The sequence below is a fragment of the Aythya fuligula genome, chromosome 9 (genome assembly GCF_009819795.1).
Source record: "Aythya fuligula isolate bAytFul2 chromosome 9, bAytFul2.pri, whole genome shotgun sequence".
NCBI classification, from domain to species: domain Eukaryota; kingdom Metazoa; phylum Chordata; class Aves; order Anseriformes; family Anatidae; genus Aythya; species Aythya fuligula.
This window is the reverse complement of record NC_045567.1, coordinates 14,015,666-14,303,206: the sequence shown is the minus strand read 5'-3', so window position 1 is coordinate 14,303,206 and position 287,541 is coordinate 14,015,666. Positions and strand designations below refer to the sequence as shown.

General features: G+C 45.3%; 4 protein-coding genes across 8 annotated transcripts; 2 read left to right on the top strand and 2 right to left on the bottom strand.

Annotated features, from left to right (window-relative positions):
* The first annotated feature begins 57,834 nt into the window (after positions 1-57,834).
* Positions 57,835-61,572, top strand: PLAAT1 (phospholipase A and acyltransferase 1). Of its 2 annotated transcripts, none has more exons than XM_032193544.1 (4): positions 57,835-58,268; positions 58,669-58,887; positions 59,416-59,684; positions 60,066-61,572. In XM_032193544.1, the coding sequence occupies exons 2-4, from the start codon at positions 58,740-58,742 to the stop codon at positions 60,165-60,167; spliced, it is 519 nt and encodes a 172-aa protein (XP_032049435.1). In that variant the 5' UTR covers positions 57,835-58,268; positions 58,669-58,739; the 3' UTR covers positions 60,168-61,572. The 2 variants fall into 2 exon arrangements, with proteins under 2 accessions (XP_032049435.1, XP_032049434.1); XM_032193543.1 differs by having other exon boundaries at positions 58,642-58,887.
* A 1,997-nt stretch (positions 61,573-63,569) lies between these two features.
* On the bottom strand, positions 63,570-93,909 carry ATP13A5 (ATPase 13A5). Its single transcript, XM_032193325.1, has 30 exons — positions 93,847-93,909; positions 89,928-90,101; positions 88,810-88,956; positions 88,532-88,602; positions 88,375-88,455; positions 87,754-87,823; positions 85,822-85,956; positions 83,435-83,507; positions 82,498-82,629; positions 81,705-81,875; positions 81,324-81,481; positions 80,905-81,093; positions 80,598-80,659; positions 77,993-78,143; positions 76,600-76,683; positions 75,357-75,513; positions 73,881-73,998; positions 73,215-73,339; positions 72,885-73,066; positions 72,050-72,169; positions 71,202-71,281; positions 70,894-70,936; positions 69,970-70,079; positions 69,060-69,156; positions 68,409-68,481; positions 67,641-67,815; positions 66,880-67,067; positions 65,299-65,387; positions 64,414-64,494; positions 63,570-63,764 (listed from the first exon to the last, which is right to left on the bottom strand). Exons 1-30 carry the CDS (start codon positions 93,907-93,909, stop codon positions 63,570-63,572), a joined length of 3,594 nt encoding a protein of 1,197 aa, XP_032049216.1.
* Positions 93,910-102,799: 8,890 nt separating this feature from the next.
* ATP13A4 (ATPase 13A4) lies at positions 102,800-141,952 on the bottom strand. Its single transcript, XM_032193270.1, has 31 exons — positions 141,890-141,952; positions 133,900-134,073; positions 131,341-131,478; positions 129,474-129,544; positions 129,302-129,382; positions 128,370-128,439; positions 127,443-127,577; positions 126,946-127,018; positions 126,152-126,283; positions 124,736-124,906; positions 124,132-124,289; positions 120,932-121,120; positions 120,595-120,656; positions 119,727-119,877; positions 118,234-118,320; positions 117,391-117,544; positions 116,695-116,806; positions 114,690-114,814; positions 113,529-113,707; positions 113,223-113,247; positions 112,412-112,485; positions 111,679-111,758; positions 111,277-111,319; positions 110,249-110,358; positions 108,915-109,011; positions 108,105-108,177; positions 107,382-107,556; positions 106,726-106,940; positions 105,423-105,511; positions 103,713-103,793; positions 102,800-103,241 (listed from the first exon to the last, which is right to left on the bottom strand). The coding sequence occupies exons 1-31, from the start codon at positions 141,950-141,952 to the stop codon at positions 103,020-103,022; spliced, it is 3,609 nt and encodes a 1,202-aa protein (XP_032049161.1). The 3' UTR covers positions 102,800-103,019.
* A 3,086-nt stretch (positions 141,953-145,038) lies between these two features.
* On the top strand, positions 145,039-197,624 carry OPA1 (OPA1 mitochondrial dynamin like GTPase). Of its 4 annotated transcripts, XM_032192948.1 has the most exons (31): positions 145,039-145,187; positions 148,218-148,536; positions 148,861-148,957; positions 150,102-150,209; positions 151,435-151,488; positions 152,140-152,207; positions 157,743-157,853; positions 162,674-162,727; positions 163,158-163,262; positions 164,199-164,285; positions 165,215-165,328; positions 165,690-165,770; positions 166,197-166,271; positions 166,574-166,645; positions 166,791-166,890; positions 167,443-167,573; positions 168,119-168,191; positions 168,283-168,355; positions 168,671-168,786; positions 169,389-169,453; positions 170,079-170,155; positions 171,605-171,770; positions 172,334-172,486; positions 173,002-173,110; positions 173,674-173,753; positions 175,088-175,228; positions 176,292-176,408; positions 177,702-177,795; positions 178,250-178,360; positions 195,008-195,099; positions 195,619-197,624. In XM_032192948.1, exons 1-30 carry the CDS (start codon positions 145,159-145,161, stop codon positions 195,070-195,072), a joined length of 3,045 nt encoding a protein of 1,014 aa, XP_032048839.1. In that variant the 5' UTR covers positions 145,039-145,158; the 3' UTR covers positions 195,073-195,099; positions 195,619-197,624. The 4 variants fall into 4 exon arrangements, with proteins under 4 accessions (XP_032048839.1, XP_032048841.1, XP_032048840.1 ...); XM_032192950.1 differs by lacking the exon at positions 157,743-157,853; XM_032192949.1 differs by lacking the exon at positions 151,435-151,488 and having other exon boundaries at positions 145,040-145,187.
* Positions 197,625-287,541: the final 89,917 nt, after the last annotated feature.

Here is a 287,541-nt window from a genome sequence, read left to right as displayed (position 1 = left end):
ACAGCGGGTACCTGCTCTACAACGACCGATGTGTGCCCAGCCAGCAGTGCGGGTGCTGGCACAATGGGCAGCACTACCCGGTGGGCTCGGAGTTCTGGACGGACAACAGCTGCTCCACAAAGTGCACGTGTCCCACGCGGGGAGGCAAAGTCCAGTGCTCCAGCGCCTCCTGCCCTGCGGGCCAGTACTGTGGTGTGCAGAATGGGAAACCCGAGTGCCTTGAACACACATATGGCATCTGCCACATCCACGGTGACCCTCACTACGTTACCTTTGACAAGGTGACGCACGACTTCATGGGGAACTGCACCTACACCCTGGCCAAAGTGTGCTCCAACAGCTCCGTGCCCTACTTCAATGTTGAGGCAAAGAACGAGCATCGTGGCAACCCCCGAGTGTCGTACGTGCGCGAAGTCCTGGTCGAGGTGTACGGAGAGCGCATTGCAATCGTCAAGCAGGAGAGGAGCCAAGTGCTGGTAAGGAGCTGGGCTGGCTCAAGCACGGTGTGTCTGCGAGGCAGGGCTGGCTTTTCTTGGCAGGGTCTTCCCTCTTCTCTGGTAAATGGGTCCCCAGAGTGCAGCAGATGTATGGCTGTGCCAGCTGCAGGGGTGTCTGTGCGAGCGGGGCTCGTGGTCCTGTGGGGCCGAGGGCCCCAGAGAGACCACGGTCCATTGCGGTGCGTCTGCCCTAGGTGAACGGTGTGCGCCGGACCTTGCCGGTGAGTGCAGCAGGAGGAGCCATCAGAGTGAGCAAAAGCGGCCGCTACATCGTCCTGGAGACGGACTTCTACCTCAGAGTGTCCTACGACGCCGACCACTCGGTGGAGGTGAGGGTGCCCACCACCTACTCCAACCTGACCTGCGGCATGTGCGGGAACTTCAACAGCCGGCGAGAGGACGACTACATGATGCCCGACGGGCAGCAAGCCGCAGACTCCAATGCGCTGGGGGAGAGCTGGAAGGTGCCGGACGGTGACCCCTCTTGCGGTGTGCCCTCACCCCCGGAACCCTGCAGTGCGGAAGAGGAGAAGCTCTACCAATCGGAGCAGTTCTGTGGCATACTGACTGCCAGACCAGGCTTTTTTGAGAGCTGCCATGCCGTGATCAACCCCCAGAGCTACTTTGACACCTGCTCCTATGACCTTTGTGCCATGAGTGGCAGCCAGGAGGTCCTGTGTGGTGCCCTGGAGGCCTACGCTGACGCGTGCCAGGCAGCCGGCGTGACTCTTCTCCCCTGGAGGAATGCCACCTTCTGCCGTGAGTTTCTCTACAGAGCTGAATCTTTGAATAGTTCCCTTGCTGTCTCAGGAGGCTGCTTTCAGGCACTAACTAACATTCAGTTTAGAGATCTTAAATTCTTCACATATTCCCCCATGAAATATTAGCAGATAAAGTTCTACAAAATACATTTCATTAATTTTTACTGCCAGAAATATGAGGAGAACTCTGTCCTATCCCAACAATCTATGTCAAATAACTAGCAGCAGGTCACTGATAACGTGGAATCACATGTGAGATTTGTAGGTTGTTTTGCCTTTAACTGGTTTGTTCCTTTCCAGTGTACATTTAATGACTTCCATAGTTCACATACCACCTAAGTAGTAGACCTCACGTAGAAAGTATTAGTTTTCATTTGGATTTAAAGTTGCTAAACATCAAGGATATATGTTAACATTCAAGCCTTTTTCTTGTAGAGTGTTTTTCATTTTTTGCTTTCTGATTTCAAAATAAGAAAGAAATTTTATTCTCCAATGAAGTTTCTGATAAATTACTGTCACTAGTTCAAAATAATCCCATTTTGCATCCTAGCTTTATGTGAGCTGTGATCATCAATGAAGAGCCTTTTACTGTTTTTCAGCTGTTGCCTGTCCTCCTAATAGCCATTATAACCCATGCACCAGTGCTTGTCCTGCAACCTGCACTGACCCTCTTGCATCAAAGAACTGCAGCAAACCTTGTGTAGAGGGATGTGAATGCAACAATGGCTTTGTCATCAGCGGGGGACAGTGTGTGTCCATGAACAACTGTGGCTGTCTTCTCAATGACAAATATTATGAGGTTTGTTCTAGCACATAGTTATGGGGCTTTTTTTTCACAGTTCATCATTAATTCTTAACTTTTTAAAAATTTTATTATTATTTTGTCATTTCTAACAGAAAGGAGAAGTTTTCTGGCAAACAGACTGTGCAGGCCAATGTGCATGTACTGGAAATGGGACTATAGTTTGTAATTCCAACACATGCAAAGCAAGCGAAGTTTGCAAGGTGCAGAACGGACTACTAGGATGTTATCCATTGAACCCCAGCACCTGCCACATTTTTGGGGATCCACATTATGTAACCTTTGATGGGAGACTGTACCATTTCCAAGGAGACTGCAATTATACAGTTGTTGAGACATGCACAAATTCTTCTGAACAGTTTTCTGTGACAACCAGAAATAAACATAGAGGAAACCCAAATTGGACAGCCTTGGACTCAGTTGCTGTCACACTGAAAAATCTTCATATTGTTGTGAGGAGAAATAAAGAGACCTATGTAAGTGTTCTACTTTAAGCACAATCTATCATATCTGTGCACTGCATTTTTCCAACCAGAACTGAATCAGGTTTCTCTACTTCATTCACCTTCAAGACTACATATGCTAGAAGGCACATAAATATTTTTTTTGAAGAGTCAGAAATCAGCATAGCGTCATTATGCATTATGTCCAGTCAAATCATGTCTGCATTAGGTTTTAGGAAAAACATCTCCAACTGTAACTTCACCCTTAAATAGAAAGCTTTTGCTGAACTAAATCTCAGTCTGGATTTTACTGTTCTGGTCTTTAAATCAGAAGTAGTATTTTTGCTATATGCTCTCAGACCCGTACATACCAGAGATAGCTTTAAATTAACTTGTCCAAGTATTGCTATGCATGTAGCTGTGACAATACAGTGCTCAACTTGTGCTATAAACCCATATTCATTGAATCATAGAACAGCTTGGGTTGGAAGGGACCTTAAAGATCATCCACTCCCAACCCCCCTGAAATAGGCAGGGATGCCACCCACTAGATTAGATTCCCCAGGGCCTGGTCTTGAGCACCTCCAGGGATGGAGCATCCACAACCTCTCTGGGCAACCTGTTCAAGTGCCTCACCACTCTCTGAGTGAAGAATTTCCTCCTAACACCTAATATAAATCTCCCTCTTTCAGTTTAAAACCACTCTCTCTTGTCCTATCATTATCTTCCTGAGCAAAAAGTGACTCTCCATCTTTTTATAAGCCCACTTTAAGTATTGAAAAGCTGCAGTGAGTCCTCCCTGGAGCCTTTTCTTCTTCAGGCTGAATAAACCCATCTCTCTCAGCCTTTCTTCATAAAAGAATATTCAATATATGAGATAAGTATATAGCTGATTAGTCCCTGATCAGCTTCATTTTTTTTTGTCTATCTTGCTCCTTAGAATAAGGCTGACTTGCTGAAGAAAGCTATGGGATTAGCAGTGTAGACCTCTCCTTTGTTACTTGGAGCTTTATTGACTCACCTGTTTGTGTGGGCTTTGTTTTCTTTAGGTGGATGGATTTCAGGTTTCCCTCCCTGTGGATTTGAAGCATGGAGCAACAGTAGCTGTAAAAGGACATTATGTAGTCATTGATACCTCTCTAGGGATCCAGGTGAAGTTTGATGGCGACCAGGAGCTTTTTATTCAGGTTGATGAAAGTCTCAAAGGACAGCTGTGTGGTCTGTGTGGGACATTCAATGACAACCAGCTGGATGATTTTCTTAAACCAGACAATGTCCTAGAACAGGATCCAAATAAATTTGGTGACAGCTGGCTAGTGAAGGATGACAACTGGATGTAAGTATCCAATAATATTAAAGGAAACAGCAAAATACCTGAAACATAGAGCTTCTACTTAAGAGATTAACACACATAATATGCATTCCATAAAAACCCTTTTTTGATATTACTTGTTGGCTAGAATTTTCACCTTTGAAAAATTCCACATCTCAGTAGAAAGCACTTTATTTTTAAAACTACTCTTCAATGGTTTTCAGTATGAACTTTGTACATTTTATTTGAAATTGGGCTCCTTTTTTGCATGTTAACTTTATTTCTTCTTGTTTCTCTATGCTAAAATATCTTCTTTATATCATCCAACTATAAGAAAGCTAAATATATGCCTCAGATTCTCCTCCTAACATAACTATACATTGATTAAGATAAGCACTGTCTATTAATGCTTTCATACACTAATTAGCTACCTTACTATCCACAATAGTGAATTGAAATTATATTCCTTGTGTTAGATATCTGGTTGGCTGGTTTCTTTTGACTTCAGTCTATGGATGGGTAGGCATACCTTAACAATTCACTACTGTACTCTTAATGGGGAATTGTGAGTCAAATTGTAATATTTCTCACCTTTGGCTCTTAAAAACTAAAGATGAGAATACACAACAGATCCACAGAATTCAGCATAGAGTTCTATTAGTGTTGAGGTGTACCTTACAGTGTAGAAAAAAATATAAATATGTATTATATAACCATGCTGCTGTTTATTCTTGATGCAGATGTAATCCAGTTGCAGTTGTGCCACCGACCTGTGACACAGAAAAAGAGAAAGAATATGAAGAAGTCTGTAAAATTATTTTGGAAAACAGTGGGCCTTTTGCAGTCTGTCATTGGTACATTCCACCACAGCTGTACTTTGAGAGCTGTGTCTATGACCTGTGTGCCACAGAGGGGAATTCTGAACAATTTTGCAAAATTTTAGAGGCATATGCTGCTGCCTGTGAGCTTGGAGGTGTAAATCTGGGAGAATGGAGGGAAGGTACCATCTGTGGTAAGTCACAAGGCCATTTAGCCAATAGCAATGCAATTCAATCCTCATGTTACAAATATAAATGCAAATAACTAAGAAGCTGAGAAGAATTTCAGAGAAGGTGATTTAGGAAGACATAGAAAACTTTTGATTGCTCAGTGTCTTACGAAATCAAGCTTCTAGCCTATGCATTTAATGGCCTTCCAGTGTTCACTTTAAGCCACAATGTTTGAACATTTTTGACTTCAGAGAGTTATTCAGAACTGGGTCATGAAAGCCAACATATCTGGCAGTTAAGTGATGAGCCAGGGAAAATTAAACACTTAGTGTTTTCTTTCAAACCAACTTGTTATTTTTTCCAAACAGATCACCACTCTGGCTTTAATAAAATATTTTTTTGTTTTTGAGAAGTGTTAATACAACATTTACACCACTAGTCTACAGTTCCAGGTTTTAATAAAGCATGTCAAATAACTTTAGAAGTGTATAAACCAGAGCTTAAAATTAATAAGTGAAAATCCTGCAACTTGACTTGAGCTCCATTTAGCCTCCCACTCATTACACTATTAGGGCCTTATTATCTAGGCAGACTAGTTAACATAGAAGAAGGACTAGAGACATGAAACTGCTTCTACAACTACCAGGGGTGGTCACCAGAAACAGAAAAAATGACAGCCTGTCTATGACATGAAAAGACATTCCATAACCTCTTTCAAATCTGAGGTAATATTTCTCATCACAATTTAGAAACTGTAAAAGAAATGTTAGGCTATTCTCATAATGTTGTCTAGATTTCTACCAAAGCTGCACTTTGAGAGCCAGCTGTTGTGCCAAATAGGAGAGCTTTGAGCAATTTGCAGTGACCAAGGATTAAAACACAGTGTAAAAATAGAGAATATTAGTGCATTATGATGATAATTAAGTAATGGACTTATAAAGAACAGATATTCTCAGATACATTTTGACATTTAATAATCAATGTTTCTGTATGGATTGCTTCTACTCACTCTGTTATATCATCTTCCAATCTTTAATGGACATGAGTGCATGAGATCTAGAAGGACATTATCAGAACAGTGAAAAGATTCCAGGCCTCATTGTGGAAACTGTTTTTTTCTATCTGCAACATGTACAGCTGCACCAACAGCCTGCAATATATCCTGCACATTTGATGTTGACTTCTGTGGATGGGAACAGGCAGTCGATGACAACTTTGACTGGATAAGGAACAAGGGGCCAACACCCTCACCGAACACTGGCCCTTCCTATGACCACACAACAGGAGGTAGGAACAGCAACCAGTATCTGACTGTGCTTCAGGTAGAGCAGTCTCTGAGAAGACTGCAAAGAGCATCTTTTAATAGGAAATCCAGGCAACGTGTTTCCAGGGCTTTATCCAGAATCTTCTGCAGCAGTCAGGAATTTGTCTTGGGATGAATGACCAGTGCAGCACATGGACGAGTGTGTAACATGTTTGCATAGTTACCTGCAGATAGGCTTCAGGAAAGACATACCCAGGCTGAGATTGGATCACTTCAATGCCTGACCCATAATTTAGGATGCTAGCCTTCCCCTAGGGAGGAGGTGTAATCTGCTGGAAAACCATATGGGGACAGGAAATTTAATGGTGGTGCTGGGTACAGGAAAACTATAATATTATAGACTGATTAAATGCCCATATCCTAACATCACACACTCACTGGCCAGTGATGTCTAGACTTCTATTCTGGAGAGAAAAGCATTCCATTTAAAGTACCATGAAAACTATGTGCAGACTGCTCTCGCCATGCCTCCCAAGAAAATGCAGCTGCACACAAAATGTAAATGAGGTATTTTGTGTAGCCCAGATGCAGCAATATGAGAACTTACCACTGTGCTATTTCCAGATGGCTATTACATATACCTGCAAGGAAGTGAGCATAACCCAGCTGATGTAGCTCGCTTGGCCAGTCCAGTATGTGGTTCGGAAGGACCGCACTGCTTCCGCTTCTGGTACCACATGTACGGTGTGGCTGAAACAATGGCCCTGCGGGTGTACGTAACTCACAATGAAACATCAACACTGGAATGGAAAGAAGCTGGAAGCAAAGGGGACAGATGGCATTTAGGAGAGCTCACGGTGCACAGCAAAGGAAACATGCAGGTAAGGGCAGAGGCTCAAACTGCCATCTGAGACGGAGTGTGCTTTGAAATGGAACACAGTGTTTGTAGTGGAGCTAATGCTGGAAACCATCCCTTCCCTTAGATTGTCCTCGAAGGCATGATAGGTGAAGATTTCCGCAGCGACGTGGCACTGGATGATCTGTCCATTGAAAAGGGATACTGCCCAGGTACCTCATCACCCGGCTTGGGAAAGGGCAGCTTGCTTGTCGTGACAGTCAATGTAGTTTCTGCCTTGAAGAGGATCTGGTCAAGGGGGATTGATTTACATGTGCCATTGTGTCTCTCGTAGGCGATATACCTCCAACACCTAGCACCAGCACACCAACACCTGGGACACCAACACCCTCGCCAAGCTCAGGTGAGTGGAGCAGACGAGTCACGGGGCTACAGCGTTCGGTAAGGGTGGGCTGTGGAGAGGAGGCGGCAGGAGGTGCATCACTGAACGTTTCCTCTGGTCCTTCCTCTGTCAGGGACCTGTGTGGTGGAAGGAGACCCTCACTACCACACCTTTGACAATCAAATACACCACTTCATGGGCACCTGCACCTACACCCTGTCCAAGCTGTGTGAGAGCAACAGCTCGCTGCCCTACTTCAACGTGGAAGCGGCCAATGAGCACAGGGGAGGCAACACGCGCGTGTCCTACGTCCAGTACGTGGATGTCGATGTGTATGGCCAGCGCATAAGGCTGGGGAAGGGCGGCGTGGTGACGGTAAGCGCAGGGGGGAGCAACGTCGGGGCTGTGTCAGGACAGAGAGCCGCGCCAAACGGGTTGCTCCAACCCTCTCTTGGTTTGTGTCCTTGCAGGTCAACGGAGTGGCAGAGGTGCTGCCCTGCACCCCGTCGGCAGGCGTGCAGGTCTCGTCCAGCGGCTTCTACACTGTGGTCACGACAGACTTTGGCTTGAGAGTGAAGTTTGATGGGAACCATCGGGTGGAGGTGACGCTTCCGAGCACCTTTGGGCAGAAGGTTTGTGGCATGTGTGGGAACTACAACGGGATGGCAGCAGACGACTTCCTGAACCCAGAGGGGGTGCTGGAGCCAGACTCCACCAGCCTGGGTAACAGCTGGCAGGTGTCCAACGACAGCAGGTGCGTGTGGCCCCCGCGTAGGTGCGGGGACGTGTCGCGCAAGGGGAGGAGGAGGCAAGAAGCCTCCAGAGTGAGGAGGAAGAAGCCCACAGCTAACCCAGGGGCCCTTCTCCCTGCCTTTCCACAGCTGCTCAGCCGGACAGCCCGCCCCACCAGCCTGTAGTGAGGCCGACAAGCAAGTCATTGCCAGCAGCCGCTTCTGCGGACTCCTCACTGACAGCAGCAGCCCGTTTGAGGTGTGCCACGCCATGCTGAGTCCCAGCGGTTACTTCGACACCTGCCTTTACGACCTGTGTGAGCTGGGGCTGGATGGCGAGGCCCTGTGCAACAGCTTGCAGGCCTATGCGGATGCCTGCCAGGCGCTTGGTGTCAAGCTTCCTGCGTGGAGGAACGCGACATTCTGCCGTAAGTCAGAAGCAGGGAAGCACCCCATTTCCCTGGGCTGGCTAGCCGCCGTGGCAAGGAGCACCCTTTGTCCACCAGATCCCCATAGTGGTCCTTTCCCTGCGGAAGGCATCACGTGGGGGCATGGTGGGAACGGGGTGATGATGCCAGTTTCCAAAACATGCGGTGAAGCCTGCCTACCTTGAGGGCATTCTGAGTGTAGAGTTACCGATGGTTTCACTGCTACTCCTTTTGCCTTGGCAGCCATCACCTGTCCAGCCAACAGTCACTACGAGCCCTGTGCTGCAGCCTGCCCTGCCACCTGTGTTGACCCTATGGCGCCTGTCACCTGCAGCCTGCCGTGCGTGGAGGGTTGCGTGTGCGACAGCGGGTACCTGCTCTACAACGACCGATGTGTGCCCAGCCAGCAGTGCGGGTGCTGGCACAATGGGCAGCACTACCCGGTGGGCTCGGAGTTCTGGACGGACAACAGCTGCTCCACAAAGTGCACGTGTCCCACGCGGGGAGGCAAAGTCCAGTGCTCCAGCGCCTCCTGCCCTGCGGGCCAGTACTGTGGTGTGCAGAATGGGAAACCCGAGTGCCTTGAACACACATATGGCATCTGCCACATCCACGGTGACCCTCACTACGTTACCTTTGACAAGGTGACGCACGACTTCATGGGGAACTGCACCTACACCCTGGCCAAAGTGTGCTCCAACAGCTCCGTGCCCTACTTCAATGTTGAGGCAAAGAACGAGCATCGTGGCAACCCCCGAGTGTCGTACGTGCGCGAAGTCCTGGTCGAGGTGTACGGAGAGCGCATTGCAATCGTCAAGCAGGAGAGGAGCCAAGTGCTGGTAAGGAGCTGGGCTGGCTCAAGCACGGTGTGTCTGCGAGGCAGGGCTGGCTTTTCTTGGCAGGGTCTTCCCTCTTCTCTGGTAAATGGGTCCCCAGAGTGCAGCAGATGTATGGCTGTGCCAGCTGCAGGGGTGTCTGTGCGAGCGGGGCTCGTGGTCCTGTGGGGCCGAGGGCCCCAGAGAGACCACGGTCCATTGCGGTGCGTCTGCCCTAGGTGAACGGTGTGCGCCGGACCTTGCCGGTGAGTGCAGCAGGAGGAGCCATCAGAGTGAGCACAAGCGGCCGCTACATCGTCCTGGAGACAGACTTCAACCTCAGAGTGTCCTACGACGCCGACCACTCGGTGGAGGTGAGGGTGCCCACCACCTACTCCAACCTGACCTGCGGCATGTGCGGGAACTTCAACAGCCGGCGAGAGGACGACTACATGATGCCCGACGGGCAGCAAGCCGCAAACTCCAATGCGCTGGGGGAGAGCTGGAAGGTGCCGGACGGTGACCCCTCTTGCGGTGTGCCCTCACCCCCGGAACCCTGCAGTGCGGAAGAGGAGAAGCTCTACCAATCGGAGCAGTTCTGTGGCATACTGACTGCCAGACCAGGCTTTTTTGAGAGCTGCCATGCCGTGATCAACCCCCAGAGCTACTTTGACACCTGCTCCTATGACCTTTGTGCCATGAGTGGCAGCCAGGAGGTCCTGTGTGGTGCCCTGGAGGCCTACGCTGACGCGTGCCAGGCAGCCGGCGTGACTCTTCTCCCCTGGAGGAATGCCACCTTCTGCCGTGAGTACCTGCCTTGGAGTTGCCAGAGGAAAGCGGGCCTCTCCTGTGCCCAGTGCCTCTGGCAAAGCAGCGATCAACGACTGGTTTGTTGGTCTTCCCCTTCCCAGAAGGTAGCCCCTTCCTGGAGGGCTTGGCAGGTCCTAACTGTCCCCTTCCCGTTGCAGCCCTGCGGTGCCCTGCCAACAGCTACTATGACCCTTGCATGACTGGCTGTCCTGCCACCTGCGTTGACCAACAAGCCCCGCAGAACTGCTCCAAGCCCTGCATGGAGGGCTGCGCGTGCACCTCTGGCTTCCTGCTCAGCGGAGACGCCTGCGTGCCCGAGGCCAACTGTGGCTGCCTCTTTGAGGGCAACTACTACAGCGTGAGTGAAAACCCTGTGGCGTCTCGCTCCCCTCCCGAGGCACTGCTTTGCCTCTACTTCCCTGCCTGACGTGATGGGGCTCCGGGTTTCTCTGCCTGCAGGAAGGAGAGCACTTTGTGAACGAGAACTGCACTAGGCAGTGCCAGTGTCAAGCCAACGGCCAGATGGTTTGCTCTGCGTTGTCCTGTGGTGAGGAGGAGATCTGCAAGATCCAGGACGGCCAGCGGGGCTGTTACCCGGCCAGCACAGCTCTCTGCCACATCTACGGCGACCCGCATTACAGCACCTTCGACGGGAAGCTTCACCACTTCCAGGGCTCCTGCAACTACACAGTGGTGACGGCCTGTGACAACTCCTCCCTCGGCTTCAGCATCACCACGCGCAACGAACATCGGGGCAGCCCGAGCTGGACGGCTCTGAACTCCGTCGCGCTGTCCGTGGAAGGCCTCCACATTGCACTGCGCAAGAACAAGGCAGTCTACGTAAGCGCCCCTCACTTTTAGGCCTGGGAACACCGATATCCAAAGTACCATTAGTAGCACGGTTCCCCCAGAAGAGCTTGATGTTGCCAGAACCTGCTGGCGTGCTCCCACGAGAGCACAGCGAGCCTCTGAGTGGGGCAGACAGGACTGCTGGCGCAGCAACAGAGTTTCTGCCTGCTGTCCCGAGCTTTCTGTGTGCTGTCCGTGGGGTAGCTGCTGTTCTCGTAGGGCTGGGCGCGGTTCCTCATGCCAGCAGCGCTTGTGGCTCGGTGGGCCCTGGCACCACCGCAGTGAAGAGCAGTGAGTTGGCAGCGGAGGGCCCGTCTTTATGCTTCTCTCTCCCCCTCTCCTCCCTGTTCAGATCAACGGTGCTCTGGCCTCCCTGCCTGCTTCTCCAGCCCCCGGTGTGAACGTTTCTCTGAGTGGCTCCTACGTGCAAGTCTCTACCAAGCTGGGCCTGCAGGTGCAGTTCAACGGGGACCATGAGCTCCTTGTGAGGGTGTCCGAGAAGCACTGGGGCAAGCTGTGTGGGTTGTGTGGAACATACACCGGGAGACAAGAGGACGACTTCACACGACCCGACGGGGTCGTTGTGTCTGACACCAATGCCTTTGGAAACAGCTGGAGGGTGCCGGATGACGAGTGGCAGTGAGTCCTTGTTGTGTCGCGTAGATGACGGACAAAGGGGAGCATGAGAGAGGGGAGCTGTGAGCAGCGCGAGGAAGGAGGGTTGGTAGTGTTAGTCACGCACGGGGCAGGTAGCAGGAGGCAGTTGTGGGAAAGCGTGAGGGAGCGTATGGAGGCTCCACAGCAGCAGGCACACGGCCCTTGCGTCTCGCTTCTGTGCTGCATCCACCTGTGGGATGTGTTGTCTGCAGCTGGATTCCTGACGTGTGGCTGTTCCCCTTTGTCCTCAAGGCTGGCTTGCTAGTGGCAGTGCCCAGGCCGCACCACACGATCAGGGTGCATGGTGCTGTCTCCCCGGAGGCTCTGTGCCCTGGGGCCCTCGGTGACCTCCATGCTGGGCGCTGTGTCCCACTCCACACACCGCGTGTCGCTGCTCCTGACCCCGGAGAGGGTGGGCCAGGGCATGAGCACGGTGCTATTGCCAAGCTGGTGTGGTCACAGGTGCCTCAGCCGTCTGCTTCTGTGTCTCTGACGTCTGTCTGCTTTCAGGTGTGACCCAACCGTAGAACCAGCTCCATCCTGCTCCCCCTCTGCGGAGGAGGCAGCTAACAAGGAGTGTGCAATCCTCACGCAACCCGGTGGCCCGTTCCAGCCATGCCACGCAGTTCTGCCACCCGAGACGTACTTTGAGAGCTGTGTCTATGACCATTGTGCCACGGGTGGCAGCACGGAGCAGCTCTGCAACGCCCTGGGTGCCTATGCTGCAGCCTGTGCTGAGGCAGGTGTTGCTCTGGGAGACTGGAGTGCTGGCACTGTCTGTGGTGAGTGTCCCGTTGATCTCGTTTGGACTGTGGGTTCAAGGAAAAGGGCAGCAGGGTCTACTCTGTGTATCACCAGATGTTGTTGGGTCAGTGTAATTGTCATGCTGGGATGCATTGAACTTTGTTTAGCAAAGCTCCTTGTGACAGGGATACTGTGGCATTGCTGACCTTCACTCCGTTTGCCATGGTATTTTGTTGTCTGGGAAGGGTGGAATAACTGCCTGGAAGAAATCGCCATTATGAAACACAGCCTCTGTACCTCTTTCTCACTGTAGGTTCAACGGTTCCTCCAACCTCCACCCCCTTGCCAGGTACTACAACACAGCCTCCCCACACAACTTCACCTGCGACAAGCACAGGTATGTTTAATTCCTGTCCATGTTTTTTTTTAACTGGCTGTGGTAAGTGCTGGGCTCAAGTACTTTCACTTGGTTGGCCTCCTCACCTGGCCACGAGCATGCCAGGGATGTAGGTGTGCCGTGTGGGACACTGGGCAAACATGGTAGCCATCATCAGCAAGACTCACATGGTGCTCAGGTTCTGTCCTGTCCCATGCCCACCTTCTGCTTGTGGCAACTGTTCAGGTCCTTGCCTTTAAAGCCCCCGTTTGAAGGACAGAGTGGCTGTAGGGAAGGGGCTATGCTTCTCCTTTTATCACCCAGCTACGCTGGTGGCACAGCCTGCAAGTAGCATGCCTCTTTTTGAGGAGTGATCCCTGTGTGCTTTCTTCCCTGCGCTTCTCTTGTCATGGCGTTGGGGTGTTTGGGCAGGGCAGACCAGCTGCCTGGAACAAAATTCCCATGTTGACACAGACCTCTTCTGCCTATGCGTAGGTCCGCTGCCTCCAACAGCCTCGACTCCGTTGCCAGACAGCACAACACAGCCTACACACACACCGCCACCAACCACACCTGGGCCAAGCTCAGGTATCGGGGCCTTCTGCCCCCTTTTTTGCAGTTGTTATTAGGTGTTTCAGTCGTCTTCACTACCATTAGGGGACAAACGGAGCATTTGCGTTGGAGAGGCTGTTACTTTCTTTGTGTCACTCAATTGCTGTGGTAACAGCTGTAGACTACTCGGACCTTTCAAAGCTGCTAGGGTGGGATCACTGCTCTGGGCACCAGTGCCTGAAGCACTGAGGGGTATAAGTGATATGGAGTGGCACTAACAAAAAGTCCAGTGTTGACACAGATTTCCACTAGCTCTGTCTCCCAGAGAACAGTGTAGACGAGTCATGGGGCTGCAGCGTTTGGTCAGGGTGGGCTGTGGAGAGGAGGCGGCAGGAGGTGCATCACTGAACGTTTCCTCTGGTCCTTCCTCTGTCAGGGACCTGTGTGGTGGAAGGAGACCCTCACTACCACACCTTTGACAATCAAATACACCACTTCATGGGCACCTGCACCTACACCCTGTCCAAGCTGTGTGAGAGCAACAGCTCGCTGCCCTACTTCAACGTGGAAGCGGCCAATGAGCACAGGGGAGGCAACACGCGCGTGTCCTACGTCCAGTACGTGGATGTCGATGTGTATGGCCAGCGCATAAGGCTGGGGAAGGGCGGCGTGGTGACGGTAAGCGCAGGGGGGAGCAACGTCGGGGCTGTGTCAGGACAGAGAGCCGCGCCAAACGGGTTGCTCCAACCCTCTCTTGGTTTGTGTCCTTGCAGGTCAACGGAGTGGCAGAGGTGCTGCCCTGCACCCCGTCGGCAGGCGTGCAGGTCTCGTCCAGCGGCTTCTACACTGTGGTCACGACAGACTTTGGCTTGAGAGTGAAGTTTGATGGGAACCATCGGGTGGAGGTGACGCTTCCGAGCACCTTTGGGCAGAAGGTTTGTGGCATGTGTGGGAACTACAACGGGATGGCAGCAGACGACTTCCTGAACCCGGAGGGGGTGCTGGAGCCAGACTCCACCAGCCTGGGTAACAGCTGGCAAGTGTCCAACGACAGCAGGTGCGTGTGGCCCCCGCGTAGGTGCGGGGACGTGTCGCGCAAGGGGAGGAGGAGGCAAGAAGCCTCCAGAGTGAGGAGGAAGAAGCCCACAGCTAACCCAGGGGCCCTTCTCCCTGCCTTTCCACAGCTGCTCAGCCGGACAGCCCGCCCCACCAGCCTGTAGTGAGGCCGACAAGCAAGTCATTGCCAGCAGCCGCTTCTGCGGACTCCTCACTGACAGCAGCAGCCCGTTTGAGGTGTGCCACGCCGTGCTGAGTCCCAGCGGTTACTTCGACACCTGCCTTTACGACCTGTGTGAGCTGGGGCTGGATGGCGAGGCCCTGTGCAACAGCTTGCAGGCCTATGCGGATGCCTGCCAGGCGCTTGGTGTCAAGCTTCCTGCGTGGAGGAACGCGACATTCTGCCGTAAGTCAGAAGCAGGGAAGCACCCCATTTCCCTGGGCTGGCTAGCCGCCGTGGCAAGGAGCACCCTTTGTCCACCAGATCCCCATAGTGGTCCTTTCCCTGCGGAAGGCATCACGTGGGGGCATGGTGGGAACGGGGTGATGATGCCAGTTTCCAAAACATGCGGTGAAGCCTGCCTACCTTGAGGGCATTCTGAGTGTAGAGTTACCGATGGTTTCACTGCTACTCCTTTTGCCTTGGCAGCCATCACCTGTCCAGCCAACAGTCACTACGAGCCCTGTGCTGCAGCCTGCCCTGCCACCTGTGTTGACCCATTAGCACCGTATAAATGCAGCCTGCCGTGCGTGGAGGGTTGCGTGTGCGACAGCGGGTACCTGCTCTACAACGACCGATGTGTGCCCAGCCAGCAGTGCGGGTGCTGGCACAATGGGCAGCACTACCCAGTGGGCTCGGAGTTCTGGACGGACAACAGCTGCTCCACAAAGTGCACGTGTCCCACGCGGGGAGGCAAAGTCCAGTGCTCCAGCGCCTCCTGCCCTGCGGGCCAGTACTGTGGTGTGCAGAATGGGAAACCCGAGTGCCTTGAACACACATATGGCATCTGCCACATCCACGGTGACCCTCACTACGTTACCTTTGACAAGGTGACGCACGACTTCATGGGGAACTGCACCTACACCCTGGCCAAAGTGTGCTCCAACAGCTCCGTGCCCTACTTCAATGTTGAGGCAAAGAACGAGCATCGTGGCAACCCCCGAGTGTCGTACGTGCGCGAAGTCCTGGTCGAGGTGTACGGAGAGCGCATTGCAATCGTCAAGCAGGAGAGGAGCCAAGTGCTGGTAAGGAGCTGGGCTGGCTCAAGCACGGTGTGTCTGCGAGGCAGGGCTGGCTTTTCTTGGCAGGGTCTTCCCTCTTCTCTGGTAAATGGGTCCCCAGAGTGCAGCAGATGTATGGCTGTGCCAGCTGCAGGGGTGTCTGTGCGAGCGGGGCTCGTGGTCCTGTGGGGCCGAGGGCCCCAGAGAGACCACGGTCCATTGCGGTGCGTCTGTCCTAGGTGAACGGTGTGCGCCGGACCTTGCCGGTGAGTGCAGCAGGAGGAGCCATCAGAGTGAGCACAAGCGGCCGCTACATCGTCCTGGAGACAGACTTCAACCTCAGAGTGTCCTACGACGCCGACCACTCGGTGGAGGTGAGGGTGCCCACCACCTACTCCAACCTGACCTGCGGCATGTGCGGGAACTTCAACAGCCGGCGAGAGGACGACTACATGATGCCCGACGGGCAGCAAGCCGCAGACTCCAATGCGCTGGGGGAGAGCTGGAAGGTGCCAGACGGTGACCCCTCTTGCGGTGTGCCCTCACCCCCGGAACCCTGCAGTGCGGAAGAGGAGAAGCTCTACCAATCGGAGCAGTTCTGTGGCATACTGACTGCCAGACCAGGCTTTTTTGAGAGCTGCCATGCCGTGATCAACCCCCAGAGCTACTTTGACACCTGCTCCTATGACCTTTGTGCCATGAGTGGCAGCCAGGAGGTCCTGTGTGGTGCCCTGGAGGCCTACGCTGGCGCGTGCCAGGCAGCCGGCGTGACTCTTCTCCCCTGGAGGAATGCCACCTTCTGCCGTGAGTACCTGCCTTGGAGTTGCCAGAGGAAAGCGGGCCTCTCCTGTGCCCAGTGCCTCTGGCAAAGCAGCGATCAACGACTGGTTTGTTGGTCTTCCCCTTCCTACAAGGTAGCCCCTTCCTGGAGGGCTCGGCAGGTCCTAACTGTCCCCTTCCCGTTGCAGCCCTGCGGTGCCCTGCCAACAGCTACTATGACCCTTGCATGACTGGCTGTCCTGCCACCTGCGTTGACCAACAAGCCCCGCAGAACTGCTCCAAGCCCTGCATGGAGGGCTGCGCGTGCACCTCTGGCTTCCTGCTCAGCGGAGACGCCTGCGTGCCCGAGGCCAACTGTGGCTGCCTCTTTGAGGGCAACTACTACAGCGTGAGTGAAAACCCTGTGGCGTCTCGCTCCCCTCCCGAGGCACTGCTTTGCCTCTACTTCCCTGCCTGACGTGATGGGGCTCCGGGTTTCTCTGCCTGCAGGAAGGAGAGCACTTTGTGAACGAGAACTGCACTAGGCAGTGCCAGTGTCAAGCCAACGGCCAGATGGTTTGCTCTGCGTTGTCCTGTGGTGAGGAGGAGATCTGCAAGATCCAGGACGGCCAGCGGGGCTGTTACCCGGCCAGCACAGCTCTCTGCCACATCTACGGCGACCCGCATTACAGCACCTTCGACGGGAAGCTTCACCACTTCCAGGGCTCCTGCAACTACACAGTGGTGACGGCCTGTGACAACTCCTCCCTCGGCTTCAGCATCACCACGCGCAACGAACATCGGGGCAGCCCGAGCTGGACGGCTCTGAACTCCGTCGCGCTGTCCGTGGAAGGCCTCCACATTGCACTGCGCAAGAACAAGGCAGTCTACGTAAGCGCCCCTCACTTTTAGGCCTGGGAACACCGATATCCAAAGTACCATTAGTAGCACGGTTCCCCCAGAAGAGCTTGATGTTGCCAGAACCTGCTGGCGTGCTCCCACGAGAGCACAGCGAGCCTCTGAGTGGGGCAGACAGGACTGCTGGCGCAGCAACAGAGTTTCTGCCTGCTGTCCCGAGCTTTCTGTGTGCTGTCCGTGGGGTAGCTGCTGTTCTCGTAGGGCTGGGCGCGGTTCCTCATGCCAGCAGCGCTTGTGGCTCGGTGGGCCCTGGCACCACCGCAGTGAAGAGCAGTGAGTTGGCAGCGGAGGGCCCGTCTTTATGCTTCTCTCTCCCCCTCTCCTCCCTGTTCAGATCAACGGTGCTCTGGCCTCCCTGCCTGCTTCTCCAGCCCCCGGTGTGAACGTTTCTCTGAGTGGCTCCTACGTGCAAGTCTCTACCAAGCTGGGCCTGCAGGTGCAGTTCAACGGGGACCATGAGCTCCTTGTGAGGGTGTCCGAGAAGCACTGGGGCAAGCTGTGTGGGTTGTGTGGAACATACACCGGGAGACAAGAGGACGACTTCACACGACCCGACGGGGTCGTTGTGTCTGACACCAATGCCTTTGGAAACAGCTGGAGGGTGCCGGATGACGAGTGGCAGTGAGTCCTTGTTGTGTCGCGTAGATGACGGACAAAGGGGAGCATGAGAGAGGGGAGCTGTGAGCAGCGCGAGGAAGGAGGGTTGGTAGTGTTAGTCACGCACGGGGCAGGTAGCAGGAGGCAGTTGTGGGAAAGCGTGAGGGAGCGTATGGAGGCTCCACAGCAGCAGGCACACGGCCCTTGCGTCTCGCTTCTGTGCTGCATCCACCTGTGGGATGTGCTGTCTGCAGCTGGATTCCTGACGTGTGGCTGTTCCCCTTTGTCCTCAAGGCTGGCTTGCTAGTGGCAGTGCCCAGGCCGCACCACACGATCAGGGTGCATGGTGCTGTCTCCCCGGAGGCTCTGTGCCCTGGGGCCCTCGGTGACCTCCATGCTGGGCGCTGTGTCCCACTCCACACACCGCGTGTCGCTGCTCCTGACCCCGGAGAGGGTGGGCCAGGGCATGAGCACGGTGCTATTGCCAAGCTGGTGTGGTCACAGGTGCCTCAGCCGTCTGCTTCTGTGTCTCTGACGTCTGTCTGCTTTCAGGTGTGACCCAACCGTAGAACCAGCTCCATCCTGCTCCCCCTCTGCGGAGGAGGCAGCTAACAAGGAGTGTGCAATCCTCACGCAACCCGGTGGCCCGTTCCAGCCATGCCACGCAGTTCTGCCACCCGAGACGTACTTTGAGAGCTGTGTCTATGACCATTGTGCCACGGGTGGCAGCACGGAGCAGCTCTGCAACGCCCTGGGTGCCTATGCTGCAGCCTGTGCTGAGGCAGGTGTTGCTCTGGGAGACTGGAGTGCTGGCACGGTTTGTGGTGAGTGTCCCATTTGGGTTTGTTTTCATGACTGAGCTGTGACGATCTCCCACACAGATTCTGTGGGAATGAAAAGTCAGAGATCATGGGTGTTCTTTTCTTTTACGTTCCTTGTCCTTAAGTCTTGCGGCTAAGGTTTAAGATCCTGGACCCTCTCATTGCCACAGGAAATCTGCTGGGTGTGCCCAATACTTCCTAGACTTGCAGTCCAGGGAGGCTTGCCTTCTCTGCCAGAGGAATCCTGCCCAGAATGTTCTTGTGTTCCTGACAGCATTGCTTGTCCTTAGTATGGAAGCGGCCTGTCCAGGGTGTAGTGTCATCAGCGTTTTGGCATTAGGAAGGCAGACGTTGCTTGAGGGATGTTAGAGGACGGCATCCCACTGCCCGTCAAAGATGGCTAAGACCTTACTGACGACTGTCCCTCTCTTATTTGAAGTGCTGCTTCACGGATAAGGCAGAAAGGCCCTAATGTTTTAGGAAATCATTGATAGTATTCAGCCCAAGACAGAGCCCCTGACCTTCTGGGAGGCATAGCAAGGTACCACCTGGAGAGGTGGAGAGAAGAAGGGTGTCCCAGAGGAGGGAGAGAGGAAGAAGCCTTCACCAATGAACGTTGGGGAATGCCCGGGATAGGGACAATGTCCTGGGAACAGCCTTGCTCCTCAGCCTGTCTGTCCTCGGGTTGCTCTCTACTACACCACGATGCTGCCTACTTGCACTTGGTTGGCCATCCTCACCCGGTCATGAGCACGCCAGGGGTGTTGGTGTGCCCTGTGGGACACTGGGAAAAGGTGGCCCCACCCTTACTTTAGAAACTCTGCTTTCCTTTCCGCACCGTATCCAGCTTTGCCAACAGCCTGCAATTTCAACTGCACATTTGACGTCGACCTCTGTGAGTGGGTCCAGGAGGCGTCCAGCAGCATCGACTGGACAAGGCACAAGGGGCTAACACCATCGCCAGATACCGGCCCTTCCTTCGACCACACAACAGGAGGTAGGAGCAGCAGCCAGCTTGTGGCGGTCATTCAGGCCGAGGGGTGTCCTTAGGAAGATGGCAACAAACCTTTTCCAACAGCGAATACAGGCCGAATGTTTCCTGGATTTGATCCAGAGCCATTTGTAGCAGTCTCCCCCAGGGCCAGAGCCTTTCTTTAGGAAGCTTTTCAGGTGTGGGAATCAGTCTGCGGTACTGCCAGGACAGGCAAGGATCTGTCGTGCAAGGGGAAAAGTAATGCAAAGCTTGATGTCAGACTGTCTTGGGGGAACAGGAACGGGTCTCTTCTAGGAGACACTGGCTTCTCCAGAAGCCAACGATGAGTGGGCCCCAAAGCTGCAGAGCCATGCTAGGATGATGGCGGTGCTTCGGAGGTGATGCCGTTGCCCTGCTCAAACCATAGAGCTGGCACGTCCTCTGGGAGCACGGTTTGTAGGTAGACTTGGGGCTGGGGGCTTGTGGCTAGTGAAGGAGCTCTCTTTGCTCCTTTTGCCTGCCTTAAACTGCAGCAGGAGGCGCTCCCACGACCGTGCCTGGGTTGTTCCTGGGTGCTTTGTCTAGATTTGATGGTGTGCGACAGTGTGGCTGGCACTTTGTTTCAGACGGCTACTACATCTACCTGCATGGGAGCTCCTATTACCCGTACTTGGTGTCTCAGCTGGTCAGCCCGGTGTGCAACTCAACAGGACCGCACTGCTTCCGCTTCTGGTACCACATGTACGGCGTGGCTGAAGAAATGGCCCTGCGGGTGTACGTGACTAGGGACAAAGAACATCTGCAGGTTTGGGAAGCAACTGGGAACCACGGGGACAGATGGCACTTGGGAGAGGTCACGGTGCACAGCACAGGAAACATGCAGGTAAGGGCAGAGGCTCAAACTGCCATCTGAGACGGAGTGTGCTTTGAAATGGCACACAATGTTTGTGGCTGGAGCTAATGCTGGAAACCATCCCTTCCCTTAGATTGTCCTCGAGGGACAATGGGGGGAAGATTTCCGCAGCGACGTGGCACTGGATGATCTGTCCATTGAAAAGGGATACTGCCCAGGTACCTCATCACCCGGCTTGGGAAAGGGCAGCTTGCTTGTCGTGGCAGTCAATGTAGTTTCTGCCTTGAAGAGGATCTGGTCAAGGGGGATTGATTTACATGTGCCATTGTGTCTCTCGTAGGCGATATACCTCCAACACCTAGCACCAGCACACCAACACCTGGGACACCAACACCCTCGCCAAGCTCAGGTGAGTGGAGCAGACGAGTCACGGGGCTGCAGCGTTCGGTCAGGGTGGGCTGTGGAGAGGAGGCGGCAGGAGGTGCATCACTGAACGTTTCCTCTGGTCCTTCCTCTGTCAGGGACCTGTGTGGTGGAAGGAGACCCTCACTACCACACCTTTGACAATCAAATACACCACTTCATGGGCACCTGCACCTACACCCTGTCCAAGCTGTGTGAGAGCAACAGCTCGCTGCCCTACTTCAATGTGGAAGCGGCCAATGAGCACAGGGGAGGCAACACGCGCGTGTCCTACGTCCAGTACGTGGATGTCGATGTGTATGGCCAGCGCATAAGGCTGGGGAAGGGCGGCGTGGTGACGGTAAGCGCAGGGGGGAGCAACGTCGGGGCTGTGTCAGGACAGAGAGCCGCGCCAAACGGGTTGCTCCAACCCTCTCTTGGTTTGTGTCCTTGCAGGTCAACGGAGTGGCAGAGGTGCTGCCCTGCACCCCGTCGGCAGGCGTGCAGGTCTCGTCCAGCGGCTTCTACACTGTGGTCACGACAGACTTTGGCTTGAGAGTGAAGTTTGATGGGAACCATCTGGTGGAGGTGACGCTTCCGAGCACCTTTGGGCAGAAGGTTTGTGGCATGTGTGGGAACTACAACGGGATGGCAGCAGACGACTTCCTGAACCCGGAGGGGGTGCTGGAGCCAGACTCCACCAGCCTGGGTAACAGCTGGCAGGTGTCCAACGACAGCAGGTGCGTGTGGCCCCCGCGTAGGTGCGGGGACGTGTCGCGCAAGGGGAGGAGGAGGCAAGAAGCCTCCAGAGTGAGGAGGAAGAAGCCCACAGCTAACCCAGGGGCCCTTCTCCCTGCCTTTCCACAGCTGCTCAGCCGGACAGCCCGCCCCACCAGCCTGTAGTGAGGCCGACAAGCAAGTCATTGCCAGCAGCCGCTTCTGCGGACTCCTCACTGACAGCAGCAGCCCGTTTGAGGTGTGCCACGCCGTGCTGAGTCCCAGCGGTTACTTCGACACCTGCCTTTACGACCTGTGTGAGCTGGGGCTGGATGGCGAGGCCCTGTGCAACAGCTTGCAGGCCTATGCGGATGCCTGCCAGGCGCTTGGTGTCAAGCTTCCTGCGTGGAGGAACGCGACATTCTGCCGTAAGTCAGAAGCAGGGAAGCACCCCATTTCCCTGGGCTGGCTAGCCGCCGTGGCAAGGAGCACCCTTTGTCCACCAGATCCCCATAGTGGTCCTTTCCCTGCGGAAGGCATCACGTGGGGGCATGGTGGGAACGGGGTGATGATGCCAGTTTCCAAAACATGCGGTGAAGCCTGCCTACCTTGAGGGCATTCTGAGTGTAGGGTTACCGATGGTTTCACTGCTACTCCTTTTGCCTTGGCAGCCATCACCTGTCCAGCCAACAGTCACTACGAGCCCTGTGCTGCAGCCTGCCCTGCCACCTGTGTTGACCCTATGGCGCCTGTCACCTGCAGCCTGCCGTGCGTGGAGGGTTGCGTGTGCGACAGCGGGTACCTGCTCTACAACGACCGATGTGTGCCCAGCCAGCAGTGCGGGTGCTGGCACAATGGGCAGCACTACCCAGTGGGCTCGGAGTTCTGGACGGACAACAGCTGCTCCACAAAGTGCACGTGTCCCACGCGGGGAGGCAAAGTCCAGTGCTCCAGCGCCTCCTGCCCTGCGGGCCAGTACTGTGGTGTGCAGAATGGGAAACCCGAGTGCCTTGAACACACATATGGCATCTGCCACATCCACGGTGACCCTCACTACGTTACCTTTGACAAGGTGACGCACGACTTCATGGGGAACTGCACCTACACCCTGGCCAAAGTGTGCTCCAACAGCTCCGTGCCCTACTTCAATGTTGAGGCAAAGAACGAGCATCGTGGCAACCCCCGAGTGTCGTACGTGCGCGAAGTCCTGGTCGAGGTGTACGGAGAGCGCATTGCAATCGTCAAGCAGGAGAGGAGCCAAGTGCTGGTAAGGAGCTGGGCTGGCTCAAGCACGGTGTGTCTGCGAGGCAGGGCTGGCTTTTCTTGGCAGGGTCTTCCCTCTTCTCTGGTAAATGGGTCCCCAGAGTGCAGCAGATGTATGGCTGTGCCAGCTGCAGGGGTGTCTGTGCGAGCGGGGCTCGTGGTCCTGTGGGGCCGAGGGCCCCAGAGAGACCACGGTCCATTGCGGTGCGTCTGCCCTAGGTGAACGGTGTGCGCCGGACCTTGCCGGTGAGTGCAGCAGGAGGAGCCATCAGAGTGAGCACAAGCGGCCGCTACATCGTCCTGGAGACAGACTTCAACCTCAGAGTGTCCTACGACGCCGACCACTCGGTGGAGGTGAGGGTGCCCACCACCTACTCCAACCTGACCTGCGGCATGTGCGGGAACTTCAACAGCCGGCGAGAGGACGACTACATGATGCCCGACGGGCAGCAAGCCGCAGACTCCAATGCGCTGGGGGAGAGCTGGAAGGTGCCAGACGGTGACCCCTCTTGCGGTGTGCCCTCACCCCCGGAACCCTGCAGTGCGGAAGAGGAGAAGCTCTACCAATCGGAGCAGTTCTGTGGCATACTGACTGCCAGACCAGGCTTTTTTGAGAGCTGCCATGCCGTGATCAACCCCCAGAGCTACTTTGACACCTGCTCCTATGACCTTTGTGCCATGAGTGGCAGCCAGGAGGTCCTGTGTGGTGCCCTGGAGGCCTACGCTGGCGCGTGCCAGGCAGCCGGCGTGACTCTTCTCCCCTGGAGGAATGCCACCTTCTGCCGTGAGTACCTGCCTTGGAGTTGCCAGAGGAAAGCGGGCCTCTCCTGTGCCCAGTGCCTCTGGCAAAGCAGCGATCAACGACTGGTTTGTTGGTCTTCCCCTTCCCACAAGGTAGCCCCTTCCTGGAGGGCTCGGCAGGTCCTAACTGTCCCCTTCCCGTTGCAGCCCTGCGGTGCCCTGCCAACAGCTACTATGACCCTTGCATGACTGGCTGTCCTGCCACCTGCGTTGACCAACAAGCCCCGCAGAACTGCTCCAAGCCCTGCATGGAGGGCTGCGCGTGCACCTCTGGCTTCCTGCTCAGCGGAGACGCCTGCGTGCCCGAGGCCAACTGTGGCTGCCTCTTTGAGGGCAACTACTACAGCGTGAGTGAAAACCCTGTGGCATCTCGCTCCCCTCCCGAGGCACTGCTTTGCCTCTACTTCCCTGCCTGACGTGATGGGGCTCCGGGTTTCTCTGCCTGCAGGAAGGAGAGCACTTTGTGAACGAGAACTGCACTAGGCAGTGCCAGTGTCAAGCCAACGGCCAGATGGTTTGCTCTGCGTTGTCCTGTGGTGAGGAGGAGATCTGCAAGATCCAGGACGGCCAGCGGGGCTGTTACCCGGCCAGCACAGCTCTCTGCCACATCTACGGCGACCCGCATTACAGCACCTTCGACGGGAAGCTTCACCACTTCCAGGGCTCCTGCAACTACACAGTGGTGACGGCCTGTGACAACTCCTCCCTCGGCTTCAGCATCACCACGCGCAACGAACATCGGGGCAGCCCGAGCTGGACGGCTCTGAACTCCGTCGCGCTGTCCGTGGAAGGCCTCCACATTGCACTGCGCAAGAACAAGGCAGTCTACGTAAGCGCCCCTCACTTTTAGGCCTGGGAACACCGATATCCAAAGTACCATTAGTAGCACGGTTCCCCCAGAAGAGCTTGATGTTGCCAGAACCTGCTGGCGTGCTCCCACGAGAGCACAGCGAGCCTCTGAGTGGGGCAGACAGGACTGCTGGCGCAGCAACAGAGTTTCTGCCTGCTGTCCCGAGCTTTCTGTGTGCTGTCTGTGGGGTAGCTGCTGTTCTCGTAGGGCTGGGCGCGGTTCCTCATGCCAGCAGCGCTTGTGGCTCGGTGGGCCCTGGCACCACCGCAGTGAAGAGCAGTGAGTTGGCAGCGGAGGGCCCGTCTTTATGCTTCTCTCTCCCCCTCTCCTCCCTGTTCAGATCAACGGTGCTCTGGCCTCCCTGCCTGCTTCTCCAGCCCCCGGTGTGAACGTTTCTCTGAGTGGCTCCTACGTGCAAGTCTCTACCAAGCTGGGCCTGCAGGTGCAGTTCAACGGGGACCATGAGCTCCTTGTGAGGGTGTCCGAGAAGCACTGGGGCAAGCTGTGTGGGTTGTGTGGAACATACACCGGGAGACAAGAGGACGACTTCACACGACCCGACGGGGTCGTTGTGTCTGACACCAATGCCTTTGGAAACAGCTGGAGGGTGCCGGATGACGAGTGGCAGTGAGTCCTTGTTGTGTCGCGTAGATGACGGACAAAGGGGAGCATGAGAGAGGGGAGCTGTGAGCAGCGCGAGGAAGGAGGGTTGGTAGTGTTAGTCACGCACGGGGCAGGTAGCAGGAGGCAGTTGTGGGAAAGCGTGAGGGAGCGTATGGAGGCTCCACAGCAGCAGGCACACGGCCCTTGCGTCTCGCTTCTGTGCTGCATCCACCTGTGGGATGTGTTGTCTGCAGCTGGATTCCTGACGTGTGGCTGTTCCCCTTTGTCCTCAAGGCTGGCTTGCTAGTGGCAGTGCCCAGGCCGCACCACACGATCAGGGTGCATGGTGCTGTCTCCCCGGAGGCTCTGTGCCCTGGGGCCCTCGGTGACCTCCATGCTGGGCGCCGTGTCCCACTCCACACACCGCGTGTCGCTGCTCCTGACCCCGGAGAGGGTGGGCCAGGGCATGAGCACGGTGCTATTGCCAAGCTGGTGTGGTCACAGGTGCCTCAGCCGTCTGCTTCTGTGTCTCTGACGTCTGTCTGCTTTCAGGTGTGACCCAACCTTAGTACCAGCTCCATCCTGCTCCCCCTCTGCGGAGGAGGCAGCTAACAAGGAGTGTGCAATCCTCACGCAACCCGGTGGCCCGTTCCAGCCATGCCACGCAGTTCTGCCACCCGAGACGTACTTTGAGAGCTGTGTCTTTGACCATTGTGCCACGGGTGGCAGCACGGAGCAGCTCTGCAACGCCCTGGGTGCCTATGCTGCAGCCTGTGCTGAGGCAGGTGTTGCTCTGGGAGACTGGAGTGCTGGCACTGTCTGTGGTGAGTGTCCCGTTGATCTCGTTTGGACTGTGGGTTCAAGGAAAAGGGCAGCAGGGTCTACTCTGTGTATCACCAGATGTTGTTGGGTCAGTGTAATTGTCATGCTGGGATGCATTGAACTTTGTTTAGCAAAGCTCCTTGTGACAGGGATACTGTGGCATTGCTGACCTTCACTCCGTTTGCCATGGTATTTTGTTGTCTGGGAAGGGTGGAATAACTGCCTGGAAGAAATCGCCATTATGAAACACAGCCTCTGTACCTCTTTCTCACTGTAGGTTCAACGGTTCCTCCAACCTCCACCCCCTTGCCAGGTACTACAACACAGCCTCCCCACACAACTTCACCTGCGACAAGCACAGGTATGTTTAATTCCTGTCCATGTTTTTTTTTAACTGGCTGTGGTAAGTGCTGGGCTCAAGTACTTTCACTTGGTTGGCCTCCTCACCTGGCCACGAGCATGCCAGGGATGTAGGTGTGCCGTGTGGGACACTGGGCAAACATGGTAGCCATCATCAGCAAGACTCACATGGTGCTCAGGTTCTGTCCTGTCCCATGCCCACCTTCTGCTTGTGGCAACTGTTCAGGTCCTTGCCTTTAAAGCCCCCGTTTGAAGGACAGAGTGGCTGTAGGGAAGGGGCTATGCTTCTCCTTTTATCACCCAGCTACGCTGGTGGCACAGCCTGCAAGTAGCATGCCTCTTTTTGAGGAGTGATCCCTGTGTGCTTTCTTCCCTGCGCTTCTCTTGTCATGGCGTTGGGGTGTTTGGGCAGGGCAGACCAGCTGCCTGGAACAAAATTCCCATGTTGACACAGACCTCTTCTGCCTATGCGTAGGTCCGCTGCCTCCAACAGCCTCGACTCCGTTGCCAGACAGCACAACACAGCCTACACACACACCGCCACCAACCACACCTGGGCCAAGCTCAGGTATCGGGGCCTTCTGCCCCCTTTTTTGCAGTTGTTATTAGGTGTTTCAGTCGTCTTCACTACCATTAGGGGACAAACGGAGCATTTGCGTTGGAGAGGCTGTTACTTTCTTTGTGTCACTCAATTGCTGTGGTAACAGCCGTAGACTACTCGGACCTTTCAAAGCTGCTAGGGTGGGATCACTGCTCTGGGCACCAGTGCCTGAAGCACTGAGGGGTATAAGTGATATGGAGTGGCACTAACAAAAAGTCCAGTGTTGACACAGATTTCCACTAGCTCTGTCTCCCAGAGAACAGTGTAGACGAGTCATGGGGCTGCAGCGTTTGGTCAGGGTGGGCTGTGGAGAGGAGGCGGCAGGAGGTGCATCACTGAACGTTTCCTCTGGTCCTTCCTCTGTCAGGGACCTGTGTGGTGGAAGGAGACCCTCACTACCACACCTTTGACAATCAAATACACCACTTCATGGGCACCTGCACCTACACCCTGTCCAAGCTGTGTGAGAGCAACAGCTCGCTGCCCTACTTCAACGTGGAAGCGGCCAATGAGCACAGGGGAGGCAACACGCGCGTGTCCTACGTCCAGTACGTGGATGTCGATGTGTATGGCCAGCGCATAAGGCTGGGGAAGGGCGGCGTGGTGACGGTAAGCGCAGGGGGGAGCAACGTCGGGGCTGTGTCAGGACAGAGAGCCGCGCCAAACGGGTTGCTCCAACCCTCTCTTGGTTTGTGTCCTTGCAGGTCAACGGAAGTGGCAGAGGTGCTGCCCTGCACCCCGTCGGCAGGCGTGCAGGTCTCGTCCAGCGGCTTCTACACTGTGGTCACGACAGACTTTGGCTTGAGAGTGAAGTTTGATGGGAACCATCGGGTGGAGGTGACGCTTCCGAGCACCTTTGGGCAGAAGGTTTGTGGCATGTGTGGGAACTACAACGGGATGGCAGCAGACGACTTCCTGAACCCGGAGGGGGTGCTGGAGCCAGACTCCACCAGCCTGGGTAACAGCTGGCAAGTGTCCAACGACAGCAGGTGCGTGTGGCCCCCGCGTAGGTGTGGGGACGTGTCGCGCAAGGGGAGGAGGAGGCAAGAAGCCTCCAGAGTGAGGAGGAAGAAGCCCACAGCTAACCCAGGGGCCCTTCTCCCTGCCTTTCCACAGCTGCTCAGCCGGACAGCCCGCCCCACCAGCCTGTAGTGAGGCCGACAAGCAAGTCATTGCCAGCAGCCGCTTCTGCGGACTCCTCACTGACAGCAGCAGCCCGTTTGAGGTGTGCCACGCCGTGCTGAGTCCCAGCGGTTACTTCGACACCTGCCTTTACGACCTGTGTGAGCTGGGGCTGGATGGCGAGGCCCTGTGCAACAGCTTGCAGGCCTATGCGGATGCCTGCCAGGCGCTTGGTGTCAAGCTTCCTGCGTGGAGGAACGCGACATTCTGCCGTAAGTCAGAAGCAGGGAAGCACCCCATTTCCCTGGGCTGGCTAGCCGCCGTGGCAAGGAGCACCCTTTGTCCACCAGATCCCCATAGTGGTCCTTTCCCTGCGGAAGGCATCACGTGGGGGCATGGTGGGAACGGGGTGATGATGCCAGTTTCCAAAACATGCGGTGAAGCCTGCCTACCTTGAGGGCATTCTGAGTGTAGGGTTACCGATGGTTTCACTGCTACTCCTTTTGCCTTGGCAGCCATCACCTGTCCAGCCAACAGTCACTACGAGCCCTGTGCTGCAGCCTGCCCTGCCACCTGTGTTGACCCATTAGCACCGTATAAATGCAGCCTGCCGTGCGTGGAGGGTTGCGTGTGCGACAGCGGGTACCTGCTCTACAACGACCGATGTGTGCCCAGCCAGCAGTGCGGGTGCTGGCACAATGGGCAGCACTACCCGGTGGGCTCGGAGTTCTGGACGGACAACAGCTGCTCCACAAAGTGCACGTGTCCCACGCGGGGAGGCAAAGTCCAGTGCTCCAGCGCCTCATGCCCTGCGGGCCAGTACTGTGGTGTGCAGAATGGGAAACCCGAGTGCCTTGAACACACATATGGCATCTGCAACGTACACAACGATCCTCACTACGTTACCTTTGACAAGGTGACGCACAGCTTCATGGGGAACTGCACCTACACCCTGGCCAAAGTGTGCTCCAACAGCTCCGTGCCCTACTTCAATGTTGAGGCAAAGAACGAGCATCGTGGCAACCCCCGAGTGTCGTACGTGCGCGAAGTCCTGGTCGAGGTGTACGGAGAGCGCATTGCAATCGTCAAGCAGGAGAGGAGCCAAGTGCTGGTAAGGAGCTGGGCTGGCTCAAGCACGGTGTGTCTGCGAGGCAGGGCTGGCTTTTCTTGGCAGGGTCTTCCCTCTTCTCTGGTAAATGGGTCCCCAGAGTGCTGCAGATGTATGGCTGTGCCAGCTGCAGGGGTGTCTGTGCGAGCGGGGCTCGTGGTCCTGTGGGGCCGAGGGCCCCAGAGAGACCACGGTCCATTGCGGTGCGTCTGCCCTAGGTGAACGGTGTGCACCGGACCTTGCCGGTGAGTGCAGCAGGAGGAGCCATCAGTGTGAGCACAAGCGGCCGCTACATCGTCCTGGAGACAGACTTCAACCTCAGAGTGTCCTACGACGCCGACCACTCGGTGGAGGTGAGGGTGCCCACCACCTACTCCAACCTGACCTGCGGCATGTGCGGGAACTTCAACAGCCGGCGAGAGGACGACTACATGATGCCCGACGGGCAGCAAGCCGCAGACTCCAATGCGCTGGGGGAGAGCTGGAAGGTGCCGGACGGTGACCCCTCTTGCGGTGTGCCCTCACCCCCGGAACCCTGCAGTGCGGAAGAGGAGAAGCTCTACCAATCGGAGCAGTTCTGTGGCATACTGACTGCCAGACCAGGCTTTTTTGAGAGCTGCCATGCCGTGATCAACCCCCAGAGCTACTTTGACACCTGCTCCTATGACCTTTGTGCCATGAGTGGCAGCCAGGAGGTCCTGTGTGGTGCCCTGGAGGCCTACGCTGACGCGTGCCAGGCAGCCGGCGTGACTCTTCTCCCCTGGAGGAATGCCACCTTCTGCCGTGAGTACCTGCCTTGGAGTTGCCAGAGGAAAGCGGGCCTCTCCTGTGCCCAGTGCCTCTGGCAAAGCAGCGATCAACGACTGGTTTGTTGGTCTTCCCCTTCCCAGAAGGTAGCCCCTTCCTGGAGGGCTTGGCAGGTCCTAACTGTCCCCTTCCCGTTGCAGCCCTGCGGTGCCCTGCCAACAGCTACTATGACCCTTGCATGACTGGCTGTCCTGCCACCTGCGTTGACCAACAAGCCCCGCAGAACTGCTCCAAGCCCTGCATGGAGGGCTGCGCGTGCACCTCTGGCTTCCTGCTCAGCGGAGACGCCTGCGTGCCCGAGGCCAACTGTGGCTGCCTCTTTGAGGGCAACTACTACAGCGTGAGTGAAAACCCTGTGGCGTCTCGCTCCCCTCCCGAGGCACTGCTTTGCCTCTACTTCCCTGCCTGACGTGATGGGGCTCCGGGTTTCTCTGCCTGCAGGAAGGAGAGCACTTTGTGAACGAGAACTGCACTAGGCAGTGCCAGTGTCAAGCCAACGGCCAGATGGTTTGCTCTGCGTTGTCCTGTGGTGAGGAGGAGATCTGCAAGATCCAGGACGGCCAGCGGGGCTGTTACCCGGCCAGCACAGCTCTCTGCCACATCTACGGCGACCCGCATTACAGCACCTTCGACGGGAAGCTTCACCACTTCCAGGGCTCCTGCAACTACACAGTGGTGACGGCCTGTGACAACTCCTCCCTCGGCTTCAGCATCACCACGCGCAACGAACATCGGGGCAGCCCGAGCTGGACGGCTCTGAACTCCGTCGCGCTGTCCGTGGAAGGCCTCCACATTGCACTGCGCAAGAACAAGGCAGTCTACGTAAGCGCCCCTCACTTTTAGGCCTGGGAACACCGATATCCAAAGTACCATTAGTAGCACGGTTCCCCCAGAAGAGCTTGATGTTGCCAGAACCTGCTGGCGTGCTCCCACGAGAGCACAGCGAGCCTCTGAGTGGGGCAGACAGGACTGCTGGCGCAGCAACAGAGTTTCTGCCTGCTGTCCCGAGCTTTCTGTGTGCTGTCCGTGGGGTAGCTGCTGTTCTCGTAGGGCTGGGCGCGGTTCCTCATGCCAGCAGCGCTTGTGGCTCGGTGGGCCCTGGCACCACCGCAGTGAAGAGCAGTGAGTTGGCAGCGGAGGGCCCGTCTTTATGCTTCTCTCTCCCCCTCTCCTCCCTGTTCAGATCAACGGTGCTCTGGCCTCCCTGCCTGCTTCTCCAGCCCCCGGTGTGAACGTTTCTCTGAGTGGCTCCTACGTGCAAGTCTCTACCAAGCTGGGCCTGCAGGTGCAGTTCAACGGGGACCATGAGCTCCTTGTGAGGGTGTCCGAGAAGCACTGGGGCAAGCTGTGTGGGTTGTGTGGAACATACACCGGGAGACAAGAGGACGACTTCACACGACCCGACGGGGTCGTTGTGCCTGACACCAATGCCTTTGGAAACAGCTGGAGGGTGCCGGATGACGAGTGGCAGTGAGTCCTTGTTGTGTCGCGTAGATGACGGACAAAGGGGAGCATGAGAGAGGGGAGCTGTGAGCAGCGCGAGGAAGGAGGGTTGGTAGTGTTAGTCATGCACGGGGCAGGTAGCAGGAGGCAGTTGTGGAAAAGCGTGAGGGAGCGTATGGAGGCTCCACAGCAGCAGGCACACGGCCCTTGCGTCTCGCTTCTGTGCTGCATCCACCTGTGGGATGTGCTGTCTGCAGCTGGATTCCTGACGTGTGGCTGTTCCCCTTTGTCCTCAAGGCTGGCTTGCTAGTGGCAGTGCCCAGGCCGCACCACACGATCAGGGTGCATGGTGCTGTCTCCCCGGAGGCTCTGTGCCCTGGGGCCCTCGGTGACCTCCATGCTGGGCGCTGTGTCCCACTCCACACACCGCGTGTCGCTGCTCCTGACCCCGGAGAGGGTGGGCCAGGGCATGAGCACGGTGCTATTGCCAAGCTGGTGTGGTCACAGGTGCCTCAGCCGTCTGCTTCTGTGTCTCTGACGTCTGTCTGCTTTCAGGTGTGACCCAACCGTAGAACCAGCTCCATCCTGCTCCCCCTCTGCGGAGGAGGCAGCTAACAAGGAGTGTGCAATCCTCACGCAACCCGGTGGCCCGTTCCAGCCATGCCACGCAGTTCTGCCACCCGAGACGTACTTTGAGAGCTGTGTCTATGACCATTGTGCCACGGGTGGCAGCACGGAGCAGCTCTGCAACGCCCTGGGTGCCTATGCTGCAGCCTGTGCTGAGGCAGGTGTTGCTCTGGGAGACTGGAGTGCTGGCACGGTTTGTGGTGAGTGTCCCATTTGGGTTTGTTTTCATGACTGAGCTGTGACGATCTCCCACACAGATTCTGTGGGAATGAAAAGTCAGAGATCATGGGTGTTCTTTTCTTTTACGTTCCTTGTCCTTAAGTCTTGCGGCTAAGGTTTAAGATCCTGGACCCTCTCATTGCCACAGGAAATCTGCTGGGTGTGCCCAATACTTCCTAGACTTGCAGTCCAGGGAGGCTTGCCTTCTCTGCCAGAGGAATCCTGCCCAGAATGTTCTTGTGTTCCTGACAGCATTGCTTGTCCTTAGTATGGAAGCGGCCTGTCCAGGGTGTAGTGTCATCAGCGTTTTGGCATTAGGAAGGCAGACGTTGCTTGAGGGATGTTAGAGGACGGCATCCCACTGCCCGTCAAAGATGGCTAAGACCTTACTGACGACTGTCCCTCTCTTATTTGAAGTGCTGCTTCACGGATAAGGCAGAAAGGCCCTAATGTTTTAGGAAATCATTGATAGTATTCAGCCCAAGACAGAGCCCCTGACCTTCTGGGAGGCATAGCAAGGTACCACCTGGAGAGGTGGAGAGAAGAAGGGTGTCCCAGAGGAGGGAGAGAGGAAGAAGCCTTCACCAATGAACGTTGGGGAATGCCCGGGATAGGGACAATGTCCTGGGAACAGCCTTGCTCCTCAGCCTGTCTGTCCTCGGGTTGCTCTCTACTACACCACGATGCTGCCTACTTGCACTTGGTTGGCCATCCTCACCCGGCCATGAGCACGCCAGGGGTGTTGGTGTGCCCTGTGGGACACTGGGAAAAGGTGGCCCCACCCTTACTTTAGAAACTCTGCTTTCCTTTCCGCACCGTATCCAGCTTTGCCAACAGCCTGCAATTTCAACTGCACATTTGACGTCAACCTCTGTGAGTGGGTCCAGGAGGCGTCCAGCAGCATCGACTGGACAAGGCACAAGGGGCCAACACCATCGCCAGATACCGGCCCTTCCTTCGACCACACAACAGGAGGTAGGAGCAGCAGCCAGCTTGTGGCGGTCATTCAGGCCGAGGGGTGTCCTTAGGAAGATGGCAACAAACCTTTTCCAACAGCGAATACAGGCCGAATGTTTCCTGGATTTGATCCAGAGCCATTTGTAGCAGTCTCCCCCAGGGCCAGAGCCTTTCTTTAGGAAGCTTTTCAGGTGTGGGAATCAGTCTGCGGTACTGCCAGGACAGGCAAGGATCTGTCGTGCAAGGGGAAAAGTAATGCAAAGCTTGATGTCAGACTGTCTTGGGGGAACAGGAACGGGTCTCTTCTAGGAGACACTGGCTTCTCCAGAAGCCAACGATGAGTGGGCCCCAAAGCTGCAGAGCCATGCTAGGATGATGGCGGTGCTTCGGAGGTGATGCCGTTGCCCTGCTCAAACCATAGAGCTGGCACGTCCTCTGGGAGCACGGTTTGTAGGTAGACTTGGGGCTGGGGGCTTGTGGCTAGTGAAGGAGCTCTCTTTGCTCCTTTTGCCTGCCTTAAACTGCAGCAGGAGGCGCTCCCACGACCGTGCCTGGGTTGTTCCTGGGTGCTTTGTCTAGATTTGATGGTGTGCGACAGTGTGGCTGGCACTTTGTTTCAGACGGCTACTACATCTACCTGCATGGGAGCTCCTATTACCCGTACTTGGTGTCTCAGCTGGTCAGCCCGGTGTGCAACTCAACGGGACCGCACTGCTTCCGCTTCTGGTACCACATGTACGGCGTGGCTGAAGAAATGGCCCTGCGGGTGTACGTGACTAGGGACAAAGAACATCTGCAGGTTTGGGAAGCAACTGGGAACCACGGGGACAGATGGCACTTGGGAGAGGTCACGGTGCACAGCACAGGAAACATGCAGGTAAGGGCAGAGGCTCAAACTGCCATCTGAGACGGAGTGTGCTTTGAAATGGCACACAATGTTTGTGGCTGGAGCTAATGCTGGAAACCATCCCTTCCCTTAGATTGTCCTCGAGGGACAATGGGGGGAAGATTTCCGCAGCGACGTGGCACTGGATGATCTGTCCATTGAAAAGGGATACTGCCCAGGTACCTCATCACCCGGCTTGGGAAAGGGCAGCTTGCTTGTCGTGGCAGTCAATGTAGTTTCTGCCTTGAAGAGGATCTGGTCAAGGGGGATTGATTTACATGTGCCATTGTGTCTCTCGTAGGCGATATACCTCCAACACCTAGCACCAGCACACCAACACCTGGGACACCAACACCCTCGCCAAGCTCAGGTGAGTGGAGCAGACGAGTCACGGGGCTGCAGCGTTCGGTCAGGGTGGGCTGTGGAGATGAGGTGGCAGGATGTGATTAACTGGGCAGTGCACTGGGTCTGACTTGAATGGAAGTACCTTCTTGTGCGAAGATCTTTTTTGATCGTGATACACAGTCATTCTTGCTGTACGCACAGTTTTCCATAATGTTTGCATAATTGGGAAGGGTGGAAGAGCTGCCTGAAGGAAATCTTCAGTCTGAAAAGCAGCTTCTGTATCTCCATCTTGTTCTACATCCAACAGATCCTACTGCCTTGCCAAATGTTACTACACAGCCTCCATGGACAACAAAACCTGGAGTAAGCACAGGTATGCCTGTCCCCTGTTCATCTTTTCTACAAGCTGTGGTCAGCGCTGGGCTAGAGTTCTTAACTTGGCAGGCCATTCTAAAGCATACCACGGATGCAGGCATGCCATATGGGAAACTGTGAAAAGATCATGGTCAGCACCAAAAAGTCCAGCAAGGAGCTCAGGAACTGTCAGCTGTGCCAATCTTCTACTGCATTTGGCAACACTACTGTTTGCTTTCTTTGAGGTCCATGGCCAGGGGCAGGAAAAACTGTAGTAATGGGGCTGGGCTTCTTTTTACAACCCAGCTATGCTGGTGGGAGAGCTTGAGAGGTGTGAGTTTTTCAGAAAAGCCACTGCTTGATTGCAGCTGTGGGCTTCTCTTGACATGGTGTTGGGGTGTTTGCACAGAGTGGATCAGCTGCCTGGAACAAACCTGTTTTAATGCAGATCTCCTCTAATTCTCTCTTGCAGTGGCTCCATCAACATCTCAACCTGGGACCTCCTTGCCAGTCACCACAACACAGCCTGCACACACTCCATCACCACCAAGACCTACACCAAGTTCAGGTATAGCATTTCTTGTTTATATGTCTTTTATCTTCAGTTTCTATACTGTCCATTTGCATGAAGGTCCGGTAGCAAGTGTACTTTGTCTCTTGCAACTGGCCTTAGATTCTGCTTGTGTCACAGAATCATCTTGCTGACACAGCAGTTGAGTGCTGATGTTATTTCTGAAATGTCACTTTGGAACCACTGCTTTAGCACCCTGTTGCCATCACACTGGATTTTCTATTAAGCGTGAACCAGCTGTTTGGAATGAAACTCCCATGCTGACATAGATCTCTCACTCTCTCTAGTGGTAGGTCCAATTACACCAAGACCCACAATTCCCTTGCCAGACACCACAACACAGCTTTCACGTACAACAGCATCATCCACACTCCAGCCAAGCTTGAGTATTGTTGTTTTCAGTACCCATCTCTGATTTCCTGCTTTAACTGTTCAGTTTTCTTACTTCAGTTCTCACAGCCAAGTGAATTTTAATAGTGGAAGGTCAGAGCTTTTCCTTGCTACATGCAGTCTGATTGGTTAGACAGTTGTTCGGTGCAGAGTCTATATGTCACTATGGAAACCTTGCTCCAGGTCCCATTTGAGGTAGCTTCAGGGATTTTAGTATCAGTAGACCAGCTGCTTGGTATAACTATTTTATATACCCTTTATTGCCATGTGTGTAAATATTTTAATTAACATTTTCTGCATCAAGTTTTCAACTGTTTTTGGTTTTGCTTGTAGTGTTTTGAAATTTAATTTAACTTCTAAGTCTAGCTTTTATCTTAGATATAATCCAATTATATGGTGCTGAAAAAGGCAGAGACATTGTGGTAATTTTTATTTTATTACTTAGAAAATACACTAAAATGTCAATAAAGATAAATATAAACTGCTTCCTTCCTCCAGTTTTAGGCACTAAACAGAATCAGGGTGACTTTTAGTTAAAGTAGAATGGTGTTTTCTCCTGTGGAAAGTTTGCACATCTCTTTTGCACTCTGTCCTTGACTGATTCCACCACTATTGCATCTAAGCAGCAATTATGAAGTAAAATAAAATGTATGATGGGAACAAAGTTACTGCAGCAGTCACAGGAGAGATTCAAATGGAACTATTCTGTCTTTCTTTCTTCCTAGGCCATGCCTCCTGTAGTGCCTCTGGAGATCCACATTATAACACTTTTGATCACAGAGTTCTTCATTTCATGGGAAATTGCACTTACACCCTCTCCAAAGTGTGCAACATCTCTCAGAGGATTCCATATTTTGATGTGTCCACAACAAATGAGCACAGAGGAGCCAATACCAAAGTCTCTTATGTGAAGTCAGTGCAAGTGGAAGTCTATGGCAATCAGATTTCTATGCTGAAAAACAAGAAAGTGAATGTAAGAAAATACTTGTTTAAAAGGCAATATTTTTCAACTGACGTACAGATAATGACTTTTTTTCTGATTGTAGAGTTCACAGAGATTTTTCTGTTTTTTTTTTTTTTTTCATTTGTTAAATATACTTCTTATAATGAGATTTCAAAAAAAACTTGCCCATATGAAATATTATTTAATTGCTTTCTGTTCTCCTTGTGCACAAGATCATATTGTCCACTAAATTCTTCTACCTGTTGGTATTTGTAGGAGTTCTAGCAGCAGTATGCTAACTTTTACAACTTGCTTTACAGGTAAATGGCAGGAGAATGAACCTGCCCGTATTTATTGAAAGGAAGATCAGTATTCAAAGCAGTGGTGGATACGTTCTCTTGGAAACTGACTTTGGACTGTGGGTGAGATACGATGGAAATCACTATGCAGAAGTCTCTGTGCCCTCTGATTACAGTGGTCTGCTCTGTGGCTTGTGTGGTAAGTCACAGGCTTAGTCACTTTTTAATGAGTTGTATAGACTCATGATTACTCAAACTTTTTTCTTAGCATGTCATAATTACTCTACATCAACCTAGTCCTTATCAAAGGGACTAGAATTTACAGCAGAGAGGAAAAGTTGCAAAAGTTTTTCAGTTTCTGTCAACTGCTATACAATTCCTGGTAATATGTATTTGTCTGGAATGCTGTGAGGTATAACTACAAATAACATTTTTAGCCAGATTAGAAAAAAACAAAAACCACCACCAACAAAAAATCTCACTTTAATTCTACAGTGTATATTAGTAAGAGTAAATATTTGCATGCATCTACTCAAGAATTCTACAAGTACATTTTTCTGTTACTTACATTCTGATGATAATGCCTGAACCTGAGCAGATATAGTTGGAACAACATTCTGAAATCTAGATAAATACATGAAACATACTTCCGGATAGATTTTCTGATTATTCTTTGATCTGGATCATCTGAAATTTCCTAGTTCATGTCTCTCTGCTTCAGTGTTTTACACTTTGAATTCAGAAACCTATCTGAGGATGTCATGGTGCCAATGACACCATTTGAATTTTAGTCCACCAATATTAGATATTTATTTTTTTTAACTAAGCAATTCTTTCTGGTATACAATTTGATCTAAGTCTCTGAAAGCCAGCCCTTATCAGTGGTCAAAGTCTAAAACACAAGTGAGCTCTTCTTATGTTGTCCAGTATAAATTGATGTTGCATATATACTCTCACTAGTTCACTGCAGTATATTTTACAGTCTGAAACCTAGCTTTGTTCTACCTAGGTGTTAAATTCATGTATCCCATAAATTTTTATTTTTTTTTTTAAATCCTCTCAGGTAATTATAATGGTGATCCAACTGATGACAACATAAAGCCCAATGGTGACGTTGCAAGTAGTTCCAATGAACTTGGAGAAAGCTGGCTTGTGCCTGAGAATAACACCATGTATGTACTAGAATCCAAGCATATTTGCTAATCAAACTCTATAAAATCAAATATCTACCCACTCACTGGCGTTATCATCCAGTACTATTTTGCATCTTCCAACTGCTGGTTAAAAGTAGGGAGCTCCCCCTTCACGTTGAACAGGGAATGAGAAGAGGGCTTGCATCCTTTAAGCCTTTTTTTTTTTTTTTTTTTTTTTTTCCAAAGAACTGTGTGCTGAGTAGGGGTGGGGACTGGGGGTGGGGGATTTCAGTTCAGTTCTCTGGAAATCATCAGCTGATTGTATCCCATAGCTCTTTTTCCACCTAAGAATAAATCTTTAATTAGCCCAAATGGCATTGAAAAGGGAGTCCATTCAGAGATGGGCTTTGTATCAACCTTTCAAAGAAGCTGGATAAAAATCTTGTGACTGTAACAAAATACACCCTGTTGTACAGGGTCAGCATGTGTCAATCTTCCACCATAGATCTAATAGTAAGAGATATAAATAAACACTTTATTTTGTTTGCCTTCCCCAGTTGCTCTAGTGGGATAGAAGAAGAATGCAATGCTGATCTGGAGAATGACGCAAAGAAGAACACTGCATGTGGCATGATCACAGACCCAACAGGTATTCTGTTTGTAGCTCACTTTGAGCCATGTGAAGGGGCACTTTTGCATATTATAGCTTGTGATGTCTGGTCTCTTTTGTCCATTGTTCTGAACTCACACTGGAAATATATAAAAACTCCAGTTCAGGTGGCCAAAATAAAATTCGTAGGTCAAGATATGTCAACTATTCAGACAGTACCAAGGAGTCCTTGAAAATTTTCTGGGAATGTTCACAGGGAGTCATAGCTGTTCTTTGATTCATAGCGACTTATATTCTGCTTTCTAAATGAAATAGTTCAGAGGGCACTGTCATTTCGTGTAGTACAGATACTTTATCTGAAATTCTGTAGATGTTCTCTGCATTAGAGATCCCCTGCAATTGTCTAGAATTAGTGGCTTGCCTAGTCAGCAACTCCTATTTTTTGTAAACTATGTTGTATCAATCCTGCAAAAACAAGAGACAAGAAACAAGCCTGATCCAGAGGGCCAAGTTTCACTGTGTGTACCCAGTTTCAAGGGTTCGTTTAACTTACTAAACAAAGTCAGGCTGGAGCACTCAATATTTTTGCCAAGACAGAACACAGATGCTGATGGTGATGAATTCCTCACTTTTTTTTTTTTTTTCCTTTTCTGTCCTTCTATATCTTTCTTAATTTACACAGGACTCTTCAAAGATTGCCACACCAAAGTGCCTCCAGAAAATTTCTTTGAAAGCTGTGTTTATGACATGTGTTTCACTGGAGGACAGGAAACATCCTTATGCTACGGACTGCAGGCCTATGCTGAGTCATGTAACAATGCTGGAATATGTATAGAGTGGAGAAATACTACCCTTTGCCGTGAGTGTTGTGATTTACAAATATTTATTCTGGATTTAATTTCAAACATATGCACATTCTCCTCTACCTTTCATGTATGTTATTTTAATTTATGTAATGCTTTGAGTATAGTCTATCTTTTGTCATGTCTTGGGCCTGCTTCAGCTTATGCACTATTCCAGTACTAATATAATTCACTAATTCACATGAACTTTTGGATACACTTGGGTCTAATCCTTCGAGCTTTAATAATTTCCTATTTGTTACTTGGAAAGGTTTGATTATATACATATATACAGGTAGGTGTGTCTTATGTGAGCTTCTGCACTGGGAGAACAACTGCTGCTTTGTCCTACTGAAAACCACCATCCTCCATGCAAATAGAGCTGGTATTTCCAAGGCTCCATAAACAAGTGCTCATTGACATCTTTGAAGATCCTTTCAAGCGATCTTATTTTTTCCTTTTGTCTTTAGCAATGTCCTGTCCTGGAGGCAGCATCTACCAGAGCTGTGGTACTAGGTGTCCCTCTACTTGTGTGAGCAACTCAACCGCCACTTCTTGTAGTTCATTACCAGTGGAAGGTTGCTTCTGTAAAGAAGGCTATATTCTGAGTGGAGACACATGCGTTCCAGAAAGCAGCTGTGGTTGTGTTGATGAAGAAAACCAGTACCACCAGGTAAGTTACTACAGACATTGTTTAAAGAAAGAAGTGAAAGAACAGGGTATCTCAATTGTTATCACTGTGAGGAAAAAATAAATATATATTAATAACACTAGCACACTTATGATTTACACTGTTAATAATAGCAAAATAGATTCACTTTGAGAGTTTTCTTGATCAGTGAGCTGTGTGATTATATATATCACTCACATTCAAATGATTGTCTTTTATGATATTACCTGCATATTTAACTTATAGTATATACTTCTACTTTTTTTTTTTTTTTCCCTCAGCTGGGTGAAAGCTGGTTCACCAGTTATCCCTGCAATGAACGCTGCACCTGCAATGCTAAAAACAAAATTGTATGCTCACCCTGGGAGTGTGGAGTACGAGAGGAATGCAGTGTCAAGGATGGTGTGCTGGGCTGTCATTCCAATGGTAAGTCCTCCCAGCAAATTCTCTGAGTCATTGTCAATTCCATAATTAGATCTGTCTACTCCCTCTAGTTTTCTCATATATATTTTTTCATGTGTGATGGCAAAGATAGTTTCAAGTAACTGCTGCCAGTGGTAAGAGACAAAAAGACATGATGATCTGTCTTGCAATCACAGATCCTCTTCAGCTGCAATTGATGTCAGCAAAAATTGATGCTGCTCAAAAGCTTGTAAGGTCACTTGGGTTCTTTTTGTCTTGATAATACAAATTAAAATCCCAAATCACCAGTTCTGTGAGTTCTAAATTTCAGACTAATTGAAAAGAAGTGCTAATTCTGAGAGCCTGTGTGTTGGCAAATTCTTTAAATATCTAGATATATAGATGCATATTTATTTACATTTATGTTTATACCTATATTTAAACAAATAATTATGTATTTTTGTACTGCTACATTGGAAAGCTCTGAATTACTCTTCACCACCATGCGTCGTATGTACAACAGCATATGGAAACAGATAAAGAGGTTTATTTGCTGCAATGTTGCCAGTTTATACATAATTTGCGAATTAAATTTAGGAGACACTTTCTGGAAAATTTTAATTTCCAAATAATTGCCATTGTCATGAACCTGAAATACCTCTATGAAAGTTGCTCCACATAATAATAATCAGGATTGGGTTGCTGTGCTAATGCAAATGTCTTTCATCAGTTGCGTCCGTGGTGAAATCCAGTCCAAGGTTCTTAGATATTTTTTTCACTTTCAGGCCAAGCAACATGTCAGGTAGCAGGAGATCCCCATTATTTCACTTTTGATGGATTGATGTACACCTTTGTGGGTACCTGCACCTACACCTTGGTTGAGGTCATCAGTGAGAGTGTCGAAAATATAACCATCCTTGGCAAGAATGAAGACCGAGGGCTACGAGGGGCCACATACCTGAAGGAAGTCTACATAGATCTGTATGGTGTACGAATCACCCTTCAGAAAAGCAAAGGAATCCTGGTAGGTGGTAGTACTCTTTTTACTGCAAGAAGTATCCTAAAATTAGCTCACTACAGTAGCTGTAGGAAAAAGGACCTCCATGTTTCATAAGGAACACGTATGCATATCCTTAATCCTTACAGGGACCTCCATTATCTTGATGTTGGGAAATACAATTTCTGATTGGTTCCCAAGGCTTCTGTTCTGGGTTTACTGTTCTATTGGCTATGTCTTGGGGATGGAGCCAGAGCCTCCAGATCTGAGAACTGTCATCTGAACTAAAGAACAGTCCTCCCCGTTTCAATGCCTGTCATCAACCCAATCACCTATAGCTAGCTGACATGAGCAGAGGAAAATGCAGCTGTGCCATATTGGTCTGGAATAGCACTGGGGATACATGGCAGTACTAAAAGCAGGGAGTCCTACCTATGGGAGGGTAAGAGCTTGCTCAATACCACAGATCTTTTCAGCTCCCTGTTAAAGGCACAAGCTATGAGTCATGCCCAGCTCACCTCAGCTAAAAAGCTGATTTCTACAACCCATAGTTGGCATATGCAATACTGGAAATGTAAAGGATCTAAAACTGTCACAGAGTCATCTTCAGCACTCCAAGGAATATAGATTGTGAACAGAAAAACTTTCATGGAAGAATGTCCACACTGACAAATGATTTATGTCTCCAGTTAAACAATGAAAGAGTCTACACTCCAGTGGAGAACAGGCTGCGGGGTGTGTCCATTGGAAATGTTGGCAAATACATAGTAGTGGAAACTGACTTTGGTGTGGTAGTGAAATACGATGGCGATCACTATCTGGAAATCACCCTCCCACAATCTTACTTCTCAAAGGTAAGATTTACTGTGTAAACATATTGGTGCTCTTTCAGAACTGCTGCTTTGGACATTTAATTTTCATTTGCTTTCTTCCTTTCTGTATTAAAACACTTGTTTTTTCCCACTATTTTTTTTTTTTCTCTTCGCAACAATTTCCATGTATTCTAAAGGAGTACTTACAGAAGATGACAAAGCTAGGGGAATACATCCAGTTTAAAGAATTAAACGGCTTGAAGTCTTAGGGTATCATAGATCTATTGCAGTGACTTTTTATTTTTCTATTGGTTCAGCCAGACATCAATGAGTATGTTTGGAATGTCTAATGCAAGGTTGGTTGTTGTTAGTGTTTTAACCATATCATTCCATAGGCAATGAGTAAGAAGTTATTGGGGAAGCTGGGGTAGAACAGATAGTGTTTAGAATATGGTTCTTGTTCATTTGCAGGTACATGGTATGTGTGGTAACTTCAATGACAACCTTGAAGATGATCTGTCCTTGCCTAATGGTACAATTGTCAGTATCACACAGTTTGGAAATAGCTGGAAAGTGGAAAAAGACAGTGATGCAGGGTAAGCATAACTTCATACCTTCCATCTTCCTTTGAAAAACAGTCTTTCTTTAATTATTTTGTCCATTTTGCTACTTTCTAACACGTGAACTATAATATATGAGATTTTCCTCTTCAGTTTGAAGCTCAAAGAAACAATCTTAACTACAGGCAACCACTGAACAGGCCAGATGGAAACCACAGCCATTCTAATGATCTACATACACACTTGGGGAATTAGGCTTTGGGATAGTCCACAGTGTGAACATAGACTATGTTTAACTTACACTGAAAACACTTAGAGCAGGAGGATGGTGTTAGGTAACAGTGAGGGTCAGCTGAGGGACACGCCCAAGAGTGACAGACGGGGTTAGCCAAGGGTCCAGATCACCACACAAGTTTGCAGTGACCCAACAGGTCTGCAGTCAAGCTGCGAAGTCAGTCCTCTAGTCAGGGTCAGGTTTAAGGGGAGTAACCAAGGTCAGAAAGAGCGTGGTGATTGTCAGGCAGGTTTACTGCTGCTACTCTTTCAGTCATTGACAGAAGGCAGCAGTCTCCAGCACTATTTATTTTGAACCTTTCTGTAGCAACAAATTTTTCAGTTTCTGTCTCAGGCTCACATATGTCCCATATGTCCTTGAAACTCAAATGCAGCTATTTCTGTGCTTTCATGCAGTTGTTTATCGGACTCAAGAGAAGATGATGTTCCTCCTTGCACTGCTGAGAATAAACCAGTCATGGAAAGCCAGTGCAATGTCCTAAACTCAGACAAGTTCAAAGAATGTCATAGTCTGGTCAAGCCTGAAGACTTCATAAAGATCTGCATCCATGACATGTGCCAGTATAACGGCATGAAGTCCACTCTCTGCGACATAGTTCAATTTTATGTGGACACCTGTAGGAATCAAGGCGTCACCATTATATGGAGGAACAACACATTTTGTCGTAAGTGCACAAGCAAGTGAAAAATCAGAAACTTGGATCACTGAGAGCATAAAAATGAATTAGCAGTATTAGGTGGACAAGTTACATAAAAGATGATTAAACCAAAATTCTCATAAAATTCTATTATTATGATTTTATGACTTGTTTGCGGTGCTGAATTGTGTTCAGGTTGAACTAAACCCAATGATGTCAACTCAGGACTAGACAAGTAATGGATAGTAGTGTGGAGTTAGAATGGTTTTAGTAGCCAAATGAATGTCACAAGATACTACCTCACTCCATTCATTCTACAAAGCTACCAACTAATTATGAAAAAAAAAAAAGAAAAAAAAAAGATTACAGGATGGTAGGTTTAGAGGTTTTGACGTTCCCTCCTCCCCCACCCCCACTCCCGATTTAGTTTTACATTGTGGAATTAATTGTCACACAGTGTTGTAGAGGACAAATCAGTTAACTGATTAAAAAACAAGCCAAATTAATTTGAATTCCTCAGAAATTCCTACCTGCCTCCTTGCCACAAGCTGGGGAAAATACTGGACAGAGGAATACTCTCTGCTACCCTGTTTCTTGATTTGTCCTCTTATGCATCTCTAGCCATTGGCAGAATGTAGGAAAGTAGGATATAGACCTAGATTAATTTTCAGTTTGACAATACACATTTGTTGTTCTTGCACATGTTTATGTCTGTGGTTAAGCTAGATATACTCCTGCTTTGCATCACTGGAGGGACAAACCTAAGAAATTTACCCTAATGATTCATATTTCTTAGAGAGGCATTTGCGACTGAATGTGAACGACCTGGCCCCAGGTGCTACTAGTTCAGACATGACCGTAATAAAACTCAATCAGCAGCTCCATTGAGGGTTCTGTTTTTTGTTTTTGTTTTGTTTCTTTTTGTTTTTGTTTCATTTTTTAATGAAATATCAAAACTAAAAAATATCAACTGATTGATGATGAAAATCAGCTATAAAAAGGCAATCCTACACTACCATTTTACAGGCCAAACTGTGGCTTTCAGGCAGGCACAAGTTTGCAGTTTCTGAATGTATTTAATAACACGGGTTCTTTTCCTTTCACCCACACAGCATTGCCCTGTCCAACCCACAGCCATTACACGAACTGTGCCTCCTCCTGCCCATCAACATGCAATGACATTTTTGCCTCTTCCCTTTGTGAGAAGACAGAAGAGTGCACAGAGGGCTGTGAATGTGATAATAATTATGTGCTCAGTAATGGCAACTGTGTACCTCTCAGCAATTGTGGCTGCAGGGATGATGACAACAATTACTACAGTGTAAGTAGTTTGTGGAGCAAATCTCTGACTGCAAAGCTTGTAGGAAATTGGTCCCCTTTCCAACCGACTGATAGAGAGAAAAATCTTCAGTCTACCACTTAAAACACCTTTCATCTGTTTAGTAAGCTGCAGGCTCAAGTATTAGGAAATGCAGGAGCACTTTGCACCTGACACCAAAATTAAGGCATATTGGAAACTAATCAGTTTATCAGAGTTAATCAGGTAACCTATCCTATTCCTGTTTTATGTTCCAATTCTCACATGGAAAACAAATGGACTGAGGTCCCCTCCTCCCAAGATTTTAGTGAGACTATACCTGGATTAAACAGTTGTGGAATGGCCAGCAGGACAAGTTGCACTTAACCAGTCCCCACACCTTTTGATATTGACCTTCTACTGCATTGCAATCCTAAGCACCTTGGTAACATGTGAACATAACTTGTGTCCAGGCTGGGGAGACTTGGATAACTGCACACTGTGCCAAAAGATGTCAGTGTCAGCAGAATGGTGTCATCCAATGTACAAGCTATAGCTGTGATTCTGAAGAAACCTGCGTGATCAAAAGTGGAAAATACAAGTGCAATCCAACAGGTATGTGCAGGCAAGTTTTCACTTGGTATTCCGTGAAGGCTGGAGAAGGAGGAGGGATGTAGGTGTCTGCTCCTTCCCTGGCCCTTCCAGCCTTTTCCACTGGCAGGTGTGCCAGTGCTATTGATGACACATTATTGACCACAAAAAGGCCTCAGTTCTCAGAACAGAAAATTCCAGTACAAGACAGAGAAGTTTAGAGAGGAGTGGAACAAGGGTTTGAAAGTTTATATACATTAATAAAATCGGCAGTTCGGTCTGACTGGTTTAAAAATAAAACTCAGGTATGCCTGTGAATCCTTTGGCAATAATCCCCCCTTTTTTGTTTCATTGCATGTTGACTTGAAAACACACCAAAAAAATAAAGGCAAAACAGGACAGAACAGATCTCAACATACGCTTAATAGGCCAGTCAAAGTATTTTGGTGCTTTTCAGACCGTACTTGCTTTGGCTAAGCTGCTATTTTTGGGTGTCTACCCTGCTGTGTTATAGCTAATTCCATATTCCCAAGGTAAATTGGACTGTTTAGTAGGTAGCTTGTTGGCTGGTGACTCTGTACTACAATTTTGAAGAATAGGATGGCATAGGTCCTACTGTACTGATGATCAGTACAAAAGCATAGTACAAACCGATTTCCTCCATTCCGTTTTTGCAAAATACCACAGCAGAGGCACTTCAGCAGTGTTAAAGGCAGCCTTGTCCTTTGGGTAATGGTTGGCACTCAATGGTCAATGAGAATACTTAGGCAATACTGCATCTGATTGTGAGGTCAGGTGAACCCAATCATCAATTTAGTAACCTCAAAAGAAATCAGTGTGACAGCATTTCAAAATTAGACACTTCTTGTCATGTTCCAATAATTTTTGGAACACATTGCTGAGGATTGTGAAACTGACATCTCTAAGAGCCAACTGCAAGCCATGCTGTGTGGCAAAGTCATTCCTCTGCAGAGGACCAATGTGGACAGTTTAGTGCCTATAAAGCCTGTAAACCATAATGCTGTGCTTCAGTTCAGTTGGCTCTCACTGGTTCTCAGCAGAGGAATGAGTTTCTCTGGTTGGCTCTCTGAGTGCCCATTCACTAGGGTGATGCCTGAGCACCTATCTTTATTTTAAGAGAACTGCATGCTAGCAGCAATTGTTTTTATCTAACCTATATTAAACTGATCCATGCATGGGACCTTGCAAAGGTGCATGCATATTGGAGGATAATGAAACTCTTCTCCTTTAGGTTTTGGGACATGCCGCATCATGGGTGATCCACACTATGTCACCTTTGATGGTTTGGTGCACCACTTTCAAGGGAAATACACCTATATTGTGGCTCAGACCATCCCTGATCTACATTATACTCTGACACCATTCAGCATCGAAGGCATGAACTATCCTCTTCATCGAAATTCACGCATTACTTACCTGAAAGAGATTCTCATCAATGTTTACAATCACAAAGTGCGATTCAGGGAGGGCAAGCAGATACTGGTAAGTTTCTTACTGACTGCAGAGCACAAAGGTTATCTCTTGGAATAAAACACATTGGAGTAATAATTGTCTGTTTTGAAGAACTTAAGTATTAAAGCTAACTGCATTATTAGAGCAATGCTATGAGGCAACAAAAATGTGATTTCAGGTGTGTTGATATTTTTTTCTCTATAGCTGTGAAAGATATAATTCTACTTAAAATGAATGAATTAAAAAAAAAAAAAAAAGATATTTAGAAATTAAATACCAAATATCCAATACGTGCAATAAAGCCACATACAATTTTACCAGTTGTAGGGAAAAGTGTGAAATATGCTAGAAAAACTGTATTTCAATCCTCTTCATTGGTATGTAAGAGTGTACATTATCTCATATACACGCTTTTTAGTTCAGTAATGGAAACTTCTTAGGATTATATGAGAACTGTGTCCAGAGCACTTTCCTTAATATATGATTTCGTTACTTTAAAAAAGTGAATACTGAGTTTTTTTGCCTGGTTAAATTATTGAATATATCTAACATAAAACTAGAAAAGAGGAATGTTCATTTGTAACGTTGTCCTGTATTGAAGCCACATCTGAATTTTGCCTGTATATTATGAGTTATAACTTATTCTTTTCCTTTTAGTTGGATGGTGTGAGGGTGAGACCCCCTCTTCGTCCTCATGAAGGTATTCGTATATATCAGAGGACAAGAAGAATTTATCTGGAGACAGATTTTGGCTTATATGTGAGCTTTGATGGCAATCAAAATGCAGGTAAGTGCTGCTAAGACAATCTGCAGGGCTATTTATGCCCCAAGTCAAAAAATGTTCTCATTCTAGAGGAGGTCTAAGCCCAAGGGAAAATTAGAAATCTTCACCCTGTAAGCCCATGCCTTTTTGTGTTATGAACTTACAGAAAAACAAAACAAAAAATATTTCTCAAGAAAGCGTAAAATTGGCATTTATCTGGATGCACCTGAACTTAGGAGAAATTAGATGTAGAATCAGACTGTTCTACTATTTTTCATGTAAAGTGAGGCCTGAGTGATGTAAACAGAAGCAAACTACTTTAAGCTACTGATCAGGATGATGGGGCAAAGTCTTGATCTGACCCATTGCCAGCTTAACCCAGTCACAGGAGTGAGGTCCTCAAGCTAAACAACTATGACTGCATACTTTTACCTGCTTCCTCTCAAGTCTATTCCAGCTAATAGCATTCTGTAGTGTTTCTAAGCAGGAATTTTATGTCATGTACATGATGTACATACAACTCATTAATGTACATGTATGTTGAACATGCATTACCTCCTCTGTTCAAAGCAGAACTACCCCTGTTTTACAACATAATATAGTGATGTTATATCTGATCATTTCAAATCCTAAAATTCCTAATGCAGAATGAATGTGTCTCTTTTATAGGAATTCTGTTTCTCAACAAGCAAGTGGATAGTAAGTGAAGGTCAAAGATGGGTTGTGCAATCAGTTCGTTGCAAGGTTGTATGCACTAAGAGCACTCAGGTGGAGATGTCATGCCATAACATTGGAGATTCCCTATTGGCAGGAATAAATTACTTTTTTCATGATCCATATTGCAGAGCACAGAAAACAATCCTGTGAATCCACATATGAACAGTAGCTTAGGACAGTGTTTATATTGATGTATGAGGCCCACATCACAGTAGCAACCATAATCTGAATTGTGGAAGTACTTTGCACCTCTTTCCACCTCTTTGATACCCTCAGAAGGAAATATTTCTGTGTAATGGCTTTTTTTTTTTTTTTTTCTTCTGAACTTTCCTAGATTTAAAGCTGGCCAATACCTACAAGGACAAAGTAGAAGGTTTGTGTGGTGACTTTGACGGGAGATCCAGAAATGACTTCACAAGCCCAAACGGTGTTTTGCAGAAGAACGTGAATATATTTGGTGAGAGCTGGAAAGTTCCTCTGAACAGAAAAACCTCTCGTCTCAGGTACTTAATTTTCTACTCAATACCCGTGGCAAACACAGCCACTGGAAGTCAGTGAACTAAACCATACTTAAAATCCAGGACTAACTGTGCTGTCTGAATATCTGTTATTTCTTCTTCCCTTGGTCTGTGTTAAGGGACTTTTCCCATTCATCGCTACAGTGAACTATAAGTGCCCTTCTATCTAGCAAAAAAAAAAAAAAAAAAAAGCCTGAACTATCACTTCATTACTCCAGTTCAGTGTCCTTATTTGGCATCACAGCCATTACAACTGCTAGGGGACAGAGATGAATAAGGTCTCTACCAAGCTCATGGGTCCTGGCAAAGATAAAGTTCATGGTTTGCTGTATGGATCTGAGGGAGGGTAGATCCTGGTTCAGTGTCATCCCTCCCTCTGGAACATGAATGTATCTTTGAAATTCATCAAAATTAATTCACAGTTCCTCTCAGAAGAGGTTCTTTAAGAGTCTAATTTCCTTACTTTCATGACTACACTGTGTTTTCTTCCAGTACAAAAAAGTTGGGGCATTCTTTTGAGTAAAAATGAATGTGATATTTGTGGTCAGGCCGATTCTGTGCTAATAAGATTATACAGAACCTTGAAACAGGGAACTAAGTTTCCTTCTCTCCTTCTACTTTCTCAGTTTGCTTTTAAAGGCTTTTGGAGGTTTCTTAGACACTAACAGAACTTTTTTGTCTGTAAGTAAATAGAATTGTATTAGTTGTCAGCATATAATTTGGCTGCAAAAACTTATCTAGCAAAATAGTAGAAAGCAGTATGTAGACTAATGTTGAGCATAAAGAGACTCTGGAAGCTCTGCCTAGAGAATAATTCTGGCACTTCAGGCATGCAGCCAGTTCTTCAGTGAAAGTGAGAATATCTCCAAGGAATGGTGGCTTACTCCAGTTATATCATTCTGACTAACATTCAAGTTTTATTGAATGGATTGCATAAAGGAGGCATGGATGAAACCTGTGTGATACAGAATGTACAAGGAGATAATTACAGCTATCAATTTTGAATTAAAAATCCACAAATCTTTGAAATGGTAGGAAGTTTTCTAGTACATTTTTGCCTTATCTATTTCCTTATATCAAATAGATTTGCTTTATCTATTCCCTTCGCATTGCCATAAGCCATGAGAGAGAAATAAACTAACACTTCTACTACAAGGCAGAAATACTCTTGTAGCGTTACTGGTACCATGAATGCTGGATGTACAGAGAACTGATGGTTTCATAATGAATTCATTTCCAGACGAGATGTCAGTCCAACAGATGAGTCTGAGGTGGTACAAGATACAGGACTCTTCCAAGGCTGCAGTGAAAATCAGCTGACACAAGAAAACAGCACTTCTGAATGTCAAATTCTGACTCAGTCAAATGGTCCTTTTGCGAAGTGTCATTCTGAAGTCTCACCAGATTTCTATTCCATGTAAGTGTCTGCTGCAAACAATCTAGTCTGTTTTTTCCCCGTTTCCAAAACAGCTTTGCAGCTTGTTTCTGGTAAGAACTGTACATCTTCAGTTTTCAGGAACTGAGGATGTTAGGTGTCTTTGGAGAACTGGGGCCCAATGCTTCCATTATTTATATATTTAGTACCCCTTATTTGATTTTAAAAAATTGTGATGATCCATCTTTCCATCTATTAAGAGTTTCACTTTTGTGCTAGCTCTACAAAGTAGCTTTCCTATTTTCCTAGAGAGATAAAGCAGAAGTGCTAAACATTATATCTGTAAACCAGAATTCCCAATGTTCTTGAAGTTCTTCTCCACATTCAGTGAGAATTCAGTAATTGGCTCTATTAGATTCCTTTTAGCAATTTTAGCTTCTTAAAATGTATTCTTCAAGCTATAGCCACAAAGGCTGAAGCTGTTAGCGATACTTCTTGAGTCTGTCATGGAGCAGTTCTAAAAATAGGTTAGTGGAGAATAACTAACATGGTATCTGCAATACAATTCCTTCTGTTCATCTGGCCTCCTATGTACACAGTTCCTATACACCTCCTTTTGAACTGTATGAAACCTGTTGGTTCATCCACACTTCATTCATCCAACATTCATCCAACATTGGTCATAAAATTGCCAAGTTGATACCAGTTTTCTTTAGTCATATAGTTGTAACTAATGTTTAAAGATAGGTAGTGCCCACTTGAAGTCTCTCTTAGCTGTCAGAATAATGTGAAGGTATCTTAAGCCAAATAAACTAGATGACTGGCTTCAGGTTATATATCCTGATTCTTAATGCAAGCCTATCTTTCTCTCACTTAAGAGATATTCTGAGATACCACATATTTGCAGATCCTATTCACCTCAGTTCTCAATGCCTTTTAAAATCAGGCCATTGATATTCAGATGATGATCAAAGTGGAGAATGTAGAACTAGCAAACAACACTGGGTAAACCAGAATTCTGCATCACTATTCAATGTATATGAACATGGTGAGGGCACCCAAATATTGAAAGAAGTCGGCAGTCCAGATATAAGACACAGCAGCACTAAAAAGTGCTCCATAAGCAAGATGTAGATACGCTAGTCAGAAACACAAGCAGATAGCGAAAAATAACTTATTGTTACAAGAAGTCAGTCACCTGCTTATTGCTTCTGTGTGTATGAGTACATCACATAATAGCAGCAGCAGCACAACAAATGACCTGATCAAATGGAAGTAACACGGAGTCAGGCAAAAAAGCATCTGAAGATAAGCAATAACAAAGGTATTGGGCATGAACGCTTTCTCATGTTGCAAACAGGAGCTGCATCTTTGATATGTGTGTGGACAGAGACGACACTACTACATTATGTCGCAGTCTGGAGGAGTACGTGCTGGCTTGTCAGGAGAAAGGAGTCAATATGGAAGGCTGGAGGCAAGAGACAGCTTGTGGTAAGCACAGGAAAAAAACACAATGTGGTTTCCCCCTAAAAGTCTCAAAAGCTGAGATTTTAGGCTTTTCCTAGAAGCACCATATATCAAAGCTTCTTAGCTTTGATAACATGTTGATTCACGCTTCGATCATTGCTCTTGGTTTAGTGCACACACATATTCTTTTGTCCCCTCCTCTGAGTCTTATGCTGATGTTTTGCATTTAGACCCCAGTTTAGAAAGTTACTTAGGAAAGCAAAGCAGTCAGCTCCTCATCATGAGAAGTTTTATGAGAGAAAAAATGTCCCCATTCCTAACTTGTCTTTAAGACTTCAAAAAGCTAAATTAAATCTTAGAATAATCTCAAATCCTTTTTTTTTTTTCTTCAAGTTGGGATAGTCATCAAACCATACCCACCCTGCATCACCCATGATTAGGTGACTTAGTATTCTTGATGAAACACACTTCTCAGAGCTGTGAAAGCTCTGGTACTTTCAAGGATAGCTACCCTGAATGTGTGAGAAGTTATTTGAAATCATTGAAAACTCAGACTGAGAGCACAGCATACCAATAGCTTTCACAATGCACTTCCTGATTCTGGAGTGATTCACTTATGTCGGTAGCATCAGATATATATGAACTTCTCTGTGTATGTGTTCATCATTTTGCCTCCTACAAAGTGGATCTGAAAAGACAACATATAACTAGCACACAGCAACCTGTTATAACTGGACTCTCCTTATTCTTACAGAGATGCCGTGTCCAGCCAACAGCAAATACAGCTCATGCATGTCTGCATGTCCAGCATCCTGCAGCGACTTGACCAGCCCCTCTGAGTGTGAATGGCCTTGTGCTGAAGGCTGTGAATGTCTCCCTGGCTACGTTCTTAGTGGTTTTGAATGTGTGCCTTATAGTCAGTGTGGCTGCTCATACCTCAACAAATATTATGAGGTACAGTGTCTCAGCAGGCCAGACAGCTCTGACAGTGCTAAACAATATTTTCTTCTGCTAATTATTTTGACAATCTCATTGTTCTCCTCAGCACGTAACTTTACATTAGAAACAGAGAGCAATTTGTTTAATAATATTCTGGTCTCTGGAGGAAGGGAAGAGAGAATAGACCCCTCAGTCTGCCTCTGAAACTTTGCTTGCCAGAATACTCAAGGCAGGCACTTGAGGGAAGCATATGATTACTCTCTGACCTCCATGTTAATTCTTCACCTTTATCACACTAAACAATAGCTTCATAGGCTCTAAAATTTACAACACACTACTTACAGAAAAACTCTCTCATTCACGGTGGTCCCTTTCCTCTCAGTGAAGAGTGGTACAGGCAGGGCCAAGAGTCAGTAGAGCTGGCTGCAGCATGAAGAGAGCGCCAGGCAAGGCTGGATTTTGAGAAATCCAAAGATTCCTCCCATTCTAGCTGCAGAATAAAACAGCTTTGAAATCTTTTGTTTGAACACTGGAGACTTGATATAGACAAGGCCTAAGGCAAGTAAAGATGCTGTTATGGGAGGAGGGAGACAGGATGGACAGGTAGGGCTTGCCAGAAAAATGGCACATGGCACTTTTCCATATTGTCTTGGAGGCACAATGGGATGCATCTGCCACTTTATTTCCAGCAACCATTAAACATTGTTGGTTGCCCACATACTCAGTCTGGGACTAGGATTTCACACTCCAAACTGTTCTTTTGCTTTCTTTCCTGAGCCTTCTTTAAGTTTCAAAGAGCTGGATTAATAAGCTGTTTGCTTGCTTTCTTAGTACAAGTTTCTAAAAATAAAATAAATAAATATATATATATGTGCCATGTTGCCATTCATCAGGAAGACATTAGAGAGAGTAGCATGGGTCCCCAGTGCTCCATACATATTTTCCTGGGTGATTCTGTTTGGTATTTTTTAATGTTTAACTGCTGTCTTCCAGATTGGAGAAATATTCATCACTGATGACTGCTCTCAGAGATGTCAGTGCACGGAAAGCTCCACTGTCTCCTGCACTACAATAGGGTGTGGTTCTGATGAAATCTGCAACGTTTCAAACTACACTCGTGGATGCTACAAGAGTGAGTCAACCACTAATCCTATCACGTTGCCTATCATGCTAAGTCTTGAGTTACTGCTTATAGGGCATTACTGGGTCTGGGATGGATGGAATAATTTGAACAGAAGAAAATCCCTTAGTAAGCATACACAGGGGATCTTTGATGGTCTATCGTAGAAAGTGTTTCTTTCCCATACTGTTGTTGTCAAGTACAGAACCATAGGTCTTAAAATACAGGGCATGTCCAGCATTAGCAGTCAGCGTAATCTAACCAAGAACAGCTTTCTCAGGGTTGGATTCTCCGAGATTCTCAAGTGTTTCTCCTTTCTTTTTGCTAGGTGGACCATGCATGCCAACTCCTTGTCAGAATGATGGAGTTTGCTCTGAAACAACCAATGGTACTTCTCGCAGCTTCTACTGTGAATGTTCTGAGCTGTACACAGGACAAATCTGTGAGGTTGAAAGAAGAGGTAATAAAATTATTTTGGATTTCACTCTCTGCATTATACACACCACTATCAAAAATATGTGCCGTTATGGAGAAGACTGAGCTGTCTGTGCTGCAAATCAGGCAGGTGTCAGATCAGACTGGGACCTCATCACATCTTTTTATGGACATCTTGTAATTTAGTCATAGGCAGGACAGAGGCTGACCCTAGAAATAATTCCACTGCATGTCCTATCTAAGCCCTTGACACTATTCCTTGGAGTACATATTAGGCCTTGTACCACAAACTAGGTGGTCACGTCTGTACTGGTGAATCCAAGCAGAAAGAAGCGCGTCTCTCAGCAAAGAGATGCAAGAAAGGATGATCATACAGGGCCTGGGTCTGACACCACTCCTGACAGCCACATTAGTCAGAGAACACAGTGTAAGCCAAGCAGATAGGCATGTCTGCCTGGTGCTCAGATTCCATAGTGAGCAGCTTTACACTTGGGATTGAGAAAAATCTTCTGTTCACAGCACTCTTAGCTTATGCTAACAGGGCTTATTTCTTCTTCAGATCAAACAAGCACCTCAGGGACTCCTGAGAATCATACAGTTGCCATCGCTGTTGGAGTTTCAGCAGGTGTGATTGTTGTCCTCATTCTCATCTCCTCTGCAGTGTACCTGCACAGGTAAGCCTTTTCCCATATTTGCTACATTCAGCACAGTCAAGATGCAAACTCTTGTAAACTCTCAGAAGCACCTGTAAACTCTCAGAATTCACCCTAGTCCCATACCTTCAGGACCAGAAAGGAAGTACAGCATTCAGGATCTCATATGAGGAATGTGAAGGAAAACAGTCTTTTCTACAGGGATGAACATATGCTATTCTTATTGCATAAGGCATATGTACCATTATCACAAAACTTGGGATTCTCCAAAATCTGACATTATATGTGCTCACACCACTATTTGACATCCCACTACAAACAAGAATAGAAATTAAAGATGGTTGTTGCTATTTGTTTTTGTGCAGAAGGAAGAGAAAGATGAGTACAGGTGCCAAAACAAGAGATTCATCTTTCAACCGGTCCAGGGATACATCAGATAACAACGTATATGAACAAGATTATGGCTGCATAGTGAACACTGCATTTGATCAAGATGAATCTGCACGTGATACACACCTATAGTTAACATCTTTTTAATTTCTTTGTATTACTTTTCTGTTCTTGTATTTTAATAATGTATCTAATACGTTGAGAAAAAAAACAATAATAAATATATTATTGCATTTGCTGAAGATCTTTGGAATTTTGTCTACACTATCTCTCAGATTTCATGTGTTAGACCCAAACTGAAATAAGTCCTAGCGCACATTACTGCTGTGTTATCCTCAGAAGCCATTCGAACAACACTAAGTCCAGTCAGAATTCAGCAGCACGAGCAAGCTGCACACTATTGCATATGTGCCTCTTATAGATGCACAAACTATGGACTGATGAGGTCAGAATTAATTATAACATCCCAGGCAGGTGGTCTTGAAATTATTTTACCCAAAATCTTCAATGGGAGGGGATGGGTTGATTAAGCAGGACACAGTTCTTGCTCCTCTTCTGACAAGGCATGGTTGACTGAGGAGAGAAATAGTTAAAACACTGAGCTTATCTGGTGACAGATGACCCCCTTCCTCTCTCCCCCTGGGAGTGCCACTCTGAAAGAAGCAGTTGTTTGAATGACAGCTGCCTCCTTGTCAGGACAGAGTGGATGAGAGCAACGATTGTCATCAGCCCCTGTCTGCGGGTGCTAATGCTAAGCAAGAGCATAACTTAACAAGAACTCCCTGAATAAAGAGATCCTGTCATAAGTTCTCCTTGGGGTCTTTGCAAATTCTGAAGCTGCCATGCTGAATGTGGTTAGAGATTTGCATCAGCTCAGTCCTGGATCATGCTAAGGAATCTCCAGTAGCAGAATATCCAAGTCATTCGCAGCAAGGCCCAACAACACCGTACTGGTATTGGATAGAGGTAATTTTCATTAAAGAAGCTCCTATGGTGCTATGTTTTAGAGTTGGGGGAGGAAAGTGTTGATAACACACTAAGGTTTTAGCTATTCCTCTGCAGTGCTTACACAGAGCCAAGGTCTTCTCTGTTTGTCACATTGCCCCACCAGCAAGTACCAGAAGCTGGGAAGCCATACAGACAGGACAGCTGACCCCAATAACCACAGGGATATCCCATACTGTCTGATGGGATTCTCAGCAATAAAAGCTGGGGTAAAGGGGGAGGAAGCAGGAGGGACAGTGTGGGCTTCCTGTTGTTTCTGACACAATGCTGGTTATTTTTAATTTGCCCCTTCTTTCCCTGCCTATTGTATCCAGAATCTCATGCGTGCTGTCAGCCAGAAGAGTATTTGTAATGCCCATGGACAGTCAGGTGGATAAAAGGCCATTCAAGAACATGCCAGCAGTCCATACGTGCACAACCCAGCTAATGAGGAACAGATGTGAATGGAAAGGGGCTTTCAGTGTCATTACATAATGAAAACGAGTTAGTGCGAGGGACCTACCTGTGCACAAATGAGCTATCAACCTTATGCTGCAGTTTCACCACATTCATAAAGGCATCTTTCCTGCCTGTTCAGCAGCAGCTTCCTATTGCTCTCCCATACTTGCTAACAGTGCAATTCTGTGAATGTTGAGCAGTGCTGACCACGCTCACCTCCTGTTGTAGCTGGCAGGAGCACAGCACAACCCATACCCTAGAGGATCATAGCCCTGACTCTCCAATGTGACATGGCTCATCTGTGCCCAGGTAGAGTAGATTTCCGGGTTTCATGGATCCACTTTGCTATTTCAATAGTGTAGGAATCACCTTGGTTTTCCACTGTGGAGTCCTGTAAATACTTCAGATTTGAAACGGGATGAAAGAGAAAGCAGAACTGCAACCCAGTGCTCCTCTGACTCAACTACTTCATGTCAATAGAAGCCAGAAAAACAACAAATGTGACGCTGCTCTGATCCTGAAAATCAACCAGCTCTCTCGCCTGACTTTCAAAATGCTGGGCTTTAAATACACCACTTAGTTCAACTTACCCAGAGCGTGCTTTTGTTGATAGTGAACCCTCCTTTTTAGCAAACCGTAGTGGCTGTAGCCAAGGGGACAGCCACATCTGCTCAGCCCGCTCAGGCTCACCCACTCATTTCAGAGGACTCTAGCTGGGCACACTGCACCGTGAGACTCCTGTGTCCGGAGAGAAATCCCTGGGCCACAATACGAGAGACACACCAAAAACTATCCTACGTATCTCTTTGCCCTAAAACGGCGATTGGAATCGACTTGGAGCTCCACCTCCCTCGCTTCTCTTTGCCAGCACAGCCAGACAGCCACTCTGCATCGCCTGCCCCTCTCCAGAGGTTCCGGGGTGGGAAGAATGCCCACCTACCCCTACCCCTCCTCCAGGAGCAGCCCTGCGGGGGGACCGGCCCGGGGGCTTTGCGGGCGGGCAGCTCCCCGGGGACAAGCCCGGGGACGGGGTCAGCGCCGCCTGCTCGGAGCCTGCCCGGCTGCTGGTTATTTATAGAGGCCGGGAGGAGCCAGGGAACGGGGCCAGCCTCCGCCGCCAGCCTCGCCCCGGGCTGCACCCTGCGCACGGAGGCAAGAGGACGGGAGCTAGGGGTGAGCGGGGAGCTCGGGGGGGAGATGGGGATGGGGCTGCCGGCAAGATGCGGCACCCCGGGGAGATGCGGCCCCTCCAGGGTGGAGCAGGGCAGGGCGGGGGGGGGGAAAGCTGGAACCGCAGGCCCCCGGAGGCTGCCACCCTCCGGCGGAGCCCCCCACGGGGCTGTTTTGGGGAGAACCTCCAAGGGCTTGGGGGTGGTGGGGGGAGCAGCTCGGCGCCCTTATCCCGGGAGAGGGCCGTGCGGCGGGTGCTGAGTGCTGGGTGCTGGCCACAGCCCGCAGTGGTTTCACCCTTTGCCCGCACGGCGTTGCAGGATGGGGTGGATTTCATTTCATGCCCTGTGCCAGCACGCGTGTCCCTTGCCCTAAGGATCTCCTGCCCTGTGACCTCTGGCAGATGCCCTCTGCACACCCCAGAGGCCTCCAACGCGTCTCACATTGAGGGAGAGGGGCACGTGGTGACCCGGCATGCTCAGGATGGCAGCTCCAGAGAGGTTCAGTGCTGCCCACCCTGGGGACCCCCAGCCCGGGGACCTGATCGAGATCTTCCGACCGGCTTACCAGCACTGGGCCCTCTACCTGGGGGATGGGTACATCATCAACGTGACACCTGTTGGTAAGGCATGCACAGCCCGGGGGGGCGCAGTTTTAGGGTGTTTTGGGGTGACTGGAGCCCTGTCTCCTTCCTGGGACAGGGGGTCAGCCCTGCATGGCCTTGGCTCTCCTGGCAGCTCTGTGATGGAAGTGGGGAAGAGAGCCAGGAAGGGGTATTGCCCGGTGCTCATCTGTTAGCCCCGGTGATTTTAAATCCCATTATGTGAAGCAGGGACAGGCTGGGTCTCCAGACCTTCTCTGCCACTTGGGAACATGCTCAGCACCACCCTGCATGAGGGGCTTGGGCACCAGGGGAGGCTTGTGGCTCTGGGGGGATTGCTGTCTGCAGGGCTGTGTGGGTACCTCCCCCCAAAGTCCTTTTGGGTTTTTGCTGCCCCCTTCACTCCTCCTGGAAATACACGCATACCTAGGGGCCCTGTGCAAATGCCAGAGATAGCAAACACTTCAAGACGCCAGCCAAAAACTCCTTTGGAGTCTCAGGGGGGCTGTATGGGGCTGGCCTGGCTCACCCCATGCCTGCCTCCCCCAGATGAGGGGCCCCCGGCCACGCTGGGCAGCGCCAAGTCAGTGTTCAGCCGAAAGGCCCTGGTGAGGATGCAGCTCCTGAAGGACGTGGTGGGAAATGACACTTACCAGATCAACAACAAGTACGACAGCACCTATGCTCCTCTCCCCGTGGAGGAGATCATCCGGCGGGCTGAGTACCTCATCAACCAGGAGGTGTCCTACGACCTGCTGGGCAACAACTGTGAGCACTTCGTGACACTGCTGCGCTATGGCGAGGGGGTCTCTGAGCAGGTAGGTGACATGGGGGAGCCCCCCGCACACTTCTCCGGGCACCTCCTTGCACAGTCTGCACAGGAATTCCTGTGGCACAGCTCCCAGGCTGCATGGGGACAGCAAAGCCCCAAGCCAGGGCCCAAACCTTCACAGCCTCACCACAGCCCCTGGGCCAGGTGGTTTGCTATGGTCTGTCTGCAGCCTGCCAGTGCCCCTCTTGCTCAGCCCAAAGGTAAGGGCATGAGGAATACCCCCACCCCCTTCTACTTACTTATAGGGCAGTTGTCTCTTGCATTCACTTCATTGCCTTGATTAGCTCTGCCTGCTCTTCATTAGCGTGCCTGGAGGAGGAAATGCTCATCACGTTGCCTGCCTGTGTTTTGCTTCCCCCCTTTGCAGGCCAAACGAGCAATTGGTGCCATCGGGTTTGTCACAGCTGCCGCCGGTGCCTTCTCCCTGCTGGGCTTGTTACGGAGCCGATCCAGAGAGAGGCAGTACTGAGGGGCTGCTGGCAGGACACGGGGCATGTAGGGGCCACAGCCACCACCGAGACTCACTAATACCTGCGTGACCCTTGCTGAGGGCAGTGCTAGCCTGTTTGCCACAGCTGCTTTCACAACACTGCCTGCGATGATTTTTGTGCTGATCTGGGAGCACTTGCAAGCAAATTCTCCACCCTCACGTCTCAGGGCTCTGCTGAGGGCTCATACAGACTTCTGGCACACACCTTTCTACAGATTGGATCCTCTGGGCTTTCTGCGAATAACCTTTCTTAACCTTTGTGTAGAAACATTTTAACTTTTAAAAACTTTTTTCTTAAACAAAAGTGATGCAAAGCTATTGCTGACAGCTGTTGCGTGCCTTCCATCTGAGGGCCCATCCAGGTGGAATGCTGGTGCTGAGCCAGCAGGAGAGGCACATCCCAAACCTCAGAGCTTGCGCTGCTGTTCCCAAGCTCCGAGCTGCTTGTGCGAGGGCTGCTGGTGGTGTGGGGGTAGCAGGCCTACAAGCTGCCTCCCCCAGTGTTTAAAATGGGTGCTTTGGTTTGGGTGTGGTAGTGCCTGGCTCTGTTTTCTCCTGCCTGTGAAAGTGTCCTTTTGTCTGACCTCCCTGACTCCCTTTGGGATCCGGAGGTGCCTGGTGTGGGCTGTCTGACAAAATGCCCAGGTAGCTTTGCCTCTGGCAGCTGTTTGCTCCACACTGGCACCGCTGTGCCACAACTTTCAGTCTCCATCTGTGTAAATGCAGCAGTTGTTGATACTGGACGTGACCGAGCTTACTCCTTGGTCTGCCAAAGGGCCGAGGTTTAAAGAAAGGGTGCTGTGGACTGCAGGGGCAGCTGGGAGCCTGCCTTTGGTTCTTCCATGAGCAGACACGGGGTCCAAGCAGCATATCACTCCAGCATGAGGAGGATCCTCCCCCAGCCAGCAGGATGGCAAAGCCAGTGTCCCTGCACGCCTGCAGAGCAAGCTGTGCATCCCCAAACCTACAGAGCCCCACCATCTCCTAGGCACAGTGCTGATGGGTGGCTGTTTAAGGAAAGTGTGGTGTATTGTTCTTTATGGAGAATAGTGAGCTTGCATGTTTGGAACTGTGCTATTTGCAGGTTGCATATAAAAAAGAACAAAAAGAAATCCTGTGTTGCCTTCACCACATGCAACTGCCTGGGCTGTTATAAGAGATGGGAGCAAAAGCTGTCTGTAAGCAGCTTGCTATTTTTGTCAGCTCTTAACATGTATATAACTGGATCAGAAGCTTTTTTTTAAACAGCAGTTGTTTCAACGTTTGAAATAACAAGGCCAAGCCTTCTGGTCACATTTTGTAGTGCTCTCTATTGTTGTAATCAAATAGGATTCTTTTAAATATGGGAAAATATATTGTAATAAAACTGAACCTGGACAACCTATTTTGGGTCCTGTCAATGTAACCAGAAGTTATTTCGAGGCTGTACAATGCAGCAGCGAGCACCAGCGCGCATTAGTGGCTGCCTCTTGGTGTGACCTGGTCAAAGCAGGCAGCCGTGGCTTAGCCCCGATTCCTGCCCGGTGTGCCCTGACAGTGTCGGTGCCACGTGGCACCAGAGGCCAGAACCCGGCTGTGGCAGGGCGCTAAGTGTGGGCAGGGGGCAGCTTTTCCTTCCTTCCCCCTTCAGCAGGGCCTCTCCCTGCCCAGCCCCCGCTTTGCTACAATACAATACAAAGCTAAAAAAAAAACCACCCTAACCCACCCAGTACTGGGGTTTTAGTGCCACAGGATGTTTCTGCTTCTCCGGAGGGAAGCAGCCACTTCTTTAGAGTCCTTAAGAAGAATGGGAAATATTTTAAATTCCAAAGGCATACGGAACCCTAAGGAAATGCTGAGTCACCTAAGCAACCCTCATCTGCAGTGGTTGTTTCTTCCTGTTTATTCTCCAGCTACAATTTGAATACCTGGCTTAAGCTGATGCTTTTTCACTTCTCATTTGTTCAACAGTTCCGGGAATCAAGTGCATTGCTCCATAAAAAAGTAATTGTCTTTTCATACACTTGGTTAAATCATAGCGGCCAGGAGGGGCCAGGGAACAGGGCCAGCCTCAGCCGTTAGCATCGCCCCGAGCCTGACAGGCCAGGGCAGCAGCAGGACAGGTGCTGGGGGGGAGCAGGGAGAGCTCGGGGGGGGGGAGATGGGGATGGGGCTGCCGGCCAGATGCGGCCCCCCCAGGGAGATGCAGCCCCCCGGGATGCCGGGGCTGTTTTGGGGAGAGCCTCCAAAGGGCTTGGGGGCGGCGGGGGCAGCAGCTCGGCACCTTTGCCCTGGGAGAGGGCCGTGTGGCAGGTGCTGAGCGCTGGGTGCTGGCCACAGCCCGCAGTGGTTTCACCCTTTGCCCACACGGCGCTGCAGGACGGGGTGGATTTCATTTCATTTCCTGTGCCAGCACATGTGTCCCTTGCCCTAAGGATCACCCACCCTGCCTCCCCTAACAGATGCCCTCTGCATGCCCCAGACACCTCCAACATCTCACATTGAGCCACAGGGGCACATGGTGACCCGGCACGCTCAGGATGGCAGCTTGCAAGCGGTTCAGTGCCGCCCAGTGCAGCCCAGCAGGGTGCAGTTTTGGGGTGACTGTAGCTCTGCCTCCCTCCCGGGACTGCGGGTCGGCCCTGCATGGCCTCAGCTCTCGTGGCAGCTCCGTGATAGAAGTCAGGAACAGAGCAAGGAAGGGGCAGGGGCTGCAGAGAAGGCCAGAACCCAGCTGTGGCAGAGCGCTAAGTGTGGGCAGGGAGCAGCTTTTCCTCCTCCCCCTTCAGCAGGGCCTCTCCCTGCCTAGCCCCAGCTTGCTGCTGTGCTTGAGCACTGAGTGCTTCCCGGCATTCAGCACTACTTCCCGGCACTCAGCAGTTACGTCTGGTGACGGATGTTTAGGTCTGGACAGCGTGGGCGTCCTGTCACAGCCGTAAGTTTTTGGAATGGAAAAAAAAAAAAAAAAACAGGATTAATCATACATTGATTTTTTTTGTAGTGCTTGGAATCTGCGGAGTTTCATTTATAGCAGGATTTTGCAGTTGCCCTTGTGCTCCTCGTTACAGTCAAGGTTAGGTCACTAATGGGGCCATCTAGCTCAGGGGGTGCATCGCCCAGGTCTGGTGGAACAGCAGCTGCAGCCACCGCTTCACTGTGCTCAGTATTGCCGGGCCTTTGTAGGAGGTGCTGGCTAGGCTGGAGAGCTGCTGTTGCCATGGAGTAGAGTCAAAGCTGTTATTTTACCAGCAAGTGAGAGAATAATCCTTGCCCTTGTTCCAGGACACAGTCAGCCTGCCTCTGAATGGATGGGTTTTCCAGGGAGTTCAGAAATCTGAGTGATGCAAGCTCGAGCTGGTCAGTGAAGGCAGGGCAGCCCTGTGCCCAGCTGCAGGCTCCCTCCTAGTCCCCCGGCTCGTAGCTGGGGTTAACGTAAACCTCAGCCATGCGTTTGGCTGCAAAGTCCTTTGTGTTTACTGGAGGCCAGTTTGGATCCCTCTGCAGCATCCTCTGCCATTTTCGGTACTGGCTCTTCGACTGGTACCCAAAGCAGGCTTTAATCAGCATCCAGAGGTGCTTGTTCTGCAGGAGGACGTCCTGTGGAGTGAGATGGCACAGCATCAGTGGAGGGGGACCAAAGCCAGCCCCCGTGCCATGTGCCAGCTCCGTTATATCAGGAGAACACTGTTTTCAGGCTGTTCTGCTGAAGGGGATAACCAAGGGACAAGTTTCTGTTTCCTCCTGGGGCTGTGGGACACCTGAGAATGTGCTGCCTTGCAGGGGACAAGACCTGGCATTGGACACAACCCCATGTTTACATCCAGGATGGCACAGCCAGCCCTAATCAACAAAATGTGACTCCTGAGCCCCTGGGCCTGCTTTAGGGCTTAGTCATTGTTGCACAAGCAGGTGCAGCTTCTGGCCTGGCTGCTTGCAGGGTGAGAGAAAACTGTTTTAAAATCAAGGCCAAACACCAGACCCGTGCTGCTCCCTCCTAGGCAGCTGTATGGCATTACTCACTCCATAAAGGCCTAAGGGATGGGGTCTAAATTGTCTCTGGAGCTGCATCAAGAGTATTTGATCAACACACAGTGAGTCTTGAGGAAAAAAGGGAGAAGATAAAAAAAAAAAGTCCCCGAGGATTTGTGCTTCTGCAGGAGGAGAGCATGGTTGCAAATGGGGGAAGAAAGTCCCAAATGCTCCTGCTGCTCACACAGGGGAGCAGCTGGTAAACAAACACACTCACCTCTGTAAAAAAAGATATGCAGAAGGTGGCCAGGAGCATCAGTAAGACATAAACTCTCCAGATCATGGGAGTGCACAGAAACTGTTAGAAAAGACATGGGGAGCAATTAGGTTTGAATGCCTTGCCAAGATTTGCATCTGTTCCTAATGATTTGAGAGGCTGACTAACATGTTCCCGATGGCATGCATGGAGGAAGCAGTAGGCAGCAACAGTAATTCCTTGTCACAGAGATCTTGGAGGGTCTGATGCCAGCTTCCCCCTGGCACATAGCTCCTTGACATCTCCACTACCGACACTGCTGCTGAAACCAGCAGACTGGGTGCCCAGGGCAGGATTTGGTGCCCAAATATTCTGGGGAGCCACAGCCAACGCGCAGTGTGTGCATGTCCACACTAACAGCAGATCTCTGCCTGCCTCCATCCACTGTCAGACAGCTGGGTTCCTGTTATTGGGGTGGCACAGCTGGTGGCAGCCACTCCTCCTGTGCCCTGGCCAGGCAGAGGCAGGCACAGCCCCACAGGAATTCATCCTGCTCCAGGAGGGGTGGCAGCAGCAGCCGTCCCTGCACACTTGCTGCTCCAGCCAGCAAACCTCCAACGTGCAAACCCACGCTCCGTGCCGTTGTCCTTTTCTGTTAGGAAGGACAGCTCAGCACGATATAAAGCGCTTTTTCTTCTTCTTCCTACTGCCACCCTGTCTGCAGGGAGGAGGAGGATTGCCTCATTAATCATGCCCTTGTTGGAGGGATGTTGGAGAAGTCTGAAAGGGCTGCCCAGTCAGCATCAAAGCAGCAAATTCACTTCCAAGATGACTGTAGCCGTGGCTTGTGCTCTGTATGCATATGTAAAAGGGCAAGCAAAAAATGCATGTTTTGTTTGGGCTTACCTGCATGCCACTGTACACAGCATCAATGTCGGCGAAGAAGAGGAAGAGGCAGACTGCAAGCTGGAGGGCCAGGAGGACTGAAAACACGTCTGGGGAAACAAGAGCATTGATGGCCTAGGGAAAAGGGTGTTTTGATGACCAAACTCTGCAAATATGCTGATGGGAGCCCCAAATACTAATGCTGTAAAACTGACAGCCTGTATTTTATTTATTTTATTTTTGTGCCTAAAAGAGCTGTGGAACTGGAACCAAGAGGAGCTACTCCCCAGCAGCCTGTTGCAAAGCTCACTACCTGCACTGTTTTTCTTGCACAAGTGATTTGGCACTTTCAGATTCCTAAACAAGCACAGGGATCTGCCTCAAAAGGGCTCTGCTGCGAGCCACCCCAGCATCCTTCCCCTGTGCTTGCTGCTCCACCTGCTCAGCTGGGCACCTGGACAGCAGGCAGCAGAGAAGGCAGCTTGCTCTTGAGGCTGGGTGCTCTGCAACTGACAAGTCCAGAGGTGGACATTGCTTGTGCCTTGCACAGGGAGAGCTTGTCTGGGTTTGCATCCTTTTTCAAAGGAGCAGGAGGCCATAAAGTAATGGCAAATGGCTCAGGGGTCTAGAGGTGCCAAAATCCTGGCAATTAGCAGGACCTGAGCACCTAAAACTAGCTGGCAAATTGGGTCAACAGCCTCCTGCAACCTTCCTCACTGCCGGGGTGGAGAGGTGACAGGGCTGAGTGGGTGGCAAAAAGAAGGGAATTGCTCTTTGCTTCCTCCTAGTGATTGTTCCTGAAGCACGTAAGTGTGAGCAGATTCCTCAGCTGAGAGTCCTCTCAGCCCCAGGCTGGCTGCTTGCAGGGCAGCTTCTTCTGGCCTCACCTCTCTTCTGCGGGTGATCAGGGCTCAGCAAAATGGGTTTCGGACCTGCCTTTTGACAAAATACCTAATTGTCCTGGTTTCAGTGCTAACTGAAACCAGGACACTAATGAAATCAGCTTTGCTAAGGTTAAGCGAAATCCTGTCCTCTCATCCATGAACAAAAAGCTACAATTGCAAAGGAGCTATCAGTCAGCTAGAGCCCGGTAGGGGTAAATCAAGTCTACAAAACTCAAACAGAAAATGAAAGGTTACTACAAGAGGATTTTAACAGTGATATTATCACAGGCTTTTCTTTCTCATCTCTAGGAATGGAAGTCAGGCAAGGTAAGACCACATCTCAGAGGAGCCCTTTTTGATGTGGGATTTTGAAACAAATACATCTGATCCTTATATGCTATGTGTGTTCTCAGTAATACACAGTTCTGCACTAAACCCAGTACATCATCTTCTGGAAAGCACATATTTTCCAAGATGCAGTCTCCTTTTTCAGCTCTGCTGCTTCTTTTCTCAAGGAGGAAGCTAACATACACAGTGCTCAGTGTACTTTTTTAGAGACGGGGAAGTAGGAGCTCGGATACACAACAATTATATTGCATGCCAGTCACCAGCGTGGGTACAAAAAAAGCCATGGCATCCCTTCCCTAGCAGCCTCTCCTGCTATGGTTATTTTGGGGCAGGGAGGCTGCAAAGCACACATAACTCCAGCTCTACTCACAGTTGGTGTAGATGGGCTTCCGGAAGGGCTTTCCCTTGGAAAAGACAAAGGCCACAATGATGCAGTTGATAGTGGTCAATGGCCATAGTGTCGTGTCTTCGTAACTGAGGACAGTGCTCTGGGCACTGCTGGTACCATTCCCCTTGGGGCTGGTGGCAAGCACGGTCTGGTTCCCCAGAGAGCAATGTCTGTAAGGTAACACTCAGCATTTTGTCCCTGCTTTCTCCTGCAAGAGTGAGCAGCAACAGCAATTCCCTCCTCTCTCGTACCCAGCCTACCATAACAGCCAGATATCATCACAGGAATGAAAAACATATTTTAAAAACCAACAAACAAAATCCCAAAATACAACTTAATCCCTGCCCCATGCCAAAGTCTCATCTCCCAGGCGAGCACTGAAAGCAGTGCTCAAGACAGCGACGAGGACACGTGCCCCAGCTGCCCGCACACCGTGTGATGTGCCTCCCCCCTGCCCACCTTGTTCTGCACCATGGTGGGATGCTCACTGTTATATCATAACTAGGCTCTGGAACATGGGGAGTTTTTGTTTGCATTGTGCAAACATGCAAAATGAGCCAGCTTTCAAGAAAACCCCAGCCTCAGGGCTGTGGTGTTTGTTTGTTTCTTTCTTTTTTCTCAGCAGAGCTTTGCAGCCGCAGGAGGGCTGCAGAGGGGAGCAGGGAGCCACCATGTGCCCAAGGCTGGGCTGGCCTCACATCAAGAGCTGCAGGTGGGGGTCCTGGTCGAGGAGAACGACTCACCTCTGGCTGGCCAGCGCTACATACCAGGGCTGCTGCTTCACCAGAAGGAAGCCACAGGTCTGCATGGTTACAGTGAAGCACATGTTGAGGACAACAGAGAGCAGCAACGGAGGAGAGATGAGCTGGCCGGGGGGGCGGTAGGGTGCCAGCTTTGGATAAGCTTCAGTCAAGCTCACTGGAGAGAAACAAATGGTGTTTGTGGTCAGTGGCAGCATTGCCCACCAGCAGCCCTCTGCACTCGCTGAGCAAACAGAGCCACATGCAGATCCCCCATCCCAACATCATGGGTGAGAAATGCAAGCCTGGCTCTAACAAGCAGGCAAGAAAGGGCTTTATCTCCACTGTTTTCCGTCTGAACCCTCTCTGAATCCTCTCCACGCCAGGGAAACATTCAGGGAAGATGGGGAATATCACTTGCAGCCAGGGATTCCCATGGGAGCCCAAGAGCCATACTGGGTCTCATGCTGGGACCATGCTGGAGCTGGAGTTATGCTGAGACCCACTAGAAGCCACCAGAGCAACCTCTGCTCTTCACATTGAGTCTCACATCCAAACCCTATCAATTCTGTAGATTCCTGTAGCTATGTTTTCAAATGATTATGAGCCAAATGACATGCTCTGTACCCAAGGGATTGCACTACCACTGATGGTTATGGTGTTATTGACAGCAGAACTTGGCTTCTCGTTTTAATTTTTGTTGGAAAAAGAAGTTGACTATTTATACTCAGGCTCTCCAACAGACACAGCGGGCTTCTCCGAGCTGCTTACTTGTTAGGCAAACCAGAAGGGTAATGACAACGTCTTGTATCAAGTACTGGTGATTCCCAAAGATTTGCAGCTGCTGTAACAAAAACACAGAAGAGCCCACCTGACAACCAATGTCAACTTCGAGGACACCAGCTGTAGCACCAGCTGCCATTTCAGAGCAGCAGCATGTCAGCAACAACATCCTCACTACCCTGATGCAACCTTTGAGCACGAGCGAGCCCTTGCAGGTGACCCAGTAGGATGTGAATATTTTTTCCACCCTTCCTCCAGCAGACACCAGTACTCATGGACCACCCAGGGCTGGTCACGCATTCCCAGCCTGCAGTAACTGTTCAAGCCTTCACATTGTGCCAAGCTTGAAAAACCTTTGGGTAGTAGGGACATGGACACAGTTCGTACGCCCAAACTAGCGGCTGTGAAAGCAGGGTTATTTCATCATTTGTTTCAACTGTTCTGATATTAACTGAAATACTTAATGTAGTAAATTATTATTCAATTATTCAGCTTTTCACATCTTCAAAAGTTTATCCTTACTCCATCTTACTCCTCGAAGTCCCATATGCCTTCTCTCCCCTGCTGAGTAATACCACCGAAGATAAAAACCTGTAGTGAGCACAGCATGGTGATAAAAGATTGGCATTAAACACTTACCCAAAACAGCAGAGCAGTACCAACAAACTGAATGAGGCCATACAGGGTCAGGTATTTAACCACAGCAAAGGAAGAAACCAAAGCAGCTCGACCTTCCCTGCTCAAACACAAAACAAAGCTAAAAAAACCCTAACCCACCCAGTACTGGGGTTTTAGTGCCACAGGCTGTTTCTGCTTCTATGGAGAGTAATTCCTTTTGTTTAGAATCCTTAAGAAGAATGGAAAATATTTTAAATGCCATAGGCATATTTTGGCCTTAAGATAATGCAGAGCCACCTAAGTACCCCTCATATGCAGTGTTTTGTTTCTTTGTGTTTATTCTCCAGCTACAATTTTAATACCTGGCTTAAGCTGCTGCTTTTTCATTTCTAATTTGTTCAACAGTTCTGGGAATCAAGTGCATTGCTACATAAAGAAGTAATTGTCTTTTCATACATTTGGCTAAATGGCATTATTCCTGGCTGCTCAATGACTGCATACAGCATATGGATATCAAATTTTTAAAGTAATGACAAGCAAATCTCTCCTGTGGTTACTGTAATACCTGCCCTCTTGTGCAACTCTACTCCTGAACTTGTTCCAAAAATATCAGCCTCTATAGGCAACAATGACAGTATTGGAATTCAAGGATTTCAAAAACAAACAAACAAACAAACAAAAGCCCCTTATGCTTTATTTTATACAGTTACTGGGGAACAATTAAGTTTGGTTCATCAGCATCTCTCATGGTAGCATGCACACACAGCTGTGTGTATGTATATGTTTTTGTACACACACATTATAGCCATAAATACTTATTTTTCATCACCAAACTGTCTCAGGAACCTGCACACAGCTATGCAACTCACACTAGTGACCCCGCACACCAAGCTCAGTGCAGGCAGCAGCACCCCAAGACATCACAACTTACCTGATCAGCTCCGGCACACACTGGATGTTGGGGATTTGGGAGGTGAAAGGCGAAGCCACTGATGCCTCCTGCTCCGACAGCGATATCCCTGCATGGGCCATTTTCAAAGCCTGAAATCCACAGAAGGAGGAAACTGGAGATGCGTTCCCCCTTCCCACATACAAACACACACTTTTAGTGGTGCTTTACAATTTTTGTTTCAAGTGTCTTTTGTAATTGATCTTCATCTATTCTGTGGCCCGTCTGATCTCATTTTCCAGATATCTTTCATTCCCTACAGCTTAAATACTTTGTTTGTTCATTTAATCCCACTGTACCTATTTACAATTCTTTGAACTACCCTGTATGCTCTGTCTCCCACACTGGAGTTTGTGCATACCTCTCCTGTTAAACAATCTGCTAAGCTATTTAAATTAGCATTTTATCCTCTTTCTACTCCTTTCAATCTCCTGTTCATATTTCTCTTAATGTTCTCTTATAAGATCCCCTTAACCCAGCCTTGTCACCTCTGCTTTAGTGCTCAGGAATGGGCTATGGATGACTTTCACCAAACCAGCCAATGCATTGTTATAAAATTATATTATGATAATACATTATCACAATAATATAATAGATAATAGAATATATATATATATATATTATCATTAAGGCCCTCCAATTTGCAACTGTAAAATCTGAACAAATATGTAAGAAGTATACTTATTCTAATATCTGGGGTGGGGGGGGAAGCTTTCTATTATTGTGCATGTTCATACATAAAAACACACATAAGTAGTATTTTACAACAACACGCTGACCAAGTATACCCACAGGCTAATATGGGAAATGCTGGTGACAAGTTGTGCTGAGCAGCATCTCACCATAGTATGCTTTAGGTTGAAAGAGGTAAAATTTAAGGAAAGCGGCAGATTTGCTCGTACGTACCCCACAGTCGTTGGCTCCATCACCGCACATGCCCACATAGTAACTGTTGGAGGAAAAGGAGGGAAAACACTGATGAAAGGAGGGAAAATGGCAGAGTAGGAAGGTGTTTGTAGGTGCTGGAGGCTGGCTCAGTGTTCTTATCTCAGCTCTGTTTCATGCAGCCTTCTGTGCTGTGATGGAGCGGGGTCCAAGGCCACGGCAAGGGCTGCTTGGGGCAGGGGGCCTGGGGCAGCACCAGCAGGGCCAGTTACACCTCAGAGAACACCTTCCCTCAGTTGGACTCAAAAAGAAAGCCAACAGAATCTTACTTGAGTTTCTGAAGCTCTTCCACAAGGCTGGATTTCTGGCCAGGAGACATTCTAGCAAAGACAGTTGCATTCACCAGTATCTGCAGGACAGAGCAGTGGGCTGTCTCAGGTGGGTGTTCATGCCCTGCTGCCTGCTGAGGCAGGATCAGGCCTCCCCAGTGAGTGCCTGACACAGTTCTCTAATGCATTCTCCCTGCCCTAGCCACGGTTTTGTTACGCTTAGGATAAGGTTTCTCCTAACATCACGTTCAGCAGGCTCTGGTTTCTGCCTCGCCCCTCCACGGGGAGACCAGTGGTCACCACGCGCAGTGCGGCAGCCGTGGAGCAGCCAGGCCTCATACCTGCTCCCCTGGTGCGGCACAGATGGCTGGTGACAGTGGCAATAACACTGCTCAGCTGGGGGTTTTTCCAATCTATCCAGAGAAGTCCCTCTCCCGACACCAGCTATTTAATGGGAGGGTGACAGGCACTGAAGATTTCTGCTGCTAGGTGTGGGTATTTCATGTTCCTGCTGCCACTGCTGAATAGAAGACATTGCCAGCTCTGGCAGTGGTACATGGGAATGGGGTTGATGTTTTTAATTAAACTGAAATGGAGGAGGTGACTGCGGAGTAACTCCACCATGCAGCTGCTCATGGCACCTCAGCCACCTCGGTCAGCCGGGGCTCGGCAAATACAGAAAGCCAACTGCTTGGGCTGACCTTGAGGCACACTGGGAGGCTGACGAGGTGTCAGAAGTGACAACACTACAGGTACTGACAGGAAAATACCTTTCTCCAGCCAGAACACTACTGCCCTTTACACATAACAGAGAGGATGAGCAAGCGCTTTGTTTCCTCTGAACTTACTTTTGGCAGCAAGTTGTAGAAGTGCTTTAAAAGAACCTGGTAGGATTTCCCGTTCATGGCAAAATGGTAGCTGCAGCTTTCTCCATCCAAGTTGATCTTTTCCTGGGCATTAGCACATACCTCCAAGAAACAAAACAGCATTTAATCTCAGACTGAGATCACCACGAAGCCTTGGACCCCAGAACTGACCCATCCCTGGAGCTGCCCCTGTCCTGGTGACAACAGGCCCCAAGGTGTCACTCAGCCCACGGCAAGGGCAGCGTCCCTGCCCCTAGACAGCAATCACCCTCCTGCTTTGTATCCAGCTATGCCAACAGCCCCCTGCCACACCGCACTGTTACCCACCAGACAAACAGGGACACAGCATCTTTTCTGCAGTCCTTTCCTGTAACTTCAGGCCTACCAGTGCTTTTCTAGCTGTGAGAACACAGCTAGAAAATAGCTGTTGCCAATACCATTTAGCCACAGATGGCTAGTTTAAACACTGAAGTTTGGTCCAGAAAATAACCTCACAGACAAGTATTTTTAAATGCATTAATTAGGCACACTTCAAGCATGAAGGAAGCAGTCACTGCATCTGCAGAGCATTACCACTTATTCATATAGTTATTTTGCACGCTGTCCTGAGCAAAGAGTCTCTGTATTAACTGTTTCTCCCTAGTAGGTGAATGGTCCATATCACACCCCGTATACCCTGAGGCAAGTAGGAACCAACCCTTTGTACATCCTCCCTTCCTCAAAGCTGCCTCAAAATGCTCAGCAAGGAACCCACACCCCAAAAGCCAGCTATTAGACATCAAAGCTTTGTTAATTCATCCTGGCACCCGACAGCAACCTCCCCAGCTGCACATACAGGGGCAGCAGCTGTGCTTGCTTTGCTGTCTTCTGCCAGCTGCCAGGCAATGGAAGCTGGAGCAGGGCCCTCTGGTTCACTTGCTTCGATGATGATGACTTTGCTGGCCTTGGGAATCATTTCCGCACTCCTGGCCACTGTGACCGCTGTCTGTAGGTTGTCCCCTGCCAACGATACCAGAGAGGCTGGCCCTTTGTGTCCTCTGTCATGCCCCAGGTAGGGGCTGTGGAGCTGCTGTGCAATGGGGATGCTGGAGGAGCAAGTGCTTCCTGTGCTGCTCCCGTTCACCATGGCTGGAGTTGGGGGATTCACCTGTGACCATGACACTCCTGATATGGGCGGCAGCCAGCTCCCGCAGCACAGGCTTCGTCTCCTGCTTCAGGCGATTCTCCATCACCAGGAGGCCCAGGAACACCAGCTCAGACTCAGCCTCCTCTCTTGGGGCAAGGACAGAAACACAGGTGCTGCTGTGCTCAGCTGGAAACAGGCTTGGCTATGCAGTGAAATGCAACTGGCACAAGTTCAGTGCTCAACAAGCACCAGCATTTCTGCAGCTTCAGCCAAGCCACAGGTCCCCTGCCTTGCGGTCCCCTGGAAGGAGCAGCCCAGCCAAGGTGCAGGCAGGGAGGGGGCAGAGATCTGCAGGACCAGACTAGCTGAAACCTGCAGGCTACAGCACTCAGCATGGCTTTCTATCACAGTCCCAATCCACGGCCATACTGAAGCACAATTACTGGCTTTCATTGCCCTTTGATAACAGCTTCGGAAATTCAGCTCAGTGAGCTTTGCAAGAGCAGTACTTAATTGCAAGGCAATTAACAGCATAATCAGCATCTGCTGAGAGGAAGGTGTGATGCAGCTCAGCTTCCCCATACGCTTCCATAAGCAGGAGAGGAGGGGGAGGGCTGGGTCAGGTCCTAACAAGCTGGTAGGGAAGCAAGCCCGCAGCGATGCTAGCAGCTCCTCAGCACATCTTACCTCTCCAGGTCGCTCACATCTACATCCTTTCCTAGGCTTAGCACTTTATGGGCCAGCGCGATAACTCTGAAGCCTTGGCTTGTGTACATCTTAAGCTCCTTTAAGAAATCAGCTGGGACTGTTTACAGGAGAAAAGTGTCATGGTTAGAATATTCCACCCTTGCTGACTGCTCCTCTGGGGTTAAGCCTGCCCTTTAACACACTGTATAGCCTTACAGTGCTCAGCTTTTTCGCAGAAGTCAGCTAAGGCTGTGTAACTGACTGTTCAAATAAGTGATCCGTGAATCCATTTTCTACTTCTTAAATGAATGTTAAGGTGCAGGTAGGTATGATGCATTACTGGGCAGAGAAAAAAGGACTGATTACATCATTCTGACCTGAGCTTTACAGCATACATGCTGAGTACTGGTCAGGGAGTTGATTTTATGTTAATGCCTTAGTGGGAAATTTCTCCAAAATCCTAAAAAATAAAATAAAAAATAAATCTAAAAGCAGAGTTCCTTTTAACTTCGCAGTATTTTGTAATCACTACATACTGCAATCACAGCTTTACAGCATGGTACCTAATTATTTATTAAGCTGTAATCAATACAAGAACAATCGAGACAGGAGGAGAAGAGCTATTTAGAAACCTGAGAAAGTGGAACTGTTTTTAAGATATCTTTTCTGCTGATGCTAAATTGTTTGGAGGTTTGTGTCATTGGAAATTACATAGCTTTAAATTAAGTTTTTCCATTGTCCCTCAAAACCATTTTCACCTGTTTTCAGGTCATTGCCATCTCAAATAACAAACAACAGAGATGCAGACCACTGGTTGGCACCCTTCCAAAGTATTCAGTGAATATGACCTGAGTTTTAAGTTTGCAGGCAAATTGGAGAACAAGCCTATAATATTGGTCTCACACACACAAAAGAAAAGCCTATGTTTACTTGCGGAGGGAGGACAGAAGTCTTGGCTTGAGTGTTAATAGCAATTATCCTTAATAACGATAATTTGCATGTCCACAGCAAGTTTCCCATTGCCAAGATTTAAAGCCTTTGTAAGCTGGGTCAATAACTCAATGCTGAATTTACAGGTCAATAAATTAACAGAAAATTTAAGGACTCATGCAGCACATCAGAGTGGCTGTGACACATGCAATTACCACCACCCCACACCTTCTCTGGGTATTTTGACATGCCAATGTTATTTACAGGCTGTATCTTCAGCTGATGCCTGTCAGCTGGGTGATGTATAGCAGCTGAACCGCAGGCTGTGCATCTCACTAGCTGCTGGGCTCTGTGCATCCTAATTCACAAACAAGCTTATTTGTATAGTTAACTAATGACATTTAGGTTCTGTACTGACCCCAGGCTTGTTTCTGGGATGAACTGTACATATGTAGTAGCAGAGTGAATGCTGCAAACCTTGCTAACACAAGGTCTGGTTTGGATTAAGTCCAAAGACTGTAAAGGTGCCCTTCCCCACATCTATACCAGTTTCTTGTCTGCATAAGCTGGACACTATTTCTGGTGCTCCTTTCATGTACAGGTCATACTGTTCCTCTCCAATCTTCTGTGAAACAACAGACATCCTCTGCAATCCAGAGGAAAATGGGAATTGATGTAGGATTGCTATTCCTTCTACAGGAGCCTGGAAGAGGTCAGAAAAGGGAGATGTTACTTAGGGGGTTGATTCATAGATTACACAGAGCAAATCCATCCTGAGCTTCAGCTCATTTGAGCCTTTCTGGCTTAGGTGATTTATTATTGATAGGAGACAGTTTTAGTGTTTTCTGGCTATAGGATCAGATCACTAATAACAAGATTAGGAACCACAGTTTCAAAAACAGTGGCTTCCTAGCACACTTCCCATGAATCTCAGTGTTTTTCTTAATATTCAACTTGTTTTCTGGGCTTTGTCCCAGGTTTTCTCTTAGCAACCACACACTGATGCAATATTCCTGGAGTTACAGACAGAGGAACAGAAAATTGATGTTAGAGTGACATTACCAAGGGAACAGAGCAATGCTAGAAATAAGATTGTTTTCCATGTTGCCACAGCACTGTCTTTGTGGTACTGCTAACAGAAATCACCCCCCTTCTGCTGGGAAGAAGCTGTCTGGGTTAATGTACAGGCTGGAAATTTAACAATTTTCAGCCATAAAAACATGGGGCTCCTGCCTGGATTTTCGAGAGATGGGGTGAAGCAAACACCACCATGCTTTGGGGTGAGGCTGGTGAATCTGTCAGTGTGCTTGCACAGCCATTAGCAGCAGACTTGTTCATGCTCCTAGCTGCAGTGCCTAGACCTTAAAGTACCTCTTCCTGCGGATAAAGCCGTGCTTTAGATATTTTTCTAGATTGCAAGCTTTCTTTACAATGGTCTCCACTTAGACTGGTCATAAAGCTTCATTGTGGCAGCAGGTTTATTGGGTGAGGAAGCAGAAGTCTGTATCTGTTATTAGTGTAAATAGCAGAGCTGGAAATGAGAGGGTTTTAGGCACAAGAGCCCTTCTGGAAGTGAAGCTCAGGGGCAGCTCCCTGAGTTTAATCAGAATCTGCTTTTCAGGTCCTCAGCTTCCAGGCACTCTGTTCACAGGAAAGATACACCACAGGACCAAGAGTGGAGGAAAGGCCTATTGCAGCCAGTCACCAAGTTAAATAGTGCATGTACTAGAAGCTTCACAAGCTGGATGTTGAAAGCACAGAATATTAATTCCCAGAAAGCCAGACTCACACTGCTGGCCTTTGGCCCCGGTCTAACAATGCAGGTGTGAAGAGCACCAGCCCCATCCTGAGACATGTTGGACTCTTCTATCTCCTGTACATGGAAAAAAAAAAAAAAAAAAAAAAAAAAAAAAAAAAAAAGTTATTTCTGATGTTCCTTGTTTTGTATTTTTTGGCTTCACACCTGTCTGTTAAAAACAGGGATGGCAGTACATGACAGCATGTTTCCCCTTTGCTGTTGGCACCCAGCTGCTACAGTGTTTTGTTGTAATCTATGAGGTCTTTCTATCCATCATCACTGACAACCTCCCTGCAGCCCTGTCCTTAGCAGAAGCCTACAGGGCACTGCATCTTTAGACCTGATGAGAGCAAAAAACCTGTGTCAAATTTTGTTTTCTCTAAATCAAAGTCCCACAGAAATTTAATGTCATAGCAACAAAAGGAAAAGAGAACTAATCCCTATCTAGCTGGTTTTATCTTCCAGCCTCCTGCTTTAAAAGACTCTCACTGATGTTCTGTGCAGAAACTGAGTGGCAGTTTTAGGTGTAGGATGCTTTAGCCCTCCATCTTAGCTACTTTGTGTACTGCCAAGGCTCATTCCCCCTCATTGTCCCCTTCTGCTGTTGTGTGGCTCTGCTGCTGCTTGTCCTTCCACCAGCCCGATGCCTTCCCGAAGTGCTTCTGCGAGAGCTGCATCTGTTTTATTTATTGATTAGAGTCTCCTGAGGAAAAGCTTGAAGGAGAAGAGATGATGGGGCAGTTAACTGCAGTGACCCCAGAGCCCTTCCAGGCTGGGATGGGGAGAAGCAGCACCTTTCCATCCCTGCCCCCCTCAGCACAACCCTCCCCAGCGCTGCAGGTGCGCCCCAAGGCTCAGCCTCTTGCCCCCTCCCCAGCTGTCTCAGTCTTGCTGTTCATTCAGCCTTCGGCTCCAGCCCTGGCTTCTTCATAGGGATGTCCCTTTGCTAATCAGAGAGAACAGCCCTCAGCACAAGGGCACAGAAACCTGCCTTCATGCTTCCTCAGCTGGCCTGTGCTCTGTGTGTAGCCAGCAGCACAGTCTGAGCCCCTGCTTCCAGCAGCAAGGCTCCCCCTCTGCTTCGTTACAGTCCAACATTTACAAATCAAGTTAAGAGAGCAAACACAGGCATCCCTGAGTAAAATGATTGCTGGACTACAAAAAACAAAAACAAAAACAAAACAAAAAAAAAACACAAACCAAAAAAAAAAAAAAAAACCACAGTTGTAGTGCTGCAAATCTGCCACGAGGTTAGTAGGGATAACAGCAAATTCCATCTGTTGTGACCAGGACTGAAAGGGTTTCCCCTACAGACATGCCTTGGAGCTTGGCCTTGACCCAGGGGCTGTGCTTTGGAGGTTGCAGAGGACACGAGTCACGTTACCCAGTGCGTGCCCTCAAACATTTTCAGGTCCAGTGGATCTCCTTGAATCTTCTTGTCCAAAACCACCAAGGAATGGCAGCTTGCCATGGCTCCACACACAGGTCCCCAGGGCAGAGGAGTGCTAGATGGAAATTTGTGAATTTTCTGAAACCTGGTTAAAAGAAGAAGGTTAGTGGGACTGATAACAAGAAGGATGCAGAGAAGCCCCCAGCTAGCACATACAGGTGCAGCTTTGCTGCATTTAGTGGTGCTGAACCCCAAAACAGCAAGCAACTTGCTGTCCTACCCTTCCTTCTGATAACAGCTCAGGGGCACTAAGGAGTCTAAACCGTTCCCAGTAATTAATTGTCATGAGTTCAGCTTGATGCAAAGTAACTGAGAAGGGAAGACAGAGGGGTGGTACAGGACTGCTTAGCAATTGCTGTTTGGTATTAGAGCAGAGAAGATGCTATCAGAAAAAAAAAAAAACGACTTGCAGCAGAGACCTCTGAGGCATTTAGCAATATGGCCTTGGAGAGCCTCCACTTCCACTGGTAGTTCTATCTGCAAACCCACAGACACCAGATGCTTGTCCCTCACCTTGGTTTTTAAAAATGGGTAAGCCAGACTTCTATTGAGTTACTTGAGGCACACTATTAAAGATCCATGTCCTGATTTATTTCTTTGGAAAGCCTTGAGATTTATTCCCTCTCTGGCCCTGCAGAGCATGTGTGCAGCTAGGCTGGCTGAAGGTTCTGTTATTTCACCGTGGAAGTTATTTCTCAGAGTCTTCTCACAGACATTTTTTCCTTCTAAGAAACTGGCTGGCTGACAAGCTGTGTCTGCCAGACCAGAACATAGCCCATTACCATTTAGGCTGACATGTTAAGGAGAAATTTAAATAATTTTTATTTACCTTTGATCACCACTAGCATCCCATTTCTAAAACAGGCACAGTGAAATGCATCTGGAAGCAAGCAGCATGACAGCTCGCAGCTCTATTAAAAGGAACAATGAATCCCAGGACCTGTCATCCCTCTGGGCCATCAGAGTCTGTTCTGTTTCCAGCAAATTATACCTTGTTCTCAGGCTGGTCATAATTGGCTTATTAATTAATTAATACTTGAGAGACACCGTGAAAATGCTTAACAATATAAAACCAACAAACATTTGTATCTTATTAAACATACAATAGGATATTTTGCAAGTGGAATGAAATTCCTTTACTGTCATTGCCTCACAGTATTCAGATTAGCTGACAGCTAGTCTTATAATGTGTTTAAGAATGTGAATATTTAAGAAAGAGTAATTATGTAAATACACTAATGAGATCAACACAGCCAGCAATAGCTCCTCCTTGCATTCTGGCAAGCCACCAGCACTGGTTCCCAGCTGGGCATAGATTTGACATGTCAGCAGAGACAGACTTATGTTCTGACACCTCACGGAGTTCCTTATTACGAGGATTTATTCTGATATATGGGTCCAATTTTGCTCTGCTGCCCACATGAACAGACACTACCTGCAAGGCTACCTTGGTGGAAGTCCCTCTGGCATTTGCCTGCCTCCTGGGAGGCTCCCAGCCCATCCAACACCCCCTGCTCAGCATGGCCTCCCTGGGGCACTGGATGGGCAGGCACCAAGAAGGGACCATGCTATCTGCCTGTGGTTTGGTCCTGCTGGAGGAGTATTTTATCGGTTGACACTTATTAATCTCTTCTCATTAATTTGCATCAGATAGCAATTTTCTCTCTATCCTTTGAGGAAGTATTGGGAATGTGATTTTTCTCCCGCAATGAATTCATCCTATCATTCATTATAGCATGATTATCTCTGTGGTGTTGAGGTATCTTATATATTAACAGCAACTAATGAAATCCAGAAGTAGATATGGGTGTGTGATTTGTCCTGGCCACTGCAAAAGATTAATATTTTGAGTTGGCATAACATGCAGGCTGCACAGCAGAGCTGAACTCTGTTATGGTATTTTAATAATATGAATTAAATAGTATAATTCTGGATATAGTCAGGTTTAGTATTTGCATACTGGATATCTCTTGAGGCTTTCAGTGCTCCTTAGGCTTGGATTTGAGATGGAGCATGCCAGGGCTATGAGGGAGTCTGTAAGGACACCTAAGCTTTGCAGGTCTGATCTGTGGTCTCATGGATTTTTGCAGTGTTTACAGAAGGTAGGCGAGATTTGACAGGCACTGAAGATGGCAACACTTCATTTCAACAGAAGGAGCATTATCCTAACCCTTAAAGGATGAAAGGTTTATTGAACAGATTAAGAATATTTATTGAACTATGCTACGAATGACATAATTGAAAAGCTCTGTGCATATTCTCCAAATCCCCATGGGGTAATTAAAAGCACTCACACTGCTGTGGCTTCTGCCTTGAATTAGCAGCTGTGCTCACCACTACACAAGGCACTGTATTGGCAAGGAAGGAGCTGAGCAGAGGGCAGGGATCTTTAACCCCTGCCTCCCCCAAGTCCCCCACCTCTTGCTGCATGTTCTTTGCTGTCTCTCCCTATCCCATGCAACCACCCCCTGCCAATCTGACCGCTGGGCAATACCTCTGCACTGGAGATGGGTTCCCTCTAAAGGAATTCCTTCCTTACCAGCTTCCCTCAGAAGGGAGGACACCCCACAGGTCCAGTCCATCTTCTGTCAGTGTGCCTGTCTAAAATGAGATAAATGGTCATTACCCTTTTCCTGCCCACCTCTTCCCCTGACACATACCCAGGGCTCCTTCCTGGGCAGGGTAATGAAAGCCTCATGCTCCCAGTGTCACCCTGCCCCACAGGCACCTGCAGAGGATGTTTTCATGGGGGCAGGTGAGAGAAGACTGGGGAGAAATAAAAATAAGAGATAAAATAACCACTATGCATCCCCCAGCATCTTTGAGTGCCCCAGGAAGTGCCTTACTTTGTCAAAGCAAACAAGGTTGATCTGCCCACAGATATTAATCCTCTGCGGAGTGATGCAGAAAATCTTCTTTTTCTTCAGCCTCCTTTGGGCATAAACAGTGCCTGTGGTCAAGGCAGCGGGGATCGCGGGAGGCACAGCCACAGTGAGGAGGAGGAGGGCCATAGCCACTACTTCTGCCACCGGCTTCTGCAAGCAGCCAGAGCAACAGGTGGTGAGGTGGGGGCAACAGCCCCCTGGGGGTCCCTCCTGCCACAGAGCAACGCACCCCAAGGTCTGACCATGGATTTATTCTGCTTCTTTCTGTCCTGTCCCCGCATGCACACACTTCTGGCAGCAGCAGACTTGACTGCAGAAGCAGAAGATATTCCAGTGGCCTCGGAGCTGGTGCACAGCCTGGGAGCACTGCCTGTACTTACTTGGTGGTACGTGAACACACACACGGTATATATCAGTCCCAGCACGCCGATGGCGGAGAGGCCTATGATGAACTTGAAGGCATCTCTGTAGAGCTGGAAGTTCATGGGCTTGGGGTAGAGGATGGATCTCACCAGGTCACCTTTAGCGGTGTTGAACCCTGTGTGAAGACACGAGCCTTACATCACATTGGTGACAAAGCAGTGGCATGGTGAGCCAGCTCTGTCAGAAACGGATGGCACCACACAGGCCTTGGCCATCAGGTGGCAGTGAGGACCGCTTGGGTGTGGTGGAGCCACAAGAGTTACAAGGAGACACCAGCTCTCCCATCAGTCTCCCAGGAAGCCATTTTCCCCAATCTGATCAAAAAACAGAGGACATACCAGTTTGCAGCACCACAGCTTTCACTGGCCCTCTGCCAGTTGGCTTCGTCTGAATGACTTCAGTCCCACAGAAGAGGACGTGTCTCCGGTAGTCCTCCATGCTGTGGGTTTTCCAGGGCATCAGACTCTCCGTGAGAGGCAAGGGGGTTTTAGTGACTGGAATACTTTCACCTGAGAACAGCAGTGTGCTGCTTCACTTAAAGGAGATTTAAGAGTCTTATCAGATTGTGCATATTAAAAAATAACAGCGCCCTTTAGGTGCTTAAGCTTACCTGACTAATCAGCTTGCTTAAGTACTTACAGATGTGGATTTGTGGTGAGAAGCCATTACAGTTTTCATGTCAGAGTCCATCTGATGGCTTCTCTGAGCATTTTCTGTCAATGGGCTTGGGACATATTTCACCCCTGACCGAAGTTCAGGCCTTGCAGTGGCTCAGTGTTTGCTGTAATGCTGACTCATGTGCTCATACATGGCCTGCTTGAACCAAGCCACTGCAAGATCTGAATCCAAAAAGCCAGAAAACAAATATTCATTGTGTTTGAATATTTTCACTTTCTGCTCCTGACAGTATTTTAATCCTACTTTTGTGTACGTGTGGATAAGAAATACATATTACACAATGGCAGTGTTCAAAAGCCCAAGACAACTGTGAATTATTCAAGCCACAGTTTTCCCACCTCCTGCTGCAAACTATTCTAATAAATAGTAAACAATTTTCTGTCAGAACAGAGAGACATCTCCCTGACAGAGAACCTGCACAGGGTGTTAACATTTCAAACTCCAAGGCTGCACCTGTGAGCATCCCTTCATTCACAATGCAGCTCCCATCAATCAGGACAGCGTCACATGGGAGAGAAAGCTTTTTTCCATCTAAAAGAAACACATCTCCTGGGACTAAGTAACGAGACTCCAGGTCTTTGCAACCTGTAGAATAATATGAAAATAAACTTCATTTGTGCTCAAGTTCTGAGCAATAAAACACAAGTTTCAAAGCACACATAACATCACAAAACTTCTACACTGCATGATTTAAGACCAGTGCCTTTTAGAAATAAAACTGGCTGAAAAGCAATAGCACAAAGGTAAGCCTGTGTCTGAACGTCTTCCTCCAAGTAGGTGTCTGCAGTTTTACTGGCTTAGTGTCCACAAAATGCTGACCTCAAAAACCTATCTAAGGCCCTTACATCTCTCATCAACCCTAGAAATTGCATATCTGAGCACCTTTGGGAGGCAAAAATACTATAACCCCTATTTTATGGGCAAGGAACTGAGACACAGGGAAGGAAGCATGTACCTCAGTGGGAGCCATATATCCAGACTCATCGAGACTCATTCACAAGCTACTTGACAAGCTTGTGAAAGTAGCCTATAGCAGGGCAGGGAAGCAGATCTCTGAAGGACAGAGTTGTTATCTGGTTGCTTGTTTGGGAAATTAAGTTTTCCAAGGTGTTCCCAACTCTCAACATAAATTACTGGGCTTGCCTGTATCATTACAGATGCTGTAGATATTGGTGATAATGACACAGATGCATCATTACTGCATCGCATAGGCTGTTCCCGCAGATCTCACTGCCCTTCCCAGCTCACCTCCCTCTGCCCCATTCTCCCTGCAGCTTGCCCTTCACGTTTCGGTCATGGAAACCAAGAGGAGCTGTGCAATTCCAGATTCATTTCAACACATCAGTTAATTACACAGGCCTGTGAGGAAAATGAGACTCAGATGACTCACCTTCACTCTTCATGCAGACTGTAACCTGGACTTTGTTATGCTCCTCAACAAGGTCATGCAGCTTAGTAGACTGCTGTTGATGGGAAAGCAATAGCAGCGTTGAAACACCAATGCTCAAGCTGAGCAGCATGTTACAATTCACTGATCATGTTAATATAGAAACTGAGCTCTGCCGAGTTATCCGGGGGAGTTTTCACATCTCTCTTTAGAAGTCAGGATGCTGATTCATGGTTACCCTGGAACAAGCTGCTGTGGGAACTTGGACCAAATTTTCAATTTGATTTGACTCATGCTGCTGCACCTCCCTTGACTTTCATGGGGCTATCCCTGCTTCATAACAGATCAAGTCTCCTCAGCCGCAACACTGTTACCTGCAGCCCCTTAGTAAAGGGCTTCTTTTTGCTCAAGTCTTATCCATGCTAGGAGGCTTCCAACGAAACCACCCAGTTGTAAAGACTGCCATTACAACACTGCCATTGCAAGAAGAAAAATTCTAATTTGACTAGGTGTCTGTGCTTTGCGTGTTTTTGCAATCTAATTCAGACAATTATGTACCCTGAGATAATGATGAAGTCAGCTGTCATTGCAAGACCATTAGAGAGAATGTGCTATCTTGATTTAGAAGTTGCAATTGAAAAAAAAAAAATAATAATCCCCAAGTGTGGATTTCTTCATTAGCATTGTTCTTGTGAGGATGTCAAACCAGTTTGAAGAATATCCGGAGGCCCCAAACATTGTATTTCATCCTGCCAAAGTTATCAGTCGCACAATAAAACTGGGCTTGCCAAGAAAAGCTGAACGGACTGTATCTGTTCTTGGTGCTCTGCAATACCAGGGCACGACATCAACACTTTAGGGATAAAGGTACTCTTAAAGGGATGCAAGTGCTTGTTCAACACGGGAGTGCTATTCATCCTACATGACACATACAGATCTTAGCCTGAGATACAGAAATGGTATTCATGGCCAACACACCTGCGCTGGCAAGAGCCCCAGCTATTCACAAAGCGCTCGCTGAGACCGGCATGAGGCTGGAACAAGGCAGCAATACAAGCATGCCCTTGGCAGAGAGGGTGAGTGGTGCATGGAGTGCCGTGTCAGCAGAGCACTGCAGTGAGCACATGCTGCCCAAAGGCCCTCAAGCCCAGGGAGCTATGCAGGAGCATGCTGTGCGCCCCAGCAGCCCATGGAAAAGAAGGGTCAGTTCAGCCTACAGGCAACTCTCCAAAAGACAAATCATTACCCCCCCCAGGCAGCATTTCGCAGAGCAGCCTGCTGTATGCCTGGCTCAAGAAGCTGTTCCCAGGGCTGAATCTGGCCCCTGACCAGTCATTTAGTGCAGGAAGACCGGTTTGAGCAGTGCCTTTGGAGGAAACATGAGCTATGCCTGACTTTGAAGCAGCACACAAGTGCTTGGGCTGGCTTTGAGCAGGACTTCCAGTGCCATGCACCCCATGGCTGCCTTCCCATCACCCCAGCACCACCTCCACCATATCACTCTGTCCATGGGAGCTGCGCTCCTCAGCACTGTCCTATAACCTCTGCATTCTTCCTGCAGATTAGCAAAACATTCACCAGGACTCAGGAATCCCCAGATCCTTTCTGCTTTTAAATATTGCATTCCCCTGTATTGTCAAGAAGTAAAGTCCAGAACAAACTAAAATGTTGCCTACTGGACTTCTGCTCTTACCACTTTCCTTTTTTCTGTATTTTCATTTGTATAGTTTCTCTCTTCTTCCTTATCACACCTTTTTACCATGTGATTTTTGCCTTCCTTGTTTATTTAAAGTGAGCTCAGGGACTAAGGAAGCAGTTTCCAAGTGCCCTGTGAGTGTTCTGCCCTTCTAGCAGGCACCTCACCTGCCTGAATGCGGAGACTCAATGGCCTGCAGCCACTGTGTAAGGCTCACCTTGATCTATGTTCCTCTGCCACAGAGGCTGAAGCTTCCAGCCATCACATGAGTGCTTTAGGTCAAAAGGTGAATGAGCTGAGACTACTAGAAAATGCTTCTAAGGAGCAGTATTTGTGACAGAAGTGTTGAACAAATTTGAGAATTAAAAAAAAAGTCATGCTTCTTTTTGCTGTTAAGACCCACTATTCAGCGGACCTTAAGGGAAGTCAAGTCTCCTGAAATTACAGTAGGAACCAGACTCATGGGTACAGTCCACCCTCTTAAAGCCCTATGAATCCCACGTGTCAGGACTTCAATCCTCTTTAATTCTTGGGAAGATCAAGACCACCGGGTCTGAACCTTTTACTCCTCTGTAGTAAAAAATCTGCAGCAATACATCAGAATACAGAGTAATAACAAATAACCAGAAAAAGCACAGAAATAGCTACTTATTGTGGCTGTGATGAAGTTGCTATCAGGCTGCATGGCACTCACCTGTCGGAGGTCATACACAGTTAGACCAACAGAAATGATCGACAGGACTATGATAGCCACCGAATATTCAATGTAGCCTTGGCTCAGCCACAGTGTGAGGGTGAAGGCTTGGAATACATAGAAGGGGTTTAAAATCTGCAAACATAAATGCAACAGCTGTCAGGGGATGAACATAACACTGGGCAGCAGAGATGGGGTGTAGGAAGAAGGGAGAACATTTCATTACTATGTCTAGGAGTCTTCAGCACCAACTTGAAGGATTGTTTTGCCATCACAAGACAATGTTTTCATGGTGGTTTTAGAGCATTAATAGCCCCCATCTCTGAGTTTACCAGCTTACATGTAACTCATGGTATTTGTAATTAAAAGCTGTTGCTAACCAGTAACTGTGCAGCAGCAACTAGGATGGCAACTTAAAGTCAGACTTAAGGGACTTTTAGTCAGTTGGTTTCTCACTGTAGCTGTCTAACAAAGGTGACCTTAACATTGTTGATTCTAAGTCATCTCTACACAGATGGGAGAGAAAGAGGGAAGAAGACTGAACCTCAGTAATTGCCTTTAATACATTGTGATGTAAGAACGTCAGTGTGGATATATTTATTTACAAGAAGAAAAATCTCAGAAAAAAATAAGGGTCTGTGGGGCTATCAGTCTCAGACTACAGATAAATTGGAGGCTTGATTTTCTCTCACTTTCATACTTTTGGCTACTCTGCATTCTGACAGTTCTACAATACTAGTCATTCACTTGAATGCATTATGCTAAACCAGGCAACAAGCCCCACTGAAATTCAACTCAGAATATAATCGTGGTTATTGTGGTATCTAACTAACAACAAAAGAGTTAGATTAAATTTTTCAGAGAATTGCCCACTATGCAGTATGTCTGAAGGAGTGACAGACTTCTCTGTAGAACTGATATAACTAAAATAGCCACCGAAAGAGCTGTCTGCATAAGGATTAGAACTGAATTATTCATCTGACAAATTTGGTCCCTCGATGAAAATTTAATGCACTCTTCAACATTCACTAGGACAAAGAGCCAGACACTAAATCAGGATGCCAGTCTTCAACCACTGATGCTGTATCTGGACTGAAATACCACCAGCTTACGAGGACCACTCTGCCTTCAGGCACCACCATCAATATTTCAATCACGAAGCTTCAGACTTGAATGGAAGTGCAAAGTTCAGATTAAATAAACTTTTTTAGAGTGCTACACTGGAGTTCTCTTCAAGACCATCTCCAGAGGGCACTGAAAAGTTGGTGATATGAAATCCAACCAATTTCAGGGGCCCTGGAGCTTTTTAATGTATTTTGTGGGGTTTCAAAAAACTCCTCTTAAAGTTCAGAAATGTGCTGACACATCCTAGCTTGGAGCCCCATCACTCATAGCTCTTTTCTATTTTAGAAATACTGACGTGGTATCCATAGTCCATTAACGTGAACACTGATAGCATGATATCCTGTATGCAAAGCCTTTGCATACAGGTTGGAAAAAATATATGTCCACCATTTCTGTATGCAAACTCAGCCAGTAACCATCCACGTCTCTCCTCTTATTCACAAGACGAGTTAGTTTTCTCCTCTGTGGAAGAAGGATAGTCCTGCAGTATGTCCTTACTGACATAGGAAACATGTGCCTTGCCTCTATGCCATAGGAGAAAAGGAAGTTGCTAGGTGAATAAAGCAATTACAAGAATTTTGCACGTTTTAAGCACACTCCTGATTTACACTGCTGTGGAGGCCACAAGCCCAGCAGCAGAATTTCTTATGTTTTATCTTTTAGTAGTCCAAATGTAGTATAAAGGAGGTTCACCAACTTTCCTGTCTCATGCCTATGAAGCATTAACTGCTCCATCCCAGAGTGCCCAGGCAAGGTCTCAAAACCACTTCATACCTGTCCTACCCAACCCCAGTCAGACTTACTGACCTCTTTAAAAAGCAGCTTCCAAATGGGGCGAATTTCAACTTCAATGGCATTAGGCCCACACACCAGCTGCCTGTAGGAAGGGAGAGAAGAGTTCCCCACATCATAGCTTAGTCACACAGGTAAGACTTCATGCAGAAAGCTGTGTGCCCAAATAACATTAACAATTATCTAAACAGGTAACTCCTGGGGACACGGTTGGCTGAGCAGGACAAATAAATCTGTCAAGAAGCTATTGTATCTGAGAGGATTTTACCCAGAGGCAGAAGTTTGGTATTTTCTTGTTGAAAAGATTGTCAGTTTGCTGCTAAGCCCCATGATGAACTCTCTGGAGGGCTTTTAAGGAGATGCTGGCAAGGTAAGCCAGTCAAGGCTTGCTGTGCCCTGAACCCAAGCTGGAACTGGTGGTGTTTTCCCCAGACTTACTTTGGCATCACTCAGAACACAAAAAGCCCAATAAGGTGTGGGGGATAATGATTTTGCACCTTCCTGAATGCCACCCATGCAGTTCGCACTGCCTTACTACTACGGTGAGTAGCAAAACCTCACATGAAATTAATATAGAGAATTAATAGGTCATACGGTCATAATTAGCTCAGGTATCAACTTATATGTAGACTGTACCTGATCTTCTGGTCTTCCTTTGTCAGGCCAGCTCCAAACTTGTTGTGTATGCTGTGACATGTATTGCTGTCTTCTAATGATCTGGGTGAACAGAAGAGAGTTCACAAAGGGGACTCTCTCACTACAAAGGATTTTATAACAGGTTGCTGACACTCACCCAACTTTCTTGAACTGTTTTACAGAAAAGTCCCAAATGTAACGGATTTTCTGCACCTGTATACATCTCACCTGCAAGATCAAACAGCAGAAATTCCTTTTGACTTTCAGGGAAAACCACCTCACTATGTTACAGAAACAGTTCCCCTTGTCTTAGGAGAAAGCTTCAGCTTATGAAAACAGGACTTGCAGGAAGATGCTGACAGAGCATTTTGGGGAGCCTCCAGGTGCCTTGACTCATTAGTTCACCCATCATCTTCCTGCCATGTTTCTTCTTACCTTTAATTGTGGCTTCTTTACAGCTCTGTTTATAACAGAGTCTTTGTCAGCTACGAGAGGACATTCTGAAGTACTGCCATCAGGCAGTGCCAATGCAGACAAATCAATCCAGGTCACCTTCTTCCGGGTGTATCTCTGAAACTCATCCTAGAGAAATAGAGTCCAGTTTACTGACAACCCCAAATGTTGCCTGAGATAATGTTTCCTGACTCTGAGAAGTACATATGAGATTCCCAGAGACCAGCAGCACTATGGCATCATTGCAGTCATAGCAAATGTAAGCCCATAGCAACAGGGATGCTGGGTACTGGTGCTTTAGCACTGATCAGTAAAGCATTTTGAAGTCAATCACACAGTCATCTCCATTTGCTGTGATTCATGCTTTGGAGGAATTTCAGAGGAGATGAAACCGAGCCAGATGTGCTTCAATAGCTACTGGGTGGATATTCAAACTATGGACCAGACTAGAGCTAGCTAGAAGCAAAAGCTTTCTGAAATATTTTTAGTGTGGACATTGAATCCTCAGCACCAGCTACTGTGCTCTGCAGATCTCCTATAATGCTGTGTTACTTGTGTTACATCCACAGCCAAAAGCAACTCAGCTTTACTGTTACAGATGCACTTGTCAGACTGAATTGTCCTTTAATCACTTTAGTCTCATCTAACTAGTTACAATAAGCAATAGATTACTCTTTTAGTGGTTTGAGTGTATTTATATTAGGGATATCATTGCAATATTGGCCATTAAATGTTTTAAGTATTTGCTCTGATAGAATTGTGTTAGGTTTTACTTCACAGTGATGGAGTCCCAGAATACAACTAATGCCTAAAATCTAGCTCTCCAAAAGCTATCTCCTCAACATTCTCTGATAACTTCAAAGCACAAAGGTTACTAGCAGGATGGTCCCTCCTGCAAAGGCAGTTGGCTCTACCTCTTGTACACAGAGGATGGGAAGAGGCAGAGCTGCACTGAAGCTTGACTCATCACTGCCCCTACATTTCCAAACGTGGAGAGTGTTATTAGCCTGCTGCATCATGCAGGCACAGAACAACAAGCTGCCCCATTTGGGAAAACAAAAGGCTCTGCAAACAGCAGTAAGGCATGAGGGTGAACCTACGGTGGTTCTGAGCAGAACTACGTCTGCCTCTTCCAAGCTGCAGGGGATGCAGTTTGCCCACACGTCCCATTCCGGCTTCCAGTAGAACAGCAGCAGCACAGCCCCACAGGACAAGATGTATCCAGCAATGCACAAGGCCTTGCGGCAACGTTGGGTTTTGTAGCCAAAAATCTCCTGTACAGCAAAGAGAAAGCACTCTTTGTTAACAAGCTTGACCTTGTCATTTTTTCATCGGAAAGCCCGAGCTTATTGAAAAGAAATGCTGGTGACTGAGTCCCTCATAGCAGCCTGAGGTCATTTTAGGAAATTAGAGTTTGATGATTGACATGGCATAGTTAAGCACACAGAGCTGCTAGGAGGAGGAGGATGCCAGGCTGCTGCCGACAGAGGAGTGGTCTAATGTCAGCTCTCCCAGGATTTCTGAGAAACTAACTCTGGTCTGGAGCTTTTACCATCAAGACTGGTCACAGTAACATGTCTTTCTGCAGTGTCAGCACCTGCCTGCAACCCAGGCAAATGTCTCCACGTGAGCTCGGTGCCAAAGCCCACCTCATATGGGAGGAACAGAACAGGCTCTGCTTGGGGGAGGGAAAATGGCCAAGCCTCAGGCAAGTCCTCTTGGATGTACCTACCAGCACGTTACCCTCCACCACGCATACTGTACCTTGAGAACGAGTACATAAGGGCCCTCTGGCTTTCTATGCCCCACTCACTCACCAGCAGCAGTGTCTGTCCCTTTCTGCCTGCCCCCAGGCACCAGAGCAGGAATCCAGGCAGCCCCCATGACAGGGCTTCCTCTGTGACACCCATGCTAGTGTAATTTGTGTAAACGCTTATTTGGGAAAAGAGCTTTTGTTTGTTTCAGGATGAAGTGAAAACCTAACAGAAGATTATTTCATTTTTTGTGTTGGAGTCTCCACTGGAAATAAAACCATTGCCTCAGTGAGGTGTCTCCCTTTCTGCTGCAGCAATCTTCTTTGTTTCCCCACACAGAGTGCTTCCTGGACATCTCTTGGCTCCCTTCCCTGCCCCAAAAAGCCCAGCAACATCCCCCAGGGCTGCTGGCAAGGGCAGGGGTGCAGGGAAGCAGCTGCAGCATCACCCTCACTGCTCTGGGGTGCTGCTGGACAGGCCCCCACAAGAAGCTGCAGGAGGAGCCCTGCACCATCACCAGGGTGAGGCACCCGAGCCAGAGCTCATGAAACTGTACCCATACTGTGTGGCCACTGGAGCATGAGGCACCTGCCCCCAAGGAGGCATTTGGTGACACTGCAGGTGTAGGCAGAGGTAGGGAGTAAAAGGAAATGTTCCTTTATATCTATGTGTGGCTACATGGCAGAGTCTGGGTGTTTTCCAGAGGAGCTTGCCAATTAAATTACACAACGTGACATGGGAGCACAACCTGCTATTGACACAGCATCTGCATTTGCGAAGAGGCAGGGAAATGTTATTTAAAAATGTAAAAAGTGTAAAAATGAGGAAGTCCCACATCTGAATTACACACTAGAGAAATGACAGAAGGAAGGCTGGCACTTTACAGGATAGAATACGCAACAAGGCAGAGCTCCTTGGTGAGGGCTTGTACCAACAATTACACAGGTTCAAGTTCAGGTATAATTTTAAAGTGATTAAAAAGCAGTGGAGTAAGCACCTATTCAGTTTTAAGTGCGCAATTAACTTGATTTATCTGAACTCTGATCATAATCAACATAAACTAAGCTGAAATCAATACAGTTCTACTGAAATAAAGATAATCATGCAGCCCTTGTACCAGCTAGAAAAATCCATTACAAAATGGCAGTGCAGCTTTTAAAGGTGCAGCATACAAAATATTATTTCTTTGAAGGGCACCAAAGTTTAAGCCAATAACCACAGATGTCGTTTTCAGGTTTGGAGGACAAATCAGTGTTCAAAGCTAGGGAAACTCATGGTGAGTGGGGTTGAGCCCAGGCATGAGCCCAAGCAGAGGGACAGAGCAGTCAGTCCTGATATAGCCACAGCACACAACGGAACAGCTGGACCATCCTGCACCAGCTGGGTACAAGGGAACATATAACATGATAACGCACAGCCCGTGCCCAGAGACAGCACGCTCAGTGCTCACAGGGTTGTGCCAAGAGCCAGAGCTGGGGGAACCCCCATTCACTGCAGGACTGCCCTGCTGAGCCAGCACCTGCCTGCCTGAGGAACGGTCCCCAAGTGCAGCACCTGGAAGCAAACAAGACAGGAAGAGGACGTGTTAAAAAAGGCAATGCCCAGCCCAAGCCAGGCAGCCTTGCACAAGGCATGCTGTGTCAGCAGCCTCCAGGGCAGAGCCAGGACCCTTCCCTGCCAGCATGGCTGCAGCCACAGGCTGGATGGGATGAGGGAGGCATCTCCTGGAGGTGGGTGCAGCTCAGCTGGGAGCACCGGTTCTTAGCTAAAAGGCTACTTGTGGCAACAGCCCCCCCCCAGCCACCCTTGCTGGCCATCCATCCCCATCAGGGAGCTGGTATTGCCACTGCTTCCTAGGCTCATAGTATGCATGCTTGGAGAGCCACCTCCCCACACCACCCAGTGACACCCTGAAAGACACTGCCTGTAGCTATCCATGACACAGAGGATCACTTGCTGAATCCTTACCTGTCTACCGGGGCACACTTTGATTTTGTGCTAAATCCAGCCTGAGCTCCCTGCTCTAAAACAAGCTCCCATGGGCTGTACAAGCAGCAGGCAAAGCCCAGCAGGGATTTACCAGAGGCAGCCAGCAGTGAAGCCCCACCACCATTAGTAGCCCTGTGGGCAAACCTGATGCTGAGGCGCAAGTGTGCAGGGCAGCATCTCCCCCACCTGTGCCTACCCTGAGTGCCTGCATCGCCATGGTGCAGGCACTTTCTCAGTCCACAAGGCTGGGCAAACAGTGACACTGAGGAGATGCTGGGAAACACCTGCTAGTGGCCATCTGCTTGCAGAGGACAGAGGATCCCATTGTGGGAAAAGCTCACTTCTGTGCTTCCAGTGCACGTAGCATATATGCATCTCTAGCACATGCAGGGCTATATTTTACACCTGTGCAGAGGCATCTACTTCTGTGCCCACCTCATGCACAGAGAGCACCTGTATTCCAGCTGTTCCCTGCACAGATGGCTGGGAGAAAAGGCCTTACTACCACGCTCATCTGACTCTGTTTAATCAGTCCTCATTAGCAAGGAGAGGAAGAGTTTCCAACTCCTTGCATTTGCAAAGCAGTCCCTTAGTGCAGCCCTTCCAGGCTGCCGCACATAATCAATGATCAATAGTCAGTAATCAGTAACAATCAAAAATATGACATAGATTCAATTAATATTAATTAAAAGCCCATAAGGACAAACTTTTACTCCGGAAATGCTGCCATAAAAGACATAAAAGGATTCCTCTCATGAGAATTGTGGTAGACTTCGGTCATCTGCCCAATTTTCCTAGACCTGCTAAGCAGCAGAGACCCTGCATGGCAGAAGAGATTTAATTGCTGCTCCAGAGAAGGACTGAGGATAAAGCTCATTTGTAAGCACCTTCCCTGTGACTTGCTTTCTGGTGACATGATGATATGGGAAGGGTACCTATACGCAGAGATCATCACAGTTAGGGTGGAAAAGACACCAGAATAAAGAGGGGGGAAAGGGACTCTGCTCTGTGGCCAGGTGACTTCTGGTGGGCAAAGAGGTCTCTTCCATGTTCCATGCCTCTGGACTGAACGAAGTATTGTTTTCTTTAGTCCTTACTTGGCCAAAATCAAAGTCAGCAAGGACTGATACAGGGTATTGCTTCACCAAGGCTATGCTGAAGAGACGGTACTCAGATGGTGTGTGAAACTGAAGCAGCAGAGGCATATCCAAAAGAAGCATGTGGGAAAAGAGGTACTCAAAGAAACCTAACCCCACCGCAGTCCCCCAGTCCTTACCAGATCATTTTCTTCATCCTTGTTGAGGAGCATACAATGATCCTTCCAAAACTTCTCCTCCATCTGACTGTCTTGTTTCCAGTTCTGGATGTCCTTGCTGGTGGGGTCATGCAATGTCAAGCACAGCTAAGGGCTTGAGCTCAGAGCAGTGTTACAGCCAGCTCTCACCGCTGTCCTTTCCGCTGCCTTTTGAAAGTCTCATTGCACACACATCTCCTATTATGCTCCCAGGAGAGGGAGGAAAATCCACCCTCACGTGTAAAGCCCTTAAATGCCTGGCTTGTGTAACACATGCATTTCTCTGCTTCCTGGCATCGCTGTGCTCACCGGGGTGGGACAGGCTGGAGCAGAGCGCAGAGGGAGGGCGCCTGAGGGCTGGTGCCAGGGAGAAATCAAGGCACGGGGCAAGGAAAGGGGTGGGAGGGTGCCTCAGCCCCGCAGTGAGCTGGCCCCAGAGCAGCCAGGCCAGCACTGGGCACTCCCTGCAGGATGCCTGTGGCGAGATGCACCACGTGCTTACATAACCAGCTTATGTAAAGGAACCTGAGATCGATTGTGTGACGGTCTGAAAAATGTTAGCATAAACAGTGTCTCCTCAAGGACATCAAAAGACTATCAGATTAATGGATCATCAGCTACCCAAAACATGCCCAGCTTCATTCTCAGGCCTTTGTATAAAAGGTGTGTCTCATGCCATCCTATTCAGCATGCGGTAGCCACGGAGTGTCAGTCCCACCAAAAGAGTGCCCAACACCAGCTTGGGATAGCTCTTACTGGCTGGTCCAGCAGTGCTACCTGGTGAAGGGGATGTCTAACATCATGGCAGAGAACAGGAGAGGTCAGCAACTTTCCTGACTCTGGCTCATCAGCAGGTAAGATTAATTGTTAATGGTATTGTGCCTGGTGGCTTTTCCCTTTTCCTTTTGCTTATGCTTAGATTGCTCACATTCTGCTCAGGCTTAATTATACTGGTACTCACTGTATGTAGTTAGAATAAAATCCATCGGACTTAGTCCATGGTCTGTTGCCATTTTATCATCCGATACCCAATGAACCCCTTTGTCCCGTGACAGTGTCAGCAAGAGGCATCTCCTCTGGGGACAAGGTTACACTGCCTGGGTCTGGACTTGGCTTCAGCACAGTGGAGCTGCATGCTGGGGCACTGACCTGCAGGGATAGATCCAGTTTGAACCCCGCCCCCACAGCTCTGGGCATCCCCTCAAACCCACATTTTGCTTCAAATTCTGCCTGAGATGCAGGGAAAGCAAAGGGGCTGGGTGGATTCTCTGCAGAAGCCCAGCTGGGCAGCACAGCCACACTGCACACCTTCCAGTCTCCTGTGCCCCCGCTGTCAGGGACATTTTCCAAGCATTATCCTAAAATTGCTCTATCTCACTCCCATTCTCCTTCTGTCACAAAGCCTGAAAATGACCATTTATCCAGGCGGGAGAGATGTGCTATATTACCGTCCTGGAATAAATTACATATTTGTGTGAAGAGAGGCAATGGCCCTGAGTTTGCTCAGACTGCTAGAAAACCCTTCTTGGCTCGGCCACAGGGAGGCTGTCACTGATGAGACTCGAGGATTTAGACCCCATAGACAGAGACTTTGTGTAATCTTTGTGATGGCAAATCAGGAATTCTTCCAAATTTTTCTTCCCCTAGATAGGAGAGAGAATGATGCCCAGAGACTGCAGAGCTTGTCTGAAGTCCACCAGTTCTCCCTCTATCTGCAGCTTCATCCAGGAAAATACTCCAACAACTGAGAGAAGCATTTTTTACTAGGTAGACTGCTACAAATAAAACTGTTTATCCATGTTTCTTCTCTCTGAAACAGAGCAAGGAGAGGCCAGGCTCTCTGGTGCTCCGATGAGCTAAGAGCACTTGTCATTTTGCTGCATCTTCAGTCTGCCTCGGATGGCCCTGCATGATCCAGCCAGATCCATGTCTGCGGCTGCAGTGGTGTCCATGAAGCAGCAAAGATGGACCAAACACTGAAAAATCCTGAAAAATCAGGATGATGGTAGGAAAATGCATATTTTTCCTTCCTTTTTTTTTTTATTTTTTTATTTTTTTCCCCCTAAGCATTTTCATTGTGAACCATGTGGCTGAATTCAGATTTCAACATCAGTACACAGTCCTCTCTGCCTCTTCCTCTCCTCTGAGAGGACATCAGCAATCTCCTCCACCACACTGCTCGGCACACCAGCCACTGGCACACAGCAACCAGGATGTGATACACTTGCAGGTCACTCCACTCTATTGTTTTAAGAAGAAACGCTAATATCTGAGGAACTGTGTAGTGCTGGCACCTTGGCCTTTCACGAGGTCTATCTGTGTCCTCTATGACCTTCTTGTGGCGAAAGGCTTGTACACAAAGAGGTAATGTGCAACCACTGCAGGCAGGTGGTTGCTTAACACCAGCCAGTGCATCCTGTAAGTCTCCAGGGGAAGGGAACTCATGTGAGGCATCATTAGCAGGGTGGTTTCATTAGTTCTCTATTTCAATCACCTGGGGTATCTTATTTACATCAGTATGATCCAGTCTCTGGACTGGATTCTCAGCAGTCCCCTCGTGTGGGGCAGCAGGCTGCCCACCACTAGTGCTCCCCAAAGAGCTCCCCAAGCTGGGTGGGACACCTCCACCCCCAGTCCCACCAGGCTGTGGTGCCAGCAACTTAAATGTGAAAAAGAGTGGCTTAGGGAATTAGAGACTTGGAGGATTACAGGCCAGCCAGCCCAACTTGAACACACAGAAAGCTGCGAGCAAAAATTCTTAACCAGTTTGTACTTAGCTAGGGGATAGTGAAATGATAAGGAGCAGCTAACATGGATCTGTCAGAGGAAGATCCTATCAAACCAATCTCATTTCCTCCCTGACAGGGAGATGCTCCAGGGAATAAGAGAGAAGCAGCTAATGTGGCATATTTAGACTTCAGTAAGGCTTCTGATAGAGCTCCTCAAGAGATATGAGGATACTGGGAAATAGGATCCTTTCATGATGGGCTGAAGGGTTGAACTCAAAGTAGCTGTCAGCGGTTTGCTGTCCATCTCAGGGGAACCCAAAATATTCATGTTTTTGATAGCAGCCTGGATAATAGGACAGAGAAGGCAACCAAAATGTGTTGATGACACTGAGCTGGTAGAAGCATCTGCTTTAGAGGAAAGAAACAACGCAGTATGATTTGGGCATGTTAGCCATATGGAGTCACCATATGAAATTCAGTAAAATGCTGCACTCAGTAGCTGGAGGAAAAATGTACAAAAGAAATGGGGAGGTGGTGTAAGTGTATGCCAGGGCAGGAGGTGTAGCTAACGATGGCTGAGTATCCCCTTGCCAAAATTGTGACTGTCATTCTGAGTCACAGATACAGGAGGGCGGTGAGATCCGTGAGACAGGAGGAAATTATTCCACTTGACTTGGTGTTAGCAAGGTCTTGGCTAGAGTTCAGGCTCTAGGAAGGTGTGAGCTAAATGGAAGGAGTGAAAATGGTAAGACGATTAAAAGTTGGGAAAACACGACCCACAAGGAAGTGTTGAATAACTGAGTTTGTTTAAACTAGAAAAGAAAAAGGCTGAACTGAAACACAGAAATTTCTGTAGTACAGAAAAGAAGACAGTCAACCATATTTTTAATCCTATTTTTGTCAGAGACCAGGAGAAACCAGGCTAATTTCTTGTTAGAGTAAACAATTAGATTTTTTGAGTTAGGTTAGATATTTAGGAGGATTTTCTAAATTAAAAGGTATTCAAATACTCAAACAGGCTACCCAGGGCAAAAGAAATCTTGTCACTGCTTTAAGGAAAAACAGGACAAAATTTGCCGACGGTGATCTAAGGACAGGTCTTGCCTCAGAGGCAGGAGATGTGCAAAGTAACCATGTCAGGTCCCACTGTGTGATCTCTGCAGGATCCCCCTGAGGGGGAGATGTGCCCCCTGCACACACCAGGAAGAAAATTTGCTCTAAAGTACATCACTCACCAGCAAAGCAAGCAAAGCATGCAGATGGGCTGAAAGAACATAAAACCCCGCAATGCAAGGGAGCAGCTTCGTCTGCTGACAGTGGCCCTGTCATGTAGGGCCAAAGGGCCTCGTCATGCTCAGGCCGAAGGGCAGGATGCCATTACTGTCCGCACAAGCCCTGTGGACTCTGTGGGGCCGTCCTCACATCCTGCTCTGTGCTGGGACAGGATGGTGTTGGGACCCTTGGCAGGGAAGCAGAGTCTGGACAGTGATGAGACCTCTTCATGGTGACAAGCGCTGCGTGGCTGGAGGGCTAGGAAGTTTGTATTGCCTTGGCCTGCTGCCCAGCCCCGAGTCTGTCCTGCTGGCAGATGACGGGGAGCATGGCACGTTGCCTTGCCCTGGGAGAGCTGGATGGATGAGGCCCCTTCCCTCTGTCTGTTCACCCAACACAAGCACCCTCTGAGCCCTTCACCTACCAGGATGATTGCTTTTGCACTCTATTTCACAGGAGAACAATCAAGACAAACCCGAGTCCCAGCATACCTGAAAGCCTTTCTCTTTCCCTTCTGGTAGGGCTGCCCAGGGCAGTGGTAGGGTGGCCCACTTTCCAGGAAGATCTCGTTGTTCCCATGGCTATTCCCAAGGAATCTCTGTCAGGCAGTGCTGCCCAGCTGGGACCCTCAGCATCAGCACCTCAGGGCGCTGAATACGTGTGTCCCCACAGAAGGTGGTGGCACATGCCCAAGGCAGCACCACAGAAGGGCTCTCCAAGAAGCCCTGGGCACTTTGTGTGTGGTTCCTGCAGCTGGAGCTAAAACACAACGCTGTCTTGCCCAGATTCCTTGTTGGTTATCTGCTCACCCCACCTGGCTACCTGGCTGGCTTTTGTGGAGGAGGCAGACTGCAGTGCTCTGGGGGGGGCAGCTTGGCTCTGGTGGGTCTCTGCCTTGACTTTTGCAGGCACTAAGGATGGATGGCAGTCGGGTGTTTCAGACAGCAAGAGAAGGGCAACAAGGGTATGGTGAGAGACCTGGAGAGCTTGTTCAGAGCTCTGCCTCTGCAACCATTTCCCTGAGATGCCTGGCAAGGGCCCTCGTTTCGCAGAGGGGGTTACACCGGCAAGCATTTATGACCTTCCTAACTGACAAGCCCAACCAGAAGGCTGGGCCCACAGCTTTGCTGGACTGCAACAGAGAAGGAGACCCTTCTGGAGGGCAATCCAGAGCTCTCCAGTTCAACTCCAGCCTTGCAAAGCTCCTGGAGACACACAGCTCCAGGCCCTTTCCAGCTGCTTAGTCAGGCACAGGGGATCTTGGCAGCTCCTGAGAGAGGCAAATCCGCAGGACAAAGAGCTTGACACCCAGAGCCACACCACAGGGCAGGAGGAAGCCCAGAAAGAAAGACAGGAGGGGCGTGCTGGGGCTTGTCTGCCTTTTCCATCCTCTCACATTTTGCAGTTTGAACCCTCCTTCTTGGTGCACAGCATGTCCCACCTTACTGCTGTTCAGGTTCTTTTTCTCCTTTGTGCACTCATTAAAGCTCTATTTTTGCCCAAGGACCATGTGTCCATTCAACTGTAAGGAAACGTGAAGCTGTAGCCATGCCAAAAGATTCTGGTGCTGTATAAAGAAACCAGCAGGTAATGTACAGAAGGCAGTAAAACAGCACCCTCTGTCCCCAAAGAAGAAAAAAAAAAAAAAAAAAAAAAAAAAAAAAAAAAAAAAGAGAGAGAGAGATTTATAACTAAATTGATATTTATTTCAGCAGATAAGTCAGGCTGTATTTAGAGTAATCTGTAGAGTTAATCAAGCACAAAATATTCCATTCAAATAAGCAATCTCCTCTCCCTAGAAGTTTAAAAGGCAGCTACAACAAGCATGTAAAATCTCTGCCTTGTAACAACCTGGCATGTTCTCCAGCACTCACAGTCCACACAACTGAACACATGCCAGTAACCAGCTGCTCATTCCAGCTGCCTTCCTGGGACATTCTCCATTTTTCCTGAGTTTCCTGTCAGTGACCCAGGCCCATTCCCTGTGGCCCATCTTCCAGGCAGAGGAAGACAATCATCAGCCCATGGCATTGCCGATGTCCCCAGACTTTGGAGACAGCACCATGGTGCCCGCAGCCCCGCAGAGGCACCCTCCATCACCAGGATGTGGCCACCAAAACTGGTGTGGAAGGTTCGACGTGTCCTTATGCTGTTCCCTGGACCGTATACTTGCCTGACCTCACTGACAACCCAGTCACTGGGGCAGCACAACTGGTCCAGTTGGTGAATGCCTACCCTGCTTGCATCCTTGGAACCAAGCCACGGGCTGGCATGCCCGCATTCCTTCTGTATATATGGAGAGGGTGGGATGCAGTGAACTCTGTGCAGCGGCAATCAGGAGGATGAGCAGGGCTGGGGGCACCGTGCAGGGAGGAGAGGGGAGCCAGTGGTGCCCAGGGGTGCTGCTGTTAGGGCCGATAAAGAGCCTGGCTGCTGGCCACTGGGCCGGGGAATACAGGCTGGCGAGACCCAGTTTAGATGTTACAATAAAGAGTAATGAGTTTAAATTCAGTTGTTGGCATCAGACACCTGCACTATATGGCAAGAGAGTTCTTTGCTTCCTTTCCTTGACCTGGCTGCTATAGGTACCTTGTGCCTTGTTTTCCTCGTTGATTCTTGGCAGATACTTGGTTTCCACAGTCCTCTTCATAATCCTCCTGAAGACCTGTGATGTGCATCAAGTTCCTTAGGAGAAAGGTGCTACCTGAGTGGAAAACCGGTGTGTCTCGTAAAAGGTTTTGACGTGTTAATGTTATTGCACACCTACAACTGTTATTGGTGATGGTCTGCATCTTTTAGAATGGGCTTTGTTCCTCCTTTGCTTGTGTGTGCTGACAAGTGGGCTGGGATCTGGCATGCTGAGTAGTAGACAGAAACCGTGGTGATTGTATCAAAATAAACAAGTAACAAATAAAAGAAAGTAGAGCACACACACACACACAAATATCTTTATTAACTAGGACGATTGTATTTCAAAAGAAAAATCAAATTTTGAAATCAGCTGTTAAGAGTGGCTGCATGGCTCCATGGATTGGCTGGGCTCCAGGGAGCCTGCCCTTTGCTTTAGTTTAAGAGAGCTAACCAGGATGGACAGTGCCTGCTGGCAAAGATCACTGGGGTCTGTCCAACCAGTGCCTGCTGCCAGTCACAAGAGGAGAAAGTGAGCTTGGAGCTTTGATCCTCCAGGGGATTTTTCATCTGTGTTCAGATAGCTTAGACTGCAGACAGGGACTGTCAAAGCCACATCCAGGGCTGTCAATCTGTGTCTGCCCTTATGCAGCCCCAGAATTTGCAAAAAAAAAGAGACTATCCCAGCAGGGGGATGTGGACTGGGAGCTCTGATGTCCCCCCAGAGGTGAGTGAGCAGATGGGGGCTTTGATATGTGTGTATGAGCAGCTCTCTGCAGCAATGATGTGCATAACACATCACCTGTCTCCTGACTGCCATGGAGTTAAGCTGTGTAAGCAGTTCAGTGCAGTGGTGACAGACCACATAGCTCTGCTGATCAAACTGTGGCTGATGCGAGTGAGGGAAGATGATAAAATATTCCCCACTACAGCTGGAGACACTGGACTTGCACAGGAGCAAAAGATTGACATCTTAAAGACTGGCGTAGGTTAAATGTCACCTAGCATCTTTATTCTGTTTCCTTGCAGGTAAGACTGTATTTCAGCAGTAGGCAAGCAGGTCTTTATCTTGTCGACCCTACAAACTCCATAGGTTTGCCAAAGTTGACACTTCTATACTATTACCAATTGTGACATAAATATTTGCCTAGTCTGCAGCCTACTGCAGCTGGCACTTTGTTATATGCAGCAACATATTTCTTGTGTGAGGGAGCTCATAAATAGGACAGTGAATTTGGTCTCTGAGGAAATTATTACTGTACCCCAAACAGCGGATGGCGGGAATAACTCCACTAAGCTGCACTCATGCTTTCTCCTGAAACTGCAAGTAGTGCACAGAGCAAGAGATAAAACCTCTAGCTTTTACCTACCACTGGGATTTGTTGCAAAGAGGGAATGCTTCTTAACTTTGGAGAGATATTCACGAACAAATGCAAACCACTTCTGGTTTGTGTCAAGTTATGTGGCCTTGTGGGAGGTATTTACCATTAGGTAAACTGCAGTAGGTTAGGAGGTATTTAACCCATCTACTTTTGTCGAAGTTGTCTAAAATGGGGAAATAAATGCTCTGAGTCAAATAAATGCTTTATTCAAGTTGAAACACTTTTTCTTTTTAGAAAAATAATATTAGTTATTTTTTATGCATGCTAAACTCTTTTCAAACACAGTTCTGATAGACAAGTTGAATAAAAACAATGCATAATCTCCAGTGATTGCTTTTAGTTTTCCAGCACTACTTTAAAAGACCAAAGGAGTCTCTACCATGTTTTCCAATCTGCCCAATTCTTTGAGTTTCTGTGGCAATGCAAGACCAGTTTAGCATTAGATTGTGGGAATATACAATCTCCTGTGTTGAAGTGATCAGAAAATGCTTCTCGACCCTACCCAGGAAATGCATGGGCAAGCTACAGCTGTGAAAAACAAATTGTGCAGTCAGTTGGAGGGGAAAACTTCCCCACGCACATCTTATCCAAAGAATGAACTGTCCTTCTTGGTCCTAAGCCTCACTGACTGATGTCATGTTGTACCCAGCTGTGGGCAGAGTTGTCAAATGTCCTAAGCAGGAAGTCAGCCTAGCATCACAGGGCTAAGAAAATACATGCTGGTGGGAACTGATTGTTTTTGTTGGATAAACCTTGCAGAAATGCTTGGTGCTGTTGCATTTACATACTGCAGAAGTTCAGCACAACGAGAAAAGCATCCCTGAAAGACACCACCGCGTAACGCAGCTCATAAGAAGAATGCAGCAATGGTGTTTCAACCATGAACACTTTGACAGTCTTCAACTGGCTGCTCCATTTACAGCTGGCCATTCCTATGTGGGTGAAGGGAGAGAAGATAACAGTGTTATGGCTTCATGCTACTAGCCAGCTTTTCTGCTTCTGGTTGATTAAAAAATGAGCCAGGCCCAGATAGGCTTAGAATGGGGGGTAGCAGTGGGTCAATCCTTCCTCTTTTCTTACGTCTCTGAGATAGTCCTTCTATAGCCAATGGCAACTGTCCTCGATGTGTCCTCCACAGTTTCCTTCAGAGTGTGTCCTCATTGCTGTCAAATGTTGGATTGCTATGGCCTCCCATATTTTCATCTACTGATATTGCCACGGAATCTGAGAAGAAGGTTTCATTCAGAGGTGGCCAGGATGAGTCCTGCTCTAACACCCGCTGCAGCCTCTTGTAATGGCTCTTTGAGTGGTACCGGAAAGTCTTTTTCAGCAGCAGCCACAAGGCTCTGTTCTCAATGACACCTTCCTGTAAAAGAAAGAGCAAAAAGGAAAATTTTGGAGGACTCAGCAGGTTTTCCTCTTCATCCACAGGACACAGGGCAAGTAGTGGAGACCTAGATCTCCCACAATCTCCTGTTCATCCACATCCCTCACAAAGCCTGTTACTGAGGGCTTCTCATACCAGCTCTACCAGACCTCGACACCAGAAAGATTCTGCAGGATTTGAGTAGAAAACACTGAAAGACTCCTCATCTTTCAGTGACTTGGGACAGGGTCTGATACATTCCATTCACTGGGAAAGAAAATGTAGTTGGGCCTGGCATTCCTTACATCCAATCACTCAGATGTGGGGATCAGAAGAGAGGAGGTGTAAGGCAGCAGCAAAAGTTTTACTGGATATTCCCCAACTGGACTGAGAAGGATGGAGAAAGGGTGGGACCTGACCCTGCTGTCTTCCCAAATAGTGTGACAGGTACATTCAAAGAAGCACACTCACCTCAACAAGAAAGGACACAGCGAGTGTGACCGCAAGCATTATCACCATGGAGATCCGCCAGCTGGTGGGGGTGCAAACAAGCTGGGAAGAAAGCAGAAGCCAGTAAGCAATGTGTGCACACTAGGCACTGGTGGGAGCTTGTGTCATCAACAGACAGAATCCCACACTGGCTGTGCATTGCTGACAAACCAATGTTGCCACTTATCCTGAGGAATTACTGATAAAGAAACATTTAAACTTATGACCCGGCAGAGAAAACCGTACTCCAGAACAGCAGCAGTAAATCTAAATGTTTCCTTTCTTCCTAATATCAAAATTAGTTCCAAGTATTTCAAATTCCAAGCCCAGTTCCAGCTTCCCATAGCTGGCAGCAATGGTTTTCTGGCTGTCGCTCAACTTATTTTGGAGATGCAGCTCAGATCCAAAATTTGGATCAGCAGTTTCTTCAGGGCTAGGTTACTGCGGTTTCTTATTGCCACTCCCTCCTTCTGACTTCTCAGTAAATCCAGTGCAAGCCCCCCAGATTTGCAGTTCTCCCCAAAGGCATTTTAGCCCCTCATGGCTGCAGTGCTAACACTGTCCTGTGCCACCACAGCCCACAAACAGGACTAAGACTTGCTTTCAAGTGCCATCTCGTGGCAGAGTCTTTAACTGGGTGTGCCTGCTCAGCCTCTGCTCTAAACTGTTAACAAGGTGAGGCAGCTGTGCTTGGCTGCTTGGTGTTCAAAATCCAAGTATGTTATTCTCATCTGTGTTTCTGTTTCTTTCATTATTTCAATTTCTAAATCCACCTGCCAGCTCTTATATAAAGATACAGGAGTGGAAGCAGCATCGGGTTCAGTACCTGTTATCCAAAGCCATCACGCTTCATCGCTCTGTTAACATATGTAGTAAAAAAAATAGCTGTGTATTTCTTTTGTTGTTTTGTTCTCATGACTCCTAGTACAAGGTTGTGAGACAATCACAGCAGAGGATATTAACATCTTCCTTACAACTTCCAGCCTTAACGTATTAATGGCTGGGTCCACTAACAATGCTGTCCTACAGCCCATGTAGATCTTACCCTTCCCTTGCACTTCTCCTAGAATGAATTTGCACAAGGCAACTCCCAGCTTGTGTTCTGCCAGACTAAATAAACCAAGCCCTACTGGTATTTACCAAGACAAATCCTCAGCCATGACAGCCTCACTAGTCTTTCTCTACAGCTGTTCCAAACCCAAATGCTGCTTTAGGAAATTACAGGCTGTCTGACATTTAGACAGGGAGCCTGAAAATGTTGGGGAGTGAGTACTGAAGATTGCTGAGAATGCTGAATTTTCAAGAGGATCTGTGTGCAGCACAGGCTGAGAATCTGAACTGCATGGTATTTTAGTTTAAAGCTGCAGGCCCTAGCTCCTTTCTTCTGGCTTCACAGCTATCAAGCCACAACATACCAATCATGGTACGTTTAGCAATGTCGTCCCTTGCTGCATGCACAATTCACTGAAACAATCAAACTGAGGTATAGCTGTCCAGTTGTCAGAATGCACAGATCTTGTTTGTTAAATATCCTAATAGTTGTGGAGCTACAATGTCTCCAGAAGGTTCTTCAATCCCATCACCTAAAATCCATCTCTTTAAACCTGATTTGTCATCAGAGGTGCCAAACATTCCTGCAAAAATCTGTGCCTTTTGTTAAAAACAGTCACAGTGCAGTGGAACAATACTCACATCCATCTTAGAGTAGAGATCATCAATATCAGCAAACACCAGAAAGAGGCAAACACCCAGCTGCCCCATGAGCACCAGGATGAACACATCTGAAGGAACAAGAACAAGCAAATAAAACCACAGGTATATGAGCACTCTCAGCTGCTTGCCTTTACTACAGAAGATTGTAACCATAATTTTCCATGTTAAACACTCAAAAAAAATCTATTAGATAGCAAAGAATTTTCAGCAAAAGAAAAAATGAACAGAGTAAAGCCCCAGCTTCACTCAGTCAAGCAGATATATATTAGGCCGGTATGAGCCTATATGAGCTCATATGAGCCTATATGAGCACACATAGATTTAAAATGCCAAAAGAGTATTTTGATCATTTGATCTGACCTCTCACACTGAGAAGCCAGAGAACTTTTCAGCAAGTCTCACACCAAGCTCATTATCTCCTGTCATTCAGAAAGAAGTCTAGGATGTAGTCTTGCTCTTGTCGATATAATTAGGAGCTCTGCCCTCCATTTTAATAATATCATGACTTCACTCTTGATCAGGATCTAAAAAGTCTGAGTAATTGAGAATTTACCCTCTCTCCCCCCCAAGGCAAATATTGCAATAATATGCAAATTATATTTTTCTCCAGCTGGCATGTGCCAGACTTCACCCTCTATCCACTCACTCAAGTTTTGCCCAAGACTGATGACATTTCTGCTACCTGGGAGGAAGGTCCCCTCCTCACTATTACTGAACCTAAACATCCAAGCCATGAACCCTACAGCATTAAATTAGTTCTTTAGCACAAAAGAACTGAACAGAGCTTTGCCTGAGAGACAGCTGCAGGATTGTCCCACAGACAAAAATAATAGCCCTCCTATGCCATGCAGCGACTTCTAGAACTTCAAAATCATGTGCTGACCTTCCATTCATATCAGTCTCTCAGAGGCAGAAAAGACCTACTAGACTTCATTAGTTTGTTCTAATGTAACATGACTGCCTTAACTACCATGATGCTTCTGCAAGCCAACTCCACCAATTTTTATCAAACAGTGGAGTTTTTTTCAGAAACCCAAATGTCTGGGCCAATTTTTTAGCAGCACAGAAGCACAAAAAGTGGGCCCAGCTCAGAGAGCTGCTGATTAAAGGATGCCACTGAGACTAAAGCTTCCAAAAGCTGACCTTTAGTCATTTAGGGATCCACTATTGGGTTCCTACTTTTTTGGCTGGCATCACTTTGGTCAAGTTTTAACTTTGTCCTAGTGAATTGACTTTGTGAGCTGACCAACTCACAGATCCCTCCCACCCTTCCCACACTTACAGTTTGTGTAGATGGGTTTCCTGAAAGGCCTTCCCTTGGAAAACACTAGAGCAACAATGAGGCAGTTGATGGTACTCAGTAGCCACACTGTGGTGTTTTCATAGCTCTTGTAGCCATCGTCTGCTTCATTAGGGGCTCCATCTCCCATCCCATGGAGGCCCAGGCTGGAAACAGAGGACGAATTCTCCATGTGGCTGTCCACTGAGAGGCAGGCGCTGTAAAAAAGCATCACTCTGGTTAGCGAATGATCTCTGTCCTAGCCATTTCACCTGGCCACTATCAGGCATTCTTCCTCATCATCATGATTTGCTCCCGCTGTCACAAGGATGTAGGTTGTTGGCAGTGCCCCCAGTCTTACCCACTGAACGTGGCAAAGCCTAAGTTCAAACCTACATGGATACTCTGGTCTTCCCCACGATCTATTACTCTTCTTAGTGCTCATCAGAAGTGTTCTTACCACTAGCACCAGGCTATACTTTTTGGAGAGGTTAGGGACCTGCAGACACCACTGCTTACTCTGTTAGTAGCTGGTGGGGAAGCAGAGGGTCTGCTTGCAGCTGCTCACCCACACTATAGTCAAGCTGATCAATAGTATCATGCAGCCCTGTCTCTCTATGTCTGCCCTGTGCCACCCAAGTCCCAAGAAGGGGACCTACCTGTGTATATCAGTCCTTGAATACCAGGGCTGCTTCTGGACCATCAGAAATCCAAAAATTTGCATGCTGAGGCTGAAGAGGATGTTAAGTACGACAGAGAGCAGCAATGGGGGTGAGATGAGTTGGCTAGGAGGCCTGTAGGGAACCAGCTTTGGGTAGGCTTCTGTGAAACTCACTGAAACATGTACAGGTATGTTTACTAGTGTGTCCAAAATACCAGCAGTGCTGCTGTGTATTACTGACTGCTATCAACGGCCAGCACTTTTACATTCTGTAATGTTCACTATAGCACATATAAATTTTATATCAAGTACAAAATACAGAATTATTTTCTTACAAATTCTTATTGGCCACAGAATGGGTTAATTAATGCCATCTGTCTATCATGAGGCATTTTTCAAAAACAAATGTTAGATTTTATTTTATTTGGCTACTGTCAGGCCCAATGCTATAAGGATATGCCCCGGCTCTCCTGTTCTTTCAGTCACTTGTCAAATCTGGCTTGGGATTTTTGTTTTCTTATGCTCAGCAACTGCACCACTACATGTTACCCATTTCAGAGCTTTCTCTTCTCAAACAAAATGCCTTATTTACTTATCTAAAAGTGCAGTAGTCTATGTAGTCTCCTTCCATCCTTTCTGTACATAGGATTATGCATTTCCAAGCAGGTTAAAAATATGTGAGATCCATTCCCTTAATACAGAGGATGACTAAGGGGCTTACTTGTCACACCAATTACAGTGGTAATAGCCAGATCTTGGAACAAAAATTGGTAATTCCCAAAGGTGTTTAGTTGCTGAAAAGAGGAACACAAAGAAAAAACATTACAAATCAGACATTTGCTGTCGGCTTGTTTATATCATCTCCAGAAAGCCGTATTATTTTCACGGAACTAATGCTCTGCTGTTTGTTCTGAAATTCCAAGAGTATGCTACTGAGCAGATAAAGGGACTGCACAATCCACCACCCTGCCAATAGATTCATCATCACGAGGACTGCAGTGAATGCACTCATTTTGTGCATTGTTTGGACTAATGACACTCCCAGTTGACTCAGTGCGATAAAGACACCTCTTTGAAGAGACACATCCTTTCTCAGTGCTGGGTGACTTCTGAACTGAAGCCCTCCTCTCTAGTTGGGAAGGAGCCATGTAAAAGTGGTTTAAGGCATTCCAGGGGATTTTGCTTACTGTCAAGCTAATTCATGCTTTAAATGCTGAGTAAATTGCAACAGCATATGCTTATGCCAGATTCTCCCTTTTCACAGACATATGTCCTTATACGAAATACTGTTCAATATCTCAGCCTTCTTTTTGCCCAGAGCAGATCCTGAGCCCATAGGCTGGAGTTAATGAGAAGAATTCAGTTTTCAGATAAGTGTACAGAAGGACCAAAAGATCATGTTAGAGAAGTTTGCAGCTGAGGTAAACCTCTGTATCCTAGTTTTATTGTGGCTCTTATGCCATGCTTCTCTTACAAAGGAACAGTAGCTCATCCTGTTCTATTGAACAAGGCCCATATTCCCAAGACATACCCAGTACAGCAGGAGGACACCAAGGTACTGAATGGTGCTGTACAGTGCCATGTACTTGAACATGCAGAAGGAAGTGACCAGGGCAGCACGACCCTCCCTGTGTGCAGATAGGAATAAAGGGCAACAATTAGGTGATGATCTGCTCCTGTTGCCAGTCTTCTGAAAATGCAGTTGAAAACCAAGGCATTTGTCACAAGGACAGAAGACTCTACTGTTTTCTTTACTGGGAGGTGAAGTAAATAAAATCTGGCATGAACAAAAGTAAAATCTTCACGTGCAGAAATCTTGCAGCAAGCGAAACAGCTTGATTCCAGTAAACCATGTTCCCAACAATACAATTTACCCCAGCAAGTTTTCCTGCTGACACTAATAGCACAGATAACAATTCCACATGAGGAAAAGCATACAAAGGCAAGCACCTGCTCGGTGAGTTCAAAATGACAAGTCCTCTCTTCCTGCAGTGACCATGTAGTATCCAATGACAGTAAAAGACTCTTTCCAAGTCCTTCCCAGTTATTTATCTGGCAACTAAGCAAAATTGTGACCCTGGCCTTCTTCACAGCAATATTAAATACCTTTGGGATTTTAGAGGAAAACCCATGAGAATAAGGAAGACTCCTATCCAATGTTGTAGATTCCTCAGAAAACTGTGTTTAGTGGTTAAAGCAATGGACTAGGCTAGTTGTTGTGTCTACTCCTAGCTTCACCACAGCTCACAACATCAGCTAGAGGTATTCCTTCTCCGAGCTGCAGTTGGAGGAAGCTCTAGGAAGAGACTCCATGATGAAATAACCTGCAGACCCAATGCTAATGCTGTTCCTAATGAAGTTCATTCTCTAGACAGTGAATTCTTCCAACTCCTGATGTTCACTGCAACAAATGCTTAAGTTTGGCACAGCCCTGCTTCCTTCTACTTTCCTCAGTAAGAAGCAGAAAACTTACCTTTTTCAAAACTTAACTAAGGGAGTGGTACAACAGATGCTAATGTTTTGCTTGCATAGGATATTAGAAACACAGGCTAACAGTAGTGAATAGGTTGATATTGTGGACATTTGGTTCCGCTTATGTAGTATTGTTCATTTTGCATTTAAAATATTGCTAATAACAAAATGCTCAGCTGTAGTTGCCCTCCTCCGGTAGCTTTGAGGGGAAAGAATTAATTTATCTTAAAGGAATTTCAGACAGTAACTAAGCAAATGGTGATTTCCATGTCAAAGACATTTATTTTTCTCTCTATATATATGCTCTGGCCTAGTGGGAACAACTAACACTAATACTTGAAAGGAGTGGGGACTGTCTTCTTAATGTAACAGGAAACAAAAATCCATGCTTACCTGATTAGCTCTGGCACACATGCTATGCTGGGGGTTTGGGATGTGAAAGGTGAAGCTACAGATGCCTCCTGCTCTGACAGCGATATCCCTGCATGCGCCACTTTCAAAGCCTGAAAAGCATAGTCCTCTTCAGCACTTACAAGCCAGAAGGACACAGGAACTGACGTGTCAGCCAAGAAACGAGTTCTTATTACAGTATGTGTTCTGTGAACAGCAACCCCTTCTCACTCCCTGGTTGTGCTCCACCCAAAAGGTTTATCCAATAGGGTGTAGTTGGGGCATCAAGTGCAGAAGCAGTAAGGGGATGAGAGCATGATAAAGCCCATTTGCCACAGACCCCAGAGCCATCCACCACCAGCTGCAGAAGACGGGGTTGGCTGTGCCTCCTTTGTCAGATCTTCCATGCAGTCACATCTTAGGTAGAAGTCTAGCTTCTCTGCTTGCTTACCCTGGGAGAACCCTTGGGACTTTGTTTAAATGCAAGTGAGTGCTTCACTGCCAAGGTGGCATTGCTCCCACTGCCACAAGGATGTGTGAAGTCGTGGAGTGAACTGAACCTGCCAGCAAACCCAGAAGGTAGTTATGGATACCTCCTGAGCATGGATCATTCCTCTTGGGGAAAAAATAAAAAATAAAAAAAAATAAAAAAAAATCCTTGTCTTGCACTTCTAAAATATGCACTTACAACAGTCTTTTAGGGCTGTATGTTTCCCTGGGAAAAGTCCTCCTCACCCCTGTATCCCCTAGCCCCAAAACTGCAGGTGTTGACACAAAACCCAGTGGAGGATTTGGAGAATCTTCTGGTGGTTTTTGCGAAAGAAATCAATCAGTCCTCAACACTGCAGTTTGCAACGGTATCAATTCTTGCATGGTTAGAGGGGATCAGGCCTGAATCAATGCTAGTGGCAGGGAAATTGCTCTATAAATAAGCAGAGGGCTCCCATCTCCAGCATGTGCTCAGTTTGGGGTATTCTACTGGCACTGCATTCATTTTTAAAATAAATATATTGTAAAGAATTTTCACTTACCCCACAGTCATTGGCTCCATCTCCACACATGCCCACAAAGTAACTAAAAAAATAAAGAGACCTACAGTTCAGTGCTGGGAAAAATAAGACCTATAAACAGAAGGGAAGCAGAGCCTCCTCTTTTTGTGCAAGCCATGCCAGCTTCAAGTCCAGAAAGAGAAGAATGAAAGATGAATGTAGAAAACTCGGAATTATGAGAGTGTTAGGTATTTGTTTGCAAAACCAGCATGACACCAACAGTGTCTCTTCTTAAATAAGCTTGTGAAACTTAATTGCCAAGCTGTACTTTTGTAGAAGCTTCAGTTTTGTGTACTTCTAGGAAACACTATGTTAGAGAAAAGCTAGCTTTTTAAAAGTCTGGAAATTCATCACTTCCTAACTCAGTGCTTATTAAGAACTTACTCCAACTTTTGAAACTCTTCTACAAGGCTGGATTTCTGACCAGGAGACATTCTAGCAAAAACTGTTCCATTCAGCAGAAGCTGTAAGGAGAAAAAAAAAAAAAAAAAAAAAGAAAAAAAAAAGTGATTTTTTAAGCACTTGATGCAAGTCAGTGATTTTAGTGATAATCTGGAATAGAAACCACCAAAAAGTCATATTTCCAAACAACTGCTGCTAGACCACAAAGCAGGAAAGGTTGAGGATCAAAGATAAAAAGTATCTTGATTTGGAAAAATAACAATCACAACTCAGACATTAGACCTGGTGTGTCATTTATCAGATGAACACATATTACCAAGCAGAGATTTACTAGCAAATAATTCATGATACTATCCTTTCCATTAAACTGACAAATCATGCCAAATTGCACACTGTGTAATACCATTTTCTCCTTTTCTTCAACACCTGAGAGAAGCAGTTCTGTGCAAGGGCCAGACATATGGCCACAAATGTTTTAAGTCATGTCCTTACATTACAAGACCGGTCTGATCCTCTTGTGCAGGAAAAAAAACCAGGGATTTTCAAACCTTTCCCCACACATTAACATCAGAGATTCAACAAGCCCACAAGTTATTTCAGGCTTAGAGTTATTTCCAAAAGATGTCCTGATACAGATCTATTCAGCTAATGATATCAGGACAATTTGAATCTACTGATTGGCAAGCCTACCCCAATTAAATAATCCAGATCTTACCTTTGGAAGTAAGTGGCTGAAATGTTGTGCTATAATTTGGTAAGATTTTCCACTCATGGCAAAATGGTACTGGCCTGATCCCACTGCCAGCCTAATTCTTCTTTCAGTCTGACTGTTATCTTCCTGTAAAAAAAAAAAAAAAAAAAAAATCCAGAATTAGTGCTCTTCCTAAACCCTCAAAAGCTACCATGTGCTTTTATAGACAAAGAAAAGGACATCCCATGAAAAGGGCACTTGTGAAGACTCTGAGAGAGCTGGATTCATTTGCCTGGATTTATAAATGTGTTCAGGCATATTATGCTATCAATTTCAACTGGGTTCCTTATATACTTTGAAAGCGTGACCTCAACATTCACATGTTTGGTATAATTTCTGCAGCAGTGGCAATCTGATGGGCTGCACTGTGAGTGAGAGGGGCTACAGGGAACATACAGGCACCATAGCTAGGCATGCCTTCTTGCAGTGAAATACAATGAAGATGCTGCTGAGGCTGGGCTTTGGTGGAGCCCCTCAACAGCCCCTGCAGAGATTCCCTACCATCTGCTTGACTCTAATACTTCTTAGAGGAGGGTCAGCACCTTCAGCCATACTCTGCAGGGAGAGAGTAACAGGTCTTTGTCTCAGTTCCTTTGTGGAGATGTTTGATGAAGTACAATTTCTTAGTATAGCTAGCCTATGTTTCACTGTGTATTTGCAATTTCTCAACTGTTAATCTGTGTTTTAATTCTGCAGGTATGGGAAAGCACTCTCTATATGTTCAAACAGGTCTTGTTCCTTCAGTGCAGTTCCACTGAGTCCACCTCTCTACTACCGAACCTACCTTGCAGGGAAACATGCTTGAAAATTGCATCAGCTAAGCATGAGGGCTATAGTCAAATCTTGTGTACAGCTGTTCTCAAACCTAACCCAGACAGTTAACAAAAATAGTGTTTACAGGATAATATGCTAGGAAGGAAGCTCTAGGGTAGTATGTATATCACTGTTTTTAAACACTTTTCTAGCACATAACATTCTGACATGCAGATGATGGTGAATAACTGGTCTCTGTTATACTAGCATAATCCCACTGTATTATTTCAAGCATTCCAACTCAGTTTTCTTTCCTGCTGCACATCACCTGCTTTACACTCACCAGGCTTCCGTATTCTTCAGTTTTGTTTTCTTCTAGTGGTTTCCAGGTAACAGATGCTAAAAAAGATCCAGGTATTTTGTTTGCTTCCACAAGAATCACTCTGTTTGTTGGAGAAATCATCCCAGCATTTTTGGCAACAGTTACAGCTGTCTGAATGTTATCACCTAGAAAAATCAAGGGCGGTATTATCTACAGTGAGGAATTGTTTATAAAGGAAACATTAGCCTTTTCCTGAATTCCCAGTTTTCAAATATAATCACAAGTATCAATACAATTTCAGTGTCTATGCATAAGGAAGTTTTTGATAAAGATCAAAACTTAGCAGATGAGGTCTGTCTCAATAATTAAATACATATTTCATCTGGCCTGAGCTTGAAGAAATCTAGCTGGGGAGTGTGCTCCTAGTTTCTGTGTTTTAGGCAAGAAAAAAAATAAGGGATTCACTCTTAAGTTGAGCTAGTATCACTGATTCACAGCAATTGCCTTTAAATGTCTTTGGTGTAAGACAGGTACTGAAATAAGTGAAGCCCAAGAAGACAAGGTCTGTGTAATTCCTGGAAAAAATGTCTTTGGACCATGGAAAAACTCGGATTTATCCTATCCAAATCCAAACCAGCTCTTCAAGAAAAAAAAAGAAAAAAAAAAAAAAAAAGTTGAAAAAGTTGGGGGGGGATAAATAGGGACTGGTAGGCATGAAGTACCAGATATCACAATTTTTCATCCTGGTATCCATGCTTGATCTTGGCTCATTTATAACAAAAGAATTTCTCAAGATCCTATAAAGAAGGGATCTGGCATGACATGTCTTCGTGTACAACACCCGATAACCTTAGCAGGGCGAACAAATGGGCTCACTAGAAAGTGTCAGAGGAACAGAAAGGCTGATTTATGGTGAAAGGGGAACAGATAGAGTCAGGTATTTGACAAAGCCCAGTGAAGTTGTCAGGGACATAAGCCTGCATAGGTCAATTCATGTGATTATTACAACACAGTTGCTTCTTGGACTGTAATTGTCTGAAAGACACAAATGCCTGTGCCTTCCTACCAGTGGTGGTGATAAAGCAGCAGACTGCTTGTTCACTCACATATGGTTGAATTCCTTATCTGGGTGAGCAGCCACATAAATAATCCATCCTATTTAGATACCTGTGACCATAACACTCCTGATGTGGGCAGCACTGAGCTCTTCCAGTACAGGCTTTGTCGCTTTCTTCAGCCGGTTCTCCATTATCAGCAGACCTAGGAATGTCAGATCTGATTCCACCTCCTCCCTTAAGAATGAAGATGAGAAAGAGATGTAATTCCTCTTTTTCCTTTTGGCCTGAATTTGCTGATAGCCAGTTACAACAGTTAACCATCCTGCCTAATTCAAAAAGATTAAAATAATTTGTTTGCTTTTAGCAGTCTTAGGCTGTCTGTCTTTTGTGGTGTTATTTCAATTTCAGCTGGGTTTGCATTCTACCAGCAATAATTGGTGCTCGTGGTATATGGAGGATCTTCACTTGGTTTTCATCCTTCTATTCTAGTCTTCCTTTGTTCTGAAGAAACAGTTCAGTACATAGCCAGCTTCCAGATCATGTTTGCTAAATTATCAAACCAAAAAAGAGATGATTTGGTGTACACGCTCCACACAACAAAAGGAAGCCCAATGGATAAGTTGGACTGTTTTCTATTAATGCACTATCCCCAGCCAGTATGCAAAAAAGACCCTGATTTTCCTGCAGGATTCCCAAACTGGTCTGATGTTCTGATTTGAAAAGTTCATGCACACTGCTCCTCCTCATTTGAGGTCTGTACAATGAAGACACATGCCTCAGTAAACTTATCAGCTACTCTTAACAGTAGGACCCAAGTAAACAGCATGTGGGATCTCCAGCTCTCTCTCCTATTCTCTTTTTCACACCTGTGCTAATGCCTTTTTTTTTTTTTTTTTTTTTTTACAGTTGAACACACACAGTTCAGAACAGAATTTCATAAACAATCCCATCATTGTGGTCTAAAAGAGAAGTTCCCCAGGAAGCTGGGGTGACTCCTCTGAGGAGTTTGAAAGAAGTAAAAGCTTTCAAACACTTATTTTAGCCACAGCTGTAAGTAGGAGGTGAGGTCAAACACTTGCATGGCAGTAAGAGCAGCTGAGTCAGGTGATGCTGAATAGTCACTGCTTTCATAGCAGAAGTAGTGTTTGACCTCCCATCATCCTTTTTCTCCTAGCAGTATATACATCACCCATGTTATAACTGCACACAGAGCTGCAAACTCTGGGCCATATCACACACATTTGCTCATTGGGTTGGATAAGTCTGTTATGACACCTGTCACAAGAATTAAACAAATCATTTGCACTTTGCCTCAGTGTCACTGACTCTTTCTGCAAAGTGAAAAACAAACACTGTGAAAAAGCAAGTGAGCCCTGTCTAGATTAGGACCTGCAGCTAGTAAACAAAAAGGACAACACATGCACCAAGTAACTACAAATGTTTCACAAGTGGTATTTCCGGAGTATCACAAGCAAGAGCTAGAGGGATTTGGGTAAAGAGCCTACAGACTCATATGGAGGTGTTTTTGAGTGAGGCCTGTGTAAAATTAGCTCCATGAGAGTAGCAGAAGAATTTGCTGACTTCTCTAGAAGCTATAGAAAGTTAAAACTATAATGTTAAAGGAGTGGACCAAGACAGCAGCAGAAGATAGTCTGCTAACTTTGACTGGGCTAGAGAATAGGTAGCATTATGGGGGTCATCTGCTGTCTTTGCTTAATCAAGGAGCCATGAAAACAAAACAAAACAAAACAAAAACAAAAAAGAGAGAGAGAGAGACTGCTTTGGCTGAAAGCCTGGATAAATATGCAAAGAGATTGGTAGAAATGATGGACTGAGAGAAGGGTGTACTAGGCTTCAGGGTGTACTAGAGTTAAACCTCCTATGTTGAAGAAATGTGTAAAGATTCTAAGCATGTGCTGTAAGCATGGGGTAGTGAAGTGCCCTCTACTCATTCTCAGATAGACATATATCCAGATTTAAATCAGATTCTCTTTGGCCTGAGTCTAACAAAACTATCTGTACTACAGCCCTGCTCCTAGCAGAGGCTTTGTGGTACCGGTATTACGTGAGGCTCATGGCTGAATGTTGCTGATAAGAAGCAGCCTACTGCTTACCTTGTTAGATCAGTAGATTGCCTCCCTGTCTGTAGAGACTTACATGCCAGTCCGATGACCCTAAAGCCCTGTGCTGTGTAGAACAGAAGCTTGCTTTCAAAGTTCGATGGGACTGTGAAAAGAGGAAAAGACAGTTCATCAGGGCATTAGACTGCTCTCTAATAAAAATAGAATGGTTTTGGAGAAGGGAAGGTTCCTTCCCAGAGAACAGGTACAACTAGATACCACCAGTAGGCCAAGGGCATTAAATAGAGTTGCTGAAATGAGCTTTGATCAATAAGAAAATCATTGTGTCTCCTCTGCCACTCTGCACTGAGGATCCTAACCTATTCTGCAAAGACCTACCTTATTCTAGGGTGTCATGAATGAGCTGTGCTCTTCTAGCTGCCTACCCAAGGTTTGGAAAGAAAACAAAACATTTTTTTGGTATATACTGGACTAGTAGACTACTCTTTCAGATATTTATTCCAGCAGAAACTGCACACCTTGTACAACAGTTGGTAGTTGCTGTTGTCTGTTAGCCCTGAGAAGGGTCATATGAAAACTTAGCCTTAGACTTGAAGCACAGCAGCCAGTCTCTAACTTTTCAGGCTGAGGAATAAGGTCTTAGACCCAGAAATCTCATTTGGACCTTCCACTTCAACACACCATCAAAGCCATATATGTTTCTAGGACGCATTTACAAACATTAGTTACCTGTTTCTGCTCTGCATAATGTGGCTACCATTTCTGGAGCCCCTTTTGTGAAGACCTGTTTTTCCCCACCAATTTCCTGAGCAATGACAGACATTCTCTGCAAAGCTGAAGAAAATGGAAACTGGTGTAAAATGATAACTCCTTCCACAGAGGCCTAGGAGAAAAGCAAGCAGATTAGATATTGCAGCATGGGTTTTAAACTCTGTCCAAAGGAGCTGAGTTCTCTGAACCATGCTGTAAAACTAACCATATATGATGGACTGATTTGTCAGAATGGGGTTAGAAAAGATGGGTGAACTTTGTACAGATATGTTTAGGTCAAGCAATAGGAAAAGTTCACTGACAGTTTTAGCAGACTTAGATATAATTTACTAGAAGGAACTCACTAACCCTATTTCTTTAAGAAGACTGTGCTTGGTTTTACACTGGTCTTGCAAAAGAAAAAACAGACATCTGAAAGCCAGCCCCTTGTTGTGCATCACTGGTAAAGACCTGACATCAGGTGCTGGAACCCACTGCAGCCCCAATGCTTTAGAGATGATCACCACTCAGCTGAGACTGGACTGAGTCTGGAGCCACCAGAAGAGGTAAATTCCTGGACTGGACAATCTGTCATCTAGCAACGCCCTGCTCAAATCCTTGCTTCTAATGTGAGCAGCAAGCTCCTCCTGGCATCTCTTCTTCATCAGAGTGAGCATGGTGATCTCCCTGCAGGTAGTCCACGCAAGACGATGTGTGGAAGAGATGTCTTGGACTAGGACAAATAAACATTCCTCTACTAAAAGGTAACTCTTATCTAACAGTTTAACTTGATCATGAATGTGAATCTTGCAAATAGCTTACACTGCTGGCTTTAGGTCCAGGTCTAACAACTGTGGCATGTGTGGATCCTTGACCTTCAATGTGATGTCTGCTGGAATCATCTATCACCTGTGTATTGAAAGACAAAAATCTTTTACATCATAGCAGCAAAGCTGAAAGGAATCTTAAGGAATTATTTAGAGCCTTTCCTTCCCTCTGAACAAGGTATCTTACTCATTCTTGATAGAGGTTTGTCTGACCTCACACTAAAAGCTTCTGTAAGAGAAAACTCAATGCCTCCCTTGGCAATCAAATCTAGAGCTTCACCAACTTCACTAAGATACTGTTGTACTCCTGCACAGAAAATATGTTGTGTTATCTCCCAGACAAATCCTTTGTCCCTTACAATCCACTCAAACATGTAAAAAACATTTTTCCTAGATATAACAGACCCAGTGGAAAAATAATAATTAAAAAATTATGTTAATGTAGAAAGCAGCATTCACTGCTCTTGAAATCTTCAACACATCAGCTGTTTTTTTTAATCATCACAACATGACTGTGAGAACAAAAATATTTTATGGTGTCAAAGGGCACACAATTATTCGTTTCTGCCTAAGGCTGAGATAGTGAAGCGATGCCCCAGTGAAGAAAAAAAAAAAAAAAAAGTCAAACCAAACTAAAAACTCAAATTCCTGTCACTACTGGATAGTTCATTCCATGAAACTTGGTTTTACGTATTTTGCAAATACAAAACAGACAGGTGTTAAGTATGGGTGTTGTCACCTAATCCAGCCCTGAATCTTGTCTTACATCAGCAGTGGCTTGTGGCTATTATCTTCTACCAGGTAATTATTGACTATTTCTTTTACCCATCTCACATTTGCAGCCTTTCAGTTTTTCATAAATGTCCATTTTTTCTTCAATTGATCAGATAGTAAACAGGGACATGGATGGCATTTATAGGTAATAGGACAGAGAATGAAAGCACAGTGCTTTGACAGCTACTGTTTTTACTCTGCTCTCATTACTCCACAACTGTAGTAGTTCTTTCCCAGCTGTGAGGCCTTCTACCAGCCTTAGGTTTGAAATCCCATGCCTATGTGAAACATCTCCTCATCAACAGAGCTCTAACAAAGGTCAAAGTATTGTATCCAATTCAAAGCTAGCAGAAATCTGTTATATGCTCCATAAAACCAGTCTGCATCTACATGTAAGTTACATCTGGGGCTTCCTGTCATCTGGCAGCAGCCACAATCAGAGCTAATACCCCAGTAGGGTTTGCATGATATTCGCCACTTGCAGTCAAATGATTTAAATACTCAGAGTACCCTGGGGTGAAAGCTCTAGGCAGAAACAAGGAACATTTCTCTAAAAGCCTAAGCATGTGGTATCCCTTCTGGGATTACTTATTACTTACTGTTTTACTTATGTGTGGGAAGTGGCTATTTGCATGGAACAGCTTGAGATATTTCTCCTTTGCAAGAATATCAAAACTCCCCACTACTATTTGCATAACAAAAGCGCAGCATTACCCAGTTAGTTGCCTCAAACATTTTCACATCCAGTGGGTCTCCTTGGATCTTGCCCTCCCAAACAATTAGTGAATGACAAACCACCATTGCTCTGAACAGTGGGCCCCAAGGCAGGCTGTGGTCTGCAGGAAAACTGTGAAAGTCCTGGAAACTGACACAAAAGACATCATAAAAAATACCATCAGAGAACACCAAACACATGCGACTAACAGAAAAAAAAAAAAAAAAAAAAATCCTTAAGGAGACTGTTAAAGTCCTATCCTGTGATCAGACAATAAGCATGTTTCTGGGGACTAGTCCTCCCCCAGAAGCTATTTTTCATGCACATCCCTGGCTAGGATACACATGTTCAGAATAGGTATATTCTACATGCTTAAGAGCCAATTGGGATGGATGGAGAAACAGATTATTCTGAAACATCTTACTTAAGGTTTGTGCAAGGATTTGAGCTGTGAGGCTCATACAAGTATGAGCATCTTTGTGCATGCACACTTCTGGAAATGTAAATGGGCAAAAACATTGCCACTCAGTTCCTGCAGTGCCCATCTCATGGGTAACAGGGTCTTCTTGTCGTAAAGGGTTGGGGCACTGCTGCAGCTTTGAAAGCTAACCTAGCATGTCTACTGCAGAATACCATGCCCGTGCGTGCTCTGCCTAATGCTGACAATAGTGGCTGCATCTTTTCATGGGATGAGGCAACCAACTAATTTTCCAAAGGCTACAGAAATAATATTGGTAGTTTAAACATGGGGAACTTCTAACTGTTGTTTGACATTAACCGTCTTTTAGATTTGTTCATATATCCAAGAGGAGAATCTGGTCACTACTCTACCAAATTTAACTTCCATTGGTTGTCAAAGAGCCTTACCAATTTCTTTCAGAGGGCAGCAAGCCCCAGAGATCCAGGCCATCTTCTGTTAAGGTGCCGGTCTAAGTTAAAATGTACATTTAAATAAAATTCACACATGAGATCTCCAAGAGGAATAGAAAGCAAGACATATTTTTAAAAGTTACTGTTCAGAAATGCCAGCACGGTGCAGAGCAAAAGTGCTACCAGCCAGTTCCTAGATTCCAAGAAAAACAACAATGCACAACAATGTCTGTTCAGACAACAATATGAAAAATGCTTGACCAAAACCCATACCCTCCCACAGCTAGCATTGCTCCCATTGCTAACACAAGAGTAACCAACTCATAGAAGTTACTTTGTCAAAGCAGATGAGGTTCAGCTGTCCACACATGTTAATCCTCTGTGGGCTGATGCAGAAGATGCCCTTTTTCTTTAGCCTCCTCTGTGTATAAATGATCCCTGTGGTCAAGGCAGCCGGCAGGGCTGGGGGGACAGCAATAGTGATAACATCCAAAGCTTTCTTCACTACTTCTCCAGCCTCCTCCTGACATAAAATCAAAGACAATTATCAGCAAGAAGATAGCAAGGAGTGCTGCTTGGATTGTCTGAGTATAGCTCTCATCTCTCCTCCCCTGCACTACAGGTGAATCATGCTCTGGTGTTTTCTGCCCATGGTACATTACATATTCATCTCCCTCTGAAACGAATTGTTTTGATTTAACCAAAGGGCTTAATGCTACAGAGCAGCCTCCAGACCCTCCCTCACTCCCCATGTCAACAAACCTGCCAAAATTCACAGTCTCCTGTAAAGCACATGAGTTCAAATGTGCCAGATATGCTATTGCATCACCTTCAGTCAAGCCCAGCTCACCATTGGGCAGCACACAAGAAACTGCCATTTTTATGGTCATTCATCCAGCCACCTACAGACATAGCTCTGGGCTCCATACTAGCATGATGGTGAGATATGGGACAGTGGTAAAAAGGGTGGCACAAAGGAAATTGCTTTTATGTGCAGGAAGAGACATGGAAGTAAAAATTACATTTTAAAAAGTAATCTCTAAATTGAAAGCATAAGAAATTGGTCTTAAACTGATTGCCAGTGCACTGAATGTTGGCACTGTTATTCTTGGCGGTCAGTATCACTAACTACTAAAGGATCAAATGCATTTCAAATTGGGGTCCCAGGACAGAGACACTGCAGACTAAACCCAATTTGCAGTTCAGATGGATCTGAAAACCATCACTAGAGTTTTATTATTACTGCTTCTGAGCTTGGAGTTTTGACCATAAACCATGCTGCTTTTGATGTGCTGAATTTTTATCATGTTCTCATTCTCCCTTCATTGATACTGCTTCAGACCACAGAAAGCTCCAGTTTGGTACTATTCTGTATCTATTTTATGTAAGAATGAAGCACTTATCACCTTCAGATAAACACAGTCACAGAAGAGAAAGAATGTAGTGTATCGTGACTGAATCTTACACCAGTCTGACAAGAGAGTTTCAGCTACTGTGATAACATCAGCATGTATTTTACATACTACAAAATGGGAAGAGGGTCTAAAAAAAAGTAAAAGCTTCAGAGCAGACACTAAGCTATGTTCTTAAGCACACTTTCTTTGACATCCCAAGGGGAATTCAATTTCTGCAGAATCAACCTTGCCACTCAGCGCTTTGGCTTTCCATTGGCAGATAATTATCAATGTATGAAATGATTTCTGGGAAGTTTTTTTAAAAGCTCTAAAACAATTAGGTTTTCAAAATTGCTCAACTATTGTTTACAGCGCACGACTATTTCTTAGACTGACCTTGACACATGACATGAGAATAAGTGAACTATTTTTAAAAGTGTCAGGCAGTCTCCAGAGATTTAGCGACCTATATGGGAGTCCATGTCTCAGCTACATTGTGGGTGTACCTGCTGCTAGCACTGTCTCCTGGATGGCCACTTTTAAATGGGTGCTGCAGTCTTGTCTTGCCCTATCTTCTCCTGCTTCTGAATAGTCTGTCTGGATTATTTACCATTTCACCTTGTCTGGGGCTGCTGATAGGCACTTAACTATCACCCAGCTCCCCCCACCATGTTCAGATGCTGTGTGACTGTGCCCTGTTTGGTGACAGCACTGCCTGTGCTCTGGTCACCCTTGGCTCCTAGATTGCCTTCCCCTAGGGAACAGCTGGCCCTTGCTGCTTCTTGACACAGCAACTCTTAGTTCTACACTGAAAAACTTGATTAAAATTACCATATAGAATGAATAGACCCCAATGAATATAGCATATTAGAGAAGAGCTAACACAGTCTTCACAGAGGGAATTCATGCCCCATAAACCTCCTAGAGAACTCTGTGAAAATAAGTTGTGATGTGGGTGAGTGATTCAATTGATACAAGACACTTAGATTTCAAAAGTTATTTCCCAAAAGCTCTCAAGGATATTAAGCTTAGTGATTACTAAGTGAAGGTTTGCCCACTATACAAATGACTAAACGAAGATATGAAAAAAAAAGTGCAGAAGGAAATAGGGAGCTCTTTATAACATCAGTAAATTTTGGGGATGTATTTTTATACCTGTACTGTTCAGGGCTTTATAATGTGGAAGAAAAGAGGCTGAAGGGGTGGACAAGGATCTGTAAGTCATGAACAGTATGGAAACATCAAATAGAAAGCAGCTATTTACTGCTTCTTAAAAACAACAATCTACAGTGCCTTCAGTGATTTACCAGAAAGTAGGTTTAAAAACATCTTTACACAGTACGTAATGAAACTGTGGGAATCACTGCCACAGGTGTTGTCAAGGCCAAGGCATAAATTAATTTAAAAATCTATTAAACTAGACTCTGGGGGATTTTCAGTAGCTATTAAAGCTAGACGATCTAGACACAATCGATGGCTTACTGAATTCTTAAACCTTTCTGTTCAAGAAGCCAGAAAACTATACCAAGGAAGAACTGTTCTGTACTTGGTTCTTTATAACTTCTTTCCACAAGCATCTAATACCAGTTAGTGTCAGAGACGGTGGATAGGGATATATGGGTCTTTCATTTGAACTGAAGTTTTAGGAAAGTTGCCTTTTCACAATGGCATGCTAGTCTGTGTCTGAACCTATGACTGACTGAAGATTTTTCTAAGAATGTACAAAAAGTGCCACAAGAACTCTCTAAAAGATAATTGCAAAGTGCTAAGCTCTTGAGATCTCCCATTTTCAGAGATCTAGGAAGCATTCTGCCAATCATATGTGTTTGCTCTTATGTATTAGCGAGCACAGGGTAGACAATACACAAATAAAGAGGTAGACACTATTCAAAAGGTTACTGATTTATAAGACACGCAATGCTCACACCTTGCTAAGAACTCAGAGGAAATGAAAACTGAGACACGGTAGGTTTTGGCACCTTAGAATTAATATCTAAGAGCTTGTGGTGTCACAAAGACAGTTGCCTCATATACTAAAGTGGAAAGAATCACGCTTTTATATATAAATGTATATGAAGCCACTCAAGTTCAAGTCTCTTTAAGCTGGCTGTGAGTACTTCTCCTGCATTTAGTAACTCACCCCATTAAGTGCAAATACACACACTGTGTAGATCATTCCAATGGCTGCAAATGCTATGAGGCACATCAGGAACCGAAGGGCATCTCTGTACAGCTTGAAGTTCATGGGTTTAGGGTAGAGAATAGACCTCACCAGATCTCCTTTGGCTGTATTGAAACCTGCAAAGAAAAACAAAAATCATTAGTGAATTTCCAAAAATTAGTGAATTTCCAAAAGTTCACTAAGAATAAATGTAGGATTTTGAAATAACTCAAAATATATGTAACTGAGAAAGAAGGCCCAGATCCTTCATTTTACTGTATATGAACTACTCTGCAGAGTATAGAAAAAAATTGTCACAAGCAGGAGGATTTTTTCAACATCTCAGAAGCAAAGCAAGATTATTCTTTGTAACCACAATGCTAATGATTTTTGTAAAAGTTATGCCAAGCAAACTGAAACAATGCATAATAGCTTAGTCCAGCCTAGGGTATCAGTTCCCCACCTGACTGTTGTGAATTTGGGTTAACTCCTTTAACTTAAGGTGCACCAGAGAACTTCAAGTCAGACTCTGTTGTGTTAAGAAAAAGCATTAAAGGAAAAGCAAACTGAAGTGTTGACTGACCAGTCCGCAGCACCACAGCTTTCGCTACTCCTCTGTCATCTCCCTTGGTCTGTATGACCTCTGTTCCACAGAAGAGGACATGTTTTTTGTAGTCCTCTGCACAGTGCATTCTCCAGGGCTTCAAGTTATCAGCTTGGGGTAAGCGGGTCTTTGTTACAGGAATACTTTCTCCTAGGGAAGATTATCTCAGATAAGGAAAAATGCAGTACACCTTAAAATTAGCCTGCTGACTTTGAAGTCAGTAAAGTATCTAGATAGACAGCAAACATATTTACTAGAGAAACCAGTTTAGAGAAATGTTAGTTTTATATCGACACATCTTCAGAGTGAATAGGAATTTGCAGCCTAGCAAGCAAAGAACAGATCCTGCCAGAGAAAATCTCTCCTTTGCATCAGTACAATAACTTCTTTTAAGTCCGAGAAATTAAAACAGCCCAAGGACTTGGAGCCCTGGCTGTAGATACAGAAACTTGAACAGAGACCTTAACTGGTGTTGCATGACTCCAGTTGATGGCCACAAGTTGTTCACCTAGTTTGACCTCCAGGTACAAGCCACTACATTATTCCCTCATGCCAATTTAACGTGACATTAGCTATTTCCCATTTCTAAGAAAAATGAGAGCCTTTAGCTCTCTGCTTGACAGCTGACAAATATCCTATTTATGTCAGAGCAGATGCACTCAGGGGAAGAAGCAGTAATACTTTTATTGAATATCTGGTATCTTGGGCTTTCTAAACAAAAGAGGGTTCTGGAATTTCTCATTTATATTGAAATTTCAGAACTGTTGATTTTGGTTTGATTCAGACTGGGACCAAATTTAAAGACAAGAAACAGGACTATGAACAACTCCTGCACCAAAAATCTTTTTTTCCCGTGAACTCTCCCACCTGGTATAGTCTCCACTGCTATCATATGAATGTGAGTTAAGTGTATGCAGATTGAGACAGATACTCCAGCTGGTTGGAGACATTTCAGCAGTCAGGATGAAACATTCAGAGAAATCCCTACAGTCTGAATGGACTGGGTGCCTGTGTGGGAACAGCTTTTTTTCCATATCTACTGTTTCTTTTCTTGTCCTGTTCATTCTCCTTCACTGTCTGCCCTTCCTTTCTTTCTAGTTTAAGTATTGCTTCCTAAATATTGTACCCCAGAAGGGAAGAAAAGGATGAGCAGCTCTTCCCAAAGTCCATCTTGTCTAGTTAGAGAAGATGGGAATCTATTGTTGCTGGGAATAACTATTGTATAGTCTTTTTCATAGCAAACATTCCAAAGAATGTCCTTCTAGGATAGCTATGGACTATCTCATAATAAGGATGATACGTGATAATGATAACGCTGTATGTCCTGTGCCACTGCCTGAAACCACAGGGCCATGATGATGTTTTAATGGTAAGCCTGGGAGGGACAAGCTGTACCTGTCAGCATGCTTTCATTTACTATGCACTGCCCACTGATCAGGATGGCATCACAAGGCAAAAGGGCTTTGCCCTCTTTCAGAACCAGAAGGTCTCCAGGAACAAGATGGTGCGATTCCAGCTCTTGGAAACCTGCGGATGACATGTAAAGGAAACTTTGTGCTTTGCATGTTTCTCTGTGTTACAAAGAAAAGTACAAGGAGCTACCAGTTGAACATATTATTACTTCTTTATAATGGCTGATAAACAATGTACAGCAAGAATGACCTGAGAATACAACATTCCATATTAAGAAAAGTCTAGGCACCAGTTCAAACTGCAGAACTTATTTTTATCTCCCCATACCCCAAATCATAGCTGCTATTCCAATGTCCTGACCTAACTAAAGAAGCTTGGATCTACATTTCTTATTTTGACATTTTTACTTTGACTCCCTCCTTCTGGATTGTTCTCCAAATACCATGACAATGAACAGACTTTGTATACAGCAATTAGGTGGACTCATAACCACTAAGTGGTTATGTGGTTGGCTTTGTCAGCACAGCTTTAAGAAAAATGGCATCGTTTTCCTGATAATTTTTTGCTAAGGCTGTGCTCACGCAATTATGAATATGATTGATGTGCCACAACATACTTCTAGGTCAAACTAAACCAATCTGCAGAAGCTAGTTAAAAAGGTTGAGAGACAATAGAGGAAACTGCTCTGGAAGGAATTTGATACTACATATTCTCGGTTTTGGTATACATTGCTACAGAAATGAAACACATTGAAGAAAGAAGTGTGCAGGAGTTACCTTCCTTATTTCTGCAGACAGTGACCATGATGTTGTTATGAGACTCAACCAGTCTGTGCAGTTTAACTGATTGCTATAAATTAAAGGAGAACATAAAAAAAAGTGTTACATCTTACATGATGCAATTCATCCACTAGCAATTATTCCCTTCTGTTATTTGTGGTTATGAGAGCCCTCATAAACTGGGGTCTGTCCCTGCCAAGAACTGTACAATCATACAGAGAAAGAAACTCCCCACCCTAATTATGGAAAAGGTGTAACAAAAGGTTACAAAGCAAAGCACTGGAATGGGGAAGGCAGGATGTGGGTAAAGTACCACACAAAGATTATTATGACTAGGAGGCGAGGCCACTGCACCTGCTACTACATAATGTCACGAGACTAAACCTCTGAGTAACTCTCAGGGCACAGTACATATGCATGTTGTAACATATTGGGCTTTCCCAGACATTAGAAATAAGCCTTCCTTGTGGAGAAAGGTGAGATGTCTCACCTACCTGTCTAAGTTCGTATACAGTCAAAGAAATTGAGAGGAGAGACATGATTATGATGGCAGTGGCATATTCCATGTAATCTTCCGCAAACCACAGACACACACTGAACAGCTGGAACACGTAAAATGGATTCAAGACCTGTTTGGAGAGGGAGCATTACTCAAGAGTTAGCCACATTTAAATGACTCCAGTATACCCAGAAAGCATTCTGCTGGAGGTGGGCTAGAATAAAAGCTATTGAGGTAAGTATTGAGTCTCCCCACCCTCTTTCTGATTTTGTTAGCAGTGGCTTCCGTCTAATCACTCTGGCCCATCTCCACTGAAAGAAAGGGCCAAATAATCTGGACTAATAAGGATGCTATTTGAGAAATGAATGGCTCAACCTAGTCCTTGCTTTGCTCTGCTCTTTACAAGAAATGTAACAGAGGTGAGAGGAGATCAGGTTGTGAAGCAAGCATGGAGCTCACATACCATGAGCACCACCTCCACCTTGCTTAGGGCACACGTATAAATAGCTGCAGTCTAGAAAGGAATATTGGTGCTTTACGCAATGCTATGCCCAGAGTCATGAGCTCATTGGATCTCTCTGCAGCTGTAGGCATGTGCCAGCAAGTGCTGTTCACTTCATCTCTGCTGATTAAGAGACAGCCTTTGCCTGGAAGGTTTGATTTTCAGCACAGCTTGTAAACATTCACTGACCCTTGCAAGGCCAACAGAATGAGCTCCTAGGACACAGGCATGGGGATGGAGCATTTGGAATAATGGAGAAGAAATGAATTAATTGTGATTTTATGAACAGGATATGAAAAAATAGTGTGCTTGATGGGTGACTGCTAGGAAGCTAATTCAGACATAGGATCCATCTTATTCTATATGCATACTCTGTCTCCCCAAGTAGCCTTAAGAATAAAAGCAACAGAAATGTTGAACCTCTTTGATGAGTAGTTTCCAAATAGGGATCACTGGAACATCAATACTGTTTGGCCCACATATCGCTCTCCTGCATGGGATAAAGATACATGACTTACAGATAAAACAGTGACGATATAGCTTGCTCAAGAAGCTGCAGCTTTCAATAGTCCAAAGAGCTTGTATCAATCCTAATGTAAAGTCTGTGAGGATATTTTTCCAAGAAAAAAGATAAAAAAAATTAATACTCCTTACAGTGTTTATGTCAAAAAAGATTACCGCATCCGTGAAATCTACTCAAAAAGACGAGAGGTATAACACAGCCATTAGGCAAATGTTTCTAACATGCAAAAACGCCTTTGAAGCACCACAAAATAAAGAATCCTGCACCTAAAAAGAAATGATCTGAAAACAAAAAATTCTGCATAAAGTTAATCATAGCATGACTTGAATGAAAGCTTCAACGTGAGCTAATGTCAGGAGCTGTATTTTCAGTATTTAATCAACAAAATATCATTTCTGTATTTAGCAGTTTCAGGGGTACCCAATCAGTACATTTTATAATGATACAGTAGCTTGTTAGAATAAATTCAATGACCGAATTAAATAATTTATACATTCAATATAATTACATGGAGTCCTACTGAAAAAGCACACACACAACTAATCTCCACTGTCTCATGGAGGCTTTCTCCTGTTGCGATCAAGAACTGCTCAGAGTTAATTACAAGACATAGATATTTCTTGATGGAGAACAGTATTTTAAAAACTTTGACAAGGAACACACAACATTCTCTAGCACTTTTCATTCATCTTTTGCACGTATGGTCATTTCATCTAAAATTATGTGCTTATTAATGTGTATACATAAAGCTCGAGAAAAGTGCACTAGCAGCAGTAAATTTAAATCTTTTTGAAATCCATATGCATTCAGAGTGCTTTAAAATATGTACCTGATATTCTGTTCATTGCAGGTGAGACCAGAACCAAATTTGGCATGTATAGCTGAACAAGTGTGGTGGTCTTCTAGGGCTCTAAAATATAAATGGAATGTTTTCCTTAGGGTGTTATTCCGAAGAAGCTTGACTTTCTCAGAGACTCATGTAACCAGTGCATGGAACTCACCCAACTTTCTGGAACTGTTTTGCATAGATATTCCAAACATAGCGGATTTTTTGCACTTGGATACTTTTCACCTGCAAAATAAAGCAAGGACAACAATAGTTGAAACTCAGCAAACACAAATATTCCCAGGCCTGCTCACAGATATGCCAAGAGACAAGAAAGGCCATTCCAGGATAGCTCCTGAATCACTGCTAATGCTAAGCACTTGCAGAGCAGTTATCTGTGAGGAATGCATGCTGTCATTTATGACTTGCAAAATGAGTCTGTCCTGTCCTGTGTAATAATAACGAAGCCTGTTAGAGATAAAGGTGTTTCACATCAGCTGGAAGAAGGCAGTGCTATACACCTATACACACAAGTAATAAAGAAAGCAGCTCTAGGGGACTCTGCCTACCCAGTGCAATAAGCACTATTATAGACCAATGAAATCTACACTCAGCTTATACCCTGATTCAAAATGGAGCTATAACCACAGTCATTAACCTAACAAGAGGTCTGTACTTAGGAGCAAAGGAGCTGCAATATTTGCAATGCTAAAAACTGGACTGGGAAATGAGGGACTCAATGTGCTGCAGAAGTAGCTCCTTGGATAGCTCTCAGGCCCTACACAATACTTGGTGGTATTAGGCAGCTTAAAAGGCAAAAAGGTTTTATAACTAACATATAAGTAGGAGCTTTTGAATTGCTAGTGAAGGATTAAACTGCTCTTTGCTTCTTGAAATCCGTTCTTTTCTACCTAGATGTTTTGACTGATACTACTGTTGCTCAAAGGGCCTATTATTTAAGGGCTATATTGAGCTTTTTTGTTACTAATTCAATCCTCTGAAGAATGTTACAAATCAGTCTTCACTTTCATACTGTGCCAGTTGATTAAACTAGCTGGCACTAAACTTTCGTATGTACATTAAGATACAGACACACAAAACAGCAAAACCAGCAAGAGCTTTGCTTAGCTGAAGTTGGGTTTATAATGAAAATATCTCCTGAAAATTGCTGTAGATACAAAAATAAACGCTAACAATATATAGCTCTTTTATGGGTTATCCAGTGGAGTGATTTAGTGTCTATAATCAAGAGGCAGATATTAGCAAACGTACCATTGCATTCCCATTGCTTACACCAATTTAACATTTGATGCTAAGCAAGACATATAACTGCACTGTCCGGTATTTGTTCTAAAATAGGGATAATTGCATTTACTCAACTCATGAGGGACCTTCTGATTTGCTTGGATCAATTAATCATCTGCCTTCTCCCCAGTGCCTCACTGGGATCTCTAAGCTATGGAACTGGCAGAGACCAGGATATTTTTTTGCAGGAATGGTTGGCAGTTTAAGAGATGACTCCAACAAACATACTTTAAAGCACAAATTGATGCGTACAAAGGCAAGAAAGAAAAACATGCTTCAGAGACTTCTTGGTAAAACATTTCTGGAGACAACGATAGAGTTTTGCCAAGGCACTTTTCTGTTCTATTTCCCCTTAGCTGCATTCATCCCTGCTTTCATGTTGCTGTTGGAGCTGTGATGTTGAGTTCCTCAGTTTCCCTGCAGACACACAGGCACCCCTAAGTTCTTTGATTTCCATGCCAAGAGTGAGTGTTTGATATGAAACTGCTTCTTCATGGCCAACTCCAGTGTTTTGAGTGTCTCCTATTTATAATGTAGTAAGAGACTCTCCCCTTTGTAGTAAGAGAGGATTTTTACAAAGGTGAATACAGTTCTCCAAGCTTGTCTTTTCACAGCTCACTATATTATCAAGCTGTAAGTCTCTTAGCTGGATATGTTTCACAGCTCACTTTTACTCCATAAAGCCTGGCTGAGATTTGCTGTCATCTCCCAGATGCTGCAGGCAGTAATTGACTTACTTGTAAACTTGGCTTCATTAAGGCTTCGTTGAAGATTGAGTCTTCTTCAGCAATGCCTGGATAATCCAATTTACTTTTGATAACTGCAGACACAGAGATCCATGTCACACTCTTACGTGAATAAATCTGAAATTCATCCTAAATGAATATAAAAGAGAAGTGTCACAATTCCCCTCAAAATCAGACCAAAGTCACCATCAGTTTAAAGTGAATGATTACTGTAGGCTTTCTAGAACACTGCTCAGCTTTTTCAAGGAACTTGCCAACAGCAACCTCCCAGCACCTGTGATTGATAGATAAATCAGCAGAAGGGGAGCAGAACCACAGTCCTATCTAAATGTGAGTACTGCAAAGTAATTCACTCAGCACAGGTCCAGTGCTTGGCTGATAAGGGTGGAATGTGAACACCTGGGTCATGATCAATAAACAAGCAAACAGTATAGAACAATCTGAGATTGTGTGATCAGACCGTAAAGGGAAGGTCAAAAAGTATATAGCTCTGTACTGCAAGATGGATGTTCGGTATAATACCTTTTCACCATCATTCATGTGTTAACACTTCATTGGAGTAAATGTGGTAGAAGCCATGACTCTCTTAGAGTAACCTTAAACAAGCTTTTGCCACAGTGAGGTCATAATCTTGCTTTTTTTTTTTTTTTAATAAATTCAACTTTGGAACTGCCTGATAACTAGTATTGTTAGTGCAGTCTTAGAGATTAGCGCAACTACTGTAATAAGTACCATCATGTTAAGTCTCAGATGGAAACACTGAACCACATGCATTAAAGCCAGCTATGGGACTGACTTATATGTCATACTCAGTACGTGAGAATTTTGGCAGATGGAAAAAGCTGATTACCTCAGCTGGCCAGGTTCTGAAAGCAGAGTTATTACACTTTACTTAGAAATGACAGCAGAAATATAAAATTATGAGTACTTTTGAATAATTTAAGGGTTCAAAAGAAGACCTTTAAGAGTTTTTATATATCTTAATTATTTCTGAACTTCTTTTCTTAAACACATATTATGAGTAGAATAACATTTATTTTCTGATATTCATGTTTAATTTAGATTTCAGAATTAGTAGACATTGGGATGCAGATTGAGATGGGAAGCAATGAATAACACAGGTGCTCATTATTTAAACTAAAGTGAGTCAAACTTCAATAACAAAAGTGAGTTAATAGGCTCTTACATTGCCATTGCAGAGATGATGATAAATTATGAATGAAGGTCTTATGTGAGGCAAAAGAGAACTCCAAGGATCAAGCTGACAGGGTTACTTCTATTCTCATTAGCAGTAGCCATCACATTTAAGAACTAATGCAACCAGAAGGAAGGGGGGGGGGGGGGAAACTGTCATTTTCATGCAAAGGACCCAAGAAGGAAATCTGCAATTGCCAAATGCCCAGAGCATATTTTTGGAGAGCTTACTGATAAAAAGAATGTACAATATGATTCAATTCGTGTTTAATTACATGAAGGATCATTTTAAAACTCATTTATGCGAAAAGTGCTTGGCATGGCAAATCCATTTAAAATGGCACACAAGAGTAGGTAATTAAAAATGCAAACTGAATTGAAGATTAAAAAGGGAGATTAAACCTAATATGCTTCCTATTAGGTTGCAGATTGTTTCCATATAAAATATGCAACAGGCAGATCTGTGATTTTCAAAACTCAAGATTCTAACTGCTTACTGTTGTGCTCCTTTAAGAAGGTAGCTCAAATACAGTGGTAGCACGTTCCATTTTGCAATTGCACATGCCATTGTTCAGGAGTCTCTGAAGCAGAAAAAATCAAACTTGTTGAAGAAAACTAACACTGCCAAGCTCCTGGGGTGTTCGGGCTCAGCTGGGATTCAGAATCAAGTTTCAGTTTGCTTCTTTCAGTTTTGCAGTAGCTTCCATGAAATGAAATCAGGGTTTGGGTATGTGGCAGAGCTTCAGCACAGTTTTCAATGGATAGAAGAACAACTAGCAAAACATAACAGACCTGAAAGCATTATCTGCAGGACTACAGCCTTATTGGACACATGAAAGGACTGATGGAAACCAGAGGCATACAGACATGAAAAGCAAGCAGTCTGTGCTTGCCCTCTTCCTTATACTGATCCCTCATCATGCACTGTTGGACACTGGGACACTGCTGGGGACAGAGCTACACAAATCTTTGGTTTGGTCCATTGTCTAAATTCTAGCAGAGAGGGACAGCTTCACTAGGATGACCAAATGAGGGTAGAAGAAAGACCTCCTGGACACAGTCAAGCAAAGAGATGCTTTAGAATCTGGAGAAAAGATTTACAAGGTAGAAAAGATAAGGGTGGTAGAAGGGAGGAGGAAGGGCTGACAGCAAATAATACAGTCAAAAATCCAGTTATCATCTTACACAGAATTTGTAAAATACTACAGAGAGTTCTACAGCTCAGTGCTGCCAAATATATTACTGCAAGACATAGACAACATGAGAGATTTCAGCTAACTGGATTCTTTCCAATTAACTCACCTTCCAATTAACTACATACTAGGAATTAATTTAAAGATTATAGTAGGCACCTACTGTTGTTCTAAGCAATACAATGTCCGCTTCTTCCAAGCTGCAGGGGATGCAGTTTGCCCACACATCCCATTCTGGCTTCCAGTAGAACAGGAGCAGCAGAGCCCCACAGGACAAGATGTATCCAGCAATGCACAAGGCCTTGCGGCAGCCTTGGGTTTTGTAGCCAAAAATCTCCTGTACAGCAAAGACAAGGAAAAAAATATTGCTATTTGTCTTAAAAAAATACCTGGAATACTACAATTTCCCATCATCAATTGCTCTCCCATAGATACTGTTCAGTATGGCACTGTGAAAAAAAAAAGTCACGGAAATTACATTCTTTATGGTCCATGATTAGAAAATAAGTTTGCGTACTCCACAGAAGTTTTCATACACTTGCACAAAATGTGTACTGCTGTAGACTAACCAAACCTCTAATACAGTTTTATGTAGTTGTGAAACTGTGTATGAAACAATGAGTTGGAATGATATGAAAACATAAAGGCCCTAACCTTTAGGCCCTGAGACATGAAGCCAGACTTGCTTGGTCAGCTTTTTTAAGGGTCTTGGGTGAGACTAGCTGAAGTTACTTTGTGCAACTTGGTACTAACACAGCACTTGTAGGCTTCCATGATATCTCTCCGGTGTGGGGATTTTGGACCTTTCCAATGTGCCACTGTCCTAACATCCAAAAATAATAATAACTGTTAGTAAGAACAGCTAATGAACGTTTGTGCAATGCTTGACATGTTCGGAAGGCAAAAGGAATCTACTTACTCTAGCTGTATGAGTAGGTATTATTATTCCATTTTTAAAGCTGGGGAAATTGCTACAGTGAAGCAAGGTGACCTGCCCAAAACTTCAAAGGGATGACTGTCAGCAATACAGTTTAAGAGCTGCCAGGTCACGGTACCATGGCCAAATTCTCTCTCTGTAGCACTAACAGGGCCTGGGTAAAGGTCAAACAAAATGTATGCAGTGATTTTACAGAGCAGACGCAGCCCTGACCTAAGGCAGATGGTTGCACAGCTGCAATTACATCGGATGACCACAAGAATTTGCACATAAGGGTTAAGATTCCTCAGTCTCCTTCTTCCTAGTATATCTGCAGCAATTGTGCAATCTGCTTCTCAATATCAGATATCCATGGCCACAGGTATTGCGAGATCCATTCATAAGAGAAGAAGAAAAGATAATGTAATTGGAAGGATGAGTAATACATAATTCCTGGTTCTGTGATGGGGTCTTTGCTTGTTACAAGAAACGCAGGCCCTACCCAGTGGTTCCACTCACTGCTTGCCCTGTGTCATTCCCCAAAAGACAGACTGACTGCATCTTCCTAGGTGGTCTCCATATGGATTCTAAAGGGAAGAAATTGGCAACTGTGGGAAAAACAAACAAACATGGAACCTATGCCTGCAAATTGCCTGCATTGCACAGGACCTGTTTATGTCACCTTGAGATGCACATACTCAGCCTTTTCAAAGGTTTCCATAGTCTGAGCAGCCCATAAGGCAACTTTATAGCAGACAGAAGGAAGCTCATGGAGGACAGCAGATATGCAAAGATGTTAGAAGATAGCTGATGTGGCAGGCGTGCTACTAGAATTGACTAATTGCTCCTATAGACCAGTAAAGGGCTCTCCATGAACATCTGTCTATTTGTATTCTCAACGAAAAGGTTACAAATTAGTGTCAGCACCAGCATACAGAACAGTACATACAACAATGCAAACTCGCTGTTCACAGCAATTGGTTACTAGCAAGATGCAGGTACTTGGCTCCAGATCCTACAGCTTGTCAGCAAGGTAAAGAAACTCCCAAGGAGACAGAGATGCCTAAGGGAAGAACTGTTAAAAGAATGTGCCTTCGGATATCCTCCAGTAAATAGCTGTATCTGGAATAATTAGAATAATCTTTTCAAGTTGGGATGGGCATGGATATCAGGGTGGGGAAGAATGAGATTGCTGCCATGTGCATCTTGCTTCTGTGAATGAATCATTCCCTTAATTTCCAGCTTTTGTGCCTTACACCCAAAGTCTGAGAAGTCAATAAGGCTGTAGTTAATACAATTAAAAAAGGAAGAGGGTGGGCACTGTGACTGTTAGCATGTGACTGGCACTTATTTGGGATCATCTTCTGTTGACAGTGTTCTTCTCTTCCGAAATGCTGAATGATTCCCCAAGCCTGACATGTCAATTTAAACAAGAGGTCCACCCACCAAAGCAATGTGTTTGGAGGGATAATGGTGTCTTCTTACATAATGGCAAGGTTGGGGTGAGTCATGGAGCAAAATGCATCCGTCCAATTTTTTATATTTTTGAAATGAAGCTTCTGCTTTATGCAAATAAACATCCGAAAGTGCGGAAATAAAAACACTCTGCAAACAGATCATCCCTATTCACCACACAGCATTCATTGAACAGCAAGGAAACAGAGAGCAAACAGAAACCATAGAGCTAGGGCAGATTCTTTCTTTCTCTGCCTAGGAAACCAGGCACCTATGTATCAAAATATGGATTTGAGTTCTACCTACACCTGCCTATGTTTCCAGATCTTTGTTTTCCCATTAAAAAACAGTTTGATCCCTTAGATCTCAAAACGCTTCCCAATATCAAGCCAGCATCAGTATTCCTCATCTTGAGAGCTAGGAGAGAGGAAAAGAAGGGAAATAGCTCAGCTGGGAAGAAAAAAAAAGACATTCTCTTACATCACCCACTACTCTGCTGGTTCTTGCTGCTTCTGACATTGGACTTGCCTGAGACAGACACCCTCAAGCTGTTTTGACACAGTGCATGCTCTGCCCTATGAAAACTGGTGTTAGTTCAAGTTGTTTTGTTTGTTTCTTGATGAACGTAATGCTTCTGAACGTAGGTGTTTGAGAGCTCTACAAGGAGTGCTCTGGGAAAGAATAAACACTGCTGTTTCATATCTGGATGTGCAGCTGGATTCTAAAGCCAAAGCAAAGCAAAGTTTTCCCAAGGTCTGGAAATGTCTGGAGCAGGTTACCTGGGCCATACCATTCAGAAGTAAAACTAAGCAGGGAAACAGATTGAGCTCCAAACCTGACTTACCCAAAGTTCCCTAGGCAGGAACTTTTTGATACTCAGCTTTAGAATAAAATGTTCTGTTAGGTTCAGGTGTTTTTTTCTGACTCTCTGCCTTCAGCAAGAAGGACTATAGCAACGAATTATGGATTCATAAAAACATTTAGTAGGTAAATAATTCCTTGTTGAAACAGAAACAGTATTAGTGAAAATACTTCTCACTTGTCATATAACTCAACAAGTGGAATTCCTCTTCAGGGGAATTCTCAAAAAAAAAAAATCTCCTCTCAAAAACAAGGTAAATATTAGACCCACAACACAGGTAACCACAATATGCATGAAGTGGGAAACAGGCACACACATAATGCAAGTTTCTCAGCAGGTTTATCTAGCCACGTGAATGCCTTACAGTAATTAGTGTTTGGAAATCCTTCAAGCTTATTCAGGATTTGCTAGGTCTATAGTACAAAAGATCTCCAAGCAAATCTATGTCCTCTATGGGAAACAATACTTCCTGGGCTGGCAAAAATCCTGATGGTGATGTCACCAGTAGGAACATGCCTGTCAGGTTGATTTTATGTTGTTAAGGAAAAGAGAATAACTTTTGCTGGCTTGTATTTCAACGCACAAGGAGGCTGTGCTGATGCAGACATGCTTCTTGTGGAGACAGGCCTGAAACATACAGATTTGTACCATGACAATTTTTCTATCATGTGGGCAGGTTTTTAGGGCTTGATGTGTGCATTTGCCATATATAACGTTATACTGCCAAATAACTTGGGTTCATAAGGGCACGAGACAAAGAGATGGTAGAAAACAAAGCTAAGATTAGATATCTGTAATACTCTGAAGGGTTTCTTGCTATCTCACAGGAGATAGCACTGCCTACGAAAGAGGCTTATGTTCATGACTCATCTAATCTCTGTAGCATAATTTTCTGTAAGTTGTAGTGTGTTGTAAAACTGTTTCCTTTCCTCTTAGCAACCCCTGTTTCTTGGGACTCCTAACAACCAAAAGTGACAAATACAGAAGGGTTTCAATTCGTGAGTAGAGGGTCTAGGGAGGAGCCATGGATTATTGGACAGAAAAAGCTGTCAGACCTGCTCAGCTGGCAGAAAATATGATTATTCAATGAAAGGCTCTTAGCTGCATTTACAGTCATACAAAGCCAACACTCAAGGGCTTATTACTCTAGTGTAAAGCAAGTCTCTGTTACTTACAGTTAAATGAAAAAATTCCTGTAACTGCAGAATCATCTGCACAGCAGAAATTACATGAAGAAGTGAAACAAATTCAGGTACCTTTTTCCTTGGTGTTAACGTGGCCTGTAGCTACCAAAGAGAAAGGAGCTTATACTGTGGCTGTGAAATATACTTCTGGCAAACCAATCACCAGATATCCTATTACGAATAACCTGTTGCTATAACAACAGATAATAGGATTAGACTTGAAAGACTGGCAAAGATTCACAACAAATTTAATAACTGAATCTCATTCTTAGCAATTGGAACCTGTTTCATTAGAGGTTTGTTTCTGTTCCTTCTGAAGCCAGTAGCAACACTCAATGTTGTTCTATTAGAAACATGGTTGTGCCTTTCAGATTCCATCTTAAGATGTGAATTTTCCAAATTCAAAGTGTATAAAATTCCTGTACCAGATTCCCTTGATAATTTTGGTATTAGGATGCAGGCAGCTGCCAACATGCAGCAGCAAACTGGGGTTCACCAGCTGACTGACTATGGCTGTCCCTTTCCTTCAAACATAACCAGCCTGGGAACATAAGATTAAGATCTGCTTCTAGCAAATCCTTCCTGAAGCAGCAGCCTGTTGAAGTCCATTACAATCTTTTGCACTCTAGGGCTTGCACTTTGCACTTTATGGCTTGTTCAAAGAGGATGATTAGTTCCCAGCTGTACAGAGAGGACCATCAAATTGCCAGAAGGCATAAAAACCTTGATTTTCTGCCCTTTTCCTATTCCAACAAAAATTACTTATTCTCAAAAACACCTTCAAGCAGATCCTTCTGAAGGAAAAAAAAAAAAAAAAAAAAAAAAAAGGCAATTCCTAGAATAAATCCTATTACCACATCTCTTAACCCTCTCTGACACAAGCTGCTGTGTCCAGTGCTTGCACACTACTAATTCTTTCCAGTACTGCAAATGGTTATATAAAGATATCATTGCTCATGCTCTGAACATATATTGCTAAGTTTTTCCTGGGTAACAGGAGAGTGAACTCTGCTTCTGAGGTACTTGCCCCTGCAGCTCTTGTTCAATTAGATGTGCTTCAGCTGTGTAAAATAATCCCATACACACATAAAAGGACATATAGGGTAGATTTTCTAAGTCAGACTGACTATTCTTAAAGACAGGACCATCTAGCATCTCAGTTGTACAAAGAGACAGACAACACTGGAGATAACTCTCAGTATTTCTTCTCATTAGAGCTCCCCAACATTCCCCAGCAAAATCAACAGGGAAAAGCATTGCTTGCCCAGAGTTCAAATTAACAATCTGCATGCTTTCAAAATGCATGAGCTATTTCACTCTGGAAGAACTGGCACCTGAACTTCAGCTGTTACATTATTACATGAAACAATATGATCTTGTCTGAAGAGTCACGAACTGCTTGTTAATAATTTGGTTCAGGTGGATTAAAATGACCTAAAAGTAATGTGGAAAAATATTCTGCATGGCTTAGAATTTTAAAAGAATGTTGCAGGGTCACTGAGACATTATGTGCCAGTGTCACTTGCTGTGGCTTCCAATAATTTAAAGTACACAATTTTAACAAATAAATGTCTGCACATAATTCTCCTTTACCCCGTACTCTTTTCCTTACCTCTGCTCAAACAGTCTTTTTTCAGCTTTCTTCAGAACTTACTGTAAGCACATCCCACTCACTTTTTCTTTCACGCAAATACACACACACAATAGCTGTTCTTTGTGTTTCATTTGTTTCTTCCTTGTCCCCTTGCAAGCCCTCAGGCACTCTCATAGACCTCTTCCTCTCTCACACACAAATCTTTTTTCTTTTTCTTACACACATGTACCAAAGCCAGAAACATACCCACCAGATCTAACAAAATTTGGCTATGGTTTTAACTGCACTTATGAGTCAACTGCTTTTTCAATCTTTTTTCTGTGATTTTTATTTGGGACATTTGGGAATCCCAGGTAAATGAGCACTGTTCTTGTTCACTACAGGCACTGAGAGCAACTGCCAGATGCCTTGAATTCACAAGTGCAGACTGATTCCACACTGTGCACACGTATCAGCTGCACGTGGAACACATCAGAGTCATGGTGCAGATCCCAAAGCACTGGACTCATGGCACATGTACTGATTGTGACTCTGGTGAGAAACAAGAACAATACTGGAAATGTAATGCGGTATAGATGGCTCCATGCAAGCATAACCTGGGTGTCCCAGTAGTGCACAGCTGGAACTGGACATGCAGTGTACGATGGTGTAGCTCTACCCAGAACCAGACAGGTCCACTTAAACCGTAATTAGCTCAGGCTCGATTCTGGCATTGCTAGTGACAATGCTGGTAGTGGAAAGAGAATGACAGGGCGTTTACAGTCCTAGAAGGACAGAGGCAGGGTGGAGCACAGGCACAAAACCAGCAAAAGAAGCTGGGGAGCATCAGCACCAGGGCTAGAGCCAGGAGTGGGGTGCTGTGAGCAGGTTTAGTAACTCAGCTGCAGAGCCAGTTGGGTTCTGTATTGCACTGAGCTAATTAGTCCCCACCCTCAGAGCCAGTGCCTTGCACTTCCTGCAGTGCTCCCTTCATGCTGCTGGATGACTCTGTACCACATTCTCCAGCACATCACAGATTACCCAGGTCAGCATTATGCAAAATATGACATCTCCCCTTCTTTGGATGGCAGAGAGCTGACTGAAAATCTCTATTTTTATAAAAACGTGCTTTTCCTTGGCATGCTCTCTTTTTCACTAAAACAGAATTCTCAGTGACTACATTTTTAAGATTTGTCCAGGATTTCTGGATGTGAACTGTCATGTCAGCTTGGATGTGACTGTGTTTCACTAAGTTTGCTGAGGCTGCTGTACACCCAGACATCCTACATATTCTCATAGCAGAGCTACAGACATTGTGGCTCTGCAGCACAGGAATTTTGAGAAGCACTGCATTTTCTAGACACGCAGGACAACTGTTGCTGTACAGCTGCATCATGGGTCTAACATCTCCAGCAGAATCTGTTTGATGGGCATATGCATATGTGACAAATAGCTGATTTGTAACAAGCAGCAATAATAAAGCAGCTCAGAAGCACTGAGTTTACTACAGTTGTGCACTGGGCTTACTATTTTAAAGCTGCAACATGCAGTAGATCAGATACTTTGTGGAAATATGAGACTTACTTCCACATGTTACGGAATGCATGTAAACATAGTCCTCCCTGAAAAACTTTGGAAAGAAATATGGTAGTATTTAGAAAAGCAGCTTTTTGCAAGTTCTCAGAATAGAATAGTGTTGCCAGTTCAGCAGGCTGCTTATGCTAATAATTTATGCAAACATAACACATGTGGTTTTATGTTCCTGAGAAAGCCAAGGGTCCCAGTCCTCATCCAACTGCAGCTGACTCTATAGATTCAGCTGTCAAATTGTTAAGAACACCACTCTAGGCCATCCCTCAAGCTACAACAAGGCCAGCTCCAGCTAGTTTTACAATGCCACATCAATATTCTGCTGTCTTCTTCTAGACTCTGTCAAACCATCCCCTGTTGGAGATGAAAACCAATTAAATCCAGTGGACTCATACAACTTAATTTTCTTTCTGCTAAAAAAAAATAAAAATATATCCCTTTCTAACTGCATGTTTCTGCAATGGAAACACCTCCACCATCCATAACTAAATTACTGACTGTGGCATTTTAATGCTGAACATGTGCCATCTGCTGCTTCACGTTAAGAAAGACCTAGACAAAGATACGACTCACCATCTCATTCTCCTCTCCCTGGTTAAGCTGTGCATAATGGCTCTTGGCAGGATTCTCCCCCATGAAATGACCCTCTGGAGACTTTCTACAGCACCCTCAGGACAGGTCTTCAGCGTTGTGTGGCTTGAACTTCCACACTGAGGAAGTGATCTAAGTACACACCTTTCTTATAACTTTGCTGATGTTTGAAGAATGGAGCTCCTCCCTCTCTGTGGGGTTAGCAGGTAACACTCATCCCTCCTCCCCTCATTCTGCTGCTGGGTTTTTTTAGATTGAGGGGACATCTTCAAACAAAACTCACTCAAAGGCACTGGGAGAAAGAAAAAATTACATCTAACACGTTTTTGCCACAGTATGACTCCTAGTCATAACTCTGATAGTTCAGCAAGTGCTGCTGGCATCCAACTTTCAGGGGAGGGCAAAAGGGGAGTATTTCTCCTTGAGAGATTATGGAGTCACTGGGGACTAAGAAGTGTGTCCAAATGAGAAGGAAAACAGGCATTGCTGTTGTTATACTCTTAGCAACCAGCCTGAACTAAGCATCCAGCTGTGATCCCCTCATATTCCTTGGAGAAAAATTCAAGCTCTAGCATTGCAAACAGCAGCCTCGGTTTGTGCAGGTGGATTTTGTGCACTCACTGTGTCAGAATCAAGCCATGTAGGGTCTGTAATGTTTTTGTTCATTATTAAGAATATTGTCACAGAATGTCTTCTGACTTCACTAAAGAGCTTTGGGGGAGGTAATTAAAGTTATTTACTCACTCTTCAAGGAAACTGGAGCTTCAGGGAAACTGATGTCAGTGAGATGGATACAAATAACTCTGACCTCCAAATCAGGACCAAAAGGAAGTTGGCAGAAAAAAAAACAGCAATCAGAAAATCACCTCATTTTTCACTACTATGGGCTGAATTATTTATTATTTTTGTGATTCATTCCCAGTACTACTTCCTTGTCCGTTGCTACTTTTCAAGAAGTTACCCATCAAATATTGTAGGAATGAGGCAAGGAGAGCCAAACCTGTTCTTCCAGAAAATATGTTAAGGAAACTAAAATATTATTTCTAGGGTGACTGAAACAGATCAAGAGGTGCGAAGTTAGTTTCTCTTCACCAGTATTTTATTTCCATGGGGCACGGGCTTGTACTGGTTCCAAACACCTCAAGTACCATTGAAGGCCAGTGCCTGTTTCATGCAATGGCCAGAGAAACTGAAATGGGACAAATGCAGGGAAGAGAAAAGAGAAAATGGGGGAACTAGACCAATTAACACAAGAGAAGCTGCCAATTTCACTTTGTTCTTTTGAGACTCAGCAACAGGAACTATGGTTATTACATGAGAATCACAATTTTCGGTTACAAATTAAAAAGAAAGAATGCAATACAGTCCATTTCTGATAAACCTGTTTATAGGGATCAGTGCTACCTAAAAGTTACAAACGACAGGAAACAACCACCAAGGTACCTTTCCCAAAGCAGGTTGATGATTTTGGGAAATGACTCATTATTTTGGGAGGTGACAGCAGCAGAAAACAGGAGTGCCACACACACTTTTTCTGCCTGGTCAGCTTTTGCTGCATCTGCAAATGTCAATCTTGCTACTCGTAGTGTTTGTAGAAGGCTAGGGAGCAGTAGGGGTCACTGAGCTGCCTTTTCAAGGAGAAAAGAGGCGAGTTGCATGCAGGGTATCCCACCAAACCCAGAGCTCCTGGGAAGAATCAGGACTCATCCAATCTATTCACTGTTTACAGGCAGAGTCCAGCTCCTGATGACAATTTCTGCTCCTACAGTACACCTTTTCTTGGGAGATTTGGTTGTTCAAAACTGAAAACAAAGGGAAAACAGATTAAAGGTTTAAAACATTCATAATTTCCATAAATTGGAAACCTGTCATAACATTCCAGTAAAATCTGTTAATCTAGAACCCATGAAGATTGTGGAGTTTGTCCATTTTACCTAAGGAGATTCGTTTTCTGATGTAGAAAATGCCTCTAAAGCACCCTAAAGTGCTTTTTAAAGTGCATTTAACCTTTAGTTAAATGATGCCCTCTACTGTTAAAACAAAGCATTACAGATTAGGTTAGAAATACAAAGTTCCTTGTATTATCTCCTACAGATGGTTATCATCATTCCTCTTTTTAAATTGAAATTTGCCTAAAAACACAGATGAAAGTCACAAAATTGATTGGTCAAGTTAAAATGCAAAAGTAAAGATAAGATTTAAAACAAAGACTATGCCTTAAAAGTTAAAAAGAAAACAATAAACCTAAAAGCAAGCAAGCAAGAGATACGTGTGCCTCACCTTGTTCTTGCACCTTTAACCTTAGTCCTGAAAATGCATCCATGTTTCATGTCATCCTTTGCCAATCTTGTGCAATTTAATTTGCTCTGAAAAAATCCCACTGTATAAACAACAGCCTGACTTAAAAGATACCCCAAATTTGTCTTTCTGTACAGTCCTGCAGCAATAAGGGTGCAGCACGGTGCTGAGACAGCACAGAGAAGGGAGAGGAGTGAGGAAACGTGGTCTGCGGGGTAGGGGGGGCTGGTTAAGCTGGGGAAAAGAAGGCTTTGAGAAGTCACGAGGAGTTTTCAAACACGTATGTCCTAGCTGCAAATAAAAAGACTCATGGAAACATTGGGGTTGGAAAAGACCTCTGAGATCACCTGGTCCAACCACACAGCACCATCACCACTGAACCCTGTCCCCAAGCACCACGTCCAGCCTTTCCTTGAACACCCCCAGGGACGGTGACTCCACCACCTCTCTGGGCAACCCGTCCCAATGCTCTTTCTGAGCAGAAATGTCTCTGAATTTCCAACCTGAACCTCCCCTGGCACAACCTGACAATACTTTTCCTCGTGTCCAAGCTGACTTGCTGCAAGAAGGGCGCAAACTGGGCTCTGGGTGCAAGCCTGGAGGTCCCCACGGGCAGCCTGGGCACGCACCCCTCAGACCCAGCCTGATGGCGGGAGCCCGTGGGCAGACAGACGGGCAGAACCCCAAATTCCTGCTGCTGCTGCTTCTTCTTCTTTTTCCTCCTCCTCCTCCTTTTTCTCCTCCTCCCCCGGAACCTTCGTTCAGGCAGCTCCGTTTCTGGCCGTGCTCTCCGCAGCGGGCCGCGGGGCCGGAAGCGGCGGCGGCCCTGGCAGGCCGGCGGCGGCTCCACCTGCCCTTGGCCGCGGCGGCCCCGGGGGCGCCCGGCCTCAGCCTCTTCCTCTTCGGCCTCCTCTTCCTCCTCGGCCTCCCGCCAGCACCCCCCGGCCCTCAGCATGTGGCGGACGCGGGCGGCGGCGGCTTGGTGAGCGCCACGGGGCAGGGCGGCCGCCGCCTCCTCCACCCAGGGGCTGGGGGAGCTGGGGGGGTTTGGTCAGGGGAAGAGGAGGCTCAGGGGAGGCCTCATTGCTCTCTGCAGCTGCCTTAGAGGGAAGGTTTGGGGAGCTGGGGTTGGCCTCTTCTTGCAGATGATCAGTGATAGGACCAGAGGGAATGGCCTCAAGTTGCACAAGAAGACGGTTCAGGTTGGAAATTAAGAGACATTTCTGCTCAGAAAGTAGCCAGTCACCGGGACGGGCTGCCCAGCAAAGTGGTGGCATCGCCGTCCCTGGGGGTGTTCAAGGCAAGGTTGGACGTGGTGCTTAGGGACAGGGTGTAGTGGGTGATGCTGGTGGTAGGGGGGTGGTTGGAGCAGGTGATCTTGAAGGGCTCTTCCAACCTTTATGATTCTTTGGAAGATCGTTTCGTGGTTATAGTTAACAAAAGTATTTATAGGATGTCGTTATGAAAAGTTTGTCCCAGCTGAGGGGGGATTTTTTTGAACTGTTAAACTGTAACAATATGCATAAGATGTTAGGTATGCTTCAGCATCCTAGTATATATCCTAGTATATATCCTAGTAACAGGCCACTTTTTTGTTGTTGTTGTTCTTTTTTCTTTTTTAACAAGGTATCTATAATCTGTGCAATGTGAGGGTAGTCAGGGTGCAGGCCTGGAATCAGACAGGTTCTGATGGCAGAGCTGCTTGTGTCTGGAAGGCTAATTTTTGGGTTGTTTCTTGTTAAATGCAGTTTTCCAGAGGCTTTACATCTGGCAATCATGAAACACTTAATTTAGTGCTGTAGATTTGGCTTTCATTTCAGTATCATTGCACTTTTGGTGAAGATCTTCAGTTGATTTTTTTTGTCAGCTTTCATCGATAGCTTTTAGAGCAGGAAGAGGAAAGAGTAAATAACTTCTGGAATAACAGTGGAGCTGTTTCTTTGTTTCTAATGTAAAATTTTATATGTAGAAGGAAAGCAGATAGGTCTTTACATGAGATAGCACTCAAAAGGCAGTTGTTGTTGATCAAGTTCTTTCCATAATAATTTCTGATGGAACACAATTTTTCATTCAGTTCAATCAGTACAGAATGGATGCAATACACGACAGTGTATTTTAAAAGAACAGTAGCAGAGAAGAAAGTTATGTACCATTAGAGTACCGCTAATCAGGATGAAGGCTGATAACCAGAAGTGGCTGCAATAGTATGAACTGAAAAATTTAAATATCTGCGCAGTGGTAGTGACAACACAACAAAAGGAAGAACCGCACAGTTAGCTTGCTTCATCGAGGCTTACCACACCCTGATTAAAACTGTCTTCCAAAGCAGGAATTAGAATATTTCTAGTGTTGAAGCATTTTCACTTTTTTATTTCTGTGTGTCCACTTTTTGTATTGGCACTATCTGTGGCTTATTTCTGATGCTTTTGTAATTCCTTATCAACGAGGAGATACCTGATGTTGCTTGAGGGGTTACTCTGTTCCTGCTTATTATGCTTTTGCTAGGTAATGAGTTTGTTGCTGCAAGAGCATGGTCTTCAGAACTATAGCAACAAGAGGGTAAATTTCAGAATTGTATTGACTTTTAAGAAAGAGGACTTCTGCAACAGTTGGTGGAGTTCCTTTTTTTTTAAGGTTGCCACTACACTAAAGAAAAATTTTAAACATATGCTGTCTGTTTTTTTTTTAAAAAAAAAAAAAAAAAAGCAGAAGTAGACATCACTGATTTTTAATTTTTCTTCCAAATCCTCAATCTCTATGTAAAAGTGCTTTTATAATGAAGTCTTCCATTTGTTTGGAGGTAAAGAATATGCCTGTGAAAGAATGACATCTGTGGTACACAGAAAGACTCAGGGAAAGGACTATTTATTGTGGAGCTTTTTTTCCAATTTCCTGGGATTCACTTATGTATTCTCTTTAAAATCCCTTAATATTAAATGATCAAGGATTAAGGGATAAATAATTTGCCTTCTTAATGGTTTGAAGCTCTTTCTACTTTTTCATTTGTCCTCTTCATAAGTAAATACACCAGAGAATATAACAAACCCTGAAAAAAACTTCAAGGAGCAAGCATTAATTTCAAGAACTGTAATTTCACTCATATTTTGCATCCAGTAAATGGTTTAATGTTAACTGTTCTATTTTCCATTAGCTAGCAAAGCTACCTCAAAATGTTAAAGCATGCAGATAGCATAAATGAAGGTGTACAAGGAGCTTTATTCCAACCTGTGTGTGCAGTTTAATCTGGCAGGGTTGATAAGGTTCTGTGTTTTATTGTATTAATTGCTGAGTTCTGTTTTCAGAATCAAATTGTTCACACTGAAATTTCCCAATGTTTAAATCTGAATTATTTTACTGAAGTCTTCAACAGACAGGGTGCAAGCATGTCTGGAAGTAATCTTGTCTGTGCATGACCCAAGACAAAACAATAATGCTATAAACCTAGAACCACAGAAAATTAAAGAAACTGAAAGATTTCTTCGAGTACATTCTTCAACTCCACAGGAGAATCAGCTTTGCCAGAAAAGTAACGTGTGTTTTGCAAAGGGTGTTTTTGTCTGCTTGTTGATTTTTGAAGTCTGAAAAAAGTTAATTTCTTTAAAAGTTAGTTTTCAGTAACAAAATAAGCCAAACTGTCAAGTTTTCCTTTATGATTCAAGTTGATCATAGTCATCTGTGGACTCTTAAGTACTTGTTGCCAAACTGTGTTTTACCATTGACATGATTTGTCTTAATCCAGTGTTGAAATTAAACTCACCTAACAGCAGAGTTCATAACTGGGATTAAAGGTGTTCTTTCTGCAATCGCTGGAAACACTATACCCTTTAATACCGTTTACAGCTTTTTTTTTTTTTTCCTGGTAGCATAGCAATGATTGCTGGACATTCAGAATGATGCTCTAATTTATCTGTAACCAGCTACAATGTAATGTGAATTGCTTCTAAAGAGGTTATTGAGTTAATTGTATGTTGAATATGTCTGTTACTGAGAGTTTTTCTTTGTTACCTTTTAGTGTCATCTGCCGGAGTCTAGCCAAGAGCAACTATGGAATAAAAAGAAAATCACCACTACAAAATTTGCATCTTGTTTCCCGAAGTATACATCATCCCTACTATCCAAGTTCAAAATTTCAAAGACCTCCCTTAAGGATATCCATTCAGCAGTTCTCTTCTCTTAATCGTCTTCCCTTTCGCAAAACAAAACTTTTAAATGTAAAGTATGGATACCAGTCCTACAGGAACTTTTGGCTAGCTAGACTAGCATCAAGGCTTCTCAGAATTCGCTACATTATATTAGGATCTGCTGTAGGTGGTGGTTACACAGCTAAAAAGGTATTTATCTTTGGAGGATATTCAATGCATGTTTATTTTTGTTGTTACAGGTTTCAGAACACTAATTGTTGTTAATCCACAAAAATACAGAATCTCATTGTTCTGTTAACTAATGAAAAGAAAGATGAGTGAAATTGGAAAACAGATTGTTGAGAGAACTAGTATAGATTTTAAAAGACCTGAATAATACTATACGTATCTAAAAGATGGTGGGTTAGTATGCTTTATATGTAGGTACTGCTGTTCAATAGATGGCTCATACGATTCAAATATGCTCAAATGTGCATTTCTATTTCTATTGTATTTTTTTCCTTTTTGTATTAGACATATGATCAGTGGAAGGACATGATGCCTGATCTTGATGATTATAAGTGGATTGTACCTGACTTCATCTGGGAGCTTGACGAACATATTGACTTCGGTATCACAAAAGCTAAAATGTTATACTAGCACATACACAACTTAAACACAAGGATGTGATTCTTAGTGCCTGGCTCCAATGTAATAGTAGTGTTATAGCTGTAATTCGGGTGAGCTTGTATCGTTAAAGGGTTTGGGGTATGTCATACCAAGCTAGTTGTATCATTCTGTTTGTCTGAAGAAATTAAGCATTATTTAGCATTGAAGTTCCATAATTCAGCTTTTCGTTTGAGAACATTCTCGGTCCTTTCTTTTGTCATGTACTGCTGTTATTCAAAGCACGCTTCCAGCATGAGCAAGGGGACACGTTTTGGCACTATTATGCACAAGGTTCTCTCTATATGAATGAGTAACAAATAATATAATTAGACAAGTAGAAAGTAGGTATAATTAAATAATTAATTGAAAACACAGGAATTTATAGAAATATCTGCAAAATTATCTTGAAGATGCAGAGTAAAGAAAAATATAGATTTTATTTTCCTGAACCTTCTAGTTACATTAGATTTCTTACATATTCTCAGAAGTCTAAAAAACAATCAGTTACCTCTTATATATGAGAATAGTTAGGTAGTGGTATTTTAAAAAACGTTTGTGAACGTTTCCACTATGTGTTTGAGCATTGCGTTGAAGAAGTGAGACAAGTGGGTTTTTTCTGTGATTGCTAGTGAACACTATGTTTTTATAATACTCTCAAATTAATAATGTTGGTGGTTTTTTGAAACAACTGCAGAATTGGGTTATTTATAAAATTGAAAAATAAGTTTTTCTTAAAACATATAGCATAGATATGCCGTTCTATAATTTAAAAAACATTGTTTCTGAAGTATGTGAGGCAATGCATGAAATGTGGTGAACTGCAAGAATTAAGTTGTACAGAATTTAAAGTACATAAGGCAGCCAAGTTATCAGAAAGTTCAAAGTCTAAAAAAGCAGTTGGGTTTTCAGATCTGATATTCTTTCCCAACACTGATGGGGGGAGGTGCATGTGGAAAGCAGTGTTTAATTAAATAAATAAATTTATAAAAGTTTAAAAGAGAAAGGTATGCCTCAGAACAGTTACAAGGTTTTATAGCCTAAGCTGTTCCTATTCACAACAATAGTAGGAGAGAAACTGCTCACTAGCTTTTGTACTGTTTTCCTAGAAAAAATTATCAAAGCCCTTCCTGATGCCGATGACCTTGCCAAACTTCTGCCTGACTTTGACAAGATTGGAGAGAGCTTCGCTTCACTGAAAGGATTTTTTTCTCCTGGTGAGAATAATTTTTCAGCTTAGTTTTAATTTTGAGAACATAAGATATTACAAGATGAGGTTACAGCTATGTCCTTTGATGCTAAAAGAAAGTGGATCCTCAAAATGCATGCCTTTCATTGAATACCTCATCTCAAAGTGGTATGGACACAGGTAAGTTTAATGGATTTTTAAAGGCAAGAATTCTGTTAGCAAGTGCTGGGAACCAAAATGTGACTGTGAATAGAAAAACAGAATTCTTGTGCACCTCTAAACAAACAGATCAGAAGTTAAATGTTTCAGTAAGTCATAGAAGGTGGAAGTGTCCTGCTGGAACTTGCAGAAGCTGTGAGTGGCAGTGGACAGTAGTAACAGTACTATGCTATAGCTGTTACAGGAGGACAGATTGGATAATTAAGAGAATGATGGTGCTTAAAGTTGCAAGCATGTGAGATAAGAGACTTGTAACCCAGGTCATCTTCAGGTTGTGTGATATCTTCTAGAGCTGTGTCCAGGCAGAAAGACTTGCTAGGAGATTCAGATTATAGGTAGAGGTTACATTTCAATGGGGTATGTGGGAGTTCTAAGTCCTTCACAAAATAGGGGCATGGTTTGTCAATCCACTGTGTTCAGGTACTAGTACACTTAGAGGTTTTCAAATTTTAGATTTAAATAGGACATTTTTAACCAATGGACTTTAATTATAAAAATAATTTCATCATCGTTATCTGACATGCTCTTTAGCACAGCTCAAAACTTCACCCAGTCTTTCTTGTAACAGAATGAAAGATTCTTTCTGATGTATATCTTAATAATTACCAAAAAACATAAATGCATAGTTATGAAAGATTTTATCTCTGGGGTATCGTAGTCACCGCTTTACGTGTTTTTGAGAATATTTGCATATCAGTGTACCTAAGAAGTGTGTTTTCATTTTCTTAAAATACTGTTAATGGTGGAAATAGTTAATTCATCTCATTACAAACTCAGCGGGGATCAAGATCAACAGACTGACAAGTAGATGACAATCTCCTATATATCTTGCCTGTTTAAAATTGTGGCGTGTTATTGACCGGTACTGTGAGGTATCACCTACTATAATGGAATTTGTTAGCATATTCACCTGGGCATAGCTGCCGTTTATGGTTTTGTGGTCCTCCAAATGAGACAAAGATCCCTCATCTTTATTTTGCGTTTTGTTTTGTATTTATAATTTTTATTTCCCCTCTTCTGCTGATTTTTCACAGGTTACAATTTGGTTAGTGAAGTCATAGGAGCTTCTGATCTACTTCTGTTGTTAGGTGTGTAAAAGCCCTTTTTACTGCCCCTAACCTGCCTCTTTAAAGCAAACTCTTAAAACACTATTGTACTAAGAGGAGTGAATATCAGTGTAAACACAACTATTCGATTAATTTTGAGTTACAAATACCTTTCAACTATTTAAAAAAATTCTTAGATCTGCCCCTGTGAGAATGAGTAGTTGATGCTTCTCTATCATAGTCCTTAGCAGATGCTTTTTCTAGGAAGCTTATTTTGAAAACATGTCCTTAGAGTAGAAAAGAATATGTGTGTATGTGTATTTATATATATATATAATCGTTACAATGATACAGTTGAATTTGTATTGTCCTCTTGTGTATCAGAAATAAGTAAATTAAATAAAAAAAGCTTTTAGGAATTAAATAGTGTAGCTGATGCTGCCTGTTCCCTCTTGATAATAACTGCTTTGAGTCACAATTTAAATTTGAAATAAAATTTTCAAATGAGTTTTAAACTGAGTTTTGTTTTCAGTTACTTGTGGTGAATATTTTTGGGTTGATAGCAAGGTTATTGATTTAATAATACATAGGGTAATAGTAATATGTAGGTTTATTTTACATTGATTAGGTGTAGTTTTAATTTTTTGAAGAGTGTTTTGCATGTTGTAATGAATTTCTCTAATTGTGTCCTAGGTTCTCCTGGAGAAACAGCATTCAGAGCTACAGACCAGGGATATGACAATGACAAACAGTACAAGAAGGTAATTACTCTCAAGCAAATACAAATTTCTTAACAGGTAGTGTTTTTTTTAAGTGCTTTAACAGCTAGTTGTAGATATTTGTTTGAAGCAGCTTAGTAGAATTTATCTTTGAAGAGAATGCATTTGTGCTTTTAATATATAAACAGTACAGTGCTAAACACACTTTGGTGTAAGGAAAAGTGTAGGCAGTCATAAAAATCTTTAAGTATTACATTCTTCAGAAACTTGTTTTCAAAGAAGGTCATTTGAGGTATTTTGTGTGCATTTGGAATTTCTCAGGACACACTCTCAGTAGTATTTGAACTGTTAGCTTATTACTGAAGTTGCTGTAGGCTTCTACAGTTATTTTCATTTTTTTTCTGCTTGCAACTTCATTGCTGTTGCCACGTTCACAGTTGTGATTCTTACTGAAGGATCTCTGCTGTAATAAAGAATTTCTATTTGTAAAAGAAGTCTTTTTTTTTTTTTTAATTTAATTAAAAAGTGTATAATCACATTTTTGTTAAGATTTCCTGGAAGAAAAATATTACAGTATTTTCGTGGAAAGAAAATGCTACTGTATTTAAATAACTAAAAGTGTTAGCATTTTTTCATTGAAGTAAAGAAGTTAGAATTTAATCTTTTGCTTTAATGAATACTAGATGTTATTTCCGTTTAAATCCTTGATGGTAGTGTTGCTCATTCTCTAAAGGCTTTTCATTTTTCCTTTGTATATTTTTTTAATTAAAAAAAAAAAAAAGGAATGAAAATGGTACGTATCGGGGAATTTGTAAATTGTTAAATATTTATTTTTGCAACTGAAAAATTGTTTACTGAACTGGAAATAGAGTTTTAGATGAAAGACATTTCTGTATATGCAGGCATGTATACGTTCTACATTCATTCTGCATGGCAATATGAAATGCAATGAAACCTGTACAAAGCTCACATCCTTTTCCCTTTTGCAACATTGACAGATTTCTGCATAAGAAATAAATTTAGGTTTTGTTTCCTCCTTGTCAATAAACTGTCCATACGTAGAAAATTTTCTCTTCAATGATTGCTTAGCACAGGTTTCACTGTTTAAAACAAAACAAAAAACATCCCTTAACTATGGATTTGTGAAGAAATGGTCATCTTAATTTATTGTCATCAGTAAGTAAATTAATTGAGATTTTTACTGAGTGCTAGTATTATCACTAATACTTATTATTCTATTTTTTCATATACAGTGACGACTGCATTTTAATGTTGCCAGGAAAAATGTAGTTGCAGTAGAGAAAATACCAGCCCATATTAAACCAGTCTGAGTTTTAAAATTTAGTCTGCCATAATAATTTTTGTAATTCCAATTATATATGACAAATTCCATTTAGAAGATGTTGTTTGTTAATTAGTGTGATCATTTTGGGTCATAATATTTCAAAAAAGACAGATATGAATGGCTAACATACCACAGTAGCTTGGTTTATTGGCAAGCAATAGTATTTTCTAGACAATGAGTAAGATGGCCTTTTTTCATACAATGCTTTTTCACTGCCAACCAATACTAGTTTAAAAATTGTTGTTGTACAGATGCATACAATGCTATGTTATTAAGTATGTCTTACAATCAGCTGATGAGCTGTTTTCAGCCTTTCATTAGGGAAAGATCAGTAATGGCAAATATCCAGGGATTTGTCATTTGAAGGAATTCTGATCTGTAGAATTGGACATTGTCCTCAGAGCTATAAAAACTTTCTGTAGAATGAGAGAGAGCGTAAGAGCAGTGAAAATTGTCTAGAACAAACTACTTTTCCAACTAATGTGTGGTTTAGTTGGTAACTTTTCATTTGATACAAGAAGTACAACTTTTTTGAAAAAAAAACAAAATTAAAATTACTGGAGTGCTTAGATCAGTAATTTAAATAAATTGAATTTAAATCTGTTTCCATGTGGATTCAATAAGAAAATTTGCTTTCAGAGAAAGAAGTTAGCTATACAAAGCTCCAGTATAGTAAAACATTTTACTGTGTTGTGTGTTTTGTACTGTGGGAATAATTCAGACTTGCACTGAAATGGCAGTATTGCCTTCTTAAAAAATTCTTTTGCAGTACTTACCTATCTCCCCCCCAAAACACAGACCAAACCAGAAAAAAAAAAAAAAAAAAAAAAAAAAAAAAAAAAAAAAACTCTTAAACAGTTTCAACTTCCTATTAAGGCAAGCAAGCTCCAAAGTTAAAAATTTCTTTGTAATCTAGGCTATAAACAAAATGTGACTCAACTTTGGATTTGGGGCTTAGAACCTAGGTAAATGAATAATTCAATGTGTATTATTCAAAACCAACCACACAGTCCTTTCTCTGCCTGTGACACTTTGATACAATCTCATGCCTTAAGAACCTTGGTTCGCTGTGGAGGATTTGGCAATGACTGAAGTGCCTTGCCTAGCCAGCAGAGGGTCACCTTCAGTAAGTGGAAGCAGCAGCGCAGGAATTCTACATGAGAAAGAGGTTTTAGTAAGGAGTGTCACTTGACTTGGGTATCAGTTCCACCCATCATGTGGCAGTTCAGATGAAAATAATGTTGTACTGTGAATTCATTCCAGTTCTATGATGTAGTATGATTATGACCTCTTTGTGACCTAACTTCTGGAATGCTTCTTCTGCACATTTTCTTTTTATGTTGTTGTTGATGATTAGTATATCCATAAGGGCAAATTGTCCACTGATTATTTCTCTGGAACTTGGCTAGCTGATGTCCAAGTGAGCATAAAAATAAAGGAAATTACAGAATCTTTATGATTCATATAAACCTCCTTCCTATCCAAAAAAAAAAAAAAAAAGTACATCAAATCAAAACTACATGCTGATGCAGCTTGTAGGGTAGGAAAAACAACAACAACAACAAAACTAAGTTAGTAGCTGTAGCTCTTGAAAAGTAGTAAGAAGTAACTTTGTACTTTCCAAGTATGGGCAGTAATATTACTACGGACAAAGTTGCAGACATCAGGCAGTACTTTCTTTCCCTTGTATAGAAAGCTTTCCAGAATACGTATATGGTGGACAGGAAAAGTGATGCCTATACGCTTGCAAATTCCTGCTTATGTAGTTCCAGGGCCATTTTCTGGTACTCTTTGTATAGCTGACAGGTTGTCTCCTGGAGTCGGATTGTTTTAATCTTTTTTTCAGCTTTCTCTCTTTTTTTTTCTTTTTGTTGTTGTTGTTGTTGTTTTCTTTCTAAATTATGTGACAAAGTTTACGTAACTTTCTCTTTTGTATTCCCAATTTAACAAGGCATGGGTTCTGGTCGCTCTTGAAAATGGGGCACACATACTTCAGTTGTGAGGAACTTTTAAATTAAAAGATAGTCGTATCCAACTGACGTACAGCAAATTTAACAAATGTAAACTAGTGTGTTTTGATTTTTTTTAAAGTATCTGCTGACACTGTAACTACACTTGTTTTGAGTTATTTATTGTGCACCCAGATTCTCATGGTGACTCTCCAGAGTTTGTGCCACCAAGTTTGTCAACTAGTGTTGTTCTACTTTCTTTGATAAGATGATTGATAATGCTTGTAAACAGTTTGTTAGTTTAAATCCCATTAATTGATCAGCATTGATTTTCTAGATGAAATTCTTATTTTAGAAAATAATTAGTTTTACATAAGAATGACTGATTTAGAGAGTTGAAGGCTAGGGGAGAACAGTGGCAGGGAGTTGTAGAAAGTTTTATTTATATCCCAATTCATACTAGGCTAGGTGTTTTGTGTGTTGCTGTGTGCTGTTCAAGCTGCTTCTTGTTTTCTTGTTGTCACTGTTTGGTTGATTTTGTTTTGGTTTGTACCTTATGTAGTAAGAACTAGAAAACAAAGGTAACAATGTTATTGACTGATATACATGTATACAAAGAAGAAAGTGTTACTTAGAAGCAATCTCGCCCTTTTTGAGTATTTTTGAATACTCTGTTAAGTGGGGTGACTTCACTTGAAAAAGGTTTTTCATATTTTGCTACAGAGTAAGAGTCAGATGAACCTGACCTCCTGGAAAGTAATTTCATATCAAATAGTTACACTTGGTGACTTCAAACAACTTCTGTTACAGTGCTCATTTAAATGCTAAAAGGCCTTCGTGGCAGGTTTCTTCAGTGTGTTTTTTTTTCTTGGCATTTTCTTGACCAATAGCATAATTTTGAAAGGAGCCATGCTAGGTTACATTAAGAATTACCTTGCTTGTGAAATGGTAAAATATTATTGTTGTTCTTCTAATACTAAGTATACCTGTGTGGGTATCTCTGATGCTCTATGGAAGTGAAATTGAACAATTGTTTCATTCAATTTCTTGGCACAGTTCAAATGTGTTTGCCCATCTTCCAGTAAAGAGATTTATTAAATCTCAAAGTGGTTCAATAAAATACAAATGTGGAGACTTTTCTATTCTAGAAATGTTATACAAATTGCTATTTAACAAATGTTTACATTTGGTCATTTGATTGTCTCGTCTTTTATCCATTCTCTCCTGTGTTGTTTATCCTTATGTGTACATGCCTGTGTGTGTATTTCGTGCACCTAATGTATAAATTGATGGCAGATGTCTTGAACTTTTTACATCAAAGTTTTATTCCAGGATTTGTTTTAACTTCTTTAGTACATTTTTGAAACACCATTTTACTGAATGTTTTCTTAGAAGATGTAACATTTTTTAAAGTCCTTAATTTGAATATTTATTTTTTCTTTTATCTACATTATCTGAAATAAATTGTACATAAGATTCCAGAAGGTAGCATAGTATCTTTGAACCAATGTAGACTTTCTGAAAGACAACTTACTGTTGCAGGAATATTTGGCATGGAGGGAGAAGAGAAGAAATCTAAGCTTCACAGAAATGCTGAATAGTTAAGAAATCAGCATTGCATTGCAGAGATTTTGAAGTGATCAGGGAGGATTATGATGGCATTATTCTAAACTGCAGATTGTTACAGAATTGAATTCTTTATGCCTTAGAAACTGTTTTGCTTCTCTTACTTTGAAGGCTACATTGCAGAAGTCATCTTTCTGTAAAGTGTCTGCATTGCTGAGAGCAAGAACAAAACGAGCTCTTACGTTACTGACAAAGTTGAGCTGATTAACTGTTCTGTACCACTTTGTGTAGAGTATCCAAAACACCCTATTTAAATACCTGCATGGTTAAGTTGTGAAAAATTGCTGATACTTAAGAAATTCTGATATTATTTAGTTGAGATCAAATCCTGAAACCTTTGTCAATATTTTATAGCAATGTTGGTTGGATTTTAATTAATTTATTTATTTCGATGTAAGTGTTTATTTAAAATTGAATATTTTAAAAATCTAGCTACATGTTTTTATATTGTTCTTCATGGATTTGCAAGGTGCATGGTTGTTCTAGTTGTATCCAGTCCCAGCTAGCTAGCAGGAGATCTTGATAATATTTCTGTTTTGTTTGAACTGACCCATTCATACCTGTTTCTCATCTGTCTTTGTCATGCCCTTTGGTTTAAATTTGTTCTCCTTACACCCCCAATTTTTTCCTTTCCTTTTTATTATAAACTCATGGCAGAGCCTGCTTGGTGAACTCATTCTGTTACAACAACAAATCCAGCAGCACGAAGAGGAAGCACGCAGAGCCGCTGGCCAATATAACACGGGCTCGTACCAGCAGAAGCGAAAGGTGATGGCTTAAGGGACAATATGTACTGTGTTCTCACTAATCGAATACTTCAGCCTCCTGCATATGAGATTAAAAAAAAAAAATAATAACTTCTAATTAAATCACGGGCCCAAATAATTATTATAGACAACTTCGGTACATGTGTATAGTCCTCTTTCAGTTTAACCAAATTGCTACTCAAGCAGAGTGTTAAAAGCAGAACAAATATTTTGTATCATTTCAAATGCTCTCTACCCTTATAAAACTGTTCCTTAAAGTTGATATATTAAAAAGTGCATTTAAGGAAAGTATGTGAATAAACATCCAGTTTACTTAACTCTGATGTTACTTGCTGACTATAGCTATAGCTTTTGAGAGTATAGCTATATGTAGGCAATACGTCTCTGGGAAAATTTTTTTCCTGCTTATAACATTACAAATCTGAAAGTGACAGCAGCTCTTTAATTGCCTGTGCAGAATTGTTTCTAAATACTCCTGTTAAAAACTCCATGTGTTCATCAAACATATTGCTTGTCTGTTGTCTCTCTTAAAACCTAGTTTATATTGATATACTGTGGTTGTTGAACATCCACAAGTGACTTTACTTACTTCATTTATGAACTATTCACTGTTATAGAGCTGAGGCGAATTGGAAATACTTCCTAATTTGGGATATTTTAGTAGTCTATTCTGTTATAGCCTACAATTCTTAACCATATTTCTTTACTGTCTGCTTCAGTGCCCCCCAAAATATTTAATTCCTCATATCTTTGAACAGCTTTGGAATTGAGCACTGTACTTACTCTTCTGTATAACTGAAGATACTCCCCACAGAAAAAATACCACAGTAAATGGGAATTAAACTTTTAAGCAGTTGCATAGCTGCAGTTTTCATGACTTGCAGCCTTTTAACAGAGGAGATCAGTTAAATCAATTAGTTCTCTGAAACTATACTAACATTTTAAATTTAAGTATTTTACTTTTTTACCAGTATTATTATTTTTAGATTTGCAACCACTGGCCACCCTAAACTTAATCTTCCTTTAGTTTAAAAAAAAAAAAAAAACCCTTTCCTCAAATTTAATTTTTGAAATTTATTTAGCTAATACTATCTCTGGATTTAATATAAATGATGTGTTCCATTGTCAGTTGTTTATCTAGACACTGTATAACAATACAATGGAAATGTAATTATATGAAATTTGGTTTTATCTCAAAGGGTGTCCTACAAAAGTTGGAGGGATTTTTTTTTCATCCTCACATTTATTCCCTTCCAAATGAGTATTTAGTAGAAGAGGAGAGATGTCTTCAGTGGTCTAAATGCTCTCTATTTGTTCACTTCCTCTTTTTTTTAGTAAGGATAACTCCTTCAGCCTCTGACAGATTGTGTACTGTTTATTCGGACCACTGGAGTATAGAATAGTAGCTTGAAGTTTATGATGAAGTATATGAAGATGTAAAAGCAATACGGTATTTGATATATAAAAATGTATTGGCACAATAAAGGGAATTGGGGAAAAAGATGAGCTTGATATTACATTTGTTTCTGATGGAAATTCTACCTTGTTAGCACTTTCTTGCAACTAATTCTACAATTCCCAAGCTGTGAAATAGCTGTAAGGGCTATCCCTGTAATATCCCTGTAAGTGTTATCCTGTCCTCCAAGGCAGGTACTTCTTTGTGGGTTTTGAGTGTTGGAAATCTAACTGCCCTTGCATATAAAAAAAAAACAAATCTTAATTTAGCATTCAGGTGTGGTGTTTGGTATACATGACAAGGAATGTCTCTTTTTGTCACACTAATCTTTTTGCTTGAAGGAAGTTGAAAGATGTGGTAAAACATTTTCTTTAATATATTGACAAGAGGTTGTAAATTAGATTCATCTATCCAAATTCATCTTAGGAAGAAGAAATTGTTACTCTCATTGAAATATGTCATTGCATGTTATTTTGATGGGGCATAAACTAACCTTGTTTATTTTTTTTAACTTAATTGGCTCTGCTTGCTTGCCTGCTAGAGAAAATTACTGTTTCATTTCCATTCTTTGAAGTTCTGTTGCTTGATTTACTTGCACATTTTCCATTTTAATTTAACTACTCGATGTTAAATCTACTTCAGTTATGAGATAATTCTTACTATTATTCAACTTATAATCAGGAGAGGGCATTAAGAACAGAAATGTAATTGCTTCCTATTGTTTTTTGTCAGTCTTTTGATAAATATTTAGCAGTGTAATTGATTATTCTTGTATAGCTGTGATGTGCATGCTTTCTGTGTTTTGTATAGGTATTGGTATTTTCATTTATAACACTGCAAATCATTGCAGTTCTTCTGTTGATGATCAATTTAGAATTATTTATAGTCTAGTTAGAGAATACATAGAGTTTCGAAGGTACTGAATTTTCAGAGGCACATATTTATTTTATACAACATGTGACAAAAGTTGCTGGAAAGCAATCACTGTGCAAAGTGAGCAGTAATAAAAGAATAAAATGTCAGCTTCTGCTAATCTTAGTAAATAGGTATCTGCATTTTTGTGTGCAGGAATCTATGATTAAAAATGGCCCTACAGTTTTCTTCTGTTATAAGTCTTTATGGTGGCACTGCGGAAAGAAGGAGGCATCTTGATATCCAAACCTGGATGAACTGGATTAAACAGAAATTTATGTGTTTAAATATATATATATATAGAGAGAGAGAGAGAAATAGAGGTATTTTAACACTAAAGTTTTTATCATTGTTTTTAAAGTAAATAGAAATCCCAGATTAGTCACGTCTGACTGTTAGTACTTCAGAATGTTATGGTAGTTTTAACTTTCATTGGCAAATTAAAAAATACTTAGCAATATTAGTAAACACTTTACTGTGAGGGTGACGGAGCTCTGGAAGAGGTTGCCCAGAGAGGCTGTGGAGTTTGCTACTCTGGAGATACTAAAAGGATTCCATCCTGGATGCCATCCTGTGCAGTGTGCTCCAGGTGGCCCTGCTTGGCAGGGGGGTTGGACTAGGTGATCTCCAGCGGTCCCTTCCAATCTCAACCACTCTGTAATTCTGTGATTAAGAATTATATGTTGAAAATACTGTACATACTAATTGCAGCTAAACATTCAAAGGACACCTGAACCAAAAGCTGAAATAACAAACAGTTCTAGAATGATGTATGTTTTTAACATGACTTACTTAATTGTCCTTCACAGAATTATCATCAAGTGCTAGGTAATTCTTTGCTTCACATCTTGCAAAGTGTAGCTGAGTGCAATATTTTTGTTTACTGTGTTTAACATAAGTATACTGCACATAAAAGACATTGTTCATGTGGTTAGAAATAATCCACTTGTAAGTATGCTCTTCAAAGATGCATCAAGGCCCCTGAAATACTTTCAGAAAGAGCTTGTTTAAGAGCAGAGAGTGGGAAGATGCTAGCTGCTTTGAAAATCTGCACCAAATGGTGCACCTTGGCTTTCCTATTTTCTTGCTTTTTCCTGATACCCTACGCTATTCCCTTTGCCCTTCTGTTGTTATTTTCCCTTTAATGTCTCTTAGGTGTTTGAGGTGTGTGTATATGTAAAGAAACATTTACATACACTGTGCCGTAGCTGCAGGCATCAAATTGTGTGTGCTAAGCTTCCCTTTCTGATGCACTCTTGCTATCACTTAACTAACCAGCAGAAAAGTAAAGGAAGTTAATTTGCAATACTTCCCCTTTGCTGCTTATGAATAAGAAAACAATTGGATGTTGATGGAAATATCAGCTTGATAGCTTCCTGTAAAGTGCATGTGTGATCCGGTGTATTATAGGTTTAATACCTTAATGATGTCAATATGAATAACTGAGATTTATTTTTTAATCTGTAACAACTAGAGTGAAATTATAGTAACTAAATTGATTTGTGTTTTCTAAATGACAGATGTCCTCTGCATGTTAATCACTCTTTCTGATGTAAAGTTGTAAATGTTACAAGCTTTATTTAAATATTAAGGCTTTACCTAATTCATTCTTTCAGTGTGAAAGGATGTTTCGATGATCATTTTTTCTAAATTACATCAGTCAACCACTAAGTTTCATGTTGCTTGTAAAGATTTACACAATATGGATTTGTATTGCACGGTTCATGCTTTTGTCTGTGTTATTAAAAATGGATTTGTTTGAACAACTATTACATCTTCTTGATGAACCGATTTGAAAAGTATCTGACTAAAAATGTCTGTATTGCATTTATGACTTGAACTTCAAAATGTTTTGTATTCTAATAACCTAATTTTTCCAGTTTTTAAAGTAATTTAAATAAATCTAAAACTACCTTTCAAGACTATCAGAACTATATTTTATGAAGTTGAACATGAATGTTTAGGATTATAATTCTGAAAAACAAATCTGAAATAAAAATCCCCTGGAAGTTTCAGAAATGGTGAACACTCACCTTTCTGTAACAAGCAGGTGTTTTAGTGACTGTATCTTATTAAGTACATGCTAATTCAGGACATAAGCATAAGAGATCCTGGGAGTTTGACCACATAATTGTATTTAGGCTAGTGACCAGAAAACCGAACACTGTACAAAGTTTTGTTCTTCCCCTAAGCCCACTTTCCTACTACGAAGTCTTGAAGGGTTTTTGAGTTTGCATGCGCTGGAGTTTAGACCTTTTCATGTGATTCTCCTGTTGCAGATGTAACTTTTCCATCAGCGTTAAATTTTTAAATGCAAATTGAAGAATCTTAGTTGCTTTAAAATGCACGTAAAATCAATCTTATGTGAAATGAAGTTTGTGATTTGTGATTTGGTTACTTGCAATGGATTAACTAAACAATGTGTTAGTAGCCATGATTATTTTTCTTTATAGGTTTCTGACAAAGAGAAGATTGATCAACTTCAGGAAGAACTTCTACGCACTCAGGTAACTTTCTGAGTTACTGTTGTCTTAAGTAATTATTTGTGTGCAGCAGTTTCGGATTTACTAGATTAATATATGTCTGAAATTTAAGGTATTAGGTAAAAATTAAGAACTGGAAGATTAAAAACCACACTTCAGTATACAGGGTTAACCATGTTGGCCCAGACTACAGGTTAATATAATCTGTTCTTTCTTTGACAGGGCTGACTGAATGTAAGAAGGGAGTGTAGGAGTAGGGGAAATGCATAATCATAATGTCCTAGAATACCTTCCTTGTTTCAATGCTATAGATTCCTGAAATGTGGAATTTGCCTGAAGTGCTGTTTCATTACAAGTGATATTTATTTTTAACTTTTGTTTTTCATAGGTAAAATTTTGCTAAACTGTACTATTTCTGTAATTATAACACTGCATTTGTACCACTGTTTTCTAGCTCAAATACCAACGAATGCTGGAGCGACTAGAGAAAGAGAACAAAGAATTAAGAAAATTGGTACTGCAAAGAGATGACAAAGGAATTCATCAGAGGAAATTAAAGGTACTTACATGTTAACCATTAGTATAGAAATACAATGTGTTTTCTGTAATGATATTCTAAGTTTTATCTGTTAATCCATATATGAACTTTTAACATTTGTTATAACATTTCTGTGCTTTTTTTTGACATGTGAAGGCTTTTATATACCAGATTTTTTGAACTATATGACTTTTGGAAAATGGGTTCAGTTGAAGAGCAGAAAGATTATCAGTTCTAAATAACTTATCTGAATGGAAAATACAATTTGTGGGATATTTTTTATTTTTTGTGTAGCTTCACTATATTTGCTAGTAAATATGCTTCCAATTTTTCTTACACATAATCTGGTACCTCCATGCTTTGTAATGAGCATTATTGAATTTGGTAGGAATTCAGTAACAGAGTCAGGAAACATCTTTTAATGGTCCTGTATAAATCCATAGAGATTTAACAAGGTATGGTTTTTGCTTTTGATCGATACGGGTCTTCATCTTTCCTCTGGAAACCTGAAGACAATAAATTTTTATTTTTACAGAACAAAGTTGATAGTTCAATACCTTTCTTAATGCTTACTGTTCAACAAGCTGAAAACTTAAATCTAGTTGTTTAATGGAAGAAATTCAGTTCAGCTTTGTACTCGGAAGCTTTCGTGAAGCCTGATCCTTGTTGCTCTCTTGTACGGTATGTAAGAGCCCTAATTTTCCTTTTTCATCCAAGATACATCTGCAGCTGTAGTATGTTTATCCAAAGAAGGTAAGGGGTGACTTTATGTGGTATTGTATTTCATAAATCAAATCTGTGCTGCAGTATAGATAGTTTAGGGTTCTGTCTGTTATTCTTTGAGGAGAGAATAAACACGCTTTTACAGATTAATTTATATTATGTACAGACGAAATCCAATATTTGTTCTGTTAGTTATCTGAGTGTGTTCTTTTAGCTTTTGTTTTATTTTTGTAGAAATCTTTGATTGATATGTATTCTGAAGTACTTGACATCCTGTCTGATTATGATGCCAGCTATAACACTCAAGATCACCTACCTCGAGTAAGTCAATAAAAAATCAGTTGTCTTTTTTTCTTTAATGTAGAGACCAATCTTACATTTACTAGATTATTCTGGAATATAATGAAAGGTTAGAGTTACACTGGTTTTTTGGAACTCTGGGGTTTTGCATAAATACATATTGTCCATTTTAAGTGTTGAAGTTTGAGAGTAACCAATGCAATATGTTAAGTCTGCCTTGACTTATGGATAAAACCGTGTCTGATATTGCTGCTGTGCTCAACCTTTTATTTTAAACACTCTCATTCAGTGTACCCCAACCTGCTCAGCTTTGTGTTTTTTTTGTTTTGTTTTGTTTGTTTGTTTGTTTAAAAAAAAAAAAAAGTTGTTTTTAGGGTGTGTATCAGCAGAGAGCTGAGAAGGGAAAGGTGCCCCAGCTAATTCCCCAAATTCCCCACCATAGTGCTTCTGTTGGAGAGGGGGAGGTTGCCTCATCTGACTGATGGTGTAGTGGAGAGATGGGAATGCTTCCTGCTTGTGCAGCCTCCTCTGGCATTGTTAGTTTCTATAATGAACTGATAAGATGGGATGTGACAGTAAGTCAAGGCAGTTTCAAGGCAGAAACAGCATATACCAAATGACTGATTTCGAGCCTTTCACCTGACTGAAAGGGCTATGCACAAGCAGAGACGCACTGGCTTCCATGAGAACATCATGCACTTTTTCCTGATGGCCTGGTAGATTAGGTCCATAGGCTTCTGTATGTACTGTGCTGTCTGAAGCAAAATTCAAAGTTTTTGCTTGAGTAAAAGTTAGCATTTTTTCAAGAATTCTATATTGAAACAAATGTTTTTGTTGTCAAACATAATACAGCCAGCATTGGTATGGATTAACATAGATTTAGTCAGCTTTTGTCTAAGCTTTTGAAATGTTCTTCTGAAAGCCAATGGTTGTTTAAACTTTCTCTTAAGGTGGTAGTTGTTGGAGATCAAAGTGCAGGAAAAACCAGTGTGTTAGAAATGATTGCTCAAGCCCGTATATTCCCTCGAGGGTCTGGGGAGATGATGACACGTTCCCCTGTTAAGGTAAGAAATGTCATAATCTCTTCATCAGTATTTACTGTATTGTACTATCTCCAATTAAGCCATTAGTTGAAGCATATGTGAACATTCATTTATAAAATGGCCTCTATCTAAGCAGGTGAGTTGTTAGTTAATGAGAAAACTTTGTCAGGCCAATATGGGATCTTTACATGTATATACTACCAGAGTAGTAGTAGTTCTTACTGTAAGTACTCCTGTATTTACTGTATAAGTAGTTCTGTGCTGAGTAAGTGTTACATACTTATGTCCGCCTGCAGTGGGAAGTCTATAAATGTTATGTACTTTGGATGTTTCTCCATGTTAGTTTTACCATGCTTTCTCAAGTAAGGCTTTTACCATTCAGGTAACCCTTAGCGAAGGTCCCCACCATGTGGCTTTATTCAAAGACAGCTCTCGGGAGTTTGACCTGACTAAGGAAGAGGATGTAAGTATAAAAAGAGGTGACTGGAAGTTAATGTGATTTTTCATTAATTCTCTGAAAATTTTGTATCTTACGTTAGCCGCTGTTTCTTTAGAGTGAAGTGTGTTGACTGGGGAAAAGCATTATATTAGGTGTTACATTATCTCTTAATAGGATTTTTGACTAGTACTTAGATGGGTAGAACGATTTAGGAGGAGACATTCTGGGGACTATACAAGGGTCGTCAGGTAATCTGCAGTTTAATGTCCTATTTACCAAACTAGTTATTCAACATGCATGTTTTTCAGATGCGTATGAGACATACTTTTTCATGTTTATAAACAGATTTTGAACAATCCCTAAGTAAAGTTTCTTTTTATGTTTGTCATTTTTATTCTGTCATGGTTGGGGAAGATATTATGTCTGATATTTTGCTTTTTATTGAAACAGCTTGCAGCTTTGAGAAATGAAATAGAAATCAGAATGAGAAATAGTGTGAAGGAAGGGTGCACTGTTAGCACTGAGGTAAGGCTTGTACAGGTATTTGCTACTAAATGTTTGACATGTATATCTTCTGTAAGTATTCTTCAAATAACAGACTACAGCAAATCCAATCTGTATATACTTAATGCTTTGTCCTACACAAAGTGTGTTTGAACTGTTAAAATCAGTTTATATCACAAATATGTGCATATAAAATTGGACCTCCTATTTAAAATTGCAGACTTGCTGGCTTAAAGTGTGTGTAAATATGTACTTAACACACAATAAACATACAAAGTAGCTCTGTGTATGTATAAATATTTCATTTCTATTTTACTTCACAGACTATATCCTTAAGTGTGAAAGGTCCTGGTTTGCAGAGAATGGTATTGGTTGATTTACCTGGAGTCATTAGTGTAAGTATGCAGTTTTTAAAAAAAATCTTTAAGATCTGCAAGTAATGTTATTACTGAGAACATTAACTGTTTTAATGTTTGTTTTTTCCTTTTTTATATCTTTCCGTTTTCTTCTTTCCTTTAAATGTATATCTCTGTATAAAAGACTGTGACATCAGGTATGGCTCCGGATACAAAGGAAACTATCTTCAGCATCAGCAAGGCCTACATGCAGAATCCTAATGCCATCATCCTTTGTATTCAAGGTAACAAGAATCTAGATGGATATCCAAGTGTCAATTTTTTGTTTTGTTTGTTTGTTTTTTTAATTCTAATTCTTACGTTCCTTTTGGAAAATTCCTGACTTTATATATTTATTTCCATGCAAGGAATTTATGCAGTGTACAAAGCAGCATGTTATGAAATGCCTCTCTGTAAATTCAGGCATCTTTTCTGTCTGTGACGGCAGAAGCTTTGATAAGATTTTTATCATTAAAAAGAAAACGGTGATAGTAATCAAATTCAAGATTTCTACAAAAGTGCTTTTGGAGGTAGCAGATGGTGAAAGAGATTAATATTTGAACAAGCTGGCAAATAGTGTAACCTTTAGTTTTGGTGGGAACTCATACTAGTACAATTAAGTGAAATTTTTATGATACTGGGAACAAAGCAAGTTTTCAGTGTGTGTAACCAAAAGTTAAATACATGTGTAATTTTACTGTTTTACAGTTGTAATGTGAAACTTATTTGATGCCTACCATATCTTCAGTACTGTGAGTCACCTTATATAGTCCCTAAAATACAACTGTTTGTTTTAGATGGATCAGTGGATGCAGAACGCAGTATTGTCACAGACCTAGTCAGCCAAATGGATCCCCAAGGAAAAAGGACGATTTTTGTGCTGACTAAAGTTGATCTTGCTGAGAAAAATGTGGCTAGCCCAAGCAGGGTGAGTTGAAACCTTTTTTTTTTTTTTCCATATTATGATGGCTAAAGTCACACACAGAAAAATGTTTGAGACTGTCAAAAATATTGGACCTCTCTTATCTTCTTGGAAGTTTTTGAGTGCTTATTTCTCTATTTGATATGATTTTTTTGGAGTGGTTTCTGTTTTAATCTCTCTTAGGCTTTGCTTTTGGTGGTCAGTGACATGATTTTAGTCAAGTTACAGCTTTGCTACAGCATGCTTTTGTAGTGATTACTTTCATGTAAGTGACCTCAGGAAGTGGAACCTGCTGAGAAGGCTTTAGGGTATTCTCAGATGGTCTTTTTCACTTTATTTCATGATTTGTGATGTTATGCCTTATTTGTTTTATGCCGCCTTATTTTATTTTTTTTTCTTTTAAATATCAGTAGAACTTACAGTCCCTTGACAAACTGCTTCTTAGAGTAATCTGTGCTTACATACATATGCAGCTGGCTGTAAAACTGCACTGAAGGAAAGAATATCTCTATGCAAAATTCACCATGTGTTTTTATCCTTTATCTTCATAGATCCAGCAGATAATTGAAGGCAAACTCTTCCCAATGAAAGCTTTGGGTTATTTTGCAGTTGTTACTGGAAAAGGTAAAGAGAGCTCTGGCTCTGCTTATTTTCTCTTTAATAGCAGAGAAAACTGTCTAAATAGAACTGTTGCAGCACTCTTTTCTTTCTCCAGGAAACAGCAGTGAAAGCATTGAATCTATTAAAGAGTATGAAGAGGAATTTTTTCAAAATTCCAAGTTGTTGAAGTATGTTGAAATTTATTCCTTTTACTAAAATGGGCCTGTGCTGGTAGATGCTAGCATTAGTTTTTCTTGTCGAACATGTTACAAAGATTGCAGTGCAGAAGTGCTATTTGAGATGAATTCTGCTTAAATTAAGCACCTTGTTGAGGTGACAAAGCTAGTCTTGTTACCTAATACTCACTGTCAGTGAGCAGAGAGAAAGAGATGAGAGAGAGGATGAGAAGAAAAAAGCAAAGCTTTCTTCTTGTGAAGAGAAAATGGGGTCCAGGAAGCATGGGTGTGCATGGAATAGTTTCCTATAGCTGTCTGTCTTTACAGGACATCTATGCTGAAAGCACACCAGGTAACAACAAAGAACTTAAGTCTTGCTGTGTCAGACTGCTTTTGGAAAATGGTGAGAGAGTCTGTGGAGCAGCAAGCAGATGCTTTTAAAGGTAAACATCGACTTCAAAAGACAAAGTGAAATAGCAACTTGTTACAACTGCTCTTCCACAAGCACATAATGGTGTTTTGCCGTTGTGCTTGGACAATTGTTTTGTATGATGACAACTTCTCATGAAATGATAACTGCTTCATTTAATATTTACAAAAGCACAATAAAAATAATTCATGCTGTAAAGGACTTGCTATAAAACCCGGAGGAGTCAATAATTATGAAGAAAACAAATTGAAGGTTTCTGGGGGCAAAGCACAATTCTTTCGCTACCTTCAAATGTTGTTTGAAATAGCATTCTAAGTACAGATACCATCTGATCAGTCAGATCTGCACAGGGTCAGTGCAGAGTTGTAAGTTGAATGGGACTCTTGATACCCTTTCCACTTTGTGATGTGTAAATCCTGCAATATGTAGACACAATGTATGAGCACAGATGGTGAAAAAAAATCATTCATTTATAGATGCTCTTGAAGTATTTGGAAGGTTTGTCATAAGCAATATTTGTTGCAATTTTAGTAACTTCTAAACTTTTAAAATAGTCATGAAGTGCCTGTAGACAATTTAAAAAGTTAAAGCCTGTTTTCTGATTTCTCTTTGCAGCCACACGTTTCAATCTTGAGACTGAATGGAAGAACAATTACCCCCGGTTGCGAGAGCTTGACAGGGTAAATTACACTACTGGTTTAATTTGTTTGCTACAAAGTGCTTTGAAGACTGGGGGATAAAATTCATGCCCTTTAATCTCATTTGTAAAGGTTTCTTAAAATTAGCATAAATTACCAACACTTTAAAATGTAAGGACAGTGTAAACTATTCTAGGGGAAGGAAACAGTGAGTTCTCCCATAGCACACTTCAAAGTTGTAGTAATTTAATGCTTAACAAGTCCTTCACTTATCTAGTATACAGTTAATTGACCTAAACTGCCCATAGGAATACATCTGTTTCTTTGTGATCATGATTAATAGAACTGACAAAGAGACGTTACATTCCGTGCTCTTTCCAACAGACAGAGTAACAAAACAATTATGATCCCATTCTCTAATTCTTTTATAGAGACCCTGAATATTCAAATGCCATGCCTGGCCAGAGGCATGCAAGAGATGGGTGGGAAGATGCATGGTAAACCAGGGTAGCTTATGACAAGCACATACATTGTCCAGAACATGATCAGAAGGTACCATTTTAGGCTTAAAGGCCCAAAGAAAAAGTTTTTTGTTACTCTTTACATAAAAATGTGGTCAAACTGTACTTAAAATAAAATCGTATTTCCTGTTTTTCCTTTTGCATAGAATGAACTATTTGAAAAGGCGAAGAATGAGATTCTTGATGAAGTCATAAGTTTGACTCAGGTTACACCAAAGCACTGGTATGATAGCTTTTCTGCTTTTTGGTTGACTAACAGAATTTACTGTTAAAATATAAAGGGTTTACTAATAAAATTATCTGATATAGTTAGGAAACTGTTTTTCTTAGGACAATGTATTATTATTTCTTTTCTCGGTGTAGAAGTATCCAGATTCACAAATACCTGTAGAATCCATTGACAAAAATTATATAATGCCAGTTAATGCTTTGTTTTGTTGTTTCAATATACAGTATAATTAACAATAGATATTTTTATGATTCTCTTGAAATATCTATTGAGATGAAAGGGAATGGTCATGTTGAAGATGTTCATTTGAAGTCAGTAATTCCGTTTAGCTTCCTGTTTTGGGCTTACCAGCGTGCATGTCAAAATAATACATAGCGCCTTGTCGAGGGGAAGAAATGATTTGTGTCCCTGTGAATTGGAGACTTCTAAGTTGAAAGATGATATAATTCTTGTCTGTAAAAACAGCTGTCTCATTGGTAGACAAAACAAAGTACCACCTTTCTATGCTACCCTACTTCTCTGTAAGGCACACTTAGGTATGAGAAAGAGAGAACTTACCCTAAGTATTTTAAGTGTAGCATCACTTCATAGTAAAGTCACTCTACATGCAGTCTTAGAGGAGAATGGCCAATGAAAAGGATTACTTTGACAGCCTGTTTCATAACAGGCAATTACAAAGTTTCCTTTAATGCCTTTGCCTTCAGTGACCTGAATTGAACTGGCACTTGGTTATTGATTAATAACCAAGGTAATATGTCTGGCACTTAATGTCATTAAATAAGTCCAGGCATGCAATTATGATCAGAGAAGAGTGGTGTAAGCACTGTATTAGTCTGGATTCCTCTTCTAGTCCAAATATAATGCAGTTTTGCCATTTTGGTATTTGCTGCTATTTTCTGTGTAATAGGTGCTAAAGTTCATTTTATGTTGTGGATTGGGTAGGTTGAACTTCTCAACTTGATTCATTATTTATCAAATCTGGGATGTTTGTTGGCATGTCCCCTCCGCACCCCCCAAAAAAAAGTTCAGAATACAACAGAAACAAACCCCACGTGCTTTGTTATGGGAGTGTGGACTTCTAAGTCAAATCATTTCAATGCTTTACGGTCTGACCCGTTAACATTCCCCCACCTGCCATGCATATGGACACACACAGTTTGCATGGTTATACTGTTAGAGTTAAAATGTGCAAGAAACCCTTATCGTGCAGTAGGAGCCAAAAGTCTTGTTGAAGTGAACTTCTGAAGCTGTCTTTTCTACCAAAAACATTGTGTAGCTCCGTCCGTAATTCCAGCTGGGTTTGGGTTGAAGTTGTGCACTGGCGTTAAGGAGTGTTTCCTGTGGTCTGTAGTCCTTTGTCAGTGTTTCTGCAAAATTGAATGCACACCATTTAGACGGTTTTGTTTTGGAGGCCATTATAGATATTATAACTTTCTATTTTAGGGAAGAGATTCTTCAGAAGACATTATGGGAGAGGGTATCTACACACGTGATTGAGAATATCTACCTTCCAGCAGCACAGACCATGAACTCAGGGACATTTAACACAACTGTGGACATCAAACTGAAGCAGTGGACTGACAAGCAACTGCCTAATAAAGCAGTAGAGGTTAGAATTTAAGTGGATTAAGATATTTCAGCTCTGTAAATAAAGCTGTGCTTCATTTTCATTTTACAATGCCTTTTATTTAAAATTAAAAAATATATATCTGTGTAAAGTTTGTTAAAATGCAAGCGTAGGTCCAGAGAAGTAAACTGATGGTTTGAAAGTCTATTTGCAGTTCTTACCAGCTTACATGTCAGAGAAGGCTAGCACAGTCTTGATGTCAAGAAGAACGTACAGCATGAACATCATATTTTGTTCTTCTGACAAATTTTTCTGTTAAAACAGAAGAAAAAAAAAGCTTAAACAGCTCCTTCGAACTAGGTATGTTCATATTTTATAGGTGTATGCAAGTTTAACAGAATTCAACTTGCAACATAATGAAGTAAACTTCATTGTTGACCTTGTAGTAATGGATAAGACAGCAAAGGAAAAGTCAGTGACTTATGATTGTACTTTGCTTTTAGAATGTATGCAAATTGTTGTAGGAACTATAGTAAATGTTCCTTCACAGGTTGGTGCATGGTATAGTGGTCTGCTTCAGTAGGTGTTGTCTTCTGACTTTCTAGGTTGCATGGGAGACATTGCAAGAAGAATTTTCCCGTTTCATGACAGAACCCAAAGGAAAAGAGCATGATGATATCTTTGATAAACTGAAACAAGCTGTCAAAGAAGAAAGTATTAAGCGACATAAATGGAATGAGAGAGCAGAGGATAGTCTGGTATAATGTAGTGGGTTTTTCATACTATTGCTAAGTGCTGTTGAAATCATTTGACTTAAGTTGCATGTTCAGTATTTTTGTATTCTTTAAATGTGAGAATTGTTCAGTATTACAGTATTAGCTTATTTGCTCTGTTAAGTATAGCCACATAAAACAACAAAATTTTACTGCTATTTTTATAGATTCCACAATCTAGTGGGACTTCATGTTGTCTGTTGCATTTTTTTTTTTTTTTTTTTTTTAACATTACTTATGCTAGGCTATACCAAAGGGTCAAATTAAAGGCACAAGAAAATATTTTTGTTAGTGCTTGGAAAACTGCCTTTTGGATAAATCATGTGTGTCCAGTAAATGCTGTTGTTGTGGACATCAAAAGGTGAAGAGGATATCAGAATTAGTTCTGTGTTGCTATATTGCTTTTTTGTGGTTTTATGGGGTTTTTGGCTTTTTGTTTTGTTTTACTAAATCCTGAATAAATTACTTATTTTATGCTAAAAAGATGTTCTGTATTGCAGCGAGTGATCCAGCACAATGCCTTAGAAGATCGGTCGATATCGGATAAACAGCAGTGGGATGCAGCTATTCACTTCATGGAAGAGACGCTCCAAAGTCGCCTCAAAGACAGTGAGTTGTGCGATGTATTCTAGTCGTGTTCTTTTTAATCTGGGCCAATTTTCTCATCACTGCAGTTGTGCTCATACAAAATCTTGCGCTGAGATAGTAGAGACAGTTTAAAGTTGCGCTGATAGTGATGCAAATACTGGTCAAAATGCAGCCTGAATAAGCTAGTAGTGTTCTTCCTTTTGTAACAAATAAGGCAACCAGTAGATAAATGATAGAGAGATAGAGAATCAAAAAATGGCACAGAAATATATAAAATGGTTGGTCCAATTATGGTTATCAAGTATAATTAATTTTGATGCAAGTTGCAACAAGATTTGAAACTCATCACTTGGAACATGGAAGCTGTAAAGAAGGCTGTCTTAGTGGAGAGATGGCACGTTTCTTATATATTTCCTTGAAATATCTACCAGTGCCCATTGGCAGTCATTTTAAAATATTAATTAAAAAAAATACCTGACTCGTGGCACAAAATATCCATTCTTCATCTCGAGTCTATTTTTAGAACTGTAAATTTGGCTGTTTGCATATATTTCATGTGATAATATCATGTTTCTTTTCTTTAGCTGAATCTGTTATTGAAGATATGGTGGGTCCAGACTGGAAAAAAAGGTGGATGTATTGGATAGGCCGCACCAAAGAACAGGTAAAAAGAAGAGGGACAGGGGAAGAATATAAAGAAAAAAAAAAAAGTAAAGGTAAAAAATAGGAAAAAAAAAAAAAAAAGTTCCTTACATTTAGAAAACTTTGATTGTTACTAGGTCAGTTTTCAAAAATACCAACCCTCTTCACAGAATTTAAGATTTCAAAAACACTCTTAGGTTTAAATACTTTGCAATTGTTCTTGCTTTTAATTAAGTTTTAATTATTACAACATCTAGATTTCTATATATTTGTTTCATCTTAAGATAGATACTGGTTTGTAAACTGTCTTCTTCAGTTGAATTACATCTGTACTATTATACTATTGACCTGGATTTTATTCTTTCAGTAAAGATAAATTGATGAAAAGAGGGTGGAAGTCACTTTTAAGCAGAAGTCTTGTGCAGTTTTCTATTGTGCTCCATTCGGATTTCATTGATATGTGATAGCATTATCACTGGTGTTGTCACAGTTGTATGTTCTGATTGACTGTTTTCATCATAACCTCTCTTATTTACTCTTTTGGAATTTGCTTCATTTGAATTTAAATAGCACCTTCCTTTCAGTGCCCAGTGATGATGGGCTTTTTATGTTACTTTTTCTAGATATTTCTCAAACTGAATCATACTTTAAAGAAGTAAGTAAAATTTAACAGAATACACTAGAAAGTAATTTGTTTCAGAGGAAGGAGTTTTACAGTCAACTGTGCAGCCAGGTCTGGGAGAAAGGCAGTCATTTCAGCCTAACTTACTTGAATTTAATGAACAACAACTTAAAGATATAGTCTGGTGAGCTAAAGACCGTAAAGACTTTTTGCTAGCTGATAAGCAAAGCTGACAGTTCTCACTGGTGTCAGAAAGCCTATGGTCTGGTTTTTGTTCTGATTATTTTTTTCCTCCTCCAGTTAGTATCAAAATAAAATGGCACAAAATTTCTTGTAAATTTTTGGTTGTATGTCTACTGCAGGGGGCAGATACAGTTCAAAACTAAACAGGAGTTTGCAGAGCAGCAGAATCATGTAATTAAATATATGAATGTGAACCACACTAGCTGATACTCCTGAAGAGGAAAGAAGGCTAACAGCTTTGATTTTTTTTTTTTTCTAACCTTCCATTCCTCTCCTATACTTCTGTGCATAATGAACAGGAAAAAAAATAGAAAATTAGCCATTTAAAGTTACTTTGTATTAGATGTATGTACACAAATACACTTGGATCACATAAATGTAATAGTGTCAGAGGTATTTGACACTGGCTTATTAGGAGATTGTTTATTGAGGAGGTGATTATGATCTCCAAATCTATAATAATCAGTTCCAACTAATCATTCTTATCCTAGAATATTCGTAATGAAACAAAAAATGAACTTGAGAAGTTAATCAAATGCAATGAAGAACATGCAGCTTATCTGGCAAATGATGAAGTGACAACTGTCAGAAAGAATCTTGAAGCAAGAGGAATAACAGTGGACCCCTGTCTGGTAAGATGCCATTGTGATAAAACATATGGAAGCTCCCTATGAACATTTGGATGTTCTTTCTATATAGTATACAAAGGATTGTGTCTAAATACTGAGTTTGTAGTCCAGATGTTTGCAAATGGATTACTAATGACTGCTTGCACGCAATTCACACACTTCTGTTGGCTGTCAGACAAGTGCAGTACAACACTGTGGAATCTGTCAGTTCAGACTGAACTCAGAATCTGCTGAGCAGATTTTCTCACCAGCAGCACAGGCCTGAATTGTGACAAGGCTTGTTTAAAATTATTGTTCATATGTTATACAGTGGAATCAAGGCCCTTATGAGCAAGATATGATAAAAACATGTTGCACATTCCTAAGCTTTCATTGTGGTTATATATACAGTTCATAATTACATCCAAGAGAGGGGAATTTTGTAAAGACACTTGCAAAATGCAGTTTTATTAGAGTGCCCTGAGGGAATGTAATGTGGGTTTAAAATGTTCTGTAAAATGATTTATCTTTTTGCAGTGTAAGGCTCTTAACTACAATTAAACCTTTTATCTAATTAAAGATTAATTTTTAACTAAATGAAAATTCAAACAATAAGTAATAGATGTGGATGTTTTAACAGTGATTTTTTTCTGCAGTAACTTCAGCTACATCTTTGATATTCATGCGTGTGTTTATTCACAGTAGAAAAGTTATATAAATAACTGTTGCCTGTTTCTTATACAGCATTTATCATCTCCCAGTTTTAAAGGTCAGCATAGTAATTCACATCTGCTGTATGAGTGCTAAGCAACTTTTTTTTTTAACAGCCTTGCTTTCTAAGTGTGTTTAATTTTGAAGAACTAGAACATAAATATGGAGAAAATGAAGAAAAGATAGACATTTTTGTTTATATAAGACCCATTAAATATTTCTCTATGCTTTAATCTGGTTTAACTAGCAAATTAATTTGCATGACTCAAAAATGTATTCTCAATGTTAAGATTGCATCATGCCAAGAGCAGCATAATTTGTCATATTCTGTAGTATATAATTTAAAAATATATTTAAGTACTGGTTTTTTTGCTAGATAAAAGACACATGGCACCAAATTTATAGAAGATATTTCTTGAAGACTGCTTTGAACCACTGCAACCTTTGTCGAAGAGGTTTCTATTACTATCAACGGCATTTTGTGGACTCAGAGGTAAAACGTAGGACTGATACGCATTAAAGTTTCGCTTAAAATTTTCAGTTAAGTTGAAAACCTCCCACAAATACTTTAAACTAGTCTAACATTTCTTTTGTATCCTTTATCTTAATGTAGCTGGTAATCTTGGATGTTTTCTGTGAGGCTTGTGATTTATTAAAATTTCACCCTGGTGGTAATTATACAAAATGACCACTAGAGGTCACATACGAACTCAGCATCTGCGAATTTGTCAATGTGCATTGCAAATACACTGTTAAAAGCAGTATTGTACAGCTATTGATATTTTGTTGGCATCCATTTTTCCCACTTTTACTTTGGTATTTGTTTTCTTTATTGGTACTAAATGATCAGTGATAGCTTTAAGTAAAGGTGTTTTTTATGAAATAAGCATGGTAAATAAGTGTTTAGAGTTGATGCTTGGAACCCTATGTGATCAACAGGGGAGAAAAGCAACTGGAGCTTACAACTGGCTGGTTGTAAATAATTATCTTTTCTGTTAAATGACTTTCCAGTTTTCTAAAGCCAAACTTGTACAACAAATGACCATATGCACAAAGTAACACAAAGAAAAGAATATGCAGTTTTTTACTTCTGTATTTTAAATCAAAGAGAAATTAGTGAAAGAGTGGAGCTCCTGACTTTCTGTGGAGTTCTGTTTTGCTTTTAAATGAGAAACAACTATCCTCATGGAGCCAGAAATCTTTACTGCTGCAGAAATATCTTTGTCTCTGAGAGACAAGAGAATGAGATTGTAGGGTAGAAAGCTGCCACTCTGTGATGTCCAGCCACCTCTCCCCCCCCTCTTTTTTTTTGTCTTTTAAGGTGTCCTTAATGTGATATTAGTTCTCCTAGCAAGTGTAGAAACTGTCTCTTCTGTTGTTAATTAATACAGCCCTTGCTCCAACTCTGTCTTCAGAAGCATTTGGCAGACAGGGAGTTACAATATGGAATTCAGCTGTTGTCTTTCAGTGTGTTATGAACAAGTGTGTTGTTTCAGTGAGTATTAGGTCATACTCACAACCTTGCTTATAGGATGTGTAAACTTTCTTAATATGTCAGTTTCTGTTGAAAAATGAAATTAATAGATTGAAAAGAGATTTAATACACATACACTGTATTAAATAGGGCTGATATGTTTTTTAAGATGTATATTTGTTTCTTTGTTACTTCCAGCAGTTATTCTGTGGGATTTTTATGTGAGATCAGGATGTGTATACGTAGGGCCTTGTAAGTGTAGGATATTTACTTGACATCAAGGGTCTGACAGTACGACTTCCTTCATTTCAGCTCGAATGCAATGATATTGTCCTCTTCTGGCGAATTCAGCGAATGCTGGCAATTACAGCAAATACACTGAGGCAGCAGCTTACTAATACTGAAGGTAAGGCTCACAGTGAATTGAGGTGTTTGAATTAAAAAAAAAAAATTTTATTTTTTTTTTTAGCATTCCTCTAGCTCTCTGTTCCTTTCATGCTCAGCATGACTGACTGGCTGATTTTTATGTCCTGGTTGGGTAATTAAAGAATGTAAAGTAAATAAAATTTGACATTTCATTTACGTTAAATTAGAGTGATTAATGATTTACATTAAATTAGAATGATTTAATGTAAATGGAATGTCAAATAATTAAGATACTTTCCAGTTTAAAGTATTTTCAGCTTATCTGATGCCAATTGTCTATTTTTCCAAGCAGAAAAAAAATCAATAAATAGTGACTACATTTTTCTTTCTCAAGTCAATGATGCTATATATTTTAATTTTAAAATATTTGATATTTTAAAAAAAATGTAGCTGCAGAAGTGCTATTGCTCACCCCTCGTTTGTTTTTCCAACAGTAAGACGCTTGGAAAAGAATGTAAAGGAAGTGCTTGAAGATTTTGCTGAGGACAGTGAAAAAAAGGTTAAGCTCCTAACTGGCAAAAGGGTCCAGCTTGCAGAGGATCTCAGTAAGTACCTGTTTTATAGTCTTCGGGAAGTAGCTTGAAGTGAAACAGATTCCGACCTCTGTCCCTATGAATGGGAAAGTAAGGTTAAGAACACCTAATGCTATGTGGCTCATTCACGTACCAGTGTTTTGTAAGTATTACAAATGGATTATTTTTTTTTAATATAGTCAGATCTTACTGATTTAAATGTGGACATGGGCAGTAAAATGTGATAGAAGAACATAATTTACACTAGATGTATACTCACTGATATAAATACATTGCACCAGTATATTGAGAAATATAGTTAAAACACAGTAATGTCATAAAGGGTGGGTGCTGTTTTTCTGGTACGATACGGTTAATCCACACCTCTGAGACCTACCTGTCTCTGGGTCATTCAGTCTTGACTATATAAGGAGGATTTGATCACACATACTTTTAATCATTGGGTGCCTCCCACAGATAATGCTGACGCATTTAACACAGATTAGGTGGAAATGCCTTTGACTTCCTGACCAGCTGTTTTTAGTCCTTGCATACAGAACCAAAACCTGTCAGCTTATTAAACTGAGATGACCATTATATTGAGAGACAAAACAAGGAAGAAAATCTAGCAGATTTAACCTTCTGGAAGGACTACAGTTAGTGTAGTGATTTGAGTCACTCAGAAGTGTTACGGAGTTCTGTTGTTAATATATTAAGTTCTTAAACAGTGAAAGGTTTGAAGGGGGCAATCGAGGCTGGGGTACTACTTGTGCTAGCTACCTTCACATCTATTGAGGTTTAGACAGACTTGTAGCTGCTGGGGCTTCCTCTTGCACATGCCTTGTTTCCTTGGCAGCATTCTGCTATTATTCTGTGAGGCTTCCACTCAGACCCTCTCTGTACACTCAGACTGGCAGGGGAAAAAAAAAAAATGTTATGCAAAAGGAGAAGAAAAAAGTTTGTGATAAGTAAAAATCCATGTGAATACATAAATATCTGTATTTGGAGATCGCAGATTGTTGTTATTGAAAACTCAATCAATTACAGTATTTGTCCTTTAGGTGTTGCTGTAATAGTTCAGAATTGTATGTAGGAGTTGTAGTGAATCTAGGACAAATGATCTATCTGTTAGGCTGTTTGGTCTCTGCAATAGCTAGTGTGACTATCTAAGGTTTATTATAGGTCCACAACTCTCTCCACACACCCTGTATTGCTTTTGAAATCCTGTATCAGCCTTCTTGTAGCCATTCTTTTGGATGGAAAGTATTTTACAAAATAAGGTTTCCCCCTTGCCTTCCTGCCAATGTTGAGGTAAAACTAGTGGTGACCTGTACAGTGAAGCATAGATATTTAATGAGGTAGTGGTCTCCTTTTATTACTGAACACTGCTGTTTGCTTTCTGACAAATTGACTTGGAAGTTTTGTGTTGTCAGTTTTACTTCTCACCAGCATCGGGAATAATGTTCAATTTCAAAGCAGTAATGGCTGGAGTTTTTATTTTATAAACTCAGACTAGACCTGTAGGAGCACACTGTGTGATTATAAACATAGGTATCCGTGCTTTAGTATGCATGCTTCAACTTTGTAGTATGTATTTCATAAATTACCATCTAGCTAAAACACCATCATTGCACCAAATTTCTTTAGATTCAGGAGGTCACAGATCCCAGGCACATTTTTCTAATGAAATAATCATTATTCGGTGCAAAATGATGTATGATGACATGCTCTGTTTTATTGTTCCTATGGGAAGATTTTAAAACCACCACTGATTAGCTCTGTTAGTCAAATCAGCAATGTTCTCTCTACTTTCTGCATGCTTTTATTGCTAAGTGGTGATAATTTTTATGGACAAATGACAAGGAAAGGGGATTTCTGTGCCTTTCCCGTAGCGAATAGAGTGCTTGTCTGCGTTGCAATTTTTTATACTCCCGAGTCAGACTTTGATAGCATAATGCATTGAACTCTCAGGTGGCTTTACAAGTAATTTCATTCTTACAGCATTGAGTGGTGATCAGAACTCTGCTTAAGGAAAGAAAGTCCTCAGTCCCACAATGCACATTCATAAAGTATTTGTATTTTAATTAGGAATGGAAGGGATCTGCGGTGTCATAAAGTCTAGTCTCCCTCCGTTGTAGACAGCTGTGTTTATATTATCCATCTTCTTCATTTATTTTGAGCTCCATCTTTAAACTGGTTGACTTTTGGAGGCTTGCTATTCATACTGAAAACCTGTTCCAGTATATCATTCCTCTGATAGTTACAAACTGTCTTTTAATTTCCATTGTAAATTTGTTAATATGAGGCTCTGCTTGTTAATAGAGTTTCCTGTCAAATAGCTCTACAAACTCTATCTATAAATCTAACTTCTTTATGTAACTGAGGTTGGGATGCTTCTTTTTGATACTGATTATATGGCAATCCTGCCTTACTTTTGTCTGTCAGCTTTTTCATGTTGAAGCACTGAAAGTGTTTTACTGTTCATTCAAGATACTGTTTGATGGCAAACTGTTTATTACATGGCAACCCAATCTCATAATGAGAGCTCACATAAGTCTCAGAACTTACTTCAGCAGGTTTTGTCTATATTCTGCATCCTGGAATTGTATTTCAACCTCAGTGAATTTTCCTTGACAGCCTTTAGGTCCTGAGTCTTGCTGCCTTTCTGTGTTTATTTCAAACAGTTTCTGACAAATTACACGTTTTGTAATGTACTGAAGGTTTTCTTCTAATAGAGGCCTTTATCTGTTATGGGCTCCTCCCCAGGAGTATCATTTTGATACTAGTGCCAGTGAATGAATACTAAGTTTATGGAAATAAAGAAGCCCTAGGACAGGAGACATCTGGAAGAAGGGGTTATAAAATATAAAAAGAGGCAGAGCAGAAGGTGAATAGCTGAATTGGGAAAAAGTGACTTTAAAAACTTTTCAATTCCTCCATTCTTAGAGATTAATAGCTTTTGAAAGAGGCCTGCAGTGGTTGTACCCCAGAGTCTTGCCCCTAGCAGTGAACAGGTATGGGTACCTAAGGAAAAGCGTAAGAACAGGTTAAACATACAGCAGTGCTTCTCTAGTGTGGTCTTTCACCAATCTGTGGTTCCAAGATTCCTAATCCTGAGGTAATATCTTTGTGATTAATAGCCCTTCATGATTTTTTCCCCCTGTGAATTTCTGTAATTGCTTTTTGAACTCATGTAAACTTTGGCATCTGCAACATCCTGTGGCAATTAGTTCCAGAGTTTAACTACACATTGTGTGAAAAAGTACTTCCTTTTGTTTGTTTCTGAGCCACCTGCCAGTTTCATTTGGTTTTCCTTAGTCCTTGCACTGTGAAAAACATTCAGTAATCTTTCTCCCTTCATTTTTTGTGCCTCTTATGACTTCACAGATGCTTATGCTACCAGCACTTGCTCTTCTTTTTCCTGGTTGAAAAATTCTCATATGTAGTTGCTCCTTGCAAGGACATTGGCAGGGCTTGTTGAAATCATGAAACACCCTTTGTAGTTCTACTAAAACCTTTTTGAATTGAAAGAGCAGGCCTGCACACAGTATTTGAGCTGTACCTGCCTTCTAGATGTGTACAGTTATATTATGATGCTTTCTGGTTTTTATTCTGGTCTTTTACTAATAATTAGTAAGTCTGTTTCCTTTCTTGACTGCTCATTAGCAATGAGCTGATGATTGCACAGGGCTACCTGTTACAACCCCAGGTTATTTTGTGAGAAGTAACAGCCAGTCCAGAGTCCATCAGCCTAGTCGTTTTCCATGCTGTATTCAAAACTGTAGAGATAACTGAGATTTGTTTGTTTTGCTGAGGATGTGGAAACAAGAGGAAACTGCTGGCTGTCTCTTGCTTGTATAACTGGGTACTTGAGGCATATTCAGCAGTCCGTAGGAACCTCTTCTAATGTAGTTGTTTACAATCTCCCTCGCAACTCTGGTGCAATATCTGTCTTGAAGTTCTTCACTGAAGTTGTCTGTCAGTTGAAAATCGTAGCCAGGTCTTTCACCCTGTGTTGACTTATCAGCAACAACAAGATTTATGTTTGCATTCCAGTTCATAGATGCTTCTAGATTGTGCTGGCTGCCAAAGGACAAAGTATTTTGATATGAAACTTATGTTATACAGACCTTGGTATTTTGCTATATGCTTAGCTAAATCAGTATCTTAAATACATCATGTGTTAGGTTCTGTAAGAAGTAAAATAGGGTAAAGTGAGCTAAAAGTATTATGGCAAACATTAATCTTTTGAAGGAGAATTTCCGCTCATAAAAATGTCAGGACTGCATTATTTTTATTGCATGCTCTAAAGCACTGCTTGTGTCTTCTTTTTTTTTGCTGTTTTGTTCGTAATAGAAACTACAGAATAGCAACTATAATAGAAATATTCTATAGATCAGAGCAAAATTGATGACTTGAATAAATCTAAACTTTCTGCAGATGACTACATAATGTGGCTACTTTTGTTTTTGTTGAACAACCAGTGAAGGGCTTCCCAGAACTATCTGTTTTCAGAATGCCACTCTGCTTGGACTTGCTTCTTTTCTGTAGAAGGCCAAAGCAAGCTTCCTCAGTAGCATGAGCTTTGTACAGTACTTCAATTGCTTTACACCTTTTCCAACACAAGATGGCAATGATTGGCCTTTGTGGGAGTGGGAAGGATTAGCGTGGCAGCAGAGCTGGTGCCAAGCCTTCCTCCCTGGTTACTATTTCTTGTTTATTGATGCATGCACATAGCATACGCAGTGGGCATTTGTTGCTTGGATAATAGCTTTTTTTCCTCTGGGGGAAGATGCCTAGCCTTGTCCCTCTTGTTTTCCACACACTGATATTTTTTGTTTTGTTTTGTTTTTCTTTTATATATGAAGATTACAATTTATAAAGATTGTAAGGGATGATAATTTTTTCTCAGATATATAATTCTCGTTAGCAAATGTATGGCAAGCTTTAGTTTAATAAGCTTTGTTACTAAATAACTGTTAAAATCTGAATACTTTAATCATTTTGGAAAGGAAATAGGATCTTCCAGTATTTTATCCTAAATCTGAGCTACAATTGCAGTAGCATTTAAAACACGCTAGGTGGTGCACGTGTACATTGTATTCTTAAAGCGGATCCTACTTTCAGGCCACCAACAGGAGCTTTGCCATTTACTTCACTGGAGACAAAATACTTTACTGAGACTAAGAAAATATGCACATGATCTATCTTCCCTTATTTCCTTTCCTTTATTCCTTTCAAACAGATAAAATAAAATGCAAAGGTATTGTTTATGGAAAAAAATATTTCTGTACAGGATAATCACACAGAAGGACAGTACACATAAAGCATCTTTCCTAGGCCAGCATGCTATTCATTCAGTGTCATGTTTCCTCACAAGCTAAAAAGCACAGAAAGAAAACACAGAACTTCACTAAATTATATGTAAAACCATGTGCGTTTCCGTGGGGTGAGTCACTGGCAGAAAGTGGGAAGAAGCTTGCAGAATGCCTGTGGAAATTGGATCCAGAAATTACTAGGTATGAATGTGAAGGGGTCAGCCTCTGAGTTCATTTGTCAGTAATATTGACACCTGTACAGGTGTTCTGGGCTAGCTGAGACTTCATTCTGCACAAAAGCCTTTTGAAACTTGTAAGCAGTGAGCCCTCACATGAAGAAATGAGAGTCCTTAGCTTAGGGCAATTTGTTTAAATTCTGTTATACATTTGTAATGTGGAAAATATAACAATTTGTAGAACTTTATTTTTTTTGTAGAGTAGAGCATACAAAAACTAATAAACCAGTGTTGTAGTAAAATACTTTCAAGTTTGACATCTAAAACCATTGCTTAGTAGTTCACACACAAAATCCTTAACATACTACTTCTTGTGTTGAATCCATTACAGTTGAGTGCAAACCTTGCAATTGTGCTGTGCTGCACTCTATTTTGCAAACTGTCTTTGAGCATGAATGATTTAATATCACATACATAATATGCTGTAATTCAGTTAGCTAACAGAAGTTCAGGTTAGTACTTTCAAATTGCTGACTCAGGATCTGGGATTTCTGTGATGTATTTGGCTAAGCTGAGTGGGCTCTGTTATGTCTGTTGTATGCAGCAAACTGATTTAGATCCAAGTGAATCTCCTTTTTTCATTATTCATTTATGTGAAGTTGAGGATAAAGTCTATGAGCAGTACTTTGCAGATAATGACTTGCTCTGTGGTTGTTGCTTTTTTTTTGTTTTTTGTTTTTTGTTTTTTCTCCTTTCATTGCTCTTAGCCACAGAATAAAAATGCTATGTGAAAGTAATCCTATGTTGTGGTCATTACTGTAGCCTAATTAAATTTCAGTCCTTTGAGATGACTGTCAACAGTATTTTGATTTTACCTCTGTCCTATGTGACATTGTTGATTACATATGCTCATGACTTAGCATTGACTTGGCTTTCTAAAGCCTTTGCTCCTCTTTTCTTTGCTGTTATGGGCTTCCCCTTTTTTAAAAGGTTAAAAGTTTCATAGGGGAAAAAGCTCAGCTATAGGAAGAAAGTTCTTCTCTCAAACAGGCATATATCAGATAGTTTCCCCTAGAAACCAAAGGCAGACAAAACAGCTCAAAAGGCAGCTGTTAGTAGTCTTTAAATCAATGTTTAAGGTGCTTGTTGAGAAGCAACATGGTTTTCAGTGTTTACAAGAGAGAGGAATAAAAGGTATAATTTTGAAGATATTTAGTTAGAGCCCAGATGTTATCCCTACTGCACAAGGAATTCTCAAAGAAAGGCATAGAAAAAAGGAAAGCATCCTAGGAAATCCAAATGGAGGAGTTATTTTTTAAGAATCTTCAGAATTACAGTTTTGTGCTCTTGTTTTTTTCCATGATGCCTAACGATTGTTTGAGAAGCTACTGCAGTAAAAATGCATTCACTTCGTAGTTGTGAGGCGTTTCACAGAAAGGCAGCATTTCTTCTTTTGCTCCATTCAGCTGGTCATAGCAGTGTTCCTGAGGAGCGTGTAGTTACAGTCTGATCCTGAGCTGACAAGCTTGCACCAGGAGGTGTTGTGGCCTTCTATTCAAACAAAGTCAGAGTGGCCATTCCTCCCTGGGAATCATCAAACACGTCTTCAGGCTCCTAATAAGCATGTGCGGGGTAGCTGCTGTCTTCACAGTCCCCTACCAGCAGCTCCCACCAGGATGCTAGTATGGCCTGCATCTTTTCAGAGGCTGATTGTCACTTTGAACACGTTCATTTCTGCCCACATCTCAATCAGTCAAATAAAGTGCTTGTGTGGGCCATATATGTCTAATGACTTCAAGATTTACTGGCGGCAGCCCCGTGCAGGTGGCAGTGTGACTCCCGGGCTCCGTGTGAGCTCTGTAGAGGACTTGGAGCTCCATGATGCAGAAAGTCGGGGGCAACACACTTGGAATCAGTCGGTGCATTCGTGTCTTCCAGTTGCCCTCCTTTGAACAAGAGCGAGTCAACAACATGAGACTAAAATACATCCTGTTAATTTAGTAGATTTGCCAACTTGCAGTTACTAGGATGGAATGTAATTAAACTGTTTTTCACATGATTATTGAGTTTAATTCCATGTAAAGAGTTTATGAAATTAACCTAAGTGTGCTTTGGTATGAAAGACCCTGGCTGAATGTTTTATTTTCTTTAAGTTCTGCGGCAGCTGCATGAAACTGATGAATTAGAACCAGAAGAATGTGTAGGATGGTCTCTGTCAAAGTGCAGATAAGGTAGTTCCTGCTTTGTATCATGGCAGAAAGTGCTTTAAAAGCTGCATCTTCTCAGAGAGGGAAGTAATCCTCAAGGGAGAACATCCATCACGTGTAAACCTCCTGTGATGGAGTGATGGTTTACTTAACTTAAGAATCCCAGATGACCAAAGTGCCTCTGCTACAATTCCTTAAAGTTATTGATGAAGAGTTAGGCACTGGTGTCCAGGTTCCGAAACGGATGCTTACAAAGTTCAGCGCATTTGTCACTGACGAAGCGAAGTCTATCACTTAAAGTTGATGTTGAAAAATGATGATAAACTGCTGTATGAGTAATGACGTATTTAATCCCTGTTAATCTAGACCTAGATCCACATTTTTGGTAATCAACGGCCATTCTTTCCTATGCCAAATTTATTTATTTTTTCCTAAAATGCCCTTAATGATGCAAGGATCAAAATATTTAATTGTACACTATTTTCTTTTCAGTACTGGTTGTTTGAGGGTTGCTATTAATCAAGTCTTGAGTAAGTACTTATTGTGTAGAGATTGCTACTTGTGGAAATGCAAAATGTTAAACTGACTGGTATAGGTATTTGCTTAGAACTAGTATGGAACTGTGGAGTGTTCACTTCAGAACCTCAAGAAATCAGTGAAATGGGTGCTATGCATTTTTAATACTGTAATGGATTCTACTTTGCTTCTAATGTAGAACTGTATACAAATCAATTAATATTTTCAGTTAGGAATGATAATAAACTAAGAAAATCGTAGCAGAACAATCTGTTCTTCCTCAGAACATGATGACAAACTTCATTTTTGATGGTCAGAAACTTCATTATTATTGTGATCTAAAAACTTATCACAATCTAATTTTCTGACAGAGTTTCACATAAATATTCCTGATAGCATATTAGATCATTATTTAACTAACTACTGAGTACATTTTACTTTGGGTGGAGAACCAGTGTGTATCAGTTATTTATACTGTTAGTCTCCTTACACTTTCATAGCTCCAAGGGGATGGTAGCCTTTATGTAAGTAATTTACTGTATCATAGCTGTATGTATCTTTTCTGCATCAGTTAGAAAAAAGTAAATTATTTTACAACACTACATAAATCATTGGGTAGTATTTCTGGTTTGCCTTTACCTTACACTTTTTGCCATTTCCACCCAAAATAATGAATAACATCATGTTCTGATACATGCTAGGTTAATTTTCTTGATTTTGAAATGAAAACTGTGTCTGTAAGTCTGATTCAAGAGGTGAGTCTGGTTTATGAGGTTTCCTTGTCATTCTGCTGCTAAGCTCCTTCTAGCTGTCCAGTAGGCAGCAAAACTAGAATTTGTTGAAAGATTGAGTTATTAGAACAGTTTTAATTAAAAATATGTGTTAGAGACAGAGGACTGGAAGGAGCCCAAGTCCTACCTTGCTACTGCAGACATCATGACTCTCATAAACTCGATTATTAATCTTTATTAAGCTGCATTTGTACGTTAAGCTAACTGTAATGGCAGTAAAGAAATGTATACTAGTCTGTGACCTCACATTTTGCAGTGGTAATATTTAGTTTCTTTTCTGTAGACAAGAGGGACTTGTGTAATAACCTGTAGAAACATCTTGTATAAAGTCAGAAGTCTGCGTAGTTGTCACTTCTGCTTCAGGCACGTACCTCTGCTCTATGTTCCTGCCCTGCCAGGGACAGAAAGACTTCGTGCTTACCAGTCTGAAGAGCCCTGGGGACAGCTCCAAGAAATACAGTGAGCTTCTGTTCTGTTTGGCTGAGGAGTAGGGAAATGTGTTGTCGAAGCCATTTCATTAAGCTGCAAAGGTCCCACTTGTGAATCTGGGGCAGCTATAGGTCAAGGCATTGATTGATTGGTAACCTACAGTTTCACCAGCACAATGCACAATTCCCATTTCTGGTGCTAAAAAGCGTTATTAGTAATGCTAAATTAATGTGGCAAAGCTCAATACCTTATAAAAACAGCTGAAGTGTTTTCAGATTAGGTTATCTTCTGCTGCTGCCTGGTTCTCTTTAGTCTGAAATAAAAGTGGTAAATGATAGCTTTGCTCGGATAAAATATGTAGGGGGAATATGATATTAATACTTGCAACAGAAGCAACTTCAGTGATGGCAGGTTTGATTTTTACTTTTATTTTTTCTGTCTAAAATGACAAGATTAAAATTTTATTAGGTTCCTAGAACAGGCTAAATTTACGATCTAATTGATCTTTTCCTGCTTTAGAGGCAGATCCACCTGTAAATAGGGAAAAGAGGAATTTTCACTCTGTATGTATTTGTAAGAAACGGTTTCTCTGTTTTCTCCTGTTAATGCCATGCTGAAGAAAATTTTTCAACCAGGTCAGTTACAGATGAAGTCAGATCTGTGAAAATGAGATTGGAGATCTTAATAGAGGTATTGGAAGATTATGACTAGTGACTTCTCTGGTTCTAGTATTTAAAATAAATATTTCTGAGAGGACGCTGAAATACTGTATTTTGTGATGAAAATATCTCACCTGATTCACTTCAGTAGAGTATGTGTCTGTCCTCATCGTTGTCTTTCTGGGACTGATAACCAGAGTACACTGATTCTAGATGTCATGCGGATTAAAATGCCAGTTGGCTCAGGGTGGCAAAGGGATTTAAGGCGGCAAGTAGAAGGGTTGTAACTAACTCTGAATATAATGGTGGATGTATGTCTGAGAAGGGAAGCCTGATCCATAAATGTATTTACAAAGCTTAGTATCAGAATTGTCCTGTTCCAGAGAGCATACTTTAAAATCAGAATTTATAGAAAGAATTCAATTGATCTGGCTGTAAATTCAACTCTTACCACAGATTGCAGTAGGTATAAGAAACACAGTCATAGTGAATGCAAGCATCAGTTAGCATCTTCATTCAAAGTGCTAGTAACTGAAGGGTATGCTAGCTGTTTTCTGCAAGCTTGCGTTTTAAAGGCTATTTCTAATGATTCAGGGATTGTCTACGTGAACTATTATAAATTCCATTTAAACTTTGCCGAGTTCTGCAGAGCTTTTATTACACTAATGAGCTAATTGTTTAAGAATCATTCACGTGATTCATCCTCCTGTTCAGCCTTTTAAAAAAAAAAAAAAAAAAAAAAAAAAAAAAAAAGTAGATGCTGAAACTCTCTTGACAAACCAATATTTATAACGGTTTGACAGCAGGATGAGGAACAGCGTTTGTCTTTGTAACAGCTTAAAGAAAAGGCCTTTCCAGCACCCAGCCATGCAGTTACAATCTTGACCTCTTTCTTATGCTGGGAACATACATAGAGCAGACAAGCAGCACCTCCCGTGTGTTTTCTTGACCCTTTGACTGTCCATTCACTTCCCATCTGTTTTGCAGCCTTAAAGGAACAGAGGGGGCCCTCTACTTATAAATCTGTCTTTGCAGCTGATAAATGATGTTCTGTCTCTTTAAGGGCAGCCTGGGTGGTTTTGCCTTTTTTTCCCCTCTTAAAATTTTAGCTTTCCTCTTGTCCTTAACCAGAGGGAAATATGGTATGCGATCAAGAGGAAACTGGCAAAAAGTGCAATGGGTGGTTTCAAAGGATTTTCTAAATTTCAGCAGGACATGACCCTGCCCCGATCAGTGAATTACGGGAGCTGTTAGGCTGCGGTGGGGTGAGACAAGAGAAAGCGTGTTGGTGCAGGTCTGGGGACTGTGGGTGGAAAGCCTGCTCCTTCGGATATTACTTGGAGTGCCTTTTAGCACGCTGCCTCTCACTGTTTCGACAAGAGGTCTGGCTTTTGCGTGGCCTTTAGAAAGTTCAGGAATGTGGTGCAAATGGCTGAACTTCAAGGAGATTTTTTTTTTCAGTTCTCCACCTGGATGGTTGTAGGGGGTTGAGTACAAGTATGGGGTCTATGTCTTAGGTAGCCCTAAGCAAAAATTCAGCTGTCAATAGGAAACCATGGAGCAGCATTTCCAGCTTTTAATAGCGTGCTTCTGGGCATCCTGGTGAAATCTGACTACAGACTGGGCTTTTCTTTTTGCTAGAGGAAAGATGAGGCATTCACAGCAATAAATTCAACATTTTTGCCACTGTGGTTAATTAACCGTAACACACAAGTATCACAGCAAGCAGTGACAATGGTTATAGGCAATGAAGGGATGACGAAAGGCAGATTAAAAAAAAAAAAAGAAAAAGAAAAGGCAGAGAAGCAAGGCTAAAACCAAAGTAAAATCCAGAGCAAAAGGAAGAACCATGAGCTAACAGATACAGAAGCAGTGTAAGTGATAGTCAGAAGTAGAAATCACTTTAATGTATAACAGGAGGATTTATAATGAACTATTAACAAATTTTATCATGCCTTTTCTTGCTATTTGCGTCATTGAAATGCAGAATAAAGATACATCTCTGTCCTGAAAGAGTTTTCAATTTTTCTTGATGGTGCAACTGAAAATCAGTGTCATATGGGCAGACTTGTAAACAGGGGAAAGGGAAGCGTTTTGACTTGTCTTACATAACAAAATCCTTGTGCACTTTTCTCCAAGTTGTGGTACAGAGAGCCATGGTTATCTTTAAAATTCTGTGCTAAATCCATTGCTTACTTACATATAAGTATGATTGATTTGAATGCCAATAAATTCATTTATATTTAGAATCATAAGCAAGAGCAATTTTGTGAAGAGTTCACATCTTCTGTAAAACCAATTAACGCAGCTGAAAAATATCTAGAAACCTTTTTTCTTGCTACTTACAGTATTGTTGAAATAAGTAATAAGCTTCACTTTTTCAATTTGTTTAACAATATTCCTAAGATTATTTGGCCTTACTTCAGGAGTTTTGTTTGATAGGTTTGATATTTTAGTTTCACTTTAGCAGTGATTCTTTAGCCTCTGTACTATTAGTTGGTAGATGATCTTAGTTAAAATGGCCTGCAAGCAGCCCTTGTGAGAATGAATATCTGAGGGAGTTTTCTTCTGAACAGCTTATGATGTTAAAAGCAAACTTTATCTGTGGCTGTGGGGTTTTTTTGGTGTGTTCAAAGCGTATCCAAATCCTAATTACAGATCAATTAGTCTGGGTTTGGGCCTTTTAGATCTAGTATCACAGGATTAATGAAAAGAAAATGAGTAGGTAGCAATATCATTTCTTACGGAGATAAGGATATGAATGGAGATAAGGTGCATGAATGAGGATCTCAAGATACCCGAATAAAGAATTTCCTCATTCTGTCAGTGAAGTTTTATGGGATATGGAAGGAGGATTATGGGAATATTCATGACCAGATCAAGAGGCATAATGAGCTGATGTATGAACAGCTTATCTTTTAGGTAAACACAGGGTAAATGGGAAATAGAATAGCCATTCATTGCCCCTAGGCCTGTGAATTTTCCTGTTCTGAAGATGGAGAATAGAGTTCAGTTACATTTACTCTTCGTTGATACCATTTGATTTTTTTTTGTTATCACTGTTACGTATTTGTAACTTCAATCCTGCCTTAAAACTGTCAGACACTGCTCTTTCTAGAAGCTCTAACATTAAGCAATAGTGTGTATTTAAACTTCTGAAATACCATATAATAAGAGTGCAGTACTTCAAAGACTTCTGCGATACTTCAGCATGGCATAACAGTACTGGGCTAGTTTAACATGCTACAGAAATCATTTGCTAGCAAACTGAATGCTTTTAATCCAAGATTTACTTCTACATGGAAAAACACACAACCATAATATATAGGAAGGGCAACGGGTCACTTAGGCTGTCTCATAATTACCTTTTGTATTAAGTAGTAAGTGTTCTTATCTGAAACCCAAGTGATGTTCGGGGTTTGACATGTTACTACGTACTTCTAAATTAAAGCACTTTTTTTGAGGAAGTTTTCAATCAATATTTTGGTGAAGCTGTCAATGATAACCCTGCAAATCTGGGTACACAGATTCTGTATTTCACAGTGAAGAGAACTGCATCCAAAAACTTCCTCAACTAAAGGCAGGTAAAATCTGACTCTTGAACTGCAACAATACGTTTCTGTGGCAAATGCAGTGTCACAAAGTGCTGGGGAACCTACTGGCATCTATCCCAGAACTGCAGCCCCTGCACTTGTACTCTTCAGAAAAGTTCTGCCAAGCATTTACATTTACTGGTTTATTAAGATGTGTGTAGTGTCAGTGTGTAACTCTGCAGTTCCTCTATTTAAAAGGTAAGCTGATTTAACATACTGCTTCTCTATGCTACAGAACGGACTTGTGGGGTAAATCTTACAGGTTGGCTGGTATCTGCTGCTGCAGGAGGCTTTCCTACTGCTAGGAATGCAAGGCATAGCATGAGTAATTGCAGCTATTTGGCAGTCATTGTAACTGTTCTTTCTTAAGAATAGCTAGCGTGTTTTTTCAAAGTATTAAATTACCCCAAGACCTCATAATTATTACAGTTAAGCAATCATTTCAATTCAGTCCAAGTATAAAAACTAATAAAGTTCTCATAATATGGAGGCAATTTTAGTGTGTCTGTTCTCTAAGCAAACACAGCTGATTCAGTACATTCTGGTGGAATAAATATTTGCTACCCTGTTATTTTAATATGCCCTAATCAGAAAATTAGAATAGCTTTTGTTGGCACAAACCTTTTCTTTTTTTAAGGGTGAAATAATAATTACAGACTTTTGCTGATGCTATTAATTTTCAATACTTGAATATTTCATTAGCGAGGAGTTGAGAAGGGAAAATATTTGCATTTAATACTGCTAAATCTGCCTGCTTTCACTGAGCCTAATGGCTTGATCAATAGGAAAAGTATATTCGGGGAAAAATGTACCAATTTATAGTTACTGTATAAATAATATTTGGGGGAAAATGTACCAATTTATAGTTACTGTATAAATATATACATTCACTCCAAAAACAAAGCTATTAAGAGCACAATCTGAAGAGACCTTCTGGGCAGTGAGATTGAATCTCCAGATATCACTGGCAACTGCTGTTCATTTTGGAGAAAGAGATACAGGGTTAACAATTCCCAAAAATGTGTTGACTCTCTCCAAGATAATAAGACACTTTTTTCAAACATTAATTTTGTAAACATACGCAGCATCAATACTAGAAGCTGTGCTAAGCAGCTGCCTAATATATGCCAAAGTATTGTTTTTGTTACACGAGAGGTTTATATACTGACACACCAAAAAGATCAAACTGCATTTTTCTGACTTAAAGATAGCAAACAAACACTTCAGACTTAGTGAGAAGTAGTGATTTTGTGATTTTTTTTTATTTTTTTTTCCATTGGCAGCATTCAAAAGTTCTTTCTGCTGAACTGGTTCACAACTTTTTCTGCTAAAAATAAAAATAAAAAATCGGCTACTGCTGTTCTGTAACTTCCAAAAATACAGCTTTCACCCCTTAAACTGACTGTAATCTTAATTTAATATCAAAGTACATTAAAAAATGAAGGCAGCTGAAACTAGAGAAAGTTCTTTGGTGTTTTCTTTAGGACCCAGAGCGTGATTCATGCTCCCTGTGCCTCTGTGTTGGTAGATAAGCACTACTGGGGAAGGGGACACTGAAGTGTTGAAAGTATAAGTGATTTGCCTTTCATCACCTAAAAATTGCATGATAAAGATGTAAGTTAGAGATTTCTTCATTCCCATACAGGCTATTTTACATATTTTATTAAATGCTAACTAAAATCCTGTACTTCTGCTAGAACAGGACTACATGATTTTGTTGAGTTTGGGCATCAGTACTGCTCTAAAATTGTTTTTATAATTATCTGTGGGATTGGCAATTTATTACTAGATGAACTTCTATTTCCCTTGGCTACATTCTTATATTCCTGTTTGAGGTCCTACTTCTTTCTCCCATAATGCTTATGTATCCCCATTTAAGGATAATAAGTGTACTTTTCATTCTGTTTTGCTGTTATTTCAGCTCAGCAAAGCAAGTTTATAACATATGGTATTGGCAAAGAGAAGAAAACATTAATAGAAGATAGATTAAAAAAAAAAATAAAAGAAAACAAAAATCAAACCTTGTATTTCATGCAACATACAGGTTTAATCCAACAGTATTTTGTATCTTGGGATGTGGAGGAAAGGGGAAAGACGGGACATTTTTTACATGTATATTCCCATTGGACTTAGTTTTGTCTGTCCCCGCTCATTTTTCTGAAGTGTGCTTTTTTTCATGGCTATAATCGCACACAGAAGGAGCTTCAATGAGGATGTGGTGAGAGAGAAGGAGGAAATCTTGCAGGCTTTAGATTCCAGCTAGGTTCTAAACCTTGCTTCATAAGCTGTTTAATAAATCAAATAGGCTATATGATGACAAGCATTGTGTGGAATTCAGAAAAGAGTGGAAAAATGCCTAAAATCCTGTATTTTTCCCAATGTTACCTTTTTATTCATAGTAGCTGCTTGCAGTGATGTTCTAGTCTTGTGTTTTCTTGGTTTGGTTTTGTTTTTAAGAAATAAGCTCCCATCTTTAGCGTTTGTATAAAATAAGGTTCTGCCCACATCCATCTGGTTACTACTGATATGCAAGGAAATGAAGTGTAAACATTAAACATTTTTAATGTTGTATATGCCCTTTTGTATAGGGGTATTGAATGCTGTTGTTTGGTGGTTCCCTGAAATTCTGCCTGCTGAAAGGTCACTTGTTTTTAACTCTTTTTAGAATGATTTGTGTTGTTTGTGACACTTGTGGATAATAAGGATATTTGATTAAAAGAGAGGTGGGTTAGTGGACATTAGTTAAAGGGTAACAATTCCCTACAGGTACCAGGTGTACGGTAGTTCTGCTGTGCATGACATAATGAAAGTTTCAGATTTTTGAAATACAGCAATATGGGATTTCTTTGTTAAATTATGGAATTATTAGCATGATAATCATTAAATGTATTTGTAGAAGTTCTTTGTTCAAAGGGATCAGTTTCATTTCTTCTGATGTGGAAGAATGTAAGTAGCTGGATATTTAAATGACAATCTTTTTTATTTCTTCAGAAAAAGTTCGGGAAATTCAGGAAAAACTTGAAGCTTTCATAGAAGCCCTCCATCAAGAAAAATAGATTTTAGACGAACAATCGTTCAGACAGGTAATCACGTTTAGATCATGAAAGAATTATTATAATTTCTCATTGCTCAATATAAAGCAATTATTCATGTCTCTTAGATACACGTTTTCATAAAGACATTGTGAAAATTCATTTTATTTTATTCCATTGCACGGCCACTGCTGCTTCCTGCTTCTAATCTGCAAAACTATAGTTTCAGCTTTTACACTACAAGTGAAAGTGAAACTTTATAGAAATACAATTAATGGCTAGATATTGTGAAACACTTGAAGCCATTTGATTACTCTTGGTTTGTTGTTTTTGTCCATATTAAGAGGACGAGTCTGTAACTAGCTGGAATGAAAATTAAGGAAGCAATTTTCTTTTCTGTAAAGCATTTTGAAATCTTTTCTCTATAGGCACTGTATATATAGCAAGCAAAAATAATATACATTCAGGTCACTTACAAACATTATTCTTCAGTATTAATTGTCAGAAACAGAAGCCTATGTTCTGTGATATATTTGCATGCATTTTAAAATAATGTCCTTTCTGTTTCAGAAGCAACTTTACACAAGAATGCAGCCTTTTCCAGGATACATTGCACAAAGAAGACTGAATAAATATGGCTTTTGTGTCCCATTATGTTTCCTATCTTTTGGGGAGCATCCTGAAATGTTGGAGGAGAAAGAAAATAATGTCTTATGGGATTGAGAAGTTCAATTAAAACCTACCTGCTTTTTTAATTTTTGAAGCTAAATGTATACAGCAGAAGAATATGACTTGTGTCTCAGTGAGATAGCCTGAGAGCTTGCTGAAGTTGTACATTTAAGGTGTTTTTTTTTCCTGATAGGAAAAAAGGCTTTTGTTTTTGGCATCTGTCTTGTACAGTGGAGCTGGATCAGATTGATAAAGTGATTTTATCTGTTGGTTTTTTGCCTGCAAACGATCCTGAAAGTTTGACATAAAGTTTAGTATTTGTATGTACATTAAACCACCCTTCCAAGTTATGCCACTTCTATTTGTTAAGCTGTGTGTTGAAACCGTCTCTGATCACTCTGGTACAGAATTTAAAGCATGGCATTGAGATCTTGAGAGGAAGTTGTGGATTTTGTTAAAATCCTAAACTCCTGAGAGATGTCATCCAAGGAATTCTTCTAGTGCTTTCAAGTGAAAGTACTGACTGCTATTCACTGACACCTTAAAAGGTTTGGCTCAGGAAATAATGTCAACAGCTGTTCCTTTCACCGATTCTTTCCTAATACATGTTGTTACTCTGAATCATAGCCGATTACATTTCATTTATGGTATTGCACAGACTTTGATTTCCTTTTTAACTCCTCTCTTCCCCATAGGTACAAAGTAAATTGATTACATGGAAAATGTAGAAAAATACTCTGTACAATTCCAACTTGTCCAACCTCCTTAACTCAAAAAGCAAAAATATAATTAATTTCCTTTTTGTAATAGCTACTGTAAGACCAAAGTCACTTCTATATTGAATTTAAACAAAAGGTCCTTCCATACCCACTTGGTTTCTATCATTCAATACAGTAAAATAATCAGTAAATATAGTATTTTTTTTACTGTTTTAGTTTTGCCATAGAAATGTCACTTCTGACAAATTTAAGCATGATTTAGGCTCTGTCTCATAGGTGCCTGGTGATTAATCACCACAGTATTTTTCTGCCCACACTTTGCAACAAATGATCTGGACACACTTCTGATTGCTTCTGTGAAAGAAGATATCAGGCTTATTAGGCTTACAACAATTTGTTTTGCAGTTGTCTGATTATGGAGGTTGAAAAAATTGACATAGCTTTATTTCCTTCTCTTGAAAAGGCTATTGATTTTGAACTTTTGGCAATTAAAAGAGAGGATTCCAAACATTTTATGATGGATACTTTTTCTGTTTGGTCTCACTGAAAAACGGAGAACTTTGGTAAAATTTTCCCTAAACATTCGGAAAATAAAGTATTTAGTCCCTTGTACAAAAAGTTAATATAGAGCTATTCATAAAATGTTGAAAAGTTAAATATTTTGAGGAGATCTAACTATGTTTGGGGACTTTTTGTTTGTTTTTGTTTAAAACTGCTTTCTGAAAATTAGTTTTTAAGGATTGAAACAATGAAGAAAAAGCTTGTATCATCATCATTTTCTGACAATAACTTTAGAAATGTATGTTTGGACAATTGTGAAGACAGAAGAGAGATTCCATAGGCTGTATAGCAAGCGAAATAAGTCTGTACTTGTGTTAAATTCCTCTTTGTATTAAAAAAAAAAAAAGAAAACAACACAACAACAACAAAAGTTTTGCATTACTTCAAGAGATCACTGTTTAAAACTTCTGTGTAATGTAAATGTTGCGAAATTTTGCATCCAGTGGTCCAGCCTTCATCTCTTTCAGTGTGATGTTCCTATAGTTTTAGTTCTGACTTCTCTGTGCTGCTCATCTAAGACTTAGCATGATGTATTCCATGAAAAATAGGTATTTATTGAATAAAAATGTAACCGAAGGAAAAATAAAATGTGGGTTTTGAACACAGTGCTATTGCACCTAACAAGAAGTCACTTTGGCCTTCTTTTTCTTTTTTGTTAAACTGTGAAAATATATGCTGGAAGTTAAACATAGTTAATGGGAAAACGGGTTTGAGAAATACAGACTACTTAGTTTACCAACCCATGCATGAATTCAGGAATTATATCTGCTTTTTTTTCAGATGAAGAAGAATACTACAAAATCAATTGCAAAAATACTGTAAAAGTCTGATGTGGAAGGTGCTGTGAATTTGCTCCACAAAGCTTAAATTGCAGACATGCATATCAGGAGCAGTAAATAATTATAAGTCTGTAGTAATTTGATTTCATGATTAGAATTCAATTTACCAGAAGTGATCTTGGCAAATAAGGAGGAGGTAATTTAATGCTGTTTTTATAGGACTTTACCATAACTTTTTACTTCCTCTAACCTTAATATAAGTTATGCTTAAATCTAGTAAGTTAGCACCAATTAACAAAGTTTAAAATAGAGTTGTTAAGCACTATTAATGCTTTTAAACATTAAAATTACTTTAAAATTACTTTAACATTACTCTTTTTAAGGATTATCTTAATAAATAGTTAGCTGTGATCATGTTAAGCTGCATGAGAAGCATGTGCTGTTATGCATATTTTTAGATAACAAACACAATTATTTGAACTGTCTTTAAAGATTTATATGATACAGAGAAGTGCAAGTCATTTCAGACTGTGGGTCTTGCAAAATCATTGTAGCCACACAAACCAGTTTTGAAACTAGGAAAATTAACATGTCCGATTATTTTCCAGTAAAACTACAAAAACCTTCCTTGTGTATTTTTCAAATTCAGGGTATTTTTCTGTATTACATAAACTACCATCATAGTCTACATAAAGCAATTTGTGTGTTATAAGTAGCAAAGACTAATCTGTAATTTCTGTGGTTTTCTAAGGTTTAAGAGAGAGGCATCAGCGAGTGCAGATATCATCATTACATAAATGAAATATCATTATTACATAAATGAATATTTCATTTCCAAAGCAAGTTACTTATGTCATGCAGCTATGGTAAGATATTTCAATTTTCTATAAACTGAGTTTACGAGCCAAGGTTTAAATATTAATGGCCAAGGATATTTCTTCTGTCATTTCTTCATGAAAAGGGCACAGATGGTGCTTTTTCACATGTCAACAGAATTTTTCCTTCTTAGTGGTTTCAAGTAACCTCATACTAAGTTAGCAGACCAGGAGACACATGAAAAACTTGGTAAGTGCAGTAAGTTAGAGTGAAAATGTCAAACAAAACTCTTATTCTAAAACCTACTAGTGTGTTCTATTTCAACATAGAGAATCAATTTTTCTGAGTATGTTTTGAACCTAAACTGAGTTTTGATCTTGTATTTCCATAGCTAAGATTTAGGGCACTTAATTTTCATGTATCTTAAAATTTAACAACTCCAGCAGTCATATTAAAAATGCACAAGAGATTTCATCGCTTCTGTTGAGAAACACTGAAATATGGGATCTAGAAATCTGACCCAGGACCCCTTGAGTCATTTAAAACTCTCCCTTCTTGGTAGAATTTGGTTCTGGGCATGTTTGCGGGATACTTTTGCCAGAGAAGGTGTTGCCAGTCTGTGGTGATCTCTGCATTTTTGCAGAGTTGCAGCAGAAATTTTCTTTGACTACTTGGAGTGTGTTTCTGGTTTTTTGAGATGTTTTAGAAATGATGTTCCAATCATGCTTCCTCACATGGAAGGGATGCACATTGATTAGTCAGATTACTCAGATAGTGGGGTACCTCTCAAAAACATGGCATGTATGGCTATCTTTAAAAAAAAAAAAAAAAAAAAAAAAAAAAAAAAAAAAAAGCTAATTAACTTCCTACTTACTAACTTACTATTTTCCTTTTGTTTTCACTTCCTCAGAATGCAGCTCCATTGACTCCAGAAAACTCCTTTAACTGAGAAGTAGAAACCTGCATATTTCCAAAGCCTGGAGAGAAAGAAGAGGTTTGACTAGAACTCTGATACAAACTACCTTGTTAGCATGAAATATTGCTTTTCCAGTTATTGCTGTCTCCTGTATAGACATGACTCCAGAAGCTTGATTTCCAGGCTACAAGTCCTTTTATGAGCACTCTCTGATAACCTGCACAATGGAAATATATTTATTTTTCTAGAGCTTAATATTGGCTTAAAGAAAAAACTAGTTTCATCTTAACATAAAGATTTTGAGCAATCTTAAATCTTGGATGATTCTGTCACTTTCCTTGGTAGGCTGCCTTTGCAGTGACTTACCATCTCCAAGGTACTTGTTTATTTTTCATTTTTGTTTAGACCTATTTAGATCTTGTTCTGTTATGTAATTAGTTCAGTAATCCATCTTCCCTTGCAGAAATCTTTGCAGACCCCAATCAACCACTTGCTAGTTTATATTTAACATGTAAATAAATTTACATGTTTTTTTTTACATGTTAAATTTTATTTAACAACATAAATAAAATACATTGTAAATCCCTTGCAAGATGCATTATGCATGGTCGTCAGATGATAATTCTTAAAGATGTGGTTGTCAAAACTGTTATTTGCTCTAAAGGCATGTTATCACATAATTGTTTTTATGGAACAAGGCTGTAGTTCAATATTTAAGTATATAAAAAAGTATAAAATATATATACAGAAACAAAGGGAAGAAGCTGAAAGGATACAGAGATTGTAACAATTATTTATGTTGTGTGCTGGAATGTAAAAAAAAAAAATAAAAATATGTGCACACAAATCCTGTTGACATCTGCCATCACCTCTGTGCTGTAGCACATCAGAAAGTGAAAATATCCAAGTTGTCATTCTGTAAATGAATGGTAAAAATTATGGGTGTGACACTATTGGACTATTGAAGTGATTCGATGAATAGTACATGACAGTACTTCTGGAACGGGTCTTGAAACAACTGCAGAGTCAACCTCTGAAACAGTTCGAGAACCATTTCTGGAATTGGCTCTAGGTAAACTTCCTGCATTGACATCAGAAGTTAGCTGGGGAATGTTTCCAAAAGTGGCTCTAGAAGTGATTCTAGCAAGAAGGTTGAGAGTTGAGTCTGGCAGATATTGTAGCAGTGTTTTTGAATCAACTCTCAATGCGGGATCCAGGCATGGTTCTTGAGCTGAATCCAGAAGCAAGCCTGCTGTTGGCTGTGGGATTTACTCTGGAATTGGTTCTGTTGGTGCACTTCTAGAGCCAGTTCCAGAATTATTTCTAGTCACTTCTGCTGAAAAGTTGTTTACTGTGCATAGATACAAATGGTTTGTGTTTGTTACAGAACACTGGTAGAAGTCGTCTTCTTGCTGCTGCTGCTGCTAGAAGTCTGTAGGTTGCAAGACAGTTTCAGGAGCAGTGCATCCTAATTTATGTGTGTTAATGTCACTTTCTGACTCAGAAATGGATTTCTATCCTATCCTTGATAGTGGCAACCAACAAGATGAGCATTGTTCAAGTTTTTCACCCCAACAATGACAATGAGCCTCTTGAAGGTTAATCAGAGTGGTGCATTTATTAACGTCTTGGATTAAACCATTCCTAATGCAGGTAAATATTTGAAGTTTCAATTAAAAGAGTACTTTATAAAAGAAATAGTTAAAATACAGTACATAGAATAGAATGCAGTAGATAACGTAAGCCTCTTCACCTCTAGAATCATAAAATCATAAACAGAGATCATTGTCGCTTCCATTTCAAGCAAGTGTTCTCTCTTTTCTAGCCTCACAAAACAGGTGTCAAGCTAACAGTATGCCCTGTATGTTTAAGAGCATTCACAGCAGTGTTTTGCTTCATCTCCACAAGCCAATTGCCTATGACTTTTGATGTTTAGAGATGGAACATTCATTGCAACCTTCCGTTCAATGAGCCTGTTCTGGTTCATGTGAAAATCAACATCCTTTTTTGTGTTGCTGCCTGACAGGATGCTACAATACTATTAGCATTTGCAAAGGGTTTACTCCGTCTAATAGTGCAACCCCCAGATCACAGGCTGCTCAGTTTGTGTTTCTCTATTATGTGAAAGACACAAAGAAGCTGAAGGCTGGCAAAGGCCTGTCAAATCTTGTAATGTAGCAAGCGACCCCAGAGCTTCATTCTGCTTTATATCATCCCTTGTTCCCCATCCCACCCTTTCCCTTGAATGGGCTCTGAGGTAGGTAAATGAATTCAGCGGTATGGTAGGCGGATGATTCCTTTCTGACCTCATTCCTGTACCATTTGTTTCCAGGCTTGTTGGAGGGAAGGGGACATATCTGAACCTTTTGTTTCAAATAATTTTCTTGCAGGTTGGGGAGTTAATGCAGACCTTGTCTGAACTCACCCGAGCGGAAAGTGTTCTGGGTACACGTTCTGACACGCTTGGTCCCCTGGAATTGCCACATTAAAGGAGAAAACTGTGAATTGGAATTCTTTAATGTTTGGCATTGCTTAAACACCTGGACACCTTTTTTTCTTTTTTTTTTTTTCCCCCAATGCACGTGTGTTTATATCCTGTTTTATGCTTGAAACATCTGTCTTAAGAGCATGCAAGAAGTAAACAAAGAACAAGCTTTGAACAGCCCAGTGTTAACTTGTTTTAGTCAGGAAGAAGTTGTTGAGGCCGAGACACAAGCTTAGTACAGCGTACACTGAACAGTGGCTTGCAAAGGGGCATCTCAGCCCAGTGTCTGAAACTGGCAAGGTAGTTCTTAGCTTTGAACAGTCATGTTGGTTTGTTTAAGGATTGTGTGTTTCATGGTAAGGAAAGCAATGGTTTCCCACGTAGTAGGACTGAATTTGAGAAGCAGTGAATCTTCTAATGCCAAACTTGCCAGCACTGTGCATCCTTAAAGATACTTTTGTGGAAGGAAGAATAGAGGAATGTGACCACCAGGAAAACATGAGGTGGGAATATCATCACAGCTGTCCTGCATCGTTGGGAGTTAGCCCTCTGCACAGTCATTGCTATGATGTTTGGAAGGTCATTTTTGCCTCTTAAGTAACGGATTATGAAGATGTTAAATACAACACAAAAACGTTAACACCCTTAAGTCTTAAGGGTATGCAGTAGTAAGTTTACAGTATCTGAAGTGTGAAATCATGATTAAACCACAATAGGAAACTATTAACATTATTTCACGCTCAGTATTCTTGGAAGTATTCTGCTGAAGAGAAACATTCTGGATAATTTCAGCTGCCACGGCAGCATATATCTGTGGGAGGAAAATGGGAGATGCACAACCACCTCCATCTATCTAGTCTTGCAGAAATGTAATGAGAGGCCTGCTTATGATCTGAGCTCATCGCTTTATATTGCACATATGCTTTACAGAAGGCTCCCACAAGCCAAATGAGACATTGGAACAAATCTGCTAGAACTTCAGCTAGTCTAGTCTCACAGTTGATGTGAAAAATACAGACATAAAGCGAATGAAAGAGGATGGTCATATCCCAGGTAAGGGTGTTGCCTTAAAACCATAGAAGTATTGATCATTTTATGTTAATGTTCTGTAGCTCGAGTGTACAGACAGAAGGGGTGTTTATCATATTGATTTCTGTACATATTAACATATTTTCTGCATGTGCTTGTAGAACTTCATGATAATGATCTTTTATGATACAAATAGTATTACTCTTGAAATACAAAATTCCACATCCTGCACAGATTCAGGGCATTCCCAAAACAAACTCTTTGTTCATGCTTCATTTGTGACTCCTCTGTGGCATGTTTATGTATCTCAGGTGGGAGATGAGCTTATCTAACAGTTGTAATCTCAAACCCACCTAACCTGAAGGTTATTTGCATGTGCAAATTATCTTTGTAGTTTAGGACTAATTACAGACTAATTGTATCAGCCAAATAGAATAGCTTCCCTTCCCTTTCCCCCCACCTGCTAAAGGAGTTTGTACTTTCACAGGGCTCCAGTGCTGATGATACACAGCTTTGTGCGAGTCCTTGTCTACTTTCTCACTAGCAAGGCCAGTGTGAATATTGGCTAAATAAAGCCCTTAAAATCAAAAAATGATCCTCCACCAGTAACCAGGAAGGCCATCACTTTTGTTCTTATCATGTAGTACCTCTGCTCTAAACAGTGGAAAAAAGTCTAATTTTTGTCTTTTTTATGGCAGCGCTGATCAACTGGATCTTTTTTGCAAGGAAGCTTTTTTAAGCTATTAAATGTTTGTTTCACTGGCTGCCACTGGATACTATTTCCCTAAGGAAAATAAGAGCATCCCATTTTAAAAAAGCCCTTTTTTTTTAACCTCCTGTTAGTTTATGCATGGTCCGTCCATTCAGCTGGAGAAGATAGCATTTCCCTTTTCAATAAAAGAAAACAAATTTCCATTGCCCAGTGCCTGAAAATTAGAATTCAACAGGGCTTATGGAAGTGCAGCTAGCAACAGGTTTTTTTATGAAGGTTTATCTCAGTACACTGCTTTGTTACAGATTTTTACCCACCCTATTTGCTTTTCCTGCCTGCGCAACTTTCTTCCCTGTTCTTATCTGTCCTGTTGGCATGTAAATTACTCCCACACCAGGTGACATCCTCTGCCTTGTGATGTGTTGAAGGTCAGATTAGATTTTCACAGTAGAGCCACCTAGCTTGAAAAATGTATGCAGTGTAATTCATGCTACTGCTCACATCCCTTTTCAGTTTAGTTTCTGGCATCTTGGTTTTAGGTACAAGTGTGTAGCACATACTTTGTGAATGTACCTGTATCTCAATGTATATACTATGTATGCAATGAAAAGAAACATGCTACATCAGAAATTCTAACTTTCTGCCTGGTCTATGCATAACCCAGAACAGAATTTATATAAGTGTACAACCCAGTCTGAAAGACAAATGCTGTTAATAAAGAGTAGCAAAGAACCATCAGAGATGGGTTGGTGGCAAGAGGCTATTTTCATGTGGAAACAAGGGAATATTATACCACTTGCTGAAGCTTAAAACAACTCCCAGATCCTCGCTGAAAATGAGCTTCATGATGAAAAGACTTGTAGCCTGTTGGGCCAAGAGATGGGGATTATAAGAATATTCATGATTCCTGAGAATCAGCAGGTGAGACCTAATGCACACATTTGCCCCCTACCCCTACCCCAGTTCATCCTTTTGGTAAACAGCAAATAAAGGCTGGGTTCCCAGAGTGGCTGAACTAAGTTCCTGATTTATTTTTATTTTATTTTATTTTTTAAATAAAGAATAGAGGAAAAGGGAGGGAGGGAGGGGGGTGAAGAAGATTGCAGTGGTTTTGCCACTTGTCCCAAGCAGAAGCACGGACTCTCCCTTTCATTTGTAAAGAGTAACTGTGTGGCCGAACCAGAAGTCTTGTGACATTACTTAAGAAAGCAGAATGGTATCTTAGCATCCAGGGCCTCATTTAAAACATAAAGAAAAGCCTGTCTTAGAGCTTGGATAAGCTGGAGAGGAATCTCTGTGACATATGTGCATTGTCTTAGGAAAGCATGGGATGAAGCCAACTGGTGGGACATGGCCCTTAATACACTAGGGATTTGTCATGCCTGTTTTAGTGTATTTACTAGTCAGTAAACACCCAGCATGTAGAGTCCGTGCAGTGACAGTACGTGATGCTGCGCACTGTTACAGGACAGTGAGTGGCAGGCGTTACTATATGGGACATTGATTCCTTGGGCAAGGTGGGCAAAATAATTTGTACTACATTTCCCAAGTGAAACACAAAGATACTGTCAATAGTAATTCTTGCAAATTAAGACTTCACGAAATTGTCTCACTCTTTTCCTGTGGTGTGGGCTAAGAGGGATTCTCATGGATGCTGATCTTGTCCTAATTCTGACAGACTGCACCTGCAGGCACGAAGTAGCACGCTCAGTGTAGCAGGGGGAGGGATGGCTGTCATCTGATGAAGCCTGGGTGTTGTCAGCTCTTTGAGGCCTGAATCAGTGCTTGCACTGAACAGAGAAGAACATGCTTGATTTTGCTTTAATTCAGTGTTGTTTCCTGTTTTTTCTTTGCAAAACTGGGTCTGTACTGTTCGCTCTGCCCTGTGATCTAGCACAACCCCGTTCTACTAACTTTTCATTCTCCTGTCCGTGGATTGCAGCAGCAGGTAAGTGACAAAGTGATATGACAGTGGGAGGTGTCCTAATGAATGCAAGGACGTTTAGGCTGCTTTCAGTCTATGGCCAGTGCCACTTAGCAAGGACAGGGCACGACTGGAGTACTAATCCTGCATATATCTGCCTATGGAGTAAGGCAGGTGCAAGCACTTTCCCAGGTTCTTTAGGTTTCCTGGAAGGGATATGCAGGTGAAGCCTTTTGGCTGTACTGAGACACAGATGACTGAACAAAAGTATGTTTTGGTACAAATTTACCACTGTGCCAACATCTAATGTGGCCTGAAGCTTGCAGAACATCTGTCAATGAAGCTGCATTAAGGTGAAGGTAACGTTTTGTAAGGTTTTCAGCCTTTCCAGGAAGGCTTCTTTACCGTGTTTAATTCCCCCTTGAAATTTCAGTCTGCAAGAGCAGTAGTGCCTGCCTCTGACAAAATTGTTGTTACACTTAGTTTGGAAGTGTCTCAGCATAAGGACACTTGTTTGTTGTAACCCAGTGACAACATCAGAACAAGATTTCAACAGTGTTGATGTTAATCTGAATGTAACTCAATAGCACTGGCTTATGTGGTTGGATTTGAGTCCTCAGCAGTTGAAACTGAACTGCTGCCTGCTCAATATAGTTTTTCTAGTAACTGATGCATCTAGGTCAACAAATTGACAGGCATTGCTCATTTTACTGCTTGGCAAATATTGAACTAAAGTCTTCAGCACTGTAACACTGTTGACAATTGCAGGATAATAGCATTGTCCTCTTTTGTTACCGTGAAGTGCATCTTTGCATCTGATTCTGGCATATAGCACACTCTGTAAACAACAAGGGATGTTGTGATCTGGAGTCGCAAGTGTTTGCTCTGACAATATAAACTTAGTGCCTGCTCTCTGAAACCAAACAGTCTGTGTCTGCCATGGTTACTTCAAACTGATAATGAAACAAGCCACTCTCCTTCTGAAAACATTGGAGGGCAATGGGAAAGCTGTTGTTGAAGTTCTTTTCTGTTTGGAATGCTGTCCTTACCACACTCCTTTATTACATTGCAGGTCTACATTGAGGAGTCCAGACTAAGCTTCAAGAGCCTGAAAGTGGAGAAAAATACTTGGCAGGAAATTAAAAAAAGAAAAAAAAATTATTACAGTTAACGCTGGTCTATCTGGTAAGGAAATGCTTTGTTGCAAGCTCACTATCCGTTCTTTCTTTTCCATAATAGCATATTAGAGGAAATGCAGCTGACGTGAGGTTCTGTCACACACATCCTGTTACCTGAGCAGAGCACTCTTTCTTGCTTCCTCCTTATCTTCTCAAGAATTAAACTTTAGCCCTGCTTCTGTGTAAGTCTGGGGTCATTTTAGTCCCAGCCTCTGTAGTTTCATTTCATGGTCTCTCCCTTCCGCTTCACTAGCATCTCTGGCTCTCTTGTTTGCTAACATGAGTCATCACTTTGGATCAGACCAGAATAATTCAGCTGCGTGGTAGCATGCCCCAGGAGAATGGAGTCATTAACAGATTTTCTTCCACACCACCTTTCCATGCTATATTGTTAGCTATAGCTTTATTATTTATTTCATGTTTAGGTCCAGGGTGAGGATTTAAAGCAGAACCACCTTTCTTCTATTTCACACCTCCGCTTTCACCCACAGTTTTTATTTTGCATGTGAACTGTGTAGAATCTTTGTTTATGCAATGGTTTGCAAGCTAAAATGGTAGAGAACCCTAATCACAATGAATCTGTTTGAAAAGTGTCTACTGTACATCTGCTGTTAAGATATTACATATGAAACATTAACTCAAACGCTGTTAGGAGGTGAATCTACAAAGAAAGGGAGCCTTTGTGGATAATGGATCCTGCTACTCTTGACAGATGTCCATGAGCTTGCAGGATTGGCCCCCTCCACAGATACATTCAAAAATTAATCTACAGCTTTTTATAACCCTAGTGGGGACACAGATAGGTTGGCCTGCACTGCTTACTGCCTTTTGGGGTTGAATTAATGGTGTTTCCTTTTTCTTCTGTGTCTCAGAAAAAAAAAAAACAACAGCTCTGCCTTTGAGGTTAGTGCAGTCACAAGCTAAAAAGAAGCCTAAGGTCAAAGAACAAGAAAGAGGCCAGCATGCTGTTCCCAGCCAGGTGCTGAGATGGGACAAGCTGTATGATCTACTGTCTGCATTTTGCTAGACTTGTCTCTAGTTGTCTGTGGTTATTCACAGAGCTGGGGGCTATGGGAGATGGGATTGTAATTGTGTTCCCAGCAAAGAGAAGAGACAAAGCTCCACGCTTCAGGAAAATGCCACCGTAATTCTTCTTATATTAGTTCAGAGAGGCTCGTTGATCATGAGGCTGGAAGCTTTTGTGACGGATGTCAAGTGACTGCTTTTGGGGATGATTCACTTATTGTCTATAAGGCTCTTTTTACCATAAAGCAGCTGTGAAGCCTCTATTTCCCCTAAACAAAACTGTCTTGAACTTCCAGGGGAGAACAAGGCTTTCACTGTGCCAGCCTTGACTGAAGTCACAGCCAGGAGGGAGAAGTAAGACCAGTTTTCTTGCTTTTGCAAAAGCAAACTTATTTTTTTTTCCCAGCAGTAGCTGTGAAGTGGACAAAAGAAGTGAGCAGCCACCAGCCCTATGAGAGAAAAGAGCCTGTCCATTTTGTAAAGCCGCAGTATTTTTGTGTCCACCTGCAAATGTGGACAGCAGAAGTGGCTGCTGCTCCGGCTGAGCCTACCAAAGTTGTGTACAGCAGGTGGTTATTTCCCAGCAGCTATACAGTTCAGGTGTTGTGTTTTTTGTTGTTGTTGTGTTTTTTTTTTTTTTTCTCATATTTAAGGCTGATATTATCTGTTTTTTACAGAAAGCACAACTCATTCAACTTTTGCTTTTTGATTATATGTATCCCCATACGCTGTTCACTAGAGAATGGGGCTTGCAACTAACTTAAAGATAGGGAAACAATTCCCAGAAAGGTTCAGCTGGAGCCTGTGGGCCCTTCAGGTGAAGGGAGTAGCAGGGAAAAGGACAGGCTGTCACTTGAGATGGGGACAGTAGTGAATTATTGTGAGCAAGTGAATGGCAGCCTCCTAACGAGCAAGTTGCACTCTTGGTGAGGCAGCATCTTCCAGCTTCCCTGCTGATAGGAGCTCAACAGGCCAAGCAGCCTGGCAGCAGCCCACCACCCTGTTTGGGCTTTGGATTAGGACTTTCTGCACAGTGACAAACTACCTTTCCTGTACAGATGGGGTCAGCTGAGTGCTGTTATAAAGCAAAATGGAGAACACTTTATATTGCCATTTGAAACATTAAGCTATTCGTTTAAAAGGTTTGATGTGTGGCCTCCTCAGGCACTGCATATGTGTATATTACAAGCTGGGCCTATCCATACTAAATAATATCAGTTCATATCTCTGGTTCTTCAGAAGCTGTTGGCTTCAAATTTGTTCCTCAGAATAATAATCAGTTGGTTTTTAGAACGAGAAATAGCTAAAAAAAAAAATCCTGAACAAAACCTTTTCTCTATCAAGAATGTTCATTCATGGACTTACAAAATATGTGGTAGAAAGGTTTTTGCAAAATTTGTCAGATTCCTTGAGTGTGATAATTTTATGATAAATGTTAATGTGAAAATTTCCTTCTGCCTTAAGGAAATACTGGCTGAACAAAGACTTCTGGATGACCCGAACTATTTATCTCCTGGAGTGTACCAATACCTGATCCTAGACATCACCAGAAACACTGCTCAAATGCAGCAAAGCAAAACCACAGCTTCTTTTCAGTGACTAGGGAGAAACACATTTGCAAGGAACTGTCTTGGGCAGACAGACCTGCAGAGAGAGAGAATAAGCATGGCATGCCACGCTGAACACTTTGAGCTGTTCCGGACCCCAACAAAGCCCTGGGAGAATCTATTGAGTTTTAATTGTACAAACCCACGTGGCTGATGAGAAATACAAGGGTGGCTTTTTTTTACTTATTAGAATTGTAAAATCAGTGCTTCGGTATGGCCTTTTTCTCTGGAAATGTCTCTCTGTGGCAATATGCTGTGTCTGAATCCACTTGCTCTGAGCCCTTCTTGAAATAGCTTTCCTGTATATAAGGCTTAATTTAGTGTAAAGAGACAAAAGGATTCCCTTGGAATCACATCACATCGTATTTGGTGATAGAGGACTGACAGGATGTGCTAAGACTTCTGTCAAAAATCTTTTGGGAGAGCTATGTCATGAATTCCCGCTCTCTTGTAGAATTCCTTTTCAGTGATTTTGCCAGTATTCAGGTTTTCGGGTCCCCCAGAAGGTCATTCTCATTAGTTACACATTGCTCAGCCATCACTGTGATTCTACACTGTTGTACACTTTGATCGCAATTACTGTAATGAACAATCAAGGCAAGATTAACTCAGAAAAGACTGTCTAGACAAACATCCCCACACAAAACTTTTTTTTAAAGTGACAATAAAGAGGAAAGGGTTTGCCAGCCAGTCATACAACTTTTCAAGCAAACATTTTCAAGATAGCAAACATTGATTACATTTGTAATAACCTGAAAACATATCTGATAGGTCTAAGATACATTTAAGGTGATGTGTTTGTTTGGTCTACAGGGGAGAGATCCTGAGGTATAACGCATGCTGATGGTCATCTTGGCTTGTCCTGTCAGCGCTGATCTTGGGTTTTCACGGTTGCTTAGTGTGGCATGGGTATGGGTCCTCTGATTTATATGAAAATTTTCCTGCTGTTTTTTTCCACTGACACTAGAAGTGAAAGGAATTCAACAGTCCTTGGCATGAAGTATTTGAGCTAATACCAGATTTTGTGCTTTTTCTTGTTTAATTGTTTGTTTTTACAAGGCCAATTTCTAGTGTAACATGCATACTTCACAAATAAAAGTATTTTACATGTTAGATTTCTTATTTATTTTCTTATAATGGATTGTCTTGGGCAATTTAAAGACATCAGGGAACAAATGAAATTCTCTTTCCTGCTTATATGCAGTTTGTTACAAATATTCCTACTGCTCAATATTTATAGGTGGTAAAGACCGGAATGTGCCCCTGTGATCATTTGCACCAAGCTTCCAACTTCTGTCTGGGCTAAGAGACCTGCAAGAAAGAATCACTGAGGACTGATTTAACAACTCTCCGTGATGGATCTTGTCAACGGGTAAGTTTGTTAAGCTTATTACTGTCTTTGATAAATGTTACCACCCTGCTTTGGCCAGATTTGTTCTGTAGCTTCCAGCACTGAGATCTCATTCTGCCTTTTATGTGCTGAAACAGAATCTGTCTTGAATTGAATGTGTTTCCCCAGAGCATTAATTATGACTGAATGTTGAACTTAGAGGCTAGTAATCCTGTTCCCTCTCTGCATAAGCAAAGTTATTGAAGCTAGCTTTCTACGTAGACTCTCCCAGCTTCAGCCATAATACTTTGTACTGTTGCTTTTCGGTAATCAGAGCGTTCTGTACCTGCAGGCAGGGTACCTTGTTTTGCTGATGGAAAATAAAAGAGTGGCTGAATGGGCCAAAAGTGCGAGTGCAGCTCAAGAATTCTGCTTGCTGTCTCTCCCCTACCTGACCCCAGGCCTAAGATCCTGGTCTGGAATTGGATCATGGCTTCTTATCTGTTGTGGACATATCCGGGCAGCTGCCATCCTTTGTAGAACAGACCATGCAGTGGGCCTTCTCAGTGGCTGATCAGATCTTTGGTGCAGTCAAAACAAAAATCTTTGCTCAGGGCTAATGATTCCCCAGAGCACGACCCTGGTCATCTGACAGGGACTGGCAGGTGCACCCCTTTCATCCTTGATTTTTTTTTTCAACCAAACTTGTGGGTTCTGGCAGAACTTGAAATCACTTTACTTTGCATTTGGCATTAGCACAGTTGAAGCAAGAAAGTTTATGTCTGGAAACAGTTGGTTGAGGTCTGAAAGTAGAAAATATTAAGTCCAGGCAAGGAGAGCCTTTAAAAGAGAAGGAATTTCATGGAAATAAAAACAGTCTAGTCCGTTAAGTTCCTCTCGTGGACTTTTATGAGGACAATTATTAATACTGTTGAAAATTACACTCGTGAAACATGTTAATGGGAGCTGAGCTGGCTGCTGCCAGAACAACTGCACCCTTTACAGCTCATTTGGAGACAGAAATATTCAACAAAGTAGCCTACAGGGTGCAAAGGTTCGCGTGGTGAAGGCTTAGACTAACTTAACATATGCCCTCTGTAGCCTTGGTATTGTCCAAAGCCTAATGCTCATAATAAAAGAGAGAAAAATTGGACCCCAAGTGGCAAGGATTGTAAGCCCCGGGAATTCTCCTAATCAGAGATATTCAGCTATTTTTCGTTTATAATGTTTAGTCAAATAGCAACAATGATTTTTCTTCTTTTTTCTAACTCAGCTGCACGGTGTGTTGGAGGGGGTCTCGCTGGCCTGTGACCTTGCCTTTATCTGTCGGTCTGTCACCACTGGTCTTCAAAGCGCAGCTTAAAGGATCTGAGGCTTCTGTGTGGCCTTGATGTGATCTGCTTTCCTGGTAAAGTTTTTCATTAGCGGGTGCTTTTTTAAGCTTGCTGGAGCTTTCTTGGCTTGCACTGTGGGATGCTGCTGGCTCTGGGGCTCTCCTGACCCCACAACCATGCTTAATAACTCTGTACGGCCTGTATTTGTAAGCTTTGTGTGCCTGGTGGATGCTGCTTCTGCATGGCGGATACAGCTTCCTGCCCCATTGAACAGGCTTTCTTTTCTCATCTTGCCTCCAATATATCCATCAAAGACTCTTCAAAAGAGCAATTATTTTTGAAGTACAGTTGGTTAGATACAATGACTGAGCAACATGGCCATGCATTTGCCCTTCCAGTGCTTACTCACCTGATAATGGTACTGCCCTTCCTTCCTGTTGCTGCTGTTTCAGTCGTACATTTCTCTTCCTCTAAATCTTCAGAGAGGGAACACATCTAACAAAAGAGCAGTCATGCTGCATCAGACCAGTGGTCCGGGTAGCCCAGTATCCTGTCTCAAACAGTTGCCAACAGCACATACCTAGGATTGAGTGAAAAACAGAACAAGTGAACATGCTGCTCCAGCATAGTCTGCCAGCAACATGTGGCTTGTGAACTTCTTATGCCAGAGTTGCTGTCTATGCATTTAGTGTAACATAATGAAGTTTTCTTCTGTAGATTTGTCCAGAGCCTTCTTCTAGCAGAAGTAACTTCCCTGGTGTCTTTAACAAAGGACAAAAGTTTGGTTTTGCTTGCATGATCCCTGCATTTGAGTGGCTTTCTGTGAACACCTGGAAGCAATTGTTGGCATGGCTAAAAAAATCTGTCTCAGTCACCAAGAGAAAGTTGTTCATTTATGTACACAAGTTTAGGGCAAACGAGTTATGTGTCCCTGTGCAAAATGACTGGAGTTTTTAAAAAGAAAAATCCTATCAAAACTGTGGCTAGGTCTGAGAGATGCTGACCTTTCACTGATAGGGCAGGTAGGACCAGTTAGTTCTTCCCAGTTAGAAGCTAACTGCACCATTCCTACAGTGCGTTCTTGCAAAGAGACCTTCTCGCTCTGATTTTGCTGCAGCACAAAGACAGACAGACAGATCTGTGTATTTTGTCCATCAGTAAATGTGGGACAGCAGAGACTGATCGGCTGGTGTTCCTGCTCAGCAGGTTTCTCAGGAAATAGGTTTCCGTTTCTTTACGTAAGACTTCATTCAGTTGAGAAGCCCATGGAGCACTTCTGGAGCAGTTCAGACAGGTTCCTGTGCATTGGTGTGAGGAGACAGCCCCTCGCTATGAAAGAATATGCTGGGGCCCGCCTTATTGCAGGCCTAACCACCTACACATCAGAGCTCTTCTTCCTCAGTTCCAGCAGAAGGGCATGACAAGCACTAACTGTAAATCCACGAGGTGAGAAGAAGGACACCTCCAAAATGTTTTGTTTGCTTTAGTGAGGTTTGTGTAAGGGGTAGGCCAGAGCAATTACCAGCATGCAACAAGATGCCTGCTATGTTCATTGGAGTGTGTTTCTTTACTACGTGTCAATACAAACGTAGAGCCATTTTTCAGAGTTTGCCAATGGCTATAATTGAAAAGGCACGAATTGCCCTCAAGAGATTCCCTGTTGCTCTGCGTTATTATCTGCTGGATAGCAGCTCTATAGGCCATGTATCATTTTTTTCAAATAACCAGTTAATTACTAAATAAAACAACCCAGCTTTCAAGCTGATTAGCCTAGATTAATGACCAGCAGCATGTTTCACTCTCCTCCACAATTTATCATGGAAAAGAACTATGTCTTTAATGATTTAGGTACCTGGTCTATTGAGGCTTGCTCCAATCTGTGCAGCCTCCAATTTGATTTAATTGCTCTTCTTAGTTTGTGACCTGGAAAAAACCAAGTGACAGCTCCCATTAGTGAAGCCCAGCTTGCAACTTGCTTGCACTGTTACAAAGGCTCACTGGGTGTCTTTCTATGCTGACTTCATTAAGAAGATATATAGAGGTCAAGTGTCACTTTGGCACAGAACGAGTACCGTGCCGTTTATCAGCTGAAACAGGTTGAATCAACCTGTGTATTTTATTTAAGTTTATATTCATTCTTTTTTTCCCCTCTTACAGTCTTTAAAAGATGTTTTCAGAAGTTTCTTATTTTCTTTAAACTAAGATTGAATTTACAGACTGGCCTTAAAGGCATTAATTGCAGTTCATTTATTGTTACTTTGGCTTGAAAACTTTGGCATTGCACTCCTCTACAGTTATTCAATGAAAGATCCTTTGTTATGAGGACCTATTCAGAGCCCTTGAGTTTGCTTCCTAATTAATATTAGACTTCCTCACAGTTGTGCTCTGGAGTACAAATGCTCACTTCCCAAGGATGTTGCTGCAAAGGCACATTGAATGCGTCTTTAAGTGCATCCTGAATTACTGACTTGTTATTGGGTAAATCCCTGAAGTCTTCGCTTAGCCAAAATTCCCATTTAAGACAATGGACCTATGGGAGTTGTCTCATCATTAACTGAACTCCAGCAGTTGTCTGGCACTCAGTGAACTAAGTCATGGTCACTGCCCCTGCAAGTTTACCATCTACATTGGAGACAAAGACTAAACAAGGCTGAGAAGATAATGAGGCAGCATGAGCTGGAACTGGGCTCCTGCGCCCAGTATCGCATTTTGTTCTCTAGGTGTTTGTGAAGGGAGAGGGCGACCACTGGAACAACGCCGGTCACTGTAGTGGTATTAAAGGCAGATTTTGACATGTGCTGTTGCTGACTGGCTCTTTCATTGTGCTTTTCAGCAGAGGCCAAGACAGACGAGGTCCATGCTATATTGCCTCCTCCTAGGGGGATTTGTGGCCCTCCTGGCGTGGGAGCTGCTGGAAAGGGGTTGCTTGACACTGTCTTGTTCTGGGCTTTTCCTTCTCTGGGGAAAGTACTGTCAGGCTGACACTCACTAATGTGTTAAATCTCAGAGGTTAAACTTGCCTGGTGACAAGGCCAAGACATGCCCATCACAGACACTTGGATAAATGTGTGTTACCTGGCAGTCCCTAGCTGCTATCCCCTCCCAACTCCCCGAGACGAGCTCCCCAAGTCACCAAGCAGATTACCTGGGCAAAGCTCTCTTGTGAGTAATAGACATGGTCACCATGTCAGTAATGTTGGGTCAAGTGACATCCTGCCCATATCAAGGCTGACTCCGTGGTGCTGGTGACCCGTGGGGGCCTGGAGGAGAAGCCTGGAGAACTAAGGGGCACCGACAGGCTGCTGAGGGAGAAGGTTAGGAAAGAACAGGAGCTGTGGTTTGCACCTAAGGAAAGGCGAAGTGGTCAGTGCTTTCATGGGTACATTGTTACCTTGCTGTGGGGTGTAGGCAGGCTTACAAGGCTGCCCCGTAGCCCAACTCCCCTTCTTATTTTTGGCTATCGAAAGTATAACAGGCCTAGGAGGGGATGGCTGTTACTGCCTAACATACATTCACAGGGAGCTCAAATCTGTGATTTGTTTCTTCCATGCTACAGGCAAGTGTTACTGGTAATCCTTTTTGCAAGGAATAGGCTCTTGGGGAACTATGGATGGGATTGATTAGTACTGGTATAAGAATCATTATCAATGCCATGGGAACTGTGCTGTGTACCGTAAAGATTCCTGCCAAACCTACTAGAAGGCCTAAAGCTCTACAGCCCCCTTGATCTACTCTCTGCATAAGCCTTATTACTGCTCTGTCCCCCTTGGTGCTGTCCTTCATTAACACATGAGTTCTCACACTGTCATTGCTGGAGAGGGAACTCATCCCTACACAGAAATCCCTTGCAAAGTAACACATCATTATTTTGTGTAGCCCTTGACCCTACTCAGAGTAGGTGCTATGAAGAACAGAGGAAAACCAGGGCCTGTGTACAGTAACTCCCTGCAAGACAGCCTTGGAGCTGTTTTTGTGCCATTGATAGGTACACGTGTATGCCTCCGCACCCTGTGGCTGCATGACCCTAAGCATGAAACTTAACAACTGAGCAATTGAAGGTCACTGATTTATTTGCTGAGCATGTACATGAAATATGGGGAAAATCTGGTCAAGTTTCCTTGATTTTCACCAATTTTTGTGCCTGCTGATGGAAACCAAAATGTTCCCAAGGTGTGACCCAGTGCAGAAAAGTGTAGGTCTGCTCCCACAACCAGCCCTTGCCCTCAAGGTGTTGGTGCAGGAACCTCCTCAGCACTTTCCCATCCCTAGGGCTGTGCACTAGGACAGGGACCTGCGGGAGGGGTACCTGCAGCAGTTGCAGAGCATCACTGCTTGTGACTGTGCCTGACGTGGGTCTTTGTCTTCATCCTGCAACAGTCATGAAGCTTCAGCCCCAGCCTCTCCCCTCACTGTCTCCCCCTGCTGCTCGGAGCTATTTGGTTGCTGTATGAATCCAGCTGTGGGTGAATGCATGCAGGTGTGAAGCCCGTTCCTAATCCCCTGGCTCTGCACCCGGGTTCCTTTGGTACGCTTTGAACACGTGCCTCAGATCTTCGTTCCAGTAGGTAAGACTGCTTCTCATCTGTGCAAGCTGATGTCTTATATATGCTTTTTGGGTTTCCCTAAAGCAGCCTAAAGTCTCCTAATCCTCCCTTTCTGCCCCATATCTCTTGCTGGCTGCGCTTCTGAGTCCTGGTGCCCAGTGATGGCTCACTTCTGTCCCTAGAGAAGGGGGGTGGTTGCTTTGGGAGTGAAGCAGCTGCTGCCAGCTGGCATAAAGGATGTGTGACAGAGCCAGCATGCATCCCAGCTGCTGGTGTGGGCAGCATTTGGGTGAGGACTGACACAGGGGGTGCACCAGGGCACAAAGTTAGCCAGAGCCACCTTTGTGGCCTGCAAGCAGCTATCGCTGCTGAGCAGTGCAAACCTGTCGAGTGGGAAAGAGGAGAAGGGGAGGTTTCTCCTGTTTCAAACCCTCTCCTGTTACTAATGGGGACAGGTCATAGCCATGGGAATAAGGCACGAGGCATTGATTCATTGAGCTTTTCCTTGTAATGCTGTAGATCTTCATTAATGTTCCCAGTTGTGCTTTCTGCTGCTCCCAGTGGGGCCACTTAATGACGTAAAGAGCTTAATAAGGAGAAGCTGTGGTCACAGCTGAGGGGAAGGGTCTGCCTTACTGCTGCCAAGGGTTGTGCTGTTTATCACACGCAGCATCAGCCTCTAAATATTTCTTACCATTGGGACTGAGGGAATCACTTTGCAGAGGTTATCCAGTAAATCTGGCAGGGCAGAAACAGAGACCAAGGTCTTAGGATCATACTGATCTGTAAAAGCGTCTGGCAGGATTCCGGATGGGGCTGCTGGCTGTTACGAACTGTAGCTGTGCATTGTCCACGGAGAAAAAGTCTTAGGAGGCATGCAGCAGAGTTTTCTCCTGGAATTTTTTTTCTGCTTGTTCCATTCTCCTTCCTGAGGGATCCCAGAGCTCCAGGCAAGGAGCTTGCTGCTGGGCCTAGTGCTGTGGAGCCAGGGGAGTGAGCAGAGGGAGGAATCCTGCGTGGCTGTGAGAGTAAGTGGCCCCAGAGAGGACACATGGGGACCTGAGCCTGGGGAACAAGCAGGCACACAGACATAGGCAAGAAGGACAGCAGGAGTCTGTTGGCAGTCCTTTAAATGATAGATATGGGGGGGGGGGGTGACACCAGAACCTGAGTGGGACTGTGGTGTGTTTGGGTGATGGGTATGTCTTTGGCTTGACCTACAGAAATTTTGGAGGTTTTGGCCACGCTCTTTGGATCTGTGAATGTGCTGTTATCCCCAGAAGGATGGCTGTACATGTGACTGCCCCGCAGTCACTGCTCTGAAAACTCTTCTTTGTGCAAATCCATGAGGAAGGAAGGGCTGTGTCTGTAGCCATGCAGAGTCATTTGCTTGACCCCTGGTGGAAAAGCATCTTTACTTTCCAGCTGGGCAGGCAGAGCAGCACCAGGCATGTTAGGATAGTTCCAGACCTGGAGGTCTTTACTTCAGCAAGAGCAAGTCATTGCATGAAGGCACAGCTCAGATGCACACGTCAGGGTCTTTCCTCTAGGTGTCCACCCAAACGCCCCTCTAGCAGGGTTTGTTGAGCCTTCCCCATCATTCAGGATGCTTTTGCACTGGTGTGCAGCTGGACGAATGTGCAGTCAGGGTGGCTGCAGGGTTCTCAGTGCTCTGGCATGTTAAACATGGATAAAAGCTGGGCTTGTAGCTGGGTGTGAATTGATGTTCAGCAGTTAGTGCAGAGCAGGTGTTAATAGAAGGTCATCTGAGGCTTCTCTGCAGCATAATTATGGGGCTATTTCAAGCTTCCTGCTTTGGTTTTAATGCTGATCAATGCTGTAAATTGTCAAGAATCATGAAGTGAAAGCGTCTCTGTGGCGGCTGGACCAACTGCCTTCTAGAAATGCTTCTTGCATACTAAATTTAGAAGTTCATCACCTGAGGCTCCAATTTCCAAGTGTTTGGAATGCTTTTCAGCATTGAAAGCATTACCAGATGCTAAAGGTTGGGTCATGACACTGGCATAAAAAGCATCTTCCTCCCTGTTTAACCCCTCTGTGGTCCATGCTCAGCACAGAGAGGAGCACCCAGCCAAACATCTGTGCTGCCCCGTGACTTTGAGGACTCTGAATAACCCTGCACTGCAGACAGTGGAAAGCATTGCCTCCTTTCTTCCAGCTGAGGAGTTTCAGGGAAGAAGAGGGACTGCTGATGTCAGATGTGTAGGGCCTCTGTGGTTCCCAACTGGTCCCTGTACACAGCACGAGGGCAGGCAGCTCAGCCTTCAGGAGCTCAGCTGATGAGCTGAGATTTGGCTGCAGTCAGCAAGTCAGCTGGACTCAATTCTCATGGCAGGGTTATAAATGGGGGTTCTGGTTTCTTGCACTACATGCCTCTAAGTTATTTCATTTCCTCGAGTGGTAGCTGTCATGTCTCTTCTCATCTCCATTTCTTTGTTCACAGCCTGTCTGTGTCTGAGTGATATACCCAGGAACATCCTTCTACATGTATTTCCTTCCGAGTGCCCAGGTATCTGCAGGAATTCCTTCTGCTGCTCCCTACATACATACATGGTTATGAACTTTGTCTTACACTCCTTGTAACCATCCGGTTCTCCTGACTTCTGTCTCATTGTAATCCCTTTTCCTCTTAACAGCACCCCTGGATTTATTTTCCCTGTCAGATTTCCTTAGGACCACCCTCCATACTAAGGTTGCCAGTGATAACACTCAAGAAATCTTGTCCAAATTTTGTCAATGAGGTGCTCCATTAGTTCCCTATTACTGCTCAGCATTGTTCTCCTTCCCCTGCAGTCACTTGCAGCCAGCTCCTTCTATTTGTACCTGCCTATGGCTCTTAACACCAGTCCTGTCCTCTGCAGCTCAGCAAATACACTTCCCATTTGTTGTGGTGCCAGGGTACTGTAGCATATGTGGAGAAAATCTCACACTCGCCTGCCCTTTCAAAGAAAGACCATAGGTGACGTGTAGCGTCAACTGGTTTGGGTAAGTTAATCCATTTATACGTGCATCTCTGATTATACTTTCCTTACATGAGGATGGCCATGAGGGGTTAGAGCAGGAGTCTGGAGGCCCAGTGTCCTCTCTGCAGCAGATGTCTAGGGCAGAGCAAGAGGAGGACAAGTGCATGCGACTCTCCTTCTGTGGGCTCTTACACCTTTTGACTCATCTGTTCCCATACCCAGGAGTTTCCTTAGATTGTCATCTCAGGAGATCAGATCTCTCTTCTGAATACTTGCCTTGGCGTCCAGAATGCCCTTTTGGGAAGGGCTTCACAGGGCAGGTACCTGCTGGCAGAACAACCGATCATTTGGTTTCTATCTTTGGGACATCTCATTAGTTTCTACCCCACACACAATTCAGCCCTCTTGATTTAAAAAGTTAAAGAATATTAAATATTTACTTTCATATTCTCTACACTGTGTAGCTCTCATTGTAATGAATCCCACTTTTCTAATGCAGTTCTTGCTCTACAACAGCTTTCTTTGCTGCTCTTGCCTTTCCTTTCCCCAAAACTTAAAGGCACTTTATTTAATTTCAATAACTTTTTTTTTTTTTTTTTTAGAGGAAAAAGGGGTGACTGTTTATTCAATGAAAACCAGAACTCCCATCTATGCTTTTCCTCCTGGTTTTCAGGTGCAACATCCAGAAGATGTCTTCTGTGCCCTCGGATTTGCTGTGAGTGTAACAGCACCAGGAAAATTCTCCCTGCCTGTAAGTTTTCTGCAGCAGACTGGTGATTTACTGGGTTGACAGTCATGCGTGTTGTAGTGCTGCACATCGCAGTTCTGCTGCGCCCCTTTGCACAAGCATCCTCCCATCACCCTCCTTCCTCTCACGTTACTGCTCTGTTGCTTAAATGGTTTTATTGCAAGGAACAAAAGTAAGTCGAAGGAGAATTGTTTTTAAAATCAGGCCTGCTCCCTAGACTTTGCAGGGCTCTGAAAACAGGGTTTCCTTTTGCTGGGGCAACCGTAAATTTTCTGCGGTGATGTTGCTATAGCAATGGTGTCCGATCCCTCTCTGTTAATATTGCCCTTTTGGAAGGGCCCTGAATAGGCGCTGAGGTAGGTAAATGTATGCGGTGACACCGAGCGGGTGATTCTATTCTGACAAATTCCTGCACCGTTTGTTTCCAGGCTTGTCTGAGGGCTGGGACGCAGTGTTGGGCTTTTTGTCCCACGTGCTGCCCTCGCGGGGACGGAGTTAATGGAAGCCTTGTTCGGAGCCGCTGGGGCAGAAATTTTTTTGCTGAAGGAGACAAAAGCGGAACAGGCCACCTCAGAGGTTGCTTTGGGAAGGCTGTCTCTTGGGGGCTCTCAAAGGAAATGGGAGATAACGCTCAGCCCAGGGGACTCATCCAGTATTTTCAGGCGCCTTCCTCTCCGCCCCACCACCTTGTTCTTGCACATCTGCCTCCTACAGCATCTTTTCTAGGGTGGCAGGGAGGGGGGATCTCCAGAAGGCATTAGAATTCATTTTTCACAGCCTGACAAGAGAATAATCACCAGCATTGTGCGATGCAACCTGGAGATGCTGTCAGGGCAGGATGGCTGCAATGGGGCTAGCAACAGAAAACAAGAACAGAAAAGGGCACGTCAGGCCAGTGGCCAACTGTGGGGCTGCGCAGGGCTGGTCCCAGCACAGTGGGGCTGTTGCTGTCAATTTTCAGCTGTGGTTGTACCTGCAAGTACAACTGGGACTCGAGCATGGACTGAACAAGCAGTGTCTACGCTGACAGCACCCAAAGCTGCATGGCACTAACTCTCTGGTTTTATGTGAGGCTCTGGATATTCATGTGTTTCCTGGATGCTCGTGTCTTCTCAGGAATGCTGCAGCTCCTGGTGTAATTCATTTATGACAGACCATCAGCTGCATTTGTGGAAATACATTCATGGGGGCCCAGTAACATTGCACACCATGAGGGGTCTGAGGTGCCCACCAAAGGTACCCTATGATCACGTCATGCAGAGGCAGGATCCCCACTGAGCTCCTTCTAACCAGGCCCACGCTCTTGAGATTTCAAGGCTCAGCTTCTTCTTGTAACCCTTGGAGCTGGGAACATGGTAACAGCAAGGTGCATTAGGGCAGCTGAATAATCCCATGAGGGTAGAGGCAGGTTGCTCTCATGTGGAAGACCTCCAAGACAGAGATTTAAACCTGAAGTCATGCTGGTAGTGCTCAATGTCCGCTCTCTGGAGACCGCAACATTTCACCAAAAGGGAAATGCAGTCAGCATAAATTTATCAGAGTATAGGATCTTTAGAAGTGAACAATGCTTTATCACTATAAAATAGGGCCTTTCGATTCTATTGATTTCTAAAAGAGGAAATAATTTCTAATGAATAAATTATTGGATTTAGTCTGTTTCTGCTCTGTAAGTGTTCTAATTTTTCAGATGTGCTATGTAAGTATGGGGACTTATTTACATGTTTGCCTATGAGGAAGAGTGTTTTGTGGTGAGTGGAATGTGAAATATTTTTTTTTCTAAATTTTCCTAATTAGCAATACAGTCAGTTCTTCTGACTAGGACTGAATGTCTCTGTAGTACAAATAACTAGATCAATCCAACTGGATGTTGGCATTTTTAGCACAACATATTTGGACATCACATCAGTTGTAAGTATTGACGCAGAGATTATTAATCAAAGGCAGCGCATGGGCTCTGATCAATAGAAGACTGCTGCTGGGTTTTCTTTTTTCCAAGACTATCTCTTTTTATTTCCTCCTTAAGCTTTCCTCCCATGCAACGCTTCCTTTTCAGTGCTGCTTTTTTGCAGAGAGAGGAACCTGTTTTCCAGAGATATCAGCACACAACTAGTTGTTAACTCAGTAGGACAGGAAGGATGCTCAGATGTTGGCTGCAGTTTATGAAATGCTCTGAGGTGTGTCAGGAAGGAACCATGCTATGGAGGTGTAAAGCCTGGCTCTCAGCATGATGACCGTTGTCAGGGGGAAGCAGCACACCTCCTGTTATTGGTATAACTTTACTAGGAGCAAACTGGAAAAGAGAAGTATATCTGTTTATGTATTTACTGCTTAGTGGCTGCTGTGATGCAGAGTGAGGAACAACGGCATCTTGAGTGTCAGCTCGTCTCTCTGTTGGGCTGCATCTTGTCAGCTTGGCTGACAGTTTGGCAAACACTTGTGTCGGTGCCATGGCCTGAATTCACGTGAGTTGTACCATTGAACGTGGTGAGACTTCTCGCGTGCAGATGCTTTTGCAGAATGAAGACCCTAATCCAAGGGATTTTGTCAGGGTTACTAAGGACTTGCCCTGAGCCCAGCCTCGCATGCCTACCTTAGTGGGGGAGCAGGGTTTCTCTTACCTTGAGCCTGTTGCTGAGGTTTGAGAGGGCTGTTGGTTTATTTGCTTCTTTTGTTTTTATGAAAGGGTTCACTCTCTCTAAATACACATGCATAACTTCCATTTGCTTTCCTGGGACTGATGGCCCACAGAGGACTTCAGGGCCTTGTTTCTGCTCACACAATGTACGATTCTTTTGTCATGCAGAACTGAGTTTAAACTCCAAACCCAGATCATTTACAACCTTACAGCTAAGAAAGAAACCACTCTCAATAGCACATAGTAACGTTGTCAGCCCCTGTAAATAATCCCCTAAACCATACAGCACTCTAACGAAATAAGTCTGGCTGAATGACTTGGGGATACTGTGCTTTATGGATGACACTAATCATTCAACAGCCTGGAATTAAAAAAAAAAAAAAATACTTCTAATACTGCCATTTAAGAGAAATCAGAACTGAAAAGCAGCTGTCAAACTTTAATTTGCTGGCTAATGAATGACCATGATTCTATTCTTTAATGATTCTTGACCCTAGAAACAAAATGTATTAGCACTCTCAGATTTTGCACAGTAGTGCTAAATGGGGCATGTAATGTACTAATTTAGTGCCTCTTTAGCATAATCACAACCTACATGCACAGCTACATTTCCTTGGCAGGCAGCTTTCACAAGACCTGCAAAGAACTTACGTAGGACATTTCACCCTATTATTCATTTCACTGATGCCTGGGAATCGATATATGTGATTTTTTTTTCCCTGTCCTCTCCTTCTCCACAAAAAAGCATAAAATCATCCATCGATCTTCCTGGGGTGATTAAAATGCCAAGAATACTTTGCTTTTCTCTACCTGCAATGGGGAGGTATGTTTTTACTCTGTGTTCAACCTTTAAATCTAAGAGTCCACAAAAAGGTTGAGTTGGGGTTTAAATACTACTTTCCAGAAGAAATACAGGGTCAAACAGAATAAAATTTGCTAGCCAAGGGCTGTATTTAGCATATTACTTTCAAAGAATCACACACGATCAATATTCTTGGTTAAAAAAAATAATAATAATTTGAAATATACAGTTTTCAAGATCATCATCCTAAATTCTGTTTAGCAGTGGCTTGGCCTGGCTATCCCATTCAGAAGAAAAGCAGCGTGAGAGACTAAAGTATTCTGCTTGTTGACTACCAGCTTGCTTATTTGTTTCTTTGTTTATTGAGGATTCCCCTGGGTCCCTGTTTGGCTTTTTGAGTGCAGAAGGAAAAAAAAAAAAAAAAAAAAAATAGTAAAAAAAAAAAAAAAAAAAAAAAAAAAGTTATCTTGTAACATCTTTAAGCCAACAGCTGCTTCCAATTTTTTTGTGATTTTTTTTGCCTATTTTTTTTTGCCTGTTCTTTTTGGTTAACACCAACGCATGGGGGATGTCCGCAATGATTTTGTTACGCTATCTGGCTCTCCATTTCCACAGTGCAGCTGGGCTAATTTTTATTTATTATCTAGCATTTGCTGTGTCTAAATGATACTGAGGAAGGAGTTCTGCGTATCTGGTGTGGTCTACAGTGAGCAGAAGCTGTGCGTGCCATGCTCCTACTTGGGGTTTGTAATGAAATCGATCGTTCCTAAACCTTATTATCCCTTTGCATGCGTGCAGCTCTGTCTGGCCTGAGACCTCAGACAGCCCAAGCCTGCTGCCCTGTGGGGGATCGATTAAAAACTGATAGAGCGGGCTGGGAGAGAGACAGCACACAGGCAGCCTTGCCTTTCCTTGCTCTGGAAGCAGGCTGTCTCGGTGGTTACAGGAGAAGGCGTGAAGCTCCGCACCTCTGTCTGTCCTGCGAGCGTCTTGGCACTGCTGGAGGTGTTCAGCCAATTAGCGCGGCCAATCCCTTCCTAAATGTTTTTATTTCCATGTGTAGGCTGCACTTTAGAGAGAAAACCCTGGAGAAACGCCAGTCTCTTTCCAGAAATTCAGGAAAAGGAAATGGGATTGTTAAATAAAATAGAGCATGCTGAGGTAGGAGTTCCTCAGGCGGGCTGTGCGGCCTACCAGAGCTCGCTCCCGCAGCGCTGCCACCCAGGCAGAGCGGTGCTGCCTGTAGGGCAGCACCCTGCAGGGCTTGGGGGCTAATGCAGCAGCTGGCTCTGTATATAGGACGTGGGTCTGCTCCTGGTTATGCAGGTGAGATCCTAAAGAAGAGCCCACATCGATGTGTTACCCTTCATTTCTGCTGTGTGCTAGATGCTTCAGCAATGATGCAGAGGTTGAGACAGTGTGTGTGAAAAACTTCCCTTCGGTGAGAAACTGAGTCCTGCTGCCCTCCCAGATAAAACCGACTTCTAGGGAAGGTCATCTGTGCTTGAGGCAGAGCTCTGTGGAGCATTTGATTGATGTTCATTCTCAGGGCCTGGTGAATTGCCCCAGCTGGGTCTATTGCTCTGCAGCCTGTGATTCCCACAGATGTTCAGGATGAGGACTTTGAAGCAGGAGTGTTCGTGGGGTTTGAAGGAAGCGATGCAGGGTGGCTTTAGAAGAGATTTTCTGTATGTCAGTGAATCATTCATGAAGAAATATAACACATAATTGCTATATCTGAAGCTCTTGAGCTCTGTTATTAGCAACAAGTTAACAAGCAAGCAGGGGATTCAATTGTTGCAGCTCTTTTTAATAACAAATATTGATAACTTGCATCTCTCCAGAGGTAATCCATAAAGAGTATAATCTATACTGAGTTGACCAGGTAGCAATTTTTCTTTTATCTGCAATAATAATTAATGTTAATACTTAATTACACAAACTTTTATAGACTGTAAGGAGGTTCTTTGTGGTAGGTGCTGAATTGCTATTAAAATACTAAATAAGTAGAAAAATGAATGGTTCTTCTCCACAGTGCTGCCTTGTGACATGCACACAAATTCCTGCTGACCATCACTGCAGAGACAGAAACTGGACACTTCCTACTGATGTTTGTTCTGCTCTGAATAGAGTCAAATCTGACTACTCCAGTTAAGAACCTGATTGCGTATTTTAGTTTTTAAAGTGATGGCTATATTATCATATCTGCAGGCCCTGAAGTGCGCCTGAGCCTGAGGAATCTCCAAGACATCAGGGGCCTGTTCAGCAGGGTTGGGCCCCTATTAGTAGGTGAGTAGGGAATTCAAGCTCTGTGCAATACCTGGGAATGTGGTGGGAGGCTGCAAACTGGCTTCACAGGGCACAAAACCTTGTGCTTGAGTGATGCCCAGGGCCCTACTGTTGTTTGGAGGCTGGTGTGAGGCATGCTGCCCCTTACGAAGATAGGGAAGGAGGTGGTGCTGTAAGATAGACTGTCAGATTTGTCTTTTGGGGCCACAAGCTGCAGAGCCCAAAACTCTGTGTGTCTGGGTCAGGACCATAAGAAAGTCATAAGCGATGCATATAGGGCCAAGTTTTCTAGGCACATTCTCCCCTTTGTAGCTCTCTGTGTTGGAGATCTCAACACCTTTGACAAAAACAGGCTTTGCTCTTTAGCTGGACTTAGACTTGGCCCCATCACCACAACTCAAACCTTATTTGCCTACCAGTCCTCTCCCTACAGCAGACTAAGTCAGCAGATAGTGGGTGAAACCAGCTCTTGTTGATGGTGAACAAAAGCACTGAGGTGTGAGGGACCAGGAAGGCAGGCTGAAATCCCAGCAGTCAGCCCAGCAAAACGCTGCCTGTCCAAGTGACTGCTGGCCTGGCTTGCAGGGTGAAGGTGGGAGGGGGGCAGAGCAGTGCCAGGACTGTGGGTGAGGTTTCCTGCTAGCAGAATTTACAGTTCAAGTACTCCATATGATCCTGGGCACAGTCCAGGGCAATACTCAGAGCAGCCAGGCGCTGGTGCTGGAACATGTGGGTGTATTGCTTTGTGAAAAACAACGTGTGAACAGCAGCTGAGCTGGGCAGCAGGGACTGCAGGGATCTCTTAGCAGAGATCACTCTGCCACCACACGTGTTGAGGCATCAAACCTTACCTATGGCAATGCTGCATCTCCTTTTTAAAAGAAGGCATGGGTTCTTTTGCACATGTAGTGTTTAGTTAAGAACCCTGGGTGTGGTTGCCAGGGACTGTTTCATATGCATCCCTGTAGCTCTTTAGGAAGGCAAAAGCAATATCCTGGGATGCTCCAAGATCCTCTGGTTGATGCAGCAGATCTCTTCAGAGATAACGGAGTCGTAAGAAACAGCCAGTCTTGCCCTTTGTGGGTGCCAAACCCACCGGCAGCCAAACCCAAAGCTAAATTCATTCAGTTCTGCTGCAGTCAGGAGGGAGCTGCAAGTCTCAGCCCTGCCCTGATGCCTGTAACCCAGAGAGGTGCCCTGCTCCCTGTGCTGGGTGGCATGTCCCACTCGTGCTCTCAGCAGCTCCTATATTTCTTTGTGACAACAGAGGGCACCAGCGGCCCTTGGTAATGCTGGGCTCTGCCCTCCCTGGCTCCCCAGGACATGCAGGGCTGCTCCGGCACCTTCGGACATGTGGGAGAAAGCAATCTTCAAAACAAATAGATCCTGCTCCTCAGGTTTGGGGAGATGTGTGCAGTGGGGCTTGCAGCTTGCTCCTGCTGGACCTGTGCGGGTGTTTGTGATAATGTGCAAGTCATCTTCTGCAAGGAGTGATGGCTTGGATACAGCTGGTGGAGGTGGGTCAGAGCAGTGCACATGCATGGGTTGGAGCAGGGAAGGCTTGCACCCAGGCACCCGTGAGCCTTTTTAGTTCCTCCAGTGGCCGTTCTGCACCTCCAGCCCAGCAGGGCCCAGCCCTGCCATCTGCACCCAAGCAGAAGCTGACGAAAGGTAGGGATTTGGGGTTAGTCTGCAGTGAAATGGTTCAGATCAGGGGCTATGCCTGGATCTGCCCTGCATTACCCCAGAGTTCAGCCTCACCGACAGCTGTAGAACACATGAGGTTTGCCTACTGTGAAGCCCGCAGGGACGACCCTGAGCTAGCTCCAAGCTATTCCCTGCAAGCTTTCCCAGCAGAGCGGGAAGGAGCCCAGTGCAGGCTGGCTGTTTGAGCCTGAAATCCCCAGGAAATCTGGCAGCCCTCTGAGCTGTTGATGTGCAGCAGTACCACAGCTAGTCCATTTAGAGGTAACCCCTGTAAGCTGCCCCAGGCTGCCCCAGGGGCAGTCTAGGCACACTCTCACCCCCTGCAGTAGGAGCGGGGCTGCTTCCAGTCTGCTGTGCCACTGATGTGCAAATCCTCTCTCCTTCCACTTAACTGCTTATGTTTATCACCTCTGCAGGTGCGTTCAGTTGTAGGCTGCCTGTGGAGAGATGCAAAGAAGTTCAAGCTGTATTTGTTACTTTCCTGAAGCACGGCTAAGCAGCAGGCACTGTTAGTGATAACCCACTGCTTTTGATCACTGTGTCACAGGGCAAAATAATCAGGGAGTAGAGCAACGAAGTACAGGCACAAGTACTTCTGATGAGCAGCCCCTCTAGCAGAACATCCTGATTTATTGCTGTTGTGAAAGCAGAAACAGGCGGTGATTTTGTTTCTGCTTTCTTCCACGCTATGCTGGGAAGGAGTTCCTCTCTACTCTGGTTTGTGGGATGCTTTTTCTTTGTTTCATCTTAATTTGTGAAGATGAAGGAGAAGAACAATGATGGAGGGGAAAGGGCTTTGAGCAAAGAAACAATGTGTCACGCTACTAAAAGTGTCACCCAACTCAGTGACATTAACAGGACTACTTGCAAGAGCTCCTCACTCGATCTAGTCCCTCAAGTAAGAGTTGAGTGTCTAAGTATTCAGATCCTGGCAATATCAGGCCACAGAACTGTGCATATGAGACATAACCTAGAGTCTGTACTGGGGCTTCATCCTTTTCAGTCCTGCAAATTTGATGCAGCAGGACCATTTGCATACCAGAAGATTTACTCACACGAGCACAGGACATTGGATGCTCTATTTATCTGCAGCCTAGAAACACGAAGGTCCCAAGTTTCTTCCACTGCCAGGGGACATGTGAAAGCTTTGAGCACATGCTACAGAGATAAGTAGAGACATATGCTGTATGCCAGGCCAGGATGTTTTTATAAAGAGTTTCAGGCCACGTCTGGTAAAACATTTAATAACTTTTCTGCCAGCAGCCAAAAGGCAGTCAAATATTTAAAAGCAGCAATAAAAGTTCCTGTGTGAGTCAGAGTCCTACAGCAATCCTGCTAGTGAATTTCCCCATGGTAGCCTGCAGGACTAGCTGGAAAAAATACCACAGAACTCTGTTGGTATGAAATATTTTTTTAACAAGTCCTTGGAAGTGGCATGGAATGTCCCTGCAAAGCCCCTGAAACCAGATCCCAGGCTATGTGCAGCCTAAACAGCAATTCTGGTATTTTTTACTATGGCCACAAATCCTATTTCACTCCTAGGGAATCACAGAGAGGCCAGTTTCAGTGTGACCTTTAAGTGGCATCTCATTTGCTTATAGAAGACTATGCACTCGTGCATATTCCGTTAACCTGGAATCCAGTACACTCAAATGTCCGTGCCACAGATAGAGCAAAATGCTGCCCTGACACGCGTGTGGCCTGGACTCAACTCTCCTTTCTCCTTTCCTGCAGAGCTCTGCTCTTGTAGTGCTAATGAAGTACATCTTCTTTTCCTTTCAAGGTCCTCAGGTGATCCCTTTCTGCAAGGAGACCCTGGGCTTTTTTGGAAATGAATCTCATTAAGACCCAAAGCCATGAACGCTTCTCTGCTAATTCTTCCTGCTGCTAAAGCCTCGTCAATAGCCAGCACGCCCTGGCTTGGATCTCCTGAGGGCAGCAGCGCTGGGGTCCCAGGACTAGGCAGGCACTGGGATCTCAAAGCAGATCACTCTGCCAGGCACACATGCGGGTGTTTGCCACACTCTCCCACTTGGGCAGGAGATGATGCTAACAGAGGGAGCAGAGAGGGAGAGGAGGGGTGATGCTGCAGGCACCTCCCTGGCAGGTTGTGTGCCCCTCCATTGCTACGCTGCAGTAGTGCAAGTTGCTCTCTGATCATATTTTGCAAGTTGTTTCCACGCTGCAGTTCAGGTCTGGTTTGGATGCTCTTCTTCTGGGGCAAATCTGGGAGCCCTGTTTAGCTTGAATTACCCCTCACCACCGCAGGACCCTGGCACTTCTCTGGCTGAAAATGTGCTGGGAGCTGTCTGGGTTTCCTTGGGGTTGCCAGTGCCTTTACCCATTGAAATGGGAAGGGGAAAGTCACTTCCTCAAAGCAGAACAAAATGTTTTCCTTCAGCTTGGTTGTAAAAAGGGGGGCAGTTGGTAGGGAAAATAAGTCTTTCTCAGAGCTGCTTTGCAGATCCCTCCACAGATGCACTAAGCCAGCGTGGCAACACCAGTGAGCATGGGAAACCTCACTGGAGAGGCTTTGAGCCAAGCAGGGTCAGGCTCCTGCAGACACAGATCACCAACAGGCTCCACTGTGCATGGTGGCAGAGTAGCAGCCCTGAATGTCCTAATGCCCAGTCCTGTGCTCTAACCACAGCCCCTTCCTCCTCATCCTGCAGAATAAAGCCTGAAACCTGCCTGGCCCCTTTCCCCACCTGCTGTTCAAGGTGAGTGTAGGATCTTTAAAATACCCTGCAGGCAGGGTGAAGGCAGTGCTCTCCCAGCTGTGCGTGAGGGCAGTGCTTCTCTGTGTGGATGAAGAACGCCTCTGCCTCTGGGCCTACAGAGGGGGCCTGCGACCTGCAGCACCGGTGGGATGGCCCAGCCGAGGGAAAGCAGAGGGTTTAGCACCAAGGGCACGAAACAACCTCCACTTCCCCGTGGCCTTGTCCCAGGCAGAGACCCTGGCTCTACGTGGTGCTTCCCGCAAGCCTGACGAGCAGCCGTCCTCCAAAGGTGTCTGACCTCTGAAGACGTGCCCTTGGCTGCCTGTTTTGAGCACACAGCAAAGAGACACCGAGGCAGTGTCTGGTTACTGGCCTCAGCCTCCTCCTTTCTTCCTCCAGGGCACGAGGTCTCCCCTCTTGGGTGTCAGGAGAGACTCTTCCAGGGGAGTGTTTGGCAGGGCAAATTTATTACCAGCCTGTTGTGACTTGTTGCAGATTTGGGCAACACTTGAAGAAAATGCTGTCAGCAACTACATGCTTCTTGCCTTAGAAGCCCCGCAGAGCCTTTCTGGGCTCAGCTCACTGCCACTATTTGTCATTCCCAGAGGCTGAGGGAGTAACAGGGTCTGGGTGCCAGGCCTGCATCACAGCACGGGGATGCCTGCACGAAGCCTGCCTCGGGGTTGCTCCCTCCAAGGATGGACGTTGTGCCCCGGGCAGCTGCAACCAGTTCTCGTCAGCATGGCTGTACTGGTCTTGGGTGCGATATTCAGCAGGACAGCAAATGAAGGCAAGGTCCCTCCAGCTTTGGGTCATCATAGGATCTATTGAGCAATTCTGTGTGTTTATCTCATGATGATAGTGCAACCCTGAGGCTTGTCTCTGCCAGGCCCTCACCAGTGCAACGCCTGGCTGTTACATCAGAGCTGGTGTTCGGACCGGTGGGTCATGCTCCCAGGAGAAGGCAAGCTGCTGGCAAGTTTGTGTTTGCCTCAGTTTGTGTTTGCATTTTCACCCAGTGGAGAAGTGCCAGAGTCTTAGGGCAGATGGGGATTCAAGCTAAGCAAGACTCCTAAATATGTTCTAATTCTACACATCTGGGATGCTGCTGGTTACTCCTGCACTTGCCTCTGTAGGCACACACATTGCTCTTTGTGAATCAGTAAGTGCATTACAGCATAGGTAGCACAGAGCATTTTTTTCCCTGCTTTTGCTAATAATAGGCAAGGAAAAAAAACTCCATTTGCCTGCAGGATGCTGAAGCATCCTTGCTCAGGCTTAAGCACTGAGCAGGCAGCATCCATCCCATGTGCAAGATCTCACTCCTCCAGCCTCAGTGCCCAACCTGGGAGCACTGACAGGAGATGATAGTGTCCTGGATGGCTGCGGAGGTGCGGTGGTCGCCTTTGGCTGATGGGATGTGCAGATGCTGATGTTTCCTGTGCAGTGGGGAATTCACGTTCCACAGCAGTCTACGGGTTTGTGGTGATTCATGGAAAACAGGAAAACCTAGTCTTATCTTCTGGGGGAAAACTGCCGCGCTTCAGGTTTCAAAGCCCTTGGTTCAGTGGAATTACAGGTTCAAATCCTGAGAGGGTCAAACAAGGTCTTTCTTCCTCTGAGACAGATGGAGTGTCACACAGTAAATTGCCTATGATTCTCTTTGTTAGATGCTGTGTTACTTTGAAAACGGCATCATGACAAATCTTGGCTTTCTGCAAAATAAATAACTGCATCATTTATCAAAAAGGTTTGCTTTCAGAAATGTCGCCACTCTTTTAAAGCATTAGAGACTCCTGGGAATGAAAGAGACCAGAGGAGCACAAGATGCCACTTTTCCTTACTTACTCTATTGTATTTGACATTTTGCTTTTTTCTGCTTATTTGAAAAAGCCCCGGTGAGGAGTGATCCCCATCTGGGGCGTGTTCCAGCAGACATGGTGGGGTGTGACAGCGAGGAACGCCCGCTGCCCGACTCGTCCTCGAGCTTGCTGCATCCTCACTGCCTGCCGTCACCCCACACAGAAGGAGCTTCGAGGTCACACGTGTCCCCACAGCTAGCCTGCTCCTTGTAATGCAAGATATGGCTCCTTGGGGGCTGGCAGAATCATGGCATCAGGACTGCTGAGTGGTAAATAATCAGCCTGTTTCTGCCTCCTTAGTTTAGATGGCACATCCAGAGGACTGATACCAGCTGGGGCATGAGGTCCCGTGCTCATTTCATACAGACCATTACCACAGAGCAGCACGGCTGGCTTAGCTGCATGTAGCATCACAGACAACACAAATATACTGCTCCAGCAAGGCAGCAAATGCAGAAAGTATCACAGGTAAACTCCATCTTGGGACTTCTTCAGGGACAACTTTGTGCAAAAATGTCTGGGAAGGCAAGGGAATAGTTTTGAAACTTTATATTTCTTTTTTTCTAAAGATCCGTGCAGTGTTCAACCATTGCCCCACAGTTACTGCTTGTCTAGGTTAGAATATAATGCATCAGATGAAAAGTCAAAAAGCAGCAAGTGTATTCAGCAAGATCAACAGTAGTTTATTTTTTAGCATGTGCAGCGGTGTCTTATTTTGTACTTGACACAGCAAACACTCCTAGTGTCCAGCCAGCATATTAGAAGCTTGCCAAAGAGACAGATGAAGCAAAAAGTACTGCAAGCTGCTTTTGTGTCTTCTGCTGGATGCCCTCAGTGCCTTGCAAATGCCTGGGAGTCCAAAGCAGGAGGCAGGAGTTGGCGTCCCCTGTTCACACGTGGGGAAACAGAAGTAAGAGAGTTTGACTCCTATTCCCAAATGCAGTCGCTAGTTTTGTGTCTCTGTCTTTTTGGTGCCAAACCGTGAGAGTTTTTAATGTTCTGGCATGTGTGCAGAACAAAGACCAACTGTTTGCTGGTTTAACTGGTTTGACTTGTACACAGCTCCGTTGAAAAGGTACCTTAGTGTGAAGTCTGCGTAGCACAGTGAAGAAGCAGATGTTCCCTCCATCCCTGCTGCCCATCAGGTCTGGATTTCAGAAATGCCCCAGCCGAAGCCAACAGTGTTTGCACTGTCCAGCACTGCTGAGAGCTGGGCCAGGTGTTAGATCAAATGTCTGGAGCTGAGAGTGTAACATTTTTTCAGATGTGCTTCTCAGTGATTTTTTTCCAGACAGATGCGGGAAGTCTGTGGTAGAGCTGGGAACAGAGCCTGTTCCTGTGCTGCAGGAGGCTGTGTGTCTGACAAGACACAGGCACGGCCCTGCAAAGTAAATGTTGTGATTTCACGGGGGGAGCTGAATGGCACCCAGCAGTTGCACCAGGGATTTTTCCTGCTTTCCAGGTTTGCAGGGGTTCACGCTGTGGCTAAAGCCTCAAAACCTCTGAAATTCAGGAGGAGGAGGCTGGTGCTTCATGTTGGGTCATTTGTGCCAGTGCATCTTTCGAGAGGGTGCTGGTGTTTCTGTGTGCAGCTCAGCTACAGGATGGCCTTCCTGGAGGATAACCAGGCAGGTAGGCTGCTAAGATACAAGTGAAAAGCACATTGTCAGGCTAATCTTAATGCCAGCTTTCACAGAAGAGTGTTTTACACCAAGAGCAGTCTGTTGACTCCAACAGTACGTAAAAAAACTTCTTTCTTAGCTGGGCAGTGGAGTGAGGACTGGGTTTATGAATGGTTTTTCTTGCTTGTGTTTTCTCCAGAAGAATCACACATTTCTTTCTTTTCTAATTCCTTAATTGAGCTTATCTGTAATGGGAGAGCTTGTCATGTGCTGCGTCTGAATGTCACATCCCCTGCCTGTGCTGGCCATATGGTAAACCCTGGGAGCCTCACTGGGGCTGCCAAGCGTGGGCAGTGCCTCGCTGGCCCTACTGCAGCTGGGTGACATGAGCAAGGCTGGGATGGCCACACGTTGTGGGACAGACTGGATGGGCAGCTCCCTGCTGGTCTGTTTTTTCCGTGTTTGGATGGGAGGAACTCCACGGCATGGATTTTTCTGGCCTGCAGCTTGCACGAGTTCATGTTCAAAGATTACTTTCTCAAGACATTCTCTGTTATTTGTTTAAAATGTGCCATTTCCGTAGGTTGCACCTGCTCTCAAGGATACCACCCAAGGGTAAATACAGAGAGGGCACAAAGCCAGCAGCATGAGTGCAGTTTCCATGGGAAATGCAGGCAGGTATCTCTATGTGTTACAGAATGCCAGGCTCTGTGTGTCTGCTCCATTCCCTGCTCTGGGACGTGGCGATGAGCACCCAGCCTCCTCTGGCAGAGAGGTCCCCAGTCTCCAGAGCAGGGAGACTGCTTGGCTGGCTGAGCTCCCTAAAAAGAGGAGTTGAAACTGCACCTGAAGTTCCCCTTTGCCAGAACAGGTCAGGAATTGCAGCTTTTCTTGAGTAAAATTTCAGTCAGGCTTTTCATTTTTGTTTTAAAAAATACTAAATATTGAGCTCTCTTTGTATAAAGAGAGGAATTTCGGGCTTAAAAGCAGGATTTAAACTTTTCATTCAGCGGGGAAACCTGGAGGTTTTTCCAGTGAAACTGCTTCCATGGAAAAAGTTCACTGAAGAACGTTATGGTTGAAAGTATTTCAGTCATCTGTCATATGAAGGAGGTGAAAACCTCTCAGATCTCTCCCACTGTGAATATGCAGGCTTTTCTTCAGTAAAAGGCTGCATCTTTCACCTGTGGATGAAGTCTCCATTTTTTGATCGATATCGCTGTCATTGAGACATGCAAATGCAAAGGAGCTTGGGCGAAACTCTAGCCGATATGTGGCAGAGAGCACTTGTGGGCTGGCAGCAGGATGGAATCAGTGACCTAATCAACCATTTCCCTCTCTAATTGCTTTGATTCTATGGTTTAAAGAATTACACAACGTGTATTTTAGTTGGAACAAGACGCTATTATTGAGTAAAGTGCATAATAATTGTGTTTCAGGAGGTGAAAGAAACGTCGATCACCAGGCGCTTTAATCCATCATTGTACTTGGCTAAATTACTGAAATTGCACTACATTCAATACTAAAATTACTTGTAATAAAGTGATTGCTGAACTGACACTCACAAAAAGATGTCTAGTACCTACATTTGTTTTCCTATTTGACAATTTTAGGCTTCGATCTAGGGAGGGAGGACTTCCTGCAGCCTTCATTTCGGTTGATAGGAATGGAGGGCACGTAGAGCCTTGCAGAGGCAGGGTCTTTTAGCACCGAAGGATCTTGCCTGCGTGAAGTACCTCCAATTTCCTTTAGCTTTCAAGTCCTTGCTTAAGTCACTGGATAGGGCCATTTTCCATACATTTACAGAAACATTAGATTTTGACACAAGCCTTGCTTGTAATGATACACCACTCATATTGCTCTGCAGTTTTTTTCACTAGCCCTTCGCTAATTAATACCACATTTTGCAGCCTGGGATAAGTGACTTGGCAAAGGATCTATAACATGAACCTCGTTTGTGAGTAGGGGGAAAAGGCATGTTCCTCATGCTGAATTTCCAATAGCACTTTGGGGATGACCGTAACTTTTGGTGATTCTTCTTCCTGCAGTCCCTACACACTGCAAGATTTTAGTTGGCAAAAAGCAAAACTAAAAGCAGAACTCTTGGTTTCAGTTTTTGGGTATGACATTTAGATCAGGCCCACCTAGAAGGACATTACATTTTTGTTTGATGTAGTACTCCAGTGATGTTAACAAACTGTATAATTAACTGATACTGAGCTAAACTAGGCTTTAAAAAAACAAAAAAACTTTAGGTGACGTATGTGGTCACACACTTAGGAGAATACATAGAATTTCTTTTTTTCCACAGGTTAAGCAATATCCTTTTGCAAAGGTATATAACTGCTTTCTCATGAGACTGAGCAGCTGAGGAAATATCTGTTTTATACAGGGAAAAACATTTTGTGGTAATATGGAAATGATCATTTGATTATAGTTTACAAGAATTTTGTTACTGACTCCTGTCCTTGGAAAACTGACTTGTTTCTGAAGACCAAAGCCTTCTTTTCTTTCTCAGAGGTTTTCCCAGCCTGGCTTAGAACAGATCTTCAAGAAATTTAATTGCAACATGTTAGAATTTCTCTTTGGAAGAGAAACACACAGTACATCCAGGAAACACTGAACTTAAACCCTCTCTTGATGTTTCCATGGCCTCAGCCAGAGGGATGAAACCTTTCTTCATGGCAGGTGACTTAATCTGTAGGTTTAGTGACTGTCTTAACAAAGTATCAAACGCTCTTATAGATTTTTTTCTGCCTTTCCTTTAGATGAAAGGAGATGTGAATGTCGTCTCCATCAGCAGTCACTGCATAACATATTCACATACTGTACAGTCTATTAAAAAGTTTCAATAAGCTAAGCAAATATGAGGAATTCTGATGGGAAGGAATTAAAGCTGTCCATTTTTTTCTTCCAAAATAAATATGCGAGTTAATCTGAAAAAGTGAGGAGTGCCAAATATTCATCCTATGTGCTAAAGTGACTCATGGTGAAGGCAGACAGTTTTATAGTGCAATTTCTTTACTTGTGCTGGAAATGGATAGCTTCCAAGTGACACTTATGAAACAATTAGCTGTTCATGGATAATCTGATTTGTATGGAAATGTAAAGATAAGCGATTTAGCTCTGATCTCAGCTGCAGAGTGACTGAGGGTGGTGGGCTATACTCAACAGTAAAAATCCCTTTTCTTTTATCAAATGGCACTTTTGCTGAAATGCACTGGATTCAAGCAAGTAACAGCTCCCTTGTCTTTCTTTGCTAGGATGACACACGACTGATTTGCATCATTAGAGATCCTTGCTGATGGCTAAACTGCTTTGCATCTAAATGAGACCTAACCTGAACAGCTGTTCAACTGGTGCATGTGAAGGATTTACAGTGCTGGGTAAGGTCCCCTCTCACCACCAGTCTCTAAGGGAACTCTGCTCTGGACTGCTAGAAAACATGCAACTTTTCATACCGATGTGTCTGCAACTTGGGCAGGGGGCAGAGGTTGGGGGACCAGATGGCCAAAAAACGTCTTGAAGCCTTTTTACATTTTAAAGCTCAAATGTTCATTTTTCAGTTTCTCTCTTTTCTTTGAAATTATCATGCGTATGATGGAAGTGATGAACATTTTTGCTTTCCATGTGTTGCACATGCCCATGTCAGTGCCCATAGAGATGATGCTGCCTCTGAGAGATGAGCTGAGGACCCAGCCAGCCTACCTCCATCACGCCCAGAGCAGCCAGGTTTTGACTGCCACTGTTCTAGGGCCCTATGGATTTGCCAGCCTGTGCATGACTTTGTAAAGGTGCTCACACCTCCTTTGACCATACAGCACCAAGCTAGCTGTGTGGAGAGGGATAGTACTAACTGTATAGCAAAAGTCTTTCCTGCATCTTAAGACTCTGCTTGTGGAAGAAATTGTGATGAGCGTTTGCCTTACTCAAGCTGTAGAGGAAGGCCCTTTGGGAAACTTTTTTTTTTTTTTTTTTCTGTGATATTTTCAGCTTAGTTTCCAAATCCACAGAGGCCTGGCAAAGACTGGTAGGCAGCCAAGCCTTGAGTGACTATTCATCTGCCTGAACCCTCCCTGTAGGGCTGCCTGTCTGTAGAGCAAACCACGTCGTCAAGGGCATTGTTAACGATGTGTCAGAGATAAGAGTAGTTCTCAGCGCAGAGAGAGCCTTAAGACAGTTTGGATCCTTAGCTAAAGCACCAGGGAGGCCCGTATCCCTAGAGCAGAGGCAGTAGTGCCCTAAAATCTGAGGAGCAGCAAAATACATGCACTCTGTTCAATGTTAGAGGTAGCACTGCCCGTGGCCAGATTCAGAAAAATATTTAGAGGGCTTCTAAGACAGCATTTGCAGATTTGGGTGTAAAAGCCTGTAAAAGTGTTTGGTTGCCTAGCAATGCTAGCAAATGAAGGCAAAGCGTCTTGGTCTGGAAGGGATGCTTTAACGCTGCTTATTCCTCAGCTGAAGCTAGAAGAGAAGGCAATGAGTGCTGTGATCCCATCAGCTCTGCAATAAGTCCCTGATGATAGGAGGGCTTGGGGGTGAAATCCGGCACCTGGCACCTCCGCACCAGGTGTTAAGTGCAGAACTACTGATGGTAAAATCCTTCTGGCGCTGTTTCGTGGGGAGGCAGGGCTCAACCTGTTACAAACACATCTTCCTCTCTTGAGCGTGGTTGGTTTTATCTCCAGGTTAAGAGGGTCTTGGGATCCCAGATGGAAGAGGAAGCTGTTTGGCTTTCAGAGCTTTGTTTACTTATATGAGACCTAACAAACATCGCTGTTGAGGCCCCCCGGGAGGTCTTTCTTATGAAGCTGGGGCCTATTGGATTAGGCAAATGAGAGCCAGAGATTTGCCTAATAGCTTGACAGGCCGTGAGGGATTAGACTCTTGTGGGCTGGTGTAAACTTGTGGGACAGAGGTGCTGCGGCGCGGGTCTCTTCTTAGCTGTGGATAAATACCTTGTCAATGTGGGTTAATCTTGTTTGCCTTGTCTTCCGTAATGCCGTGTTACAGGACGTAACCTCCGCCAATTTAATCGCTGTTGGGATTGAATCGTAGGCTTTTGTTTCGTGTGTGCACCTCCTCCGTTACGCAGCGCTTTTGCCTTTACAGGGGTCAGTAATTAACAGTAATTTTTAACTCACGTTGGTTCAAGCTCCTGAAATAGTTGCTCCTTTGGGACCAAAGGTTCGACTGCAGCTGACTGAAGGCAGCTCCCTCTACGGAGGCCCTACTGCTGCCCACGTGCTGCAGATCTGCCGCTCCTTTTCCAAACATTGGTGTTAGCTCTGTCTGCTTCCCCAGATAACCCAGCAGTCCCTTTCCCAGGACTGGGATCCTGCCTTGTCACTGTGCTGTGCTCAGGGCAGCCTGCCAGCACTGGCACAGCACCCTGCAACACCTGAAGGACACCCCCAGGGAGCACACCCCCCTCCCTGGCACACTCTGGCACCTTTCACTGAAGTGAAAGTGGGAATTGCTGGTGATTGTCCTCAAAGACAGGGGGCAGTTAGCTGCAGAACTGAAGTGCCAGGGCTGTTAAGGGGTTGTAAAGAAGCTGCATGTGGGACCCTGCTGTTCCTGGCTCCCTTTACCTAGCTCTGATAAGGTAAAGGGCCATTAGTGTCCAGAGCTCACAGAGCATCATGGCTTTTGCAGGGTCTCCCATGGATTGAAGACTTCTGCTCGTGGCCAACCCGGAGAAAAGCAGGCTCCTCTGCTGGGCTAGGTTTGCCCCCCTCTGCTCCCAGGGCTCAGGCCAGGATTGTTTCATTAAGGTGCAGGGTTATCCCATCCAGCCCCAGCTTTTTCATGCTTTTTACGTGTCTTCACATTCTCCCACTCCATATCATCCCCATCCTCCTTACATGTATGCCAACAGCTTAGCAGAACTGGGTCCAGCAAAGGAGCTGGCTCCAAAAATTCACAGGCACTGGGGACACACAGCCCCACGTCTTCCTTGATGGATGCTTCTTGGAGCTGGGGGAGCCAGGGAGGTTCACTGCAGCACATCCCCCGTGCAGAAGGAGCTTCCTCCGGAGCTGATTAGCATCTGCAAGGCTCTGGCAGGGGACAGTGCAGGTGGGAGGAAGAGCTCAGGCCACTTCCATTTGCTCCACAATAGGCGGCATCTCGCTCAGTTGTGCAAATTACCCGTGCGCTCTGGGGGGCCGTAAGCACAAATTGCTCCTCAGAAAGCCCAGTCCCTCCTTCCCCTGCTCAGCACAAGGCTCAGCCCTGCACTGAGTGGGTGGCAGAGCCACAGGGAGTGGGGCAGATGGGGACAGCACGTGTCAGCAGTGCTGGATGCCAGATGACAGCTTCCCAGCAGCAGCGACAGGAAAGGCTGCCCTGTGTGCATGTGCTAATGGCACGCACCTGGGCTCAAAAACAGCAGAGACAGGGGTGTGAAAAAAAAAGAGGCCCTGGTCTTGTCCCTGACACCTTCGGTCACCCAGAAGAGAAAAGCTGCAGGTGCCCCAAGGTCTGTAAATAGAGACCTTGTAGGCTGGTCTCGTACTAACACATCCCTGAGATAGCATCGAGTCTTCTTGCGTGAATGAAAGGAGCTGTGGAGCAGTGATGTGTTGGGGGGATAACAGCAAGACCCGCATCAGCTGCACACAGCATGGTCTGCTGGACCACATCAGGCCCTGGGGCTTTCCTGGCTGTCCCACTACACGAAGTGCCATCTATCTCCCATCCACTTCTCTGTGTCTTCCTTTCTTTACAGGTAGTGGGAAGTTTTAAATCACCACGTGAGCACAAAGGAGAAGTTGTCAGGAGAACATGTGTGATGGGGGATTTTCACCCTGTGCTGCAGACCTCCATTACCTCCCTGGCTCTGCTTTTTGCACGTCACAGCACCTAGCTCTGGGAAAGATGAAGCTGAGAACCAAGAGCCGTCCAGCCCAGAGCCTCAGACACACTGGAGCATCCATGATATGGTCTCAGAAGACTCTGCACAAGCTTCTAAATTGTCTGTGGAGTGGGACCTGGCAGAGCGAAGCACAGCAAAGGTTTTGGACTGAAACAATAAGAGGTAAGATTCACCCTGCACGTGCATTACTGGCTGCATTCCTTTGTGCTACAGCTGATATAGGCAAGCTGCTTGGGAGAAACAAGCTGGGAGAAAAGTTATGCTGGCTCGTGTTAGTACTGCTTAGAGCAGAAAGGCTTAATTTGTTTTGAACCTCTTACCAGACAAATGCCATGCTCTGGCTGCAGACTGAGATCTGAGCTAAGCAAGCTTACAGCTGCACCCTGCCATAGATGAGTTTTCCATGGCTCCAGAGGAGCAAAGTTGGTCTAATGGGCTTTATTACTGCTCTTTATTCTTAGTCTGCACTAATGAATTCTACTAATGCACAAAACCCTGCATGACAAAGAAGCCCTTGATCTTCTTCCACACCCTTCCTTGTTTCTAACCCCTTTTAACATTTCCTGCTGATAGACAGCACACCTCAGCAGGTGGCAGAAAGCAGTCTTTGTGCGGTGTATGCTCCTGAAGTGAGCTTAGCTGAGTCAGGGTCCTTCCTCTCCCAAGATCTCACTGCTGACCTTTGCATGATGAGGAAACATTACTAGGCCAGGAGCTAGCTTGCATTTTGACCCGGACCTCTGGTAGCAGCCCCTGCTTTGTGAGGCAGGTCCAGGAGATTCTTGGGTTAGGGCAAAGAGAGCAGTTGCTATCTAACTGATGCAGCTGTGGATATCATTCATGTTCCCACAGCCTACTTTTATCAAACACAAAGCTTCTGCCTTCCCTCCCTAGGCACGGGAGCCTCATGGAGCAGTGCCGTGAGCTTTTGTATAAAACTGACCCGAGAGGGAAAAGAAGAAGGAAGGAGAGGGCTCCTCCTGTTCTGGAGATGGTTCTGGGCAGCACAGGACACACATCACTAGGACAAGTCAAAGTTTTCAGTCTGAGTGCTAGGCTTTATAGACAGAATTAAACATTGTGCAGGCAACTGCTTATACATTGTCTGTGATTCTGGCACATCCTGCTTCAAGAGTCTACCAGTTGCATAGTCCTAGGGTTGGCCTTCCTGCCTAGCAGGGAGCTATTGGGGTAAAACTTCAAGTTCCCAGAAGCAAGTTCTTTGGCCACCTCCATCTTTACTGTCCAAGCATCTCTGGAAGAAATGCATTGGGAAGAGAATCTGTCACACTGTCCATCATCATCAAATTCTGTGGGCTCTTACCTCTTACTGTGCCTTTAGAGACCGCTTTGTTCTCTGATTCCTTTTCTTTAATGGGTTCTGTCTTTACTAGCTGGAGTCCTTATACTTAGACAAGATGCAAGCTTTGCATCATAAAGGGGCTTCCTAATAGCCAACAGTGAGGCCCACTGCTCCATGTCTTCCCTTGCTGAAATTAAACATGTAAAGTTAAGAACTGAATGTCTCTGTATCTGGGGGTCCTGGTGCATGGCTGGAAATAAGAAGTTTCTGGCTTTTCCCAGGAATGGCAATTGAACAGTTCAAGAAATAACAATCCCTAAAAAAACTTCTTCCCAAGTATTTTGCTTTAAATACTTTAAATCCCACTGGATGTATACATTTTTGCTCATAGTGCACATATTTTGCTGTGCACTCCAGTGACATCCCAGATCCCTCACTGAGAAAGGCTTTTGGGTGCTCCATCCTCACCAATACTTTCAGACCCCTAGGAAGGGAACAAGAAAAGAGAAGGGAAGGCTCACTGCAAGCAGAAACATTAGCAATTTTCCTTCACCACAGGAGACTGCAATTCTGCATCTGCAGGCCCTAGTACTGTATTGCCTCGAGTAAGTAATTGTCCTAAGTGTGATCTCCAGGCAGAATCAAGTCCTGGCCCAAAGCAGTGCACGCCACCATTTTCCTGGCAACCTCCAGTCTGTCTCCTTGTAACAGGCTTCCCAACTGACAGGCTTCATCTCAGAATGGTAATCACATAGAGAGGCTGTAGTAAGCGAATTTAATTTCTCTTCTGGCCGAGCAGCAGACCCTCTTGGATAAATGGTCAGAGTTTGCATTTAAAAGCCCAGTGCAAAAAGTAGTATCTATGGGTGATTGAGCTCGCAGTGTATCCCGTAAATCTGCACTTCCTCGCTGCATATGAGAATGCTGGGTGTTGGGAAACCTTCAGAACTGTAAGCGGAGAAGGAGCCCCATTAATTCCTGTCTAGACTGGCTTCTGAGCCCAGGTTCCAGAGATGAAAGGGCACTTTATTAAGACAGGGCATAAATCCACCCTGCCAACAAGTCCACACTCCTCTGGATTATTTACACCTCTCTCCCTCCCTCTGGTCATTGCCTGTCCCTACATAATCTACATTAAAGTTCTGACAGGATTAAGCCAATATATCTTAACTTTTGAATATCAAGCTCTGTGTGCTTTCGTTTCCACCATGTCACAAAAAAAAAGACTTCATGTTTTCACAGATAGACTGAAAAAAAAGTAGGTGTCTAAGGAAGTGAGCTTGTTGGACATTGGTTGTGGGGGTGCAGAGAGCATGGGCGCTTTAGGACAGAGCTGCTGAGGAGAGCAGGCCTTTTTACTCCAGAGATCTTGTGACTTTTCATTGCTATTGCTTTATTTCTTGTTGTTGGAAAGTTCCTGTAGACAGTCTGGGTTTTTTTTTAGTGGTTACGGAAAGAGCCCCAGCACTGTAGGAGCCTGGTAGATCCTGTCGTCTTTGTGTTTGCATGAGCTTCCCCACCTCTCCTTGCAGACAGGCAATGAGGAGCAAACAGTGCTTGTGGAAAAGAACCTCAAAGGGACTTTGTCACAAGTATTTTTAGGCTGGAACAGTAAAATGTGCACTCATTGTATCAATGTCTCTGCAATGCTGGCACATGGAGCTCATTTCATAGCTCCTCTTCAGAAACAGGAGTGCGGGCTGGGGGTTATAGCAGCTAGATGGGTGCTGTGCATTGAAATGAGAGGCAGGCACGGTGCCTGCAGCCGCATTCAACAAAATCTGTGGATGGCATGGAAGAGTCACAGGACTGCAGCCTGCAAGGCGATGTCCAGGCCCTACTGCAGGACTGGAGTTCATTCTCCCCAGGCATTACCTGGGGCATTACCAGGCATTGTAACCAATAGCAAGGTCAATACTTTGGTAAGAGCAACAATTACTTTGAATTCATTTGTTTGAAAGGAAATTTGAGTTCATGAGCTCTTTCTGATGCAGGACTTCCTTCCTGGGGCATGTGATGATAGAGCTGTACAATGCTCAGAGCTGTGTGACTGAGGCATGCTGCAGATTTCAGCACGTTGTGGCAGTGACAGGCTAAGGGAATGACAAGCCCTGTTGAAAGGACACGCTTGAATTTTTGTGTAGATGGAGATCTGAAGAAAGCACAGTGTCACAGTCTGCTCAGGTCTGCATTTCAGCTGCCTGCAGTACTTGCAATCCTTTTGTATTCGTTTTCTGTTTTAGTTTTTAGTAAATGAGCTTACTGGCATGTTCAGTTTGAAGTCATTAGCAAATGTTTACCTAAAGTGAGTTTGAAGCCTATAAAAAGGACTATCTGAAGTGTTTCCAAGATTTGCATTCATTTGGCCAAAGAAATCATGATACCTGACTTATATATACAGTCCAAAATAACCAGGCTGCTCCAATTTTTAATATCAAGGGCTTGCACTAAGCTTAAAAAACTGCTTCCAAACCATGGCTCAGTCAGACTACAGAAATATTTCAAATAGATACATAAAATAAATGAAAAGCTTTTCACATACCTGGGGAGGAAAAGAGAAAAAAATCACTGAACGTATTATTCAGCAGCTTTCATGCTTGCAGAACAGTCTCTTTTTCAGCAGCATTAAAGGCCAGCCTCATCTCTTCATTAAATAACCAGCTTGGTCTCTCCGTGTGCTGCACCACCTGAAAGTGCAAGTAAAACACCTGACTTCTGCCTTTTTGCCCTTGTTGTCTAGTTTATTGTTATATTTGGGGCCTCAGTAAACTGCAGCTGTTAAACAGTTTCTCTCCTTTCCTTTTTAGCAGCCTTTGAGCTGAATGAGCACAGTGTAATCCCCACATCCTTTCTGCTCATACAGCTGGATAAATTTCCTATGCCTTATCATCCTTTTTGTTCTCCTCAGTGAGGAGCCAGGTTAGTGTCAGGATAAGCAGAGGGCTCCATTGCTCAGGGCCACAATTGAGCACAAGCCCAAGTAAGACAAGAGCCTTATTGAACCTGCCCCAGCCAGGACCGTGTCGCCCCAAGCCCTCCGGGCAAGGCACTCATCCCTTGTGTGGGGAGAGCACGTGGCAGCTGCTGGATGCAGGGATGGGGCATGCTGTGTTTGTGCTAAGGACAGAGCAGGAGCAGTAGGCTTTTGTGTAGCAGAAATAGCCCACAGAGTCCCAGAATTACTTCCCACTGGCTTTACTTTGGTTCATCAGTTTCAGTGTCTTGGTGGGTTGAGTCAGCAACAAGTCTTAACAGCCAGTTCTTAGCCTGGCCTGGGAGAAAACACTCAAATACTCAAAAGTAGGTAATATAGGGAGAACAATCTTGAGAAAGAAGCTGATTTTTTTTTCATTTTGTGGGGCATATTTCCACATTTCCTCCAGCCTAAATTCACCTGGAAGCAGGTTTCATGGCAGTCTCTTATTTTTCCATCTTTTTATACAGAGAGGGCCTTGCAACAAACATGAAAGATGCTATATGTGTAAGGACCAAGTCTCCATTTTCCTGCATAACCTGATTAACAGTGATATTGTTAATATGCCCTGTGTTGTAGGCCGTGCTGTGATGGCAGTGTGTGTGAATACGCTAGATTGCTTGAAATTAGGAGCTGCGGTTAGTGGTCTTGTTCCTGCAGCACAGAGCACAGCAGGGTGCTTCCAAAATACAGGGTTTTTACAGGGACAGGTGACCCAGGAGGACCTTCATCCGCTGCCCTGATGGTATCTGAGCTAGAAAGTTTGACACCATCCTGAGTGTCCCTGCATCACCACAAAGTCTTGTGGTCGGCTGCTGTTCAGACATGCCCTGTGCAACTGTTTTCAACTCTGTTTCCAGACATGAGGAACAGAGGTTTTTATCATCTAAATACTCTAATACCTTTTCTCATAAGGAAAGCAGGCAAGTTAGTTTGATTTACAGGAGCAAAAAGTTTCCCCAAACCTCCATCCACTGGCTGTTCCACTGGATTTCTTGGCTGTACCTAGAATCTCCCCTCCTTCGTGCAGGGCACAGATCTCCAGTCCTATAGAAACCCAGTCAAGTGCTGGAGTCCCTCTGTTCTGCACCAGCTGTAAAAATGGCAGGTATTTCCCCTGAGACACTGTGAAATAATAAAATGACTGAGAAAATCAACAATAAATAGATAAAATTGTGATACTTTCCCATAAAATAAGTCGTTGTTGTATAATCAACCATCCTTCATCAGATAATACTGCTGAAGGAAGAGCTACTTCCAGCTGGCATCTGGCCCATCTTTCATTTTCATCAGAAAGAGGTGAGAGAGAAGGAACTGGCTGGGATCTTCCAAGAATGCCAGCATGGAAAACCCCAGCACCTCTGTACTGGAAAGATGCTGCCATTGGCTCTTTTAAAATAACACTAAATAAGAGCTGGGGAGAATTATCCAAAAGGCAGAGAATTTTTGTAAAACTTTGCTATCTGGCAATGTGGAGAGACCCTTTTATTCTCTGTTTAACTTGCCTGTTATTTCCTCCTTCTGGCATTTATTAATCTGACTGGTTAACCATTGAGTCCAGCCTGCAAACAGATCTCATCACAAATCCTGTTCTCCACGGTGTACTGGGAAAAGGCTCTGGCTGAACAAACTCATGTCTTCATTCTGAAGGGCAGAACTAAATGATGGAGATAGATGTTTACCATGAAATTCAGACTAAAGCTTTCCTGTTTGGAGCAGACAGCAATGCTGACGACACCAGGATTTCTGTTTGTAGACAAGCTGCATTTTGACAGAGCCCTTGCAATTCATCGACAATTTGGGTGCTTCTGGCTATGCAGTATTCACTGCACCCATCCCAGTCCTGATAAGACAAATCAGGAGCCCTAATCACAGGGGTAGTGTGTTCAATAACCATTGCTATTTAATTGTTTCTGATCTTTATCTCCATCTCTCTCCCCCAAGGGTTTTTTTTTCCTGTGGGAGGATCAGTACTTCTCTTTGAACTGACTTTTCCTTTCAACATTTATCATTCAGGACTGCTCTAGTGCTGTTCCAGCACAGAAGCTGCTTGCACACTATTCGTAACAGCTGCTTTTTTTTTTTTTTTTTTTGAAGTTTGCTATTTGTGATATGATCCCTCACTTAAACCACTTGATATTGTCTTTCCTTGTCAACCCTGCACGAGACCCCCACACTGCACAACGTGCTGCTGCGAGAGCTGGACCTGACCCTGGCCCTCCTGCCTCCAGTGGTTTCACATCTGACCCAGGGGGAGCATTTCCGTGTGCTGCAGGGCGTCTGGGCTGAAAGCACAGCCAGAGCACCCTGCTGTGAGTGAGGGAGGTGAGCCACAGCCAGGCGTGATGTTCAGGTGGGGGCTGGTACCAGCTCCAGGGGGATCTGCACCTCTGGAGGCTGGCCTTTCAGTCTGGGAGTTTTGCAAAGGAAGCCTCAATGCACTTGAAATATGAACAAGTGTTTGGGATAACGGAATAAGTGAAAAATAGCGTGAGGCAGAAAGAGAAATCAAAGCTACAACCTGATTCCATCAGTGGAGTCATCATGTCCTATGGCTCATGCATTATTTTGCAGCACGGGGACCAATTACTGGACAGCTCTTCCATTTGCATCTGATTATTAAAATAAATAATGTATGCACTGACCCAAAAGTGATTTACTCTCACAAATTATCCTTTACATTGGTAGCTGACAGGACTGCTCGTGTCTGAGGAGCTGAGAAAGCCCGTGATGCCGTCGCTGTTCCTGTACAACATGCTCTGCGGCTCCTCTTGTTTAAACTCTGTCCATCCCCACCTGAGCGAGTGCCAGAGGAGAACCTGCTGCACCCCTGGGAGCCCCAGCCAGCAGGATGCAGCAGGGCAGCTTGGTCAATATTGACTTTACTGCAGGCTTTGGTGCACAGCGATGGTTATCTTGTTCACCAGGTAGGATTTAGCCCATTAGTACAAGTGTCTTTGAAGTCATTAAATACACAAAATGGATGGACGTGAAAATTGGGGCCCCCTTTTGAATGGGGGCATGTTATCAGCCCATGCAGGTTATAAAGACCAAGGCCTGTCCTTTGGGCTGCATACTGGGCAACAACAGTAAATGGAACTTTTACAGGGTGATCTCTGTCTGCCACACTTGTTGGCTTGCCATGTAACACTGCCTTGCATCGTTGGCACAGCAATTTTCAGGGTTTTCTTTCTTGATGCAGCTGTGCAGCCCTGCTTTCCTGGCTCTGGCATTAGACTGGCTGAAAACTTTCCACCCATGCATGTTTGCTTTATGGGAAGGAGCGTTTTGCACAGCGTGAAACTTTCCATTGTATTCATGATCAGTTCTGGGCAAACTCATTCAAGGTAGGAAAAAAAAATCTGGCCCACGAGAGCTGACTCCACGGGGAACAGGCACCCCAGGGCACAGACAGCCCTCTCCTTGCTCTGGGCAGGAGTGCTGCCAGCAAGGGGTGGCACAGCCTGACCTTGTGAGTCTGCCCACAGAGGCACGCTGCTCTGGGGTTGTGCTGGCTCGGGTCACACCAGCTGGAATTTCAGGAGAGAGCCCAGCGATGGCCTGGCCTGCTGTGTGCAAAGCCCCGGTCACTTTCCCCAGCTGTGAGTGGGAAGCTCCCAGGTAGCAGGATTTCCTCCCCTCTGCACAAGGCAGCCCCTGAGTTGCCCGAGGGCTGGGTGCGTGTTTCCCAGGTGAGTCCTGGTTCCCTGGGAGTCCCTCTGCTGCCCTTTTGTTGTCAGTTGTCTCTGCTCCCCAGGCTTTCCACAGGATCTACAGCATTCACAAGGCTGCTTCCTAGCAGGGCTCTGTATTCACTGTATGCCTGCTCTGAAATGAAGGTGGTATCATTTGTGGAAGGCCATAACGATCTTGCCATTAGCACAGAAAAGCTGTTTGCATGGTGCATGGAGGCTGAGCTTCTGCGTGGTGACTGTTTACAGGCAGGCAGTGCTCTGGGTTCACTTGGTGCTGAGAAATGCTCTTCCACGACCAGCCAGGGGAACAGTCTTGGAGGGAGAAAGAGGAATACCCCTGGAGAGATGGGGAACCTCCAGGGACCAGGTGGGAACCAGCACAGGGCGCTCTCACCCCCACATCTGCCTGCAGAAGCCCAGGGTGCATGCACCTTGCCAGCCCCCAGCTCTGCCTGGTGCAAAGGGCTACCTCTAAACCAAGAGAAGGAACTGCAGCTGGGAAATAGGGCCCGTGGTGTGCTGCATTAAGGGTTGTTGATCTCACATGTGGTGGGTGGGCTGCACAGCTGTACTGCCCATAAAAGCTGATGGGGGGAGCATCTTGGCTTGCTGCTGCACGGATGGGGTACTCAGGTAGGGAGCTGCATCTGGGAATGGGGAGTCTCTGTCTGTCTGTTTTTGGCTGCTATCTAGGAGCTTCTGTATTAGGAATGAGAAAAAAGTCTCTGAAACCAGGCTTAGGGCAGCAGAAAAGGGACAGACTCTAGCAGGGCTCCAAACAGAAAATGGAAATAAATCTGTGGTGGGTGGCACCTGGCCTAGGGCTGTTCATGGGTGTCTCTGGAGAAACAGAGCCTCTTGCTCACCATCCTCTTGTACTACAAGTAATCTTGTCCTCCTGGAGGAAAAAAAAAAATAGGGAAAGGGTTGTGCTTGGGTGAAGAGAGGAGGCAGCTCCCAGAAGCTTTTCTGAGAACGGTGTCCTGGTGGCTGTGCAGAGCTCCTGTGCTCGTTTGACCTATCCTGCAAGGTGATGGCATGGCAAATGCTCCAATATTCGTGCTGCCCAACTGGGAATGGATTCTGATAACTTTATAGTGCTGCCCTGTATTATAAACCAACCTTCAATTCATGTTAATAGCTTGATATGGGATTTAAATGCTCTAAATCAGAGGGGGAAAAAAAAGTCACTGGTGCCTCTGTTATTAGGAGGTCTTTAGCAACCAGGACAGGTTTAATCATCGAGTGGATAAATCTGCAGTTGCATTAAAGCCTAATTGCCCTGTGATGAATCCCTCTGCAATATTTCATATCAAGCACTTGGTTTACAACCAGGCCTGAGCAGGGAGCTCTGCAGTGCCTATTGCTGCGCTCGGGACACTGATGCAAATGCGTGGATTAATTTTATTCTGGTGCTTTAGAGGAAAGCAGAGAAAAGAAAGAACTTAGGGCCTCTGGCAAAGCAGCATGAAAGTATTTCACTCTAGTTTTTTTCCCCAACTAGAAAATAAGCCCCTGTGTTTTACCCTCCTTGCATGCTGCGGGCTGGAGGCTGTTTCAGGACTGCTTTTGTGCTGCTCTCTGAAAGCTTGGCTGCAAGGCTGCCTTGGCAAAGGCTGGAGCAGCACGGGGCAAGCAGGCTTACGTGGTGACCTTAGCGCTGTGGTTGTTCTTGCCAGAGGCAGTTAATTTCCCTAAATGCTGTTCCTCAAGGTATTTGTGAGGGGCTTGCTGCTAACGACCTGCTGGCTGTGAAGCGTTGCCTCCAGCCACCAGATCCAAGGTTTCCCAGTGATGTCCAAGGGTAAAGCTGAGGGCTGTGTCCTTGTGTAAGCTAGGAGAGGGAAATGTGGCCCTGGACTTGCCCTGTTTGCTAGAGGAAGGAGGCAGGTTGTGCTTTGCTGGTTTTTCCCATTAACTCCCTATCTCCTAATAAAATACTACCAGGGAAAAAAAAAATCATTGTTCCTGCCAAATTTAACAGGAAATTGAGAATAAATATTTTACTCCAGCAAACTTGGTTTTTAGCAGCACAAGCTTTTCCTGGGGGTGGGTAGACGCCTGCTTATCCTTTAAGCCAGCCCTGGCAGAGCAAGGCACTGCGGGGAGCTGGGTGCTGCTGCAGACCCCACAGGAGCCAGGCTTGCTGGAGGGGATGTAGCCCTGGCTGCTGTCACACCTCCCCATCCACCTCTTACAGGCTTTCCTCATGGCTAGCCATATATACGAGGAGATGAATGTGAGTTTTGCTTCCAAACGTGAATTCTGCTTCATGTAATACCAGTTTGGGGCAGAAAAGGAGCGTTTTTAGCCCTAGTCACATCGATAGAGATGCCAAAGAATGCTGCTGTGCCGTAGGAAAGGGGCTGAACACACAAAAGGGGTAAATGAGCTGAGGCAGAGCAGCAGACGCAGCGTGGCAGCTACTGATAAGCCCTGGCCTGGGCACAGCTCCCTGAGGAGGCTCTCGGCTGGTCTGTGGGATGGCTCTGAGCAGGGCAGAGCTCCTCAGCCCGTGTTGTGCAGAGAAAACTGAACATCCATTAAAAGTGATAAACAGTCCTAATGGCACACAGAAAACCTGGATAATAGGGAACAAAATGCAGGTTTTTTGCACCTACTGGGGAGGAGGAGGGGATGGGAACACAAATCCTTTTAATCCAGAGGGAGAAAAATTACTAGTGCAGCCCAAAAGCAAGGGGAAGGCAAATAGTGCACAATGAAGTAAATAAACTACTCTGTAATAGCCTCGTTCAAGCAGCCCAAGATGTTTTTACAAGTGGATTTTTTTTTTGCACAGGTGGCAAGGTGGCTTATTTGGAAGGGGTGATTAGTACCTGGAAGGGCAGGGTGTGGGCAGCCAGCAGCTCACAGAGCGACCCACATCTCCATCCAGCCCAGCTGCCTCTGCTGGGGGAATAAAAGCTGTCCCTCCCACCTCCTGGGAAGGAGGAAATGAAGTCCCCAGGCCTTTGTGGGCTCATCCAGTTGTGGGCTCATCCAGCTCCTCCTGCGAGGGATGGAAACAGCCAGGGTGTGGGGCAGGGCACAGCAGGAGTTGGCCAGGAGCCTCCAGCACGCAGGGGTGAGCGAGCTGCAGGAGGGGTGCTGAGCCCCAGCAGCATCTGCACCTCCTTGTAATCAAGGCTGAGTCAGAGCTGTACGAGGTCGTGTTTTTTCCAGCTGAGGGGAAACTTCTGCTATGCATTCACCTGCATCTCAGTGCCTGCCAGCTCCTACACCAGACGTTTGAAAGCCCACACATGGTATTTTCACCAGCTGAGCAAAAGTCTTCTCTAAGCGGGTAATATCTTGTTGTGCAGTATCATTTTGGGTCTTTCTGAGAAAGTCTCATCCTGGGGAAAAGCTCTGTATTTTGCCTCTTTGGTTTAATTTCCTTGCCTGATGGCAGCAGACCTGAGTCATCCAAAAGGCACCATTGAGCTCCACAGGCTGAAGCACCTGGGGGCACCTCATTTCTGCAGGTCTCCCAAGGGACTAAAACCAGGGCAGCATTCCATCTGCATCGCCAGCCAGGGTCCTGCAGGGACAAACTCCCAGGACTGGAGCCTGTACCTCTCCTTGAGCCCTGCTGCTGCTGCTCAGCTGCACAGGGGCTCGTGCCCTTGCTCCACCAAGCCCAGAAAGCCCAGCTCTGCCCTGCCCAGCTTCCAGGTTCTGTGTCCCCAGACTCCTGGAGGTCACTTTGGTGGCACAGCCACCCTGCCTGAGCTGTGATATGGGATTGCCTTGGCAGGTTTTCCTGCAGTCACAAGCCTCAGACCTGCGAAGAGTCTAAGTGCTGCTTTGTGTGCTCAGCTGGGTTTGGATCACCTCAGGCAATCTCTGAGCACAAGAGCTCCATCCTGTGAAACCTGAGTTTCTGTGGGATTAGGGATGTTCAGGTTAAGGCTTTAGGGTTTTTGACGTGAAATCATCCAGACGGTCTGAATGTCCTTCCAGCTGGGGCTGTGCTCCTTTGAGGGCTTGAGGCTCTGCTCAGCTTTGAACATCCAACAAAGCCCCAGACCAGACAAGCTGTCCTCATTCAGTACATTTGCTCAGTTGTAAGAGAAATATCTGTAGTGGGAGTGCTTTCAGCTCCAGGGAAAATCAGGCAGGTTTTCCATAAGATTTTTTAAAACAACCTATAAATTCATCCATGGAGGCGAAACTCCCTATTAAAGCCATAGTTTCTGTCTAATACCTGCTAGAAAAAGCTCTGCTTTCAGCTGTTGAGACAGCTAATGTCATTCCTGTCTGACCCGCAGGTTTCATCCTGCTGTGTTCTGTGGGGACTTTTCCCAGACTACAAGTTAGACTAGATAAACAGTTTCATATGGACACAAGAGAGGTAATTATATCTAGGAATGAAATGGTATTTCTCCCGTGCTTGACAGCAGTAAAATGCAAAAGAGCAGTTGAAAACCAAAGGGGAAGAATATCAGAAAGAATGAAAAGTAAGGGATAGGAGGGATTTAGACAAATTCACTAGAAAAGGCACCTTTCTCTGAGGGATTTGGAACTGCAACCAGCAATTATGTTAGGGAGAATGCAAAAAGACAAAAAAAGAGAAATATTGTAGTCTGTAAAGATCTTTTTTATTCCGAAGCCCACATCAAGGGTGATTCAAGCACCCTCCCAGAAGAGAGAAAATCCATTGGTGAATGTTAGTGAAATCCTGGATTTACGACAAACAGCTCTGCAAATCTCCTTTCTCTGGCCAAGCCATCCTTTGGACTGGCCTGGATGAAGAAGACTGGGAATGGCAGGGAAAGCTGCTTGCCGAGCTTTTCATGTGGTTTCCATGGCTGGAAATCCATGGCAGGGTTCCCTGCCTCCTTGTAAGCGGTCAGAACAGCTGTTTCATTTAAAGTGGGGCTCGAAGTCTCAGGTATGTTCCAGGAAACCAGCGTGGCAGGGAGCGAGACCAGACAGCACGCGGCGTGCGGCTCAGGGGGATGGCTTGTTTTCTTTGAGGGTCTTTGTGATGGGCTGGGCTGAGCAATCCTGCTGCTGGCACTTCGCACACCGCAGGTTCCTGGGGTGCTAGGAAGAGACTGCACGGATGCTGTGGTGCTGTGCGCGCGTGCGGAGCTGTTTTTGTCTGCTCTGGTTTGGTTCCACTGCCAACGGGAACAGCTTCCAAGGGACGGAGTTCATTCCTATGCTTCCTTATTAAGGCACTTAAATGCAAACCCCCACAGAGATAGCTGGAGAGCTGGTGGATGTTGTCTTGGTTCTCAGTGAACAGTGCCCTCTGCTCGTGAGCAACAGATGAGACCTGTGAGCTCAGCGTGCATCACTGGTTGTGTGGGGAGGAAGAGAAATCCAATGGCAGGTCAAGTCAGGAAGACTCAGCAGTCCTCCAGAAATAAGAGGGGCACCCACCAGGATGCACAGGCAGTACCCCTGGCTCTGCTGCCTCTGGGAGCTGTGGGCAGCAGCCAACAGAGCTGTGCTCAGCTCCTTTCTGCGCACACCCTGCTCTGCCCACGCTCCCAGGAGCACTGAGCTGGACTCATCCCAGTGCCTGCGCTGGGGAGGGCTCCTGCAGCCTTCTGTCCCCGCTCTGCCAGCGGGTAGAGCTATTCCTTCACTGCTCTCAGTACTTTTTTTCTCTCTGATGGCTCCTGCTCCCCATGTGCAGGGCTGGTCGTTGTGCTGGTGAGCAGCAAAACCTCCTGCAGTTTCACTGCTCAGCAGATCCTGCGGTTGCTCTTGGCCGTGCTCCTCTAACTTTGTTTTCCATCCTGCTCCTACTGGCCCTCCTTGCAGTCTGATTTGTTCCGCCAAATGCCTTCTATGAAGAAGGGAAAGAAGGCAGCAAGATGATTTTCACCCGTCTCTCAGACATGAAGTCATCAGGCTGCCTGAGTCCAGCTTTCTTGCACTCACTGGCAGCACAGGACGTGGCCTTGACAGCCTGGATGCGCTGTTCCTTCAGCAGAGTACAATGCCCCTTTGTGCGGGGCTCCTGGGCTGGCCAGGTTAGGTTTTGTTTAACAAAGCCTCTTTAAATTTCAATATTTTCTCCATGGGGTTGTGAAGAAAAAGATTTCTTTCTTCTTCCAGTCAAATCTTAGCCCCAGTATGTTCAAAACAGGTCTGTGACCCTAGAGCTAGGTTTCAGGTTTGCAAATAAACCTGTAACCCAGGCAGCCCCGGCGTTTTGTAATGAAATTTGTGCATAACAAAGATGCTATGATTTCAAGCCTGGAGAGAAAAGATGGGGCTGGGAGGCCAGAGAATTGCCTTTTACTCCAGCTTCCCCTGCAAGCTGTGTGTAGAAAATTACACCATGGCTCTGTTCGCAGCTTCCCTGCTTGTCAAGTGGCACCGAGCAGTGGAGATGTCTTGCAGGAATGGTGTAAACCTCTCCCCACGCTTCCAAAACGCCTGAGGTCCTTCCATAAAGACGATGAGAGAAGTGAGGGGGATGGAGGGAGTTTCCTCTGGAAAGGGGAATCCAGAATGAGAAACACATTCAGCCACTGCACAGAGTAAAAACACACGCGCTTTGATTGCAGGAGCCAGACCGTGCGTGCCTCACATGTGCAGCTGCCCAGATTTACGGCCTGTTATCCTTCTGGCAATTACTGGGTGTTGTGGTGGGCTCTGCGTGAGCGATGCGCAGGTTGCCCACACAGCCCGGCCTTCTGAGAAATGACACGGTGCTCGCTCCGCCAGCGCTCGCCATGTGCTGCGGCCAGCAGCAGCTGTGCTGGAAAACCACCACGGAGGAAATCACAAGTTAGTGAGTCACCGAGACGGCTGCCAGCCTGTCAGGAGACTCTCCATAACTCAGTTTTCGTGTGCTTGTGCTTCTGCTCTGAGGCAGGCTCGGATGCCACCTCGAACAGCGGGGTGGTCGCGGGCAGGTGAGAAGATGGACCTGGTTTTCATCCCTCCTACCCCAAAGGGATGTGAGTGCCGTGGAAATGGGAAATCTCCCATGCAGGCTGCGGCACATCCCTCAACGGCCAGCAGAGATGCTGCCCCGTGCCCCCCACCCTGCCCAGGAAAGCTGCTGCTTGGGACGGGGCCAGGAGCATGCTGCTGCCATGACACTTCTGGCCCTGCTGCAAGCATCAGTATTGAGGTCTTCCCAGAGCTTTGGTCCAACTCTGAAGTCCAAGTGGCTCAGGCTTTATCTGTGCGTTGGGAGATCCCTTGCAGCTGCTCTGGCCCAAGAGCACGCTGCTGTGCCTTGGACGCAACTGCACTTACATCATTTGCATCTATGAGAAAGGGCAGAAAAGCTGTTGATGCAAGTGTGTCAAGCAGGCAGAAGGTTTGTAACATAAAATGCAGGCTTTCAGCCAGCCAGCAGAGTAAAGGTTTTCATAGAATCCTAGAATGGCTTGGGTTAGAAGGGACTCTTAAGGATCATTTAATTCCAACCCCCTGCCATGGGCAGGGACCCCTCCCACCAGCCCAGGCTGCCCCCAGCCCCATCCAGCCTTGTCTTGGACACCTCCAGGGATGGGGCACCCACAGCTTCTCTGGGCAGCCTGGGCCAGTGCCTCACCGTCCTCTGAACAAAGAGCTTCCTCCTAACACCTGATCTAAATCTCTTTTAGCTTAAAATCGTTCCCCTTTTTCCTAACACTACCTTGTTTTTATTCTGTGCTGCACAGGGAGATGAGGCTGGAGAGAAGTCAGGCTGTGAGGGCGCCTGGCCGAGGAGCTGGGGGTGCACAGCCCCAGGCAGAGATGCTTCCTGCACACCGAGGAGGACGCTGGAGCCCATACTGGAGAACAAACCCCTGGGAAAAGGTCAGCATTGTGCTGTGGGACACAGAGCAGGTAGGGATGGTGCTGCTGTCCCCTTACAGAGCTGGAGCTTCCTCCCCGGGGCACCCTGCAGCCACCCCTGCCTCCCAGCTCGTCTCCCCTGCCCGTGGTTTTAAATGCCTCTCTTCCTCTCTTCCCACTCAAACAAGTGGGAGCGAGATGTGGAGCAAACCAGTTCCAAATGCTTGTGCTGGGGGCTCTGGGCTGGGTCTTGCTCTCCTTAAAGCCAGAGGCAAAATCCACAGGAGACAGAGGTGCTAAGATACTCCCTGGCTGAGTATCAGATGCTGTTTTCCTTGGAAAAGAGAGGGGTCCGTGAGGTGCAGTTTTGTCAGTGAGCAAGACCAGGTATTTTCAACATCAAAACAGACAAGAAAGTAGAAGCATTTTCTATGGAAACGTAGTTGGATAAAGACTACATTTGGGATTTATGCACATAAATGCTTTTACTGCTTTCTTTTACCAAAGCTGGGCAATAATTCTTGTTTTGGAGCTAGAAGATTTTCAAGCAATGAAAACACTCCCTTAAAATCCCCGTTTTAAAAGCAGCCTGTTCTGCAGAGAGCTTTTGGATGACTTCTCCCCGCGTTTCCCAGCCGGGGCTGTGCAGCACATGTTCCCTCGTGGCAGCAGGCAGAGCGCAGGCGGCCGGGGCTGCCCGATCCTCCCGGCACTGCCTTCTCCGTTTTCAGACTCACTTCTGCCCGTAGCACCGGCGTGTGCTGTGCCTGCCTTCAGCAGGAGATCCCCCGTGCGATGGCTGCTGGCTGGTGACAAACCCAGGGAGATCACAGTGCTGGGGAGAGGTGCCTGGGAGGCAGCTTGACAGCAGGGCGAATTCCTAGCTAGCAGTAACGCGCTCGTGCGTTGTTGCTCTTTGATCAGCCGTGCTTTAAATTGACACTTGGACTTAACTTGCTCTGACTTCCACGTGTAAACTAGCTCGATGTAGGCAGGTCCCTCAGGCTGTGTAAGGATGCCTCCAGATGAATGTTGGTGTGTCTTGATGAGGCAGCCCCCCACTTTCTACCTTCTCTGTCCCCTCAGCAGGGAGCACCCAGCAGTGCAGCAGGACATGTATTTCGGCTCCTTCAGCTGCCCAAAGCTCTCTGCAAAAGCCCAACGTGGGGCCCTCTTGGTCTCCCCTTGGGCAAACTTCCCAAACTGTGTTAGAAATGCTCGTGAAGCATAAGGCGGTCTTTCCTTGGTGGTAGGAGTAATGCTGGGTGGCACTGAGCTCACAGTTTATTCGGTGAAAAGCAAACACTCATGGCAGCTGAAACTGTTTCTGAACTGGGATCACGTTCAGTGGGCAATCTGGGAGGGGAAAAAGATGGGGAATGAATGCAAACCAGCCAGACGAGCAGATGGATTTTGATTTGAGAAAGTTCTTTGCATTGTTTCAGGCTGGTGTTCCACTGCGAAATGTGGAATTTGCTATGTCTGTATGAACGAATGAGTTTACTGTTTTTAAAAAATATGCAAGTGAAACAAATGAAAAAGAAACTGATTCTCGTGGATTAAGGTGAATGCTCTGTTTGACCAGGTGTGGTTGGGCTTTTCTTACTTTAGTTTTGTCCTGTGTGATGCCTTGTTTTGGAAAGGGGGAAGGGGAGAACACATTGAAAACATTTGTGCTAAATCCACCCAAAACAACTGAAAATGAGCTAAAAATGACCGTTTCCCATCGGTCCCCTTCTGGTCAGACACAGGGATGGAGGGCAAAGAGAGCTGGCTGCCACATGTAACCTCTGGCAGTCCATGGCCCACCCCGAGCCCTGAACCATCCCCAGCTGGTGCAGCTCTGGGTGGCTTTAGTGTCGTGCCTGCTGTGTGAGCTGCCTGCTGGGGAGCCCCACTGCTGCCACAGCCTGCTGCAGCAAACAAGGGCTCCCTCTCTGCCCTGCAGGTGCCACTCTCAGCTCTGGGGTGACCGCTCCTCAGCGGAGGTGACGTTTGCAAGCAACCCCAGGGGACAGGCTGCTTTGGGTTAGGTGGAAGCTGGGTGCCTGGCACCCCAAGTCCTTCTCCTGCGTGCCTGCAGCCAGCAGCACAGGTGATGCTGGTTACGCACATGACTTCATGGTGTGAGCTGGGCTTGATCTTCTCACTGAGTGCTTGCACAGATGTCCTCTGGGTCTCGCAAACATGTGTCTTCAATTAATGTTCATCAGCAGGGCTGAGCTAAAACACTTTTCCAGTTGGAAAAGGAGATGCCTGGTGTGCTCACTCCAAGTGGCAGATTTTCAGGCCAGGTCTGCTCCCGTTCAGACTCCTAAGGGCAAATTTTCCACCACCGTGCTGAGAGGTGGCTGAGGGGACAGCGCGGGGCTGTTTGCATCAGCACCCAGAGGGTGGGATGGTTGGGGCAACATCTCCTTCAGCTTCCTCACCTGGAAGCTGGCTTGACACAAGTGTCTCTGTCTCCAGCGTATGCACAGAGTTGTTAGCAGGGAACACGTAGGAAATGTCCCCTCACTGTTCCCAGTGTCATTGTACTGCTGAAAGGCACCAAGGTAGGTGTGACAGGGCAGCTTTGTGTGCCTGCTAATGCTCCATGCTGCCATCGCTCTGATTTCCACCGGCTGTTCCCTCAGCACTGGATTCCTTCAGCAGGGCAGACGTGAGGGTATACAAATCAGGAATTAAAGAGAACAAGCCAGCCCAGGCTGGCAGCCTGTTCATCAGCCTCCGTAGGCTAAAATAGGCCGGTTGCGCACAAGTCAAAATAGCAGCGGTGATTTGAGGCCTGTGTTCGTTCTAAGCACATCCAATCTGTGTTTTCTTTCCTTTCTCTTACCCGAAGGATGGAAATCTCACTCCAAGTGACTTGTTTTCCTTTGAGCAGGTCACATAAAATGCTGCCCCTGCGCTCCTCCTCGTAATGGCCTGGCTTCGCTCCGCAGAGCCCCTGGCAGAGCTGGAGCAGGGCGGAGATCAAAGCCGGAGCTTCTCCTTCATGGCTTTCCTCTTACAAATTTCTTCTCTCTTCTACTTCATTTTTTTTTCCATAATCAGAGTCTCAAGTCCTTTTTTGTTCCTATTCAGGCTCGGGATCAAACAGGCCAGACATCTGCTGTGGTATTTTTTTTAATCATTATAATGATTTAATGATTTTGTAGAGGGGAGGGAGAAGAGGGAAATGAAAATAATGATAATGCCAAAGAAATGACACCATTTCTTTAATTCAGGCATGGTTGGGAGTGCCTGCTCTTCCCTCTTCTTCCTTTTTTTTAATCTTGAGGAAATAATCACGGTGATTGCAGCCGATGTATGTTGGCAAAACATTTAAGCAGAAGTGTGCCTGAAAACACGAATCACATCTATGTTCTCTTTCTTTTAGGAAATACACTGGTTAAGGCTTTTTCATCTGAAAATACAAAAAAAAAAAAAAAAAAAAAAAGCTATTTGAAGCCCTCCAGGTTTTCATGAGTCAGCGGGGCCAGGCTCTGGAGGCAGGTGTGGGAGGAAGCTTGTGGCTGGGAGGCGTGCAGGATGCATCCCCTGAAGCCAGGCTGCTGGCTTTGTGCACAGATCCGTGCTGCCATGGCACAGGGGAGCCTCAGCTCGCAGAGAAGTCTCGTTTTTCAGTCAACATGACACCGTTCACGCTCTGAAAGTTACAGGCATCTTTGGGTTACATACCAGCACCGGGCCAGCAGATTATATGCAAACTCACCCACGCTGCTTGTTTTGGGAGAGGAGGCGCTCGGCATGCCAGCCGTCTCTGGGAAGAGGTCCTTTTGCAAAGAGTGATGGATGGTGGGAATTTAGGCTGTCATTGTGGTCCCCTTATTTAAATTTAAATGCATGTGAAATGTTTTCTGATTACGGAGAGGTCATGTTAATGTCCAGACCATATCCTGTCATCTTGCTTTTCATTTTCTTGTGGAAAAGCTAAAAACTTGAAGCAGAAAAATCAATACAAGCAAAACAACCAAATGTGGCGTATAATTCCCCTTATCTGCATGCCATTGCTCAAAACAAATGCATCAATCTATTTTATGTTCCGTGGTTATGAGCTGCCCTGAGGATAATCAAATGCACCTGCAGGAGATAAGGTCGCAGATGCCGGTTCCCACCCTCTTCCACTCTAGCTCCAAGTTTCTCTGCAGTCGCCTTCACCAGCTCCTTGTCCTCTCTTGGTTCCATTGCTCTTTCTTTCAAGATTGCTTTTCCATATGGATAGGTTAAGTATAGGGGTTTTTTAATGCTATATACTGTGGTGAAATGAGGCTCACTGAAAGCCCGGCAGTTGTAGGATGCGATCCTGTGAGCGCGAAAGAGCGCGGAGAAGTGCATGGCTGGCCCCTGACAGGAGGGCTATTGATATGCCTCCGTCTCCCTGGCCCTAATCAAGTTCTCCTCTCAGCCCGTGTCCTGCAGGCCCCTCGCTCCCTTCAATGAGGGGAAATTTGCAGACAAATTTCTGCCAGCAGGACACTGGTGCTCTCCTGCGTGGCAGGATAAAGATCCCTGCAGCTGGGGAGCACGTTCGGGCAGCCCCCTGCGTGCCTGAGACCAGCATTTTGGCATCCCCGTTGGAAAATGAAATAAGACCAAGCTCCCCGGTGGTTCTGCAGCCCGGCTGACCAAGGCAAACAAGTGTGTAAGTGGTCCCACATGCTGGGGGTGCGTCAGGAGGACATAAATTGAGCTTTGTGCTCCTGGTCGTGGCGCTTTGCCCTGCTCTGGAATTGCTTCTGTTATCTGGGGGGAGCTGCCCTCCCCAGAAGGCGTGTGGCTCTGAAAACATGACCTTGCCCAGCTGGCTACCTGGGAGGAATATTTGAGGCAATGCAACCACTGTTTTCTGCCCTAGTATGGAGGGAGATGGGAAAGGTTTGGGGCTGCAAGCGTCGCTGTTGCTGGGCACCTGCCAGCAGCCGCCCTTCCTTTACACTTGTCATCCCTCTAGCTGCTCCCCGTCACCAAATGAAGACTGTAAGTGCAGGATAAACAAAGAGCCCCTTCATACGGGGCAAGTTCTGGGGGCAGAAAGGACTGAAAGGCTCAAGATACGGCAGGGCTTAATGCCGTAAATCTGATTAATTTACCTTGTGACAATCGTAACAAAACAGCGCGGGCTCGGAGCCGTGGCTGCGGGCTGACCTTTGGCTCGTGCTGAAAGGCAGCGCAACGGGGGCTGGGGCTGGCCAGGGGAATGCCCCAGCCTTTCGCTGCTACCTGCTGCTTCCGACAATGCAATCGGACACAGCTCTCAGGGCGATGAAAAACTCCTCCCCGCCGAAGGCCCCTTTTTTTTCTCCCGGCCCTGGACGGGGCCAGCCCAAGGGCGTTTGGCTGGGGCCGAGCCGGCAGCGTGCTCGGTGCCTGGACAGGCAGCAGGCACCAGGCAAAGCTCCCCTGCGGGCTTCAGGGCTGCACCCCGTGTCACCACCTTGTGGGGTGAGCTTTGTCTGAGCTGCCCAGTGTGGGGCAGAGCCGAAAGCACAGATTTTTCTGTGCATCCCCCAAAGAGCATCTTCCTTGGGTGCCCTCTCACTGCCTCGTGGGCACGGGGTCCAGCTGGTGTCCTGGGCTGTGCTGCAGGGTGTGAAGGTGGATTGCTAAGTGCCTCGTGTCCCCATCCCACAAATCACTTGTGCTTGCAAGGAGTGCCATGAGGGAAGGTTCCCCCATGTTATGTGCTCACCAGAGAGTGATCACTGGGTCCTGGTGCACATGCCAATGCTGGATACTGAATTCACATCTCAACTTCTGCTTACAGACCCAAATCCTGTCCTTTGGCCGTGCTGGGGACAAACACTCATGTCTATAGATGCTGCACACTTTCATCTGGGGCTCTGCTAGACCCCCTGGGCAGGACTATTCTGGAATAGGACTATTCAGGAATTCTGCTCTACTTTTTATTTAAAAAAAAAAATCCTAATATTTTCTTTCTTTCAAGATTTCCTGTAAATAACGTTATAGCATTGCAAGGCCAACAAAGCATTGAGGCAGGTACCTGCACAGCAGGGGGAACGTGCTGCCTGCACTCCCTACCCACTCCTTTTGGGTTTGTGGCCAAACTCCTTATTCACATTTCAAGCTCTCTGCTTTATGCTGCAACTGTTGGCTTAAGCTCTTTTTGCAGAGTAATTGTCATGAAGAAAGTTTGTGGGATTTCATAGCTTATTTTATTTTTATCAGCATAAAATGGAACCTTAAACAGGAGATGAAAAATAACTCCAGGTTTTAATGGGACCATATACCAGCAAACGGTTGTCTGCCTTTAAATACCTTGGCTGGTACCTCTTGATGTGCATCAAAAATAAATAGTTAATAAATGCATTTTGACTGGAACATCTGCTGCAGTTCTTGGTTGTTAAAGTTTAATTGCAGAGTAGAGCATCAAACTTTGAGACAGTTTGGGGACAGAGATTGATTGGGGTCACCAGGTTCTCCGGAATAAAATCCCAGCCCTTATCTCTGAAACGCAGCGTCCAATTGATTTTCTCTGGACCATTACACAGCCCACGGTGCTGGGCAGCCCAGAGTGACCGAGCATCACACTACTCAAAATCCTCTCCAAGCAAATGCCGCAGCCCTCCACGGGCTCTTGGCAGCACAGCTTTCCCCTCAAGGACTGAAGAAGTGCTGATGGCACCAGTGGGATGAGGGCTCGGCCCTTTTCCAGCCTCAGGCCGTATCCAGAGAAGCGTTGTTACCTGCAGGGTGGCGTTCTCAAGGCACCCAGCCACATGGGGCTGTGTGATTAAAAAATGCCAGTTGTTATTCAGTCAAGCCGAGCGTTTCCATGCAAATCACTGAAATCCATTTAGTTCAGCATCCCTGCCTGCAGGACGGGGAAAGCTTCGGTCCCTGAGCAGAGCTGGGTTGAGCGTGGTGCAGTTCGTTTAACAGGAAAATAAGGTTAAAGAGAGCTCTTCACACCAAAGCTGTGGCTCATGCTGATTACTCACCGACTCCCAGACAGCTTGGATTTGCCAATCAAATCATTTTTAGCCAAATGCGCCAACGCCAGCCCTGGCCGCCCTCTCCCACGCCGCCCAGCTCTTTGCCAGCCCTGGGGAAAGCTGCCTTGGATGTCCCTGCCTGTCCCGGCCCTGCTGCTGAAACCTGGGGGCTTCCTGGCCTCTTTGTCCCCAAGCCCCTCGAGAGGGTGCAGCCTCTGATGGGACAGGTTTGGGACAACAGGGGGCTGGGAAAGCCACCAGGGCCGGTGGGCAGAGGGGACCCGGAGCCCTCCCGGTGCGTTTTGTTCCCCAGCCCCTAATCCGCCCTTGTGTGCTTTATGGTCCTCCACGTACTTCAGGTTTGGGGAAAGCAGCTTTCCCTTGTGCCCCCATTGATTTACCAGCGCCAGGGTCCGGCTGTTGCCCTGGGTAATTGGCAGCAGTGACATATCTGGGCTGAACTTTATTGTATGCGTTAGGGAAAGTCAGCAAACAGAGCTGAGTGCGCCGTCAAGTATTGCCTTTGACTTTCTATTGCTGCCGTTTGGGGCCTGTTTTGTCCTTGCACTGAGAAAGCCTCTGTTCTGGTGGGGGCTTTGTCTGGGATGCTGGAGGTTAGTCTGAGGAGAGCCGTCTGAGAGACCCCGCTAATCCCTTTTTACTTTTTGAACAAGAAAGTCAAGTGTTTTTTATAATAATAATAATTTGAGCTAATAAGTAACATGCTGGCTGGAGCCGCAGCTGCCTGGGGTGGAGCAGATTTGTTTTCTCCATCTAATTAGAAAGCTTTGGCTAACGTCACACATGTCCCCACTCGCAGTCCCTCCAGAAGGGTCTGGGGTCTCTCAGCTATCTCCAGGCTCAAGGTGCCCGAGTTTTGCCATCCAGCTCCTGCCATGCCCTACACGATGGGAGCCCCCGGGCTCTGCAGTGTCCCCGGGGCAGGACACCCACTTGGGAACCAGCCCAGGTGAGGGCAGGCTCCTCCTCCTGTGGGTAGAAATGATAATTCCATTATTCCTGTAATTCCTCCACGCCGTGTTTCTGCCTCATCCAAACGCATTAGCAAAGTAAATCTCTGCCCTCCTCCCCGGGACAACCCTCCTCGCAGCCTGTGGGAAGATTCAAAGCGCGGTGCTAAGTGAAAAATCATGCAGCTGGGGCAGGCAAATGCCCGGACCTGTGTTCATTAACAATATTGTGTATCATCTAGATGCAAGAAAGTTTCAGGGTGTAATGATTTCCTCCTCAGCGATGGGCGCAGTTCGGTGCCAGCTCAGAACATGGGGAAAGCCCGGCCTGTTCTTCTCCTGCCCGGCTTTGGTGGCTGTTTTACAAACACTTCAGGAAAGTGTTCAAATTCCCATAAAAATGATTTTCGCTGGAAGCTGAAGGAAAAAATATATCTTCAATCAGGCAATTTTTTCAGTAAGATTAACTTCTCGAGACCTCAACTTTGGCCCTAGCCGGCCTTGACAATGGCTGCTTTTTCAGAAGGTGATGCAGCTATCTGTAATTAGCCACGGCTAGTTAATAACTCATCTGTTAACGTCTGAGCCCACAAACGGAAGGCTTCGATGTACAAGGAACCAAGGTTAGGCCAACAAGGATAAAATCATGTCTATTTAGGTCTAATGAATTCCATTTCCATTGTTGCTGCGTCGTGTTTGGACAGTCGGATGGATAGCTCAGCTCCGCCGCCGCCCCCCAAAGGGCTCCGGCTGCCGGCGGCTCAGGAGTTCCCTCTCCGTCCAGCAGCCTCCCAGGCAAGGGTGTCATTGCAGAAAACAGTGAGAACAATATTCTGCTCTCTTTAGTTTGACCAACAAGTGGTTCAGAGTTTTATTGGAGGTAGCTTGTTTAAATTTCATTGTCTGTTTTTGTATCCCCTGAAGTACCGGGGAACATAGTTCAACAGCAACAGCCCCCTGTTGAACGTAGTCCTTAACACAGTCCTGTTATGAGATGCTGTGCGAATTTCTGCCTTTCAAATATAAGAGCGAGGTCCTAGCTCTGGTGCCTGGTCACCCTTGGCTGAGCAATTACGTTCGTTCTTTTTCAAAGCTCTGAGCTCTCAGATATTTGGCACGGCACAGCTGAATGCTGACTGCCTTGGAATCATCCTGATCCTTCTGTGTCTGTGTCACAGCAAGCACCCAGCGCCGTTCGGTGTGAAAACCAGCGCACCAGATCCTGCTGCATCTCCGTGCTTCTGAGGTCTGCCCCACTGACCTGCACTCAGGAGAGAGATGTATTCACCTACTTAAAAGACAAAGTGTTGATGAGAATTACTTTATATGTTTTCCAAACTAGAAATCTTAAACCATTACAATCAAAATGAAAGTTCAGCTTCGACAACCTTTTAAATGTTTGCATTTTTGACCAGGGTATTTCTAAACAGTATTCCCATTTGTGTGACAAGCACTTGACACCAGAAGTGTGCCTTTTCCCATTTCAAAAACTGAAAGAAAAATCACATTTCAAATTGCACCCAAACTGACCCTTTTCCCGAAACTTGCTGCTTTGACGTGCTGTTGAAAAATTCCCACTCGGCTTCAGTCATGGGAAAGAATTTTCTCCTTAATGTTGTTTTGGTAAGAAAAAAATAAATCGTTGTTTGCATGACTAGGTCTCAGTCATGAAAATCTGACCCCAAAAAATGCTGCTGAGGGTTTCCTCTGGCTGCAGAGAATCGCAGCAAGACAAGTCATTAGAGAAGACGCGTGCTTCAGCCCGATGAGACCTGGTGGGATGTGGGGAGAAGAACCCTTTGGAAGCTCCCTGCTGCTCGTGGGGTGTTTTGGTCACGGTGGAGCACTTGAAGCACACGAGCCCCTGGGGCTGGGCTGTGTCACATCCCACCTGTATGCACGCATGCCATGGTGACGCTGCTGAGCAGGAGGTTGTGAAACAAAACCTCATCCAGGCGCCGAGGAGCTGGACCTGCTGCTCCCCTCCACCTCCAGCAGGACACGAGGCCACCTCAGAACGAGTGGTTTTGGGATCTCCGCAAAAGGACAAGCCGCACTTTGTCCCATGTCCCCGACATCCAGCCTGTCCGTGAGCCAGACAGGTGTTTATCAAGGGCTTGGGTGATTCCTTGGTATTTCTCCAGAGCTCTTGTCTTGTAAAGCCAGACAGGAAATCTCGTAGCAATGGTTTTTCCGGTCTGACTCGCAGCCAGGCCCGTTTTGAGGGCTACCTGGAAATAGCTGGAAGATGGTCTTGGCAGGAAACCTCCCCACAGTAGGAGCCCTGGCTAGGAAGTGGAGTTGGGCAGAGATTAAATCTGGCCCTGTCAAAGCTTAGGAAGCTCTGGGGTGTGCAGGGGAGAGAGGATGCAAACACAAGCACTGCCCCGCTGCTTTAAGCTGGGTTTCCCAGAGGACGTGAGCTCCCTGGAAATCCCCCGGGTTCCCGGGCTTGGCCATGCCTGCTTCTCTCTCCCCTGCTGGAAACCAGATTAATTTCCTTGTGTAATTGTGCTTCCTCCATCCCGAACTCAGGCTTTTCAACATCCTCTTCCCTTTCAGCTGCGTGGTCAGTGCTGGGCGAGCTCCTCTCTCTCTGGGAAGGATGCTGAAGTTTGTCTTTGTGCCCAATAAAACCAGAGCAACCCTCAGATCGCTCCCCAAGCCCCTGCCTGTAGTCTGGCAACAAGAGGTAAATCTTGTTACAATCACAGTCAGCCAGTGGTTGTTGCTGGCTTCCCCACCGGAAAATGCTGGATGCCTGGTGGACAAATTCTTGGAGGTTTCAGGCATTTGGCTCCGTACAACACCGAGCATGCAAAATCACCCGTCGCGTTAGGTCCAAGCGAAGCAGACCGAACCGCAGCCTCTGTGGCTAACAACTGGAGCCTCAGATGGGAAGGAAAGCACAGGAGTTCTGACCTATAACTGCGAAGAATCTGAACTCGAAAAATGCTCAGCATTCAGCCTTCAAGAGCACTTCTGAAGCTGCCTGTAGAGAAAATAATTAAAGAGATGAAAGATGCAGTGACTGATAGCAATAAATCACGCGCGGCTGTCTTTGCCCTCTCAGCACACGTAAATCACTTTTGCCTTTAAAATATGGCAACAGGCATTCTCCCCAGATTGCTCCGAATTTATTAGACAAGGTCATTAGAAATGTATTAGGGCAAAATCTGAATTTATTAACTGAGTTACTTAATAGCTTAATTGTTCAGCTGGGGGTGGCTGCGTGTGCTGCCAGGCTCGGAGGCGCGATGCTGTCCCAGGGGACGCCGCTGCGGCTCGCGGGCATCGCAGCTCCATGGGGTCCGGGGCTGAGGCCGTGTCTAATTAGGCAGGTGTGTTTGTCTCCCTGGTAATTGGCTTAAAGTTGGCCGGGGTGTCTTTTGAGAAGGAAAACCATATCAGGGGCTGCAGCTGGACCATCCCGGAGCTGGGCTTGGGCTTTGTATGCGTTAATTTGGAGGGGCAGCAGTGACGATCGGTGCCAGTCCCTGCTGGGACCTGCCTGCAGCACGCACATCCCTGCACCATGGAGCTTGCTTCTATGGACTGAAATGTTTGAGTTCAGCTGGATTTGTGTGTGTGCATGCAGGAGGCCCTTCTAGCCTCAAGCTTTAAGGAGCTGGGGATGGAACTGCCTTGCAAGGAGCTCTCCTTGTGCTGCCAGCCCCTGTCCTTGCTTGCAGGAGGTGCACGCCGCAGCATTGCCCTCCCCAGTGGGACCATCCGCCAAGAGAGGTGTTTTTGGAAGCAGCCAAGCCCAGCAGCTCATCACACGAGTTTCCCTGCCCCAGGGACAGGACCAGGGAGCAGGGCTGAGTCACAGCTCTGGCAGTGACCTCACTTCTGAGGTTTTGGTTTCACAGAGCACCAAAGGATGGGGACTGGGCGTGCCACACTCATCTGTGTGTGTTCACAAAGCACGGAGCTCAGTTCCAGCAACAGGAGAGAGGCAGATAGTCCAAATACCAGGTTCAGCATGGCTTTCTGCTCACGCAGAGGATCCAGCTGCCTAAGCATCTCCAGGCTCCACCCGATAAAATCTCAACACCCACATCTGCTCTCCTCTCTCTTAGCTTAGTCAAACACAGCTTTGCATTTGCTCAGCAGGCAAAGCCTCCACTGAGCCTGCCAGCTGAGACAGCAGCTTCTCCTAGGTCACAAGTGAAGACTTCCATTGAGGACCGGTTCCTCCTGGGATGTCCAGTTCCATGAAGTGACACCATTTGCTCAGTTTTCCTCAATTTCTGGGGATAACTTGGAGTCTTGCCTTCCTCCTGCTTACCACTCTTGTTCTTCCTGCCCGGGGGTGCACAGGTACCCCTGAAGTTAATGTAAGAAAGGAAGGAGGTAACTCTCCTGAAATCACTGGATATTTTGCTTAGTGGCGTACTCCATGGTTAGACCCCCAAAGTTTTCACTGAGGCACGTTTTCTCTTTGTCCCTGGTGATGGGTGGTGCCCGAGTAAGGAAGAAGGCAAGAGGAGAAAACATGAGGTTAATGACTGCAGTGACAAACTTTATTACAGCGGCTTTATGGGGGGAAAATGTCTCACAGTCTTTGCCACACAACAATGTCCCGACAGACATGATGTCATTGCGTCTTAAAAGGTGTTTGAGTTGGAAAATCTTTTCAGCAGTGTTTTAAGGGGCTGTTTAAATGATTAATAAGGTTTATGCATGTGATTTATTATCTCAAAATAAAAACGTACAGTAGGTATAAAATGTATTTGAAAGGGATGACTGTGTTTATTAATGTTACAGGTGTTATATTCCCAGACATTTATCAAAATAAATAAGCTTAACTCCGAGAGAAGAATCTGGTCACACATCTGCAACCCGGGACTATTTACGTCAGAAGGAAGAAGTTTAGGGCAGAATATTATTTTGAGCCGTGTGTCAGGAGTTATTACAAACACGAGATTTCTCCTGTGCTCCCTGCTCGCTGTGGTATCACCTCGGTATTTGATGTGTATGGCTGTTGTGTACTCACTAAAGCTGTATTAAGTGTCTGAGAACTGCATTTCCTCCAAGCACGGCTCGTTTAGGTTGAATTCTTCGTTGCTGCCCAGTGGGCAGAGGGGAGGGACAGCTGCTGGGGGTGAGGACAGCACATGGCCGGTACCAAAATCAGCCCTGGTCGGCTGTTTGCAGCCTTTCAGTTGTTTCTCTTTCACATTCCTCTTCCCCACGTGCAGCCTCTTCCAAGAGACCAATTTGTAGTAAAATCTTCCTGAGCCTGAGTCCCGTCTGTGTTTTCTTTCAAATATTCAAAGAAAAAGGCAAGACTTCCTTTATTTCCAGTGTAATTTTTGCTTTTGTGGAAGTTTTCGGTGGCAAGAGGGCCTTGCTGAGGCACAGCTCATTCCGTACATCTCTGCATGGCAGGAAATCAGCTGAGATGATCAGAATGATGAGGCCGGGGAGCTCCTCACACGCTGGCTGTGTGACAGCTCCTTGCCTCTTTCCTCAGTGCCGAGGGATGCGATCCCCTGCGGCCGTGCCCCTGCTGCCCTCGGACCCTGGCTGGATCCCGCACTGGCTCGAGGGGCTTCATTTGGTGGTGGTAGGGAGAGCCCAGGCTGTGCTGTGGCACTCAGAAATCTCAGGCCTGACTTCCCCAAGATGTTGTTTCCCCCAGCACGAAACTAAGATAAGTATTTCCCTGACCCGGTGGCACTGAGGTTAAGGGTGCTTCCCCCTGCGCATGCATGCACAGATAGGATCAGAGCCCAACACAGCCTGGCTGAGAAGCCTCCTGTCCTCTCCAGGACTTACCTACAACCCTCTCACTCCCCTAGGGACACTGGCATGCCCTCTGCCATCCTCACATCTCTGCCCCGTGCCCCCAGCCCTGCTCACAGCACGGCTGCCTGCCCGTGCCCAGGGGCCCTGCTGCTATTGCCTACAGCGCCCTTTGGGCACCCCCTGGCACTTCCAACTTTTATTAAAATAAGCCCAAGTGGAAATTGCATTCTCCCTCCTCTGGGGTTTCCATGGAGCAGATCTAATTATCTTTCTTTAATAGCACTAATTGGTGGGCTTACAGGGCCGGCCGCTCCCCTGTGCCCCCTTTATCCCTCGCGCGGCCCCGGCCCCTCGCGCCGGCTGGGATTTGAGCGCGGTCGGCCGCCTGGTGAATCCGCTTTGACTTCTTGCCCTCAATTCGCTCGTGCTACCTGAGCTCCCCAACCTGTTGACAGAGGAGCTTTCCTTTGTCTTTGCAAATTGACACAGCTGCACGCTCGGCAAACAGACTCAGACGCTGAGCTTTGGGCTGAATGGATCCTCCAGATTAGCGCGGGGCAGAATCAGCTTTAAGGCAGCTAAGCTGGAGCCAGCGGCAGGAGAATGGAGTGAAGCTCTTTATCAGGATTCACTGCCATAGAAAGGGGCTCCTCGCTCTCGCAGAGATATTTACTTCCCTTCGGGGGCGGCATTCCTGGAGCCGATAGCTCATCGTGACCCTGCACCGGAGTTAATTAGCCTACTGTATAATGGGGAGATTCGCCCGGAGATTACACGAGGTGATCCCTCACCACACACGCTGTTTGCTGAGTGCTTTGGGGCTCTTGGCAAGCACAAAAGCACAAATGCACGCAGCAGAAAATCTGGCAGGGGGTGGGGGCCGACAGCGCTTGGACATAGAGCCCAGGGCAGGGGCTGAGCCCTCCTGTGTCCCATCCTCGTGTGCCCCAGGGTGCAAGAGGGTTTTTTTGCAAACCCCTCAGGAAGTGGCCACAGCAGTGAATCTGGTAAAACTGGAGAAAAGGGGCAGAAAAGACACCTGTGTTTGCTGCGAACTGCTGGCTCAGCCCGTCTCACCCAGGGTTTATCAGCATACAGCACGAAGACCAGGCACCCAGCCAGTCACCCCGTGTCCTGTAGGGTTACCTTGGGCATACCCTGCAACAGACCCCAGACTTTCTCATAGACCCTGTAGGACCAGGCTCTGCCTTGAATTAAAGCCAGGCTGGGCCTGCCATGGGGGAACATCCCTGCCATCTGCCTGCCCTGCCCCACGGCACAGGACAGGATAGCAAAAAAGGCATTTAATGCCGAACAACTTGTTAATGCTTTTATAGCAGGTTAAAGAAAATGCCCCATATAAAACTACAGGAGACCCTCTATAATTCTGCACGGCTGTAAATATGCATTAACTTAATTACTATCAGCAATTACATCTCAGTTTGGGAACAGTTAAAGTGGGTGCACACGAAAAGGGATTATTATTCCTAGAAAATGAGTGCAGAGATAAAAGGGATTTATTTCTCGCCAGCTAATGAGCAGGGGTGGAGGTGCAGGGCAGCATCCCCTCTCTCTGCAGGGCTCACACAGCAAACACAGGCAAGAGGAGTGCACGGGGCAGGGGTGAGGGCAGCAAGGTGCAAACGTGCTCAGGGCTCCCTGCTGGCACCCACCCCACTGGCAGGGTGAGGAGCAGCGGGGCTGGGGCAGCACAGAGTGGCTGTGCAGCTCCCTGCTGGGCTCTTTTCTTCATTTTCACCCTGGGCTTACAAGCTTGTGTTGCTTACAGCTAAGGGAGCTGGCTGGAGTTGTTTGGGATGGATGGTCTGCATTTCACAGGCATCAGATTTTGCCCAGAAATGTCTGAGTTGAGCCCAGAAAGAGCTAGGAAAGCATCTCTCCTTGGACTGAGAATCTATCTCATGCCTTCTTACAGATGTTTCTAACCCCACTCCTTAAAGATAAATGCCTGGTTCCTGCTAAATGTGCCCTGATTCCCTTCTCTGGTTTTGTGCCTTGTTGTAATTTCCTCTCCTAAGTCCAGTATTTGTTCTGTTTCTTCCTCCTATCACAAGCTTTAGATGTGTAAGAGATGCTCATTCTTTGGTGTTACTCCAAATAGTTTGAGAACTGCATGCCTCACTCCGGAGCACTCCTTTCTGCCTTCAGACATTTTTTCAGACCCTTTTGGTACTCACCAAACATTTAGCACAGTTTGCAGCGTGAGCACCAGTTGATAAGCACTTCCCCGTTATCTGGCCCAGGAGCCCCCCGGGTGTTCAGCCACAGCACCACTCTGCTGGAGCCAAATCCCCCCACACTGTTGGTTTCACATCAGAAGCAGCCTTTTGCTCTCTTTCTGCCTGGACACGTAACTTCACATTGGTTTATTACAGGACCCAGTCCCATTGTTCATGGAGATGCACAAGGATCCCAATAACTTTTATGGCTGACCAGGATGCCTGAGGAGGCAGCCCTGGTTCTGCAGGATCCTTTAGAAGCAGCTCCCACACACATCCCTGTGTCTTCCCCACTCTGTAGGCTCCAGCTCTAGGGCCCGGAGCTGGGTTTCAGCCCCCAGGGTGGCATCGTGGGGTCTCCAGGGTACCCTGGGCTGGGCCTGAAGCTGCTCCTGCTCTTTGGAGATGCAAAGTGCCCTTACTGACAATGCCCAGCCTTTGAGACTGGGGAACATAGCTGGAGATAAAGCTCCTTTGTGATTTCCAGTGCTTTTGTCATGCACTGGGGCTGCCAATACAACTGCAATATCCCTTACAGAGCGCTCAGCCCAGCCTGGAGCTGGGGGCAGAAGGCAGATGGGGATAGCATGGAGAGGTGTGGACATGGGTAACACACCATTCAGCAGCCCTGAGAAGGGGAAAAGCTGAAAACGGGCAAGGTTCAGGAATGGGGAAAGGGCAAGGGGAGTCTGGATGTACCCAGGCACTTCTCCTGCCCAGCTGCTCCCACCCTGAGCTGCCACCACAGGGCCCTCCTTGCCCATGGTGCCCCCTCGCCGTGCTGGTAAGGGCTGGGGGCTGGCTTCAAGCCCATTGCACAACACAAAACGACAGGACAGGACGTGACACTACATGACACGAAGGTGCTCAGAGCACAGGACCCCTTCCAGAGCCACGCAGCCCCTATGGCAGCCCGCACGCTGGGGAGCAGCGCAGCCGGCTCAGGCTCTCCAGTGCAAGCAGGGCTGCTTCCTCGCTGCCTGGCAGAACACATTTTCCACCAGGGAACATGACTTTGTCACATATCATCTGCTTTCTTTTCTTGATCTACTTCTGAATGCTGAGCTCATGCGTGTGCAGCGCTGCTTTGCAATTCGTTATCCCTGCAAATGGCAACCTCGCCTGCCACCATCTGCAGTCAGAAAGCCGCCCAGGAGGAGCCGGGGCTCTGGAATGAGATTTGGAGCAGTAGCAACGTTTGAGTGCAATGGTATTTCCTTCTGAGCAAAAAAAAAAGGACCTTCGACTTGTTTTCTCTCCCCCACACCCCCCTCCTGGAGGAGATATTAGCCAAGACGCACAGATGGGATCGTTTACAGTTTCCTTTGGAGCTGCCTTGGCCCTTTCAGGTTTTGTTTATTCGAGCTGGGCTGTCAAACAGCCGGGCGGAGGGGACGGAGGGGACATCTCTCGCGTCCCGGCCTGGACCAGGGCTGCTCGAGTTCCCGGTCTGACAGAGGGTGATGGATGAGGAGGGTGCTGGCTGCAGCCTGACAGGGCTGGGGACCCGCGGCTGTCATCAGAGAGATGGGGGAATGGCACCCAGGGCAATCACACACCGACAGGGGAGAATCCTCTGGGGATGGAAGGTGCTTGGGCTCTGCAGAGGGACGTCTTGAGGGGATTTGTTTTGCTCTGCTTGTGAAAACACACGCATGTGGTCACGAGCTGCAGTCAGAATGTGCCTACAAAAAGCAGGGTCTCGAGGTGATGGTCTCCATCCCGCAGTAGAAAACCACCAGGAAAGCTGCCAAAAGTCAGGGCGCACAGCCTGGGAGGATGCCATGCATGGCTTTGGTCGCTCTCCTGGCAAAGCACACTGGTGAGGAGCATGAAATCAGCTGGCGACCATGCAGCCCAGGTCCCTGGGCATGTCTGAAGCCCCCGTTATTTGCAGCCGGGGTGCCAGGCAAGGGCCACGCAGGACTGGAGGTGTGAGAGGTGGGGGCAGCAGGGCTGTGCCTGGCAGGGATGCCCGTGCCCACGCAGGTCGCTGCTGCATTGGGCAGAGGGCCACCAGCTCCTCCTTTCCAAACGGAGCCTGGCTGGCACCAGCTGGCACCGCTTTTCCTTGCTGCCACCGAGCAGAGCCGTCCTGCTCTGAGCTGCTGGTGTGCGACCGGGGCTGGGTCCCCACAGCTTTACTCACAGCTGCAAGCACCCCAGAGCCTCCAGGCTGGGAATGGAATGCAAACAGGAGACCCGAGCTGGAAGAAAGCAGCCAGGGGTGAAGCAAGACCTTAGCTGGATGCGCTGGAGGAACTGCTCCGGTTAGCCGGGGTGGGAAGGAGGGGATTTCCCCTCCCTCCGCCTGCGCTGCTGGTCCCAGGCCAACCGCAGCGGAGCAGTAAATACGAGTTCCCACCCGGCAGCTGCCGGCCGGCCGCGTGCGGTGAGTCAGTGAGCCCTGGCCACACAGCCCCGCAGGCAGCAGCAGCAGAGGACACCCGGGGCTGGAAAGCAGAGCCCTTCTGCTTCAGGAATGTGCTGGGACTGGGGCGAGCTCCGTGGTGCTCCATGCGCACCGGTGCTGCGGGTGCGCCCCGGGACGCAGCGCTGGCACCCAGCACAGCAGCTTACGGCCGGGAGGAGCAGGGCTGGCAGCAGTGGCACTAAAGGGCCGGGGTTGAGGCAGAGCTGCTGCCTTGCAGCTCCCCGGAGCAATCCATCAGCAGCAGAGGAGCCGTGGTGCTGCGGCTGGCCTGGCGGAGCTGGCAGCAGCTTGGGCATAACCACTCCTGCCTCGGTGGCGGTGGGGCAGGGTGGGTGTGTGAGCACAGGGAGGATGCTTTTAGTGATAATTCCCCAGTCCCCCAGCGTCTCACAGAGCTAACAAACAGGGGGATCTGAGGAGCTATTCCACGGGCAGGGCAGATTTGTTGTAAGGGACTTCCTCTCCTGGGCAGATGAGACAAAGGGGGATAAAGCCAACCAAAAGCGTGCGGCCGCTTATTTCCCACCGACATTCAGGAGAGCTGAGCCATACACACCTCCCACAGCGCCAGGGCTGTGCAGGCACACGAGGAGCCTCAGCTCCTGCCCCGGAGCCTCCAGCCTCGGAGGAGGAATTAAAAAAAAAAGAAGGAAACCCAAGCTCGGAGGAGCAGCAGCTCTGCAGCCCCTCCACAGATCTCCATCTGGCAAGAGAAGTGCAGACAGGGGCATGTTCCCTCCACATCAGCTGCACAGCGAGAGCAGCTTAGATGAACTCTCCTGGTTGGTAATAAAATGATTTTACATATGTAGGAAGCAGGATGTGCAAAGCCCAGGAGTCTGATCTTGTTTCTGAGATCAAACAGAGTCTTATTGTACAGGGGTGTGGAGCTGATGTAACTGTCTAGTGTGCCGGACACAATCGCCGTGGTTACGCAGCTGGACCGGAATAAAGCAAGTCTGTATCTGAACTCATTAATTTTTACAACCAACTGAACTGCTCTGCCTTTTTCTTTGGGCTTTTCGGTGGCTGAGGACCGTGGCTCTGTGGCAGAGGGGTGCTCTTGCCATGCCACACAGCAGGATGGGGCCAGACCCCCGCCCGGGGATGCTGCACGGGTCCCCCCGAGACTGGCCGGGAGCAGGGGGACCAGCAGTGGAAATGTTGGCATTCGAGAGGGGTCTGTTGGTGTCTCAGCTACAGGGTATGTCAACGTTTCCATTAGAAACCCCCTTTTCCATGTTTATAACTTGGCTGTGAAACTGCCCTCCAGGTTGGGCTCCAGCAAGTGAGGAAAACCCAGGGTTTTCTGCTGAAATATTCAATGTGGGTGATTTTACACGTCTTTCTGACACGGCTTGCTCAGTACCCTTCACCTGCACACACACCGAGGGTGCTTACGGGGTAGGTGGGTGGCAGTGACTGGCCAGCAGACCCGGCAGCCCCTTGCCAGCAGGGCTGCCATGCAACAACAGCACAAACTCTGCCGTAAGAGCTGCCCCTCTCTGCTAACGAGGTAATTGGTGCCATCAGCCCATTAAGAAGGCACCCCCTGCAAGGAGCTCAATTAAGCCAGCTACATAAAATGATTTACAATCCTTCCTCTGGCCAGGGCCCTGACCCTAACCTGGCTGAGCCCTGCAGAGTACCTTGGCAGCCACCACGTCCCTGGCTACAAGCAGTGTGCTCCCCCACTGCCACCTCGGTGCTGGTGGCAGCAGCCCCACCTGCATGAGGTATGGGCCCAGGAAGAAAGGTAACGCATGGAGGAATTTTCAGATTTTTATCTGTAAGGAATCAAAATGTGGTAACTCAGATTTATAGCTAACATTGGAATATTGTCAATGGCTAATTTAGCCTTGTGTTGCAGCGTGACGCATTTTTCAAAGCTATAAATCAAAACAACAGCAAGAAGGCAGGAATTAATTTTTATTTTTTTTTTAAAGGTGCTGAGGTCCCCAGGCAGCTCTCGGACAGACCAAATACAGCAGCTCCCATCAAGGCACCCCCAGGTAGGATGCTGCCCTGGTTAACCTGTACCCCAAAATGCTGCCATCAGTGCACAGCCTGGGCACGTCCCCACCTGGCTGTCCCCTGGCAGCCTGGTTTGTCCCCAGGGGCAAGCTGTCCCCTAGCATCCTTCCCCCCAGGCCATCACAGGGGCTCCATCCAGCAACTCAGCCCCCAACAACTGATGGGGAGGGGGGAACAGCCTGCCCCAGCTCCTTGCTGGCTTTCTGCTGCCTTTCCAGCATGCTGGAGTTACCATGGTTAGTTTTCCACTGTTCCCCTTGACCCCATGCAGATTTCCCTTATGAGTTAGTGTCCTGGAATGCCTCTTTATTAGGTGTCTTGAGAAGTAAAGCTGACCTGATGCCAGTGCCCCCACACTGAGGACTTTATTAGTTTTTTAATTTTCTGTCTGGGTGCTCTCGCTGCCTCAAACTTTCCACAGCTGTGAGGATTTATTAATGAAGGAGGCTCGTTTGTGTCCTGCCTCCCCTTCCCCTGCTTCTTAATAAAACCAGAAAGTTTGGGGCACTGGCACGTGGAGGGGCTCAGAAGGGACTTTGTGTCCCCACGAGGACGCGATGCTGCCCACAGAAAGGCCCTTTGTGCTGGCAGGAGGTGGCAGCATGCTGTCCCCGCGGCATCACCCCGTGCCACGTGAGGCCAAGCCCACAAATGCCTCCCCTCTTCCCCATCACTGCTGCTCCTCAGGGCGAAATATGCTTTTATTTTATTTTTTTTTTTAATTGGCTCCTTTCTCCCCAGACAGGCAGCTCCCTGTCCAGGAGGAGCAGAGCCCTGCCGCTGTGCAAGGGACGCTGCTGGAGCCGGGTGGCACGCGGGTCCCCGTCCCTGCAGGGACATTGGCAGGTACAGGGGGAAAAGTGTGGGTCAAATGTTTGGTTATCTGGTGTTTAGAGGGGGCAAGGAGCGATTTTGACCCGATTAAATTCATCAGCTGCTGTTGGAAGGAATGGAGGAGGTAACTGAGCGTCCTGCTCTGGGGCCCACAGCAAACAGGCACAGGGAAGGGGAGAGGAAGGGAGGAGGAGGAGGCAGGGATGAAGGATGCGGAGAGAGTGGATGTGCTGCACGGGCAGGATGAGCGAGGAGGATGAGCGAGGCTGAAGGAGCAGGGACCCTGCAGTATAAACACGCCACCAGGATGCAGGGGGAGAGGGGATGGACTGTCAAGGCAAGAGGAAAGAGCACCAAATATTTATTTGTCCACAAAACAAGTCTCCATGGCGATGAAGTGCCTCACAACTCATTTCCAAAACAAGCCCGGCCACACGGTGCTCTGACAGAGCTGCAGGGCGTGGAGGGGCAGGGGGGGTCCTGCTGTGTGCCCGGGCAGGTGCACGGTGCACAAACCAACAGGGGTTTGGTGGGAAAGGGATGGGAAAAGCTGCAACAGCTCTTGGGCTTCCAGGCCTTAGGGTTACACCTCGGCCTCCACCATGGCAGGGGCAGGATTGAGCCCCTGCATGTGGAGGGTCCGACCCAACGCCTCCACGGGAAGAGCTGGCAATGCCGAGCTCCTCAAACATCACCACGAGTAATCTGGCTCTAAACCTGCGGGGCCATAAATCCCATTATTTTGCTGCCAGCTGAACAATTTGTTCCTGTAACAAGGTGCTTTAACCTTGCTTCGTGCTCATTGTTCTGCCCTCTTTGATTTTACTGTAAGTGACTGAATTCGCTTTTGGTGAGCTGCCAGTGCCCCATCGATCGCGGCCCCGCGAGGATGGCCGAGTGCCCCGGTGCTGCCAGCAGGGCTGCGAGCCCTGCCCAAACTCAAATCCCTTCGGGGACTGCAGGATCCCCCCAGGAACCGGTCGGTGCTTCGAGCTGCTGAGCAGAGCCCAGGCTGAGTGTGCTCCGTGTGGTTTGAGGTTTCGTCTGCAGCAGCTGGGGAGGGTTTTGGTTCCCAGCACCTCTCCCAGAGCGTGCTGGAGGTAACAGGGGCAATAAAACCGCCCCCACAAAACCCACACTTAACCGAACATTTCCAAGCCCAGCAGCACTGGGGGGACTGATCCTTCTCCTCTTGCTGCTGTTGCCAAAATTCTTATTATCCCTGCTGGCAGCTGGAGCTGACTCCCATTTTCCAGCCTGTAATGCCGCCTGGTTTCTGTCCCTCAGTGCCTGAGGGCTTCTGTCCTTGTCCCCCCCCCAGTAAAGGCAGCCTGGCGAGTTCTGGCTTTGTTCCCCGGAGCCCACCTGCCCTGGAAGCGCAGGGTGACGGCCGGGCTCGTGACTGGGAGGAAGCCGTGGCCCTGCCGCCAGCGAACAATCGGCGGAAACGGGCCCGGCGTCCCGGGGCTGGGGAGGGCGGCGTGAGGATGGGGCAGGGACCCGCCACCCCCGCAGGGGACAGCCCTGTCCCCATCCTGGCTCTGCCCCACGTGCGTGTGCCCCTTCAGGGGGAAAGGGCTGCGGCTCCCGACCCACCTCCTGCTTGGGGAAGGTGAGGGCTTGTGTTGGCACACGCTGCCCGCGATGTGATCCGCGTGGCACGGCGCAGGGTGTGCGCGGTGCCTGGTGTGCCGCCCGCTGCCTGGCACGCTGGGCGTGTTGCACGCCGCTGGCTGAGCGTGGCACGGCGCCCGCTGCGTGGCGTGCGGCGTGCGAGGCCAGGCGCCCGCTGCGTGGTGTGCAGCCCGCTGACCTCTCGCTGCCTCTGGCCCTGAGCTGGAGCCGGGAAGGGAAGCGCCGCCGGTCCCGCTGCTTTCATCGGGAGATCTGGAGCGCGGGGAGCCTGCCCAGATCCTAATCAGTGTGGGAAAGAAACGGCCGGGCCCGCTCTCGCCGCAGCCTGCTGGAGACGCCTTTTATTTTCATAAACTTTTATCGCAGCCCGCAGCCCCTGATAAACCGCCGTAAATAAGCGCAGGGGAGCGTGGCGCACGGCCAGCAGCCGCTCGCGGACGCACGCGCTGCCGGCCGCTCCCGGGGGACGCGCGGTCGCACGCCAGCCGCCCAGGCCTCCTTTCATCCCCCGCCGCGGCGCGGGGACGCCGCATGGCCTTGGGGCCCTGGCTGAGCTGGGGGCTGCTCCCTGCGCTCCCACCCCAGCCCCACGGGGCCCCAGTGGGGCAGGATGCGGCCACATCCTTCTCCCGGTGGCGAGAAGGGGCCCGCGTCCCAACAGGAGGCCGAAAGCAGCAGCAGGTCTCCGAGCCTCCCCCAGGGCTGCTCTGCTGTGGAGTTTGAGGATTGTTGGGTTTTGCCACAAATTAGTAGCTTGGGCTGCTTTCTGTTTTCCTCTTCTATTTTTTTTTTTTTTTCGCTTTGCTAGAAAAGTTTGGGTTTTGTTTAAAAAAGTTTACATTCTTCTGGGAGCACGGAAAAAACAGGATCTGGGGGGTTGTTTGCACGCTCGTTCCGCAGGCTGACAGAGACAATTTTCCATTTCTGTTTGCAGTTGCTGGGGGTGGAAGCCATCCCTGTGTGCTGGCGGCTGCCCCAGGGCGCCTGGCTCCCCAGCACCCTGCTCCCACTGCAGGCAGGGGCTGGGGGCACGCGTGAGCTTTTCTGTCATTTTGCACAGTGACTTGTGGTGGCCACCCGTGGGGGGCTGTCACCGGGGTTTGGCCAGCCACGTCCACCTCTGGCAGGGACACCCGTCGGCACGCTGTCCCCGCTCTCCCCCAGCACTCCTCGCGGCGTTTCACCCCGATCCCCCAGCCTGCCACAATCCCTTTTCTGTCCGCAGCCCCGCAGCCGGGATAAATGCGCTCTCTGTTCCGCCGCGCCGGGAGCGCTCGGCAGCGGCTTCCCCACAAGCGAGCCATTGAGAGCAGCTCCCTCAGCGCCGTCACCCGCGGCTCCGTGCCCGTCCCGGGACCCCCTGCCTGCACCCCCTGCCCGCTGGCAGGGCATGGGCAGAGCCCCCGGGGACACCCGTCCCCACCGTACCACACTGGAGGTGGAAATGGGGCCGCCCTGGCATGTTGGTTCTCAACAAACCCGTGTCAGATGTTGCTCATCCCTGCGCTCACTTCCAGCTGCCCAGCGCGTGCTGCTGGGTTATTCGGGCAGGGTTTTCCTAGGGGTGCCCTTGGTCCCCGTACTGCTCAAAGCCACACACCTGCCAGCCCTGTACAGCATTTTTTAATATTGATGTTTTTGTGCAATGTTTTAAAATGCTGAGGGGCTGTTTCTCCTACAGCTACACTGCGTGCCCCTCTGATAGGGGCGTGTTGTGGGGGGAAGGAACCCTCCAGCTACTGCAGATGAGAGCTACTTTATTTTATGGGCTCACCAGAAGAGCTTTCAGAGACAAACACAGCGACTCTCCGCAACGGTTTCAGCTCTTGGAAGAACACCCGCTTCTTTCAGCAGGAACGTTTTGGTGTCGGGTGTTCCAGCTACACTCTGTGCAGCCTTTCACACGAGGACCTCTAGATGCTCCGCTCCTCCTTGTGCAATGCCTTGGCTCTGGGTCTTGGCTCTGCTGAAAGCGGCGGAGTCTGAGGGCTCCTTGGGGCCGGGCAGATTGGGTCCCTGGGATAGCTGAGGAAAACATCCAGAGCTTTGGCTGCATGGGGCTGGGAGAGCCCTCAGAGGGCCACGCGGTGGCTGCGTTACTCATCTGGCCAGGCTTCAGCTGGGGAGCTGCTTTGCCATCTGACTTTCAGCCACGCAGCAGCTCTGCCAGCTCTCCAGAGGACACACGCCTCCAGGGACCTGGGCCTTCCCTTCCTTCCCCTGGGGTCACTGACAACACCAAAAATCAGACACTGAAGTGCCTGGCGTCCTCTAAAAGAGCTGAGGGTTTGTCACCCAGAGCCTCCTGGGGAGCTGGGCAGCACGAGGGCTGGTCCCCCTGGGGTGACAGTGCTCACCGAGGTCATGTCCATGGCAGGAGCCACCCCCGCGTCACCACCCCTGCTCCATGGGCTCCTTTTGGAGGTCTCTGGTCATGAGATGAGCTGAGGCCCATCTCTGGTGTCCTGTTCGTCCTAGAGCCTCCAGGGACTCTCCAAACCGTGGTTTTGTGCGCATGACCAAGGAGTGTCCTTGAACCTTCCTCCCTAGGGGTTTTATTCTCTGAGGCACTGGCAACGGGAAAAAGCTCTCTGTGCCCTTCCCCCACCCCAAAGCATCCTTTACAAAAATAAAGTGCCCAAAATAGCCCTAGACAGTGCTTGACATTTGCCAGACAGCTGCTCTGGGGAGCGCTACAAAGGTTATGGATTGCTCCGTGCTTTCCTCCTCCTGCCGCCCGCGTGAGCCTTGGAGCAGGGCCAGCTTCCACGGGAGCTGGGGAGAGGTGGGGACAGGGACGGGGAGGCACAGGGACACCCACGTGTGAGGTGTTGGGAGCCTCGGCTTGGTCACCCAGGTGGCTGGAGACAGGCAGAGGGGCTGCCCCCATGTCCCCACCTCACCTCAGGACACCTCACCTGGTGCGGGGTCACGGCCGGAGCGTGCGGCTCCCCAAAATGTGCCGGGTTGGCCCAGGAGCCCTGCAGGAAGAAGGTCAGGGCTCAGAGGAAGATGTAGGAGGCTCCGCGGGACACAGCCTTGAGTCAAGCCATCCGGGGCAGGGCAGGGAGCAAGGAGGGTGCAAGGACATCCCGTGCCGAAACGAGCACCTGGAGCAGGATGGGGCACCGCGGGGAGAGGCTGCAGGAAGGAGCTGGCACAGCCAGGCTGGTGATGAGAGGCAAAAGGAGAAGGTCGAGAGGTGATTTAACCACCTGCAAGCCAAGATGGCCTTCCTTTGGTGGAGGAACTGAATTTTTTCAGTGGAACTCACAGAGGCTCCACCGTCTTAATCAAACTGAGAGCTGAGCGGCAGCAAGGCACGACCCGGTTGTTTTAGCTAGCAACCCAATAAATATACACACGTGCTTAAAGCCAAAGAGTCAACAGCCTTTAAATAGGAAAAAAGGATGTACACAGGATGGAAATTTATCACTTAGACAGAACGGGGTCCTTGAGATGCTAAATGTGGTGAAAACTGCTTGGAACCGTAAGCAAGGAAGGGGGGCACTGGAGGAGAGCGCGTGAGCCCCCGCAGCCTGGAGCTCAGCACACCTTGGGAAGGCAGGCATGGAAAAGGTGATGCAGGCCTGCGAAAGCACACGAGAGGCACACTGCTATTTGTCCAGGGAATTTAATGACCAAAGCTAAGGAGTAGCAAGGCCCAACCTTGGCCATGGGGCACGCAGGACACTCCCCAGCCCAGAAATGTTTGGAGTCCGGTGAAGTTTCCCTGACTTGGCGGCATGGATCCCCAGTCGTAGCCCCGAGCCTCACACACAACCTTGTTATTTATTTTTTTATCTTCATGTTTACTAAACAAAGGTTTCCAAGGAAGTGCTGGTACCAGCTGAGGCCGTGCTGCGAGTTTTCTGCGCCATCTGTCTCGCTCCCTGGGCCGTGAGACTCCTCTGGAGACTCCTCAGATCTCCAAGAAAAGGCACTTTTAAGATGTTTTTCCGTGCCTGTTGATCCAGCCTGCACACGGATCGGTCCCTGCAGTTCCACCACCCAACGACTTTGATGTCTGCAAGTCTGACACGCTCACCTCTGAAGCATTTCCCATCACATGTCTGGCTGTTTATACCTTCGAGGCACGCAGCCGCTCTCTTCTGTTTAAGGGCTGTCTTGACCACATCAGTAGAGTGAGAACTGCTAAAAATAGACGAACTGGCAAACTTCATGATATGGAAAATGACACGCTTTTGAAATCTCTGGAAAAGAATGGATTCTTTAAAGTGGAGTTTACAAACACTGATCCCATTATTTATGGTAGCTGTAAAGCGCGGTGCGCTCTGGAGGCACCGTCCCACCGAAGCAGTGTGTTACCCATTACGGCGGCGTTAGCATCCCCACGGCTCCTCAGCTGCGAGCGAGCTGGGAGAACAAGCTTGGGGGATGCACAGGGACCAAGGGGAGCTGCTTCCCACTTTGTCCTGTGCAGAGAGGGGTGCAGAGGCATCTGCTGGAGACTCTTGCAGCATCAAAAGAAGAAAGCCATGCAAGGAAACCAAAGAGCGGCAGAGACGTCTCTCCTCCAACCATTTGAAAAGTACCCAGATCGCCCAGGAATCTTTCTCAGGATCTCAGGATTTAAATTTCCCTGAGATCACTGTTTTTCCCTGGGCAGTACATTGTCTCTCACCCACTCTGATTTTTTCATTCTTAAAGCCCCCGGTAGCCAAGGGAACGTGCTCCTTTTTATGCCAGCTGTCCTGGTCGCATTGTTTCTTTTAAAAGATTTATTGCACCGCTGCTCCCTGCTCCTCTCACTATTTCCACTAGAGGATTTGCAGACGTGGGTGAGTGTTGCAGAACTGCCTGCACCTGTTCCTCCGAGTCCTCCTTCTCCTCCGCATCTTGCCCTTATGAGAGGCTCTCCTGCGGGAATTCCTCTCCCAGGCTCGTGTTTCACTTCCAAGCCGTACCTTCAGAGCCGGGACCGTGCTCCGGAGTCTTGGCACTGCAGAAGCGAGAGGTTTCTCAGGAATGTCCTCCGAGGCTCTGCGATCTGCTTCAACTGTTGCAGCCACGTTTAGATGTGTGGGTATACATACACGGAGGACATTTCTGACATCCCACCGCAATGGCAAGCGATCCCGGCTTGATTCGAGGGTGACCTCTCCGCGCAGCCGGCGGTGTCCCCAGCCCCCCTGCCCGTGCCGTTCCCTGCTCCAGCTGCTGAGCTCCTCGCATGTCCCTGCCTTGGCTCTGTTTGGAAGGGATGCTGAGCCCTGCAGGTCCCTATCCAGACTGGGCCGGTGCTGCAGGGCACCAAGGCTCTCATGGCGGTGGCTGGAGCTGGGATCTTCAGGGCTTTTCCTATTTCTCCCTCAATACGTGTGCACATCCCCACCCAGGGTGCTCCACTGCACCACTACGAAGAGGCTCTGCAGGGAAAATCCCTGCTGTTAGGACACAGCTCCCCAAAATCCGATGGGCTGTGTCCTCGGCTGCTGCCTCCCATGGTCAGGATGGCCAGGCACGCACCTGCCTTGGATCTGCCCCGGAGCAGAGCAGAGCACACGCTGCCCATCAGCGGACCAAAGCACACAGAAACCTGCCCGGGATGTCCCCAGACTGGAGGGGGGAGAGAAGCCCACAGCAGCACACAGCCCAGCTCCTGTCAGCCGTGTGTCAGCACCCGCCACCAGCAGCGGTGTCAGGCAGCACAGGTGGCATTTGCTCCGTTCCAGCTGTCCTTGGGGTCACCCTGTGCCTGGGGGGCTCTTGGCTCCCCTCTGCTGTGCTGGGCGAGCAGCACCCCGGCGCTGGGGTCAGTGCTGCTCTGTGGTTGTTTGCTCTGCTGTATTTTTAACTTTTGCATCTATCTGACATTTTATGGCCAGACAACGTTGCAAGGGACAAGTGCTTTCCATTACGCACTGGAACGAGCTCTCGCTCGCTGCCTGGCAGCTCCTGGGACACAATGCCCACACGGCCCCGGGGCCCGGTGCTGGCTGTCCCACACAGCTGGGGCACCCCGGCATCCGAGCAAGTGTCACCAGGCACAGAAATGTCCTGTGCATCCTCACAGCCCCAGGGGAAGCACAACGATATTCAATGCCAACAAATCCCCAGGGTGGGATTTGCTCACTGCTGCTGTCCCATGCGAGGTTAAACGAAAAAAGGAGAATAAAAATGACTGCGGGAGGGCACAAGCCCCTTCTTGGCCCCTCAGAGAGAAAGCTCCCACCAGGATTAAATTTTCCATGGAGGGGGGACGTGCACGTGGCCCCGCGGCCACCCCGGCTTCGGTTTCAGCCACCGGGCTGCCCCCCCGCCTCCTCAGCTGACATGGGGACAGAGAGGACTTTGCACCATCTGGGCACGGGGAAAGTGTGACCGAGGGACAAATGCCACCCGCGCTGATGGCACCAGCGCCCGAGCACGCAGACGGCTTTGCCAGCCACCCTGGCTGCAGGGGGGAGGTAAAAGGACCCCGCTGGTGGCCACGCACGGGTCGCTGCCTTGGCACCAGCCCCTCGTTGTGCCTCCTGACCGAAATTTTCCAGCCCATGGGGGCAGACACCGCGCTCGTCCTCTGCGAGAAGCCAGGCCCTGCGAGCGGCTCCCTCCCGGCTGGGCTCTGTGCCCACGGCCAGGCTGATGGGTGGCATTCCTGTGAGGTGACCCCTGGGGACAGCCTGGTGGCCCTGCGGGGCTATCGGCCACCCGTGTCCCCTTGGGCCGGGTGTCCCCGGGGTGACGCTGCCCTGTGGGAAGCTCTCAGGGCCCAAACGGGATTATTAGGATTAAAGCCCACCCCGCTGTTCGAAATGCCCCCACAACCAAACCCCATCTGCTGCTGGCAGCCCCCAGATGGGAAGCGGCCGGGGGGCGGTGGGGGGGCGGCTCCTTCTGGAGGAGCAGCTGCAGCCAGGTGATTAATGGCCATTGCCAGAGCTCGGGGCTTGTGCCATCTGATAAGATGACAATCCAGCCCCGTTGTGGGGGAACCCATCACGCCGCACTCAGCAGCCATCAGATAAGAGCAGCCCTGGACCAGCCCCATTCATCCTCCTCACTCCTGCCCCCCCACCCCCCGCCCTCTGCTTTCACCCTGCTGGGAGCCCTTCACAGCGCGGTGTGCGGGGGAAAAGAGCCAGGACTGAGTGCTTTTAGGGCTTAGGGGAGGGGATTCTGGTCTTCCAGTGTGTACTAGTGCCCTTGTAGGATCTCGCCGGCCCTCAAGGTGGTTGTGGTCGGAGACGTGTGGCTGGTGACACGTCCCCAGCAGCGGTGGCCTGCGAGCCTCTGTGCATGGCACTGAGCACACGGGGACAACCCTGAGGGTCCCGGGGAGCTGGGGGGGTCCAGCCCCCAAGGCTGGGCTGGTGGAGGCAGGCATTAATCCCTCGCAATTCAACCCCAACCTCTCCATGGCTCTTGTCGTGGGATTTGTCATGCAGCAGGGGCACCCGATGAAATTACACATCTCCAGCAACCCTCGGGGCACATTTTCCTTCCCAGTTGTTCCTGCTGGAAGGGGAACAGGGACCGAGGCAGGGGGGGCACCCGCTGGGACGTGGGGCAGCAGAGCACAGGGCACCTGCACACCTCGCCCCGCTCCTCCTGGTGAAGGCTTTCGCAAGCGATGCCCTGGGGCGGATTGAATTAGAGCCTAATAAAGCAGTGGTAATTTGCAAACTGGAAATGCTCCAGAGCGCCCAGGACTAATTCATTAAAATCCTCCCCTCCCTTCCCCTGGAGGTGTGCGGGTGAAGGCGGCCGAGCCGCAGCCCTGCTGCTCCTGCTGCCAGCGCCGCTCAGCTCCCAGCTGGGCCGGCCCGGGCAGGAGCCGTGTGCAAGTGGCTCGTTGGGGTGGTTCCAGGTTACAGGTAGGGAATTTTGACCAAAATAAAAATTTCACGTCAAAGAACCAGCTTTTGGTTGGATGATTTCGGTATTAAAAAAAAAAATGTTGCAGAAAGTGCTTGGCAAACATGTCAGCCACAGAACAGCATTTGTTTTATTACACTAGTATTGGAATTAAAAGGGAGATTCTTCAACAATAACTT

Coding starts and splice junctions, on each gene's coding strand:
- ATP13A4 (XM_032193270.1), bottom strand. CDS start 141,952: ATGGGGGAGAATCCTGCCAAGAGCCATTATGCACAGCTTAACCAGGGA. Junction 134,074..141,889: donor AGGGAGAGGAGAATGAGATG/GTGAGTCGTATC, acceptor TTTGCTGTACAG/GAGATTTTTGGCTACAAAAC. Junction 103,242..103,712: donor CTGTGTCCTTTCTTGTTGAG/GTGAGTGTGCTT, acceptor TTTCTTTTACAG/GAAGGTGTCATTGAGAACAG.
- ATP13A5 (XM_032193325.1), bottom strand. CDS start 93,909: ATGGAGGAGAAGTTTTGGAAGGATCATTGTATGCTCCTCAACAAGGAT. Junction 87,824..88,374: donor AAGGAAGACCAGAAGATCAG/GTACAGTCTACA, acceptor CCCTTCCTACAG/GCAGCTGGTGTGTGGGCCTA. Junction 83,508..85,821: donor CTGTGTATGACCTCCGACAG/GTGAGTGCCATG, acceptor TCCCATCAACAG/CAGTCTACTAAGCTGCATGA.
- PLAAT1 (XM_032193544.1), top strand. CDS start 58,740: ATGCTCAGGATGGCAGCTCCAGAGAGGTTCAGTGCTGCCCACCCTGGG. Junction 58,888..59,415: donor CATCAACGTGACACCTGTTG/GTAAGGCATGCA, acceptor TGCCTCCCCCAG/ATGAGGGGCCCCCGGCCACG. Junction 59,685..60,065: donor GCGAGGGGGTCTCTGAGCAG/GTAGGTGACATG, acceptor CCCCCTTTGCAG/GCCAAACGAGCAATTGGTGC.
- OPA1 (XM_032192948.1), top strand. CDS start 145,159: ATGTGGCGGACGCGGGCGGCGGCGGCTTG. Junction 148,958..150,101: donor TGACGAACATATTGACTTCG/GTATCACAAAAG, acceptor CTGTTTTCCTAG/AAAAAATTATCAAAGCCCTT. Junction 151,489..152,139: donor TGATCTACTTCTGTTGTTAG/GTGTGTAAAAGC, acceptor ATTGTGTCCTAG/GTTCTCCTGGAGAAACAGCA.